Source organism: Ceratotherium simum, chromosome 18, assembly GCF_057802395.1.
Source record: "Ceratotherium simum simum isolate JZ-2026a chromosome 18, ASM5780239v1, whole genome shotgun sequence".
Taxonomy (NCBI): domain Eukaryota; kingdom Metazoa; phylum Chordata; class Mammalia; order Perissodactyla; family Rhinocerotidae; genus Ceratotherium; species Ceratotherium simum.
Genome location: NC_141917.1, coordinates 20,347,265 through 20,635,622, shown reverse-complemented (window position 1 = coordinate 20,635,622; position 288,358 = coordinate 20,347,265). Strand labels below are relative to the sequence as shown.

General features: G+C 35.0%; 1 protein-coding gene across 2 annotated transcripts; it reads left to right on the top strand.

The window, feature by feature from the left end:
• Positions 1–67,960: 67,960 nt before the first annotated feature.
• CDH10 (cadherin 10) lies at positions 67,961–245,546 on the top strand. Of its 2 annotated transcripts, XM_014781554.2 has the most exons (12): positions 67,961–68,438; positions 128,485–128,839; positions 194,855–195,149; positions 196,708–196,827; positions 197,254–197,421; positions 221,767–221,954; positions 223,517–223,770; positions 226,856–226,992; positions 231,875–231,996; positions 237,213–237,321; positions 241,358–241,609; positions 244,564–245,546. In XM_014781554.2, the coding sequence occupies exons 2-12, from the start codon at positions 128,609–128,611 to the stop codon at positions 245,052–245,054; spliced, it is 2,367 nt and encodes a 788-aa protein (XP_014637040.1). In that variant the 5' UTR covers positions 67,961–68,438; positions 128,485–128,608; the 3' UTR covers positions 245,055–245,546. The 2 variants fall into 2 exon arrangements, with proteins under 2 accessions (XP_014637040.1, XP_087299288.1); XM_087443162.1 differs by lacking the exons at positions 67,961–68,438; positions 128,485–128,839 and having other exon boundaries at positions 195,090–195,149; positions 196,682–196,827.
• Positions 245,547–288,358: the final 42,812 nt, after the last annotated feature.

Genomic DNA, 288,358 nt, shown 5'->3' with positions numbered 1-288,358 from the left:
AGGTAAAGAGTTCTTATCTTATTTGTCATACATTTTCCCATAGGCTTCGTATATTATCAAGTCAGAGTCATGAAATGTACAGATGTGTCTGCTTCAAGCTCTCTACTGGAAAGTGGGATTGTCCAATCATAAAACAGTCTTGACCCAAAGAATTGGTCTTGCCTACTTGAAAAAGGAGAGAAGAAAACAAAGAAATTTTCTTCATAGGCTACAGTGGATTTTGGAAGGGCATATTATGAAACTTACTTCCAAGCAAGGCCTTCAGAATGCAAGTTGGGGCAGGGAGGGTTGTTCTGATACCTTTTCTACTTTCCTTCAAGGTTAGTTTATGGTAACACTCTATCTCAATTCTCTCACACATAAAGGGCACAAAAGGGTGGTTTCTTTTTATTCTTTTACGGAAATATGAAAAAATAGACCAGTAACATAAAGAAGGATTACAAAAGGAGATTTGCAGGCATTGCATAGTCTCACTTTCATTACAGAACACAGGCTTATATTTTGCTAAGAGCCCAGAGACATTTTGTATCCTGCTTAAGACAAATAGACACTGATTTAATCTGTTTTTTCTATTCTGCTTTCTGTGAGAAGAGGAAAAAATGATTTTTTAGTGATGTCAAGGAATCTTAGATTTAGTTTGGCATTTTTTTCTTGAGGATCTCTATTGACTATAAGGGATCACACAAGGTGAAAGAATAGCTGATGAAAATGGAATATTATAAAGAAAAGACAGTGAAGAGTGAAGTCTGTTAACCACTAAAGACTTTTTGAACAGGGTTATTGAGGTACCATCTACATACCATAAAAATCCATTTAATTTTATAATTCAATAATTTAAGTAAATTTACAGAGTTGTGCAACCATCACCACAGTCTAGCTTTAGAAAACTCCATCACTCTAAATGTGCCTGTTTGTAGTCATTCCCTACAAACCTAGGCAACCACTAATTTATTCTCTTATTCTATAGGTTTGATTTTTCTGGAAAAAAATCTATTCCAAAAGTGAATACAGTTATGTTTTAATAAATTTTAGACAAGTGTCAACTGAACCTCATATCCCTGACTCTGTTGTCCAGAATTCCAAATATCTGCACCTTCATGAGAAACAGCCCTGCCTATGTTTCCAGAAAATAAAAACATTTACAAACATGCTTACTGTTGCAAAAGCCATTTGTTGTTGCTTAGAATAGTCTTCTCTCGACACTATGTTACAAAGAGTTGAAATCTTTATTTCTCCAATGCTCCTTTCCTGCTTATCAGACATGATTCCAGTGCCACACCTCTTTTTCCTGTAACTGACTATACACTCAACTCTAGTTGTGCTTTGTTCTTATTCATTAATTCTGAGCTTCCCCATAATTCCAAGGCTTACTACGTGAGAAATTCTAAGTGTAATCAGCGTAAAGGACTAGGTCTCTGTTTCATATGGATACATCTCCTAAATGTCAAATGCTCACCTTTATAAATGGACAGCCATTATTGCCCAGGGTAGTAAATGCATGCTGGTTGTAATTCTGACACCTCATTGTAGCCACGCTGGTACCAGGCATTGTAGTGAATTATTTTTGAGAAATCTTCATCCCCTCCATAATATCTTACCTGGTCAGCATCTACATTTGCATTCATTCCTTCAGAAATTGCTGGAATTACCAGGTAGCTCTCAGGCCAGGTTCCAGGTTTGCCTCCTGACCTGTGATCCCTTGTTGACATAAAGTCAAATTTGTGTGTTTTACCTTTCATCCAAGATGTGCCAAGAAAGTTTATTTACACTTTTTTTAAATGAGGACAGACAAATATTCTGTATCCTAGCTTAAACAGACCCCTCTAATATTCAATTTCAATAAATAGGTTGGTAAAGGAGAAATTGGAGTGATTCAAAAGCCACCTGCAGGAAACCTGACGAGTCAAACAAGAAATAATGACATTTTGCACAGATGAGAAAGAGTACCCTAAAAAAAAAAGTCAATATCTTTCTGTTTTGTCAGAAGGCAGAGAAATATACAAGATGTTATGTGAAAAAACTCAGCGTTACCTGGGAGTGCAGTGACAGAATGACAAGGTTATGAACGGAGCTATGTATACTGTTCTATCTCTCTTTTTATAGTTAAGCCTCAAGTCATCAGATCCTGAACTCTCACAAAAGAAAATACCAACTGGTAAATCAAAATTGCTGTTGAGAATATCTGGTACTGGCATGACAAGTTTTTTTGAGGCCATTAAGAGTTCAAATGAATTAAAATTTGAAATATGTTTCTCCTCCATTCTAGATTTTTAAAAGAAATTTTAGGTTAAAAGTGATTGATAATAGTTGAATTTTTTCCTATTCATGCTTTTTAATATACTTTAACTGCTGTAACATGTAATTCTTCCTTAAGAGAAAAATCACAGCAGGGGAGAGACAATATGATCTAAGAAAAAACTGTGGGCTTTAGAATCAGACATAGATTTGATTTCCAGCTCTGTGCTCACTATGCATTTGAACTTTTATGTAAAAAACAGATGAAAACTTAATGGTTGTTACCTAAATATTTATTTTTTGCCACGACTAGCTTATTCATTGGTCTTAATCGCTAAAACAATTTTATAGTGTAGGTGGTCCAGCCTCATTTCTCCACCTGAAATCTGAAAGCAACATAAGTAAAACTAGTGATCCATTTGGACCTAAATCTGTATGACTCCAAAATACATTTTACTTTCATTTCAGCATTTTTTTGATTAACTGAAATTCTGGTGTAGATTTACATAACAAAGTTCACAAAGCATAAATGTACAGTTCAGTGAATTTTTACAAACTGATCACATTTGTGTACCTGAAGCTCAATCCAGAAACAGATAATTACCGGCCCCCCAAAAGCTTTCCTTCTAGTCACTCTCTCCCAAAGTAATCACTATGCTAACTTCAAAATCACAAACGAAATTTATATAAATAGAATTATATGGCATAAAATTGTTTGTGTGTGCCTTCTTTAGTGCAACATTATGCTTGTGAGATCTCTCTCTTTTACTGCATGTAATTTAAGTTTGTTCATTCGCATGACTGCATATTATTCCATTGTATGAACTACCCAATTTTACACATATATATTTTACATATACATATATATGTGTAAACATGTATACATATATGTGTAAAATATACACATATATATGTTTAAAATGTGTGTGTGTATATATATATCTTGCAGCTATGTTCAGTTTCAGATATTACAAGTAAGGCTAATGACATTTTGTGCACGAATTTTGGTGAATATTTCTACATATTTCTATTGAATATACACCTGGGAATAAAATCGTAGATCAAAGAGTATGTAGATGTTCAACTTTAATAGATAATGGAGAAAATATAATTTTTGTGTGTGTGTACATTTTAGTTTTTCATGCTACCATGTCCTGGAATCCCAAATTCCTCCTCTGCCAAGATATTTAACCCATCTAAATATCTCAAGTTGCACATCTGAAAAAAAAGAATAAGCTTTCAAGCGTGATAGTCAAATACTGTGGCATATTAAGAGATATCCATATTTGGCCCATTGGAAATATTTTACCTATATTAGTAGTTTACCCATTTGTATTTTCTCCTTTGTTTTCCATACAACATCATCAATTATTTTAATAATTACATCTGTGGCTATTAATTCTAATGCCTCAAAAACTCATATGCTTAATATGTCCAGAGAGTATTTGCATTCTAAGAAAAATTTTATATGTAAAATATGTATGGGAAATATCTTAGATTTGTCATATTATGAAGATGTGAACATGAAGTTAAAATAGTAAACACACCATTTAAGATCTAGGTAGCCAATTTCAAATAGCATTATACCATAGATACCAACTCAGAGTGGTAAATAAATACAGTCCTTGCTTTCACTAAGCTTAGAGTCTGTCTTCATATAATAGGTTCATCCATAATTACGAAGTCAGATCTTTCTTCCCTTTTAATTTGCTGCAGAATAATGCTCAGTGATAGAACTATCACTAAGCTAATTGAAAGTGGTGTATGCCACTGACTTAAAATGAAGAGGCATGTTTGGGGATAGTGAATAGAGATGATAAGCACAATAAGTTTAGGAACTCAAGAACTCTATTTAATTCAATAAGTACTTATTAAGCAACTAATTCAGAACTCTGTTTGACTATACAAAAATGTTAAAACATGATCACTCCCATCGAGAAATTCACAAATTATCCCAGAATTAAAGAGCTTCACTGTGAGTGTAAGTATAATTCATATTCATGTGCAATCGAAGTTTTTATTTGGTTTTGGGTTTTTCTTATGATGGACAGCCTGATGTTTCTACATTTGAATGACAAAGATACTGGCCTAATGATTTAATGGTATGGTATTTTAAAGCTACTAAAACAATAAAACAAATCATAAATTTTTCAAAGTTTTCAGAAGGCACATCTTAATTTTAAATACACAAGACAATATTGCTTGGTTTTTTTCTATACACAAAAAATGGTTATAGATAGAAAAGCTTTTAAATTCTTTTAGTCAATCTCAAATAAAAGGATTTAAAAAATAAAACATGAACTAAAAAGAGTTTTACCAGAATATTGAGCTCTCCTTGATATTCACAGAAATCAACACAATGTCCATTAGTGCAGAATAAAAGACATAAAACAATTCAGTGTAAAAAAACACCTGCATTAATGGAACATTAAAGTTATGATTTAAACCCACAAAATTCAGGAAATTCAGAATTAGAACTCCCAAGGTAACCTTAACTGTGACCTCTTGTGCATGTACAGTGTTTAGAAAATTGAGATTTTTGCCTTCCTGATCGCATATCACTGTGAGGAACGATTTTGAAGGGGAAAAAAAGGTACTACATTTCCTTAGAACCACTGTATATGTTTAAAGTTTTATATCCACTTAGAAAATCAAACCATCAATCTTATGCTACCATGCAAGCTAATTATGGAATAAGGAGGAATTTTAAAAATATACTATTGAAAGCTGTAGAATCTACAATGTAATGCACATACATTTGAAACATGTAAATTTGGGCATTCTTTTAAATATAGCTATAAGTGCTTACCATATAAAAAACATACTTATATTGCAGAATGACAGTGGGGGAAATTATTAAAATCAAGTAGCATGTAAGGAAGAAAGATCAGAGAAATAATTGAGCTGAGAGTCAAAAGTATCATGCTTCATATTTCTAAATCTACATTTTCCTGGGAAGACATTTTATCTCTACAACTATGGCTTCTCTCTTTGAAAAATGAGAGGATTGAGCTAAGTGAGATTATAGTTTCTTCTAACTTCAAAAATATATGAATCTGGGGGACTTGCCCCATACCATAGTGGTTAAGTTTGGCACACTCCACTTTGGCAGCCCGGGTGCACAGGTTAGGATCCCAGGCACAGACCTACACCACTCATCAGCCATGCTGTGGCAGCGACTCACATACAAATCAGAGGAATATTGGCATAGATGTTAGCTCAGGGCTAATCTTCCTCAGCAAAAAAAAAACAAAAACAAAAAAATATGATTCTGGGACTTCATATAAATTTATATTCTAGAGGAATCATAAACTTGAGATTGTATTAATCTGATGCTCTTGCATCAGAGCTTAGTGAGATATATCACAAAACAAGTGACGTTGATAAACTGCTGGGCTTCCCTCAGATATGACCAGACTGTCTCATGGATACTGCTCTTTCTTTTGCATCTTTTAGTCAAAAAAATGTTAAATCATCTATCCATCCAAACATTAGTTCAGTCTTTGTGACTGAGGTTAGGGTAAATGTCTTTTAATAAATTGAAAAACATTCATCAGGCCTCCTGAGATGTATTTCTCCATATCACGGATGTGAGATCAAGGACTGTGGAGGAAGGTAGTAGTGTAGGAAGCCGTATCAGTGTCACTGCAGTATACAGCTCTTCCAACTAAAGTCACCAAGGACCATTTCTTGAAATAAGGATATATATTTATTGAAAAGACAACTGAAAAAACTTATATACTTACAGACGTATACATATATATATATATGTAGAGAGAGAAAGAGAGAGAGAGAGAGAGAGAGAGAGAGGCATAGCAGACACTATCACAGCTCCACCCGTATGCCCTCAAATCCATTACTATTTTCACACGCTTGCTATGATGTGTTTGCTCTCCCAGCAGCCAGCACTTGCGTCTCTTTGTCAGAGGTCTCCCTCCAGGCTGCTAAAACCTGCCATGCCTACATGCACAGACAGCATGTAGTATCTTGGAAGTATCTAGAAGTATCTTGGAATTTACAACCGCTTGTAAATTTACAGTGGCTGTTAACCAATGACTGGTGCATGGGTATCAATACTAGTGGTCCCTTATTCCCTGTGTTGTGACTTCCACTGTCTTCATAGAGTTTCCCTGCAAGGCAGAGGCAGAGTTATCTACCCTTCAAAGGCGTTTTGCTTGATATCAAATCTAGTCCTACTATGAATGGCGTCCTGCTGGCCCTGTTCTACCCCAAGTCCTGTAGTCCCCTGAACCTGCTGGCCATCGATTCTACCTTCTCCCTGGGCCAGCCTGAAGGCACTTTACACCTGATGCTGATCCACATTCACCTCCAGGAGTTCACCCAGGACATGAGTTTCATGTTCCTCTCTCAATTCTCTTTACTATATGAGTTAGCCTGATGCCCAATCAAAGGCTCGTTAACTAAACAATAAGTTTCTAAAAGTAAGCAATGACGACAACAAAAAGAATTCATGACTTTTAGTTTTATTTAGATCAAAGGAAGCAATTGTGCTTTGTTTTTAATTGCATGTGTTTGAATCCTTTGTTGGGGTGAAGATACAATTAGTTTCAAATAATATGGAATAACACAGAGCAACATAAGGATTCTGTCTCAGGGCAACTCAAGTCTAATAACCATCTGTGAAGTTGCAACTTTGTGCCCAACAATTGTTTCACCCAAGAGCAGAATGCAGTCTTCAGGAAACCCAAAATGTCTTTGGATTTTCTGTGGTAGATAAAGAATTGCTGAGATCACTTGTGGAATCCTGGAGAGAGAGGTTTGTATGGCCTATTTACATGAAGAGAAATGTTACTCATTGATGAATGTACTATAAGGAAAGTAATATTACATTGTTACCTTAAAATCGTTTACAAAAAGCCAAGAAATCTCTATATTACAGTTGTTGCAGACTTAATTGCTGACAATTTTTTACTAACTTTATTATATGCAGTTGGATAAATTGGAAGAAGAGCAACAACAGATCCTATGACATATCCTCTGTTTATTGAAAAACAAAGTGAATTCTGAAGAAAACAAAATATCCTATAGATCAAAAACATATATTGGCTATTTTCATGTTCTCATATTATCTTCCAAATATTGTCAATAGGGATATGCATATTTTAAGGTTGAAATAGTAATGACCAAATCATTCTATAGTCTGCTTTTTAATGGAATTTCGTATCATGTTTATGTGTCATATCATGCATATACGAAAATTTTTCATGATGATTTTAAAGACAGAATAATATGCTACCAAGTTAATGCAGTATAATTTACTTAATTTCTTTATTGTAACACACTTTAGCTATTAGAGAATACACCTCAGGGAATAACTATGTGCATGTTGCTTTTTTTCTCTTCTTGACAAATTTCCAACATAAATATTTATGACAATACACAAAGTGACATTGTAACTAGTTGAAGGTGAGGAAAAGAGTGTTTAAAACTTTGACTGCAGTCTTAAAGGAAGTGACTGTCAATGATAAATTGTCTACTGAGGTATCGCAACAGAAAACTTGTCTCCTAATGGTATGTAGACGTATAAAGTAAGCCCCCTTCGATGAGCATTATCTGTCCAGCAACCAAAACTAGTTGTTGCTGAAAGAGTAATAGAGATGTTTTAGATTTAAACATCCATTCAGAGTCACAAAATACTTTTAAGTACCTATCAAACCATTTTTATCACCTTAACCTTCAGATTAGAATATTAAGGAACAAACACTGGTACACTCACACTGAAATAAAAAAATATGGATGCTACACATTTTAGCAGGGCAAGCATTAATATTTTTAGAGTGAACATTCTACTTTGTATAGGTAATAGAATTGGGGGGATATTGTTTCATTATGCAAAACAAGTGTGCTTACTCTGAAATATCACTGCAATTGAGGCTAATACCACTTTAACAAATAGCCTTCCACTAGCCTGAATGCCTTGTGGTTCTTTCCTTCTCTTTCCTAACATAGGTACATTTCTCTACGGAGGAGCCAAACCCTTTATTAATTTTTTTCCTCGCAATCACTCCTCAGCCTTTGTGGTCTGGTTGTTAGCCCTACCAATTGACTAAAACCTCTCTGACAATAGGCAGCAATAACTGTGTGTGATGAAATCTAATGAAACACTTTCTAGTCAGTATTTTACTTGAACTCTCTGCCACATCTGATATTTTTTATCACTTCCTCTAGGAAATTTTATTTTCCCCTGGCTTCCATGTTAAAAGTCTCTTGTCATTGTCCTATAATTTTCTTATTTTAGCTATTTGTGGTTTTTTTGCAATCCTTTTAGATCGAGGCTCCTCAAAGTAATGTCCTACCCTATTCTTTTCTCCTTTTATACTTTTGCCTGCTGAAAGCTTATTAATTTTTATTACTTAAAAATTACCTCCTATACACTGATTCTGTAATTTAGATTTCCTGTCCAAACTTATGTAGAGAGTCATAGATATATTGTAAAGCCAATAGCTTATACGAATAGCTTAAGCCTGTTTAAAACTAGACCTGTTGCCTCGTCTCAAGACTGGCTGTTCTTATTTCAACATTTGTTCTGATGAAAGACACCATCATCTACTTAGTTAATCAGCTAGAATCATGTCATCCTCATCACCACCACCACCACCACCCTTCTCTCATCCTGTATATCCAATTAGTTATTGTATGCCATTCCAATATCTCTGTAATCTCTTTCTTTCACTGCATGCTCTCTGCTATTCCTCCCCAGTGTCCTGTTTCCTAAACTATTAAACTATCTTCTTAATTCATATCCTGATAGTTGTTCTATTTCCAAGATAATCTTATCTCTTTCCAAGTTTCCTCCCTGGGCTCACCAAAGAACATTTTCTAAAACACACTTTGGGGCCGGCTCCGTGGCTTGGCGGTTAAGTGCGCGCGCTCTGATGCTGGCGGCCCGGGTTCGGATCCTGGGCGCGCCCCGAGGCACCGCTTCTCCGTCCAATGCGAGGCCGAGTCCCACATACAGCAGCTAGAAGGATGTGAACCTATGGCATGCAACTATCTACTGGGGCTTTGGGGGGAAAAAAATGAATAAATAAAATCTTTAAAACACACTTTGGATTGAGTCACTGCCCTGTTTGATCCACCGAACTTTAATCACCTGCAAAGTCCATACTCCCATAGTATTGATTCATATTTCCCCTTAGCCACCATCCATTCACTCATCCACTCATTCTGCTGAATCCCAGCAGTAAAGAGAATGTGGAGCTATATCAAAGATGGAAGACTTAAGTTTTGCTATCAATGACATGTGGAAGGAATGTGTCTCATAAAAATGGAAGCAAAGTTCCTATGGAGGCCCATAAACAGAGGACCTAACAATGCTTCAGAGTCAGCCAAAGGCTTTGTGATCAACGGTAACTTGAATGTTGCATATGAATTTCCCAGTTGAACGTGAGGAGAATGGAGGCAGTATGTCGTGGAGAATGTTGGGTGAAATGATTGTCCCAAATAAAGAGAACAGCTTTATGCAGACTCTGAGGCAAAAGAGAACATGTAGCTTTGGAAGAATCTGTTTGGGGGGGAGGGTGGCTGGAGCACAAGGATTTCACCTTCATTGAAAAGGAATGAGAGAATAGGTACAGATGGAATTTAAGAGGATTACTGGGATAAGAACTTGGTGGATCCTACTCTCACACTCTAGAGGTGACATGATCACATTTGAATTTTCAGAGAAATAAGCAACCAACCAATCAACCAACAAAACATAAACTTTCTGGTTACAGAGTATAAATGCAAGGATCTTCATGACCAAGCTCCTGCCTACAGTCCCTGCATCATCTCTTTTCATTAATCCCCAGCAACTCCACTCCTCCAACTCCAAAGGTCCCCCACTAAAGCTAACATGGCCTTTTCCTAGTGTCTACTCTTTTGTGCCTCCACATCGATGCAAATGCTTTTCCTAGTTCCTAAAATTTGCTTCCCCTTTTCTCAAACCATCAAAATCCTCCCCATCCTATAGAGCCAGCTCTAGCATTTTCTCCTCTGTGAAGCCTTCCTTGACTGTGCTTTCACACACCATATACACAAGTCTATTTGAAGATGTGTGTATCCACTTTTTAATTTCCTGTCCCTACTCTAGAATTATAGTACATAAAATCACTGAATATATTTTTGACTCTTTATCTACTGCACACAGTACAGTGCCTGGCACTTGATGACAAGAAGAAAAGTAGGGATGGAGGGAGGGGATGGGGGGGAGAGAGAGAGAAGTTATTTGATTAATGTGTGATATTTTCTTACTATTTCCATTACAAGGGTAAAATGCTGGAGTGGCAAAAAGGCTTCCCACAAAAATAACTAATCTACTCTACAGAATCCTTGACAGATGGTCATACAGACTTTGCTAGAACATTCAGTGACTTGTGGTTCTTTCTTTCTACACCAAACCATTGTTTAAAATGTTGCATTTTTAGAGCAGACGTTTGCCTTATAACTTCTATCCATCATAACTAGCTCTTTTCTCTGAGGATATGTGAAATAAGTGAAAGAAAGTGTCTGTAGGTACTTCACTTTATTGATAATGCCCAGCGTAAAATATAGCATTGATTAAACATAATATGAAAGCCATATTTGAAGCTAATACTATCACATTATTCTATTCACTACCTGATCTTGTTGGAGTCATCTACGTTTGCCCTTATTTCTTGAAGATTTTGGCCCTTAGTTTACTGACATTCTTTCCAATATTTCTTCTGTCCTGAACTGTGATGATTATAATATTCCCATAGATGATATTTCTGATATCCTGGATTTAATATTCTCCACTCCAGTGAATTAGCACATAAGCTTCTCTGCCGTCCACACTATGCATGGTCATACCTGAGACCTTGTTCTTACCAAAAACTGATAATCCTCCACAACCTCAAATTCAAGAATTCCATTCCATCCTACCTGCTCCTCTTATATCTCTAGGACCCGTCACCAGAAATTTTTTGACCACAAATGGACTAGCAACACACTGATTGTTAGTGCCCTTATAAGAAGAGATACCAAAGAGCTTGTTTCCTACCTTCCTTCCGCCATGCGAGCACATAGTAAATGTTACCATCTGCAAGCCCAGGCGAGAGATCTCACCAGAACCTGACCGTGCTCACACCTTGATCTTGGACTTCTAGCCTTCAGAACTGTGACGAAATAAATTTCCATTGTTTAAACCACCCAGTCCATGATATTTTGTTATGGCAGCCTGAGCTGACTAGGACAGTACTTTTCTTCACAGAGTACGAAGAGAGGATGAAAAAAATTTCTTATGTTGTATAATAATGCATATTTTTTCTCTTTTTTCATTATGCCCCTATTTTATTTTTATCAAACTTCTTAAAAGCTTGCTTTCATATCCTCGTACTTCTTTCTTTATTTCATTCTTTCTGTTCTGGTCTGCTTCCTTAAAGATTTTCTCCATTTTATCTGGAAACTCTACTTCCTTTCTCAAAAACCAGAGCATATGGTTGTTTATTTTAAGAACTTACTATTTCTTATCTATCCGTGTGATCATTCTGCCTTTATTGCTCACAACATTTTTGACAATATCAGACCGGAAAACAAAGATAGTGTTGATTGAAGGTCACTTTATTGCTTTCATCGGAATCTATACTTCCTGGATCTCAAATTGAACAATATTTTCTGGGTCCCTTCTGAAAACAGTACTTGTAAATTGCCGCTCCAAATTATCTGTGTTTCATGTCCATTCGTCAAGAATTTCATTTTGGAGAAGAATTCTTTTAAGTACATTTATGTGCTGGATTATTATCTGATTCATTCAACAAAAATCATACTTACAGTTATCTATATCTAAGTAACTGAAATTTTATCGTTATTATTTTCTCTAATGAAAATGTGGTGTTTATCTATAAGGAAGGATCAGTAATTCACCAATCTTTCTTCTAGTTCTGTATAATTAAGCAGCAATATTCCTGGATTCTCTGCTTGTTTTGTCTTCATGCTTTCTATAGCTAAAAAGGAAAATTCACTCAGAAATATAAGATATTTCACTATGGAAGAAGACATTTATTTCTTTCAATGCAATTCTTCAGAATGTTAACATTAGTTTTATTTTTAATTGTTTTATTAAACTATTTCATTCAGTGCTTAAAGGTTAAGGACTTCCTGTTCTATCACTTATATTTTTAAAGGTGTTTGTTCACTCTTTGTTAATGATTTGAAAAATGTAAATATTTTAAAACATGCACCTTTTTTTCACTCCATTTACCTTCTGAATGAATTCAACAAGACGTAAATAACATTATTTGAGATTCAATAGATTTTATTCATTGATCAAAATGTATTGACTAATTAACCTTACCAACTATTGTTCTATTCTTGTCCTCAACAGGTTAGAATACAGTGAGTGAAGAAATGTGAGTAAACATGCATATAAAGCAGTAAAATATTGTTAAGTTAAAGTAATACAGGATACATAACAGTTTAATATGGAAGAATGGAACTTTAAGGAGCAGTCAATTATTCTATTATGCCTATTCCATGGTATCTGGGTGGATAGGGAGTAGAGGAGTGATGAGAGATGAAGTTGGAGATATTTAAAAAAGAGAGAAACAAAGAGACATTATTCCATAATTGTTTCTAATGCTATTCTAGACCTTAGAATGTTATCTTAGAAACAGTAGATATTTATTGAATGTTTTCTAATGGGGAAGTGACATAATTATATCATGTTATAAGGACTCACTACATCTATAACGTGAAGAATACATTATACACAGACTAGCCTGAATGAAATATCAACTGCAGTGAAAATAAAAGTGCAATCAAGAAAAAGTCATACTTGAAGGCGATGTGAAGTATGGTGCTGTTAGTGCAGATGGAGAGAAGTAGATGGATATAAGGAATATTAAGATGCATTAAGGAATTTAACAATATGTTTAAGTAATTTCTACTCTGTAGACTATGACATATCTACTATATTTATACTTTAAATTAGGAGAAATCTAGCAATAAAACAAAGTGCCAGGAAATGTCTTTGGATATCTCATACCATGGCCAGATATAAAGTGTGAAAATTAAAAATAAAAAACACTTAATCTGAAGGATCAGGTACAATCATGATTATAGCTTCCTTTATTAGAATGACATCAAATGTTCAAACTTTGATATTAACCAAATTATCTAATGAAAACTCAAATTCCACTTCCAGCAGTGATAGAGTAACTGGTCCAGCCTTGCTCAAAATAAGTGAGGAAAGTGTTTTCAGATATTGGACAAGGGGAGTGTGATCCTTGAGAGAAGAGAAATATTCAACTTGAAGTCTGTGTGTCCTCCGTATTTCTACTTGGGAGCACTCCCCCGAATAGGGCACAGGGAAGAAGAGGCAAAGCAGAGCATGGTGTTCTTGCTGGCATGAAGAGGCAGTGGTTGAAATGGTAGAAATATTGAGGGCAGAACACTGAAGAGGAAAGAGAGGAGGAAGAGACACAGAGGTGAAGTCTATATGGAGATTTCTATGAGTCTTTGCCTAAGGCTGATCTGTGGTTCTATGTGGTGAAACCTTATGAGGCTAGCAGAGAGGGACTGCTACTGGGGCTGCAAGCTGAATAAAGATGCCAAAGGTCATATAGTGCTGGGAGAATTTGGAATCCTGGCCAATGATAAATCAATTTGCACCATAGTCATCTATACCATAGAAATAAAGACTCTGTGGTGCAAAGGCCAGACCCTAAGAATAAAATCAAAACAGATGGAGTATTTTCAAACAAATAATAAAATCAATACTGGCAGAATAAAATAAGTTACTGGTTATTTAACTCTTGCCAGAACAAAACTTAACACTCTTTAAAGAGATACCACATGATCCAGATACTCTCCAATATGTCATCAAAAATGTCTGGCATAAAATTGAAAAAATAATTTTTCATATGAAGAAGCAGAAAAAGATGATCAATTAAAAAAATAGACTATATGATGCTGGAATTAACCGTCAAGGACTTCAAAAAGCTAATGTGAATATGTTCAATTATATGAACAAAATGATGGACATAATAATTGAAGAGAAGGGCAGTCTCGGCAGAATAATGGAATCAATATGAATGAACCAACTAAAAATTTCACAATTGAAGATTACAATGTAGAAGATGAAAAATTTACTAGATGAGTATAATAGAAAATTAGAGACTGCAGAAGAAAAGATATGTAAGCTTAGACAGATTAATAGAAATCATCAAATCTGAAGCATAAGCAGAAAAATAAAATGTTTGAAATCAATGAACAATGTCTCATTTTGTTCACTATCAAGCATTATAATATAAGTGTAATGGGAATCCCAGAAATAAAACTGTGCAGAAAAATATTTGAAAAAATATTGCCTGAAAAATTAACAGATTTTTTTGAAAAAACATAAACCTACATATCCAAATTTCAACTAATGTTAATGATAAATGCAAAAAGAAAAAAAAATGAAGCCAAGGTATGTAATAGTTAACTTGTTAGAAGCAACTTAAAAAACAAAAAAAAAGAAAAGGCAACCAATGAATAAGGCACATTAAATATAATGAAACAACCATTTTAATGATAGCTTCATTTTCATCAGAAACAGGTCAGAAGACAATGAGATAATGTCTTTAAAGTGGTCAAAAGGGAAAAAACTTCCATCTAGAATTCTGTATCACACAAACTTTAACTTTAAAATTGATTATATTTCAGTTAAATGAAAGCTCAGAAAATTTTTTGCATACTGACATACACAAGAAGAAATGCAAAATAATAAATCAAATTAAACTCAAATAATTAGGAGAAAGGAAGTAATAAAGATAGGAGGGAAAAATGAAACAGGAAACAATAAAGAAAATCAATGAAATAGTAAGCTTATGTTTTGATAATTATTAATAAAATTAATAAATCTGTTGATACATTGATCAAGGGAAAAAAGAGAAAAACACATATTAGAAATACCAGGGAGTGAAAGAGGAGACTTCTTCACAAATCCTAGCAATATAAAAAGATAACATGGAATATTATGAAAATATTAATGCCAATAACTAGAAATTTAGAAGAAATTGTTGCATTCCTTGACTACACAAATTAACAAAATCGACTCCAGAAGAAAGAGTAAATCTGAATAGTCCTGTATTTACTAAAAAATTAAATTCCTAAAAAACAGTTTCCTACTACAGGAAAACAATAGTTTTCTACAGATGGTTTTGCTGGTGAATTCTTTCAGATACTTAGAGAAGGAATTATACAAGTCCTATGCAAGTATTTTGAGAAAATGGTAGAGGAAAGAATACTTCCAAGCTAATTTTAGGAGGACATTATTCTGATGTCAAAAGCAAATGAAGAACATTAAAGGGGAAAAAATTCATATAAATATTTGGAAAACATACATTGTGTAGACAAATGTGGGTAGCTATGACAGGAAAAGCATTGAATTGGAAAGATGGAATAATATAAATGAAACAATTACATCCAAGTTAAGAGTGACCCAGGTTTTGAGGATAGTGTTCTCTGGGAGGGAAAATGCGTAACTCCGATTGGAAATCCAAACAGGTTTAGAAAAATGGTAAAATTGAAGATGTTGCTGACACAAGTTTGGAAGTCGGGGGGAAAAGAAGAGAAATCTGGGCAGCAAACATCCTCATCCCATACAGTCTAAAGTCAAGAGAAGCTATCTTGATATGACAAAATACAGAAATGGAATCTTATATTCTGAGGAGAAGAACTGGAAATAATATTCTGTTTAATCAGATATTGCATTAAAACAGTATCATATAGCAAATAATATCTAAAATTAAGCGTTCAAGAGTGATCGAAATAACATCTATAGGAATTCATAAACTGTTGATTATGTTTGCCTCTGGGAAGAGCTGTGTGTTTGAAAAGAAAGAATTTTGAAACTATTTTTAAGCCATTCTAGGATAGTTGCCTTTTTTTGAAAAAGAGTGGCTATATTATTTTAAAATTAAAGAAAACCATGAAACAGGATTCCAGTAAAACTGAAAAAAATGCTAGATGATACTAGAACTAGGCAAGATGCCAATCAGCCAATCAATCAATCGTCAAAGGAACAGCTGTCCTTTATTTTTAAGGGTCCGTGTTAAAAGGAAAAGAACATACAAAAATTATGTGTTAAATTATTTATTGAAGAATCTTTCAACCTAATCTAGCAGGACACGTGTGCACACATACAAACACACAAATGCATATCCTCACAAACCACATACAAGTTGAATCCATCTGCCGGCCTCTAAGGGTATGGGAATGGGATGTGCTACTACTGCTTATGACTATGATCTTCTCAAGGCAGGAAAGAGGACCTCAAAGCTTTCTGTGGAACAGCTGTGTGTTTTAAAATTATACATCCCAATATTAATTTACATTTAAAATATTATATAAACATTTAAATTACTACTCTGATAATTTCTAAATTACCTGTAAATATTAGCTTTTCATTTTCACAAATCCTCAATTAAAATGCATTTTGATTATACCCCTCTTCCTAGCCAACTGTGCTAAAAAGTGTGTTGAATAAAAGAGCTGCTTTTCTATTGTGACAGGAATTTTTGTGCATTTGGATCAGACCAGTGTTCTCATGGTTTATTTTATTTTTTAAGGAAATTTCAGCTAAGACATCAGCAGATGCCCTGCCAGTCTCAGGAAACCTCCCACACCCACGGACTGCTTTCAAAAGAGATTCTTATGAAAGTGAAAAAGCAACTACACCTTAAACAAAGGCTAACATGTTTTACACCAGCCATGATATGAATCAAGTACAAAAATATATGAGAGCATTTCCCTTTATTCCAAAAAAATTAGTGGCTCCATTATAGCTATTAGATTTTTAGCAAGTGCAATTCTTATTGCTATTGTTTTGGATTAATTGGAAAACATTTCACGAAAATAAAAATTTTATATCGTTCGTGCCTGTTTATCACATAACTGTCAGATCACTCCTGTCTGTAGAGCCTCCTATAGCGATTTTTCAGATCAGTTCACATCATGAATCCGTTTCCATTCAGCACCTCCTTGTTGTGTTCAAGTTCCTACTTTTAACATGGCTCCGCGTACTTCGTGATGTCTTACCTGCTTTTCATTCTCTTTCTTGGTTCTAGCCTTTCACATACGCTCTTTCTTTTGACTCAGAGTATCTCTGACTCCTTCCCACACCTAAACCTGATAACTCTCTAGCTCCTCATATGAGCTGAATGAAACCCTAAAATCTGGTCTGGATTGGAGATTGACATGAATTCTGGCTCAGGTTCAGCAAAATTATTTTCTGTGTGTTTTAGCAATAACTAACCAACTAGATGATCAAATGATGAAGGAAATAAGGATACAAAGGAGGAGAATGGCACTCTATGGTCTCTCTTACTGAGCAAAGACCTTCAGACATCTGTTGGTTATGCCAATTCAGGTAAACAGGAGAATAGGTTTTTGTGAAAAGCCCAGATGACTTTTATATGATCCGTTAAAACAAATCATTTATTTATTTCCACAGAGAGAACTTCACTGAATCCATAAATAATTCCAATTCAGTATTCCTGATTATAACTAAATGTGTAACTGCCCACTTTCATTATCATACTCTAAACTTAACCAGTAGGGGTAAAGATGCCTATTTTTTTAATCTAGTAGAGTAGCCAGCATCAGCAGGCATGCAACAAATATGTGTTCATATATCCCGAATATTTCTCATGAGCCCACTATGTATCAAGTTGTTATTGGGAAATGAACAGAGAGTAAGAGAATCAATAACTTGGTAAAACCCTATCTTCCATGAATTTTTTAAAAAATGAACAGTCTCCCAGGCAATAACAACTGATTACAAATGAGCAAGAATTAAAAAAAAAAAATGGACTTCTCATCAGCGATAATAGAAGGTGGAAGACAGAGAAACAATATCTATAGACTATTGAGAAGTTCAGACTGTGATCCAACTATCACGTCCCAACCAAAGTACCAAATGTGTCAGGCAGAAGTAAGGCATTTTTGAACAACAACAAAAATTAAAATGATGCATTTTTAGGTTTTTATCTGAGGAAAATCCTCAAAGAAATACTCAATGAAAATATATTTGAATTAAGAACATGGATTTCAACAGGGAAGATAAAAAGAGAGGAGAAGTACTGGTGGGGACCAAGGAGTCTTGAAATGCATTTAGTTAAGTGTAAATGGATAAATGTGAAATATCAGTGGAAGGCAGGATCCTTGTGATGGAAAAAAAAAAAAAAAACATACAGCAAAGAAAAACTAGTAAATAACTTGGAACAAAAATAAAAAACTATCTCAGCACAAAATAAGACATTGGAGGAAGAGCTCTAGGAAGTGGATGAGGTTGTGAAAGCTAAATTTCTCTAAAGGCATTATGTTATTCCATAGCATTACCCCCAATAACTTTTGCTCCTCGTTAATCATGCATGTTCTTCATTGCTTAGTATGTGAGCAGAGTATTCTTGACAGAGACAATAAAACCAAATAGTAGGCACAACTTCTGCTGCTGAAACATTGTCAGATGATGGTGAGAAAAACACATTTTTAAATAGAGAATAGAAAAATGCTCAGGAAGCTGTGAACTTTAGAAGTGACTTTATGCAAGCAAAACGGAGACCAGGAAGACAGATGTTTTCTGGAAAGGGATCGGTATAAAGGGAGGAGGGGCAGTAATTTGTTAATAGGATTGAGTTTATTGTTTTAGGTTAAGTCTTAGCTCTCTGCTGTTTCCTGGAAGCATGGCCATCAGAGAAGCACTACCAGCTGCCACTGCAGACTCCTGAAGCAACTGTGGAATAGCAAATAGCTAGACTGTCCCTGAAAAAGTGCCAGTTTGCTTCTCTCTCTCCAACCTCCCCTACACACACACACACACACACACACACACACACAGAGCAGATTTACTGATTTTTTTTTAATTGGAAGTATGTAAATGTGTCTTTTTCTTACTATATCAAAGTCTAATATGTATCTACGTGAGAAAAAAATAATCCTCTCTTTCGACAGATAAACTGAACCCATCTCTGCATCAGAGAAGGGATTTAGATCTCAGTGCCCTGCTGCAAACACAGTCATTAGAATACAAGGATAATTAAGTAGTTTCAAATCCAATGGCAAAGAGTGGGATCAAATGTACCCCCAGCTGGCATGGGGAACTGGGAACTAGTATCTGTGGCTTATAATTACAACCCTTATGCTGTAAGGGAGAATGCTTATATTCGATGAGGGTCTATTTTCAATTGATCATTGTCTCTTTTCAGTTGTTTCATTTAGAAGCCTTGTAATTAACCTTTTCCTAGAGGTTTCATTTGTAGAAATGGTTGGCACATTTTTGGCTGTGTTGTTTGAGGAGTAGAATGAGATCAATATAATCAATAAGATTAAAATAGAATGTATTCAAATTATTGAATGCAATTGGACACATCTGACATATCTTAGCACATTAAAGATGAGATTGAGGAAATAAGTTAATTTCAATTTATAATAATAATGAAAGAGCAAACTAAATGAGAAACAAGCTACCCAAGGGAAAAAAGTCTTGTAGAGCTTTCTTTTGCATCACTAAATTGAGGTGACAACTGTGCTGAGATTTCTGGTCCACTTGTTATCACTATCACTGGGTCACCTTGTCATATATCACATTAGTTACACACATTTCTGTAGAAATTGCAATAATCAGTATACATCCAGACAGGTTTCACTGTCATTTTTCCAAAATGTTTATTGACAAAATGGAAGCCATTCACTGTATTAGCTAAGATTAGAACTTCCAGAGTTCAATTAGTAGCATAAAAAAAAAGACGTACATGATGCTTCTAAACAACTTTAGACTTAAGAAATAGCAATAAAAGTGACTAATAATGACTAATATAATGCAGCTAATAAACATAACCACATTTTCTGTGCAATTTGTCTTCATAGGTAATTGAGGTGAAGTTGGAAGAGGCAGGTCAATTATTTCACCTGTGAACCAAAAAAGAAACCTACTGAATATTTACATCTTGGGACATTTCCTACTTTGGACACGTATTGGTAAGGTCAAATTCACTCATCTACTGCTCTTGTTTTCTCCTTTCTCTATCACTTTGGGAAAAGGCAGAGTCAGAAGCAACGAATCAATCAACAAATAAATTTCATGAACCAATGTTAGCCCATTTATGAATTTTGCAAAATATTCTCTCATTTGTCATTTGTATAGTAGCATCAGACATGATGCAATGGAGAGAGAAAGAGGAGGTAATATAAATGTGAAAAAAGCAATGTAAAATAAAATAGTTCTGGATATAATTTGAAAAGAATCAGCTTCAAATGAAGGAGAAATTTCCGTACAAATTACCATATGTCTTCAAAAAAAATATCATTTCTCCTCATTTATAAAAAATTGCTACAGATGCAAATTAGCACAAAATAAAAGAAAAGAAAGAATAAAACCTGGAATTTGTTCATATTTTTCCTGCTATTAGAATGAACTGGTTTTGTGTTATTAATAGATCCAAACAGCTTTTACTAGTATCACTCCCATGTCACAATGTGTTGACACATTATGTATTTTCTAACACATTTGAGATGCTAGGTTTCCCTAGTGAATCTCAGTATCTCAGAGGATGAAAACAAAATCTGAACACTGTCAGAAACATCCAGATCTGCTCTAATTTAGAGACTCAATGGACTGCCCAATTGCCTTGAGATATTCGTTATATGAGAAGAAATAACCTTTTTTTTTTGTAGTTTTTATGTATTTAATTATTTAACTTTCATTTTTGGCGTACTGATACTATGTTTGCCATTCCTCTTATTTTCTAGGTCACATAACTAAAATAAAGAACAAAAAACAGGAAAATTTTAAAAAAAGAAATTACAAAGAGAAATTAAATTATGTTATAAAATATTATATTAATCACCGCTAAGAGTTTTTGTGAACTTCCCTCCATGTTTGTCTCTCTACGTATACATATTGAGAAAAATGAATACATATATGTGTCATTAAATATTCTTGGAACACCTGAGTTTCAATAGCTGCTTTCTGGTCAGTATTTGGATTTAATAATTCTCTATAGTTGCATATATGAATTGCTTCTCTCTTTTTGCAATCATTGTTGCCAAGTATGTTCGTAAATATAAAATACTATCTCCATTTCTTATTATTTCTTTAGTAGAGGTTCCTACAAATGAAATAACATGATCTAAATTATTGATTTTTTACAGTTATGTATACTCTCTAATTTTGCTTTAGAGAAAGATTGAAAGACAATATGCCAGAGTGGAAAGGGCATAAAACTGCAAGAGTTTGGGATTTAATACTCAGTTACATCGTTTAGCAGCTCTGTCAACTTTGGAAACTTATTTCAACTATTTGAGCTTCAGTTTCTTCATCGAGTCCAAGAAAAACATAAACTCTTTAGAGATTACTTGACATGCTGTGCATAAGTGATTACCGTAATGTATGACAAAATACAGTGTTCATAACTGGTAAGTATTATTATTGAAACTTACAAACACTGCATTATTGAGAACTTGTCCTCTAGAGCCAGACAGCTTGAAAATTAATACTGGCTCTTCCACTCCCCTGATTATGAAAACTTCTACAAGTTTTAAACCTCTCTGTGCCTCTGTGCCATGATAATAATAGTGCCTACTTGATAAGGGTGTTGTGAGGATTAATTGGTAATACAGTATCACTGAAGTCCTAGAAAAATATCTTGCACATAATGTATGCTCAATAAATATGGGCTCTACATTATTTTTAATACTACCATGTTCACCTTTCACCCGCTTAAGGCTATATCTTATTTTTAAAATATAAAATAAATTATTTGCAAATGCCCTATTTAGGAAAAGAGTGGTTTCTTTTTATTTGTCTTACTTTGGTTACTGTTGAGTTGAATACTTTTATTTCTTATTCTTGGAATTGACTGTCTACATTTTTCTCTAGGTGATGGTAATTAAAAATGTTCATATGCTATGAATTTTAACCCTTTGCCTTTCATATTTCCTTGCAAATTTTTTCCTAGTGTCATATGCTAACTTTGTTTATTTTTTTGTATTGTTGTATTTCCTTTATAGATTGTCAAATCCAACAATTATCCCTTGAGTTTGTTTTTCTTTTTTTCAGACTAGTGGGAGTTTGTTGATGTTCTGTTTAGAAAGAGTTTACTTATTTTTAATAGAGGTCACAACGTGATCTTTTATAATTGCATTAACTAAATTTAATTCTTTAAACTAGTGTTCATTTATGCATTTTATTGATTGATTGATTTGATGCAAGGTGCTTTGGGCTGAATGTTTGTGTCTCTTCAAAATTCATTTGTTGAATCCCTAATCCCCATTGGAAATAGGGTCTTTGGGAAGTAATTTATTCATGAGCGTGGAGCCCACATGATGGGATCAATATTCTTATAAGGAAAGACAGGAGAAAAATTCTCTCTCTCCCCATTATGTGAGGATATAGCAAGAAGATGTCCATCTTCAAACTAGGAGGAGGGCTCTCACTAAAAACCAAATTGGCTGACACCTTGATCTTGGACTTCCCAGACTCCATGTGAGAAATTAATGTTGTCTTTTTAAGTGACCCAGTCTAGGGTAGTTGTTATAGCAACCTGAGCTGACTAAAACACTGGGAAGTCTTAATATAAAATTTATATTACAAAGAGTCAATTTAACAAGAGCCACTTTTAAATAGTTATCTTTCCCTCATTTGTTTATGATGATTCTTAAATTATATTAGCCTATCTATTCCATTCCACTGATTTCTCATAACTATTTTTAACAGTGCCACACTATTTTGATTCTGTGGCTTCTGTGTTTTTGTATTAAGAAGACAATTTTCACAATTTGTTCTTCTATTCTGAAACATTTTAGCTCATTTTTTCATAAGAATTTAAAAATACATATGTATGAAACATAGTAACTGTTGTAATTCAATGTCAATATCTATCTTTTGTCTTTTGATATAATGATATTTGTATTAATTTTAGTGATTTTAGAGAAGAGGACATTTAAACTTTTTTATTGGTAAAGTTGAAATATTTATTAAATTTCTACAAGTCTTTGAAAAAATATACTCTACGGCTAAAATTACTGGATTACTGGTTAGCTGATTATTGTATAACTCTCAATTTGAAGAATATATTTATAACTCATTATATAAATTGACACTCAGAGAACAAAGCAGAGTAATTTGTAGCTTTCAAGCAGTGTTGTGAAGACCGTTGGATTATATTTGTGCTACACAAGTGATAAAGGCCAACGTACCTTCTATCCAACTAGGAAGATTAGTAACTCATTTAATTAGCCTTAGCGGAGGGATAAAAGCAGGAAGAAAAGTTCAAATTTAGTTAATCTTGAAAAAGAGGAGTGCACAAGTTTTGGCAAAAAAATATTTTATCTGAGCTCTCCTGATATCATCTCAAAATCTCTAAATAATTATACTTATCCACTTTACCTAGGAATAAACATATATGAGAGCACTACATCAGATATAAATGATTTTAAGGTTATTCTTGGATCATCTTCTCTACAATGTTTTAAAAAACATAATCAGTAGACAAGACTTTTGCTTCAATTAGTGCTAATTTCTCGCTGAGAAAATATATAAAACAATTATCTGCATAATGTCACTAGTTTAATATATGATAATATTTAATGATAAGAGTGTGTTCACTCAACACTCGTGAAACACCAATATTCTTTTAATATTAACGAATGCATCTTCAAATACACTAACTTAGTAGTGGAAGTATTCAACTTCCTTATTTATGTTATTTCAAAATACGTATACTGTATACATCCAGTACTAACTTAATTAAAAACAACGTTCATGCCATTATCTATAAATGAAATAGGTTAAACTAGAGGTGATGGAAGTTTCCTTCCAGAAATAAAATATATATATTGTTCCATTTGCAAAATGAAAATTTTAAATTTTAATTTCATCTTTTTTGGGTTAAAAAACTTAAGCCTAGGTGCTGGCCCAGTGGCGTAGTGGTTAAGTGCGCGCGCTCCGCTCTGGCAGCCCAGGATTTACAGGTTCGGATCCTGGGCGTGCACAAATGCACCACTTGTCAAGCCATGCTGTGGTGGCATCCCATATAAAATAGAGGAAGATAGGCACGGATGTTAGCCCAGGGACAATCTTCCTCAGCAAAAAGAGTAGGATTGGCATTGGATGTTAGCTCAGGGCTAATCATCCTCACACACACACACACACACAAAAACTTAAGCCTATTTAACCCTGTACACAAAAATTTCTTCCAGCAAATCAATGGTCACTCAGCTGGAAAAATTAAATATGTACGGGTGAACATACTTGAATATACTCCAGAGCTTCCTTACCATTTTTATTTTCTTGTCTGGATTATGAATCTGATTTTTTAGATACAATGTTTAATTCTGTGTGTAACAATGTGCTAAACAAAATAATCATTTCTCTGTGAGTCTTAATATTAGAGAACTTTACAACAATAGCAAAATTTCTGGGATTATGGTTTTTAGAGTCAGTCTATAAGTAATGTTACTGCATTGCCCAAAATAAGTTTAACAGAGGAAAACATACAGTCTTCTATAAAAATACCACAGTATACAATGTTCTTAGATATGAAGTTTAGTTCTCATTGATTTCAAAAGTAGCTTTATTTGCACATACAGTGGCATAATTTGAATATATATGATAAATTTCATTGAATAATGGCAATATACATAACTTTCAATCAAGATTATGCTCTAAGACCACATATTGAAGATATAACCAAACACACGTACACACACACACACAGACACCCACATCATGATAGTTTCAATTAAAAATCCAAGATTTAGAAAATAATTGATGAGTTCAACTATAACATAACCATTTCCATAATCCGTAATTAGAATTTAAACATAAATCAGACCATGGGGCTGAAGTTTCAAGCCTTCTGACCCTCAGCAGGCAGACAACAGAGAAAGGAAGAAAGATTCCCTCTGTAATAAAAGTAAAGACTTCCATTTAAAGCACAGTAGCAAAACCAAGCCTCCCTACTCTAAAACAGGCACCGGGGATGAGAACCACTTGCTGAGAAGTGAATGGAAAAAGCTAACTGCTTATCACTCCCTGAGGCTATGAACTTTCTGGGGGTCCTGGGAGAGGTCAGGATTGAGACAAACCACGTGATTGCTTGGTGATAGACTCTACAATATCCACTATCACCCAGTGACGGGACCCCCAAGCTGCTTTTGCGTTGGTGGAATTGGAGTTAGTTGAAGTCATTGCCAAAACTTCTAGGCAGAGAAAGTAAAACACAAAGAAATAGAGATGCAAAATGGAAAATTAACTCACATCTAGAATGAGTCACAACCACAAAAACATAAACAAATACGTCATGAAAGAAAACCTAGTTGACACAATTTACTCCAAATTAAATTAAGTAATGACATAAAATTTGATTTTATTAAAGTATAATTTTAGTCTTCAAAAGGAAATAGACGGATAATGTCAAGAAAACATACTATCAACAAAAATTATATTATAAAACACAAACAGGAAGAAATTAAAGATATTTGTATATAATGTATATATGTATATAAAATGAACAAAGAAGTCATGAGGTGTTATTGTGTGTGTGTGTATGTTTAAAAGAAAATTGAGGGCTCTAAGACAAATGTAACAAAAATTTAAAAGACTGAACGGGGGTGTAGCAATATTTTAGCAGAAATAACTACAAAATTTTAGAATTAAGTAAATATATGAGTCCTCAAATTGAAGGAACACTCTAACTCACTCTAATATACTCATATTCTATGAGTCCTAGACTGATTTAATGGGAAAACTTGAAAATTATTATTCAGAAATATCAAAATAATGAGACCCAGACAAGTGTCCCAAGCTTCAAATTCTTTTCTGTAGTATAGAAGTAGATCAGATATGATAAAATATTTTAAAAATCACAATCAGTATTCTGCTGTCAGCTTAAAGCAGGAGATTCCATCTTCCCACATTCAGAACAAAGAGGTTCTGAATACATGAAACATTAGAATTCAATTTGTCAAAGACCATTGCATCTGAATATAGTTATCATCAGATAGTGAAAGTGAGACTATTAGTGGCCCTGCCGGTTGAAATTTATCCTGTTCAAAGAAGAGGAAAATGTAGTTGGGAAAAAAAAAATGTTCCATCTGAAAGAAAAGAAATGCTCATGGTAATTTGTCAGGCCACATACTTCATGTATCTAAATTACTCTTTTTTATACCTTACCACTTTAGGCATATTTTAAGACTTCAACCACTATTTAGGCCCTCTGGAGAGATATTCAGAAAGAGAGCAGTAACAAACTCAAGAGTAAATAATGTCCATGTGGCCTGAAGGAGTTCATATCACTTCCAAAGGAAATTAACTTCCCAGAAGACAGTACTTAAGGCTTTAAGAGCTTCTGACTTTCCTTTCTATCCTGATGATGGCCCCAAAAACACCATGAATGTTACCATTTACTTCATATTACAGCTAGTTCAGATTATTTTGTTTTGGGCAAGGGAAGAAATAAGCAGAAAACACAACAAAGAAATTATGACTGTCTTCAAGCAATTTGTCTCAAATATTTAATGTGCCTCTTAGCTCTCCTTCTTTGCATGAATCTATTTTCTTTGAAGATATATGTTTTGGATACTGAAATTAAATTGAAGAAAAATTTTAAAGTATAAAAAACTGTAAGATTATACATTAGATTTGTAATAAACTATATTTAAGCATGGGATGGTTAACTGGATGGGAATAGAAAAGAGAATTTTTGAGAAATCCACAGTTATGTTCTTTCTGATACTTAAACTGCTGACAAGGCCAAAATATACCTGGGAACATCTCTTCGTACAGCTGGCAAAAGTCAAGGGAACAGATATTTAAGTGGTAAACAGTAGAAGGTCACACGCTAGTGATGATTACACACACATATGCTGGAAACCAGCAGGGTGTCAAGGGAAAATACAAAGTTCAGTTGTGCTGATACAAGAATCTATATACAAGCATATCATTTAGCTTAGATTATCAACACAAAATATTTACTGACCCCTGTCTTTAATTGATCTGTCCTCATAAGTAATGAGATAGAATGTAAAAATGTGGCATTTCCCTTGATATGATATTATTTGCAGTACAAAAGGGTCACCGTGTACTTAAGCCCTACACTTTTAGCTTATTCTCTGTCACAGAGGGATATTTTTATATATGTATTTACATGATAATTGTGCTGTTTTAAATCCATAAGCTTTCAGCCTTTTTAGGTAATCTGTGGAGGACAGATTCTATGTTCTTCCCTGTAAAATGATCAAATCCACAAATGAAATGAGACAGAGAATAAGGAGCAGAAGCAGATAGAGGGCTGAGAAAACAGAGTAAAAAGGTTACTGTGGTGAATCCTGGTGTGGGAGGGGATAGAGTATGAATTCTGAAGAAACGGCGCTCAACAATCAATGTTGTGCCAGCAAGTGGTGTTTTTTGTTTGTTTGTTTGTTTTTGGTTTTGTTTTGTTTTATTGAGGTCATAATTTATAACATTGTGAAATTTTAGTTGTACAAAATTATTTGTCAGTTGCCAGATATATGTGTCCCTTTACCCCTTATGCCCACCGTCCGTCCCCTTCCCCCCGGTAACCATTAATCTGTTCTTTTTGTCCGTGTGTTTCTTTATCTTTCACATATGAGTGAAATCATCTGGTGTTTGTCTTTCTCTGTCTGGCTTATTTCGCTTAACATAATACCCTCAAGGCCACCCACCAACCCCTTCCCCTCTGGTAACCATTAATCTGTTCTCTTTGTCCGTGTGTTTGTTTATCGTCCACATATGAGTGAAATCATCTGGTGTTTGTCTTTCTCTGTCTGGCTTATTTCACTTAACATAATACCCTCAAGGTCCATCCATGTTGTTGCAAATGGGATGATTTTGTCTCTTTTTATGGTTGAGTATTATTCCATTGTGTGTGTGTGTGTGTGTGTATATATACATATATATACCACATCTTCTTTATCCATTCATCAGTTGATGGGCACTTAGGTTGCTTCCACAACTTGGGTATTGTGAATAATGCTGCAATGAACATAAGGGTACATAAGTCTCTTTGAATTGTTGATTTCAAGTTCTTTGGATAAATATCCAGTAGTGGCACAGCTGGGTCGTATGATATTTCTATTTTTAATTTTTTGAGAAATCTCCATACTGTTTTCCATAGTGGATGCACCAGCTGGGCAAGTGGTGTTTGATAGACATGTCAAGAGCGTGAGTTACTTGTTCTTTGCATAAATAATCTCATATACCCAAATCTCATTTTATATTTTATATATAATATTCAGAATCTGCTGAGTATATTATCTATACTGCTTTGCAAAAGTCAAGCAACAAAATAGAATTATTTTAAACTAGTGGGCATGAATGACCTTCTTATTCTGAAGCAGGACCATTATCATCTCCTGGGATCTATACTCTACATTTGTACTCCATCACTAAGCAAAACCTTACTCCAGCTCATGTGAAGTGAATGGAAAGATCATTAAACAATTGTCAGTAGCTCCTGATGGATGCCTGGCCCCCTCTGAGTGTGACACACAGGCCTCCATGACTGAACTGACTCGCCCAGTCAATCCATTCCTCCAGGATATGGTGCTGCTGTGGATCATTTACTGGATTAGAAGAGGAAGATCTAGCACAAGTCTCTACTCAGACTGTTGATATTGTCACTTCTCTACATGGAAACAAATGAGTGCCAGCGGCAATCTAGGAATATCCCTCAGTGTGCTTTATTTTGGGGCTAAATGCATTATGAACTTTAGCACTTTTGAATATCAGTTAAGTGACAAATGATTAGTGAACCCATTTCCATTTGAGCTCCTTAAGTTCAGGCTTAAGCTTCTTGCTGAACCTTTTATGTTTTCTTACACTTCTTGAATTTGGATTATGTTTACTCATTTTTGTTGTAATTGTTCTATGCCCTTCCATATTTTCCTGCCCAAACTTCCCTTATTTTAAGCTAGCAATGAGCTTTAACAATAAGTGAATCTGTGGTGATGTGTCAGGGACCATTGATGTCTTAGTGGAAAACACGGGTCTTTGTTTCTCTCCTTTCCTACAGATAATAGATGTGCGTTTTAAGGGGGACCTTATAAGGCCTCCACCTTTGCTGTTTAGCATACGGATATCATTTTAATGGCAGAGATACTGCTTTAAGTATTTGCAGTGGGAAGTGTTTCTGGAAGTAAGTTCTTGTAATACTTCCATCCTTCCATCCCAGGCCAGATCATGCTATATTACAGAAGCATATTCTACTCCCACAAAAGATTATTGGTTTGAATTATCTGCCAACTAAAATGTTGCAATTATGTATAAAATGTGTCTAGCACAAAGGCTCCAGATATCTAGTTGGTTCCTTGTTTGTTCTTTCAAATTTGATTCAGTTGGTAGTCGTGTTCATTCATTCATTCATTTAATTCAAAAAATGCATTTATTACTTACAGGGTGTTAAGTGTGGTTCTAAACACCAGGTCTCATCTGGGAACAATCCTAGTCTCTTCTTCTAGGGGCTTATAATCTATTGGTGGTGGTTGTGGAGGTAGAGAAAAAAGGCAGGGTCAAAAAAATCAAAAGGAAATTTTGATAGTGTGGCAATTTGTGTTCCTAATTCAATTTATATTTCATAATCCATATTCCTCCTAGTTCAACATTTCCTTTTGCTGTGAGCACACACAGAAATTCTACTTTGACAACTACCCTGTTAAATGGGCCAGAAAGCTTTGAATGACCTTTCCTCACTTGCTTCCCACATAGGATCAAATCACAAACTATAGTCAAGTCAGACGTCTAACTAGCCCTTTAATCTAGTTATCTTTTTCTCCAGAACCTTCACAGTAGTTCAACTGCCCTGAATCAGGGCACTAGTGCACTAGCAGGGACTGTGCCTCCACATTCGCCTCTAACTCTCCCCTACAAACAATTCTACCAGTGAGGAAAGAAGTGACACCAACCATCCACTCCTGCGTCATCCAGCCCGGGCAGGGATCGTTCCTGAGGAAGGAGGTCACTAACGGTACATTGACTACTGGCTCCTCTAGAACCACTGATTCAGCCATACAAGTCCCCATTTATTTTTTGTCCAAAGAGAATCAGAGCAATTCATTTAGGTCTTGCAATATTACATAAATTGTAGGAGCTCAAATTTGTGAAAGTCAGAGCGGAACAAACACCTCAAGGCTTATGTCCTGAAAAGCTGGTTATATCAGAAGTCAGAGCCCACGTGTATTGGCTCCTTTCCTTCTAAGTCCCAATCACAGAAACTGGAATTGAATTATGTTGGTGAAGATAGTAAATCATCATGTTTTTCTGTTTCATATATGCAGAACCATACTGTGTTGTTCCTGATTTATTTTTCATTTTAAATTAAAGTATTCTCAATAATTAAATTCACTAAAACAAGGGCTCTGTGCGAGCAGGGGATTTTTTTTTTAATTTCTTTACTTTTATATCCTTAGCACCTAGAAAAATGTCAGGCACATAATAGGTGCCTAATAAATATATGTAGAGTGAACAAATACATCAAAGTATTTTTTTTCTCCTTCTCCTTCCATGAGAGACAAACAACAGCATTCTGAAGAAAATTCTTTTGCACAGATTTCCACTTTCTTTCATTTCTCCCCATTTGCCTCAAAATGAGAAAATTAAGAAGAACACTTTAGGAATCATGGGGTAAAATTACCACCACTATGGGTTTATAAAATCCAGATTGCTTAAGGACTCTTTCAGCTGTGAGTAACAAAAATCCAACTCAAAAGATTTAATAAGCAACTAAATTATTGTTTCACAAAGCTGACAAAGACCCAATGATATATTCTTCAGACATGGCTGAATAGATGCTCCTATTATGTCCTCTGGGATCTGACTCATTTTTTTTCTCTCTCAGTAATGTTTTTCTTTTCACTGACTTTATTCTCAGGCAGACTTCTGCATATGAATTTAAGATGCCAGTGGCATCTCCAGACTTACATGACATTGTAACTTGAGTTTCCAGAGAAAGAGAAAGTATGTTTCCTGATATATCACTTTGATAAATGTCCAAGGAGAAATAAGATGGTCTCAACATAGTTTGTGTGTACATCCCTGAACCAACCCCTGGACTGCTAAGCTGGGGTCTCCTGCTGATCTCTGGGCTAAGGGCAGAAAGTTCAGGTAAGATTAGCTTAGGTAAACAAAAAAATATTGTCAGCCACTCATAGCCCACAAGACACTGCAAAATCTTATTCCTGCTTTCTTCGCTGGTCCCATCTCACCTCCCTCTCTTTCTAGTTCCTTATTCTCTATGTTCCAAATTTGTTTAGTGCTATTGAGTCGATTCTGACTCTTAGCGACCCTGTGTAGTGGATTTTTGCATCATCCTCTCACATTCCCATGCTATATCAGACAATATCCTGCTGCTAGTCATAGGGTTTTCCTGGCCAGTTTTTTTGGAAGTGTGTGGCCAGGTCCTTCTTCATCGTCTTAGTTTGGAAGCTCCACTGAAAACTGTTCACCATGGGACACCCTGCTGGTAATTGAAATACCAGTGGCATAGCTTTCAGCATCATAGCAAAACGCAGCCACCACAGTATGACAACTGACAGATGGGTAGTGTGGTTCCCTGACCCGGAAGAAACCCCAGGCCTCAGTGGTGAGAGTGCCAAATCTTAACCACTAGACCAGGGCTGACTATGTTCCAAATAGATTGACACATTTTTTTTTTTTTTTTTTGGTGAGGAAGATCAGCCCTGAGCTAACATCCATGCCAATCCTCCTCTTTCTGCTGAGGAAGACTGGCCCTGAGCTAACATCTGTGCTTATCTTCCTCCACTTTATGTGGGACACCGCCACAGCATGGCCTGACAAGTGGTGTGTCAGTGCGCGCCCCAGATCCGAACCCGGGCCACCAGCAGCGGAGCACGAGCACTTAACTGCTACGCCACAGGGCTGGCCCCTAGATTGACTTTATTTATTTCCTAAATACCTCAACTTGCATTCAGTCCTGAAAGCTTTTACACATGCTACTCTGTCTATCTGGAATATTCTTCCTTCTTCCATCCTTTTCATCCTGACTAGCTCATATTTATCTGGCAGCCCTCAATTTAGTGATTACTTTCTCATGGAAGCCATCAATGGTTTTCTAGTTTAGGCAAAATCCCTTGACCCACGCTCCCTGTTAGAAAATGTATATGCTTCTTTTCAGAACTTGTCAGTATTATAATTACTTTCTAAATCTTTGTTGACTTTTGATCCCTTTACTTGCAGGAGGACAATGTTTTAGACTGTCGTCTCCCTCAGTGTTGTTCCAGCATGTAACACACTGGCTCAGGGTAGGCACTAAATATATTTATTAACGAGTCGAAGAAATGATTGGATTAATTAAATGTTGAGTAACTGGCTAGTCCAGTGGGAGAACAATTTTTTCAGTAAAGGGCTAGATAGTAAATATTTTAGGCTTTGCAGCCAAATACAGTTTCTGTCGCATATTCTTCTTTAGGTTTTGTTTGCTTGTTTATTTCTCTCTCTGTTTGCTGTTTTTACAATCATTTAAAAATGTAAAAAGCATTCCTATCTCATAAGCCATTCCAAACAGGTCACCGGTCAGATTTGGCCTATGGGTCATCGTTTGCCAATCTCTGCATTAGTATACCAGCAGTTATAATTCCTTCTGTAATCGCATAATTACAATGAGATTCCTAACTGCAACTCTTTTATCTTTTGCTTTGCTTTTGTTTCTGAGATGTGCACTTAACTTTCTGCCCTACATAAATACTACTTCTGTTCTCAGCACCCAATGCGGATCATATTGTTGAGCTCTCTTTCCAAACCTATTTGTTACCAACTTTTTCTCCCTATAAAATTTCTGTGCATTTCTTCTAATCTCCTGCTGTCTGTGCCACACTGTGCCTTCTCCATTCTTTAGCCAAGTGCACCTGCTGCCCTGGCTTCTTATTGCTGTTTCAAATTTTTATGCTGCATCATCATCCCTTCTGCTTTCTGCAGTATATAGTGTAATATTTCAGGAGATGGAGAAATGTTTATTTAAAATAAACTAAGTAAAACAGACATTCTTAGATTTTGACACCAGGGAAATAGCATGCCATCTGCCCTCCATAAGGAGCTCTTTGCCTGAGGGACATAACCGTATCACCCAGGTAAGCTCTTACTAATGTATAAATTGTACTGCAACCTACAAATCATGGTCGTCATTCTAGACCTTCTGTCCTTTTGCTACTCTCGGTTCTATAGTACATTTTTAATCCTTTTTTTTTTCCTATTGTATATACTTTTCCTGAAAAACAACAACCACTAGTCTTATGAATGGAAAACTTATAACACCCATTATTTTCTTGGGTGTGAATTTCTCAGTTTCTCAAGGTGAACTGCAAAAATATTTTTTTATCTTTAGGAAAAAAATGGCACATCTCAAATACTGCTGTTACACAATTAGAGGGTATAAGGCAAAACCCAAAACATATATAAAATCATATTTTAAATGCTGTTCCTTGTGAATGCATGATTTATAAATATAAGTAAGCATGCTATGTCTTGTAAGCTTCAAAAAAGGAATCTGTCATCAACTTATAAAAGAATCAAATAAACTGTGGCAAAAATAAATTGTTTCCCAATATTTACCGTAGATATCTATAAACAACACAGAGTTTAACAGCTCTTCATACAATATGGCAAATGTTACATCAAGATCAATTTTATATACAATAAACTGCAGAGAACTTAATTTGATGAATTTCTGTAAATGCAGACACCCATGTAAGGACCATCACAGTTAAGATAAAACGTGTTTCCATCTCTCCAGAAAGTTCCTTTATGCCCACTGCCAACTAATCCCCATCCACTCATAAGTAAACCCCATTCTTATTTCTATCTCCACAGAATTAGTTTTGCTTCTTCCTGAAATTCATATGAATTAAATCATAGAGTATGTATTATTTTGTTTCTGACTTTTTTTCACCACAATGTTTTGAGATTCATCCACGTTTTGTGTGTTGCAAAGCTCTGTTCCTTTCACTGCAGAGTATTATTCCATTGCAGAAGTAAAGGGTCATGAATACACCCCAATTTGTACCTCCATTATCTTGTTGAAGTAATTTTGAGCTGTCAGTTTTTGTCTGTTATTAATAGATCTGCTATGAACACTCATGAACAAGTCTTTTTGGTGGACCCTGATGTTCATTTCACGTGGTTAAATACCTAGAAGTGTGTTTGCTGCATTATAGGGTGGGCGTACCTATAACTCTATAAAATATTGCCACTTTTCCAAAGTTGTTGCACCATTTTCTATTCCCATCAGCAATGTTGGTGAGATGCAGTTACTCCAGTCCTTGTAATAAGTTGATGCATACAACATTTTTAATTTTACCATTTCTATTAGGTGTGAGATAGTCATCATTTCTCTGGTGACTAATGATGTTGAGTACTCATTCAGTTGCTTATCAGCCTTTCATATAATTTCCTTTATTTTTTTGAACAACTTTATTGTTTATTATTATTATTATTATTAGTTTATAGAAAGTCTTTATATATCCTGAATATAAATATCTGACATGCATATTTTGGATTGATTATTCATTTACTTAATAGAGTTTTGAAAAACAGTGAAAATTTTTCTCACTAAGCTTTTTATTTTAGAACAATTTTAGATATATGTAAAAATTTCCAAGATAGTACAAGAATTCCCGTACACTCCACATCCATTTTCCAAAATTAATAGCGCCTTATATTAGTATAGTACATTTGTTATAATTAATGAAGTAATATCAATGCACTATTATTAACTAAAGTCCATACTTTTTCAGATTTCCTTAGTTTTTGTCCTAATATCTTTTTTTCTGTTCCAGGATACCATATTACATGTAGTAGCTATGTCTCCTTAGGCTCTCTTAGTTGTGACAGTTTCTTAAGCGTTTTTTATGGCCATGATTGTTTTGGGAAGTACTGGTCAAGGATTTTTGTAGAAAGTGTCTCAAGGGGAATTTGTCTAATATTTTTCTCATGATTAGAGTAGAGTTATGTATATATGAGAGGAAGACTACGAAGATAAAGTACCATTTTTGTCACATTGTAAGATACATATTATTAACCTGTTGATGTGGACCACGCTGACCTGGATGAGGCAATATTTATCATGTTTCTTCACTGTAAAGTTACTCATACCTCTTCCCCCAACTCATTCCTCACTGTATTTTTAGAAGAGACTCACTATACACAGCCCGAACTTAAGAAATGAGAAGTTATGCACCACCCTGAGGGCAGAATGTCTACATAAATTATTTGGAATTCTTTGGCACTAGAGATTTATATCTTCTCCCCCATCATTTATCGATTCAATAATTTATTTTTATCAGTATAGACTCATGGACATATATTTAATACATTGGGTTATAATACAATACTTCATGTGTTTTGTTGCTCAAAATTTTCTAGCTGTTGCTATTGGGAACCTTTCCAGTTGGCCTCTTTGTCCTTTTGACATACTCCCTCATTTGTTTGTTTGTATATATGTGCGTTTATGGTTTATTTATTTATTTATTTAAAATTAATAAAGTTTATTTTTAGAACAGTTTGAGGGTTATGGAAAAATTGAGCAGAGAGTATAGAGAATTCTTATATTTCTTCTTCCCTTCTTTCCCCAATCTCCTCTATTATTAGCATTTTGCATTAGTGAGGTATATTGTTATAACTGATGAGCCAATGTTGATAGGTTATTAACTAAAGCCCATAGTTTACAATAGAGTTCACTTTTTGTGTTGCATATTCTATGGGCTTTGACAAATGCATAATGTCATGTATCCACCATTATAATTTCATGCAGAATAGTTTTACCGCCCTAAGTATCTCCCATACTCCAAGTATTTATCCCTCCTACTATCTGCCCTGAACCCCTGGCAGATTATTCTCCTCTCTCTACAGTTTTTCCTTTTCTAGAATGTCATATAGTTGGAATCATACAGTGTGTAGCTTTTTAAGACTCTCTTCTTTCAGTTAGCAACATGCATTTAAGATTCCTCCATGTCTTTTGTGACTTGATAGCTCATTTCTTTTTATGACCGAACATTCCGTTGTATGGGTATACCACGGTTTGTTTATCTGTTCACTTATTGAAGAATATCTTGGCTGCTTCTAATTTTTAGCAATTATAAATAAATCTGTTATAAGTTATTTTAAGCATGTTTTTGTGTGGACATACAGTTTCAACTCATTTGGGTAAATACCTAGAAGAATGCTTCCTGTATCATATATTAAGCCTATATTTAGCTTTGTAAGGAACTGCAAACTCCTTCTACAGTGGCTGTAACATTTTGCATTCTGACCAGCAATGAATGGGTATTCCTGTTGCTCCATATCCTTGCCAGCATTTAGTGTTATAAGTGTTTTGGATTTTAGTTATTCTAATAGTTGGGTAGTGGTACTTCATTGTTGCTTTAATTTGCAACTGCTAAATGACATGTGATGCTGATCACATTTTTATACACATATATATTTTTTTGATCGTCTCTTTACTTTTTGGCATTACAGGATGTTTCAGGCTTATCTTACATATTTCCTGCCTCAGTCCTAGAATCAACCATTTCTCCAGGGAACCCTGGTTCTTTTTCACGGAGAATGTATTAGAAACCAAGATCTGGGTTAGACATGCTTGTCACTACTGGGGTTTCATTGCTTCTAAGCCACCTCAGCTGACAGAACAAGGGCATTTATATGTGTATAGTAACCCATGGAGATACACATATCTATATTTATTGCTATATGCAAACGTCTGTATCTATACTAAGCTAAACATGAGTTCATACTGATGTCTCCGACTCTAATACATCACCACATGGATCATTCTATTCTCTTACACTTGTTTAACTCTAACTTCCCACTTCATCAGAGGAAACCTGGCTCCCATAATCTGTCAACAACGTACTTATTTGTTCAATTACAGTATACTGTAGAGGGGCATCAGAATTGCTTCCCATTATCCCCATGTGAAACAACTTTATCAGCCAGAGTACAATGCGTACGTACTGTTGTTTTTGCTGTTAGTCTTACAAAATCCACCCATTTCCAAAATTACTTAAGTCAGTACTTTTTTTCCTGACTCCCTTCAGTGAGGTTGTTTCATACATCTGTAGTGCAACTAGATTGGTAAATTCCAGGTTTCATTCTCAGATGCCCAAATTTGCAAGCATAAAGGTTACTCTTTGTGCCGTAAAGTTCTCTAGGTTTTGACAAATGCATTGTGTCGTGTATCCACCGCTACAGTATCATACAGACTAGTTTCATTACTCTAAAAAATTCCCTGTGCTTCACTTGTTCAACCCCAGTTCCACTCCAAATTCTTACAAACCACTGTTCCTTTTACTATCTCTATAACGATGCCTTTTTCAGAATGTCGTATAATCGGAATCATACAGGCTACAATGACTTCTTTGAGTTATCATCAGGCATTCAAGTCTTTTTGTGGCTTGATAGCTCATTTTTTATTGGAAATAACAGTCCATTGTAGGAATGCACTACTGTTTGTTAGAAGAATATGTATTTTGCTGCAGTTGGATGGAATATTTTATAAATGTCAATTAAATCTAGTTGACTGATGGTGCTGTTTAGTCAACCATATTTTTATTGATGTTCTGTCTACGTTATTTATCAATGACTGACAGAAGGCTGTTGAAATCTGATTATAATAGTAATTTTTTTTTATTTCTCCCTCAGTTCTATCACTTTGGGCTTCATGTATTTTGATGCTCTATTGTTAGTTGCATAGATGTTTAGGATTGTTATGCCATCTTGGAGAATGGCTCCTTTATAATTACATAATGTCTTGGAGATTAAGCCCTTATCAGATGTATGGTTTGTAAATATCTTCTCCCAATTGTTAGGTTGTCTTTTCATTTTGTTCATGGTTTCCTTTGCTGTACAGAAGCTTTTTAGTTTGATGTAGTCCCATTTGTTTATTTTTTCTATTGTTTCTCTTGCCTGGTTGTTGGGTATTTATCCAAAGAACTTGAAAACACCAATTTGTAAAGGTACATGCACCCCTGTGTTCATTGCAACGTTATTCACAATAGCCAAGACTTGGAAGCAACCTAAGTGCCCATCAAGGGACGAATGGATAAAGAAAATGTGGTATATATACACAATGGAATACTACTCAACCATAAGAAACGATGAAATCCAGGCATTTGTGACAACATGGATGGACATTGAGGATATAATGCAAAGTGAAATAAGTCAGAGGGAGAAGGTCAAATACCGTATAATTTCCTTCATTAATTAGTAGATAATAACAACAATAAACAAACACATAGAGACAGAGATTGGATTGGTGGTTACCAGAGGGGAAGGGAGGAGGGAGGAGGGTGGAAGGGATAATTCGGCACTTGTGTGTGGTGATGGGTTGTAATTAGTATTTGGGTGGTGAACATGATGTAATCTATGCAGAAATAGAAGTATAATGATGTACACCTGAAATTTATACAATGTCATAAACCAATGTTACTGCAATAAACAAAAAATTAAAATAAATGAATAAATAAATATAATTACATAATGTCTTGTGTTTTTCTTGATAATTTCTTCCGAAGTCTGCTTTGTTTGAAATTAATACAGCTACTTCAGCTTTTTTTTCATTTGAGTTAACATAGTATATCTGTCTCTATCCTATTACTTTAACTTGTCTGTCTTTATATTTAAAATGAGTTACACACAGACAACAGATGGTTGGTTCTTATTATTTTTTGTGTACTTTGGCAATTTGTCTTTTAATTGGTGTATTTAGATAATTCACGTTTAAAATAATTATTGATATAATTGGGCTAATATCTACCATGTTGTAACTGTTTCCTACTCATTAGTTTTGTTCTTTGTTTTTTCCTTCATCTTCTGCCTTCTCTGATTTTCATAGAGCCTTTTATATTGCCCCATTTATCTCTTCTCTTTGCATTACACTTATATTTCTTTAAAAAATAATTTAGTAGTTGCTCTAAAGTTTCCAATATACATTTTTAACTAATCTAAGTCTACCTTCAACTAGCACTATTCCACTTCATATATAGTACACATGACTTATAACAGAGTATTCTTAAATCCTTCCTCCAATTCCTTATGACATTACTGCCTTTCACTTCACTTATATATATGCTGTGATCAACCAATACTTTGTTACTGTTATTCCTTTAAACAAATATTTATCTTTTAGATAAATTGAGAATGAGAAAAATAAAATATTTAATTTTATCTTCCTTTATCCCTTCCCTGACATTCTTTCTTTCTTTATGAAAATTTGAGTTTCTGACTTAACATTCTTTTGCTTTCCCCCGAAGAACTACTTTTAACATTTCTTGCATGACTGTTGTTCTCTCCATGAATTGTCTTAGTTTTTGTTTATCTGAGAAAGTTTATTTCTCCTTTATTTTTGAAGGGAAATTTTTCTTGATATAGAATTCTAGGTTGGCTTTTTTTGTCCTTTTTTTTGTTTTTCCAACAGTTCAAACATACTAATCCAATCTATTCTTGCTTGCCTAGTTGCGTAGTTTCTGATGAGAAGTCAATTGTAATTCTTACCCTTGTTCCTCTTTGGTAAGCTTTGTTTTTCTCTGGCTTTCAAGATTTTCTCTTTGTCATTGGTTTTCTTCAGTTTGAATATAACAGACAGGTGTATTTTTCGTTTTGTAGTTTATTTTGCTTGATGTTCTTTGAGCCTCGTAAATCTATACTTTGGTGTCTGTCTTAATTTTAGAGTTCTTGGCCATCATTATTTCAAATATTTCTTCTGCTCCACTCTCTTTTTTCTCGTTTTTAGTATTACAATTACACATATGTTACACCTTTTAAAATTGTCCCACGTATTTTGGATGTTCTCTTCTGTTCTTCTTCTTCTTTATTTTATTTTTCATTTTTTATTCTTCATTTCAGTTTGGGAAGTTTCTATTGACCTATCTTCAAACTCACTGATTCTTTGTTTGCATATGTCTGGTCTACCGATGAGTCCATCCCAAGCATTCTTCAATCTGTTACAGTGTTTGTAATGTCTAGAATATCTTTCTGATTATTTCTTAATTTACATATTTCTGCTTATATTATCCAACTATTGCATGTTTTATATTATTTCCATTAGAACCTTAACATATTAGTCACAGTTACTTTAAATTCCAACATTTGTGTCATATCCAAGTCTGGCTCTGATGCTTGTTCTGTGTCTTCAGATTTTATTTTTTCTTGCCTTTTGTCATGCTTTCTAATATTTGTTGAAAGCCAGACATGTTTAATAGGTTCTAGAAATTGAGATAAATAGACTTTTAGAATGAGGGTTTGTGGTATTATAGCTAGGTGTTAGACTATATTCAATGTTTGCTATAGCAGTATGTGCCAGAAGCTTCAAATCCCTCTAGTGTTCCTTTTTGTTGTTGTTGACATCTTAACGTTGGGCTTCCCTCAGTCCCTCTCCTTCAGAGAGAGCCTGCTTCTTGCCCCTCTTTCAGCTGCAATGCACTGTGATTATGCTGGAGCCTTGTTGGTATAGTGGTCAGATGTCGGGGAACGGAAACATTCTAAAATCTTATGACTAAATTTCAGTCTTTTAGTGAACACAACCCTCTGTCTCTGGGTTGTGACTTCCACAAGTGTTCTTCAGGTGGTGTAACTTTTCCCCCCTTATCTGAGACAGTAAGTCTATGGGAGATAGAATTGGAGGAAAGCTCTTCTCTCACGGGGATAAGACTCCTGCAAAATATTTTTACTCTGGAGAGTAGGCCTTTGTAATGGAGAAAGCTCTCAGCATATTTCAGAATGATTAATCTTTTCCCACTGCCAGATCTATGAGGGGAGCTTTGAAAGGTTGGAGAGCTTTCTGAAGCACAGAAACTTGTGGAGTTTCTCCAAGACCATAGCTCCAAGAGTTTCTCACTCCAGCTAATCTATATTCAAACTCCAAAAATTCATCAAAATTACATTTAATATCCTTCAAGTTTATGGCTCCAGTGACTGTACTACAGGCAAGCAGATCTCAGCTCTGAATTTCTGGATTTGCCTGTTGTATCAGATTTCAAAGTGTATGGTTTGCTTTGCAGCCTCAGTTCTCTGATGGGTCCACGGAAAGTCATTATTTTTAGTTTGTTAATTTATTTCTTAATCTAAATACAGATATGATAACTTCCAAGCTCTTTACATATTGGGGCTGAAACTCAAAGTCTGAATGTTTTATTCTGATACAATGAAATTTATAATTTTTTTCTGCATGTTTTACTTTTTTCTAAGAAATCTTTATCTACTCCAAGGTCATGAAGATTCTTTCCTACCTTTTCTTTCAGAAGTTTTATAGTTTTAAAATTTACATTTAGGTTTCCCATCGATGTCAAATTAATTATTGTCTGTGGAATTAGGCAAAGATTTAGGATTATCTTTTTCAACAATTATTTAGTTCATGCAGCACCATTTGTTGAAAAGACTTTCTTTCATCCTGAACTTCTTGCACTTTTGTCAAAAATCAATTGTCTATATAAATTTGGGCTATTTCTAGTCTCAGTCTTCTGCCTCGTAGATCAAGTTTACAAACCTTAAGTCAATACTACAGTGTCTTATTACTGAATCTTTAAAATGTTTTATTTGCATTAAACATTTATTTTTGAAAGTAATTTAAAAGAAGCAAGGACTGCCTTTTATATTTCCCCATATATTTACTTTTTTGGGTGTTCTTCATTTCATCTTATAGATCCCAGTTTCTATCTTATGCAATTTCCCCTTTATTCTGAAGAATATTTTTTAGCATTGTTTGTACTGCAGGAAGTCCCTCAACCTTTGCTTTTTCTAAATTGTCGTTATTTTATGTTCATTTTTGAAGAATGTCTTCATTGGATATTGAATTCCAGGATGACAGTTACTTTTTTGTTTTGTTCTATTGTATACTGTTTTATTTCTTTTGTTTTGTTTTCTTTTTTTTTTTGGGAGGAAGATCAGCCCTGAGCTAACATCTTTTGCCAATCCTCCTCCTTTTTTTTTTTCCCTTTTTCTCCCCAAAGCCCCAGTAGATAGTTGTATGTCGTAGTGGCACGTCCTTCTAGTTGCTGTATGTGGGACGCCACCTCGGCATGGTGGGACAGGCAGTGTGTCAGTGCATGCCCGGGATCCGAACCCCGGCCGCCAGTAGCAGAGCACGTGCACTTAATTGCTAAGCCACGGGGCCTGCTCCTGGTTTATTTCTGATAAAAAAATCTACTGTCTTTCCTGTCATTGTTTCCTGTATATAAAGTGCATTTTTTTAAAGGTAATTTCAAGAATTTTCCTAGCTTTGGTTTTCAGTAGTTTGCTCATATGGGCCTTTCTTCATCCTATATGAGTCCTGCTGCACTTCTTAGATTTCTAATATAATGTCTTCACCAAATTTGTAAGACTTTCATTATTTATTTTTTCAAATAAGTTTTTTGTTTCCCATTCTTTTTCTCTACTCATTCTGTTCCTCCAATTAGATATATGTTAATCCAGTTGATAGTTCTTACAACTTATTGAGGTTCTGTTCCCTTTTATTTTTGGTTTGATTTTTCTCTTTTTATTTCATATCTGATCTTCATTCAAGTCCATATTCCTTACTTTTACCATCTCCAATATGCTGTTGAGTCCATGCATTTTTTTTAAATTTCAGATATTATAGTTTTCATTTCTAGAATTTTCATTTTATTTTTTGGTATAGTTTCTACTTCTTTTCTGATGTGGTCTGTTAGTTTATTATGACTATATTTTCATTTAAGTCCATGGACCTAAGAATTTATAATACCTGCTTTTTGTTACTTTTTCTATTGCTCCATAGCAAATTATCACAAACTTAGCTACTTAAAATAATATCCATTCATTATCTCCCAGTTTTGTAGGTCATCAATCTGGCTGCACTGTATTCATTTCTACTAGATTCATAGGGTTTCACAAGACTGAAATCAAGTTGTCAGCTGGGCTGGGCTCTTATCCAGTGGCTCTAGGAAAGAATCCACTTCGAAGTTCATTCTTGGTTTTGGTAGAATAAATTTACTTGTGGTTGTAGGACTGAGGTACCCATTGTCTTTCTAGCTTCTGGCCTAGTGCTACTTTCAGCTTTTAAAAACTCTTCTGATATCCAAGAAGCCACTCCAGTTCTTGCGTGTGACCCCTCGATCTTAAAAGCCAGCACTGATGTGTCAAATCCTTCTTGTACTCCAAATCAGGCAGATAGAAGACTATCTGCTTTTAAAGGGTTAATTTGCTTAGAATAGGTCTATGCAATAGGATATACATTATATATATATATATACACATGCACACACACACACACACACACACACACACACACATGAAGAAATTTATCATAAGGAATTGGCTCACACAATTATGGAGGCTAGGAAATCCAGTTCTGCAGTGTGGGCTGGCAGTAGAGCTGATGATGCTGTTTGAGGCTGAAGGCCAGCAGCCTGGGGACCCAGGAGAGCCAATGGTACAGATGAAGTCTGAAGGCAGTTTGCTGGGAAATTCTTCCTTGCTCTGGAGGCTTGTCCTTTCACTCTATTCAGGCCTTCAACTGATTGGATGAGATCCACCTACATTAAGGAGAGCAATCTGCTTTACTCAAAGTTCACTGATTTAAATGTTAATCTCATCCAAACACACCCTCTAAGTTGACAGGTAAAATTAATCAGCACAAGTAGTAATCTTAGTTTTATCTGCTTAATCTCTTTTGCCTTGTTACATGATACAATCGTTCTTGTAATATCTCATCTTATTACAGTTCTGGGAATTAGGACAGAAAACCTTGGTGGGCTGTTTTAGGATTCTGTCTACCAATTGTTTTAAAGTTTTTGTCTGTTCATTTAAACAGCCATGTTATCTCAATTTCTATTTATATTGACTGCTTTTTCTCTTGATCTTTGATCACATTTCCCGTTATTTCATGGCTAGTTACTTTTCACTATAGTAAGGATAGTGTGTATGATGGTGGGTGGAGACTCTGAATTCTGTTATCTTCTTTGAAAATATGTTTATTTTTTGTTCTAGTATGAAATTAAATTACTGGCTGTCAACTTGAATTTATGGAAGTTTGGTGTCATGTTTTTTTTTGTTAGGGCAACTCCTTTATTCCTGCAATATAGTCTTAATTTTAAGGTGTGGCAATTCTAAGTATTAAATGATAAATCTAAAATGTTTACCATGTCCCTTCTAATGTTTTGGGGCTCACACTCCATACTTTGTCTTTCTTACAGCTTAGCAATTTTAGCCCTCCAGTTTAAGTAAAATGGCTTTTACATGTGCAGGTCAGGGTCCATTCAAGGATTTAAAGGGACTCATATGCAAATTGTGGAAGTGCCCCTTTTGGGTGGCTTCCTTCTTTACCGGATTTCTTTCCTCAATTTCCAGGCAATTTATCAGCCCAGAACTTTATCTTTTAACACCCTAAATTAATAAGACTTCATCTTTCTGCTTGAGATATAGTCAACTTATGCCCCAGGGACTGAGGATTTCACTCAGATTAAAGCATTATAAGAATTTCACCTAGTGTGCTTCCCTTTTTTTCAAAAGGTTGCATTTCCTCAAATTTTTATCTGATTTTCTTTTCCTTCTAGTGCTTCTCTTTTATTGATTTTCTATTTCCTTCCCTCAAATAGTTAAATTTTATTTCTTTATTCATTACTTAATTTTATATTTTGTCCACATGTTATAATTTCCCTCTGTGAAAGGATTTGTCTGATACCAGCTGATACTGAGCTGTGTTGCTACTACTGAACTAGAACTTCCTATTGACGTTTTATTTAAAAAGCTAACAAATATTTAGATGATGATGATGATAGTAATAATAACTCCTTAACTGTGGTTTCTCTTTAAATTTGGAAATGCATTTTAAATTTATTTAATTTTGTATGCAAACTATACACACACATAAACTTGCATATATATTGATATATACATACACATATATAAACATACACATCTTTAGTAGAAATGGAATTTCATACAACTGCACTTGGAGGAAGTATTGAAACCATTATATGCCATTTAATTTGCACTATTCAAAATAAGTACAGCTGGTCTTTGCCGAATCATGAATTCTAAACTATTCAGTTTGTTTATTCCTTCAAGATCCAATTCAATTTCTATCTGCCAAGTAAAGAATTCTTCAAACACTGTTAACACTCACTGATATTTAAAACATGATTTAGCACTATTTTTCATACTGACGTGGCTTTCTCACTCATTGAGTCATATACATTACTCATGCCCCTCAAGTTGACAGCAAATTTCTTCAAGCTAAGTACAAAGTTAAAGACTACTTTTAAAATGGTTCATGGTGAAATTGAAAGAGCTTAAGATCTATACTCAAACAGATGTAAGTTAGAGTTCTGATCTAATGCTTAGTTGAGTGAATTTGACACATTTGCTAAATTTTCTGGCGTCAGTTTCCCCCTCTGAAAAATGTACTTGAGAGTGTTCTGTAGACTGTTAAGCTGGTCTGTGTTATTTTTCTAGGATCATACGTTAATGTTGCAAAGATACTTTGTTTTCAATAATCTTTGCTGATTGAGTGATTATTCTATTCTCTTATTTTTCCAAGTGTGCTGTGAGTACCGAAAACTAACTAGATCTGTGTGCTTCTGTCTATCGCAACATTTTCAACAACCAAAATTTGACACTTTTTGAACACTATTACTAAATGATATATCCCCGATATCAACAATAAAGATTGCATAGCTATTTTAAGAAATACACAGGATACCAAATTGGATACACCACCATGGGTGAAAAATTTCAATGTGAAATGAGTAGGATGGTGAGAAACAGAATTCCTAAAACTTTAAATTTGATTTGAGATGATACCAGGCTTTATCAGTTTTGTACTTTCCTCAACTATCTGGGTGAAATGCCTGTCTTTTGGTACACAGATTTAGCATTGGAAAATTGAGATATTTTCCCTTGGTTAGAGGAAAGAAAACCAGGCATCTTTTTTCTTTCCAAAAAATAATTACTTATTATGCAAAACTTTTAAATTGTGAAATTTATAATTATAATAATTAGATTAAAATCAGAGAAAAATGAGATGGTGCTTTAGTTAGTTTAGCATAATAAATAAGATCGTATACAATATACTTTATCCTTAGATGCTGTCTTCCCAGCATCTGAAATGTGTGAAGTGATTTGCACAAACAGCATATTACATTTAGCCTACGATTTAGATGAGAAGTTTAAAACATGCAATTGATTTAGTTATGTTTTCGTAATATCCTCCTATATTTTTACCATAGCTCTGTGTTCACTGCAGCCATCTTATTGATCTTTTTTAGGTGAAAACAAATCTGGAAAAATCTGTTGGCCAGATCTTTCCAATTATGGAAAGATAAAGCAGATTTTTCATAGTCACGTTTGTGCTTACTGTAATGGGATAATGAAATTATATTTTTTGGATTAGTGCATTTTTAATTCTCTGAAATTCTAATCAAACACAGAGATTTGCAAGGATTTGGGATGTAACTAAGTGAAAACTTCAGAGAGATATACTAGGTTTTGATCGATGCATTTTTAATGATTGAAAAACATGTAGGGGATAATTGGCAGAGATAGAACAAGTTTTAATTTGAAGTTGTTAAATATAGAAACTTTTTCTTTATTTTCTTTTTAAAGGAAAAACATATATCTTGTTACTGAATATGAAAAATTGACTGGATATTTTTCTTGTCTCTTTACTTTTTGTTCCCATTTTTTCTTCCCTCTAAGCTCAGAAACAGCTTAGTGGATTTTTCTAAAATTGATGATGATAAGCATGATTTTTATCAGTTAATTTATCTGTAGAGTGCTACATTATACTATGGTATAGGTGGGGAGCTTAACGTAAATAAAGGGCCATTTTCCCAGTTGCTATTGTTCTATGGGCAATAAATTACTAAAGTTACATTTGCAAAGGAAGGAAAATAAAAAACATTGATGATATTAATAATGGAAGAAAACAAGAAATGTTATAATTGTTTAAATTTAATCACATATATGCTGACTTTTAATCTTTGGTTCTGTAATACAGATAATTTTCACATTTTGGGTATGGTAAAAATGGATTTACATACTTCCTTTTAGTTTTCATTAATTACCTTTTTCTGGGTATAAATTAACTCTTATAATTCTCAAAACCAAGCTGTGAAGTAGGGACTATTATGTTCCCCCATTGTACAGATGAGGAAAATGAGTGGCAGAAAGGATAAGTGACTGTCCTAGCGTCTCACAACTAGTTGATGGCCAAGCTAATATTTGCATTCTGGAATTTGGGCTGCAGGATCCATGTTATTAACCACTTCACTATGCTTCCTAACAGTTACTGGGCCTTTCATAGAAAGAGCTCCAAAACCTGCAGGTTGCTAAGCATGGATGGACAGGGAGCTGAACGCTGAAAGGGCCACGATGTGTGGTTTTGAAGAACATTTTGTTTTATTCTGTTAGTCTCTGAGAGACTTCTAAGCTGCTAAAGCAATCAAAGGAAAACAAAGACTGTTATTTGATTCTTCCTGTGGGAATGTGTGTAACTGAAACGGCTAACCACTAGGGTAGATAGACATATGGGTAATTTTTTTTTAACCTGGAATAGCCCTGGTTAAGATGGGAAGGTGTATACAGTTTACATGATGAAGAAGGAAAAAGAAAGAGAAAATCCATTAGTAATACACTCAGGTAAAGGGTAAAAAAGATATTTTTGGGTTGAGGTGGATTGAGAGGGTAATGAAGGCATATAAGGGTAGCTGCAGAATATGAGGGCAGTTCACGGAAGAGAGAGAAAAAAAGTAATTTAAGAAATATTTTTGTGGACTATGGGTTTAATTTAGTTTTGATACATACCTGTAAAAGAATAGGGTTGTTGATAAATTATTTTGGATCTTATAGGTGCACTCTGATTTTGAATAGCATGAGGAACAACACATACACAGACACTGAGAGCCAGACACCGCTATCCTCCTTGCTTGAAAAATCTCTGTTTCTGCTTTAAGCCAACACTGGAGCATATATGTTAGCATTTTCCTAAATGAAATGCATTCCACATGGCGTTGCTGAAAAATGTTGATTTGAGTGACTGTGTTGTTGGGTATACTGGAAATGGAGTTCTCTTACTACACAGGAGAGCATTTCCCATCTAAAATCCTATTAGACATCTACTTCATTCCAGGTCTGTCTAGGGAGCATTGCCCCAAAGAGATTTAAATGGGAGTCCTTGCCTACATTTTTTTTTCCATGCAGAGCAAGTTAGCTCATGTTCAACTTCCTCAGTCCTAGGCCCCAGTTGAACCACTAGATTGGAAGACTCTCTGAACTAGTTTACAATGATAATCATCCAACAAAATTAGCTCCCTCTCTGGAAAGAAGTGCATTACTAACTATTAAAAAAATATTACATTTGGCCATGTGGATATGTAAACATTAATTGAATATATGAGTAAATATATATAAATTACTTTCAAGGAAATATATACGTATATAGTATTTTTTAATCTAAATAATTTAATTATAAATATTTAAGGGTTTTTCCCCTGAGAACTCTAAGAAACAAAGTTTTATGGTTATGGTCAGATATCCTTTAATTAAATCTTTGATTTTATTTAAATGAAATACTTAATTATTTCACATAGCTCTACATATCCTTAACAAAATGAAGCAAATCTATAATCCTTTTTAAATACTAATAACTCATTTTCAGTGATTAAAGCTGTTTGATTTTCTGATAATTAATATTCATATAGTCATTTTTAAACCAAAAATAGAAATATATGTGTATGTGTTTTCAACTACAATAATATACTCGCTTTTCTTTTCAAGGCTTTTTGAAATGAACATGAAAGTAAAGTAAGCCATAGTATTAGAAAGATTTTACTATATTCCATGGAAGCAATTGATTTTCAGCAAGACTGGACTAGATTAGCAAGGACATTATGGAAGCAACACTGTTTTGCATTAATAAGGAAGATTACCTAGGTCATTCTCATGAAACTTAATAATTATTTTAAATATATTTTCAGATCGTTGTAACTTTTTAAGTTGTATTTTATTGTGGTATGAACACTTAACGTGAGATTTACCCTCTTAACAGATTTTTGTGTATAATACATTATTGTTGACTATAGGTACAACACACCTCCAGAAGTTATTCATCTTGAGTAACTGAAACTTGACGCCTGTTAATTAGAAAGTCCCCTTTGCCCCCTCCCCTAGCCTCTGGTAACCACCATTCCACATGTGATTCTATAAATCTGACTACTGTAGGTCCTCACGTGAGTATTTGTCTTTCTGTGACTGGCTTATTTCACTTAGCATCATGTCCTTCAGATTCATCTATGTCGTCACATATTGCAGAATTTCCTTCTTTTTTAAGGCAGAATAGTATTTCATTGTCAACAGACAGGACATTCTTTTTTTATCCATTCAGCTGTTGATGGACATTTAGGTTGTTTCCACATCTTGGCTACTGTGAATTGTGCTGCAATGAGTAAGTGAATGCTGTTATCTCTTCAGTATCCTGATTTCAATTCTTTTGGACATAGTCCCTGAAGTGGAGTTGTTGGATCATATGGTAGTTCTACTTTTAATTTTTTGAGGAACCTCCATTCTCTTTTCCATAGCGGCTGTTGTATTTTTAAAGTATCAACAATCTGAAAGTGATCGAGAAAGAGATGGGAGGATTTTTTTCCCTCCATTTTACAGATGAGGAAATGGAATTTGTCACTTGCACAATGTCAAACAGCCAATGAGTGACAGAGCCATAATGCTAAGACAAGAACTACTCTGTACACATTCTCTAATATAAAGTAATACGATGAAATAGTTCACCTGTTTTCACATCAACTAGATGAATTCTAATCAGCACCATTATATCACCATCACTGACCCCAGGAGGAGAGAAAAAAAAAGAAACATGAAAAAATAACAGATAGGGCTCTGCATTACAGACTTAGCTCTACAAATATACTGAGTTTGATATCTTACCTCCCAAATAAATATATCTCAGTTTACACATCATCAATTAAGCACCAAAGACACATAGCAATGCTTCATTTAGAATAGACCTTTCTGAATGAAACCAGGCCTATTCCTCTGGACAGACGCAGTCAGTGTCTACATCAAATCAAAATTTGCCTAACTCAGGACTAAAAATCAGTGGAGTTTTCCCAAAAGCTGTCAAAAAATATTATTTAACATTTTGGAAACAAATTGACTGCATTTATTAAAAGATCAAGTAACTGTTGTATTCTTTTGTTGGTACAGCCACGAGTATAAAAGCTGGTATATTTTAAAGCAGCAAAACATAGCTTTATATTGCATAACATTTTATACTTACTACGTTATTTCATATATTTTCTTCAGTCCCTAAAAGTGTCATTGAGTGAGGGAGTGATCGTTTGGCAGTTTTACATTTATAATTGACCATCAATGAAAATGTAAATGAGAGAAAAAATATAAGATGTTGTCAGATGGTGATCAATTTATAGTAGAATTTTTCCATGTAATGTTCTATAATTGAAACGATATTTGGAAGGAATTATCTTAGAAGAAATTTTTCCCGAAGGCATGCATATGGAGCATTTTCTAAATTGCCTTTGTTAAAATTTTAGTGAAAACAAATTATTTAAAAATTTTATTAATATTAACCCTTCAGAACAATGAATAGTAAGTACTTTTATGATGATCATATTGAGTACACAAGCATCTAGAAATAACGTTATGCTTGAATATGGTTCTGCTATAAGAGTATGGTACTGAATAATAGTTTCATGTAAGTCTCTTTAATTCTTAACTCTGTGTGGATTTTAAAAACTGAAACATAGGCAAAACAAACAAACAAACAAACAAAAACAAACGTCCCCAAACCTCTAAAGCTTGAGCTAATAACCGTCCCACAGGTCTTCATTACAGCTCCTAACCTCGCTCCGTCCCACACATTAGAAACTTTCAGAACCTAGATTTGGATGAGGTTTCTTAGGGAAGCCGTAAAAGTAAAGGAAATGGAATCAACAATCCTTGGCTGCTTTCCAGTTTATACATGAAATCAAAGACCACTGTCCTCTTAAACTCTTTCCATTTGCTTTTGTGCTGATTGTTTGTGTGTTTGCTTTTTGTAAAACAAAATATATACGTTACCGTAAGCTAAAACTCTATATTATTTTTGTTTCTTTTTGGACTTATTATTCTGTGCTCTACTGTACTTTTTGTAGATAATGAGATAAAAATTTCTTTGGGGAATTGAAACATACCCTCGACCAAAATAATAATATTTCAAAACTCTATTTTACGGGAAAATTATCATGATGAAACCTTCTTTCTAGTCTGCATTGACCCATGTGCCGTAACCTTTGTCAAATAAGTTACAGCCTACAGAGCTGCAATAATTCTGCATGGTACATAAAACCTGGTTTTTCAATTGGTGAGGTCACAGTAAATCAAAACAAAACAGCTGAGGTCATTGGTTTGTTTTCACTGTCCCGTTAATTCATCCATCAGCCACAGGTTGGTACCCTAACCTTGGAGAGTGATCTGGAAGATGTGAATATTTATTTTCTTGAGTCTGGGGAATAGGGTAAGACAGTGTAAATGGAACTATGCAAATACATCACCAATCTTTCATTTAAAAAAAAAAAGGGAGGCCGGCCCAGTGGCATAGTGGTTAAGTCCGAGCACTCTGCTTCAGCCAGCAGGGGTGCGTGGGTTCGGATCCCGCGTGTGGACCTACACACTGCTTATCAAGCCATGCTGTGGTAGGCATCCTATGTATAAAATAAAGGAAGATGGGCCTGGATGTTAGCTTAGGGCCAATCTTTCTTAGTAAAAAGAGGAGGATTGGCAGCAGATGTTAGCTCAGGGCTAATCTTCCTCACAAAAAAAAAAAAAGAAAAAGATGAAATTACAAAGGTGGTTGATGAAGAGTATCACTCAAAGAACTCTATATAAATGTACATTCTTTTCATACACAGGTGTTCTTGAAGATTTAATCCTCTACTTCACACATGCAACTCCAAGTTAGCAAGTGCCTTGGACCCCAAACGACATGTGATTCAGTGTGCTCAATTCTGTGACAGCATGCACAAGAATAAATAAATGCTTAAGTATCTAGATATTTGATAGGTCCCAATTTTGCTAAAATTCAGATTTTTAATATCGAGCAAGGATTAATATTTTTCTGACTGAAGTTATTCAACTCTTAAGCAATCATTTTGGAGAGACTTGCTCCCAAAGTTCCAACCAGACCTAAGATTTTATGATTCAGTGAGTTAGTCAAGAATCATCATGTTACAAAGGAGGTCATATAATGTAGTCACAGACTAAAAGAAGAAAAGTTAATCATGCAGGCATCGGAGAACACTGTTAAATATCACAATTAGTCCTTTCTTAAATGTTTGCTATAGGACATCAGAAAAATTTGTTGAATTAAAGTGACAGACAAATACTAAGATATAAAAATTGGTGACTTAAACTATAACTAAAATGCCTTGTAACAAATGTATGGAATGAATTAAAATCAGTAACTCCGTGATTTAATTTGGTGAGAAAAAATAAGACCTATACAGAACAATCATTAATTAAATATTTGGAAAGCAAAACTGAACATTTTTATTTTGACATCACTAAATTCTACATGCATGAATAGAAAAATTGCTGTTGATTAATAATGATCTTAACGTGGAAAAAATCATGGTCTCCCTTGCATGGCTATTAATCACATCCCACACTAATTTTTGAAAACAATGAGGTGAACAGAAGCTATCTGACTCGGTAAATTTTTAGATGAATTTAATAAATTAGCAAAATAGTAATTTAATACTATTATTTTCAAAATTCTGAATTTTGTAGAACGTCCATGTTTTATGATGAAACAGAATGAGGTATTATTTTTGGCATCAATGCCATTTTTATATTTAGACATAAATTAGTGTACATATTGTATTATTATATTATTAATTCAGTAAGTCATGGCTCAGCTGGTACTAATATTTACTATAAACTATTTACAATGTATTAGAACATTTTTTTTCTATCTCTGTGGTACTCTTCACACTACGTACTTTAAGAATTCGCCCAGATGTGTATGCCTACACGACAACGAATCTTGTAGAAACACAGATTAGCCTGCGTAAAGTTTACATGCCAGGCAGGAAAGAATATTATTTTTTTTCTTTAAGAATTTATAAACTCAGGCCGGCCCCGTGGCTTAGCGGTTAAGTGCGCACGCTCTGCTACTGGCAGCCCGGGTTGGGATCCTGGGTGCGCACCGACGCACAGCTTCTCCAGCCATGCTGGGGCTGCGTCCCACATACAGCAACTAGAAGGATGTGCAGCTATGACATACAACTATCCACTGGGGCTTTGGGGGAAAAATAAATAAGCAAAATTATAGAAAAAATAAAGAATTTATAAACTCTTGGTAATACTTCAGATACTTGATGATAATCCACAAAATATATGATGAAAATAATCGCCATTAAAATTATTTTCTCAATAGATGATTTAATGGTGATTTATGGTGATCAGTAAATGTTTAAAAATACTATTTTGTTGTAATATAGTAAGAGACAGCCACATTTAAGTCATGTTCAACTAAATATTATTTTATGTACAATTTTTAAATTTATATCTATGTATTTAGAGACTGCACATGGGTTTGGAGAGAGTTTATTATCGAGATCTACTTTTCAACAAGATGACAATTATTGTGAATGTTTTAACTAAAATGAAATTAAGTTTGACTTTATTCTGATTAATTCACTTTTTAATTTAATATTAAGTGTATAACCCTTGGCCTCCTCATTGCTAGTACAAGGTTCTTCTAATAAATAATGCTGACATTTCTGAATTAATGAAAATGATAGTAGTTATTTTCAATATTTGAAACCTATCACCTAACAGACCCACATGTGCTCATTCCCACATAACATCACCTGGGAATCAATTCCCACTGCTAAGAAAATCAAAGAGTCGGACTTTGTAACACTGAAATCTCATCGCAGTGAATTTGCATAGACCTTCAAAACATCATTCTTCTTTAGATTTTCAAATTAGGTTTTATCTAAAAAAGCATTGACTAGAAACTACTCAAGTGAAAAACGTGTAGTTTGAAGGGTGGTTAGGAAGATAAGTAAGCAGAAAACGCTGACTGCGAACTCAGGAGTGAGCAGCACAAAAGCTGTGCATTGAGCCTGGAAATACCGATGTTCTCTTCTCAAATATTATCCTGAAATTTTTAAATTAATGGAAACAACAATAGTTATGTGTGATATTGCAGGTAGGATCAAAGGCAGATAAATTCAACATATGTGAGGTGTGGAAAAGTAAGAAATGTTAAAAAACCACAAAACAGGCAAATATTTTGGTTGGCCCCAGATCTATTTTTTCCTCAGTTCTCCTCTCTGTATGGCAACTCCATTTTGTAGTTGGAGTCATCCCCCTTTTTCCTAACACTAATATCTAATCCATCAGCAAATCCTGTTATATTTATTTTCAAAATATATCCAAAATATAACTGTTTCTCCCCAACTCCTCCATGATGTCATCATCTTCTATTGGAACAAGTCTCTCTGTTGGTCTTCCAGCTAAACCACTCCTTCCCTTACCCTTCCCACAGTCTGTTCTCCAGCAGCTGATCAAAATGACCCATTTGAAATCTAAATCTAAATCTAAACCTCTGCCCCAAACCTGCAAAAGCTCCCTATCGCAGTCAGGATAAAATGCCATGATGTAAGCTGCCCTAGCACCTCTGGCTCCTTGATGCCAGCACTCACCTCATTACTGAATCCTTTGTCCTTGATTTACTGCTTTTTGGCCCTGAAGATCTCCTTGCTATTCCTCAAACAACTGAGCATGTTTCTGCCTCAGGGCATTTGCGCTTGCTGTTGCCTCTGTCTAGAGAGTTCTTCCCACATGTATGCAGAAGCCTGGCTTTGTCACTTCATTCAACTCTGCTCAAGCATTGGGTCATCAAAGTCTCCTTCTCTAACAGTGTTATGCAAAAAGACACATACTTAACAGGTCTCTCTTGATCTCCTGTGTTAGTTTTCTATCGCTGCTGTAACAAATTACCTCAAATTTGATGGCTTAAACAACACAAATTTATTATCTTACAGTTCCGTAGGTCAGCATTTCAACAAGGGTCTCACGGGACTAAAAGCAAGGTGTCAGTAGGGGGCCAACCCGGTGGCGCAAGTGGTTAAGTGTGCTCGCTCCGCTGCTGCAGCCCGGGGTTCGCCAGTTCGGGTCCCGGGCGCGCACCGACGCACCACTTGGCAAGCCATGCTGTGGCGGCATCCCATATAAAATGGAGGAAGATCGGCATGGATGTTAGCCCAGGGCCAGTCTTCCTCAGCAAAAAAAGAGGAGGATTGGCAGATGTTAGCACAGGGCTGATCTTCCTCACAAAAAAAATAAAATAAAATCAAGGTGTCAGCAAGGGCTGTGTTCCTTTCTCTTTAGGGAGAATCTGTTCCCTGGTGTTTTCTATCTTTTAGACCTTGATCACATCCCTTAGCTCATCCATCTTCAAAATCAGTAACAGCAGGTTGGGTCCTTCTCATGCTGCCATCTCACTGGTTCTCTTCTTCTGTTTTCACATTTCTTTCTGAGCTGACAAATGTTCTCTGCTTTTAAAGACTCATGTGATTATACCGAGTCTGCCGAATCGTGCAGGATAAACTCTTCTTCATCTCAAGACTCTTAACTTAATCACATCCGCAAAGTCCCTTTTGCTATGTAAGGTAATATATTCACAAGTTTCAAGGACTGGGGTGTGGACATCTTTGGATGTCATTCTCCTGCCAACCTGCTTACCCTTCTGCCATTCTTCCTTACCCTGCTCCATTGCCACCTATAGCACTTGTCACCATCTGTGGTCTTAGATGTTTATTTATTTGTTCACTATCTTTCTCCGCTTATTTGATTGCAAGTTTCTCGAGCACAAAGATTTTTCTGCTGTATGCCCAAGGCCTAGAATAGAACCTGGGATCCAGAAAGTATTAAAGAAATATTTATTTAATGAATAAATACGTCAGGTGTATTTAATAACTACAACAGATATTTATGACCAGGAATAGTAGATTCAATGTTGAAACTAAGAAATGTTACTGAAGAAATTTGTGATTTTGTTTGAATATAAGAATAGAATTTGCAGGTGTAGTGAAATAATATGTCATATGTTTTCATTAGTAATTTGTCTGCAAACCACCACATCTCCCATGTCCATCCAAGGAATGGTGTGTTAAGTAAAGAAAAATGAACAAATCTTGTATTGAAAGTTTGTAACCTGATGACATTTTCACTCTTTAGGAAAAACAATACACACAATAGCGTGTTAGCTTTTAAGATATATCACCCCCTAAAGATTCCTAAGTGTATTTGGGTGAAGGGTGGGGGTCACTGGTGAAAAGAAATAAAGTCCAAACATTTCATACTAAGAGTTTTTGCACACCAATGTCTTCTAATTGAAAAATGTTAATACTCATTAAAATAATTATCATCTGAATTTGTTCCCTAGGTAATAAATCTATCCTGATTGTTATCATTTAACTTTTGATTTTTTTGAGTGATTGCATATAAACATTATATTTTTGAGGGATTGCACATAAACAAAAATCTACGTATTTATTTCTATTGGCTTCGAAAATGGGCACATGCAATCTTGTCTGCACTATAGACTGGAAGCCAACAAGGAGAACACAAAGGATAAAAGATAATAATATCACGACAAAGATTTTCAAAGCTGTAATAATTAATATCTGCAGTGTACTTCCCTTTATGATATCACATAACCATTTATGTGTGACTGTATATTGTGCTAAATTTAAATACATCCACATATTACACAGTTCACATAGCTGTGTCAATACTGCTAATACAACAAAGATTTAAATTTTCCAATCTGTACGTGGTCATCAACTTCATAAATTTTTCAATGGCTTCTTTTCATGTATAATTTTCTTCTTTAAGAAAAAAATATAAAAATTAAATGTGAGATTTTACTGATCAGAGAGACAAGGACAGAGACACTGAGGAATGTATGCAGAACTTTAATAGTGAATAGGATAGTGAATCATAAACTCATATTTTAGCGTAGTTCACTTTATCCTCCATCCTGGTTTTATGGAGGGTGTCGACTGAAATAAAGAGTCTAGGTAAAGGTTAAATGAAGGAGTTTATTCAGATAATCTGAGGAACTCGAGTCCCAGGAAACAGTACAACAGAGTATTCTGAGGAACTGCTCCAAGGTCCACAGATCTGAGTGTAATTTTTTAACAATGTTGCGTACGTGCAGGAAAGGGCTTACACGTCTAATAGCCATCTACTCTAAAGATAACATGAACAAGAGCTTTTTGATCATACATCAAGCAAGGCTTGGAGTGTTGGTGTTATTTATGAGTGGAGGGAGGCAAGGACCAGGGTCATTACTTTTTCCCTCAATCTTTAAGAAATGCAGCTTGAAAATATGAGAGGAAGGTATCCTTTATTTTTTCCTGTTGTGGATCTGTTCAGCTGGTGTCTTTAGTCATGAAATGTGCGGTTGCAAGGTCATTCTAACACAGGCTTAGGATGGCCTGCGTGGCTGCTTCACAGTACAGCATGGGTTTCTGTACTGACTTTAAGCTTACGTAGCTTATTTGCTAGATTTGCCTGTTAGACTAGGAGAGGGGTCCCAGTTTTGTTCACAAGGAGAAATAGCCCACTATTGTGGTTAGAACCACCTGTACCAAGTCAGGACCAGAAGCCTCAAGTGATGAGACCAAGAGTGGAGGCCTCCCTATCCTGGGGCTTTGATTCAAACTCAGTTCTTTCCCACTTCTTCTGGCCACCGCATATCCTCCTCAATTCAGACCTTCCCTCCATGCTACCGTCCTTTCCCAACCCCAGTTCAATGCATAAGGAGCTGAAAACATCTAGATTGATTAATAACGGAGTGAGCATGAACTTACCCCAAAATTGTCAAATAGGTCTGGAAGACTTAGAAAGGGAGATGTGAGAGAGAGAGGAAGGCAGCTCAGGATTAAGATAGAGAAGGGGATTCACTTGATTAAAAAAGTAATAACAACAAAATTTAAACGTACTTTGATGATTACAATATTCTGAATATCATGTCTATACACACACATTAAAAAGTTTTAGAGTTACTACAATGTTATTTGATATGAGTTAACATTGAAAGTCACTGATACCTTTCCCACTGAAATCTTTCCCACTGTTTGGAATTCTATGTTTAGCACTACTTATTTTGTTAAATGACGTTGTTTTCATGTTTTTCTTAAATTTGATGATTTTATTTTCACTTTGGAGAAAGACCACTTTACTATACTAGAATGATGACAAATAACAAAAATAAACTTAATAAAGAACACACTTAAAAAATTTCCACTCCTGGAGCAGTATTTACAGAAACCAACTCAGAAATTTCACAAATGATCCTTCTTATGCTTTGATTTATTTTGTTTCTTAAATTTAAATTTAATATTTTAAACTAGGCAGTAATTGAACTGCTAATAATTTTAACAAATCACCTAAAATTTGCTTTTGATTGTGTATTGTTTGCAAAAACTTTTAATCCATTTGCATTAATTGAATTAGGATAAGAAATGCAAAATATTAAGCAAGTATACTTAGCTTGACATCTTGTATCTAGTTGAACAGTTATGGTATCAATTAAATGATGAAATTTATTAAATACAAATCTTCAGCTAAAAATAAAACTCTTCTAATCAAGTGCATTTACTTTGGCTCTTGGTTTAACTATGGGCTGAATCACATTATGTTTAAAAAATTTGAAATACTTGATAAATCTTGGAGGCTTTTCAGGCAAAAAGTATTTTGATGCAGGGACCGTAGTATAAAAACAAAATCTTTACATAAAAATTAAACACTGGCATAGTTCACTATATAAATGAATAGTTCCAACAGGATTTTTCCCCATGATTCTCCTAAAATATGGTTTGATACCAAAGAATTAAAAAATGGTTCAATATTTGTCGTTGTTTTGTTTTTGTTCTGTTTTGCTAGTGATGAAAAGTGGCTGAAAAGCTGGCAAAGATTATATACTTCCACAGAGCTAGATGGATGTAACCTTTAGCACATTGTAACTGTTGAAGTATGTTTTGCTCTAGTCCAATGACCTATAGCATAAGCAAGGTGTTCTTCAAGCAACAAAAGGGATACATATATGCGTAGTATGTCTGATAAATTAGGAATCCATTGTAGTGGTGGTTACAGATATTGGCAGTAACGGAACTGCTTGGCCAATTAGGTGCTAGGAGGGCATGATTTAGATATTACCAGGCAACACAAAATGATTTCTTCTAAAAGTCACTAGAGCAAAGGGCATTCCATCATGTTTCTAATTTCACCTCAAGCCTCACCTCATCTAGGAAATTTTTCTGATCCCCTTCCCAGCCCCTCTGTCTGCTTGCCCCTCAGCTGGGTCGAGACCCTTGTAAGCTGCAATAGAATCAAGTGCCTTCTTTCAGAGCACTTATCACAGTAAATAATAGTATAATCATTTCTGAGATTAAATAATTATTCTTTTCTCCTACTAGAGAGAGAGCTCTGTGTGGATGACAATGGATTGAGCTATTGGTTACCATCACAACCCCAGTGCTAAGAAAAATGTATGGCATATTGTAGCAGCTCAATAAGTAGCTGGAGAATGAATAACTGAATACATGAATGAATGAAATTTTACCTACTGATTTCATTGAGGCATTTTGCCAGTATCCTGACACTAGAGATCAAATGTTACAGAGTCAAGCCCAGCTTAATATGTCTCAAGTACACTTTATTGTCCCTGTTTACTAATGACAAACAGATTTATCAATGTGTTTGTCTGTCAATGTCAGCACTGATTACTGTTCAAACACTCACCTATGACGGGACCTTTTTAATCCATGGGTGATACCATACTGCATCAGCATTATCAGAGTTTACTAAACAGATCAGCGACAAAATCATGTGCCCCAACACAAAATGAAAATGTGGAGGCCCTTGTTCAAAAATTATTAACAAATTCAAGAATGCACCGGCAGTGCATTAAACCAAGAGTGGACCCCTTTTAAGTATGGGGCCCTGTGTGACTACACAGGGTGCATACTCATAAAGCCAGCCCTGTCAATCAGGAAGCAGACATTTTTGGTTTTCTTAGGTTGGGAATCTGATTTTATGAAATTTCTCCTGCTCCTGTTTCCTGTCATTGTTTCATTCCCTCTTCCTCATTCTCTTCCTAACATCACATGAAGGATTACACAGGGGTGAGTGTAATCACAGATGGACTTGGGTAAGGACAGACATTTGCATACAAAGTAAGCTACCACCGTCAATAGAGATTATAAGAAAAGAGTTCAGAACGCCTCCTCCTTCTGGTCTATCCTCTTTGCAACTCTGGCGGGACTTTGTTTAACCAACATGCTGCAAGGATGGAGCATGATGGCCAGGCATTTTCACTGCCATCTCCGCCTAGCATGTTGACTGCCGAAAGGAAAACCAAAGCTGACTTTCATCAGCATTGCAATACTCTATTTTGAAAACTTCAGAGTAACTACTTCTACATTCATCACACACTTGGCAAAATTTCCTTCTTTCTTCCCATTCATTTACTTTTGTGTAGCACTTGCCTTCGCTTCTGTGTCTCTCATGAGATGGTTAAATCCTTATTTAGCCAGGATCATGGTTGTAGCTCTCTCCCACAATCTCATAAATAGCATAATGTTTTGCAGTGATTCTGTATATAATATATATGCGCTAAAAATAATAAGTGATTGCATAAACAAATCTCTCATTTGTAAACCATGAATTTTAAGTCAGGGTCTCTTTCTTTTCTAGATTGTTTTAAAGCAACCGTGGGCTAGTGATTCTCAAATTTTAGCTCTCAGAATTACCTTAAGACATTCGAAAACACAGAATGCTGAGCACTCCCGTAGTTACTGATTCAGTAGTCTGAGATGGGACCTGAGATTCTGCATTTATAACAAGTTCCCAGGTAATGCTAATGTTGTTGGCCCATAGACCGCATTTTGAGAACCATTGTTCCAGACATTAAAGAAGAAATTTTCAATGACACTTGCTAAAGCACGGTAAGGAAGACTTATTCAAGGAGGCCATTGAGATGGGCATAGCGGACCACTGCAGTGGGGTCTTGCAGTGGACAAGAGAGATTGGGCTGAACTCTGAATACAGCATGGGCAAGTGGGTATTTACAGCCAAGGAACACAGTAGGGGTCAGTGGCTGGAAAATTACTAAGAGGAAACAACAGGGGTAAGTGGGGATTCTGGCTAAACTGACCTGACAGATTCTTGCTGAAGGCGGAACAGGGTGATCAGACATCATCTGGGGGATGATGGAGCATGAGGGACCTAACTAAAATCAAGAGTGATCATATATTGAGGGTGGGCATTCTTCTTAAACTGACTTAGCAGGATTCTTGCTAAAATTGGACAATGCAGAGATGAACACGGAAGTCCAAAAGTCAGGTTTAGTTGAAGAAGAGTTCAGGTGAGGCTGAGTAACATTTCATCAATGAGAGAGTCTTTGTCGCAGGCCATATAATTTGTCCTATAGGTAGAATACCAAGTCATCTGCAGAATTCTCCCTGAGGATTAGGAGAACCATGTGCTGGGTATAGGTGAGTTTCTCAGTTGACATTTCTCATAGGATCAATAAATAATAATCTTGTGAGACAATTTTCCATATGTCTCTCACATTTCTGCACTAAGCTCCCTTTTCTTTGAACTATCTTTTTAAGTTCATTTGTATACGAACAGCCTTGGATGATGAGTTATTGTCCCCACCAGAATTGAGGGATTTGCATATTGTACAATAAAATAATGATAATGTCTCCCTTTGGAGTAAAGTTCAGGCAGTTTTGCTCATAGTCTGTTATATAAAAAGCAGGGATCCCTTAGCTTGATGTCCTTCAGCTATGCTGCACACCCACTGCATGTGCAACATCCACCTGAGCACAGCTCTGGCATTGCCCAAATGAGATGTGGGGGACAGAGAAGATTGACACAAATATGATAGCCAAGCTGCTTCCCATGCCTTTTGTCTCTGACCTGGGAGTCTCATGTCTTCTGCCAGCATCCAAGAAACTAGCACACTAATTTGGTAGCCTAATAAGTCAGGTAAAATACCACAAAATTACCAGTCATTAACAAATAATGAGAGGAAAGGAGGAGGAGGAATGAAATGATATTTTAGGAGATAATAAATAAAATAATAGTTGTGATTTGTCTAGTCTTTTAGTGTTGTTATTAGTGCCATTGAGTGGATTCAGACTCCTAGCGACCCTGTGTCCAGCAGAGTGGAACCCTGCCTGGTCTTTTTGCGCCATCCTCTCACTTTCCCAAACCATATCAGCCAATGCTCCACTGCTATTCATAGGGTTTTCATGGCCAGTTTTTCAGAAGTGGGTGGCCAGATCCTTCTTCCTAGTCTGTTTTAGTCTGGAAGCTCCACTGAAACCTGTCCACCGTGGGTGACCCTGCTGGTATTTGAAATACCTGTGGCATAGCTTTCAGCATCACAGCAACATGCAGCCACCACAGTATGACAACCGACAGACAAGTGGTGTGGTTCCCTGTCCTGGAAACGAACCCAGACTGCAGAGATGAGAGCACCAAATCTTAACCACTAGACCACCAGGGCTGGCTAGTCTTTTATAATAGATATTTAATTTATTTTAAAATATTGCCTTTTCTTAAAAAGATTCTAGTAATTCTTAGAATGGCTTTTCAGAGTGATGATATTAATTAAAATGCTGCTTTTACCACTCAGATCTAGTCTCCTCATTAACGCAACTTAAAATATAAAAATAAAAGGTTACATTTTTGTTCATTAAATGCAATTACAAACACATTAGGTTTATGATATATTGTTTTCCACTATTTTTTTTTGAAAGATTTTTCTTTCATTCACTTTCTCAGGCATAAAATTAAATCACAACCAGACAATGGAAAATTCATTCTTGATTACTTTCACTTCACCAATGTTTCAACATTTAAAATAGGCCACTAACCTTATCCGGGTATGGATGGAAGCAGTCAGATTGAGTAAGAATTTACTTTTCAATCAACATGAGAATTATTCCATCTATTTTTTTCTATGTTGCTAAGAAGATAGGATTCAATTTACTTGTAAATCTTTTCATATGTAACCAAAATTTTTTACATTAAAAACAGTAGGTAAAAAGGTCAAGCAGTGTGATTCAGGTTTGGTCTAAGAAAATTGAGAAAACCAGCCCTGATCTTTATACTTAAAGTGCACAGAATACAGGCTTATAAAGAGAGGGGGTAGAAGTGTCAAAATAAATTTAAGATCCCATATTCTTTTATTAACTCTTGATTGTCTTTCAAAATAATTACATTTTTAGAAACATAACTGGCTATTTGATACTTTAATTTTTCCCTGGCTTTATCTTCCCTCTTCTCACTTCCATGTTACATGATCTAAGAAATGTTGAGATATGGTTAAACAGTAATAGTAACAGAGGTTACTGTTACAAATAGAGGTTTCAGTAACCATTCAGTTGCAAGTAACAGAAACTACTCTAGCTACTTTAGGCAATAATAATAATAATTACTATTATTATTTCATTTTGAGTAGTAGACGGTGGTTCACAACATGAATAGAAAGAGAAGGACTAGGTGAATATAGGAACACTTCCAACTGCCAGAATCACACATCCATTGCTGTGGTCCAAACAGCCGCCACCACTGCCTCAGGTAAGGGTGGTGGCAAAACCATGCTTTGGCAGCTCTTGTCCATGGTGGCCAAATCAATGCCTCCACTTTGCCTTTCTCCTGATTTAACTCAATTTCTAATTCAAGGATGATGAAGACATCCAAAAAACAGAATATGAATCCCCCTCACCCCCACAGGCACCCCGAACACTCGCTGCCAGGGGAATATAATTTTTAATTTTCCAACCTCTATAGTCCAGTAAGACAGACTGGAAGGATATTAGAAAAAATGTTGTGTCAAACAAACTATGCCAAATTATTTTTCTGCAGTTGTATTTGTGGAGAGTGAAGCAGTGCAGACATTCTTTATGCTTCTCCCAAAGCGATAGAGAAAGAACTAGGTTTGACTAACTTCCTGTTATAGTGGAAATTGATATTATCTCTAATACCATTCAACGGAACCCAGGAAAGGGGGCTGAGAAGCTATTGTTTTAAAACAAGTATGTAGCTGTTTCGCAAGTGACATCTTAAGGACTGATGCTTATTGTTTAGCGACAGCATGACAACTTTTTTGTTTTTTAAACAGTTTTTATTTATTTATTTTGTGAGGAAGAGCAGCCCTGAGCTAACATCCATGCTAATCCTCCTCTTTTTGCTGAGGAAGACTGGCTCTGAGCTAACATCTATTGCCAATCCTCCTCCTTTTTTCCCCAAAGCCCCAGTAGATAGTTGTATGTCATAGTTGCACATCCTTCCAGTTGCTGCATGTGGCACGCGGCCTCAGCATGGCCAGAGAAGCGGTGCGTCAGTGTGCACCCGGGATCCGAACCCAGGCTGCCAGTAGTAGAGTGCTCACACTTAACCGCTAAGCCACGGGGCTGGCCCAGCATGACAACTTTTAGGCGTGTAATTCCACATGGAATGGAAGATGGTTTTGTTTAATTGATTTTAACCAAATTTGGTCTTTGACATTTGCAATGAAGAGAGTCAGACTTCAGAGGGTCCTGTTATTATAATGATAGAATGCTTTTCAATTTCTTGAGTGTTTTATGATTATAGCAAGGTATTTTCTATGAAATTCCACATTTAGTTTTAAAAGTATAGAAATACACTTTTTAAAGTTTTCATGAGCTTTTATTTGCTTATAATGGACATGTGGCCTCTCCTCACATTGAGGGACACTTTCATAAGGCAATGACCCAGTCATCCCATTCATACAGAGCTTACTGTCCATTTTTCTGACTTTTCACGGGCTGCCGTTTCCTAACATTGGTGACTATAGGGAAGTTTTATCTAAGTAACAGAACTAGTTTACACAAGATTTCCGAAGAAAACTTAAAAGAAATAGAAAAATTTGCAGAATCCCAAGTTAACCCAGTTATTGAGTGAAACAAAGAATTGAAAAATGACATTATTTAGTCAAACAAAACTCATTATCAGTGGTTTTAATATTTAGCAGTCTGTTTCATACTTCAAGTTTTAAAAATATTATTAAAATTGGGGCCAGCCTGGTGGTGTAGTGGTTAAGTTTGTGCCCTCTGCTTAGGCAGTCCAGAGTTTGAGGGTTCGGATCCCGGGCATGGACCTATGCACCACTTATCAAGCAATGCTGTGGCAAGTGTCCCACATACAAAGTAGAGGAAGATGGGCACAGATGTTAGCCCAGGGCCAATCTTTCTCAGCAAAAAGAGGAGGATTGGCAACGGATGTTAGCTCAGGGCTGATCTTCCTCACCAAAAGAAAATATATATATTATTAAAATTATTTTGCATGCATATCATTCTCTAACATCATGACAAAATTTAAATTTTAGACAAGAACAGAATTTTGTTATTTCTCTACAAAGCCATAAAATATACTACTACATGATGCATAGATATGATGGCTCTGCTGCTATTTATATCCAATTCTATTGTTTCCTTCTCTAATAGTATCAATAACTTTAGCTGGGAAAATAGCTTTCCAGAGTAAATACTACATTTCCAAGCCTCCCTTGCAACAATTCACAGCCAAGTGTCTCATTTCCAGCCAATAAAATCGTAGAAGGTTCCCATGGAAGACTGCATCATTTCCTTTTTCATTTTACTGCTGTTTCTAGAAAGCAAATGTGAGGGTGATCTCTCTTGAATCCTCTATGGGAGTTCAATTCCTTAAAAATGGTTGAGACTCAGGACAGAAGGAACCTGAATTTCTGATGACTGTGCAGAATAAGGCAATCACACAAACTCAGAAATTTATGTAAGAGAAAAATAAATTTCTATCTCATTAAATAACTATTATTTGGGGAATACATCATTGTAACATGTATTTTCATTGATAAAATAGCATTTCACATCTGATCTCAGCTTTTGGTTATTTTCTCAACTGGACCCGTGTAAACATAATCCAAACCACTCCTCACATTATGCAGCCATTTACTCTGAAATTAACAACAAACAAACACAAAAATAGTTAATCTAATAAAAGGCTATCATATGTGTGTGCACCTGACCTGCTGCACTTAATTAAATACTCTGTAATCTACATACAGAGTATAAGATTCTATAATTTTTGACAATCAACTTTAATACTTCAATGTATATAGAACACATATGTACATCATATTAACACAAATACATCACATAAAAAAATGGAATACTTATTTTTACCTGACTCTAAAGTTAAGGCACTCTGTTGAAAAAAACTATGGGTAAGCAATGCAGAGATAAGCATAAGAATTCTAGCTCTGGTATCACACAACTCTAGCAAGCTAATTACAATTTTCCAGATCTTAATGCCCTCGTCTGTAAAATTAAGAGTTTCAAAAGTCCCTTTCTGCTCTCAGTATCATCTTGTTGAATGGAAATATTTAGTATTTTAAAATATAAAACCAGTTGGCAACATTAGTCATATAATAACTTTATAGTATACTGAAACTTTCCTGAAATCTAACCTAGAATCTCCCTTCCCCTCTCTTTTCCCCCAGATTGAGTTTCTTTCCTTTCTCCTTATGCTGACTGTATAAGGGTCCTACTGATGCAGGGATAATCAAATATGTACCCAAGAGGTAGGATATCTCAGAAACAGTACTGAACTAGAATTACAAATATATATAACTATATTTATATATAAATAAAATTTATTAATTTAAACTATATTAAAATTATATAAATATAAAATATAAACTGTCATTATAGTTTTAACTCTGTCACTAGTTAGCTCTGTGACCTTAAGCAAATCATTTAACATTTCTGAACAGTATTATCTATTAACAGAAAAAGTCACAGCTGGACAAGATTATCTTCATAATTCGTCCTCCAACTTTAAAATTATTTCTATAGTGTATTCTTTTATAGTATATTATTTTATAGTATGTCTAAATTAATTTACTTTAAAAAGAAATCTACATGTAGCCAGAAAAATATAGAGATGTTCATTATTTTGTGTAGCTATACTGACATCCTTTGGTAAGGTTTTGGTCAATTCCAACTTACTGTAGAGATAGATAAATAGGGAGATGGGCAGTTAGAAGGTTGATAAAAAAATAGAACCACCCAGATGTATTTACATCTGCTCACACACACTTTTGGGCATGAAACTCAAATTTCTGAGGAAAAAAGTTAAAAAAAAAAAAAAGAAGAAGGAGATTGTGTCAAGCCCAAAGTCTAAATATTTTAATAGCATTAATTGCATATTTAAATTATGAATAAAATATTTTTATCTATAAAATATAAAAATGCAAAGCAGATAACACTAAGCAGACGAGACTGGCTCACGAACGTTTCAAAACGATGGGCAAGGTGTGCTCTCGTACGACAATAAGCAACAAAAATGAGGTATTTGGAGAGGCAAGAAAAGAAAGTTCACTGAAAGCAAAAATAAATAAAAATTTTAAACCACCAACAAAAATCACTCTAGCAACGTATCAGATCTGGTTGCAATTTGACTTGGCACTCCGGTGATACTTGTATTTCGGTAGCCTAGCGTGAGGATGGTGCAGGAATATACATGTCAGAGGAAGAAGAAGTATCTATTAAAAGAGAATTGCAGAAGCGGTCCTGTTTCTGAGATTGTGTTACGGACACAGCCGGATTAGATTGGGCTGATTACCTTAGCCTTGAAACAGAGAGTCTTTCTGCCCTGCGGGGGAGGGGACGCCTTTCATCCACAGCCCTCCTCTCGGATGCGCCCTCCCCTCGCATTCACTTGCAAATCGCTGTGTGTTAGCAAAAGCCAGCACTTCCCCAGTCTCTAACCTTCCCATGGCGAGTGCTGCAGCTCCATCAGCAGAACCTTTCTCTCCGTGTGAGGAAGGGCTTTTTTCCCTCCTCCTTTCCGTTTTTTTTTTTTTTTTGCCTGCCCTTAATCAGAAGCACTGAATGAAAGCCAATCAGAGAGAGCTCGCCCTCCGTTTTCTTTGGTTCCCTGCCGTCCAGAGTTAAAAGTGATGCTGAGAGAAAGCTTGAGTTAGATTGAAGTAGAATCAGTGATAGAAAATAACAGCCGAAAACAAACAAAAAAGGGGACATAGTGACAGTTTCTCCGGGTTGTTTTGGCTGGAACCAACTTCCGTTATCCAGAAGCTGATAAAAAGGTAGGAAGACTTCGTCTCTCTCTCCTCTTCTTCTTTTTTTCTTTTTAAACTGCCCTAAGGTCTTTTATTTTCTTTCCCTGGGGGGAAAATATTTGTTTTTAAGTTGTGTTTAGCAATTATTTCCAAATAATTCTTTAATATATACATAAATTAATAAGCACATAACTGTTATTGGATTCTAGAAACAACTGCTTTGAATACTTATAGAGTTAATGTAAAACTGGATAAATTATATATTATGCTCAACAGTGGGTCATGATATTAGAGTTGTGAGTTTATTCACACTGAAAAAATGCTAAAAATATATTATGGAGTGTAATTTGTTATGCTCATACTTGTTCATCTTTATTTTAAAAATCAATTGAAGAGAGAACATTGTTGCTGTGAACTCGAGCATCATCTAACATTACTTTGCATTCCATATGAATGGATTCACTCTGCACTTATTCATAGTCATAGTTCATTGTACCTTCAATATAAAGAGAAATGACAGGCAGAAGGCAGATTCCTTGAAACTGTCAATGGTCACTAAGCATCTACATAAATAAAATAGATTGCCATTCATCAGAAATACAATAGGCACAATTCCTATATCCACATTTCATATCCGAGTCAGAAGTATGAGGGGGGAAAGAGGAAGAGGGGAGATCAAATGTGTGTAGTCAGCAGTTGCAGCATTTATTGTCTCTGCTGCAATAAAATCCATATTTTATGTGGTGTTAAATTAATGCAGCACATTGCAAGTCTAAATGCATGTCCCCAACAAGTAACTACTGATAGCACTGTAAGTATGGGCAAAAACAGTAGTCTGAAAGTGTTTTTATGCCACTACAATAAAAACCTACCAAGTCCTTATCATTAAAAAGGGGGGGTTGGGGGGTCTACCGGTGCAATCAAAACAAACATCATTTAGAAACTGACCTATCATCTTTTGCTTCCGAAAAACAGATCTATTTCCTATAATTGTGGTTCTTCATTCCAGTAAAAGCTTCTGTTATCCAAAACTGCACATCCATCACTCTCAGCTGTTTGGAGATGCGTTATTTTTTCTTCTATTTTTTATTATTGAAGGATCTATATTAAAAATAATCTGTCCCTTTGATACTGACAACTGTTATACTTCAATGCATATGTTAGTAGACTTTCTCCCTCCACACCATCCCCCTCTCTATCCTTCTTTAAAACGTAGCTACAAGAGCTTCTCTGTGGTGAATAACACTTGGCAAGAGTGTGCTCATTTTTTAGGTCTGGTATGGTGAGGATTTTTAATTAGTAGAACTTTCATGAAAACATTATGTCATTGGCAAGATCTCTAGGTTCATTTTTAGTTAAACTGATGAAGAAAAAAGAAAGAGGTTGTGTCCTAGAGAAACAGGTAAATGATAGTTGCATAGATAATCTGCCTTGTGCCCCTTCCCCGCAGGGTATTAAATGTGGCACATATGTATTCCATGTGTAATGCATAAGCAAATAGTGGTTTATTGGGGGTAGAGGGGGCACAGTGAGGGGATTAGATAGTGTACAGATATAAGCAGTGTGTCTGTGGCTTAGGGACACATCAAATACAAATCCTTTCTGATGATAAAAACATAAAGAAATGCTTCCTGCATTCGCGTTCACCTGTTTTTTTTTTTTTTTTTTTGGCTGTGTTTTTAAAGTATGAGTCAATGACTGCTTTCATTAAATCAGGTACTTCTTTGGTTTCAAATACTTGCTGCTAACAAATTGACTTCCCTGGTGAATGCATATGCCTTCCCTGACTCCAGTCAAAGAACAGAATTCCATACACTTAGATGTCTGGAAAAGAAAAAAAAGGGGGGGAAATAGGAAAGGAGCATGCAATCTGTATGACATCCACATACACAGGCATTTGGGTGAGGTCAGTGGTTAAACTGCCTGGTACCTGATCGGTGCTTCAGGTGATATTCCTACATGTTTATAAAAACTAGCTGTTTACTGATAAGAACACTACTACACAGGTATTCAATTTAATATTACCCTGTTAGATTTTTTCCTACACTGAGATTTTCTTTAAAAAAAAAAAAATTGAAAAAAGTGATGGGAAATTGATTATCTACCTAAAGAGATATACATTTCTGGCACACTAGTAAGAAAGTTAGTGTAATCTGAAAGAGGTATGATTTTCTTTCTTTTTGAAAATGAAAAGGTTAATTCCAAAATATGTGAACCCTGTTCAGACTCTCGGATGCATTTCTTGTTCTTCATTTAATTTCCCATATAAACAAATAAGTGAGGCAGAGTATATATTACCTGGGAGATTTCTGGACATAGGACTTATTTCCTGTTTCTTAACCTACTTTGCAGCAAGTGATAACACCGTGTCCTCCTGGAATATGTCATTTTTATACCAAATCATTCCGCTAGGCTGCAGCACAGGAACAGCATTCACTCCGATGGTGCTGATTCAGCAGTAAAGTCAACCATATTTTTGTGAAGTGTTATTATCAGCAACAGTGTTGCATAGTAAGCAATTAATACAAATCAGAAATAGAACCCCAACTACCTCTAGCCCTTGGGTTTCAAAAGCATTAGCCATAATATATTCTTAATTCTACTATGCAAATTGCATTCTAATACTGTTGCCACATTAGAAGTGCTTGTGAAATACTGAAACAAAGTGACAATATTAAGTAGAGAAATATAAAAATTATTTATGCCAATCCTAAGTAATTTTATGCAGACATTTGATCTCCAAATTTCAAGTCTATGTTTGAAAACTTCTACTTTTGATTAACCTAAAATATTTTCTGGCTAGGGTTTCAGAAAAGTCACTGTACTAATCATATTATATTTAATAGTCATGTCTGAAATAGGCTGAAGTTATAAACCAAGTAGCAAGAAAGGTGCCCTCATTCTTGCTAGACTTACACTGAGCGATGGTGACATTGATGAAGCATTGTACTAAGCATTGTACCATATATATATATATATATATATATATATATGGTCCCTATTATGAAGATTTAAAAAAAAAATCAGGGTCCAAGGAATAGCATTATGAATACATATTTGAGAAATGAAAATTAACATAGGAAAATCTGTTTTCCTTTTCTTGACACTTTATTCAGACCAGTGAGTTCATCAACAAAATTTCATTTTGTCAGAATTAGAATAACCTGAAATATGCAAATAGAAAAAAATGTCCTGTATTTAAACATTTTTCCATCGGCCTTCTCTTTTTTTCTAGTTGAAGCATTTGGATTATGTTCACAGAGTACTAATGTAACATTCCCTGCTTTTACCCCCAATAAGTTCAACACTCAAAATTACAGATTTTTTTTCATGCATAAGAAGGAGAAAATTTCACAAGGAGTGCCTGTTTTCTCAGATAACAATATCAGCTCAGGGTCACCTCTGCCCTCTTCTTTCTTTCATGCCCTGTAGCAGCCTCACCTCACTTGACATTTGGAGACCTTGAGCTCTTTTAAAATCCAGTTGTGTTGTCTCTTGTAAGGGTATCTAAAGCATATGAGCTCATTTTTGCTTTTGCCATACCTTGTTTGTCACTGCTCAATCCAACTAACTCAAGAGGCAAATATCTTAAGAAAATCACATCTATCACATTAAAGTTGTAGATTTCTGGGAATGCATTATCCTTAATGTAATGTTAACATTGATCATTTAAATTAATCTGACAGTTTTTAAAAAAATTGTTTAAATATAACTTTTGCTTAACTCTTTATTATCAATGCAACTTCTCACAAAAAAGTAACTTGATTTTTTAAGGAATAAAGGTGCTTTGTTTTCACCAATGTCTTTATGTTTTTATCCTATTTCTTGCAGTGCATGTGATGTTCTGTCCTGTGTATTATTAAGAGGTATTTGTTAAATATTACTGGTAGTATTAGTGGTGGATTTAAAGAAAGGGAAAGCTGAAAATTGAGTAAGAATTTCCTTTTATTTATTTATTTATTTATTTATTTATTTATTTATTTTCTTTTAGGAAATAAATTGTAGCCTCCCTCGAAAACAATGACTACCTGTGGAGGTTGAAATGCCTTCATATAACAATCCCTTGCAGTAGACAGATGCACATCCCTAGAGAGTTTGTCAGTAACATTATAATAAAGCACTTTACCAAACCATGTGATCTCAATGTTCAATTGCCCCCCTTTTATAGAAAGCAGCCTTGATTCTACATACTCAATATGATGCAGAAATATAAATTAAAGTTAAATAAGATTGTGGGCTTTGGGACAGGATTAAGAATAAGCTATAAGGTATAATGCAACATCATTTCACAACTGGAAATTCAGCATTAAATGACATGTCCAAACACTTCAGAGCCCTACTGATGTGCAGAAATTTAGCAGTGCTCTCTCTCTCTCTCCTTCTCTTCCTTTCTCTCTCTGCCTCCCTTTCTTCCTTCCTCCTTCCCTCTTCCCTCTCCCTCCTTCCCTTCTCCCCATGCCATTTATGACAATTACAAAAGTCCTTGAACAAATTTCCCATGTGCTTTTTTATATTACCCTATATGAAATAATATTTCTGTAAATCTTGTGATTTTTATGGCCAGTATTCTATCATCTGCCACATTATACATTGGATTTATTACATTATCCTTTGCATTATAGCATAAAGTATATGACAGTGCAGTTAACTAGAGCGTGTCTTTTAAAATGAAAGTGATTCTTATAGATATGATAACACCTAGGCTTTTAAGGAATTGAAATTGGCACCAGTGTAGTTTACTGCACTAGCAAGCAAAGTACGGGAAATTCAGCATTTATTAATGAAATGACTTCTCCAAAGTATCAGAATGTAGAATGCATAGACATGAGTTATTATAGTCACTACATCAGTTATTGATTGGGAATCTTTGTTGATTTACTGTAACAGAGGATACTGAAACAGTTTGACAGAGTCCTGATTTTAAAAATAAATTAAATGTAAATTGTGTGTTTCCAGAAAGCACACTTTCATTAGACATGTTGATTCTTCTTTGTTGTAAGATACAGGTATTACCAGTGTGTGATCTAAAAATGTAAACTGATATATAGTGAGCAAATGTCTATTCTAGACATTGTAGAGTCAAGAACTACCGTTGCTCCTTCTTGTTTCCAGCTGAAAGTGTGGGAAGCATGTATTGTAACAGTAATCAAGTTAAGCAGAATGTGTGGGAAATTAAAACAATCAATAAACTGAAGAAAGTAAATGTTTTAACTTGGGTTATTCTGGTAATTCTCTGCAATGTTCACATAGTATTTATAAATACAAGAATTTAAGTTGAAATTTGGCATAGTTATATGAATAGATCAAAAGCAATCAATGTATTTGCCTCAGTTATTAAGTACATTTTTTGCATAATCCTACTAATATCATAAGTTTTTAAAATGTGACCGATTCCCCTTTTTCATGTAACTCTACTCCCCATAAAATCAAGTTAAATTAAGTCCATTTAAAAACCATGGCAACTTCTGGGATTTTGAAAAGTAATGAATGTTTCCATAAATTTTTAATCAGACTTCAAATTTAAATGAAGTACCATCATATTTCTGGATAATTTGACTTCTAAGCATCAGCTTTAAATTAATAACCTCATTTTTAGATAGATTTGAAACTATGTGGACTATTTGAGGGACTTGAACGGTTTTGTATTTACCATGGAAATCTTCTACATGTTAAATATATTCATTAATTATTTTATTTAAAATATTTGCTTTAAATAAACTAAGAAATTAAAATTTTGCAACCTCTAACTCATTGGTTTAAATCTATTGCTAATAAAGTAAAGAATATGAATTACATATACTTTTAATACCAACAGTGTGGTATTTATTTGCTTGAGCAATGACGTAAGGAAAAAAAAATCATGGACTAAAATAAATTCTATATCACCTTATTTAATCAAATAAACAGAAATTGAGTATATGATGATTAATCATTAGCCTAGTGAGGTATAAAATTTTCTTTTTTTTTTTTTTTTTTGACTTCTTCCTAAAGCATGATAACTTGGGGGTTATTCCTGCTCTATAGTCTTGAACCATATTGTGTCACCAGAGTGACTTCTCAATATGTCATCTCTGGAGAGTGAAAGCACCAACATGCACATTTATTCTGTCTGCATCTAGCTTCCTAAATTTGAATAAAAGCCTTTCCCCATGAATAAGAACCATGGAAAGTCTTTATTTCTTTATGCTCTCCCTTCACCAAGGTTTCAGTTGTTCTTTTGGAGATTTGCTCAAAATTGAATACTAAATACAATCATGTACTTAGAGGTACTCTTCCCTCTTTCCGCCTTTATTTTTCTTCGCTTATATTTCTTTGCCTGTTGGAAAGAGGAGTGGAGATTTTCTATAGAATTTCTACACTAAATAAATAATTTTTTCCTACTGACATAAAGCTTTTCAGAAGGTTGTAATAAAAAAGAGAAGTCTATATTTTTCTAAGAGTATCTTCTGTTCTAGCTACTATGTCTTTGAAAATATATGCCCTGATTTTTCGACATTTAATAACTAAATAGTTCTACGTATTCTTTTTTTTTTTTATTAATTTGTAAAACTTCACTATCTTGGGAATAGACACAAGTTTTTATTTTCAATATTAAAATAAAAAAGAATACTGGGGAAATGAAATATCCCTAAACACTGAGTTAAAAGAAATAAGTTCTTTACTAAACTTTTTTTCTTGGAATTGGATTATCCTCCATCATAGAGTATGACATCTGAACAAAGTGAGGGGATAATATGTTTTCTTTTTTAGGAGAAAGCCACCTCAGTGCTAAGTGTATAACCTCGACTGGGCATCCAGACCAGTAGAGACGTGAAGTTAGAGAAATGACGACCGTAATCTTGACTTCAGAGCAAAGACATTAATTCTCTTCACTTTATAGGTAGGGGCTGGATTAACCCATTTCTGGGAAGGTCCAAGATGAAAAAAGTGTGGATGAGAAGAGCTTTGTTCTTTCTAGAAGCAAACTAAGACATTGCATATAAACCACTGTTCCCAAAAAAATCCCTATGGAAATTTGCAATTTTTAATAGTGCTAACAGGCTAAGGGCTATGATAATGCAAAATTCACCATCATTAATTAACTGTCTTTTGATTTTAGGCTATCATATATAGCTATTTATTCTTTTGCGTGTGTTATATTTTCTTTTGCATTTTCCTTTATAATTTTAAATGATCTCCTGGTATCTAAACAATAACTTTCTCAGTTGTCCTCAGCTTCTAATTAACTTCATTTATTTGGGGGAAGTTACTAAGAGCCATTTCCTTAGTGCCATACCCAGAGATATAAGGATGAATCCAAAACGAATTTTGTTCTTGAGGAGAAGTGGTTCTAATGTGAGATATTACAATTAAATATCACGTGATTTATAATGATTATAATGATTTATAGAAATATTAGCAGATATGTTCTAAATGTTTCAATTTTCATGGAATACTAGTAAATTAGATAGCAGGATATCACTGGGCAGTCACCTATTCCTCTGGCTAACATGGGGTCTTCAGTTTTGATTTTCTAGTATATAAACTACGGAGGAAACATCTCAACATCTTGTTTCATTAATTAATTCATTCATTCATTCCTCCATTCACCAAGTACTCGTAGTGCCTACCATAAGCCAGACACAGTGCAAACAGCCAAAGATATAATCGTGAAGAGCGAAAAACAAAACAAAACCTCTGTTATAGTGAGGGATTAAGTGAATAATCACAGGACTTGTTATTATATTCCAGTTTTGATAACCATAAGACGATGAGTAGTAGGTACTTTTAAAATGAAGAATATAGGGCTCTAATTTTACTTATTTTTTAAAAAGCTGCATTACTGTATTCAAAGCCACATGACGTCTTTCAAGAAAATATCAGAATGAGCTAGCAGGTTAGTTCAAGGTAGCTTTTTGTGTAGTCTCAGATTCCTTCAGTGGAGTCTGAGAGTGCATTCTCAATGAGCGCTTCAGTTCGGAGCAGCCATCTCGGTTGGTGATCTAAGTTTGCATCCCATATTTGCAGTAGCCAATCATCATCTTGCAGCAAGGACTCAAATTTGAGACTAATATTCTGATTCCAGACAAGAAGCCTCAACAAAAAGTAGATAGCTGAAGACCAAATGGACCCCAAAATTGTATTGCTAAAAATTCTATGAACATAAGCTTCCACACCCCCACAAATAATTAAAATATTTACTCCATAGAAGCCACTGATTTTCAGACTCAGTTACTCTGTGCAAAAGCTTCTCCTATATAATATTCTATTTTCCTAAGGACACCTGATGAAGGTCATGTTTAATAGGAAGACAAGACAGGGATAAGGCTGTGTGCCAGCAGCAATGAGATTGCTTTCTTGGAATATGTAATGACTCTAACATGAGTACTCTCACTAGGACCTTTGATGCATAAAAGCATGTACTGTGGCACCAAGCTGTCTGGGTTCAAATCCCGTATCACATATATTGAATATTTAATATTCCTGGTAGTTTTTCCATCTGTAAAGTGGGGTTAATAGTGTGCTTACATAATAGTGCAATTGTTATGATTAAAAGAAACAATAACAGTAGAGTATTAACAATACCTGACACACAATGGGTGTTCTAGTGTTACCCGTTATTGTTATTGTTACTTATTATTATTATATGTAAATTCTTGTGACTTATTATTGAGTGTGTTTTGTTTTAATCACAGCATGTGATCTGACTTGGGCTACCATTTAAAAATTTTTGAATATTTTAATTTGTATCATGTAATAATAATTTTGTACTTGAGGTGAAAACTACTCAGTGTTTTAATTCTGATTTCGTCACTAATTCTGACAACAGCGTAAATTCTTCATTCCACATTTATTTTTGTTTGTGAAAATGGTAGTTTGAACCATGTGATTTCCAAAGACACAGTTTATTTATTGTTATAATTGGAAAAGGCTAATACAATCTATTATTGTGATTGGAAATGGCTCAATATATAACTGTTATAAACATGTTCATTCTCTGAGTGTGAAATGGCAGTCACGTAAAGATAGAATGTAACCTGAAAACGTAAATTACATTCTCGGAATCACATATAGTAATCGCATGAACTAGGGAATTAATAGATATGTCTTTTGACAATGATATGAAGGACCCAAAAAGAGGACAAAAGAGGGAAAAAGCATTAGAAAGAAAGAGGCTAACTGTCATGAGTTCCATAAGCCACATAAACTCACTCAGGTGAAACCTGAACCATTTCTGAACATACTGCAGTAATGGCTCCTTTTACAGATTCTCCTTCTGGAGGTCAGGGTAATGAGAATTAGAACAAGAATGATGAAGAGAGGCAGTGCATTACAGAAATAATCCCATTAAAGTTTTGATACCTATAAATCTCAAGAATAATTCTGCAGTCTCTATTACAAGCTAAAAGGTCAGTGGGCTACCGATTTCTTAGACTAGGTCCCAGAAACCGTCTGATAAAGACAGAATCTGAGCAAAATGTGAAATTTTAACAGATTTTATTTAGATATTTTACTCTTTTCATTCTTCACATTCAAGGTGGTACGAAGATCAATTTAAAATCACTGTTTCCGTTTTTTTCTTGGTTTTTGTGGCTCTATTTATACGGTAATTAAAAAATCTTCTGGAATGAATTCTATGGATTACATAAACAAACCAAACGTTAAGGTCATAAAATACATTCCTATGAGTCTATAAATACCTTTCTTTTTAAAACTTCATTTTAAAAATCCAGAATTATATCATAGTTTTTATTTTTCAGTTGTATTTATAATTCAGGTCTAATTGATATATTTATTTTAGAAATTCACATATTTAAAGAATATACTTAGCACTTTATCTTATCCACCCACATGTAAAGGTGAGGTGAGTCATAACAGAGCCTGCTAAACCTAACCAACTGATGTAATTTTGTGAACATCGCAAAAGATAATTTTCATTTTTCGTCATAGCTATATATTTACATTTATTATCTATTTATTATTATTTACTTATTTATTTACTTCTTCTTATTATTATTTACTTATTTATTGAAAGTCACAGTCTTCTTCATATCATCTTTATTAAATGATTACAGCATTTAATTTTTTTTTCATGGCTTCACAATATTTGGCTAAATGATTTAACTTTATGGCTGATTGATTAGTATAGCTAATTTAAAATATTCTATTAATATTATATACTTTAGGTTACTTGATTTTCTAAAAGTATGTACTTTTAGAATTTGTCCTTCTGAGGGTTAAAAATTAGACATACTTTCTCTTTACTTTTAAAATTCTTTAATTATACTAAAGAAAAAGTTCATTAACTGATTATATTTTCCTATTCTTTAGTTGGAAATCAAAGGAGAATAAAATTGTGCAAAACTAGAGGAGAAATTAATTTTAAAAACCTAAAACAAGAAATGTTGAATAATTAATTATGTAGACTAAGTAATCATTTCCTATCAAAATCCTTCAAATTCAAGGTTTTCAACCATTTGATGTGTTGTTTTGAATGTCTGCATTTTAAAATAATATAAATTATACTTCAAAACTTAATCAAAAGGTTGAAATGCGTTGATGTTTCTGAAGTATTGACCCATTTATAGGGTAAATTGCTGGTAATATTTCTGGTAAACTTCCATTGATTTGTCAAGAGGTAAAATAACATACTTGGGCGTTTGGAGCCACCGTGTGGCCATATAATAGTATACTAGGCAATGCTCCCAGGTTTCGGATTCTTTTCCAACTGAACATTGCCCTTGCAGCATTGAAACCAATATGAACTTACATTAAGGACTGTAACGTGGTATTAAAAATGGCTCATGTTTAGATTAATGCAGTTTAATTTTTGCGTGTCAATATTAATGACAAAAATACTGTTTTGCAAAAATCTAAACAAAATATTTTAAACAATGCTTTTGGGGCAAGGTATAACTTTTAAACTAAAATGTATTTTTACTGTGCAGCTGTAAGTAAACTCTAATGCCTCCTTATACGTTTAACTTTCTCAGGGCAAAATTCCTTCCAGCATCCTTTGGTGGGCAGCACAAAAAAACCAGGCACTGCATTGTTGTCATTTTTGCGTTTTGTAAAACTTTAATGTAAATATGTAGCTTGCATGAAAAGCAAAGAATTGATGCCAGCAGCCCCTGGGCATTGAATATGTTTTTCAGTGGGCTCACTGGAAGTTCAGAGAGACAAATTTGTTTGCTTTTATTTTTTCATAAATACTAGATAATTTATAAGTTGTGTAGTGTAATGTACATATTCACCAAATTTCAAGCCTCTTTTACTAGGTTTTTTGTAACCTAATAACATACTCGCATGAGAGCAGGATCCATGGTTACTGCTTCTTTTGTAATTTTACAAGGAAGTAACTGCACTTAAAAACAAAAAATACAATCATTTCCTAGAAGCTGGAAATAAGCACTTCTAGATTTTTAAGTCTGGAACATTCATTGATTGCTTATATGATCTTACTCCTCATTATTTACTTTATTATCTGAAGGTAAGAATAAAGAAATTTGGTCAAAATGAATTTTCTTTGTACATTGCACATAGCAATAGATGAGCCAAAAAAAGTCCTCTAATTTATTTCTATATCTACACCCATATCTATAGCTATGTCTGTCTCTCTGTCTATCTCTCCATCTATCTCTCTATCTAGCATCTATCTATCATCCATCTATCAATCTATCTATCTATCATCTATCTTCTATCTATCTCTTTACCTGTCTGGAGACATTTATGTTACCATCCTAAAGTATTACTGTTCATCATCATCATCATCGTTATAACCCAAGTAAGACTTCCGTTCCAAGATGGACATGGGATCGCTTTTTACATTTACAGCTGCAATGTGAACAGCTCCTGAATTGTCTCTCTCTGGGGATCTGGGATGAATAACTTTAAAAGAATAGGGTGCAGTGAGAACTGAAGACAAATTTATAAAATAAAAAATCTAATGAAGATTATCTTTGTGCTATGTGTTAAAGCCATGAAGTGTCCATCTTCATAAAGCAAATCATTTTCTCTCTGTTCTGAACATGCCAGGCTGCCTCTTAATGTAAAGCAAGTGGTCAGAGCATGTCATTTCTCATGCACAGCCCAACAGTCTGACTGAAAACAAAGATTGCTTTGCTTCCCATTAAGCCATGTTCCCTCTGTCAACAAAAGTGCTTCTATTCTAAGAGATATTACTATTGATTTGCTTTTATTCTCAAAAGACTGCTAGGGTTTTTTCTATGCAGTGCTGCACACTATGTATTATTTCAAATAAATACGTAAAGTATTTATTTCAACTTTAAAAGGGAGATAGAAATTGAAGTGATATATTTAAGAGTTTAGAAATGTTTAAAATTTAGATGAAACTTTTTGATGACGTCATGTTCACATTTAGCTCTATTGCTTAAAGCAAAGTTTTTGCAGAATGACTAGTAAATGGGTAATCATAAATATAGAAAGAAACATATGGAAACACCTCCCCTGGTGAGTAAAAACCAAGAAACAACCCAAGACACTTTTAGCTAGAAATTTCTAGTTCCTTCTCAATTTTAGTCTAAAACAAAGCATACCTATTTACCCAAGATAATTTAGCCTCAAATGACAAGGGAGATTGCCATCATTAACCATCATCCTGAGACCATTTTTAATCTTCTTACCATTTTATCGTCATCCTAGGGCTAAAAATGTGTTGTCTATAAATCTTAAATCTTTTTTTCCCTCAAATATACTTATTTGACAAATCCTTTTCATTCTGACTATATAAACACTATAAAACTGGTCCTTTCCTTGATTCCAACTCAATATTACAGAAGAGGATCAAATTATATCTTTCTTTTACAATTCATCCATATTTTAGAGTTTTTTAATATATATTATAGAGTTTGCTAAGAACTTGGGAAACAGTTATAGATAATATGATCCCTTCCTCAATGAGATGAAAATATGGTAGGAAAGAGCAACATTTATAGGTAAGTACATTGTAAATTATTTAGTGTTTTGCTTGTAGGATGAATGAAGTTTTAGGGGAATGTAGATTGAGGAATGTGGCAATGTAATTACTGGGGACATGAAGAGGGACATGAAAGGTAAGTATTTTTTCATGTTATTAAAAGGTGAAACTAATGAAAAAAGAGGCATGGTTCTCTGCAAATCCAAAGAACTCCTAAATTTATCTTCTTTCTTCCCCCTTTCTAACTCTCCCTAAAATGTATTTTTCTTAATTCATGTTTTCATACAATTACTCATTCAATAGTATTTACTGATTTTCTGTTATGGAACAAGGAATATGTTAGGCATCAGGATGTGATAAAAAAAAATAAGTCATATTCAGGGGCTGGCCCCGTGGCCTAGCGGTTAAGTCCGACGTGCTCCACTTCAGCGGCCCGTGTCTGTGGGTTCCGATCCTGGGCACGGCCCTACACCACTCGTCAGCCATGCTGTTGCAGCGACCCACATACAAAATAGAGGAAGATTGGCAACAGATGTTAACTCAGGGCTAATCCTCCTCAGCAAAAAAAAAAAAAAAAAAAAAAAGTCATATTCAAACTTCCTAATCTCGAATGACTTCTGGTGTTTTCCAGGAGACCATCAAAACAGAAATTACAATATAGTCTGATAATGGCAAGGAACAGTATAATCACAGGGTACTGTGAGGTTAAAGCTGAGGGCATATGCCAATGTTAGCATACAAGAAAGGTTTCCTTCAGGGATGAGATTAAAGTTAAACCCTTAAAGCTGTGACACTTTGTGTCACTCACTAGCTCAAAAATGTTCCTGCACAACTCCATTGCGAGAGTTACTACTACACAGTAGTAAATGTTCTCGCTCCAGAGTTGGGCAGATCTACATAGAGTTTTACCTCTGCCACCAAGGAGCTTGGGAGTCTTGGCCAAGGTATTTAATCTGGCTAAGCCTCAGTTTCCTTGTCTGGAAGATGGGATAATAACATGGCTGCTTCTTAAAGGTGCTGAAAGGATTAAATGAAACTATACTTGTAAACTACTTAGCAGAGGTCTTTGTTTGTTTTGCAATTAATAAATCCCTGATAAATATTACCAGCATTATTACTGCTTACTGGGTAAAATCCAAATTCTTTAACCTAATTTGATCTAATTCTTCTTTTTTCTTTTAAATCATTCTGGTGCCTCTGCCCAAATTTGCCTCATACTATAGACAAATTGACGAGCTCTCAATTTAGGAGAATTCTGCTTATTTTATGTATTATTATTATTTTTAATCTCTCTGACTTTGTTTATATTGGTCACTTTGCCCCAGGCTCTGCCTGGTAAAACTCATACCATTCAGGTAGGTTTCAGATGTGACTTTTTCCTTAAGATATTTTTCGGATTCTCCCTCCAGAAGGGCTCTCTAGCTTTGGAAAACTCTTAACTCTTGATTACACCTCTCTTTTACCATGGGTCATCACCTGCCTTGAGTTAGTTTTTTTATAAGCCTTATTTATTTTTTCATATAATTGCTTTCTTAAAACCAGGATCATTTTGATTTTTATCTACAACCCCAACACTTAACTCAGTGTCTCCCACATAGTGGCAACTGTGTGGTAAGGATATTATGCATCAGATAAGTAGAACATATATTATGGTTTACATTTTACAGATAAATATACTACTATAGAATAATTGGAAGAGTAAGTATTCATTAAAGACACAAAAGGTGTTTTCCTTTCTACTGTTTTCCTGTCCTTGCTACTTTTTCCTTCCTTTCCTTTCTAATATTCTCTATCTCTTCTTTAACTTAGAGCAAGTTTCTTTGTCTAGAAAGTTTTCTAGAAGTACAAATTCTAAAGCAGGTTTTTTCTCAACTTGATTATTTATTTACTTACATTTATTATCTTTTTCATTTAATATGCATAACTGGCCCCTCACTAGATCAAGACTTACTGCATCAGAATTTTTGGAGTTATGGTATGGCCATATAGATTTTAAAATTCTTGTTGGGTTATTTGAATGTGTACACCAGATTAATAATTGTAACTGGAAAATACTGTGATGTTGTTATGTCTGAGCCCATAAACTGATTCTAAAATCAGTTTTAAAAGGTGAAGTTTCATAAATGCATTGAAAATAACAAATATTTATTCTTGAAAGTGGGAACATTACTCATTTTGAAATTTACAAATTCTTATTTGATTCTTTTTTAATTGACTCTTGCTTTATAGCCATTTATTGTTTTAAGCACATATTATGGACAGAGCTTTGATTATACACTAAGATGGATATAATAGAAAAAGTAAGAGACAGATTATGTTACTGAGATACAAAGTAGCACAGGTGGTACTCTGGTGGTATATAATTAAGCACTAAAATAACTCTAAACCAGTAAATACTAGGAATCATCAGTATAAATCAGAAAGCGGAAGTAATGAGGGAGATGAGATTGTTACTTGACTTTGCTTCGATGATGTATAGAACGTATGGAAGGGGCAGGTATTCCAAAATTTGTAATACTAGGAGCAACGACAGGAATGCACATGGGGTTTGGTTGGCCACCAAGGAATCAAGCTGGGTTTATGCTGAGAAAACTGTATTAATGAAGAAATTTGAATACTAAGTTAAAGGATTCAGACATGATTAGAAAGTTCATAAAAGAGATAATATTTTAAAAGTTCATAAGAAAAGATATTATTTTACCCTGAACTCATTGGGATGAATAAGTTTAGAAAAAACAATCAACCACTATTCTTAGCATTTTAGATGCATCAAATGTGGTGTTAATATAAACCTAAATGCTTCAAAATCAACCAAAAACTATTGGTTCTCCAGCGTAAGTAGCCAAGAATAGCCAGCCTGGGAGTGCCAATGGAATTATGCTAATAAATAATGTGTGTATGATTCTGCCCATTCTTCATCCCTAGAAATTTTCTCGTATGTGCTCTCAAGCATATATATGCTCTCAGTTACCATTTGGTGTCTGTGATTTCCTCCACTCCATATAGAGTTCCTCATGGTTTGATTGTTGTCTAGCACTTTCTCCCACTGGTGGAAGTACAATTTTCTCTAGTCTATGTTTGCTGATGGGATCTGGTATTCCAGAGCTATTAAAACTACTGATGGTCACACTAATGAATTCGCATCCTTGATGCATCAGCTGGTGTTGTTTAAATTCCACTTCAGTTTAGGCTCATTTATGTGACCGGGGGGGGGGGGGTTATTTATTTCAAACTCTCTTTTGTTTTGTTTTTTTCCTGAGAAAATAACTTGTTCTCAATCTCATGGCTCATTGTTGGCAAAATACGAAGTAGAACCTATGTCTTAAAGCTCCCATCCTTGCATTATTACTACCATACTATGAGTAGTCAAAGTTTTCCTCACTATAGAATGAAAACTCAGGCAATATCAACTTCATGAGTTTACTTATTTTTTTATAATTAACTGAAATTATACATATAATATACTAGTGTTGTGTAGTGTACAGTGCATACTCTTAATATAATAATTAAACCTATCATTGTCCTTTCACTAATACTGATTATTTGTAGAAGATATTAGTTCTGTTATTAAAAAGTTTTAAAGCAAATGATTAAATATTTATAATACCCATAATAGTGGTAACTTTCATTTATTGAGAACTTTCTAAGTGCTAGACACTGTACAGAGTGATTTATATCTAGTATTTCTTTTAATCATCAAGTTAAAGGAGACGATATTATTGTCTCCATTTTACAGATGAGAGAACTGAGGCACAGAGATGTTAGATAACTTTTGTAAATCACAGAGCTAGTAAATGAGAGAGCCAGAATGCAAACTCTGATAACATGGTCCTTGCCCCTCTCTTCTTAACCTCTACCCCGTATTTATATAAGTCATGTATGTATTCCTGAGAGGGGAAAATGTGTGATCTATTTTTGTCTACTCCTATTTTCTTTTTTATAAAATTTTTATTTATTAGTGACGTGTTTATTGTTTCCTTTTTAATGACAGAAAATTGGCCTAAAAATAAGTAGATTTTAGCATTTAAAAGTGTACCAAATGTGCCATATTTTAAGTACTATTTTATTTTATTAATACGTACAACTGAGTTGTCAAAATTTATGAATGATGAAGAGAAGTCTTGCATTGTAGGAAAGAAAAAGTTTCACTAAAACAACTAACTTCAAAAGTAGCCATAAATTACTCAGTGGACTTCATGTCATTCTCTTAGCATTATATACTAGTTTATTTTTTTTAATGCTTTCGTGAGGAAATAAGTCATATCATGATATTTTTGGATGTACATAGAATACTTTTTAAGTATGAATAGGAAAATAGCCATAATGGGTGCCTCTGGGTATGAGGGTAAGAGATTCATGTGTCTATAGTATATACATAATTTTGTTAGAAAGTGTTATCATGAATATGGATTGATTTTTCAAAAAAACTATTTAATTAAAAAAATCTTGTCACTCATCATGAAGCATACTGAGCATATGAAAAATGAAAGATTCCAAACTATTAAACTCATCTTTATAACATAAGTTGACTTACTCATTATCTCTATATAAAGCAAAAAAAAAAAAAAAAAAAAGCTAATAAGTACCTGTACACATGTACACACAAACACACTGCTCACTGAGTTTTAGTAAACTGAATAGTTATTATCAGGAAAACATTCAGTAATATTTCTTCCCCATGTGGCTCTAACCATAGGAGGGATTTTATATTTCTATAAAAATTCATGAATAGAAAACCATGTTGAGGTTGTTACATAAACCAGTGTTTCTCAAACCTGATTCAGGTTATATGAATTTTGAAAACTATGAGTTTTCACATGATAATATGAATATATTTTAATATAATCATTTATTTAAGGTGAATAACTATCTTATAACAAATTACTCTCATGTTATTTCAGGACCCACTTTTCCATTGTGATCATTGTCACTTTCATGCTTCCTTTAGGTTTCTGAAAAAAGAAAAGAGGTGGAAATATTACATATCTTATGGTTTCTGCCTTGTGAGCTTCAAATGATGTTACGAAGAATTACTATATGGATTGTTTGAAAGTTTTGCCATATAGAGAAAAGTGAACCTAGAATTGACTTTGCTCTATAGCATTTCTGTTTTAATTCTCAGTGCCATATTCACACTCATAAACCACTTACTTTTTGTGAACCAAAAGAATCTGTTGCGTAAAATTAATATTAATTTGAATGCTATTAGTTTTGTGATTTTTCCTTGCAGTTATTACTTTTTGTGTTATATTATAAGCGCAAATGTTTACCATTTTACAAAAAAATGTATAAAAGCTCTTATGCTTAGATTATACATGTTCCTCTAACGTTATTCTACAAGTCATTCATATCAATGTAGCAGCAAGTATCAATTCAACATAAAAGCTCACAATGAATCTAAAATGATCTCTTTCAATATTTAGCAAAAATGTTGCAAATCATAATTACTGTGTGAGAGTAATGTGTAATGATGGTAGTTTATTCTGCAGCTAAGGTTAACATTTTAAAATGTGATGGACCTCATGCGATGAAAGGAGTTTATAGATCCCTAACACCAAGAGACTAAGATGCTTTGAAATAAAGCTTTCCTTGTACCAAAATCTAGAGTGCATATTTAATAGAGAAATAATATTTGGTACATTTTCATATTTATGGATTTGTGAATATATATATTCACAAGACCTTGTAGCTAAACGTAGAGATTTAATCCAAACACTTGAAGACAATGCACCCTCAGAGAGAGTTCAATATATATATCTAGTCACATTTTCATAATGGTCACTTGGAAATTTTACCTTGGCTACAGGAAATCAATTCATTCAACAGTTAGTTACAGAGTACATATTGTGAGCAGAGTACTGCCCCACATTAACTCTTACTATTTAACCCATGTTACTGAGACACCTGGTTCTTTCATTTCAGTGTGAAAATGTTTAAGTTTGATCACTTCAAATATAACTAAAGAGCGAGGAGAGCCCTGTACTTTGACAAAGATAAAAGCAGTATTAATGGTATATTGGGCCACTTCTCTTTAATACTCTAGAATTGATTTACTGTATGTTTTTTTATCTAAACCTTTTATGAACCTAGTATATTTTCAGCCTGTGTTACTTCCATGAGCACTCTACCTAATAAATAAAGTAGTATGGCACTTCCCACTATTTGTCCTAAATTTATCTCTTTTAAACTTCAAAGGGTGCCCTTAGACCTTGTATAATGAAAGTTTGTGGAGAGCTTGGCTTTTGCACTATCCACCTTCTTCATGATGTAATAGATGTTAGTTTCCAGATCGAAGATTATAATCTTTAAGGTCTTCCTGTACAGAGCTGCTCCATTTCTTTAATGATAGTTTAGCTGTCTTTCTGTGAACATTTTTAGCTTCATTATATTTCTTTGAGATAATGCAGTCAGCGTTGTGTGAGAACATTCAGGCACGTGAGTCATAGAAGTTCATAACTGAAGAGTGAGCGCTTCAGAATATGGGTTCCAGTCCTGCCCTTTTCACCAATTAAGGGCTCTTTAACACATAATTTAATACCTCTTGAGTTTATTTTGATTTCATCAAAAATTGGGCATTCAGAAGAGTTCACTTCTAAGCTCCTTTCTGAATCTGGAATCTCAAAAATGAAATTGCACAATTAATATTTTTAAAAAAGAGAACAAGGTATTTTTCAATATGGTTAATGACACGAGGAATAAAATGAAATAACTTAAATTTCACCTTTGTATGGTGATTGATATGGAAATAGCGACACCATTTCATATACTGACATAGAAACCTTCTCATACCTCCTTGTCCACTATACCCGGTCTTGTGTCACCTCGTTATAGCTTTCTTTGAATGTCTCAGAGAGAACTGTTTTCCTCACTCTTTTTTTTTTTGTGAGGAGGATTGGCCCTGAGCTAACATCTGCCAATTCTCCTCTTTTTGCTGAGGAAAACTGGCCCTGAGCTAACATCCATGCCCATCTTCCTCTACTTTATATGGGACGCCATGACAGCATGGCTTGACAAGCAGTGCGTCCGTGCACACCCGGGATCGGAACCGGAGAACCCCTGGCCATGCAGCAGAGCACGCACACTTAAATGCTTGCGCCACCAGGCCGGCCCCTGTTTCCTCACTCTTTGTGTTCTTTATTCACAATTGGACTAAACAATTTTAAACAATATTTGGTAATTTTTAATTGATTCATTTAAATATTGATTGAGGCAGCAGAAAAACAATCCATATGTAAAATAGACTAAAATCTATGACCTCATGGAGTTTACATTCTAGAGTGGGGATCACACAATAAAAATCTAAATAACAAAAATATTTAATATGGCTGATGAAAATAAGTGCTATGGAGGAAACAATGCAGAGAAGGAGGTGTTATTGGTCTAAAAGTGGTTCCTTCCTCACAACAGGATGCTGCTTCTCAATGGCCGGGTTTTTGTCCCCTTCTATTCCTTGGAGCACCTAGTTAGTTCTCAAAAAAATGGTTGCTGTGTGGATATCTGGCTATGTCCTGTTTTTTCCTTCAACCTGCCGTTATACTTTGATAGTGAAGAAATGTTACAGAAATGTATTTCTCAGGGAAAAAAACGAGAGAGAGTTTTCATTTCTCACTAGATAAGGTACATTTCAGAAAACGCAAAAAATAATTTTGAGTGATACATTTTTCATTCTCATCACTGATACAGTTGACAGTTATGTGAAAAAAAAAAAAGACACATACCGTGAGACAAGATCCCTAAAAACACGTATGCGGTTATTTAAAAGTACAGCTCGCCCTGCCTTGCATTTGGAATTCACCATTGTCTTCTGCTTCCTTTGTTTCCGATAGCTTTCCTTTTCTGCAAGGTAAGAGATACTCAGACCAGAGGGTTGTTTTATTTCATAAGTATTTTGGTTCACATGATGCTTAAACGCTATTGAAAAACTCCTTGCAGACCTGCAAATCTCTCTGTTTGGGGTTTTCTTATGCTCTGTTGCTAACTTTACATGATTTTCCACTCACGTAGCTTTGAGGTGATTGAAAAGAGAGAATTTCTCTGATTGTTTAAATTTTTTCTGAGTTGAAAGAAATACTCGACTATAAGAATGCACATTACAATGACGTTTCTCTTTTAAAATTTGTTGTGCAATTTACACCTTTTGGACTGTCACTGCACGTTTGTTCCGTTGTATGTTTTTATTACCTTTTTCCTCATCGCGTGTCATATTTTATATGCAATCATCAGACACTTTCATGCTCAAGTGGTCGTTAGCTGTGTGCTCTCCAGCTGTTCAAGACTGTTAAATAAAACTAGTACCCCCATCGGGAGCGTGCCTGACTGGCTTCCCTGCATCCTCAGGAATTGCTGGTTTGGATTAGTGGCCAATGAACACTGTGAGGCTGCCCTGAACCAGCAGCTCTATTTCCCAGTCTTATATTTTCTTCCTGTGTGACACAAAGGAAAGGTGAAATAATACTCATTTCTGGCAGAGGCATACCATTTTTTTTTCTTCTTTTCCATACACTTGGCATTATAAGCACGGCACTCTTTGAAGTTTTCTCACATTTTTACATGTCCTAGAAAGTGCCAGACCTAAGGTCAAATATGCAAGTCATATAACTTTATTTGGTCTCAGAATCCTCTTTTTGAAATGAAAGAATTGAACTGGCTGATTTCTATTATTTTTTCCTGAGTTTACAATGTGGACTGATTCTAAGTAAGGATTTTATTTAAGATATATGTGGGTAAAAATATAAATCTGACATTAGAGAGTTTTTTCCCTAACTACTTGTATTTTTATTTCTTTGTAATTAAAATACATGAAACCATGTTGGTGTCTCATAAATATTGAAAGCTGCCATACTGCTACCATCAATAAATGCCTCTTCTGTCTTAGAATTGTCAAGTGCTAGGACATGAAGAGGAGTAAGACATGTTCAATATCCATAAGTTTATATTAGCAGATTTAAAGTGCATCATGAGTATCCCTTTCAGAACTGACAGGGCTTTAGAATGGTGATCCATTCTCTAATCAGAAGGAAGAGTGATTTCGCTAAAGCACATATCTGATCCTGAACATTCTCATCCATCCTAATGCATTCTGAATTCTGCAGCTTACTAGAACAAATCCTTCAGTATCCGTGAGCTAATGAATCTCATATGGCTAGCTTGGAGAATGTCCCTTCTTCCCTCATGCTCTTATCTCCTCCCTCCATGCAAATTCTCATGGCCCACTTATGATTAATATATTCTTGATCTGCCATGTGTACTCCTGCCCACAACGTTTAGAAGCTGAAAACATTTGGTCAACAATTGTTCACCATATCAAATAAATATGTTTAGTCAAAGGTCAGCTGCAACTTGTGAGTTTGAGTTTGTGCTGACATTTTCTGGAGTCTTCACCCTGACTGAATTGAGTAGCCTTCAAATGGGTCTCCTTGTTTCTGTGCTTGCCCTATCTCAACCGGTTCTCAAGTAAGTGAGATTATGTCACTCCTCTGTGCAAAATTGTCACTTGGTGTAAAAGCCAAAGACTTTGCAAGATCTGGCAAGACCCCTCTGTAATGTGGTCCCCATTCCCTCTCCAACCTCATCTCCTTCTGCTCTCCCAGGGCTGACACCTCTTCTGCCATATTGGTCTCTAGCTGGTCATATGACATTCTATCATGCCCCTGTTTTGGGTAAGCCCTTTGCATTTTGATATCCCTTCTGCACAGAAATATTTTCCTATATATACATATGTAAGTATATATAACATCTATCTATCTATCTGCCTATCTATCTGCCTATCTATCTATCTATCTATCTAATTTATATCTGCCAGGCTCACCCTCCTTTCCTTCTGGTCTTCACTCAAACATGACCCCTCCAGGAAGGCTTTCCCTGACATCCCTTTTGAAACTAGAAATCCTTCAACACTCCCAATGCCATTTTCCAGTTTTGGTGTTTCCTAAACACTTCTGACACACAAGATGCTATATATTTTACTAATTCCATTGGTTTGGTTTTTTTTTTTTGTGAGGAAAATTAGCTCTGAGCTAACATCTGATGCCAATCCTCCTCTCTTTTCTGAGGAAGATTGGCCCTGGGTTAACATCCGTGCCCATCTTCCTCTACTTTATATGGGATGCTGCCACAGCATGGCTTGACAAGTGGTGCGTCGGTCTGCGCCAGGGGTTCTGAACCTGCAAACCCCGGGCCGCCACAGTGGAGCACGTGCCCTTAACCGCTATGCCACCGGGCCGTCCCGACTAGTTCCATTTGTTTATTGTTAGTATCCTCCCAGTGAAATCAAGCTTCTTGATGACAGTGAGTTTGCTTGTTTTGTATTTGCTATGTTATTTATCTATTGTGTTTATTGTTTAAATCCTTCCCATGAAATGTAAGCTCAGTGCTGGCCAAGAACACTGTTTGATTTGTTGAGCTTGCTGTCCTCTCAGTTCATATGCGTTGGTTGAATGCTTAAATAAATGAATGGATGTGGGGATTCTGTTGGGTTTCTAGACGGCGACCCATCCTGGAGATTTCAAGGAGACTAGATCACTTCTTTGGTTTTCTTTCTCCCCACTGCTGCTCTGACACCCTTCAGTGTCGTGGGTGAGGGGTGAGAGGCAAGGGCGCTTATAGACACTCTGAGGAGTGGCTCCCCTGAATTGGCGGTTCTGACTGTCCTTGAGTACAGCTGATGAAGGAGGCTCCTTCCTGAGTTAAACTGCATCAGAGCTACCAATATTTGCTGCATTCTGGCAGATATATCCCAGTTTCGACCTCAAAAAATTAAGGCAAATGCTGATAGGGCCAAATGTCTTATATATTATGCTGGCAGCTAGACCTTGACGTTAAGATGAAACTAAACAGAGTTTTCCATAAACCTTCAAAAGTTGAAACAAACTGTCCAGAGCTAGTCAGTCAGCTAAATTGATTGCTGCTTTAGAGGATTTGGATATTTTGTCTGTGCCTCTTCTGTCAACATTCTTTATGTCTAATATGAATACTGACTGGTACAGGCGCCACTTGCAAAATTGTGGCAATGAGAGGAGAAAAAAACCTGCTTTACCCTATAACTGTGGTGATATATAACTGGCATATTCAGAGTTGATTGCCTAGAGTAATTCTAAACAATATATCAAGGTCAGAAAATTACAACTTTGGCAAGTATACATCCTGTCCTCACCACCTGCCTAGAAAAATATTTGGGTTTATATGATTTTAAATCAAATGCAGTGTTAAAGTGCTTCTTCATTTTTAGAGACCTTTCTTTATTCAAAGACCATATTTTGAGGAGAAAAAGCACGTGACCACATTTTATCTGTGTTATGCACGGTTTTTTCTTATCTTAACTGATTCATAATTAAGTCTTATTTATTTTAGACAAAATGAAGAACTTTGCTTTTTAATACTAGCCTTTCTCAGTGTATTTGGAGGCCTGGTTGTTGAGGAAGATTATTTACATCTTAAAACAATATGGAGTCTTTATACTGTGTGTAATTTTGTCAGAATGTAATAAGTGTAAATAATTAAGTACTGTATTTTGAGCTGTCTGACAAAAGGACGACAGGGAAAAATCAAAGTTCAGGAATATTAGGAGAACTATTGTTATGTCTACTGTGAAAAAAATTGAATATATTAACATCTGTGAGAGATAGGAGCTTTATGTCTGAAGTCAGTAAGGTAGGATTGTAAAGGAAAGAACTTATAGTTTTTTTTGAGAAGTGTCTATGCTGATATATGTAAGTATACCTCATTCATTTTGCTGCTAAAAGTATTTTTTAATGAACAAATCTCAATTGCAATGAAGATTAAAAAAATATAAGATCAGCCCAGTGTGGTACCACTTAAGTAGAGACAATACAAAATAAAATTATACGTTGTTTTTGGATACATAAATTTTGGCAAAAATAGAAAAATATATGCATAAAAACACACACACCAATTTTATAACAGTGTTATATTTGTAAAAGGAGAAGAAAAAGAAGACTTGGAATGACATATTTTGATTTTTTAAAAAGAAATATCTGAAGCAAAGATGCTTATTGGCACATCTAAATCTGATTTTTGGTTATTGGAATTTCTGTTGCAGTATTTGCTATATTTTAAAATATAGGCATTAACATAAACGTATTTAAATGCATGGACAAATAATATCAAATTGCATTTGTAGAACCTATTCAAAAATTTTGAAGTGATTTAAAGCATTCTAGCTTGTATTTAACTTTCTCTCCATGCATACTATTGAGAAGAAATAAAATGCTGGCTTCACCTTTTCACAAAGTACTTATGATGACATATACAAGTATATTGTAAAATTTTATTTCAACATGAAACATAACAATTTTATTTCTATATACCAATGCACACCCCATATTTTACTATACCATATTACTAATATATAACCTCTGTATTCTGATCTATTTTAGAAGATTAACATATTTTTTTCTTTTTAAAGACATAGAGAAATATTTCTAATTTTCAAAATTATGGAAAAATTTTGTTTAGAAAGAATTCCTGATGCTTAAAAATATCAACCTTTTTAGTGAATGCTTTGGGGGATTAAGAGTTAAAGTCATTGATAATGAAAGATTATACCCTTTGTAGTTAGCGAAATTTATTTGAATTTAACATGCTCAGTCTTATTCTCTTTGGATGTAGCAAGAAGAAAAAATATCAAAGTTGTTGTGAATATGTGTGAAAACTCTCCTGAGATGCTGTATGCTTCACTCTTTTTTTGTTTTTGTTTTTGTTTTCTTTTTTTAAGGAGGTATTTTCTAATATTCAGTGAGTGGATTCAATTAATTCATAATCATTTATTGAACATACTTTCTGTCTTAGATGTGGGGGGGATGTGGAGGTGGAGAGAAAGGTAAATAAAAAATTATAATGAATTTTTAATCTAGATAGGAATTTTAAAAAGCATATGAATATGAAATTATCTATGAAGGTTTATATAATTAAATACCAAGTGTATGACTCAGACCACAGATGGATTTAGGACTTTTTGAGAAGATTCATTAAGGCATTACATTATTTCATCATCATCAATGTACCTATAAACCCAATTAGTCATCTTGTAAAGAGTTCTTGGTCACAGAACCATACAATTTTAGAACTATAAGGGATCTGCTATAGACTGAATGTTTGTATCCCCCCAGATTTCATGTTGAAACCCTTATTTCCAATGTGAGGGTATTTGCAGTCGGGGCCTTTGGGAGGTGATTAGATCATGATAGCAGAACCCTCATGAATGGGATTTGTGCCTTTATAAGAGAGATTCCAGAGAATTCCGTAGCCCCTTCCTTCGTGAGAGGACACAGCGAGAAAATGGCCATCTATGAACCAGGAAATGGGCTCTTACCAGACAACAAATCTCCTGGTGCTTTGATCTTGCATTTCCCAGCATTCAGAACTGTGAGAAATAAATGTTTGTTGTTTAAGCCATGCAGTCTGTGGTATTTTTGTTATAGCGGCTCAAACAGGCTAAGCCGGGATCTTAGCCATCATTCTGGCTCCACTCCCCGTTTTATATACTGTTGTCAAAAATGTCCTGTAATTTTACCTATATCTCTTACAACTGCTAATAGGGTAGATTACACCCCCCAATTCATCAGTGTCCAATTTCAATGTTTGGTACAAGTTTGTCTTTTCTCCCACATTATAGATCGATCATGAGATGATTAATCATTCATTCATTCAAAAGCCCATCTCAGAAAAAAGAACTATTGCTATAAGCATAATATTGGATAATATTGGGTTAAAATAATTTAACATGGACATGATGGCAAAAATTTGGGGTCTCTGGAAACTGCACCCTTAGGAATGTTAATAAAGGCTGATTAGTTTTGAAGTAAAAGTTCAAACCAGTTGAGGTTGAACATTCAAACTTTGTAAAGCTGGTTCCTGAGTACTTCATTACCATTTTTTTAATCATTTCAATTAACATGATATTTACTTAATTTAAATATCACTATTAAAGCTCATATGACTATAATACTTTTATGCACAAATATTAAGTGGACAAGCATGAAACCTTTTTATTTTGTGAACTATATATTTTCATTAAAGTTCTAAATTTGTGTTAACTGTATCTTTTAAACTCTGGCCTCAATTTTATTCTGACATAGTGATTTCAAGAAAGTACTGTTTCCATCTAACTGATTAAATAAGTGGTCCATTAACTAGTGATGGCCACTTTATAAAATCATAGAGGAGAAAAAAAGTTAAGTTGTGTAATTATCTAAGTAATGCTTGAGCATTACAATAGTTTAATCAAATGTTTGTTCATAATCATAAACCTCAATATCTACAGGAACATTTCCTTTCCTTTAATTGGACTTCTCTTTCCTTTGTAGAGGTTATTTTATACTGAAATTAAATGACATATTAAGAAATATCAAGAAGCATTGCATAGTGTCAATGATAAATTTCCTGTCTTCTTAATCATCCTCAATGTGTATTTGAAAAAGCAATTACTTGATTATTTAATTTTGAATTATTTGGAAATTTCAAAGGGCTCTGTCCAAATTTTGATTTTTATAATTGTTATTCTTGATTGTGTTACTGTGTTCTATAGGATTGTTCAGTAATATACTAAAACAGTCAAACTGAAAAAGAACTCAAAATATGAGTTGAGTTTTGAATTGATACAATTATGTACAATAGTGATGTGAATTTCCTAATCCTTAAATATTTATACAAGTGATAACTTGTGTCTTTAAACTGAAAGGATAACACAGAAAGGATGACTCTAAGCACTGTTTTACACATTTTAGCAAGATGTGAATTAGACCATCTTCTACAAAATTGAATATAAATTATGTGTGAGCATCTTAATTTTAGGAAGAAAATGTAAGCGTACATCATGTAACTTAAAATCCTTGGCATTGTATATTAGAAATATGAATTATATTAATGAAATTGTAGGATTTAAACAATTCACTGGATAAAATTTGTGGGTTTAGACTTAAGATTCACATATTCAAAGGTTCAAGTCCTTATTTATGCTTTTTTTAAAAACTATTTTTAAAATCCTCAAATAACAGGTAAAAATTATGACACAATATCACTAAGTCCATTGATAAATTTAAAAATCCTCACAAAATATACTGGGAATAAATCTTAATACTATTGGTTCTAATGAGCAAGGTATTACCTGTTATCAAAATACACCTTTAGGGATTCAAACGGCAGATCTTAGAAAGTATTAATCCCACTGAAGTGACTATTAAATGTCTTCATAGCTGAAAATGTATTTAGAAAGATCTCACATTTGCCAAGTTAGTAATGGTATCAAGATGTTTTTTCACGCTTAACATATTTGTTAAGATGACCAATATCCTTCTTGTTTAATGAAAAAATTCTTTCTCATCAACGAAAAAATTAAACACCTGTGCTAGGAAAAAATTTCATGAATAAAATAAGACATTATCTTATATATAGAGCTAAACCCAAAAATACTATTTTACTTCCAGTTATACATCCATAGCTTGTCACAGGATGTTAGGATGATTTTGTTTGCAAATTTTAGTGAACCTCCAGTTAGTGAATCTAGTTAGATCTTTAAGAAAAACTATTGGTCCAGTTAGGTAGGAGGCCAGAGATGAATCAACCTTACAGTTGCCTGATATAGCGATTCTGTGCTATTCAATGACCCTGGTTCCTTCTGGGTCTCTTCTCTTCCATTCCCAGTTTTGAATTCATCCAGTGATAAAGTCCCTCATGATTGTAAAAAGTAGCCAGTAGTAATCTGTTACATGCTTCCTTGTTTATGACTAGCAAGTGGGAGAGAGAAAGAGAGAGACAGAGAGAGAGACAGAGATATCACTGAGAAGAACTGAAGAGATCCTTTCAGAATTCTGTCCTTGAATCAGTCAGGAACAAGGGGCATGGGATTACTGGGAATTGAAAATTTCAATGTGGTTAAGTCCTTCCTTGAGGCACATGAGCTGAGAAGGTGGGAGTGGAATATAAAAATCTAAATATGAGATTAAGAAAGAGGAGAAAGCAACAAATGCTGGCTATCTTGGGGATTTTCTTCCAGTTTCAGAGCATGTTTATTCCAATAAGATGCCTAGAAACTGCATACATTGCTACTGGATAGATACAAGGCCTCACTGAGCTGATCATGAGGTGAAATTAGATCAAAAGTCTATTTTAACACTCATCTGTCCCCATTCTGGCCAGTGGATCCGAAAATCTTTTGGATCTATAGGAATTAGCTTGAAACTTTTATCAATGTTCTCAAAATGTCTGGCTATTTCTCTCCCCCTAGTTCACAGTTAGGCCAGAAGATATCCCCAGTCTCATTTGGGAAATCCGGGGAAAAGATATTTGTTCTGTTATCATGGTTATCACTCAGATGTACTAAAATAATCATTCACTGGGCTCTGAGTCTTTGAAGTGACTCAGGTCTAGAATTTGGCTGAAGAGCCATGTATCTCTGTTGTAGTTGGAGCATCATTTTTCTGCCTAAGCAACCAAAAGCTTTTTCAGTTATATAATTCATGTAGACCTCTAGAGTGTTGTACATCTATTTCAGTCCTAGAGGCTATGATCAATTAGCCACTGAAAAATGCTCTCTTCAAGCGTCAATATTAATTACAGAAATTACATCTTGTAATTGATATTATTTGGTCTCAACATCCAAGGATCCCATCATGCACAGGGAAATAAGGGAGCCCATATACTGCAAAATCTCTTAGCAGCATTCCTAGCTAACAGAACAACCTCTACAATACTTTTTAAAGATGCTGATGTACCATCATCCATGTATTTCTCAATACTCACTTGGAAAGCATTTTTCATCCTCTCTTAAGAGATGTAAGGAGTAGGTTGAGTGAATCACATGTGATAAAACCACTCTACCATTGTCATTTCCTTCATTAAATGAATCACTTTATACACAAAATACTAAAGAGTTTTGGGCATTTCAAGGTCTTCATTAAGTCCATATTTTAATTAGCTAACCAAGCAACAAAGCAAACCCCATTATCGTGAGCTGAGGTTAGCACAATAATTCTAAACTTTATGGGAAGGGCAACCATATTAATAAATGTGGCATTATAAAATTAGGTCCTGCAATCCTTGGTTTAGCACTTTTAAAATTTATTTCTATACGTATTTTCTAGATTTTTGCTGATACAAATCTAAAAATTCTTGCAATATTTTCATGCTTAATCACCTCTTCTAGAATTTGAGCTTGTAATTGTCTCCCGAGGGCATGTTGGGTTCTGATTCTAATTTAGATCAGGAGATAATTAGAAGTGGTGGAGAATGAGCATAATAAGAATAGTTTTCCCTTGTAAGATAACTCTCTCAGACGAGGTTGTTATTGGATTTTAAGCAAAGGTACAAAGGGCCTTCTTATACTTGGAAGTGCTGCTTCTGCTAACAATAAAGACACAGAGATGTTTGGCAAAACATAGCCATCTGGATCCTACCACATTTCCCTGGTCCAAGATTCAGAATCTTACTTGTTCTCAATCAGTTCACTAGCTTTGATACTGCAGTAGTGATAAGACTATGTATGCAACCTAATTTTAAATTTTATAATTGGCATGATCAAATTTTTCAGTTTAGTGCTCTGCCTTAATTCTATGGTTGTGGATGATACAAGATTACTTCATCAGTCATAAAATTCCCATGGTTTCTCTCTGTGCCTTGAACCAAGATTTAGGGCTTTGAGCTTGTTATTTATTTCCTTCAAGCTGTCAGTAGAGTTTGAAACAACCAACGCACCTTCACAGTTCACACCTTCCTCATGTTCTTTATATTGTTCTTTCGAAACAGCCATCTGATTCCTCAAAGCCTTATGCTCAGTGGGCATTTTATGCCAGGTTACTATAAGCCATAATTTAGTTAGGTATGTTGCTACCGCAAACCATAGGATGATAAAATTGCATTTTTAATTTTAGCTAGGTTTTTTTTTTTTTTTTGGAGCCATCGGCTATAGCAGGCCTGATAATAAAGTCAACATTTCTTGTATTGTCCTAAGGTTCTGTTGCCTGCAACTACTTCTCCTATTTATGTATCTTTTTGAATTTTAATGTATCCAGTTTGTGTAGCCAAATTCACATGTGGGTTTCCCAACTTCAAAGGAGGCTAAGAAATCTATTCTTTGGAATTCTTCCTTGGTATTCAGGAGTTATAAGGCAGGGCATTCAATCCACAGTGGACGGATGTTTGAAATAGACTTATCAGCAAAAATAACAATAAATGTACAATACAGTGATTCTTATCTTTCCTTTGGGCATTGCCTATTTACTTATTTTTTTCATTGTGGTTATCAGTTTTTTAATTAATTTATCAAAATTCTTTGTCCCTTAGAGGAATTAAATCCTTTATCATATGTGTTGAATGTATTTTTTCCAAATATGCACATTGTCCTCAAAATGTGTAAGTTTGTTGTTATTATTACAGCTTTTACATTTATTATCTCCTTAGTGTATTAAATTTTTCTTTAAAGACTTTAAAAATGTCGTACTAGAATTATGGCGTGATATTTTTATAACTACCGTTTGATTCATTTTGATTTAGATTTCGTTAGAATCCTAAGTTGTTGTTGTGTGTGTGTGTGCTTTTCCCCAAATGTCTCTCTAAAAGTACCAAAATCAACTTTTTCCTACTGATATGAAATTTATGTATATTTGGAAATATAGTCAAAGCTTATATTTGTCAGCTTTTTCTTTGATGTTGTTATGTAAACAAAACAAAACAAAACAAAATCTTAGTAGCTCTCTTGCTCCTAGGCCTGCCAGTTAGCTGGCCTAAACAAGTTACATGGCCAAGATGAAAGTCAATAGAGTGGGAACGTGGGTTTTATTAACTCAACAAGGAGGCTCTTCTCTTCGGAGACACATGACAAAGAGTATAGATATGTAATCCTAACAGAAGGAGCAAATGAAGTCTTACAAATGGTTGCTTAATTATTCCTTTGTAACCTTCCATTAATTTATGGTCAGATATTTCTCTATTCTTTTGTTCAGTTTTCATTCTAATATCTGAAAAATGTTAAACAATAATTTTACTTTTATATTTACTCTTTAAGTCATTTGGAATTTATGTTGACATCCCTATGCTATGAGGATCCAATTTTATTTCAAATAATAAACTTATTTTGTCAGCAAATTTGGCTGAATATATGTATTTTTCTATGTTTTAAATTAGTGCCACTGTTTCTTTTGTAATTTGGGCAAGTATTGTGAGTATTGACAAATATCAAATAAGCTGAGATCACTAAGTTGTCAAAAAGATCACAAATGATATTTTATTGTCCTTATTGCCTCCAAACCAAAAATGAAGACATTCTTTCCAAAAAGTATGTTGGGTTAATGCATTCCAATGAAAACCACAGTGGAAATAAAGATAGATAATTAGACAAACTCTTAGGATAAAAACTCTAACAAATATATGCTATATACTGTTGCTTAAGGAAAGTGACTTTTTGAGCTCTTCTGAAACTAAGCATTCTTGCCTCTGACATCTCCTACACCTCAAGTGCCAATTTTTCCAGCTAGTCTCTCTGCAGTTATTATAGAATAGAACTTACTAAGCCATATCAATCACACACTTTAGTATAAAGGAGCTTTTCAATATTTTCCTGAGTTTCTGTTCAGTGTGTTGCAGAAGAGAGCCTAGGTGTATGCTTGAGAATATACAGAATGTTGTAGAGAGTATATGGAATGTTTTAGGGAATTTGGTGTGAGATTGGACTCTGGGGTTTGGGGTTATAGGATCGGCCACGCTGGTATGATCCCTTGGGGAAATAATTTACCCCTATGATTACTCATTTTTTGCATTTATGTAGTTACTGATTTGGATTAGATTAACTTGGAGGTCATTTTGAACTTTAAGCTTTTATGAAAGTAGCTTAGAAATGAGAAAACAGAACAAATCCTGTAAAAAACTTGGCTTACATTCTGAGTTTGCACACGAATCAATTAGCAAACATATGCTTAATACCTACTTCTTTTCAAGACTTTAGCCAGGTCCTAATTTCAGTGTTCCCTTTCTTTTAAAACTTACACATTTTGTTTAGGGTTTGCTTTCAGTGCTTAATTAAGTTATTCATCTAAATATAAATATTCTATGTGATGTTACAATTTTGTGGCTCTTAATTGGGGGCCATTATGCTCCTCCTCTGCCAGGGAGGATTTGGCAATATCTGGAGACATTTTTGTCCCTTATAACTGAGCAGGAGGCATTGCTACTGGCATTGGGAGGATAGAGGCCAGAGATGCTGCTAAACATCCTACCTTGCACAGGATGCCCCCCCCCACAACAAAGAATTATCCAGTCTAAAATATCAACAGTGCTTCCATTGAAAAACTCTGCTATAAATGCACTATGAATACAACTTGATGCATTTGCAAAGAGCTGGATTTGCCATTTCTTTTCAGTAATAACCATGCAAAGATTTTTGACTAAAGGGATATGTGTTTTAAAAGGATAAGATATTAAATTCAATGGAATCATAATAATGAGAGATTTGTGTTTTTCTAAAATCACTATCTTGCTTCGATTTCTTGAAAAAAAATAAGATGTTCCTAAGATAACTGCTAGAGGATAAGTGGCGCATGCACTCTGAGGACCAGTATAATCTATGGTCATGCCACAGACTGAACTTAGCTGATATACAAATTGATAAACACAAGACTTTGGCCTTAGTCCAGTCATCTAATAGATAAATGAATTTGATACTCCTGTTTATCTGGAATCAGTGAAAGCATCTGAATGCCTACCAACACATTCTGGAGAATAAATTTTATTTTGTTCCACATCTAAGTTCTCACAGAACAGGAACAATTGATTGTGCAATACTTTATTTCTAATATGGAAAGTTTCAGTTATGTCCGGATTTTCCAACATAATTTCCGTCTAGTAATGGCATCTACTTTGTACTGACTTCATTCACATTTATCATTCCTACGATTTGCTTTTATATCTATTTATTTTATATTTTCTTCTTCTATTTTTTTTGTCTTTCAGCTTTAAGAAATCCCCAAATGTAGAACTCATATTCAGTGTTCTTCTCTAAAAATGCAAGGAATCTTGAAAACCATAATCCAAACTTATTGGTCAAAAAACAAATTCTTGATTCTCTTTAGCCTTGCAAAACAAACAAACAAAAAGATAATTCTTCTTTTAATGACTGACAGTGAGCATTTAAATATTACTTGGTCTTTACAGCAGAAAAATTAGATAACTGAAGTCTACCTGTTTTTTTTTTTTTTTTGCTGAAGAAGATTAGCCCTGAGCTAACATCTCTGCCAATCTGCCTCTATTTATATGTGGGTTGCCGCTGCAGCATGGCCGCTGTAGTGGTGTAGATCTGCACCTGGCAACTGAACACAGGCCGCCAATGCAGAGCACACCAAAGTTAACCACTAGGCTATGGGACTGGCCCTAAAGTCTACTTTTTTACTAAACCTGGATACCTATTAAAAATTACTATACATAGACCCTCCTCTTCTTTTTAACTTGCTGAAAAGAACTAAATCCATGCAATGTAGTGGAAAATATACTTTCTTTTTGGAAACAGCATAACAGATAAAATAATTATAGGTAACATTGTATAAAAAAGTATGGTTCTCGTTGATATACTATGGAGTAATTAAAACAGAAGGCATACTAGTACCTTGGCAATGTGAAAGGATAAATGAAAAATGCTATAGTCAAAATCATAACTTCTAATTGCCAAGAGATTTCGGTAGTAGACATCTGCTATGGCTGGCTGATCACAGTAGGAACCACTTCATGCTTCAAGACATAATTTCCAAAAGATATGACATGCTCAGCCTTGATCACTTTGTTGAATTACAGATATGAATTAATTTATGACATCATCAGTATAAAGAGGGTCAATCTAATGTGTAGGCTTGAAAGTGAGCATCCAAACTGTACCTGGAAATCAAGTGAAAGTTAGAGACATCTGTTTATGTTATTTGCAGCATTATATTCACCAGAAGAAGCACCATCCATGATGGAAATAGAAGGTTGTAGGGGAGCTCCCCAGTCTTAGAAAGGACTTAAGTTATTTGCTCATTCTTTGTTTCATTCGATTTATTCTACCATGTGCTAAGCACTGCTCTGTGATTGTGGTTGCAACAAAGAACAATAAATACTAGTTTCCTATAATCAGAATGTATTTTATGGATAGATGACAAATAGTTAAATAGATAAAAATAATAATTTCACTGTGTGATAAAATTTATGAAAGAAATGAATGAGGTGAAGTGGATGAGAATGCTTTGAGGGCTAGTTTTAAGTAGGAGAGTCAGAAATTACTGAGGAGGTGATATTTGAGTTGAGACTTGAGAAATGTGAAATGTGAGCAAAGAGCCTTCCAGGCAGGAGGAACAGCAAGTCTGAAGATCCTGATGCAGAAATGGGCTTGATGTATTGGTGGAAATGAATGAAGGCCTGTGTACCAGAAGAAAATTAATCAAGAGAAATAGATGAGGTTAGAAAAATAGCTAAGGACAGTATTATAATGCATTGTGAGTAACTTGGGCAACTTGGGAAGATGAAGGAGGGGGAAATGGGAACTTGTTGTTCAATGGGTATGAAGTTACAGTTATACAAGATGAACAAGTTCTAAAGATTTGCTGTACTACATAGAGCCTATAGTTAAAGATACCGTGTTGTGCATTTAAAAACTTAAGAGGGTGGATCTCATGCTTAGTTTTCTTACCACACTTCCCCCTACACACACACAACAGCAAGGAGATGCAAGAAATCTTTTCGAGGTGATGACTATGTTTATTACTTTGTTTGTGGTGATGATATCATGGGTGTATGCGTATGTCCAAACTCATCAAAATGTATACATTAAACGTGCAATTTTTGTATATGACGAATACAACCTCAGGTAATTTATTAACCTCAATAGAGTTAATAAAAAAAGAAAGAAAGGATAGTTATGTGTGTATGTCAATGGGTTGGGGAGGTGGCCACACTCACTGGTGACATCACAACATGTGAATGCCGCCAGGTGCTTGACTCCTGTGGTTGAAAGATGGCATGATGGCTGAAGCCAAAGCCTACACATCTTCATCAGCTACTGTTCTAGGCAATAGGAAAGCAGGGGGGAACTACATAAAAAACGAGCCCTATTCTCTTAGATTTTTCTCAGAACAAGCAGGTGGCAAAATGAATAATGAAAGCCAAGGTAAACATGGGTCGTGTGCTGTGCCCCAGTTTAAACAGGTGCCCTGGATTCATCCTCAAATATCACATTTTACTCTAGTTGGCAAAGAGAATTATTGCAGACACATCTAGTCTAAGAGTTGTGCCTGGTTCTCTGTTCACCTTGTCTGCAAAACAACTAAATTATAGCTTCGTCAGATGGTGGCCCCAACAATGAAAAGGCTGTGAGAGGCAATGACAGAGAAAACATGGTGGGAATTGATCTCTGACCCATTTCACTGGCTTCTGCAATGTCATACTAGTTGCTTTGCCAAATACTTAATTTGTCAACCCTCTATTATTTAGAATTTAAAACTTTGATTCGTACATCCTCAACTACAGTGAGATCAGCAAGATCAACAATAGTTTCATGATTCTTACTTTTTCTGTTCAAAATTAATATTGTCCAAATTCTATAACATATGATCAGGAGGAAGTGTGGCTACCATTGAAAGGGTATGAGCTCTAGAATTAATTTCATGACAATAAGAGATATTTTTCTATTTCTCCGTGGTTTTAGAATGGGAATATGTTGCACGTTGTGTTATGCCAGGTCCCATTATTCAGGCTTGCCTTTCATCTATACTTGTTTGCGTTTCCCTGCTTCGTAAATCTTCATTGCAATGATATGATTTACACTTAGATTTCACAGAGTTTGTCCTAGTAATTATTTTTTTAACACTTTTGAATCCACCATGTTTGTATTATAGGTATATGGTAGCACTGTCCATACAATAGATCTTATCAAAATTGTTGTAAGACTTATGTTCCTTAGCTGTCTGATATGACTTTACTCACACTCTTCTAGAACGCATATTTTTACTAGCAAAACAATCTGTTAGTTTTGGTGTTTAGGTGTCCCTCCAAATAGATAATTCCTCAGATTCAAAGTTGCATTTGTCATTTTGCTATTCTCAAACAAATGCTCCATTCAACAAACATATATTTTTTGAATAATTAAGTCAAGGTGTTTTCAGTGGAGGTAGGACAGCAATAGAAACCCAGTTCAAAAAGGCCTTTCTGCTAGAATTATTTCTATTCAAAAAATAGTGAAAATATTTCATCTGTACCATGTATTGAATCTTCATAAGAGACTGCTTCCTTAATGACCAATAATTATGTCCCCTCAAATTAGTTTAATTAAAGCTTGAGACAATCTCCAGGATGTCCTATGTGGCAACACTGTCCCAGTTCCTACTTACTGAGAATGTGTTCACCAGCTACCCCAAATACTTCCAAGAACATTCTTTCATTTTTATGGCAAATGAAAGCTGTCATTTCCTTTTTTTCAGTGAAGATGATGATTGCAAGCAAAACAATAGAGTGAAGAATGCAATGAAAACAATAAACAAAATTTTGAAAACTACTATATGGGAAAAAGAGAGAACACATAGAAAATAAAGATGATTTAATCTCTCTTTTTGCTAGAAAGGCTATAAAAGTGAATCATACTGCTGTGAAAATGAGTCTTATCTAACCACCCAGTTATTTATCCTTGCTCATAGATATATTAACAGCAGAGAGTACAAATGCATTATTTTTCCTGAAAATTTTTTTAAGGTACTTTTGCTAACTACAGTTATAGCCAAACAAAACATGAAATACTAACAGTTTAATGCTGATAGCTAAGCCACTCTCCACACGTTCTCTACTGCTGATTTGCACTTCAATTACCCATTTTCATTTTTAAGAAACAGGTGCCTCCAATAAGGGTAGAAGGAAAATTATGACATTGTACTCTTTAACATTTTTTTCTGTGTGGAGGTGCTCTAGGATTATCCTATATGATAACAATCCAGTTATTTGCAATTTGTCTCCAAAACGGTAGGTGTGAGTTATATCTTTCAGTGGGGTGTGTCCCCATGCTTTTCAAATAGGGTGCACACAATCCTGATAAAGAAATCCCATCGTGCTTTAAAAAGACCCCAAAATGTAATAGGAATATTCCATCAGAGGCTGTCATGACCATGTACAATTTTTGATGAATTAAAAATCATCCTACAATCCCAAAGTTTAATTTGTGTCATATCAATTTTACTGTATTGATTAAATGGGACCACACCAATAAATTTGAACAATTGAAAAAAATAACTTTTAAAACCACTATAAGAAATATGTGTACAAGTTTGAGGGCTATATATTTTTCTAATTGACTTCTGAATTTCTAAGGACCATTGTGGTCATAAACCTTGTTTTATATTCCAATATTACAGAACAAAAAAGAATATTAAAAATTTATACCATTAACACATTTATAAATTATTGTGGTTCACCAGTTGATGAGCACTGTTATTTTGCATCAAAAAGAGAATAAACTTCTTTTAATTTAACTATGTCATCAGTTGAAAGATGTTTTCTACATTGAAGGATGGTAAAATTGTGAAAAAAAAATGCATCTTTAAATGATGAGATAAGATCATAAGAAATAAGGTTTCCGCCAAAAATTTTTTTTAAAGCTTTCAAAAAATTTCATTTTTGAAATACTTGATTGCAATTGGAACCATACTAATTTGGGCATTTATTGTTGTTTAAGAAACTATTCTTACTTCCAGTGGGCCACTAGAACACTTTGTCCCTTTCCTGCATGTATTTGTATAATCATAAGCAACTGATACTTTTTTCTAGCATATATCATACTTTTAAAAAATGAATTTGTTTGAATATTATTGTATTAGTTATATATTAATGTGTAAGAATTATCACAAAATTTAGGTGCTTTAAAACTACATATATTTATTATCTTATAGCGGCTGTGGGTCATGAAGCCAAGCATGACTTAACTCGGTTCATTGCTTTAGGATCTTTCACAGATTGCGATCAAGGTGTCATGAGAGAGGCTGAACAGATAGTTGTTGGGAGGATTCTGTTCCTTACTGGTTGTTGGACTGAGGGCCTCAGTTGCCTGATGGCTGTTGGCCGTAGGCCAGGGTCAGTTCCTTGCCACATGATCCTCTCCAACATGGTAGCTTGTTTATGCCACCATGCGAGCAGAGAGTCTACTAGTAAGATGTAAGTCGCCATCTTTGAAATTAATATCCCTTCACCTTTCCTGTATTCTGTTGGTTAGAAGCAAGTCACTAGGCCTGCTCGTGTTCAAGAGGAAGATATCACACATGAGTGTGAACACCAGGAGGAAGGAACATTGGGAACCTTTGAGATGTATACCTACCACAGTTATTAATACAAATTTACTCTGACAAATAGGAGACAGGAATTTTTAAACAACTTTTCTAATGATCCTGTTTTATTCCCTCCCTTATAAGTATGTTTTTGCTATTTAACTAGCTATGAACAGTCTATTGTTAGAAGATAATATAATAAAGAGGAAAGAGAGAGAAAGACTGTTTTAAAATCCGAGTTTAGCCACTCACTAGCTGTATTGCATTAGACGTTACTCAATTCCTCAGCATTGTATGATTTATCAATTAAATGAGATTAATACTTAATATGATCTAGCTGCAGGTATCCTGGGAGGGAAAAATAATATATTACTTTCCAAGAATTTATTGAGTGACTATATGTGCAAGGATCCCTGCTAGATCCTAGGGATAAAAAACTAAATAATACATGGTCCTTTCCAAGAACAGTAAGTAATCTAAGAAGAGAAACAATATTTAAGCTCTATAGAAATATGTCTGGCCTATAATAGTCACTCAGCCAATGTTGGCCCTGCAGAGGCCTTTTGTTCTTTTTCTATTTTCTTTTACTAAATATTGATTGTTGATTCTTCAGTGACAGCAAAGGAGCTATTGTTATACTCAGGAGATCAATTAAAGGAGCAACATCTTCTTTCTCCATTCCCCTCATCTGTTAGTTTACATTTCTTCACCTATTTACCATTTCCCATCTTTCTTCCCTACCCTCTAAATGCACATAAGTACAAGGCACTTAAAATCTTCTTGGAGATTTGGACTGAGGAAAATAAAATACTGAGGATAAGAATATTGCCAGGAAGTATTTATTGATGTTGGTATGAAGATTTCCCCAGAAATAAATTAAATCAATATACAATCTCTGTATTCAGGGATCATAATTCCTTTTGGTAGAGCTATTTAACATGGCCATTCAGAGGAAACGAAATGTTTTATTCATAAGTGTTTTTTGTAATAGAGGCCAAACATTCATATTTATAATACGAAAAAAACACATTAATATTTAAATATCTATCTCTAAATTTAATCAAATACAATTAGCATAATGGAAGTAAAAATACAGATGACCCTAGTCAATACAATTTTTAAATGGACTATAAAACTGCTGTTTATTGAAATTAAGCCTAAGGAATTGAATTTATATTTAAGAAGCTCTTTAATATGTTGTTATTTTCTATAGCCCAACACATGCATCTTAAGGATTCTTTGCCTTATTTTCCCCACTTATATCTTTGGAAACCTAATTCATAGTATTTTAAGAATTAACTTAGCGTTTGTGAAACTACCTTGCTCAGTGGTTGGCATATAATAATTGGTCATATATAAAAGTTGATTTTCCAGAACTGTCTCAAGATAAAATTAGGCCTTAGAAAGAAGGATCAACTAACTAAAAATATCCAGTATATGTGTATTAATATGGAATATTTCTGGATCCAGGACTCCCTTAAAATATGCTGATAATTTGTACTGGATTCCCCTCCATGCTCCTCTGCCTTGCACCCTGTCTAGCAGTATAATGGTTACCAGAAGTTATTGCCTGAATTCTGGGACTGGTAGGGGAAGAGATGAATAGACATCTCACAGGCAGCAAGCAGCATGATCAGTAATTCTGATGGGCCCCTGACCCTGGATGCAAAGCCATCTGACCAGCGAATTGGGAGACAGTCAGCAGTGGTGAGAATGACTCAATGTGTGTGCAGAGAACAGAAACCAAAACATTGCAGAGAAGCTCACATGGCCCCTGGTGGTGGTATGTGATCTCTTGGATTCCTATTGGTCTCTGTTGCAAAGTAGCTAGTCCCTAAAAACCTAGACCATAATCATTTGAGGGTGATCATTTTGGTAAACACCCCCAGAGTTGTGCTGGCCTCTGATGTAGTGTAACTGGTTTACACTACATCTACCAGTGTCCTGCTGCCAAAGTCTGTGGCCCCCCTTTCTTGTCTTCCTCCTTCCCTTCTAATGTTTGTTCTGGTTCACAAGCTGCTTCCTCAGAACATGCTGGATTGTATGGGGCTATGTGAGGCATCCTCCAACTCACCCACCTAGACCCATTCATCAGCCATTTCTATCTACCACCTGGTCTGTGCTTCTAACTTTCCCTCCCCACTCCTCAGCCAAGCCTCAAAGAAGTGACTAGAGGCTTAGAAGAGGAAGAAAGTGCCAGGAGCTAGGAGACTGACCCTCTGACCACTTGCCAGTCTCTTTCTTTTCCTCGGAGCCCTTCTTCAGAGCTCATAGTGGTTACCCCATTTCCAGAGGAAATTCTACGTTTCATCCTTAGTTCTCTCCATACTGAGATTCTTAGTAAAGCTTTACAAATTCAACAATTACTGACTTTCAAGGCATTTATTCTACAAATAATACTGAAGAAAATACAATTTGAAATTCAGTGCTAAATAATCACAACTTTATTCTGTCCATTCCCTTGGAGCCTAACACCCAAAGCCTCCCGCCCAAAAAACAGTGCTAAATCCGTTGAGGTATAGCAAGGAGCAACATGTGTCGTGGGAAATTTTTTAAATGAAGAAATTTTAATAACTTTAAAATGCTGCTTATTCAGTTTATATTGTTAATATGTCTATTTCTCCCGGTTTAATTTTAAGCGTGTTTAAAGAAGCGTTGTTATACCTTTAAATTCTGATTATGTATCACAGTATCTGGCTTATACTCAATATTAAATAGTTGTTCATTGAATGGACTAATTAAGTGATGGGATGATACAAATTTTAGTGGTTTCTTTTCACTGAAATATTGTGACAATGCAATTTGTACTATTATGTTATATTTTGAAATCTTTTGCTAAAATATTCAGAACATAATAAATCAAGCCATTAAAGAGCAACACATATTGTGTTGACAGAGTAAGAAAAGTCAAGAGAGATGGCTCTGTCTGCTAACAGAGTCCGTTACTGGTCCATATCTTTTTTCATTACTACTGGTTTAAAATGAGATAATTCTGTACGCAATCTGTTTTATTTTTTAAGACTGTGTCTATGTTATTAAAAAATACAAAATATTGTCTCACGTACATTGTTTAGTGTCTTTTCTCCTAATACTAACATCTCTTGTCAAGGATATTTCAATAGCAAACTGAGGATTCAAAATATTGTAAGGCAGCTAAAATGTCTAGGTTGATGTTATCAAAAAAAAAAAAATAGAGGACTTGCTTTAAAATATAAAATTACCTTTACAACAGTACTGAGTTAATAATTTTTTATCACCAGATAATCTTTAATATTTAGGTCAGGCTAAGAGATAAAATATTTAAAGTATTAAAAAAAACACTTTAATGAAAATCATCAGAGAATATTTGCTTTTGCTTCAATATGAACAAAACTTTCATTTGTGTGATCTCAGATGAAAAATCCTTCCTGGCTCTGTGAATGATACATAATTCAACTTCTTTTGAGAAATCATTAATTTTACTTTTTCAGATATAATTTTAAAAGGTCTGAGTAATGGACATCCCTAGACAATGAAGTGTAAAATACAATATGAATTCTAACTCACTTCTTGAATTTCTCTGGGATTTACAGAGGATTGTTAGAAAGCTTAGCATGTAAGTCATAAAAATATTATTCCTTATTTATAATTTATGTTAGAAATTTGTGTGTGAATAAAGTGGGCACAATAGAAGCCTGTTGGTGTTTTTCATAACGTTCGTTCTTATAAATAATGCAGCTCTGTTGAGTTTGTTTCCTTAGTTGGCTGGCCTTAAAGTCTGCTCTGCCCTATTTTTGTTCTCTTCCATCAGATACTTGTAAATCTCAACCCCTTTGAGAATAATTCTCCCACCTTTGTGTCTGTCTCCAAGGGAAAATGTAATCTTACTTGAGTCATCTCATTAGCAGTAGGAGTTTCTGTGCTGCAGGCTTCGACATCAACACGAGTGTGATGAGCCAGTGTGCTGACATCAATGAACACTTTATTAAATTACACACTCCCCTAAGCAGGCACAGGCTTTCAGAGCCCTAATATTTTATGCACTATTGCACTGACTCCCCATTTTCTGAAACTGTGAGTGTCCAGGCCAAGCTGAGGATATAAAGTCTTGATGAGATTATGGAGATTTTTTTTTAAAAGATTTGGCACACTCTTAGGTGTTAGGTTTAGTCTGTTGTTTTGACAACTGATAACTAGAGTGAAAGAATAACAGGAAACAAGACGGGGCATACAATCTAGGGCATCATTTTCTTTGGACCACTGGTGGCTCAGAGTAGAATAAAGGATCCATTGATCTGAATAAAATTTCAAAATGATAAATTTTTTCTCAATACTGCATATTTACATATTTAATCAGTAATAGTAGGCTTTGTTTCCTGGATAATATATAAAATTGTGTGTTCTTAAGTGATTTTAATTATTAAAATGTTTAACATTCGATAAAAGGAAAGTGCAATCAAGGTAAATATTGTTTTTTAAAAATAACATTTGTGCTTTTATAGGATAGCTATACTAACAGGTGTGAGGTGAGATCTTATTGTTACGATTTGCATTTCCCTGATGATTAGTGAGGTTGAGCGTCTTTTCATGTACCTGTTGGCCATTTGTATGAAGGTGTAATTTAGATAAAGTAAAATTCATCATTTCTAGTGTAAAATTCTATGAATTTTGACGAGTATATACAGTCTTGTAACCACCATCACAGACAAGATAGCATTTCCAGCTCCCAGAAAAATTTCCTTATATCACTTTGTGATGATTTGGCCCTGGCAACCACTAATCTGTTGTGGTTTGTATCTATATACTTTCAATTTTTCAAGAATCTCATGGATGGAATAAATGGAATCACATGCTGTATATGAGTTTTGATTCTGGTTTCTTCTGCTTATGTAATGCATTTGAGATTCATCTATGTTGTTGCATGTATCAATAGTTTATATGTTTTTATTGATAAGGAGCATGCCATTGTATGGATGCACCAAAGCTGGTTTGTTCATTCACCCTTTTAAGGCTATTTGGGTTGTTTTCAGTTTTTGACAATAATGAATAAAGCAGGTATAACCACTTACATACAGTTTTATGTAAACAAATGCTTTTATTTCTCTTGGACAAATACCTAGGATGGGAATCCTATAGCAAATACTAAGGTCATGTGTAACATTTTAAGAAACTGCAATTTTTATATATAATTTATTTTTATATTGTTTATATTAATTATATGTATATAATTTTATATAATATATACTATATTTATATAATTGTTATATATTTGCCTTTCATCTCCTTGATTTGGGATTAGTTTTTTCTTCTTTTAACAGTCTATTAAAAGAAAAGCTTAGATAATTGATTTGACATTTTTCTTTACTGAAATTGGTATTTAATATTAGAAATTTCCCTCTAAGCACTACTTTAGCTACATCACACAAATTTTGAAATGTATTGGGTTTTTCCATTTTTATTCAATTCAAAACATATTCTAGTGTCTTTTGTGATTTCTTTTTTAATACATGGGCTACTAAATTTGGTGTTCAATTTTCAAATATTTATGGATTTTCAGATTTGTCTCTCTGTTAGTTACTAATTTAATCTGTCATAGTCAGAGAAATGTTGTATGACTTCAGTCTTCTTAAATATACTATGACTTGTTTTATAGCCTAGAATATGTTCTGCTTACTGAATTATATAAGCATACTTGAAAAGAATGCATGTTCTGATATTGTTGGGAAGAATGTTGAAGGGTTCCTATGGTCATTGTATACTGTTTGATTTTTTATTTCTTCTTTCAGTTCTATCAATTTTTGCTTAATGTATTTTTGAAGCTGTGTGTACACATTTATGATTGTTTGCATTTTCTATGTGAATTGGCCCTTTTTCATTATATAACATCTTTATCTCTGGTAGTATTTCTTGTTCTGAAGTCTACTTTATCTGGCCTTAATTTAGCCAGTCCAGATATTTTATAAATTAATGTTTGCATGGTAAATATTTTCTATTCTTTTACTTTCAACCTATCTCTTTATACTCAAAATGGATTTTTTATATAGCACATAGTCAGGAAGTACTTTGTTACCCGTTCTGGTAGCCTGAAAGCCAGGATACTAGGCTTCCTAGTATTTGGAATAACTTCTCTTATCCTGGTAATTAATTCTAAAAATATAATGCAATTTATTGTAAGCTTATTACAGTTTATCACATTTTTATTATCCATTTTTTCCCTGGTGATAAATCCACCTAATCAAACTAAAAATCAAAATTAAAGTCTTGCTCTTAATATTCATAGACCTTATTTGCACCGACTTTGGCAAGTGTTAATAGCATGAAAAATGTAGTAAAACTATTTTTGTCCACAAAGTTAGCTAAGTTAATTTCTTTCAATTGCACAATTTCTTTTCAATTGTGACTTTGTAATCATGCTTTACAATTGCAGACTTAGAATGCATATTTGCGCTGCACACCAGACATATGATATCTGGAGAGAAAAAAACTAGAAAGGACCACTACAAGCTTTATGATCTTAAATTATATTTTGTGTTTTGTTTCTTCTAATATAGTTTTATCATCCTTTTCCCACTGCCATGTATTCTTATTCTTCAGAGCCTTAAGGTAGATTCAGTATTAGAGGTACGAGCCCACTGTCCAGTATATCTATATAGCCTGCTTGGTATGTATTAGAATCCAAAGACAAAAAGTACAGGTTGAATTGGATGGTTTTTACAAATAAAGCTGAGGAGAGCAGAAACTGATACCTCTAGCTATGCAAAACCCTGTACTTCCTGTTCTCACTGTGTTCTCTGTTCCTCTGGATCTTTTATTTCTTCCTTGGTTGTTGTCCTACTCTTATTTAAAGAATTAAAATCAGCTGAGTTTTAGAGTTTCATTATCAGATGAAACTACTATAGTTGAAGATAAGTTGTGGAAGTGATCTATGGGTTATGTTTAAGTGGGTGAATATACGTGTTTACAAAAGAAATCGGGAGAAATCTTGAATGAATACAGGAGGCTTCCACTGTAGAAAATTAGGACTTGAGACATATCCCTTCTTTGTGTCTCCTTATTCTCATTCCATAACCAAGAGAAAGGAAGTGAGAAAACTCAATCTAAATAAACTCTTAACTTCTTTTCTATATCCCCCTCCCAACTCCTGGCCCCCAGGTATCTAGAATTTCATCTTCCTAGGTAGGAGGCAGGAAAATAAGGTAAAATGCCCTCAAATGTAAGTGCACACTATATAATACTTCCTTTGATTGACTCAGTCCATTAAAGACCATTGAGAGCACACACGTACACACACACACACACACACACACACGCATACACACAAAACAATAAATAGAAGGATGCTTTTCCTTAAGATGCAGAATGCCTATTTGCAAGAATAGTTAAAAGTCAGGTAACACCATGTAATAAGTAGTCTCAGGCAGAAATTCAGAAGGTATGATGTACATGTGGAAGGGGAGTATACACAGAAGAGATACCGGCTCTCCAAGGAGCTAGCACTCTGCTTAAAACTGTAATTTGCAATTAACTGAGTGAATGGCATTTTATAGATTGTGTCTTATTGGTCCAGAATTTAGATGTCTTGCTTTGTTTCTGGCACTAATCTTAACCCACTAAATTCTTACTGAAATAATGAATCTTTCTGGTTTCCACAGCGATTGTGACTAAATATGGGTCAAGTATATAATTGTTTCAGGGGCCAATGCATAATCTCTTTTAATGTCTAAAGGCTTACAAATTTCACTGCCTTCAACAAGTGTAGATTTTTGTTGTAGTGATTGTTTTTGGTACTATACTGGATTTTGGCACCAAATGATTCAGTGAAGCAGACTTGTAAACTCTAATTCTTTTTAATGGTTAAAAATAATTACAGACTATGATTTCCCCATTGCTGTTTGCACTACAAGAAGAAAAGGCAGATACACATACATGAAAATCAAAATTTCTTAAAGTGAGTGGCCATAAAACTTATCACGTAAAAGATTGCAAGCTGAAGATTGCAAGATTTCATTTGAAATTCCAAGAGGCATAGCTGGGGATTGATTGTAGTAGGACCAGGATTGGGGTATGAAGTTAGTGAGGGTAGGGGGCAGAAACCACTAAATGTAGCAATACATGTTAAGGAAATTTTTTAAATCGTTTTTTTTTGGGGGGAGGGGGTGGTGGTGAGAGGATTGGCCCTGAGCCAACATTTGTTGCCAATCTTCCTCTATTTTCTATGTGGGATGCCACCACAGCATGGCTCGATGAGCGGTGTGTATGTCTGCACCAGGGATCCAAACCTGGGAACCCCAGGCTGCCAAAGTGAAGGGCATGAACCTAACCACTACACCACCAGGCTAGCCCCCAAATCCATTTTTTATTAAATAATTTACAACTTTAACCAATTCCAGCTTTCCTTCCAAAGACACAATTCCTAAAAAAGAAAAATTAGCTGCTGAATCTTTGTTCTCAAGGCGACTTGAATAGCAAGTTTATACTTAAAATTCAACATGTCAATGATATGTTTCAAGTCAAAAGCAATCTATGGAATTACATGTCCAAACACATTTTCATGAATGATTTTAATGAATATTCTTTGCCCAGAACCTTACTATATGTGTCCAAATACTTACATGGTCTGTAGTTCCTAACTTCCCAGTGTCAGAAATCTCCCTCATTCAGTGGGTTCATCTTATTATGCTCAGCACACTGGGAGCTAGTCAGGATATCTTCTAGAGAAGAGCATTAAGATGTAAGTTTTAATCATAATAACATCTACTCATTATTAAATTATGCAGGAGGTTTCAAAACAGTGCAGGGGGAGTCTGGTGACCTGAGTTATATTTCTGGTTATGACACTAACTGTTTGAGACTGAGCACATATCTGTTTCCATATCTGTCAGACTAAGTTATAGGAGAAAAAATGTATTTCTGAAGCTCAGTTTAAAAGTGCTTGATCATATGTTGCTGCTCAAGTCAGGGCTGATTTCTCCATTAGGCAGAGTAGGCACAGAGTCTACGGCCCTCAGTACTTTGAGGGAGGGGCCCATGAAAATGTTTTAATTTCTTTTAAAATTAGAGGAAAAATTGTACTTTTAGGTCAAAGACAATGCTTTACTATATAATATTAATATATGTATCTTTATATGAATGCAGTTGTAAAATATATTTTCTATTATTATTTTATCGAGGAAAAAGCCCATGAAGGCAAACTGCCCAGGGCCCATGCAAGTTATAACACAGCCCTGGCTAGGGTAGAGGAAATTGCGGCTGAAGGATTAGATGATTTGGACTCCATGTTGTAACAGGCTGGGACCTAAATTTAGGTTTGAGCTTAGTCATCTTAGAATTGTGTCATACAATCAAAGTGAAATTATTTCATTTCATCAATGCATATGCTCCTTTTTCCCCCTGAGCTTTGCACATTCTTTTTCCTATTTATGACCCATTACATATTCGTGACCCATTATTCCAATTAATGGAACACAATTCCATCCTATTTTGTTGCCAGAACTTAGTTTAACTCCTGCACTTATTTGCATACAACATGCACACAAATACACACAATGATACTCTGTCTCCTCTTCCCTGTGTGTCATCTAGGACATGACTTCCTCCAAAAAGATTTCTCAGACCACCCATGTTTGGATTAGGTGCTCTTTTCACCCATTCACACTGTTCATTCTTAGATGGTGAGAATCATTTCAGTTTTGTTCACATTTACCAGCTTCCATATAGCAAAATGTGTGGCACAGAGACAGTGCTCCATGAATATGGCTGAGAGCCTCAATGACTCCATTTATAGAATGAAAATTCTAAACACACTCCATTGAGATATGTAAAAAAAGAATACACACAAACGATTTGTACAACTAGTTCATTGGGGTGCTCATTATAACATAGGTTGATACTCCAAGTATTTACAAAACTAATAGTATGTTTTAAAGTCTAGAATCTATACTTAGGCACTGATACTTTTAAGAATTAAAAAATAAATATTAGGAAATAAAGAAACCTTGTATTGTCTTTTTAGTTCAGTTGAAAACTCTGATAAAAGTACCATTTGGCATCGAGCCAAGCATTATGAACAACAGAAAATAAGTTACAGTCTAGTGCCTTTCTGCCCTCAAGAAGATAAAATTTAACCCATGCAATGCTATTCCAATTTTATATTTCAGGTACAGATATATAAGTTAGGAGTTAATCTTTTTTTATGTAATGGGCCTCCACATAGAGATAAGATAGGCTATCTACAAATGTGCTTCTTAGTATTGTGCAAATATTGAAGCATAATTAGAGTTAAAAATTAGTGCTGATAAAATTTTCTGCTTCTTTTATTTAAGCCTGACCATCTCATAAATGCATGGCACAAAGATCTGTCTTATGATTACAGTGCTTATCCTCATGTAATAACTATAATTATACTTTTAACTTAAGTGGATTTTTAGTGGCAAATGATATATCTCCCTATGTTTGTACCTTTGTCTAGTTTTCACAAATGAGTGTCACATATATTTTTGTATTTTCAGGTATAACAGCAAGAACACATTTTGCAATACAGCTAATCCCAATTTAGTGCTTATTCTATGCATTCATATAGTAGGAGATGCTCAATGTGTAGTAATTGTTTACTCGCTATTTATGGGTACATGCACAGAGGGTCTTCGTAGAAGTAACTTTGAATGGAATTGATCTTTAACAGGCTCTTGCTTCCAGCTATGGATATTTTTGCTTGATGTTCTACTAATAATGCATTAAATGAGAATGACACCCCATCTTGGATAGAAATTCCTAATAAAACTCCCAAGCTCTCTCTCCCCATCTCTTCAGTCATTACTTTTCAGAAGCAGTCCAAGTCCTGGATCAAAGAAAATTGGGTACCAGATGGCTTTCATCCCAACATCATCAAGTTACCTGGAGAGCGTTCTTGCTACCAATTTCTGCATAATGAAATAAATCCTCGCTGCAGTAGAATGCGACTTCCAGGAGCAGCAGGTGTCATGCCACAGCTGTATTAGCACTGTTAACTTGTACATCTGTGACTGTCACACTCGCTGCTGACGTTAAAAAGGCTGCTGAAAGAGGAACAAGAACTCTTGGGTGCTGTTCGTTAGCCTGTTAGCGGGAATCTTAGAGAAAATGGCCACACAAAGTTGTGTGTGTCTCACTCGCCAATGCTTCTCTTTACCCCTGTTATATGCTCTATCCAATGACCGCCCAAAATTGATATGGGTTATAGCTGGTTTTGCAAATCATCAGGTTAAGATGTTAGCAGGTAGTGTAGCTAGAGAAATGTATTATTGGTTTGTGTGCAGGTCACACTCCTGGAGAAGAAAATTAATTTCAAATGGTTTTGCTTGAAGAGGAATTTTAATCTGAGAAGAATAGCAAGGATCAGAGCTTCTTGGAATTCTGTCTGCATTGGTAACAGTCCTAGCAATGTTTGATAACTTATCTGAGACTAGCAAGCCTTTGTGTTGCATATTCCATTCAACAATCTTGTATCGATTGCCTATTTGACTAATATCTTGTGTGAGTTTCGTGATGTATATAAATAGGATATAAGCATAAAATGGTATAAATTATCTTTGACTTGTGCTTTTTTAGAGAAAGAAACCAAGTTTCCTCTCATTGAAATATTTTAGAAAGGATAATAATATTCGAACCAATTCAAAAAAATATTTATTGAACAGTTTGTGAAATCCACATATTAGTAACTTTAGATGGAAGACATATGACCCTGCTTTAAACTTACAGTCTAAGCAGAGATACACATGCAAATAAATACTTAAAATAGAATGATAAATATTCAGTGTAGAATTATATATTTTCTGTGACATTAGAGCACAGTAGGTAATGTGTAATGAACTCCTGGAAAATATGATTAAACATATGGACTCTTAGTATTTAAGTCCTTAGCATAATGCTTTGATTCAATTATCTCACATAGTGTTTTATACCAAATGCATAAAATTGTATCCGCTGCATAAAAAGGAAGTATTTAGTATGCACTGGCTCATTTTAATTGTATAAACACACCTGAAAAATGTTCCTTGATTTCTCAATGTTGAAATTTCATTAGGCTGTATTGGCACTATGAAACTCTAAAAGGATTAAAATTGTTCATCCATAGAGGCTTGGGTTTGGTCTCAATAATCTTTAGCCTTTTCAGTTACAATTATAATGGTAAAATTAGAGAAAAAAAGCTGGTACATTAAGATATTAATCAACATAATCAACTGACTGAAGAACGACTATTCCTTTTATTAGCCAAGGATGGATTGCAGCCTAATTGATCACCTGTGATATATGGAGACTTAATTAATAATTGAGATATGTCAAAATGCCTATTATATTATATTCTGTGATCTGCTGTTCTTGGCTTCCTGTATGATAAAATTAACAGATAATAGAGGAAATAATGGTGGTGATAAGTATTTCAGAAGAATAATGAAAACTCTGTAATTGTAGAAATGGAATGAGGTTCAGTGAGACAAACGCTTTAAAATGTATCTATAAAAGAAAACATAGTTTGTAGTATGATCAGGAGAATAACTGCTGTAGTGTGTGCTGACTTGAATCAGACAGATTCTTCTAGTTAACAAAGTTCCAGGAAAAGACAGATTATTTAGCAATAATGTTCTAATCTTCCCACAGTAGTCACCTTATATTTTATTTTCCCATCAGTGTAATAGGCTGTGTACCAGGGTTGTGAGACACCAAACGAGAAAAACTTAGAAACGCATTCTGAAATGATTTTATATTTGGAAAGGTCTCCAGCTTTGCTATTCAAAACATGTGGTCCAACTGCATTGGCGTTACAGGGGAGCTTGTTGGAAATGCAGAATCTTGTGCCCCACCTCAGACATGCTGAATGAGAACACAGATATTTAACAAGAGCCCCAGGAGCTGTGACTATACATTAAAGTTTGAGAAGCACTGGTCTAAAGGAATTATGGGAATGCAGAATGTGAAGGGATGGTTTAATAACTTCATCTGATATTCATATTAAATTATTTTTGAGATTAAAATAAGGAAATGTGGTTTTGCAAGAATTTCTTGAAAATGAAATTTATTAACTGGAAATAACATTATAGAATTTCATGAAATTTTAGCATTTTCATTCCAGGAGATAGCTGTGGTCTCTTATAACTGTTTATAATTTCAAACAAGTACAACTCCTTTACATAATATTTTCACATTCTAAAATTTAGCTTTTATTTTTCATCATAAATAGTCCAATATATTCAGAAAGGCTCTTTTATAAACATATTAGTTACTTAATTCAAGAAATGTTCACTGATACACCTACATATATATATATGTATAACAATGTACTATTCAGCAGTGAGGGAAATTCAATCAAGTATGAATACCTAGACATGATTCAGAATTATATACTAGTGGGGGAATAGTTTATTCATGTAAGAAGTTACATGTGGGGCTCGAAATTCAATAAACAATTGGAAATAATGGGAATTTTTTTTTTTTTTTGTAGGACATTTGCCCTAATCTAACATCTGTGCCAATCTTGCTCCTTTCTTCTTCCTCTTTTCCCCCACAAAGCCCCAGTACATAGTTGTGTATAGTAGTAAGTTCTTCTGTGTGAGCTGCCAGCACAGCATGGCTATTGACAGACAAGTGAGTGGTGTGGTTCCGTGTCCGAGAACCGAACCTGGGCTGCCAAAGTGGAGTGCGCTGACCTTTAACTGCTAGGCCATCAGGGCTGGCTCTGAAATAATTTTTTAAAAAAATCATCTAGTTCCAGATATTACAATGAACTATAAAGTTCAGATATTATCTTCCCAGTCATAGACACACTTAAAATTTTTAATTGATTTGGGTCTTGGTGGAAAATTAATTTAGTGAACACCCTGTAGGATATATTTTAAATAAGACAGATTAAGGTTAAGAAAACCTATGAGTAGATATCATACACTCTTTTGCATGAAATGATGATGATTTCAAATAGTGTAGTGGCACATAGAATAGGAGGAAAAAAAAGAGTTGAGAGCCATGAAGAAAGAAACAAAAGCAAAGGAATATATTGACTGACCGTGTAAGTGGTGTACTTGGTTAAGTCGAAGTATCAAAGATGTTCTGGAGCTGGCCCAGTGGCGCAAGCAGTTAAGTGTGTGCACTCCGCTGCGGCGGCCCGGGGTTCGCCGGTTCGGATCCTGGGCACGCACTGATGCACCACTTGTCAAGCCATGCTGTGGCGGCGTCCCATATAAAGTGGAGGAAGATGCACACAGATGTTAGCCCAGAGCCAGTCTTCCTCAGCAAAAAAAGAGGATTGGCAGATGTTAGCACAGGGCTGATCTCCTCACACACACACAAAAAAGATGTTCTGTATTTTGAGTCAGGTTAGTGGAAGAATAATTATTTGCGGTATTTATAAGGAAGGAGCAATGTTTTGAAAAGGCTAATAAATAGGCTTCTAGCTACATGGAACATACCTAGGAAGAATTAACATTGGGCAAATTAACCGTTGGTTTGTTTCACATAATTTCCTGTTTTTATTTTTACTTCATTTTGTTTGTGCATTTATCAATTGTTCATTTTTTTAGAGCAGTTTTAGAGTTCCAAGAAAATTGGAAGAATGTACAGAGATTTCCCATATACCCACTGCCCCCACACATCCATAATCTCTCCCATTATCAACATCACTCACCAGAGTGGTACATTTTTTACCAAGGATGAACCTACAATGACACATCATAATCACCCCAAGTCCAAAGTTTACCTTAGTGTTCACTCTTGGTGTTGTACAATCTATGGGTTTGGACAAATGTGTAAGAATGAATGTATAAGGTTTTTGAGGATTCTATTGATATATCCTCACTCAGAGATTCTTTCCTCAGCTGTGTGCAGTCTACTAATGAGCCTATCAAAGGCATTCTTCATTTCTGTTACAGTGTTTTTGATCTCTTGCATTTCTTTTTAGTTCTTTTGTTGAATTTCCATCTCTCTGCTTAAATTGCCCATCTGTTCTTGCATGCTGTCTACTTTATCCATTAGAACTCTTAGCATATTAATCACAGTTGCTTTAAATTCTCCATCTGATAATTCCAATATCCCTGCCATATCTGGTTCTGATGTTTGCTCTGTCTCTTCAATTTGTGCTTTTTGCCTCTTGGTATGCCTTGTAATTTTTTTCTTGATAACCAAACATGATGTACTGGGAAATGGAACTGTTGTAAATAGTCCTTTAGTAATGTGATGGTTAGGTGTGGGGGCAGGGGAAGCATATAGCCTATGGTTTGTACTATCTGTTAGTGAGCCTACGCCACTGGACTATGAACTTCACAAGAGTTTCTCAGTTTGTTCTCCCTCCTTAGGTTGAATACAATGGCTAGAGAAGGCTGGATTGGGTATTTATCTTCCCCCAGGTCAATTATAATCAGGGTCTGATAATACTCCAGCAGATTAGGCTCTGGTTAACTAGTTTCCCCTGAGGGCAGACCTTGTCAAGAACAGAGTGATCTGAGGTATTTTGAAATGTTTCCTTTTCCCCTCCCTCTGTTGGAAGCACAATGGGATTTTTGTCACATATTTGTTGTGGGAACCTGATCAAGCTCCTGCTGGTAAATCTCACATATTGAGGGGGCCCCCCTGTGGATTTTTTTAATTTTCAGAGGTGTGCGCACTAAGTCTCCAGCAATTTGTCAATTACAGTTCAGGTTTCCTACCCCATTACTGGTTTCAGGGTGGTTTCTGCTGATGCCTCTCTGCTGGTAAGCTGTGCTTCCCTCTGTTTGCCTGTCTCTCCAATCTTGGGAGCAGTAGTTTGCCCCGAGTCCTCCCATCTTTTATGGATCCAAGAAGAGTCATTGGTTTTTCAGTCTGTTCAGGTTTTTGTTGTTTTTAGGATGGAGTGGTAACTTCCAAGCTCCTTACCTATGGAACTGAAAAAGTCATTCTTTCTTTATTGCTTAGTAGCATCCCATTGTATGGATATACCATGATTTGTTTATCCATTCACCTGTGACATTTAACTTGGTTCCAAGTTTTCACTGTTATCCATAAACTGCTATAAACATTCATGTACAAGTTTTTAGATGAGCATGTGATATCATTCCTCTTGTATAAATATCTAGGAGCAGAAGACTGTGTTACAATGTAGATGTATTTTTAACATTTTAAGAGTCTACCAGTCCTGTGGTTGCTGTAATAACTTACCACAAATGAATGGCTTAAAATAACACAGATTTATCAATTATGTATCTAGGGGTCAAAAGTCTAAAATCAAGTTGTCCTCGCAACTGTATTCCTTCTGGAGGCTCCAGGGGACAACCTGTTGCTTTCCTTTCTCAGCTTCGAGGCTTCCTGCATTCCTTGGCTACTGCCCTCTTCCTCAGGACACCCTAACCTCCTGCTTCTGTGACCATCTGTCTTATGACTGACTCTGATCCTCATGCCTCTCTCTTATTAGGATCCTTGTGATTACATTGGTCCCACCTGCCTAATCCAGGATACTCCCCTTAATCTCCACGATCTTTCAGTTAATCACATCTGCAAAGTCCCTGTTACCATATAAGATAACATATTCAGGGGTTCCAGGGATTAGGATGAGAGCATCTTTGAGGGGCCATTATTCAACCTACCACACTGTCTTCCAAAGCGGTTATATCATTTTACATTCCCAACAACAATATAAAAGAGTTCTAGTTCCTCCACATCCTCACCTACACTTGTTAATGGCTAGTCGTTTTAATTGGCGTTTCTCAAATAATGAATGATGTTGAATATCTTTTCATGTATTGTTTGGCCCTCTGTCCTCTTAGGTGAAGCATCAGTTCAAAGCTTTTCACTGCTTTTTTATTGGCTTTTGTGTTTTTTGATTGTTGGATTTTGAAAGTTCTTTATATATTCTGGATACAAGTTTATGATCAGATATGATTTGCAATCTGTCATCATATATTTTTGCCAGGCTATGGCTTGTCTATTTTTTTCTCTCAACAGTGTCCAAACTCATCAATTTGTATACATTAAATATGTACAGCTTTTTGTATCTCAATCATACCTCAACAAAGTGGTTTAAAAATAAAAATAAAATAGAATCAAAATATGAAAATATTAGGGTTATACTTGACAAACAGTGAGCAAGACCTGTGTACTGAAATCTACAAAACATTACTGAGAAGAACCCAAGAGAGATATATAGTGTTCAGAGGTCAGAAGGGTCAATGTTGCTATGATGTCCATTTTCCCAAATTCTTCTAAAGATTCAATGCAATCCCAATCAAAATCCCTACTGACTTTTATATATAAATTGCAAGGTAATTATAAAATTTAAATGAAAAATGTAGAAGACCAACAATAACCAAAAACATTTAAAATAAGACCAATGTTGGAAGACTAGCATTAACTGATTTCAAGACTTAAAAATTACAATAATCGAGACTGTATGCTGTTGGTATAAAGATGGACAAATAGATGAATGTAATAGATTAGAAAGTCCAAAAATAGACCCACACATATATAGACAACTAGTTTTTAACAAAGGCACAAAGGCAACTCAGTGGAGAAAGGATGGGCTTTTCAACAAATGGTGCTGAACAATTGGATATTCATAAACAAAACAAAGAACTTCAGTTCACATCTTGCACTATATACAAAGCTTGATTCAAATTGGATCGTAGACCTAAACGTAAGAACTAAGAATATAAAACTTCTAAAAAAAAAATGAGAAAATCTTTTTTGACCTCAAGTTAGGCAAAGACTTTTAGATATGAAACCAAAAGGCCAATCTATTAAATAAAAAAATTCAAAAATCAAATTAATCAAAATTTAAAACTTTTGCTTTTCTTATTTTTATTTAATCTTGTCATTGTTTGCAATGGTTTTGTCAAATATTAATGTAAAATATATTTTAAACATTTTACTTAACTTAAATCAGTATTAAATAGTGCATTTTACTATAGACTCTCTAGGAAATTTATCATTAAATAATAGAACCTAGAACAATAGTGGAAAAAATGATCCCACGTATATGTGGAGTCCAATTATTTACTAACAACTTTTACAGATACAATCTCCACCTACTCCTTCCCCAAAATATTTTGTGCTTACACTTCTAAAATTATAGGTAATGTTATAATTGTATTGAAAAGATGATCAAAAGGTGATGGTGATTTTATTGATCACCAATAAAACATATAGTTGCTGGCAAATAATTTTAAGATAAAAAAAAGAAATGAGAAAGACTGTTGCTTCAATAAGTTTTAAAGCTTTTATAGAAGAAAAAATATACCCTGAATTATGCAAACTCTCCCCTAACTCTTAGGAACAGTGTAAGTTTCTGTAGAATACCATCTAGCATGTCCTGATACATAAAAAGACAAACATCATTTTGGTAAATGTTCTATTACTTAGAATCCAATCAACTTGAGTCTCTGTAAAGTCAGTGCTTTGTGATGTAAAACGACTTTGTGCATCAGACAATTTCTATAAGTGTAGCATTACATGACGTATTTTAATACAGTTTACATCTGTCACGTTGAATGCTTCCCACACTGTGGAGAGCTCCACAGTCGTTTAATACACTCAAGGGAAATACTGCTTCACCATTAATCTTATTTCTAAAGCATGTTTGCGTTGGACCTTTAAATCTTAATAATAAAACAAAGAAAAGTAAACAGATTGCTTACAAATCATTGTGGATGGAAGCACAGATATCAATGCTGGAGTACTTAGAATGCATTGCCATTTTAGAGAAGTGGAACTCAATCCTTTTAGCCCCCAAACCACTTTTTATATCAAATATTTTATCCTATCCTGAAATAAAATTCATACCTAACAGGAAACAAACAAAACAATCTACAGAGAAAATTTTAAAATAAAAATAATATCCTAACAATACAAAGAATAAAATAAAGTAATTTTGATTTTAAAATATATATATTCATACATGAATGTTGGGGCATAACTACATAGAGAAGGTAATGGTACTCAGATGTTTGAATCAACTTATTCATTCATTCATTCATTCAAATCAAAGTGTTTATTGAGTATCTACTATGTGCAAGATTCTATTCTAGAGAAGTGAAAACAGTAACAAAGAAAAGAGCAAAATTCCCTTCCTTCATGGGATTATAGCAGGGAGACAGAATATATACACAATAAATAAATAAAGCACATGTAGTATATTGGTATATATGAAATGTTAGGAAAAGTTTCAAGAAAGACCTAAAGGAAGCAGAGGTCTACCTCTGTGATCTCTATGGGGAAAAGCATTCCAGGCAGAGGGCACAAGTGGAAAGGTCCTGGCTGAGGAGAGAAGCATAGGAAGTGTTTTGCAAGGTGAAGTAAGAAGGACACTTTGGCTGGAAAGGAGTCAATTTTGGGGAGTGGCATGGGGGATTGAAGTAAAACATGAGGTCAGAGAAGTGATCAACACTCACAACACCAAGTACAGAACTGTAGGTCCTTGCCAGACATTGAGTTTTAATCTAAGTGAGATGAGAAGTCATTGGAAGTTTTGTGCAGAGAAGTGACATGATCTGACTTACGTTTTTTTTTCGTTTTTTTGTTTTTTTTGTGTGAGGAAAATCAGCCCTGTGCTAACATCCATGCTAATCCTCCTCTTTTTGCTGAGGAAGACCGGCACTGAGCTAACATCTATTGCCAATCCTCCTCCTTTTTTTCCCCAAAGCCCCGGTAGATAGTTGTATGTCATAGTTGCACATCCTTCTAGTTGCTGTATGTGGGACGCGGCCTCAGCATAGCCAGAGAAGCAGTGCGTCGGTGCACGCCCGGGATCTGAACCCGGGCCGCCAGTAGCGGAGCACGCGCACCCAACCACTAAGCCGCAGGGCTGGCCCTGACTTACGTTTTAATGGGATTACCTGGGATATTTTGTTGAGAAAGTTGCGCAGAGAGCAGTCAGGAGCTTATTGCCCTAGTCAGGCTAGGCAGCGTGGGGTTCTAGAATGGCGTGGCAGTGGGGGTGGTTAGAAGTGGACAAATTGCCCAAACGTATCAAAAGTATAGCTGACCACATGATTAAATCCTTCTACAAAACAGTATTAATTGTATTACAAATTGATTTACTATAGTAGAGATTTTTTTCTACTCCAGGAAACTCTAGGTGTTCCACAGACCAATCCAATAGAGAAGAGAGGAGCGGTCTTCCACCAAAGGCACTCCTACTTTTGGTTTTGTTTTTGGCTTTACTTCTACCTTGGAGCAGGATTAAATCTGAAGAAATTGTGCCACTCTTTAAAAAACATTTAAATATCATTGCATTGCACAGCAAATGCATGTTTTCTTTTTTTGTGTGTGAGGAATATCAGCCCTGTGCTAACATCTGCCAATCCTCCTCTTTTTTTGCTGAGCAAGACTGGCCCTGGGCTAACATCCATGCCCATCTTCCTCCACTTTATATGGGTCATCGCCACAGCATGGCTTGCCTAGCAGATCGTGGGTGCATGCCGGGGATCCGAACTGGAGAACCCTGGGCTGCCGCAGCAGAGCCACACGCTTAACCGCTTGCGCCACCGGGCCAGCCCCCAAAATGCATGTTTTCTATAGTTTATTTAAATCACTATTTTGTTTTCAATGTTTTAATTTATGTTAAATTACTCTGGAAAAATTGACATGCAAAATTAACTACATTCCACTCTATATAGGAATTATAATTTCTGAAAACAAAGTGCCGAAAGGAAAAATAAAAGCTTAATGTATCCCTTTAGAATTTGTTTGAAAGAAATTATTTACCATTATCTTTTCTTCAATTGTAGACATGTTACTAGACAAGTAATGTTTCCCAAAACTAATCATTATTTTATGTAAAAGAAGGAAAGTAAATATTTTCGTTGCTCTTATTAATTAATCTTTGTCACTTGAAGTTTAAAGTGACAGGTAACATTCATAATGTTGTCAACTGACTTTTTTTATTTGTTTGTTTGTTTGTTTGAAGCTTTTGGAAACATGTCCAAAACATTGATGAAATGTTGGAAACTAGTTGAAACACAATAAAATTCAACCCAATACAATAGACGGCTTTCTCTTCATCCACATCGGGAATTTTCAAGAAGTGAACTATGACAATATATCAATTTTTGCTACTGTTTCTACTCTGGGTATGCCTGCCACATTTCTGTTCTCCAGAGATAATGTTCAGAAGGACTCCTGTGCCCCAGCAAAGAATTTTAGGTGCACGTGTACCTAGAAGTGATGGCAAAATTCTGCATCGTCAAAAACGTGGTTGGATGTGGAATCAGTTTTTCTTACTGGAAGAATATACAGGATCCGACTATCAATACGTGGGCAAGGTAAGTCTGTATTGAAATGGCAAATATTTGCATTCTTTCTTTATATGTCTTAGTAAGGAAAATTTGAAGATTATCAAGACCATCATTCCTATAAATTTGATTCTCTAAGTATCCCTAGAGCAATTTTTATTTATGCAATACAAACTATAATTTGAAAAACTATGGAATGAATGGAGGTAACATGATAAAGGTAGGAATTAATTTACTAGAATTATTTCTGCCCAATACCTCATGGATTAAAGAGGTACTGAAAATTGTAATTTTAGAATTTGTAGACAGAAATAAATAGTAGTGAGAAAACTATATGTCAATATAGTTATTTTAAATTGACAGTGCATCTATGTAATATATGTATTATATATATAGCACATATCGCTGTTGACTTCAGTGAGGAAGAAAAGACATATTTAAAAGTTGTTTAATATTCTACAGAATGAGAAAGCAAATGTCATTAAAAATATAACCTAGGGCCAAAAAAATTGCTTTTTTATAAGAAAACTTATTCCAGATATGAGTGTTATTTATTTTTCTTAAGTCCCACTGTGGGTACATTTATATGAAGGAAAAATAAATAGGAACACAAGCAGGTAAAAGTAGTTTACTTACTGCGATATGATGTGGACAGAGACGAGTTTTCATTCTATCCAATTATACAAGTTAGTGAGGAAAACAAGTTATGGTTGGGAATGGAATGAAAAGTCTGACATACAAGCAACAATGAATGCTTTTATGCACTAGATTGTACTCATTTCCAATTTTCTTTCTTGGCACCATCTGAATCTAATCGAAGTCACATAATGTCTTAAGAAAGAATTCGTTTTAGTTGTCCAGGTTATTATTTTTATGGACAGTCTATCAAAATATGTCAAAGAAAAGAGAAGTTAAGTATACTAACAAAAGGAAAACAGATATAATCACGTTAATACATCACATGTTAACACTGTAAAATTATGATAGATGCATTACTATGTTGGCGACTTTTGCATTAATCTAAAATTTAATGGCTTCCGTCAAATAATTAAGACTGAGCCAAAATTTTTTTCTTCTAAGAAAAACTATTTGTGAGAGAATACATTTTCATTGATTTTGAAACACTGTGGTATGTTTTTTCATGTTCCAATTATTTCAGTCCTTTTTAAATTTTTACATGTCTGGCAATATGGGAAAGATGACATTAAAGGTTAAAAGTCATATTGACTAGAAGGAGAAAGAAAAGAATCAGCAACCTTAGCAATATTATCAGAAAGCACTTAGTAGTTCACTTGCCACAGTTTCATCTGATTGGAGGCCTAAGATTGGAGAGTTACAGTAAATTTCGTGGTTGCTGCAGTGGGCAACTTTTAGTTATGAAACCAACCCCAGGAAAATGTAATAATAGAAATCTGGACCATAGAAACTGTAAAGTAAACAGTTTCCTTTGGTTCTTCCTGGACATAGAACTTATTTGGTCTATTTGCATCTGTTTTCTTTCATCTAGTCCTTAATGAGGATCTTAAATGTTGGTAAATTAAATTATCATTACATTATATACTCTCTTGTGATAGTCAAGTTACTGCTTATGTATTTTCATTTGTTCTCTCCCAAAAGAATATCAGCACCCTGAAATCAAGAACTTTACTTCATATCTCACTTGGTCTTGAGCTCTTAGAGCTTAATATTTAGTTGATTGAATTCACCTGAGTTGTATTGAATTGAATTCCCAGAATCATCTGATATGACTTGGATCTTTGGTAGAAAACTAGTCTAGAAAATTACATCACTATTGGCAATTAAAGCTGGTAAATACTTAAGATATATGCATCTTGATATACAGCTGAAATTTTATTCTTCCTTACTTTGCTCTATAAAAGCAAATCAGAAAACGCTTTAATGAGTACATCAGGAATTTATGGGATGTGCTCACCAGTTCCTTTTTATACAATATATGCTGAACTACTACTAGATCAACAGAAATTGATTAGATTCTGTAGCTATGAGTTTACTTCTAATGTCCAGAGTGGATTTTTTTAGCTTGTATTTCAGGTCTACTGTATTTGTATTAATTACTTACTAATTATTTATATTACATTAATTACTTATATAATTAAAAACCTTATTTAGATATAAACATTTGGATTTGTAGATGCCAAAAAGGCAATGTGCAATATAGAATATTTTAATAAACATACATTATAATGTATATAAGTTGAGGCTAAGATATACGTTCTTCATGAAGTATAAAAAATTTAAAATCCTCTAGATATTCTTTCCAACATTATTTCTAATGAATTTATTACATATTCATCCTTTCTGTCAGAAATTTCCCTTCCAGTTTTTACTACCTTTAAAGTAGGATTGTGATATTGATGCTAAAGTGATTCAATATCTCTAGGTTAGTTTAGATGTAGTAATACATGTCCTAATTACTCAACATGTGGGAAGATAGTGATAGACTCCTCATTATAGTGGGAAATATTTGGGGAGCTCAGAATAGGAACAATGGAAAGAATTATACTGGTGGAAATTCTCACTGGTAGAAAGTGTGGAAAGCACGTGTGTGACAAGGGAGAAAAATTTACAAACACCAAACAATTAGCCAAGCAAATCCTATAAAGAATGGGTGACATTTAATTTTTCAGATAAAAATCTGTTACTGCTTAAAGGGTTAATGCAGAGGGAAAAATCCACCACTTCTCATTGGGTTAAGGAAGGAAGCTTGGGAAAAGCATATAACTATCAATCAGAAGACCTAGGATGTAGCCTTGTTTCTGCTACTATTTTTTTTTCAGTGGTTAAATCAGCTAACTTCTCTTGGCCTTCATTTTCGCATCTATGAAATTAAACTGTATTATTATATTAGTGGTTTAATATATATATTCATTTTTTATATATTTATGTTACATGTTTTATATACATTCATTTTTAATATAAGCATTTTAATATATATTCATTTTTAATTTAATAACATTTTACATTATAATTATAAAATATGTGAATATTTTAAAATACCCATTTAGAAAAAAAGAAGAAATAAAGAGAGACAGAGAAAAAGAGAAAGCAAGCCCAATAGCTAAATTGTCAGTGCCACAATTGTTATTAAGAAACCAAGCCAACCAATAATGAACTCAAAACATTTCTTGGTTCAGCTCTCAATGACAAAAAAGCATTTTCCTTTAAATCATTCAATCAAATACATCCTAAACCAAAATATATTCGGTGCAAGTTCTTTTTTTCTTTTCAGCAAGTTAATCACAAAATGGACCTTTAAGAAATTTCCTACATGGGATAACAGCTTCTCCCCTTTCTTCACCTTCCGTAGCAAGGGGTTTTAAACTTGAACTTTGAGTAATCTACTTTTGAGCTGTTTCTTTCATATTGCAACCTTCTATAAACATATTAAAATTCCTAATTTAAGATTTGAAAAATATTGTGATTATAAACTTTTTATTAGTTTAATGTCTTCTGTGTGGCTTTTAATCACAGTTTCTCATTGCCTGATATAGTTGCCTTGGACAGATAATTTCAAATTTCTAGGCTTCCAAATATTCAAATAAAATAAATAATGACATTAATCTACATATTCTTGAATTTACTTTTAGCTGTAACAAATATATAGTTCTAAGAGAATTACTAATTTTATTTACTGTACAAACTTTGTCTGCAATTTATATAATGATTATTCTCAAGTGGAGAAAAGCATGTTAAAAATAAATTTTCAATCAAAACCAGAGATAGAAAAATCCCAAAACATTAAAAAAATTAATAACATAATTGGGTAACAATAATCCTGATTGTGAGTTAGCATAGTAAGATAATTCACTCTGGGAAGTAAAAACATAATTTAAAAAAAATACGTAGGACAACTGTCTATATCTTCTTGATATAACAAAAACAACTAGGTAGAGGAAGGAGTGCTACTGGCGTCTAGTTGGCAGAGGCCAGGGATGCTGCTAAAAATCCTACAATGCACAGGACAGACACCCATAGAATTTTCCAGTCCTAAATGTCAATAGTGCTGAGACTGAGAAACCCTGTCCTAGACCTCCTTAGTTTGCTAGAGTCCTTTACATGTTCCTAAACGGCTCAATCTTTATTTTACTTCTTTCTGGGTTCTTGCTTCTGAATCTGATCTCTATTATAATCATATTTCTTTCCTTCAATGTTTCCATTAGTATTTGCTTTCTAAAGTTGGATTTCTCTCAAGGTCTCCTTTCCTTCATATCCTGTCTAATCCTTAAGGGAATTGGGCTTCAGCCTCTTGATCATCCTTCTCTGTAGACTTGTGGGCTCCACAAACCCACTATGAACAAAGTATTTATTCGTTCTTTCAATAAATATCTAGAAGACCTTCTACTACTCAGGTACTATTTTGGTATTAAATATACGGTGGTGAAAATACAATTTCTCTGCTCACAAAGTATCTGCCTTTAAGAGAAGGAGAAAATAGTAAATAAGAGTAACAGGAAGTTATGGGGCTCTTTTTATCTCGGATACAGCACAGGTCTCAAAAGCCAAAAACAAAACAATAAATGCCAAATATCTCCACACGTTCTATCTCTGCAGTACTTGCAAATAGAGTGGAAATAAAAGAGTTTTGGGATTTGCATTACATGAATTAATGTCATTGATTATTGAAATTGGAGAGTCAAGGTATATGCTTTTCTTATTTATCTGTTTATTTCTTTGGAAGAGTCTTTTGATGTACAGTGCCTCATAAAAAAGTGATCATTGGAAATTTCTAGAAAAGAGATCTCCCAGAAACTGGAAAAACATGAGCCATGAAAGAATAACCCAACTTGAAACATTTACAAAGCCTGGAAATACCAACTGTGCCGACCATATTAGATCGTGTCCCTTTTGCTTTTAAAAATATGGGCACAATCAAGTCAGTCCTGGCTACAGCAGGAGAAGAAGTGGTTAGAACTAGGATAGAGAGAAGAAGCTGAGCTGGCCTCCCTGCGGCAGTCTTCCTAGGTGAGCTAGATCTAAATTGAGCACATAGAGAAACCTTGCATTATATGAGTTCAGAGAGTTGGAAACACTCTGTTGGACATTTTAATAACTGTAATGATACTGTTCGTGAGACTAAAAATTCCCAGGTGACTATTTTTTTAATTCAAACGTGACAAAAAAGACCTACATAAAAAACCGTTTAGTGGCTCAATATGTGTAGACCTGATTTTAGTGGTGGGACGGGGGCAGGAGGGGTGTTTGTTGATATACAATTATTTTCTGTTTGAATCCTATTCATTGCAGCCATAAAAAGGATGGAGTATGAAAGAAATATAGTAGGTAATGTTAGGTAGAAAAAGTCCTGGCAGAAAACAAATCAGGATGACATGATACACATTGACAGAGACTACTTTAGATTAAATGGTTATAGACCTTCCTGACGAGGTGACTTTTGGAATTTTGGATGAATAGAGACATTATTTCCCTGATATATAAAGACCACAGAATAAGGTGACTCTGCATTAGAGTTTGTAAGAACTTTTTATACTAATCCTCAAGCAAGAGATAATAAAAACATTTTTTTAATTGATGTTTTAATAGTTTTTAACATTGTGAAATTTTGGGTTGTACATTTTTGTTTGTCCATCACCATATATATGTCTCCCTTCACCCCTTGTGCCCACCCCCCACCCCCATTGCCCCTGGTAACCACAATACAGTTTTCTCTGTCAATGTGTTGGTTTATATTCCGCATATGAGTGAGAGCATCCAGTGTTTATCTTTCTCTTTCTGGCTTACTTCACTTAACATAATACCCTCCAGGCCCATCCATGTTGTTGCAAATGGGACGATTTTGCAGCCTCTATGGAAAATGGTATGGAGATTCCTCAAAGAATTAAAAATAGAGATGCCCTATGATCCAGCCATCCCACTACTGGGAATCTATCCAACAAACCTGAAATCAACAATCCAAAGAGGCTTATGCACCCCTATGTTCATTGCAGCCTATTCACTATAGCCAAGAAGTGGAAGCAACCTAAGTGTCCCTCAACTGACGATTGGATCAAGAAAATGTGGTATATATATACAATGGAATACTACTCAGGAATAAAAATATTTTTAAATAGAGGCATGCACTGCAGAACCCTGATAATGTTTCCCAGGTAGAACACCTCTTGGTTTTTAATTCTCAAAATGCATACAATGTTTGTATCTTTTAATACAATGATATTTTAGCCAGTAATTATATAGGGAAACGATGCTTACATCCTCAAAGCTCACTATAATATTGTAAAAAAGCAATATCTAGGAAGATTTTGAGTTACATTCCAGATATACTTGGTAGAACTTCAAAACCACCTATAGGTGGTTTGAAGATAACAAAGGCTGTCAAAAAGACTGTGCATCTAATATTTTATAATCACTTAGAGAAGCCATGATAATTCCTATTAAACTTTAAGTGATTAAGTAACACTGGTTTAAGCATTTTACATATTAACATTACAGCATGTTATTCGTATATACAGATTTTACTCTGTTTTAGTTACATTTTAGGAAATTGGTTTTGAGTTTGGGTTTAATGTGTAAGCATTATATGTTTTCCCATTTATAGAAATAGGAAATAGGCTCTCTGTTAGCATTTTCAAGCAAAATGTCAGATGTCAAATGTCGAATGTAACAAAAGCCAAGATAAATGAAATGAGGTGTGGAATGCTCATATATAAATAACCACCATCGTCCTTTTATTCTAAGTTCTTACTGGTAATAGTGATAATATATGTGTACTAAACTCTTCCATGAAGTTATTTACATAACATGTAATCAAATATGAAGATTATTCATGTATATATGAGTTCATTTTACAGCCTTCATGAAACAACAAGAACACACCTACACCATTAAACACATTGACCGTGCTGCACTGCCCATACCATACTCTAGGGATTTGTGGGAAGTCCACCCTCTTACTCTCATTTTTTTCCTGTTGACTTACTAAACCAGAGATGCTGTGAGTGTTGTCATCTTTTCTTTCCCACTATAGCCTTATTTTTATATATTTCTCTCTCATATTCACCATTTCATTAACCTCTTCTCTCAGAAGTTTCTTCATTTCTTTTTCCTGTTTCGTCAGGTGCTCACACAGCATCTTTTACAATCCACCTCTCTATGTTATGTCCCTTGAATTTATTTTTATTGGAATATGTTTTAGAGCAGAGATAATTATGGATTTATTTTCTAAAAAATATTAATCGTGTCGTTTTAGGCCAATGAATTGACAGACTAGTAATAGTTGGAAGTAGATAGAAGGACTTTGATAATAATAATAGAGTGATAATAATAAAAAATGACTCAAAGAAATTTTTCTGTGCCAAATAAAGTTTGAAAAACTTTACCTATTATTTTAAAATATTCAAATTCAAATAAAAAATTTAAATCTACAATTTAGCCCATCATATTTCAAATATAGAAATTTTAAGAAATATAATCATCTTGGAATGAAGATTATATGAAAATTGAGTTGATGACTTTCAGCAAAAACTCGAGAGAAATCTCTGTAGGTGAAAAAATATATTAAATCTCACATAAATTTGCTCTGCAGAAAGTATCTCAGTGTAATTTATCAGTAACGAGTGCATGTGTAATGGCCATGAAGCATGGAAATTATTATTATGGTATTATGAATTTCTACCACAGCCCTCTCATTTTCTTTCTTGGAGACAATATGTAATTATATATTCCATTAAACTTTGTCCCCATTGTACTGAAAAATAGTGTTCTTTTCAGTAAAGATAATGAAAAAGCGGGATGAATATTATTGTGTTTGCTCACCAATGTCTCATACTTGGTATATGTTCATATATTCAGATTCTCAGTTGCTTCTTATGAAAGCATGAATAGAGAATGAGGAGACACTTTAATAAACTTTTTGAAGTTAATTCTCAAATAGTCACATAATATAGTTAAATTTTTACATTCATTTTATTAAAAGACATTATTTAACCTAAATATTTTGTTTTCTTATTATCATTATTATTACTCTTGTTATTATTATTGTATTGCTAATTAGGTAACGGCATTCCACGGCTCCTGCTAATTGTAACTAAAAGTTTAAGAAAAGCATGTAAGTTTCCAGGGAAACGGACTAAATTTAGAAAAGGGAGCAGTAATTTTGTTGGGAGATAATATACAAACCTTTGGTTCTCTCCTTAGAACTCTCATCTACGATAGGCAAAGGGCACTTTGCCTATTTAAGATTTTCTTTTTAGTAAAATTCTTTCACTAACTTCGCATTTAAAACTATACTTTATGCATTTATAGATTACATAAACTATAAAATTTAGATTTTTAAATTAAGACATTAAATCTGAGCCCCAGACTAAAATTATTTTGCCAAGTAGGAAATTTTTCTAAGTAAGACTGTGAACTATTACAGACATTTTTCTAAAAGAATATTTCCTATTTTGGCTGCTGTTTAGCTTAAATTCCATCAGTGAACTTTTCAGTTCAGTGTTGTGTGTTCCAAATAAATAACCCCCAAAAGCTCCAAGATCACTGGGTTTTTCAGTTTTTCTTGATACTAATTCTGTCATTATTTGCAAACCAGCATCAAAATATAACACTAAGTCTAATTTGTGTATCTTTGATTAACCTGAGTCCAGCAGAGCAAAGGGATAGAGCTGTGAATCATGAACGGACCAAGCTTCCGCATCCATGATAGTTGAGCTTCTGCAGGGAGACAATAAGGAGATAAAGCAAAGATCAAGAAAATGACCTTTGATTATAAATCAAATAACATAGAGGTAGAGGTAGAGAACATCCAAGAGAAGAGGGAGGTGATGAGAAGGGCCAGACCAGGACAATTATAGAGGCCAGAGGAGGAAAAACTCCAAAGAATAGGTAACTACTCTTGTTGAATGATGCAAACTCATAAAGGAGACAGCTGTAGCAATTTAGAAATCAGTGTGGACCAAGGACAGAATTATTCCAATAATCTGAGGCAAATGGAAGTCAGATGGCTTTGGTTTAGCCCAGAAGAAAGCAATACACCAGTTTCTTATAGGCATATTATCAATAAGATAAAATATGTGAACAGTGAGATATTTTGAAATGAAGAAGAGCTAGAGATATTATGATATAGACAGAAAGAGAGGATGTGAATGGGCTCAACAGGTGAGCTCACTCTCCTTATTAAAAATTAGAATTAAAAATATCTCTATTAAACTGACAGCCAGCATCATACATAATTGCTAAACAAAAAAACTATTCTCATTTAGAACACCAATAGGAGTAAAACCCCATGTTTCTCATCGCTAATATTTAATACACTTCTGGAAGCAAAATAACCATGTAAATAATATCACATATAGTTTTATGAGAGAATTAAATGATGTAGTATAAAATATTCTGAGACATCCTAATATATCCTGATAATGATACTTCTAAACCTCTAAAATTTATGTTACTTATTGCTCAATATTCCAACAACCTCATAAGTTAGTTTTTATTATTATCTCTCACTTATAAGTCAGGAAAGTATGTGCTTATTTTCTAAATAAGTTGTCTAAAGCACCAATTGAGTAACTTGTAGAGATGGACTTCTAACCCAGAAAGTATGACTCCAGAGTATATACTAACCAACATTATACCTCACTGCACCATTACTATTAATAATATTGTTATTAATATTACATGTGTAATTTAGAAACTATAATTCACATGTGGAATAGTTAATGTATGTACCTTATATAAAATTTAAAAGGCAAAATAGGGTATACAGTTAAAACTAAGTCTCCCACCGTGATCCTCAGGCATCCATAGTTCTCTTCCTAAGAAACAACCACATTTACCAGTTTTGGGGGTGGTTTGGTATATATTCCAAGATACGTTATAGAACTACATAAACATGTATGTATGATCATTTTTTACATAAAAGATGGTGTATTTTATTCAATGTTATATATGGTGGGGTTTTTGTTTTTACTTAAAAATGTAATATGATGGCCTGCCCCAGTGGTCTAGTGGTTAAGTTTGGCACACTCCGCTTCGGCAACCTAAGTTCAGTTCCAGGGTGCAGACCTACACCACTTGTCTGTCAGTGGCCATGCTGTGGCGGCGGCTAACATGGAAAAAAAGAAAGACTGGAAGTGGATGTTAGCTCAGGGTGAATCTTCCTCAGCAAAAAACAAAACAAAACAAAAAGTAACTTGAGGACTCATTCCATTTTGGTAAATAAAGATATGCTTCATTTTTTAAATTTTAGTAACTGCATAGTATTCATTCCGGTGGATGTGTCATAATTGGTTTTACCATTTTCCTTTTGAAGGGTATTAGTTATTTTTAAAAATCATTTAGTAATATAATAATATGACGTGTTATTTCACACAGTGCTGGTATATCTTTAGGAATATAACTAAAAGTGGAAATGCTGAAGCAAAGTCTTGAGAAGTTTTAAATTTTCATCAGTATTGGTAAATTGCTCTCCTTTAATATTGTTTCAATCTATCATACCAGCCACAATGTATGAAAGTAACTATTTCTCCACAATTGTATCAAATCTCTGTATTATCATTACATCAAAAATTTTCCAATCTTATAAATGAAAACATATTTATCTTATTTTAAGCAAGGATGAGCATTTCTCTATGTGTTTAAAGCATTTTCCATTTCTTTAAATAAGTGTTTATATCCTTTACCAATTTTTCTGTTGACAAGATAGTCTTTTTTTTCTTTTGATCTATAAGTTCTCCTTATTAATTGCCATTTGATTCTTTTTTAATTTTCAAATATAATACGTACTAAAAGTTGTATAAAACACATATATACACTTTAATGAATAAATATAAATCAAGCGGCTTGACCATAACCTGGGTCAGGACCACAACACCTAAGAAACCCTCTCTAGGGGTCTATTAATAACACACCATTTCTTCTTTCTAGAGGTGACAAAAAGCTTCATTTTGTGTTAATAATGTCTTGCTTTTCTTTATAGTTTGAGCCTTTGTGTAGCCGTTCCTAAACAAATACTAGAGTTTTTAATGTTTCTGAAATTGAATGTAATCATAGCTCATATATTTTCTTGTATCTTTCTTCTTTTGCTCAGATAGGTTTATGAAATTAAACCATATTGTTTGCAGAGGATCTCTTTATATGAATATGTTTGGGTTTATTTATACGCTATCAACAATGTATATACGGTGTTGCCCCTTTTGCTAGCTTTGGCTGTCACTAACAATGCTTCTATGAACATTTCTGTACATGCATCCTGATACTTATGTACGTTGAATAACTTTAGAGTGTATATAATTAGGAGTAAAATTGTTGATCTATAGTGTGTGCCCAGATTCAGTTTTTGCAGATATTGACATATTATTTTCCTAAGTTTTAACCAGTACATACTCCCACTGGCGGTATGTGAGAGTTCCTGTTATTCTGTGTCGACACTCAAGCTTATTATTTTTAGAATTTTTTTTTTTTTTGAATCTGGTGGTTTAATTTGCATTTCCCTAAATAACAATGAGCTTTCATTTTTGTGAAGAAATTTTTCAAATGTTATACCAATTGTTTTTCTTCAGGTCATTTATTCTTTTCTTATTGATTGCTTCATTTCCAAATCCATCATAGATGTGGAGCACCTGTATTTTCCAAACACTCTCAAGGTCACTATGTCACATCGCTAAATAAAAGACAACACATCCTGGGTCATGAAGCTCATATTTTTAGTGGGATATGCAAGAAATGCAAAATAAACATAATAAATATATTACTCTTATGATATGTTAGAAGATGAAGAGTGCTATCAGAAATGAAGAGATCAAGCAAGTTGAGGAATATAGCGGGGTGGGACAGAGCAGGTGGTGGTGGTCAACACTTCCTCACTGAGAGGGTGATATTTGAGCAAAGGATTTGAAGGAAGTTAAAGAGGTAACTAAGCAGCTATCAATGGAATATTTTTTGCATGAAGAAGTTACCACAAACACTCTAAATCAGGAGGTTCCTTGAGAATATTCAATGAAAGGCAAGGAGGTGAGTGTGGCTGGAGCAAAGGAAACCAGAAGCAGTGGTACAAGGGGAGGTCAGAGAGATAATGGGATGTCCAGATCCTACAGAGAATGGTAGGTAGAATAGTGGTCGCCAAAGATGTCCAAGTCCTAATTCTCAGAATTTGTGAACATGTTATTGTAAATAGCAAAAGAAGGCTATATAGCTGTAATCAAATAAAAGATCTTGAGATGGGGAGAGTATCCTTGATTATCCAGGTGATCTCAGTGTAATCACATGGTCCCTATAGGAGGGAGGCAAGAGGGTCAAAGTCAGAAAAAAGACATGTGAGAACAGAACCAGAGGTTAGAGTAATGAGCTTTGAAACTGGAGGAAGGGGCCACAAGCCAAGGACTGCAGACAGCCTCCGGAAGCTGAAAACTGCAAGGAAACGGTCTCCCCTGAAGCCTCCAGAAGGAATGGAGGCCTGCTAACACCTTGGTTTTAGACTTCTGACCTCCAGAACTGTAGGAGAATAAATATATGTTGTTTTAAGCAACACATATTGTTTGTGGTCATTTGTTGTAGCAGCAACAGGGAATGAATACATAGGACTTTGTAAGTGTTCTGATTTTTACTCTGAGTGAAAAGGGAAGATATTGTAGAATTGGGGGCAGAACACTGACATTATATGAATTGTGTTTTAACATATCCTTCTGGCCTTAAAGTTGATAAGTAGAAATTTCTGTAGTATTATACCTGGAGTGTTAGGGAGTGCTGTTACAGATGACTCAAAAAAATTTGGGCTGAGCAACTGGAAAGATGGATTTGCTTTTCTTTGGAGTGCTAGAGCATTAGGAGTAAGAAGGAGAGTTCATCTTTGGATGTATTAAGATAATGGAGTTTAGAGATTATACAGGTTCAGGAAGAGTTCTCAGCTGGGACCTCTTAGGAGTCATCAGCATGTAGAAGGTATTTAAAGTCATGGCACTGTATGATATCAAGAAAGTGAGTGTAGTGAGAGAAGAGGAAATAGGGCTGTTTTCAGGGGCAAACCACGTTAAGACATGTGTGTGAGGTGGGAGAGGATGTGGAGAGAAAGAAAAACCGACAAATGCAACTGAAAATAAATATTCCTTGAGCTGCAAGGAACACTAAGCCTTGGGTGATTCAGAAGTCAGGTAAGAAGGTGTTTGGAGAAGTGTGTTAACTATCTCAAAAGCTGCTGCTAAGTCAAGTCCATTGAGAGTTTGAATTGACTATTGACTTTAGTTTCATGCAAATTGTAGGTAAGCTTGATGTTTACAGTTTCAGTGCCATTGTGGGTCCAGAATTCTTATTGCAGTGGATTTAAAAGAGAATGGAGAGAGAAAAAATGGAGAATGTACAAGCCGACAACTTTTGAGAGTCTTGTTGCAGAGAGGAGAAATGTATGCAGCAGTATCTAGCAGGAGAGAGTGTTAGTGGGATCAAGGAAAAAAAAATCATTTTCTTTTACTTGCCTTTCTGCATTGATAAAAACTCCAATACAATATTGAATAGATGATTTGAGAGGGAGCATCTTTATTTTGTTCTTGATTTGTAAAAAAAGTTCAATTTTTTACTGTTAATTGTGAAGTTTCTTAACATTGTTTTTAAAGATATTTTGATCATACTAAAGAATTGCCTTTTAATCCTAGTGTGCTATGTTTTTAAATCATAAATGAGTATGAAATGTTATCAAGTATATTTATGCATCTATTGAACTGTTTGTTTTTCCATTAATATGTTAATCTGAGGGATTAACTTAAATGATTTTTCTTATTTGAACTAAACTTGCAGATTTGGAAAAAGTCCACATTGGTAATGATATAATAACCTTATATTGTTGTATTCCACTTACTCCTATCTTGTTTAAAATTCAACTTTTATAAAATCATTGATTTTTATCCAAGATATTAACCTGTAAATTTTCTTTTAAGATTGTTCCTCTGGTATTTAGATATCAAAGTTATCAAAGCCACATAAAATAGGAAATATTACCATTGTTTCCATTAAGTTAAATAATTTATGTTTGCTTTCATGAATGTTGGCTAGAATTCACTAAAATACCCTTTGGTCTAATAGTTTTATTATAGGGAAATCTGGGCTATTGACTTATTTTCTTTAATGGTCCTGGGGCTACTCAGGTTCTCTTTCCTTCTTGACTTAGTTTTTATAAATTGCATTTTTGGTATGTGTTAAATATTTTTTGAAAGAAACAAAACAATAATGCAGAAAAAAATCCGAAAGAGACTTTTTAAAAATAAACTATTTTATTTTAGAATCATTTTAGTTTTACAGAAGAATTGCAAAAGTACAGAGTTCTTGTTCGCCCTACACCTGGTTTCCCTTAACATTTTAAATTACTATAGTGCATTTGTCACAAGTAATGGATAATATGTACAGATTATTTTTTAGCTAAACTCCATACTTTATTAGGATTTCATTATATTTTCCTTAACGGCATTTTTCTGTTCCAAGATCCCACAGGAGACCACATTGCATTTGACAGTGATGTATTTTTAGGTTTCTCTGGGCTTGGAAGTTTCTCAGATTTCCTTTATTTTGATGACTTTGACTTTTTTTGTGTGTGTGTGAGGAAGATCGGCCCTGAGCTAACATCTGCCAATCCTCCTCTTTTTGCTGAGGAAGACTGGCCCTGAGCTAACATCTGTGCCCACCTTCCTCCACTTTATATGGGGCGCCACCACAACATGGCTTGACAAGCAGTGTGTCGGTGTGTGCCCAGCATCCCAACCTGTGAACCCCAGGCCGCCGCAGTGGAGCGCGTGCACTTAACCTCTTGCACCACCAAGCCGGCCCCCGACTTTGACGTTTTTGATGTGTACTGATCAGGTACTTTTTAGAATGTCTCTTAATTTGGGTTTTCCTGATACTTTTCTCATGGATAGACTGTAGCTGTGGGCTTTGGGGAGGAAGAGCACAGAGGTGAAGTGCTGTTGTCAACCTCATGCCATGGCATGGACACATGCTTTAAATATCACTGACTACGGGTGACGTTAACATTGATTTGCTACCTGACTAAGGTCTCCACTGTAACATCCCTTTCCATATTGTCCTCTTTGGAAACTAGTCACTAAAGCATAGCCCACACTAAAGGGACAGGCTCCAACTCCTTGAGGGGTAGAATCTACAAAATTGAAGTTCTTTTGTGTGGGAGATTTGTCTCTTCTCTCCTACTTATTTATTTAATCATTTATTTATATTCATATAGACATGTGGGTATTTATTTTTTTATGTTGGGTTTCAATCTATTACTTGATTTAATTTGTTGCCCAAATTCATCCAGCTTTGGCCATTGGGAGGTCTTTCAGATTGGCTCCTGTGTTCCTTTGACACACCCCATCATTTTGTTTTGTGAGCACTTTCTTATTTTCTAGAACTGTAAGATGTCCCAGGTTCATCTTGTATATTTTCTACCCCTGTCTTACAAACAAGATATTGTTCAGAGGACATTTTTTAAAATAGAAAGGCAATGAGGAGATTTTATCTTCCAGAGTTTACATCAAATTATGTCATAATCCTGAAAAGCACATGGCTCTGACAACAAAAAGAAAAAAAAATCCAATGTAATACAAGAAATTCTGAAATATGATATAAATTGTTATGAAAATTAAGTGTAATACACATCAGGAGCAACTCAGTAACAGCAAAGTCATCCTCACTTTAATTGCTCTTGGAGCTACTGGCTAAAAGCATAGGGAATTTAAATTCAAATTATAGCTGATATAACTGAAGAAATGCAGATGACAGGTCATCACAAAGAAAAGTGCAAATTGTCATTAGAAATGACAAATAAATATCTTAAAAATAAAGTTGCAAAAATAAGTAAAAATGTCATTGACAGATTAGTAAGAAACAGATACACATGAATGGTAGCTCTATAATTTGATTCAAATTATCGGGAGTCAATATTTCAGACAATATGTAACAAACTATACATTTTTATATCATTGATCTGGTAATTCCACTTTGCACAGTTTGGAAATTATCAATCACAGGGGCCAGCCCCGTGGCTTAGCGGTTAAGTGCACACCCTCTGCTACTGGCGGCCTGGGTTCGGGTCCCGGGCACGCACCGACGCACCACTTCTCTGGCCATGCTGAGGCCGTGTCCCACATACAGCAACTAGCAGGGTGTGCAACTACGACATACAACTATCTACTGGGGCTTTGGGGAGAAAAAGGGGAAAAAAAAAAAAAGAGGAGGATTGGCAATAGATGTTAGCTCAGGATAAGTCTCCCTCAGCAAAAAGAGGAGGATTGGCATGGATGTTAGCTCACGCCAACATGAGTTGTTAGTTTCTGATCTTCCTCACAAAAAAAAAAAAAGCATCAATCACAAAAAGACAAAAATGTTTACAGAAATACTACTTATAAAACAACAAATGGAAACCTATCCAAACTCCCAACAACAGGATAATGGCTAAGCAATTAAAATAACACAATGTAAAACTTGCACAGGTCTTAAAATAACAAACATACAGACTATATTGGAAATGTGACTGGGAAAGAATATTTTTGTTACTGGAAAAAAATATTACAAAATAGAAAGCATGCACTATTTATAATTAAGTGAATATATACGTCTACTCATTCACAATCATTTATTCAGTCCTTTAATAGATGTTTATCTCTTTGAGCACCTACAATGTGTGAGATCTGAGAATACAGTGTGACAAGTCAGATGTAGTTCTGATCTTCATAAAACTTATATTTTGGTAAAAGCTCAAAACATTTTAAAGCAATATAAATAGAGTCAAATGTTCATTAAGTTAAATTTTAGGCAAAATATCTTAAGTTAATTCATAGATGGAAGCAATAGAGTAGTCTAAAATTTCAGACTGAGGATGCAGGATATACTGAAGGTGAAGTTAACTTTCTTGTCTCAGATCAGTTTGAATGACTATAAAAAATTTACCTGAAAATAATATATTTTTTTACAATTACTCTTCATTCTGGTGGAGAGAGAGACATTCCTGGTAAAACTTCAACATGATTAACTTCATTTCTAAATAAAATTTTGGGATATTTAGATTATTTACACTTAATATGGTTATTGATGTGTTTAGGTTTGAATCTATCAACTTGTTATTTGTTTTCTGTTTGTACCATCTGGTTGTGTTGCCTTCTTTCTTGTTTTCTACCTTCTTTTGAAATACTTCAATTTTTTAATAATCTCATATTATTACTTTTTGTTTCAGCTTGTTTGTAACTCTTCATTTTGGTATCTTAGTGCAGGAGTTGGTAAGCTGTGGCTAGTGGACTAAATCCAGATGGCAACCTCTTAGTTCATGATCTAAAAATAATTTGTGCATGTTTTTAAGGTTGGGTTTAAAAAAAAAGGAAAAAGAAGAAAACTACAGTGTAAAGGCTGTATGTGTCCCGCAAAATCTAAATAATTTACTATCTGCCTCTTTACACACACACAAAAGTTTACCGACCCTGTCTTAGTGGTTTCTTTAGGAATAGTAGCCCACCTAGTCCTCTTTTTGCATGCTAATATGGTACCATAAAAATGTCTGTGCATGCTGAAACCTTGCAACATGATCTTAATAATTATTGGGGAAAATTACAACTGCTCTATTACTTTAAAATTTCTTTTTTGTCAAAACTTCAAAACCCTTCTAGTATTTGCTATAAATGTATAGGAAATAGCGGCTGGCCCCATGGCTTAGTGGTTAAGAGCACGCGCTCCGCTACTGGCGGCCTGGGTTCAGATGCCGGGTGCGCACCGACGCACCGCTTCTCCAGCCATGCTGTGGCAGTGTCCCACATACAGCAACTAGAAGGATGTGCAACTATGACATACAACTATCTACTGGGGCTTTGGGGAAAAAAATAAAAAGGAAGAGGATTGGCAATAGATGTTAGCTCAGAGCCGGTCTTCCTCAGCAAAAAAGAGGAGGATTAGCATGGATGTTAGCTCAGGGCTGATCTTCTTCTTCTTCAAAAAAAATATATATAGGAAATGAAAAAAATAGAAAACTAATATCATGGAGTGGGCTGTAATTTAAAAGAAACATTGAGAATTAGTTTGTTTTTTCTTTATTAAAAAAGGTTAGAGTAGTTTAAATAGTGCTTGCCTTCTTCTCATCATATACATGATACAGAGTGATCATCTTTTTTATGTCTTGGCAAATTCTCACACTCCTTTCTAAATTTGTTGTTGTGAAATATTTTTAAGAGTTCCATTTATCTATAATGTTACCCGGATGCTGGATTGTAAAAGTACCACAGAATATATTAGCATTATTCATCTCCAACGTGAATTATACTGTCATTCATTGTCTTTTATGTTCCTTCTTTGTTTAGATTTACTCACATATTTTGCATTCTCCTAACTATTTCTTTTCACTTCTCAGACATTCAATTAGGGATCACTAGCTTTTTTACAAAATAGGTATATTTATTTGTATATATGCTGACAAGGATATCTTCAGCTTTGCTTATCTAAAGGTATTTTTGGTCTTGTGTTAAAAAGCTAATTTTTGTGGGTATAGAATTTAAGAATGATAGACACATCAGGTAACATTTGTCTGTCTCCTAGATTATTAATGGATTGTTGCTATTGAGAAATCAGCTGACAATCTGCCTCAATCTGCCTCTCTTTTCACGATAATTAGCCTGTTTTTGTCTGACTGCTTTCAAGATTTTATCTTAGAGTGCTCTGGTTTGCTTACACGTTTTTAATCTGGCTCAAAATATTGGTGAGGGCCAGCCCGTGGTCAGAGCTTCTCATGGTCGGTTGTTTTTTGTTTACCTTTAGTAAAGTATGCATTTTCTTTCCTTTATTCCTCTAGCTTTGCTTATGGTAAGGTAATTTTCTCTCCAGTTGCACAGCATGAGCATCTGGTCTTAAGTGTTAAATCTTTGCATGTTGAGTCCACATCTTTGGCCTTAAATCATGTACCTGTTATCCAAGGAGGACAACAAAGCTAGAAAGCAAGTTTTCCCTTATAAACATATTCTCACAGAAAAAGCAGCTTTGTGCTCTGTTGTACAAGTTTTTACTTTCCATTAGACTTTGTTCCAGTATCTTGTCTTGTCTTTATTATTTTTATGGAACTGTTGTTTATATTCTTTCCAGCATTTTAAATTGTTTCCAATGTAAGTTTTTCCAAACAACTTCTCTGCTGTACCTGAGGATGAAACTCTCAGAGAGTTTTATTATGAGTTGCAGATATATTTTCACCAGTATATATTGTATTTAACCATTTGAGTATGTACTCCTAGACAGATTCTTTGATTACTTTTATGAAATTAAATAATTTATTTTTTTTTATCTTCTAAGTTTTTCCCCCTGATTCTATTCTTGGAAACAACTTCTTTCATCCCTTTTTTTTTCTCTCAAAATCTTTTATTCCACACACAAATAATTTAGTGTTTATTTCTTTTAAACAAAGGCATTCTCTTACATGATCATAATAGGACAGTCAGAATCAGGAAATTAACATTGGTACATTACAAACATCTACCTCAAGCCCCATTCAAATTTTGCCATTTGTCCCGATGACGTCTTTTATAGCAAAATGGTGCAGCTCTCAGTCATCATCACGTTGAGTTGCCGTGCCTTGTCCTTCTGTCTTCTGATGTAGTTCTCAGCCTTAAAAGTAAAAGTAAAGTAAAAGACTTCGTGACCTTGACATTTTTGATGATTACAGGCCAGTTATTTTGTAGAATGTCCTTCAATTTGGGTTTGTCTGACATTTTCTCATGATTAGATTTAGGTTATGCATCTTTGGCAGGAAATCACAGAAGTGATGCATTTTTCTCATTGTGTTTTATCGGGTGGTGCAAGATTTCAATTTGTCCCATTACTGGTGATAACTATGAGGATTGGATTAAAATGGCGTCTCCGCTGTAAAGTTACTCTTGTTACTTATTCCTTTTTCTATATATTATTTTAATTTATTTTTAAGACTATTTTTAAGAGCAATTTTAGATTCACAGCACAATTGAAAAGAGGGACAGATATTTCTCATACACTCCTACCTCCACACATGCATAGCCTCCCCATTATCAACTACAGTGGTACATTTGTTACAATTGATGAACCTATATTGACACATCATAATCACCCAAAGTCCATATTTTACCTTACAGTTCACTCTTGATATTGTACATTCTCTGGGTTTGGACAACACAAAATGACATGTATCCATCATTATGGAATTATAGGGACTATTTCACGTCCCTAAAAATCCTCTGTGTTCCACCTATTCATTCCTCCCCATCCCCTAACCCTGGCAACCAATCATCTTTTTAGTGTCTCCATCGTTTTGTCTTTTCCAGAATGTCATATAGTTGAAATAATATAATATGTAGTCTTTTCAGATTGGCTTCTTTCATTTAATGCATTTAAGGTTTCTTCATGACTTTCCATAGCTTCATAACTCATTTTTTTTTAGTGCTGAATAATATTCCATCATCTGGATGTACCACAATTTATTTATCCATTCACCTGTGGAAGGACATCTAGGTTGTTTCCAAGTTTTGACAATTATAAATAAAGCTGCTATAAACATTTGTGTGTAGGTTTTTGTGTGGATATAAGTTTTCCACTCCTTTGGGCAAATACCAAGGAAGACAATTGCTGGATTATCACAAAAATAGTCTAAGTCTTGAAGTTGATTAATGTCAGCCCTCCAACTTCATTCTTTTCCTTTAATATTATATCGGCTATTCTAGGTCTTTTGCCCTTCCATGTAAACATTAGAATCATATAAACGTTAGAATCAGTTTGTCAATATCCACAAAAATGATGAAATTTTGGTTAAGATTGTATTGAATCTATAGATCAAGTCGAGAATACTGACATATTGAAAATATTGAGTCTTCCTATCCATGAACATGGAATTTCTCTCCATTTATTTAGTTCTTTGATTTCTTTCTTCAGGGTTTTGTAGTTTTCCTCATATAGATCTTGTACATATTGTGCTAGATTTATACCTAAGTATTTCATTTTGGGGGGTCCTAATGTAATGGTATTCTGTTTTGAATTTCAGGTTCCTCTTGCTCATTGCTGGTATACAGGAAAGCGATTGACTTTTGTATATTAATCTTATATCCTGCAACCTTGCTATAATGACTTATTTGTTCCAAGAGTTTTTTGGTTGATTCTTTTGGAGTTTCTACATAGACAATCATATCATCTGTGAAAAAAGGTTATTTTATTTCTTTATTCCAAATCTGTATACCTTTTATGTCTTTTTCTTTTCTAATTGCATTAGCTAGAACGTCCAGTTTGATGTTCAAATGTAGTGGTGCAAAGGGTCATTCTTCCATTATACCTGATCTTGACAGGAAAGCTTTGAGTTTCTCATCGTTAAGTATGGTGTTACTTGTGGGTTTTTTGTAGATATTATCAAGTTAATAAAATTTTTCCTTTTTTTGTATAATTAGAGTTTTTTAACATGAATAGGTATTGGATTTTGTCAAATGTTTTTCTGTATCCATTGATATGATCATGTGACTTTTCTCTTTTAGCCTATTTCTAAATCTTTTTGACTCTACTTTCTTATTCATTTTGCTTGCCTTTCTCGATCTAGTCTTCTCTTTTATTTACTATGTTTATAGCAAATTCTACTCTTGTTGTTTCCAATGTTACCATCCTTTTTGTTTCATTTCACTGTTCTCATTTTCTCCTGAATTCTGTCTGTTTATATGTTAACCCCCTTCTGTATTATTGGAGTATCTTCTATCAGCTCTTGTGTCAATGTTTGGGCTCTTGTGTAGAAACACATTTTCTTGTTACATTTCTTTTAAACAATTCATGCCTGTGATCCTAAATGTTTTGCTTATTATTTCTGTTTTTTCTTAATTTACTACATAAATCAGAACCTGCATAGAATTTTGAAATTCCATGTAAATTGTATTATACTGTAAAAAAATACAAAACAAACAATTAATGCCTGATTCATCATAATTTTCTGATGACCTTTTTTTCTTTTTTCTTTTCTTTTTTTTTTTTGGCATATATCCTTTCGTCCTGTCCTTTTGTTCCTTTTTTTTCTTATTCTAGTATAATTAGACAGATTCTGAGCTGGTTCCTTTTTATTCATCATTGCATGCAATGTTTATCCTGGTCCAGTTATTTGTAGGCAATATGTGAAGCAGAGGCAAGAGTGAAGGACAGGAATTCTCTGTATATGTGAATAGGATGTGAGCTGTATAAGAATGCGGTGTGAATAAGAGGCAAGATTTTTATTTGTTTGATTTTACTTCTTTGCAGCCAACTCAAATTGATGGCTCTAGAACTGTTCCAAATGTAGATATCTCTCATCTTTCAGTCTCATGCTAATGTAGCTTCCTGCAAATATGACTCTTCCACTCTTCATTGTACCCCGCCATATGTGCATCAAGACTGATCCTCTTTACTCCTGCCATCGACCCACATAACCCTTCCTTTTTTTCTAAATAAGAGGATGTAGTTTTTTTTTTTTTTTGCTGTGTAATATCAAATATTTTGTCAAATTGAACTCTACCAGCATTTTCTTAGATCTTCAGCTTCAGGTATCATCTCTAAGTGTCTTTTCCTCCTGCCATTTTAAAATTCACTGATCATGGGTAGCCATAGGGTATCAATTTGCTTTCTTCAAAGATGGGGCTGATGTTATTCCTTCTGGATCTCCTAAATTCCTTTAAGTGTTTTAAAAAAGAGAAAGAGGCAAACCTTCTCTATAGAGCATTCTTCTGTAGCTGGAAGTTGTAAGGCAAGTTTCAAGAACTCTATTCTGGATATGCAGAGGAGGGTTGACTATTCCTCCAGCTCTGCCGCTTGGGTTTCTCAGGTCCTGTTAAGCTCCAAATTACTTTTGATTTCTGGCCCAGCCAGAAGTCTGGGGTAATATTGACTTCTTCATAGCCATCCAGACAACAAGTTATTTTGTTTTGTTTGCTTTTCCTGAAGACTGGTTTAGTAAAACTATCAAGGACTTTTGAACCGGAAAAGTTTGCATAAATCTGAATCCACTCTTGCCTGGATTTATGATTTGTATTAGTGTCTTCGTTTTTAAACTAGACATAGCAGCACTGCTGTGCTGGAGCCAGCTCGTGCCTGCTTGCAAGGGCCCATTGTTAATTTTTCAGGATGTTTGCATACCAGTTGATGCCATGATGGTAGTTTGAAATTAAGCACGGTGTGGTATTTACATCACAGAAATTGGCAGATGTTACAAATCAGGCCTCCTTCCCTTAGAAAGCTAGTTGTTAAAGATTTGCCAGTTCACTACTGTAGAACAGCATTTTTTTTTCCACAAGACATTGCTAGAATTGAATATAATAATTTATGGAATACATTAAGTATGTTTTCTGGCATATTGTAAATACTCAGTAAATGTTAGTGATCGCTTCCCTTTCTTGCATTCCTGCTATGCTACTCTAACCAGTGTCCTAACTTCAGTTCTCATGGAATTTCTTCTTAGTTGTTTCACTGTTCTTACACTGACCTTGACTCAATACTGAATAATAATGCTTTCTTGGCCTTTGACTTAAATTAATTTGTTTTCCTATCACATAATTCCTTACTTATTCCTTTCTCTGAGACATTTTCTTCCTGCTGACCCCTGTGGCTTCTAGCATTAATCAATCTCTTCTTAGTTTAATTGAAGCTGTTCCTATCATTTGTGACATCCTGTTTTTTTCTTTTTTCCAATTTCTTAAAGTCTTTCCCTTTGCCTCTACAGTCGCCATGGTTCATCATGAATATCGCTATTAAAATGCACTGAAGCATACAAATTATTAATATATTTACCATATATATACAATCCCCAACTGACTACTGAGATGCTGATTATAATAAATGTTACAATAAAGTGAGAAAGGATTGGTTCTCCCTAAAAACTCTTAAATTCAATCTTTACTGATGCAAAATTCCATTTTGAGTAAGATGCAACTTCTAAAAGAAGGAATGAGTTAAGGAACACTCATTTTCTTTCTTCAGATCAAATTTTGAAACAGGCTATCAGGAACAAATCTTTATTAAAATAGGTAATAAGCCAGCAGGACTTCAAAATCAGCAGCTACTAATACATTTATCACCTCACACTACAATGAGTCTACCCAGGTTATAACTTCCTTTGGAAAAACCAAAATGATTTCAAAGCATTCACAAAAGTAGCTTGTTCCTAACTGGTAAAATTTAAATGATGCCAAAGCAAATTAGATTGAAAATATGAAGCACAAAAGTATCAAAAGCAGACAATTTCTAGATATTCTGTGGAGACAGTTTTTAAATCTTGAGATCTGATTAGATAGAAGTGCAGAGAGCATTTTGCTAGTATAAATTTCTTTGCAGTACTTAGATAGAAAGCAGATAGTGTGTATTTTGTGTTTTGCATGATGCAGCCTTTATCAGGATATATATTAGGGAGTTCTTTGGCATAAACACCTGTGGAAGGGAGATGTAAGAATCAGGATTGGACAAAGAAGGAATTGATCAGTGATGCAGGGCCTACAGTCTCAGCCCACATCCTGGGGTCTCTGGAGCTTAAATATCCCATCAGAATCTTCTTTTATTGAATTGAAATGGCCGGGTTCTTATACCTCTACCTCCATCAGATTCCGGATGTGGCTTTCCCTCGGAAATGGTGACCTGAAGTGAGGCAGCTCTCTGAAGTTGAGGCAATCCGTGAAGGGGATTTCACATATCTAGAACAACATTCTTTCCTTCAAGGCAGAACTGGGGCTGGCAACTCAATGCACAAACCACAGATAAATATGTTAGCCTTATTGTTTTTAGTTAAAACAAAATCGAATACAAATATTTTATCACTGCTAAAATCATATGCAAAGTTTTCTACAAATTAGTATCTCTAAAAAAATAATGAATTCACAATGCGATAGAAAATTGAAACATTTTTGGACAAAAATAAATCTCAAGGAAAGCACACAAGCATATACACAGATGACAGTATCTCCCCAAGAAAGAAGAAAATTTTTTAAAAAATACATATTTATTTGAAATAAATTTACTGTCTACTAAAATTTTGTAAAAAAAAAAATAATTTAAATTAAGAAAAAGTATAGTGTCATTTTAAATAACATAAATTTACATGAATTCTTTTAGAAATTACAAAACATGTTTTTGACAGTAGAAATTATTTTCAAAACATCTCAATGAATCTTTAGAGGCATACATTTATTTTATTTCTTTTAACATATGTATAAAAGGCATTACACATCATCTATTTTAAAATTAAGTATGCTGATAAGGTTCTTAAAATTGCTTATTTTACTGATGTGGTAAAATATACATATAAAATTTACCATTCTAACCATTTTTACATGTACAATTCAATGGCATTGAGCACATTCACATTATTGTGCAACAATCACGACTATCCATCTCCGGAGAAATTTTATCATTTCAAACTGAAACTCTGACAATTAAACAATAACTTCCCTTTACCCTCTCTCCTGAGCTCCTAGTAACCGCTATTCTATTTTCTGCTTCTGTGAATTTGCCTGTTCTGGGTACTTCATGTAAGTGGAGTCACACAATATCGGTCCTTTTCCGTCTGGTTTATTTTACTTAGCATAATGTTTGTATGGTTCATCCATGTTGTAGTATGTATCAGGAATCCATTCCTTTTTACGGCTGAATAATATTCTATTTTATGTATACACCATATTTTGTTTATCCATTCACTCATCGGTGGACATTTGGGTTGTTACCACACGTGAATAATGCTGCTATGAACATTGTTGTGCAAGTATATGTTTGAGTCCCTGCTTTCAATTCTTTTGTATATGTAACCAGATGTGGAATTTCTGGATCATATGAGAATTCTATATTTAATTTTTTTAGGGACCACCATTCTATTTTCCACAGCAGCTGCACCATTTTACATTCCCACCAGCAATGCAAAAGGGTTCCAATTTCTCCACATTCTTGCCAGTATTTGTTTTTTCTGTTTTGCTGATAATAGGCATCCTAATGGGATCTCATTATGGTTTTGATTTGCATTCCTCCAAGGACTAGTGATATTGAGCATCTTTTCATGGGCTTATTGGCTATTTGTATATCTTCTTTGGAGAAATGTCTAATCAAGTCCTTTGCCCATTTTTTTAATTGGGATGTTTGTTTAAAATTCTTTCATTTGAATGATTTTTTAAATGAGAATTAAGAATACATTCTCTATGCCCAATATTCCTTTATACAGGTGATACATTCAATACATTAATGTTTTTCTTTCTGATTCATATTCTATATTTTTTATTTACTTTTATAACAAGCCTACTTTTTAATAAGTTTTTTGAAGTTTCTTATACTAAACACTAAAACCAAAAGGACACAGTTAAGGCAAAGAAGTCTTGTAGATATTTTTCTGGAGAGTAAATCACGATACTGGTGTTGAATTCCATGTGCTGCAGCCAACTCTCTGTATGAATACGGGAAAATCATTTAATGCGTTCAGTTTCTGGTTTGATTATCAGTAAAAAATGGAGTAGGGTGAGACCAAATTTGAGACACCACTATATTCTGTAATTCTATATTAACACAACTGATAAAATAATAAAAACGAAGAAAGGTAGAAATACACACATAGTTACACCGTTATAAGAAGGGGAGATAATATTTGTTGGCATATTTAAACTTTCTCAATAACTCTCTTCAAAAAAAGCATTTTTAGGGGCTGGCCCCATGGCATAGTGGTTAAGTTTGCGTGCTTCACTTCAGTGGCCAGAGGTTCGCAGGTTCACGGGTTCAGATCCTGGGTGCAGATCTACACATTGCTCATCAAGCCATTCTGTGGCAGTGTCCCACATACTAAAATAGAGGAGGATTGGCATGGATGTTAGCTCAGGGACAATCTTCCTCAAGCAAAAAGAGGAGGATTGGTGACATATGTTAGTTTAGGACCAATCCTCCTCACCAAAAAAAAAAAAAAGCATTTTTAAATTTTGAAACATTATTTACCTATAGCAAAACACACTGATCTTGAGCGTGATCTGATGAGTTTTGACAAAGACGTATACCTCTGCAATCACATGAAGATATAAAACATTTCCGTCACCCTGGAAAGTTCCCTGTGTTCCTTCCCAGTCAATCCTCTACTGCCTACAGGCACCCACTGTTCTGACTTCTTTCAACAGAGATTATTATTTCCTCATTTACAATTTCATGTAAATGAATTTACAGAGCAGGTAGTCTTTTGTTGTGGTTTATTTTTCTCAGCATAATATTTTTTGAGGTTTTCCACATGCTATTGCATTTATGGGTGGCTTATTTCTCATTATTGCTGAGCAGTGTTCCTATATTGCATATAGGAACATATATATATATGTTATGTATATATATATACATATATGAATATATAATATATATATAATATATAATATATATTCCTATATATTGCGTTACTATACCACAACTTGTTTATCCAATCTCCTGTTGATAGGCATTTGGGTCCTTTTGTGTACACATTTTTCATTTTTTTTTTTTTTTTTGGCAAATGCATAGAAGTGAAATTTCTTGGTTGTGGGCTAGGTACACGGTTAACTGAATGAGAAAAATTCCAGTTTTGTGAAGTGGTTGTAGCTACCATTTTAAAGTCTTGCCACTAATGTATGAGAGCTCCTGTTGCTAACATTGGTGTTGATAATATCTTTAAATTGAGCCATTCTTTAGAGTGTACAATGGTATCACAATGTGGTCTTGGGCCGGCCCCGTGGCTTAGCGGTTAAGTGCGCGTGCTCCGCTGCTGGCAGCCCGGGTTCGGATCCCAGGGGCGCACCGACACACCACTTCTCCGGCCACGCTGAGGCCGTGTCCCACATACAGCAACTAGAAGGATGTGCAACTATGACATACAACTATCTACTGGGGCTTTGGGGGAAAAAATAAATAAATAAAATCTTTAAAAAGCAAAACAAAACAATGTGATCTTTATTTCTGTTTCCCCAATGACTGGGGATGTTCAGCATGTTTAATATGGCTTAATAAAATGGCTAGTGGCCATTGGTATATATGTATCCCTTTATGCAATTTCTTTTTGAGTTTTGCCCAAAGTTTTATTGGGTTGTTAGGCTTTTATAATTGAGTCATAGAAGTTGTTTATATATTTTGAATGTAAATTCTTTGTCAGATATGTAGTTATTGCAAATGATTTTTCCCCCAGTCTGTGGCCGGCTCGTTCATTTTCTGATAAGAACAGAGAATACATTTGATTTTAGCCAAAAGGCCTGGAAGTAATTCATTCATTTTCTTTATGTTGAGGAGAAGGTTTTAATTTTGAAGGAGTCCATTTTATCTTTTTATTTTTTTCCTTTTATGAGGAAAAGGAGTCTTAGCTAAAAATGTTTCATTACCTTAAGGTCATGAGGTTATTCTTCTCCTATATTTGCTTCTGGAAAATTTATAGTTTTATATTTTCCTTTTAGATCTTACATATTTTTGAGTATAGTGTAAAATATAAAAAGAGAGTTTTGCTGTTGTTATTGTATTTTCTATATAGAGAACCATTTGTTCTAGCATAATTTGTGAAAATACTTTCCTGTTTGCAATGCCATCATGGCTTAGTCAAAAATAACTTGACCATATATATTGTAATCTAATTACGAATGATCAATTCTGTTCCATTAATCTATTTTTATATTGTTATGCCATTATGATGTTGTCTTGCTTACTGTAGCTTTAAAATAAGTTTTGAAATCAAGTAAGTGCACCAACTTTGATTTTTTTCTAAGTATTTTTGATAATTCTTATTTGCATTTTCATATAAATTTTAGCTTCATCAAAAATATATTTAAAATATACTGGGTTGTTATTTGGATTTTATTGGATCTATAAATTAACTTGGAGAGAATTGACATCTTATGTTAATCTGCTTGGGCTGCCATAACAAAATACCATATACTGATGGCTTAGACAACAGCAATTTATTTCCTCACACTTCTGGACGCTAAAGGTCCCAAGTCAAGGTCCAGCAGATTCCGTTTCTGTTGAGAGCTCTCTTTCTAGCTTGCAGACAGTCGCCTTCCCACTGTGTCCTCTCTTAGCCTTTCCTCCATGCATGTGCCCATGGAGGCAGGAAAGAGAGAGTGAGGTCTCTAGTGTCTCTTCTTATTAAGACACAATTCCTGTAGGGTCAGAGCCCCACCCTTATGACTTCATTTAACCTTAATTACTTCTTTAGAGGCCCCATTGCCAAATATAGCCAAACTAGGGGCTTAGGGCTTTAACATATGAATTTGAAGGGGACACAAAAATTCAGTCCATAACACATCTAAACACTGAGTCTTCCAATCTATGAACATGTGATCTTTCCATCTATTTAGGACTTTAATTCTTTCAACAGTGTTTTGCAGATTTATGTGTAGGGATCTTATATACATTATGTTATGATTTTCTCTGAGTGTTTTATGTTCTTTAATGGTTTTGTAAGTGGTGTGATATTTTAGAGTCCATTTGCCAAATGTGTTTTGCTAGTATGTAGAAATACAAATTATAACATATTTTGACCTTGTATATTGTGGCCTTAATTAATTTATTTAGCAAATCTAGCATTTTTTAAAATAGATTGCTTAGGATTTTCTACACAATCAGATGGCCTAAATAAAGATAATTTTACATCCCTTCTTTCCTCTTCTCTTTTCCTTCTATTTCATTCCCTTACTGGACAATTCAGTTAAATCTATTTGGGATAGAGCAAACTAGACATCCACTTTCAGGACTGAAAAAGGCTCCGTTGCACAGAATGAGATTTCAGAACAAAATCAGGGTAAGTAAGCATCCTTAGAAATGGCAGCCTGAGGTGGAGTGTCAGAGACAGCATGGTAAGGAAGATTATGTAGGGATTTGTGCTTGTGGGAGCCGACAGAGTCAGAAAAGGATGAGGAGGGCATATACACAGTGGAGTGGCCCAGTGTAAGATTCAGAGTGTGAGCAGAGGAAGGCACATCCATGCACAGGATGAACCAATATGACATATCAGAGCCTGGGCAGGTAGCTGAAGTCTCCTGAGAGAGAGGTGATGGTGGCAGTTATGGGAGATTTGTTATATACAGGAGGAGTGATATGTTGATATATTAAGGACTGTCATAGCAAATATTCTTTCTGTAATAAAAGGGAGTTACAAATAAGGAAAGGAAGAAAACTAGAATCACTTCAGTGCTATTGGATTGCAATTAGAGATATTGGTGTGAAATCTTGGTTTTCAATATATTTATATACATGTATTGATACGGAAATATATCTATGTATAGTATGTGAGTATACAAATATTCCTTAGTTGTGTCCAATGACAGAGCCTGGGGAAAGCAATATCCCAGTAACGATGAGTGTACCAAATACCCCAGATCTTTGCTTCTAAGTACCATTTTTGACTAAAAGGAGCCAGAGATCTTTTGAGAGATGGATGATTCCACAGCTGGTGCAGGGTGTGTACAAGACAAACTTGATCCATCTTGTGCCAGAAAGCAAGTGCTCAAAGAATGAAGGGATCTTGTGTAAAAGACACGGAAGCAACTTGGATAGGTTCCCACTGAATGTTCAAATTGGGGGCTATTTGAACATCAAAATAAAAAATGTTAATAAAGCATTATGACCCATTGGAGAAGATAGGAAAGCATTAGTCCTTGAAGATATAATTGATTGATTGATTAGAAAATTTTATGAAGAATGGGATATTTACATAGTTTTTAAAAGGTCCCCATAAAACATATATTAATTACAAAGGGAAAATTTATAACTTTCCAGTTGAGAAGACTAAATCAGTTGATCAAAGTGAATACCATCAATAAAGAGATAAATTGAAACTTGTGCTTGTTGACAAGATGCACTAAAGACATAACACCACTTCTGTGAAAATCTTACCAAAAATGCCTAACCTAAATTACAACATAAGGAAACATCATACATACCTAAATTGAGGAAGATACTACAAAATAACTCATCTGTGATTATTATAATTGTTCAAATCATGGAGTTGAGGATGAACTAACCATCCCAGCCTCAAAATACTAAAAAGACATAACACCTAAATGCAGCACATGATTTGAGGTGAATACATTTACTACAAAAGATGTTATTGGAAAAATTGGTGGAATTTAAATGGATCCTGAGAATTACATTGTAATATATCAATGTTACATTAGTAATTTTGATAGATGATTTAAGATGTGCAAGAGAATTCGCTCACTGGTGAGGAATGCCAACTAAAAAAGTCAGGAATGATGGTACGTCAAGTTGACAACCTACTCTCAAATGGTTAAGAGAAAAAGAAATTCTATATACTGTAGTTCCAACTTTTAATAAGTTTGTGAATGTTTCAAATTTCTTTTAAAAGAGCTTATTTCTCCCTTTGCAATTAGTACACCTGTGATTATATTTTATTTACAAATTGCAATGGTTAGGATCTTCAGTATTATGTTAAATGGAAATGATGAGAATGAAAAATCTTGTCCTGTTTTGACCTTACAGGAAAATCATTCTGCCTTTCCACATCATATGTGATATTAGCTGCAAGAATTTTGTAGAATAAATAGAAAATAAGGTTTTGATGTTGCTTATAATAAAAAAATAAATAAAAAGACAGTTGAGGCTAAGAGTCTTGTAGATATTTTTCTAGAGAGTACATTATGAGACATGTTGAATCCCATGCTCTACCATAATTATCAATATGATTATGGACAAGTCATTTAATCCCCTGGGTTTCTGGTTTCATCATGACTAAAAGCAGAGTAGTTGGTAAGATTAAATTTGAGACACCATTACATTCTGTAATTCTATGTTATCATGGCTTATGAAATAAAAGGAAGAGAAAAAAATACACTCATAGGTATAGGGAGGGGAGAAAATAAAATAAAATAAACTCTTGACTTATTTAACCTTTCTATAAATTTCTCCAATAATCTCTTCAAGAAAAGTATTTTAAACTATTGAGGTATAATTTACATATGTTTATGTTTCCTTATGAAACTTATGAACGTAGTATGTTTAAAAATATAATATTAATTGTGTATTTTTTAATTTGCATGAATCCTATTTCATTAATAGTAATTTCATTTTTATTTTTATTTTTTCCTTATTAACACTACATGTAGTTTAAAGATTTATAACATTATTTCTACATCTGTAGTGTCAAATTTAACTGTCGCACAGTATTTTATTATAGGCATTTACCAAATTAAAAACAAAACGACAAACAAACCAACAAACCATTCATCAGCCCTACCCAGAAAGTTTCCAATTCAATTGGTCAACAATAAGAGCTAGATGTGTTTTTTGTTTGTTTGTTTTTATTTTTTTTAATTCCTGTGGATGGTCAACAGTGGGACTAGAAACATGAGCTTGGCCTCCTCTAGAGTTCTGAATCCCTGTTTTTAATGAATTACTATGGTCATTGTCCCATGACTTCTTTGTAATATTATGATTTGTTACTCCAAGCTTAAGCTTCTTCAGGATGTATTAGGGAAGAACTGATCTTATTATCAGTTGTTTTACGCTGTGGTTTTAATTTGCTTTAATTTTCCATCATTCCAAATAATCTGCACTCTAGGAACTTTCCAGAACCTTTATACTTTCTGTTCTAATACAACACGGTGGCTTTATTCTTTAAAAACATAAGTATACTTTTTCATTTTCATTTAATTGTTGGAGAAAGAGGGTGAATAAAAGTTGGGATAAGCCTAATAAATTATACAAGAAGAGATAAGGGACAAGGATAATGCAATAAGGTCACTAATGATGGCTTGTTTCCAGCTGATCACTAAATTACCCTTAAATTAATGTCAGAGTAAATTTACTGTAACACTGCTATAATTGTACATATAGTATCGTTCTTTTTCTTCTTTCTGTTGAAGCTTATCCTCATAATTTCCTCACAGAATTATTTACTTTTTATTTATTTATTTAAATTAAGACTTTATTTGTTTACAGCAGTTTCAGACTCACAGTAAAATTGAGGGAAAAGTACAGTGATTTCCCACATAGCCCCTTACCCTGACATAGATAGCCTCCTCATTATCAACATCACTCAACAAAGTGGTATAGCTGTTACAATTGGCAAACCTACATTGACACATCATAATCACCCAGAGTTCAAGGTTACATTATGGTTACCCTTGGTGTTGTACATTCTGTGGGTTTGGACAAAGACAAAATGACATCTGTCCATCATTATGTTACCATACAGAGTATTTTCACTGCCCTAAAATCCTCTGTGCTCTACCTATTCATCTCTTCCGCACCTCCAACCCCTGGGAACCATGATCTTTTTACTGTCTCCATAGTTTTGCCTTTTCCAGAAGGTCATATAGTTGGAATCTAACATTACGTAGCCTGTACAGGTTGGCTTCTTTTATTGAGTAATATGCATTTAAGGTTACTCCATATCTATCTTTTCATGACTGTTCATCTCTTTTTAGTGCTAAATAATATCCCATTGTCTGGATGTACCACAGTTTATTTATCCATTCCCCTACAGAAGAACATCTCGGTTGCTTCCAAGTATGGCAATTACAAATAAAGTTGCTATAGATATCAATGTGCAGATTATTGTGTAGACATAAGTTTTCCACTCCGTTGGGTAAATACCAAGGAGCACTATTGCTGGATCATATGGTAAAAGTATGCTTAGTTTAGTGAGAAACTCCAAAGTGTCTTCCAAGTGGCTGTACCATTTTACATTCTCACCAGCAACAAATGAGATTTCTTATTGCTCCACATCCTTGCTCAGTAGAGAGTTGTCAGTGTTCCAGATTTCAGGCATTCTAATAGGTGTGTTGTGATATCTCAGTGCTATTTTAATTTGCCTTTCCCCAATGACATATGATGTGAAGCATCTTTTCCTGTCCTTATCTGCCATCTTTATATCTTCTTTTGTGAGCTGTCTCTTAAGGTCTTTAGCCTACTTTTTAATCGGGTTGTTTGTTTTCTTATTGTTGATTTTAAGAGTTATTTGTATATTTTGGATAACAATCCTTTATTAAATGTGTCTTTTGCAAATATTTTCTTCGAGTCTGTGGCCTGTCTTCTCATTCTCTTCACATTGTCTTTTGTAGAGCAGAAATTTTTGATTTTAATGAAGTCCAGCTTATTAATTCTTTCTTTCATGAATCATACCTTTGATGTATCTAAAGTCATCAGCATATTTAATTTCTCTAGATTTTCTCCTATGCTCTTTTCCAGAGTTTTTATAGTTTTGTGTTTTACATTTAGGTCTGTGATCCATTTTGATCAAATGCAAATTTATTCCAAACACATATCTCTGAAGTGACTAATATATAGTATGAAATTTATGTTAATCTCCTTGAGATTTCTACTTTCAAATTTCATAAATATTCAGTTCTATTCAAATTTTTACTATATGTATGACATAATATAAGCACTTATTTACAAAAATGAAATATATGTAAAACTTTCAAGCATTAAATAATAAAAGTAATACTGGTTACCATTTATTGAGGTCATAGTGTATGCTAATTATTGCTAGGCACTTTAGATGCCATAATCTGTACAATCACACGTTGCAACATACGGATTGCTATACCTACTTTACCAAGAGGAAACTGAAGCTTAGAGAAGCTAGCTGTTATATCTAGTTATTTAGCTAATAAATTATACAACTAGGATTCAAATCTCATACTATCTTATCAAGAAACTTGGATTATTTCAGTATAGTGTACTAGCATATTAGTAAATAGATGTAAGACATCACAGAGAAAACACAACTTTATTTTATTTCATTTTTGTGGGTAAGGTTCTTATTGAATACATAAATCTATCAGCAATAAATTTCAACCTGAAATTACTTACTCTTAAATACTGACAACCATTTGTAGAGGAAAGAACCCTGGAGTTTCAACTTCCACACACATTAGCAGCCAAGATTTCTTGAAAACAAGACCTAATCTCCCAGACTCTCAGTTTCCATATTTTTAGAGGAAATAATAACATCTATTCATGCAAACTGTAATTTCTGAAATCAAAATTAGATGATGAATATGCAAACTCTTTAAAATCTATCAAGCCCCATCCAAATGCATAGCTTTATTACAATTTAGAACACAAGTCAATGAAAAAACACAATAGCTTCTAACAAAAAGCATATTTAATTCAATGCAGTTTTAATTATATAAATGAAAAGAGGAAGCTAAAGGAAATGCTCAGAAATGGAAGCAAGAGCATAAGTAACAATTACATGTTGGCCATGTGCTATGTTTATGGTTGGGCTTCTTTCCCAACATACTTTCCTACTGCCCTGTTTAATATGCCAGACACATGCAAGCCAAAGAAACTGTGTAGAATACTGAAAAATACACACATGTATAGAATTGGAAGATTTTTCCATGAAATATCATTATCTTAATTTTAATTTAATCAACAGAAAGTAAAGAAAATCTTGCTTTTGGTTGAGCAGCTGGGATCATGGATTACTAAAGTAAAATCATCCAAAAATGTTAAGGTAAAGGCAAGACACAAATAGCCAGATGTTCACAAATTTGGACATAAAATAATGAAAATTAGTAAGTCATTTAAGAGCAATGATGTGAAAGTAGCAAAATATTAAAAATTTACACATTAAAACAGGGAAAATATGACCATATATTTAATTTGTTCTCTGACCAAATGCAATATAGCAACTGAAATCTGGCCCGTAAAATAAAGAAATTGATTTTTTCCCCCATACTAACCAGTTAAACAGTTCCAAACGGAAATTTTCATTCTCCATTTTTTGCATAGTAATTTTAAACTGGATTATAATGAAATTTGGACTTTGTTCTCAAAGCATCATTTTGCAACCTGTTTTCTTTTTTTTTAACCTATCAATTACTCTTGTAACCTGTTTCGTTGTCAGAAGTCTGCATTTTTGGTAATATTTTAACCACAAATTTTCTTGTGTTAGAGCAGAGTGTTTTTCTCTTTCCTGCCCATGACTTTCAGCTGAGCAGAAACCTTTTGAGTTTTCTCTTCCAATAAATACATTTTTCAAGACAGATAGAGTCCTGCAGTGTGAATCAGTCCAACAGTGAAATGTCTGAAGGAAGCATTGTTGATTGGATATTGATCTGGGGTCAATTTATGCATATTGTAGCAGTGGGCTAAAAAAAAAAAAGGTAATTCATTAAGAATGTTTCTTTTATGTGCCCAGATAGGCTATTGATTATGCAAATTAATAGCTAAAAATGTCACAACCAAATAATAAATTTCAACAGATGTCTATTCACTACTAAAATTGGCTGTGATATACAGCTTGGCTAAAGCAGGTGTGTAGGATGGTTTGCCTGAAAAGTAAAATGACTACAGCCTATTTTCTTTACCTGTTTATTTCTACTAAACACTGGGAAAAATAATTCCTTTGATACCCATTTACTAACAGCATGTTTATTTGTGTGTACTAATAAAACAAAATAGGGAATTAAATGTATGTTTTTTGAAAAGAATTGTTCTACTAAAGAGACCAGTTAAGACAAATAATTCATATTAGGCAGAACCCTAAGCAAAATATTTGCTTTTAAAGGATAGGATAAAAAAATTCCCTAAAAATAAAAATAAAAGTGGGATGCTAAAAGAGATAGGACTAGGCTCATGAGAAAAATATACTGGATCTTAAAACACATAGATGTAAAATATTTCAATAACTGATATGATATGTTAAATTTTGTAATGGCAGGTCACAGCAGAGTGAAAACAAAGACTTCCCCGTCATTGAACACCCTGATTCTAACATAGAGTACAAGCTTTGTGTTTGTGGAACCAAATTGATATAAATTGTAATAATCTGTATATCTTTTCTTACAATATTTCTTTGATTTTTCTCTTCTCTGTTCCTTTTTCTCTTTCAGGTTTTATGCCTCATTTCCATTGCTTGACTCAAACTTTTTCTTTGTTCAGTCTCAAAAGCATACCCTGAGAAGGGTCATGAATTTTAATATCTCTCAAAAATATATACCTACTCCCTTTAGAGATTGACTGGAGTTTTGCATATAAAGTATGATCATCTAAAATAAAAATATTTTTTATTAGACCTCCAGACTAATTATGATTTTTTAAATTTCCATCCCAATAGATTTTGTTACTTTACTTAATATCTTGTAATTATTTTTTCATAGTGTCTTTGCTTGCTAAACATAAACAATAGTTTGGAAGAATATTTGAAATTGTGAAGTTGCAGAAAATTCAGAATCCCGATCAGAGCTTATAATAATAAACTACTAAACAAATTTAATTATGTAAATTATGTGTGTAATTTTTGTATAAATATTCTGAAATGATAAAATATACTAGCATTATATTAAACAGCTTCAGTTACAGAAAGTTTGCCCAAAGTTTGCCTTAAGTAATTCTCCACATGACTTACTGAAAGTCTTACAGATTTTCAACACTTAAATGATCTCTGGTTTACACTGTACTTATTTTTACTCGCGGTTTAAAAAATATAATTTGTCTTTTTTTCCTTTTTCCTATGCTTATTTTGCTTAATATCACATAAAATTATATTAGGCACAAAAGTATTTTATTTTTATACTTTGCCTCCTGTTTCAAAAAACTTTAATTCTAGGGGTGGTTAAAAGTTTTAAGCAAAATATAAAATTTCTTTAATGATTTCTCAAAGGAGTTGAAAACAATTAAATTCAGTTCTTCCTTGAGAAAATTGATATGCATCATTAGTTGCATCTTCAATCCATTCTACTCATCTTATTTTGTTTAGTGACTATTCCAATTTTTAAGTAATTATTAAATTCAGGAGGGAAGGTTGGTTGGGACATCATCAGTTGCTGCAGAAGCTGAAGTAGTTGTTTGTTCTCATAGACAGAGATACTTCTTGGCAGCCTCAAGTCTTGTTTTTTTAACTGATGGGAATTAAACTCTGTGAATTCATCTCATTTTCTTTTCCCTTGACTAATGACTAAAGGATGCAAGCAAATAACTTGGCTGAAAAATGATATTAAGCTATGGAATTTGAGTGGTGTATTATCTTTATTTTTGTGTGAAGAGGATCACAAATGAAATTAAGCATAAAATTATATGGAAATATATTGAATCCCTTTTTCAACCAGCAATCAGTTCTATTTTACTAAAAACAGAATGGATATAAATTGAAAATGACACGATGGGAAATAAGAATGATTATTTAAGGTTATGAAACCAGGAGAAAAAAATCAAGCCTTCATAGTTGGCAATAAAATCAAATTACAAGTAATGTGAAAAAAGCAGAAAATTTCAACTTAAAAAATTGTCAAGACGATATCAAAGGTAAATAGAAAGCATCTAAATTGAAGTGCAGAAAGTAAATACAAAATAAATAAAGGAATGCATTTTTATAACCACATTTTTATCTTTGGTCAAAGTTGTAAAATATAATGCTAACAACAGAAAGCCATCTACTGCCTCACCAAATCCCCACCCCATATACACGTTAACATTTTGCACAGAATTTAGGCAAAGGAAGTGAGACGGTTTAGGCAAACTCGAAAAGAGGAATATCTTCAAATTTAGTTCGTAGTTATGATTTTTAATAAAAAAATTCTTGAGATTAAAATTTATCAACTTGGTTTTTAAATCATTTCAAATATGTGAGTGTATATATAAAAATATTTTTTGTGAACAACTCTAGAAAACAAGTGAATGTATAATAATAAGAAGAATAAATTATGCTCAATTTCCTCTATTACAGGTTGTCATACATGCTGTCTGTCATACACTAGTCTCTATTATAGACCAATGGGCTGCTTTTTAATAAAGATGTATTAAATATTTTATTAAATTTTATTAATATTTTAAATCTATTCCTTATAATTTTCTGGTCATTAAATTTAAAAATCATCCAAGCAATTACTATTTAATGGTTAGTTCAATCAAAAATTTTGTTTAATCGTTAGTAGTAGAAGGGCCTTCAAGAGATTTCTCAGTAAGGATGGAGCTTAGACTTAGCGATTTTAATTAAACCTTATAAAGAAGGCCTGATGAGTTAATCATACAAAATAACTACATTTTATAGATTTTAAATGTCCTTCAAGTTTGGAGATTCTACAGCAAAAATAAAAATTAACACAGCCTTTACAGTTTTATTTTATTTAATAACATAAATTAAACCAAAATTATCAGTAGAGCAATTAAAGCCTACAATTTCAACTTGACTCTGTACAATTGCACTATGCTGGCGCAGTGGCATGGTGGTTAAGTTCGCTTGCTCTACTTCGGCAGCCAGAGGTTCTCACGTTTAGATCCCGGGTGCGGACCTACACACCACTCATGCTGTGGTGGTGTTCCACGTACAAAATAGAGGGAGATTGGCAACGGATGTTAGCTCAGTGCCAATCCTCCTCACAAAGAAAAAAGGTACATTTCCTTCAACACGGTAGCCTAATTACTCTTGGTTATTTCCTTTTCTTTCTATAAAAGAAGAAAATGAAATGATATGTATAGATTAGAGGCACAGGGAACAAACTGATGAGCCTTCAGATGAACAAAAATTATGAAGACTTTATGGGCAACTGAAAGTGGGGTGGGTCTCGGTGATAGCTACACCAGTCGCCAAAACAGAAGTAGACATTAATGAGAGTAGTGCAGAAGGAAGCTGAGATGGAAGTGAGTATTATTTTCAACTTTAGTTTGGACCCATTGGTTTTTTAGTTTACTTCCTCCTCAACAATCAGCTGTATTGATTGGCTTCTCCTTCCCACCTCCCCACCTCCCACCTCCACTAACAGCATAAGCAAACATTCAATCACATATCTTCCTGGAAGTGATTATGGCTCTCACGTTGGGAATTACTAATTCCCAATATTTGTGGATGGTGGTGGAGATGGGAGCCCATCTCCTTCACGTTTCCCATTTGTATAGTTTATTTTGAAGTTCTAAATCCTGATAGACATGTTCTATCCTTGTTGGAAGACAATTTTTCATATTTCTCTCACATTTCTTCACTTCTCGGTATTAACAGCCCTTTTGCTTAGATTGACTTATATTGCAGAATAGGGCAAATAGAAAATAGCTCACTCCCCAGTGATATTTCAGGATAGTAGATAAAAACCTCTCCTTCCCATCCCCGTGAAGATTTACTTACATTCCAAGGAAATAAAGATAATGCTAGAAATGCCCTTGGGGATTTCCTGGGCTCGGTGTCTCTCAGCTGTGACACAGACCCACTATATGCATCACCCCCTTGGGACTTAGGGAGCAAGGGGAATTGATACAAACATGAAGCTTAGGCTGTCTGCTCTGCTTAGAATAAGAAATTGTCTGAATCTATTTGGCCTCATTGTGTGTTTTGTGTCCAAATCTATGGAAGTGTGGCAAGCCAACCAAGCAGCTTCCGCCATGCACTGCTTGGGAACTGCTGGGCTGCTTGACAATCTCATTTGGACAGCGTGTGGTCCTCATGCTCATTTAATGGTCAGGCTTGTAAGGAAGGAGATAAGTCATTTAAGCCTCTAATGAACCCTTTACACAAATGTAAAAGAATAACAAAACGTCACTAACACTTTAGGAAATCCCCCAGCACAAAAAAAGAACCTCATTTAAGAAATAGAGCGTCACTCTCTGGGGAACAAGAAATGAGTCAGAGAAGAGTAAGGAACTTTAGAATAATGAAATTGTATCTTCTAAGAGAATGGAGAAAATGTAGAACATTTTTATAAGAGGAGTCATTTGAAACAAGCAAAAATTAGATTTCAAAGGATAAATAATTAAAGCAAATTTTAAAAGGGGTGATATGGATAAAACAGTCAAGGATAAATCCAGAAGATCTAATAACCTTCTAATAGAAAACCTAGAAAAAGAGACAAAGGGAGAGGAAGAGGGAGGGAGAGAGACTGGTGGTGGTGGGAGGGTGCAAGGAAAGGAGAGAATAAAGATTAGAAAATGCAGAGATAATCAAATATTAAACATCAATATTTTTTTCTAAAGCTGAGGAAAGACATCAATGATCAAACTGAAAGGACTCTATAAAACATCAAAATGAGGAGCTTAATTTCTAGAATTATTATCATGAGATTTTAAAACCACAAAGATAAAATCTTCAATCTAAATATACCCAGAATATCTTTTGTTTTACTATAATCAAATGAAAATCAAATTCTGACTAGAGTTTTCAACAGCAAAATTGTGTATTAGAAGAAAATGGCACAATTTTTTAATTTTTCTGAGGAAAAAAATTTGGAACATAACATTATATATATAGCTAAATTATAAATTAAGACATTTGAAGAAAGCTATTATAAATCAGAGAAAAAGCAAGTTGAAAGAATTATAGAATATATAGAGAAAAAACATAAAAAACACTAACTTCTACAGATATATAAGATTAATATATATTAATATATAATGCAATATTAATTCATATATGTTACACTCAAAAAATGAAATGGATTACTCTTCTGGTTAGCCATTGCTGCCTAATGTCACAAAATTTAATGACTTTCCACAATAATAATTTTATTATTTGCCATGGTTTCTCTCTTTCTCTCTCTCTCTCCGTCTTTCTCTCTCTCTCTGTTGATCTCTATGCTTCTCCATGTGGTCTCTCCATGCCTATTTTGGGATTCCTCAGAGCCTGGTAGCTTCAGAGCAGCTGGACTGATTACCAGTGGCTCAGACCTGTAGTCCTAGTGTTACAGCTCACAAGGCAGAAGTCTCTTGACTTTTTCTGACCCAGCCTCGAAAATCATGCAGCATCACCTTAGCTACATTCTGTCCATTATAAGAGATTCAAGGGAAAGGAGCTAGACTCCACCTCAAGAGTATTGAGCTCTTCCTCTCGATTAGAGAGTGGCAAGTTATCAGAAGAGAATATAGGGTGAAAATATTGTCACAGCCACTTGTGGAAAATACTATCTGCTACATAAATATAATTTTAAAAAATGAATTCATATATGAAAAATTGCCTTTGGAATTTAAAGATATGATACTATATATAAGAATCTCAATAGATGGCATGGAAAATAACATTAGGAACATAACCTAGAAAGTAAGTAGACAAAGAGATGGCAACTCGGAGCTAAGGGATAATGAAATTAAAGGGAGACACAATGAGGTCTGATATTTGAATAATAGGATTTCTAGAACAAGAAAAATGGAAGAGAGGGGATATCAATGAAAAATTCATTAGAATGTCCCAGAACAGAACGGCATGAGATTACAGAATGAAAGGGCCTAGTGAGTATCCTGCAATTTTGATAGGAATATACAAACACCAAGGAACAATAACATAAATTTTCAGAAATCTGGGCAGAAGATTCTATAAGCTTCCAGAGAAAATAAATCCATGGATCTTACACAAAGATCAGACATCAGAAAGACTACAGATTTCTTAACAGCAATACTAATATGAAGAAGATGAGTAGTGTAGAAAAATAATATCCAGCCTTGACTTCTCTGCCCAACAAGAGAATACATGTACATCTAGCATTTGGATGTCACATCAGAATCCAAGAGTAACGAAAAAACAAAAAAAAAGAGGAAATTTTGCTGGAGATAGGAACGGCAAAGGATTCTGGTGAAGAAAGATAGAGACTACCTGCTGTAAACAAAGTCTGAATCTCAAACAGCCCCTTTTGGAACATGTCAGAAGGCTGTGGGAGACTGTTCAGAAAGATGAAACCCATTCATCCTCAGCAGGTTGAGAGGAAATTTAGGCAGTTGTGTGAGAGTTTGTGGTTGAATTAAAGAAAAAAAGGGCATAGAAAACTAAGACTTGGGCCGGCCCTGTGGCTTGGTGGTTAAGTGTGCGCGCTGCGATGCTGGTGGCCCGGGTTCGGATCCCGGGTGCGCATCGAGGCACCACTTCTCCGTTCATCCTGAGGCCGAGTCCCGCATACAGCAACTAGAAGGATGTGCAGCTACGACATACAACTATCCACTGGGGCTTTGGGGGGAAAAATAAAATAAATAAAATCTTTAAAAAAAAAAAAAAAAAAAAAGAAAACTAAGACTTTATACCATTAGTATTTGTGAGGAAAGGAGAAAGTTAAGAGTAGTGACAAAGATATTGTATTGGAAAGGAAAATTAATCATTATGGAACTGGAGGAATAGAACCAAAATCAACTCTATGTTTTTAAGAGTTGACTTTAATTATATTAACAAAGAAAAATTGAAACTAATGCATGGAAAATTACTAGCAAAAATAAAGACTGATTAGTAATATGATAATAGACAAAAGAATTGCTAAAGTTATTGTGAGGTATTTCTATAAGATTATAGGAAAAGCTCACAAAAAAATTATGAAATAGTATTTAGTGGAAAACATTTATTATACTGATTGTATAACTGTATTGATGTTGATCTGCATATATAATGAATTTTCTTCAAATTACAATAATTAATAACAGTTTTGCATGCTAGAAGCAAAGATATAATTTAAGAAGTATACAAAAATGATCCTACTAAACAGGACAAAGTCTCTAGAGACCTAACAAGGAGTCTCACAAATTCAGATGGTAAAAGCAAGCTATCAAAACAAAATGTAAAATTATACTGAGGAGCATCCATATAAATGGAGATATGCACAATATTTGAGAATATGAAGTGTCCATATGTTTAAGATGCTACTCTCTCCAATCTGTAAATTCATTGCAATCCCGATCAAATATTTAGCCAAGTTTTTTGTTCTTCATTATTTTGGGTTTTTTTAAAAAGAAAGTATAATGCTGATGTAAAAATACATGTGGTAAAGACCAAGAACCCCAAGACAATTTTTTTAAAAATGGATAAGGAAGGGTACTTCCTTATGCTTCCGTTATGCTATAATGGTGCCAATAGACAAATGAAACAAAATAGAAGGCTCTAAAACATGTCTGTGGTTAAACAGGAAAAACAAATGTTTTGAAGGAGCATCAGCTTTATTGGTCATTCATGCTCAGAAAAGTGAGGGCTTGGACCCCTGAGGAGGAGACTGGGGCCCTGCCTGGTCGTGCTGGTGGAGGACAGTACGCAGGGGTCAAGATGAGGCTGGCTCCCTCAGGATGGCCCTCAAGCCCAGGCGTGAGTCCCCAACCAGCGGCCATGCGGGGGCCAAGGGAGGCACTGGGGGTCCAGTATCCTGGGTCAGGAGGTGACGGAGGACGAGGGTCACCCAGGGTGGGCTGCAGGAGAGACCAGTATCCTGGCTGCAGTGGCAGAGGGAGGGGTGTCTCCTCGTCCCTGGGAATGTCCTGAGACTGAGGGCCGCGCTGGCCCCTCGACAGCCCCTCCTCAGGCCTGCCGTGTGTCCGTGGGCGGCCACGACCCCTCTCGGGGGTTCTCACTTCTGCCTTCCGCGCCGCCCCACGCTCCAGGAGGAGGAGCCGCCAAGGACAGGAGCAGGCCCCGCGCTGGCCAGCGTGGCCCGACCGCGGGCGGCTCATCCCCGGACACAGTCCAAGGGGGCCGGCCTGGGCCCTGGCGGTGTCGGGGAGCACCGCACAGGGAGGGGGCCCAAGGGCCAGGCGGCTTTCTTCTGGGGTCCGGATGGCTGTGACCAGGCGCGATCCGGGGGCGTCTGAGACCCTACTGCCAGGGTGCCATGTCCATCATGGGCTTCTGGACGCCAAAGGCGGCAATGAAGATGTTGCCCACGATGATGAGGACCAGGCCAGTGGCCAGGTTGTTGAGGAAACCCAGCTCGCTGCCCGTGGTGAGGTTGTTGAATTGCACTTGACAAGGAAGGTGACAGCACGCCCACGCAGATCTGCAGCACGGGGGAGTTGGAGGTTAGGACCACAGGGGGATGGAGGCGATGAGGCTGGGGCCCTACTGGATGGGGGCCCTCGGCTGGGAGGCGTTCACCATCAGCAGCGTGATATCCAGCAGGCCCTGGACCACACTCTTCTTGTTGGTGTAATGCTCAAAAAAATTAAGTAAGTAAAAAAGAAAACATACCTGTGATTATATAGAAAATTTTTAGGTGATGGCTGTAATTAAAATCAATGGTTTAATGAATATCTATTATAAATAGATCTAAAAACCCTATACATACACGTGCACACACACATGTACACACACATGCACACACACACAACATTCCAATGGTAAAAGTAAGGTAAAAATCAAAAGAAAAGCTTTAAAAATATTAAAAGTGAAGAGACTAAATGAGACCATATGTATGCCTTTGGGTGAGGAAAATTGAATGAGATTCAAAAAGAAATAACCATAGAAGGAATAATTGATAAATTTGACTACATTAAAATTAAACATTCTCTAGGGCAAAAGAAACTATTAGCAATGTTAAAAAGAAATATTCCAGACTAGAAGAAGACATTTGTAACAACAAATTATTGATATTCAGATATATAAAGATTTTCTTACAAATGGAGAAGAATATGAAAAACAGAACAAGAGAAACAGAGAGAAAAAAGATGTGAATGCACAGAAGAGAGCAACTGAATAGCCGGTGAAAAATTAAGTGAAGTGTGTCTTATTCAAAGGAACAGCAAGTGCAAAAGTCTGAGGTAGAAATAAATTGAGCATGTTCAAGAAACAGGATGGTCAATGTGAGTTCAAGTGATTAAAGAGAGAATGGAAAGAGATGAAGCCAATCTGACAGGCAAGGGCTACATCATTACGAATGTTGTAAATCAGGGGAAGGTGTTTCGATAGTGTTCTAAATGCAATGGGAAGCCACTGGTGGATTTTGAACAGAGCTGTGGCATGCTCCAATTTGCATTTTTAATCACTCTGGCTAGTGAGTGGAGAGTAACCATAGAAAGATGGAAATACAAGTGGGGAAACTAAATGGAAGCTTTGGTGAGAGATTGTAGTGACCTGTATTGGAATGGCAGCAATGGAGGCTGTGAGAAGCAATTAGAGATATATTTTGAACTCAGAGGGGCTTTGCTTATAGAATAAATGGGTAGAGTTGGGGGAAAATCAACGACTTCTAGGTTTTTAGTTCAAACAATTGGCTTGATAATCATACAGTTTACTGAAATGAGAAGAGTTGATTTGTGGGGAGAGTGGAGATGAAACATTCTGTTTAGGACAAGTACTATTACTCAAATTGTAAAAATATAAGATATGGAAGAAAAAGATGTGTGCCACCTTCAGGATGGTGGCATGTGTAAGGATGAAAGGAAAGGAATAAAAGGACAGAAAAGGCTTCAACTGTATGAATTACAGTTTCTTTTAATTTGATTTTATTTCTTAAAACAAAAAGGATCTGACATAAACTTGGCAAAATATTGACATTTATGCAATCCTGGCACTCGTTCGTTTTATTGTTCTCCATGTTTTTGTTATATTCCATTACGATGGCATCCATTTTCTTTGGGAATGATAGCTAGATTTATAAGCCTGGAGTTGATGGTGGGTGAAGGTGGTGGGGTCGGATGGAAAGTAAGAAGACATCAAAGATAAATTATGCTCATTTTTTATTGAAGAATAACAATCATGCAGAAACGTGCATATCAAAACTGCACAATTCAATGTATTTTCACAAACCAGTTTAAATTAAGAATACTTTTAAACTTTATCCCCTCTTTATTTCTATTATGTTATTGTCATATGCTTTATTTCTAAATCCAAAGATATTGCTATTGTTTTATATATTCAGTAATCATTTATATTTACCACATAATTACAGTTCTAGTGTTTTCATGTCCTTCGGAAATTTTATGTGGGATCATTTTCTTCCACCTGAAAATTTCATTTAATACTTCTTTTGTGGACTGGCTATTGAGGTAATATCCGTGGATTTTGTCCAAGAATATACTTATTTCACCTTCCCTTGTGAAGCTTATTTTTGCACAGTGTAGAATTTTAGGTTGCTAGTTATTTTCTATCACAGCTTTAAGATGTCATTCCATTGTGTTTTGGCTTCCATCATTTCTGTTGAGAAACAAGCAATCAGGCTTATACTTGCTGCTTTGAAGTTAATGCATCTTTTTTTCCTGAACACTTTTACAGTTTTCTCTATGCTTTCGAATTTCAAAAATATGACTATAATGGGATTAGCTGTGGTTTTACTTTTATTTATCCTTTTGGAGTTTCTCAGATCTTATTGAATGTGTTAGGTGATATCTTTCACCAATTTAAAAAAATTCTTACCCATATTCCCTTCAAATATAATTTTGTGCTCCATTCTCTCTTTTCCCTCTTTCTGGGAATTCAATTTCATGTTGTTGCAGCTTTTGATTCTGTTTCACAAGCATTCAATGATCTTATCTATGGGTTTTTTTTTGTATTTTTTCTCTCTGAGTTTCAGTCTGTGTGTTTTCTATATACCTAACTCCATGTTGGCCATCTCTTTTTACCTTCCAAAAGACTAATCTTGTGTTTTACTATATCCAATCTGCCGTAAACACTCTCTATTGATTTGTGAATATCAGACATTGTAGTTTTGGTTTTAGAATGCTCTTCTGATTCTTTTTTCATATTCATTTTTCATTTTTTCTTTCCATCTTTTCCTTACATTTTCAAATATATTATACATAGTTATCTTGCAATTTTGTCTCCTAAATGTGATATATTAATCATCTATAGTCTCTTTTTAGTCTGTTTTTACTCTTGCATAGGTCATATGATCTTGCCTTTTTGCATGTATAGTAACTTTTTATTCTTTCCACACGCTATATATAAAGGACTTAAAGACTCCAGAATGGGTTATTTTTCAATTGAAAGTCGTCTTCTTTTTGTTTATTAGATTATTTGTCTAATATATGTGATCATTAACTTTATGTGTCAACTTGGCTAGAACATGGTGCCCACTTGTTAGTCTAGATGTTGCTATGAAGGTATTTTTTAGATTTCATTAACCTTTATAACAGTAGACTATAATCAAAGTAGATTACCCTCCATAATGTGGGTGGGCCTCATCCAATCAGCTAAAGGCCTTAAAAGCAAAAATTGAAGTTTCCTAAAGAAAAATGACTTTTGCATCAAAGCTGTAACATAGAAACCCTGCCCGAGTCTCTAGCCTGCTGGCCTGCCCAGTAGATTTGACTCAAGATTATACCATCAACACTTACCTGAATTTTGCTGTCCTTCCCTATGGATTTTGGATTTTCCAGCCTCCACAATCCCATGAGCCAATTCCTTAAAATTCTTTTTCTCTCTCTCTCTCTAGACAGATAGATAGAAAGATACATCATAGATATAGATAGATCGCCTATTGGTTCTGTTTTTTTAGAGAACCCTAACTAATACATCACCACATTTCAATCAGGGATTGAGGAAGATCAGGCTAAGTTGCCATTTGGTAAAACTACGTCTACCAGGGTCCAACCCGGTGACGTAGTGGTGAAGTTCGTGCACTCTGCTTTGGCGGCCAGGGGTTCACGAGTTCAGATCCCGAGCGTGGACCTACATACCGCTCATGGAGCCATGCTGTGGCGGCCTCCCGTATGCAAAATAGGGGAAGACTGGCACAGATGTTAGCTGAGGGACAATCTTCCTCAAGTAAAAAAGAAGAAGATTGGCAACAGATATTAGCTCAGGGTCAATCTTCCTCACACACATAAAAGTATATCTGCCATTGTTTATCCCTTTTCCCAGAGCCTGAACCCTTCAAATGAGAGTGGTTCCTGCTCCTCTGTCCCCAAATTCCTCAGGATGTTCAGTTCCACCCTTTAAAAGTTCTCAGCTTAGATCTTTAATCACCTACTTGATGCTGCTTCAACAATTGACAGAAGTGTCCAGGAGAGAATCAGCTGTGTGTTTTGCCACTTCGGCTTTGCACGCAGAACACTGCATCTCCTGCTTTCTTTCTCCCCAGCGGTGGCCATCTGTCAAAGGACCAAGCCTGTATTTTTAGCCTCTGGAGGTACTGAGAATTGTTGAATGCCCCTAGGTGAAAAGTCCCTGTAGATCCTCAGATTAAATTCAACATTCCCTGGAGGGCTTTCAAATTTCACCTATTTACTATTGTTTTTTATTTTGAACCTGAGAACCACAATTCTCTGGGAATGTGGACAGTTATATTATGGCTTTCAGAAGTTTTCAGCCTGGCTCTTTAACCATCTACAGACTCAATTCACCAAATGTTTTACGGGAAGACTGGCAATGCATTTGAGGACCTCACTTCTCCAATGTTTTCACTCCAGTACCGCATGAACTCTAAAATCTTTTCTGGTTTCTTTTTATCCCAGAAGTACCCTCTTATTGGGACAATCACATATTCTTACCTCCAAACCCAGGCCCAGACTGGCAAATTCCCCTGGGGAAAAAGCAGCTGCCAGTCCCCGGTTTGTTACCAAACCAAAGTGAATTCACTTCTTGGTGAGTTGAAATCAAAGCCTTCACCAGAAGTAGTTGTCACACGAAGTAAAATTTATTGGCAGCAAACAAAGAGACCATGGGGAATTGCTTCCAAAGCTTGGCTCCTGAGCAAGGGAAAACAGATAACCTTTTATTTCGGATGGGGAATGAATATTCAAAAGGGGGTTTTCATCATCACGTAGAGGTGGCTATTCGCTTTGCAGGAGCAGTTTGAGAACATACTTCCACATACATTGCATGTCATGGTAATAAGGCCTCAGCTCGTCCAGGGGCAGAGACCTTAACATTAAAATGAAGCACAGGTGACTCTCGGACACTTCTCAGCCCATCTGCACAGCCATTACTCTTGTGGTGGGGTATGGACTGGTTCACGGCTGTCGGTGATTGCATCTCTTAACATAAATTAAAAACACCTTTGAAAAACAATTAAGTGCTTCTGAAACCTCCTTTGAGTTATTCAGGCAGTTAGTTGGTGACAAAATCCCTCCTCTAGTTTTATCATGCTCCTCATTCTTGAGAGGCACAGGGCAAAGGTCCTTCTGTAACTGCTGCCTGCTGATGATGGGCATTGTCATAGGGACCAGCAGAGGAGCAGAATTTTTCCCCGGTTAACTTCAGATAGGTTTGTTGGTCACCAGTTATTGCCCCAAGTTGCTCATATCCTTGCGTCACAACCATCTGTAACTTTATGGCTTCAATGTGTTTAGTCACAAACTGTACCAGACAATTAAATTTGCAGGGTCCAAGGAACATGAGAAAGATAGCCGTTAAGAGCCCCCAAAGTGGGAGGAACCAAGTTAAGCTGGGAAGAGCTTGTTTGACTCTATTCCAAATTTGTTCTGTGAGGTCTAGCTGGCTTTTTTCTGTTAGCTAAGTGGCCTTTTCCAGTAACCTGGTTACCCTTTTTTCTATAGTGTCACTAGTGTTGACAAAGAAACAGCAAGTTTCTTTGGCACAGACTCCTCCTTGTTCTGCCATAATACGACAGAAGAAAGCACCAATGACTATATAACTATCTATAACATTCCACAGTAATACAGCCATTCTAACTTTTAATGTTCCTACTGGGAGTAGGAGTGAGTCATATTAGAAGAGCCAAAGCGCTCTGTTATGGGTATCCCAGGTGGGGCGCAGGTAAGTGTAAGTGTTAAAGCCATGAACAAGGCTATAATGAATGTAATCCCCAGTATTTCTACAGGAGTAGATTGACAGGTCACAGGGACTTAATTATCTTTATGGTGTCACTGAAACAACAGTTTCAAATCAGAGAGTGGTTCTCAGGAAAACTTGGCATCATCAATGGTCTGCGACGATCTCCCTTGATGTTCAGGCATGTGTGTCTTTTTTACCCATGTGTGGTGGATCCAAGGGTTGACTCCTAATTTTAGGGAAGAGTGAATGGTTAGTAACACCAAGCAAGGCCCTACCCAAATAAGATTTAGCCAATCTTGGGACAAACCACTTTTCCAAGTTTTAAGATAGACCCAATCTCCAGGTTCATATGTTTGGAGCTTGACCTCTGTAGGCATGGGAAAACAAAAGTTTCCATATATATTGAGTGCCTCTACCACTTGTTTTAGATTGATTATGTGTTTGATTGCCATGAAGACCTCTGGGTCCAGGTTTGTGAGTGAATCTGAATCTTAGAGAATGGCCTCCCACAGGTCATTTCAAAGGGGTAAGCTTCAGTTTGCCTTTTGGAGCTGCCCTTATCAGAGTGAGGGCTATTGGCAGTAATGTTAGCTAATTTTCCTGCATCTCTTGGCACAGCTTAGACAAGATTTTCTTTAAAGTTTGATTGGCCCACTCAGTTTTTCCAGATGATTGTAGTTTCCATGGAGCATGTAGCCTCCATTTAATTTGTAGAACCCTGGCTACTTCAGAGGTTATCTTTGATATAAAGTCTGCCACATTGTTACTTTGAATTGATGTAGGCAACCCAAAATGGGGAATTATCTCTTTTAACAATAGCTTTGTTACCTCATTCGCCCTTTCCGACCTACAAGGAAAGGCTTCAATCAATCCAGTAAATGTATCCATAAACACCAAGAGGTATTTGTATCCCTCCAGGGGCTGTAGGCATAACAGTAAAATCAACTTGCCAGTCTTCCCCTGGCAAAGTTCCCTGAATTTGAGTTGCTTTGGCCAGGGGAGGTACAGGAGGTCTGGTTTGTACATTGTTCCTCTGGTAATAAACACATCGTTCAGTTATTTTTTCAATAATTTCTTTTATACCTGGGGTGCTTATGACCTTCGTCAGCCGTAGATTTAAGATAGATCTTTTCCATAATGGTTAGAATCGTGAGCACTCTTAAGGAGGCCCTAAGCTGTTTGTTTGGGGACCCAAATCTTCCGTCGTTGGTTTATCATCTGGCCCTTAACTATTGGAGACAACTGGTAACACTTTGTAGTGGCTTCCTTTACTTCATGAGGGGAATACACTAGTGTAAATTCATAGAAGGGTAAAGTGGGAATTAATGGTAATCGGAGAAGATCTCCTGATATAGCAGCCCTTTTTGCAGCTGCCACTGCCAAGTTATTTCCTTTTATGGCCTCTCATTCTCCCCCGTGGTGGCCTTTACAATGGACTACACCTACTTCATTGGGGTCCTGTACCACTTCTAACAGTTTAAGAATCTCTGGCCTATGTTTAATTTCTTTACTGCTAATGTTAAGATGTACTTTTTCTTTCCAAATGGCTCCATAAGCGTGAATTACAGAGAAAGCATACTTAGAGTCTGTGTATATTGTTATTATTTTTTCCTTTCCCAATTCCAAAGCTCTAGTTAATGAAATTATTTCTGCTTTTTGAGCCAAGGTGCCTGGTGTCAGCCCCTTGGCTTCTGCAGTTGCATGCAGGGACACTGCTGCATAATCTGCTCTTCTTTGTCCGTTATTCATGAAGCTACTCCCATCTACAAACCATACTTCCTCTACATTATGTAATAGTTCGCTCCAGAGATTTCTGTGGCTAGAGGAAACCTGATCAATCACTTCTGGGTAGGCAAGCGTACTAGGCCCACTGGAATCAAGGAGTGGGGTAGCTGGGTTTAGAGTATGACAGGGTTTTAAAGAAACATGAGGGGAATCTAGCAGCATAGCTTGATATTGTAGTATTCTATTCTGGGATAGCCATGGATGTCCTTTGGTCTCTAGCAGGCTAGAGATTTAATGGGGAGTCCACCCCATCATGGATGGGCCCATAGTCAGTTTTTCTGCTTCCTTGATTAAGAGGCAGGTGGCAGTTATAGCTCTTAAGCATGGGGGCCATCCTTTCACCACGGTCTCTAGCTTCTTTGAGAAATAGACTACCGCTCTTTTTAAGGGTCTCAACATTTGTGTTACCCCTCCTGTAGCTATTCCCTGGCTTTCATGAACACATAGGTCAAACATTTTGCTCAGGTCTGGTAAGGCCAGTGCAGGTGCTTCCATTAGCAAATTTTTAATCTTATTTAAAGCTTGGTCACATAGCTTATCCCATTCAAAGGGGTCCATTTCTGGCCCTTGTAGTTTATCATAAAGAGGCTTGACAGTTAACCCAAAGTTAGGGATCCAAATGTGGCAAAAGCCAGCCATCCCCAACAATCCTTACAGCTACCTGAGTTTTTGGTGGAGCAAGTTGACATATTATCATTTTTCTCTCTTGAGAATGGCTGCATTGCCCTTTTGAAATGACAAACCCCAAATACTTTACAGTCTCTTTAGATATTTGTGACTTCTCCTTAGACACTTTATATCCCTTACTGGCTAAGAAGTTCAACATAATTACAGTGTTTTTATCAGATATTCCCTTAGTAGGGCAGGCTATTAGGATTCTATCCACAAACTATAACACAGTACTCTGTTCAAATTTTAATTCCCTTAATCTTGGCCCAGGATTTCCCTGAAGATAGTAGGGGAGTTTTTGAACCCTTGGGATAGGACGGTCCAACAGTACCATTGCTTCTGGTGGGAGTCTGGATCCTCCCATTCAAAGGCAAATATCTCCTGGGACTCGGGATCCAATGGGATGCAGAACAAAGCATCTTTTAATTCCAGCACTGTATAGAACCTACTGTCCCCAGGGAGGATAACTAGCAGAGTGTATGGATTAGGCACTACAGGATGTATGTCTTGGACAGCCTTGTTGACAAATCTACATTCCCCTATTCCTGGCTTTTTAATGGGTAAAATGGGAGTATTCCATGGGGATCTACATGGCCTGATCAATATGTTATAAAAGCCTATTGATTACAGGAAGGATTCTTCCTATAACTTCTGGCTTCAAGGAGTATTGTTTTACCTGGGGCCAGTGATCTATCTGCTTCAATTTTACCTTTACTGGTATGGCACTGGCTGCTCACCTAGCCTGTCCTTGTGCCCATACTTTTGAGTAAACTCAACTTAAAACATTTGGGGGAATCTCTTCCTTCTAAAATGCTGGTGTATCTTGCAATAGGGCCATGAGCTCAACTCCCCAACTTTTAGGGACTTTGATCTCTACTTTATCTTGTTCCCAGTCTCCTGAGGCCCCTAACTTAGTATATCCCTCCCTAGAAGGGGAACAGAGCATTCTGGTACATACAGAAAAGAATGCTTCAGCATTTTTTACCCTATTTCACAGGTCAAGGGCTCCAGAAACCTTTTGGTGTTTCCTTTTCCTGATACTCCTTTTATGTCACACTTTCTTTTTGAAAGGTTTCCCTTTTGGGTATTCAGCACTGAGAATGTAGCTCTAGTATTGAGCAAGAATTCAACATGCTCTCCTCCCACTGTTAATGTCACCTGGGGCTCCTCAGGGGAGATGAGGATTTGGTTGCCCAGAGCCAACTGAGGAGCCCCACAGCCCCATCACATCTCATGTATAGTCTAGGGAAGTTGCCACGGCTCGGTCTTGTTCAATCCCCTGCCTCTATGGGGATGGTTTGGACAATCCCACTGCCAATGTCCTTCCTGTTTGCAGTACATGCACTGGTTAGCCCCCAACTTTGTTAGTGGCCTTCTGGTCCCTTGGTGGGGGCCAGGAATACTCACCCATGGTGTCTTCCTCCTTTCCCTCAGGTTACCTTGAGTAGAGTGGAGAGCTACAGCTAGCAGGGCAGGTTGGCTTTTCATCTTTTTATCTTCTTTTTCATCCTCAGTTACATGCCAGTTGTTGAACACTCTAAATGAAGCCTCTACTAGCTATGCAAAATTAGTATCAGGACCTATAGCCAACTTCTGGAGTTTCCTACAGATATCTGGATCACTTTGAGATATGAAATAGGTATTAAGAACCAATGTATTGCCCTGGGCTTCAGGGATCCAATTTTTATATTGTTCGAAGCAGTCCTGAAGCCTCTGTAAAAAGGCAGAGGTGCTTTCCTCAGGGCCTTGTTGGATCTCTCTTAATTTAGACTGGTTAATGGGTGGCTAGCTTACCATTTACGTGGCTCTCAAGAGCAGACCCCAAAAATGTCCTAACTTTTCTTGATCATCAGGGTCATTAGGATGCCATCCAGGGTCAGTCCCTGGCACAGCCTGTTCACTAGACCTGTGAATGTCTCATCCTCAGTCACGTTCTTTATCTGCTTGTTCCCCAGTTTTTAACAGAACAGCTAACTTTTCCTTGGCTGTGAGGAGGGTAGTTAACAGGCTTTGAATATCTTCTCAGGTTGGATTATGTGTGGAGAAGATTCCCTTTGTCAGGTTTATGAATTGCTCTGGGTCAGCCCTCAATCATTTAGTGTGTACTTTCCAAATGTACAAATCAGAGGTGGAAAGGGGGACGTGAACATTAATAAGTATCACCTCGGCATCAGGCAGCTGTCTCAGGGGATATATCCCAGTTTTGTAACTGGTTCCTAATCTAGTTGTACTACCTGGAAGAGGAGAGTAAAGTGTCTTTGGTTGTTGGAGAGTCAAATTCCATGTAGGGGGATTGCTTGGTGGGGATAGTAAAGGGTTTGGCCTTGAATCCACTGAGGTTAGGGACGTTGGGGTTACAGCCTCCAGCTTGAGTGGGGATGCAGTCTGAATAGATTTCTCGGGGGTCACCAGTTGGCCTGATGGTGGCACCAAAGCTGGAGTGTGTGAGTAGGGTGGACTCTGGGGTGGCTTTCCTTAGCCCCATCTTTCCTGACTTGGAGGATCATGTCCTCCTCATCAGAAAGATCTTGTTATAAGGGAAGTATTTTCAAAGTCTTAGGTCCAATCTTTAATTTTCAAATTTTACATTTTCTTTGTAACTCTTAATTTTGATATAGTGCCATGCAGCACTGAACATAGGGGATTTCTTCTCATTTCTTGGTTCTTTTGCAAAATAGATCCAATTGTAGTATGGTGTTAAAATTTAGGGTCCCATATTTGGCCCATTTTTCCCCATCCTCCATTGAATATTGCAGCCAGACTGTGTTACATAAAAGGATCAACTGCTTTTGGATCAATGGGGAATACCTGAAGGCCTTCCAGTTCTGTAATATGCAGCCCAATGGGCTCTTCTCTGGGATGGAGCTTGCCCCATCCCCATATTCTAGAATCTTTTCTTATGGTCTGTTTCCAGCCTCCCAGAGGCAACATATAATGGTTAGTGGTGATACAGATGCCACAAGATTTTGCCCAGAGATTTAGCACTCTAGTAGCCTGAAACCAGACCCAAGCCAAGTAAGAGCTGATGTTTGGATGTCCAAGAGGATGTTAGAAGGTCAAGTACCAGGGCTTGAGAGCTGTCTATAAGGGACACCTCTAGAATTCCTGCTCCCCCCAGACAGTGACAAAGAAGTGGACTGGGCAGAGGGTCTGGAGAGGCCTGACTAAGGTATAAGATTTCAGACTGAATTTCTCGCTTTAAGAAAAAAACGAGCTAAGTTGCAAGATCTTCTGTTGACTGGGAAAAAGGCCCAGGAAGAGGTCCTCCCTTTTGTTGGCCAAATCCCATAAGTAGATGACTAAAGAGACAAAAGTAGCTCACTGAGACCTGAGGAGGTGTTGTGGGAGGGAAAGGAGACCAGTGGAAGTCCTTTAGCAGAGAATGAAAGGGAAAATAAAACTGGTGGAAGCTGGGTTTCACCCAGGGACTGCCAGTAAAGAAGGCAAGGAAAAGCGGGGGACCTAGGAGTCCAAAAAGCCAGACTATAGAGAAACAAGGTCAATGTCAAGCATCCCCAACCAAAAAGATAGACTCATTGACTCCAGAGGGGCTTCACACCCACAAACAACTGACTCAGTGACTCCAGAGGGGCCTCAAATGCATACCTTGTCACTCCAGGACTTGAACGTTCAGGAAAGACAAGTCAAGGGTTGAATTGCTCCCATTATGCCAGACCCAAAGCTTTTAGACCTCCCAATGGCCAGGTCATGCAATCCCTCAATTCTATAAGCCAGGCTTAAACAGACTTTGTGAGAACAACTTAACTCTTATAGCTGTGTCTTGGGGTCAGCACCACTTGTGTCCGTCAAGAGATCCTTGAGCAAAGCACTCAGTGCAGCTGCTGGGTCTCCCCATGGGGCAGTGACATCATGCCAGCAGCACAAGCACCAAGAAGGGAGTCCTCCTTTTGAGATCCACCCCTCAACCTCCAGTAGAGTGAATGGGTTAGCCTAAGCGTGCTGATGCAGCCCGCTGCTCTGTCCATTGACCAGGTGACCAGAGGACTGGAACCTCAGAGGGACAGAAGTCCCTTCATGGTCACGAAATTTTGTTACTGAACCAAAGTCGGTTCACTTCTTGCTGCGTTGAAATCAAAGCCTTCACCAGAAGTAGTTGTCACACAAAGTAAAATTTATTTGCAGCAAATAAAGAACCCACAGGGAATCGCTTTGAAATCTGTGGCTCCTAAACAAGGGAGAAACAGGAACCTTTTATTTCAGATGGAGAATGAATATTCAAAAGAGAGGTTTCATTATCACACATAGAGGTGGGTATTCGCTCACACAGGCACAGGTTGAAAACATGCTTCCACATATGTCGCATGTTATGGTAATAAGGCCTAGGATCCTCCTGGGGTGGAGATCTTAACATTAAAATGAAAAAAGGTGACTCTTGGACACTTCTCAGGCCATCTGCACAGGCGTCACTCTTGTGGTGGGGTTTGGACTGGCTCAGGGTGGTTGGTGATTGCATCTCTTAACATAACTAAAAAACACCTTTGAGAAAGAATTAAGTGCTTCCAAAACCTTCTTTGAGTTTTTCAGGCAGGTACTCAGTGACAAGTTCACCTTTGAACAATCCCCCCCCCCCCCAGATTTTAGTTCATTCAGTTCCTGTTGTTTACAGAGCAACTTGGCCTTGGCAATATGAATGTTTTTGTAATCTGTCTGGCTGTTCTTTATGTTGTCAGTGGGAATGTTGTCCTATTATTATTACTGAACTACCTTATCCTACTCTTAAGGTAAATTGCAGATGTCTATGATGACTTATCATACGATTTCAGAGACAAATTTGGATTTGCATTTCTATCCCTGGTTCTTGATTGAAAAATTTAGATTTGTCCCCTGGCGATCTATGTATATATCATATTCCACTGATCCAATCCTATGGTTAACTGGAATTTCTATATAACTTACAGCCCCAATCTTTTTCAATATGAAGAATAAGATTTTCTTTACATACATTTATACTTATAACGTAATTGCAGATTCCCACTTTTCATTATGGACTTCTAATTCCATTTCCCTCCATTCAGAATATTCAGCCTTTCCAAAGAAACAACACAAAATGAGCTCTTTATTCCTCAGGTCTGTGACATTTGACTCTGATATCCATTTCCTTCTACAGATAAATAATTCTGTATTATGTACCGTGAAATGTTAGGAGTCCAAAAGAATAGAAAACTTGGTTCTTTCTTTCTTTTTTTTTTTTTTTGTGAGGAAGATTGGCCCTGAGCTAACATCTGCCAATCCTCCTCTTTTTTTGCTGAGAAGACTGGCCCTGGGCTAACATCCATGCCCATCTTCCTCCACTTTATATGGGATGCCGCCACAGTATGGCCTGACAAGTGGTATGATGGTGCACTCCCAGGATCCGAACCGGCGAACCCTGCCACAGTGGAGCACGTGCACTTAACTGCTTGCGCCACCGGGCCGGCCCTGAAAACTTGGTTCTTATCCTCAAAATAAATATGTTTGTAGTTCCATAAGACATATAAAAATAATAGTTCAAAATTTGTACAGGTGTTATAAAATTTTATATATATACACATATATGTAATTTTATATTATATATATTTTATGTGTGTATATACACATATAATTTTATATTTTATATATATACATTCATACAGACACACACAAATTATAACTGGGGCACAAAAGAAAGAGAGGTTAATTCACCCTTACATGAGTTTGAAAAAGTGCTTCATATAGGAGATAAGGCATAAAAATAGGATCTTTCAAGATGAGTAAGAATTTGCAGGGTAGATAATCAAGGTAGTGAGGAAAGAGACAAGTTATAGAGGCATGGTATTGTCTGATAAATTTGGGGACTAATTTTCTTCATTTGATGAAGATATGAATGTCTCTCAGCCAAATGAGCAATCCCCTTTCCTGAGGAGAACATCTACTTTGATTTCTCAATTCCCTTCTTTGTGGAAAAACATAGAAAGTCAACCTATAATAGGAATTTTTTATTTAGTGCTCTTTGGTGTCAGGGGATATTTGTACTCCCTGGTACTGCATGTAGCATAGTTTTTGTATTTTGTACACACACATGCACATATACGTATAGGTAATGTTTTTCCTAGGATGGCATCCATAGCACTTCTTTAGATTCTCATTTCAGTCGGTGCCTCAAAACATCCAATAAATGTAGAGATCCCAACCTCTTTTCGTTTTTCCCCTCTTTGACCATAGACCCTAGAGGCAGCAAGCAGCTGCCTGGTCCCTCTCCTTTGGGCATCCAATCATATACTTGTCACTCTATAGCTTTAAAGATAAAAGCATCTTTACAAGCCTTAGAAACCCAACAGCTTCAAATACTGCCTCTGTGGCAAAATCTCCAGAACTCCAGAATCTCCAAACCTAAAATACCACACCTGGAATTCTCATCACACTCTTCAATTTAGTTTAGTTCAATCCAATTCAAGAAATACTTATTTAAATAACCTCCTTCCGTGAATACCTATCCCCAGCCCTCTCCTTCCTTTCACACCTCCTATCATCACAGCTTTCTTGGTGAAAAGGAAGGAGGAGAGATTCTCAGCTCCCTGTGTAGTCCATTGAAAAGAAGTGATAGGCCTTTATTAACTCTTCTCTAATTTCTTTTCACCTTATTAATCAAAGATGAATCTCTTGGTTTTAAATATTTTACTTTTACTTAAAAACTTTTTGGGCATATATTTACATATATTTCTATATTATAAATCCAAGATGCTTAAGAAGACTTCTTCAAGTTGTGGGGAAAAATACGGGGTAAAATGTGCAATGTCATTTTCACACCACAAGGGGATACTTTGCATAATTTAGTGAATTTCAAAACTATAAGAAGGAAGATGCCAGGCTTCTAAAAGACTATGAACCTTGTCTACAACATTTCCCAATAACTTTCTTTAGAAAGGATAAACTAATACATTAGAAAGAATGTGTCTACTGTATGTCATACACACCATTTAAGGTCTTGAAGCAGGGAATGCCCTGTAAAAGTATGTCTATGAAAAACTTAAATAAATGCCTTCAATGTGATCTGGGTCTCGTTACAGTACTGGCAAAGAAATGTACCCTAGTTGAGACACTTCAAGACATGAGTTAGCAGCAATTCTAGCAGGAGATGTTTTCTTGAATTTTATAGCACTCTTTACAAAGAAATCTGTCTTGAGTAATTCCTAATGGCTTCAAAAAGAGGCTTCAAAACTCCAGAATGATCTTAGGTTAGATTTACCAGTCGGGGCGGCCCATACTCACAAGGCCAAGTTTCAACAAGCTGCACTCTTGGAAGACCAAATGGGAAAAGGAATCCCTAGTTATTGAAGCCAGACCCCACTGGGATTTTTCCTCCTGGAGGAGATCTCTAGAGAACCCTCTCAAATGTGGAAAATAAATCACTTAATTTTTTTCCCAGAACCTAAGCTATGTAGACATCATTGTCCATCCATCATTTAATCCTCTATGGTTGCCTCTGGTCCCAGAAATTGTTCAGAAAAGTATTCATTGATCCAAATCATATATATGGAGTATTTTTAAGTTATTATAATTGTTTTTACAATCCATTCCATTTATTTCTCCTCCCCATTTCCATTCTTGATGGAAAAATTGTTTCATTGGGATTCTTAGAAATTGGTCAATATTTTCGTATATCACTAATATTAAAATAATGCCCAGTCTTCCTCTGTAAGGTTTACCTACTTCAATTCAAATTTTACCACCCCCTCCCCTTTTTCCCCCAGTCTCAACAAAATGAGTAACTACTTATTTATTTCTGACCAGATTGTGTTTACTTGCTTTAGCCTGCTGTCATCTGCTTTCTGATGTTGCGCCATCTTCACTAGTATTTTTTCATTGGATGCAAATTTAAAGTTATTTGATTCAGTGCCTCATTTTCCATTTGATATTATGTTACTCACTAGAGCAATTAGAGCAAAATGCTAATGATGATGCTACCAGAATAGCATAGTGTATTTGCCATATTCTGGATTTTTTAAAACAAATATAGCATACATTGGCTGTTTGAAAGAAGAGCAGGCATAAAATTATCACTGTACATTAGAAAATCTATTCAAAAATATCTCAAATTTAAAAGTTAATGAGTACACACACACAAAAATGAGAAGTTGTCAAACTCAGACAGTAAATGTTATAGTCCCTGTGATTCATTCATCAAAATTTATCCTTTAAAGAACTAGTCTAACCATTATAAAAAAATTCTAATATAAATCTACAGATATAATTCTCATTTTCTCTATTGTCTTTTCCCAATTTTTGCAATGGAATCAAATACCAACAATTACCAATATGCGTAAAGGTATCAATATTCTGAATGAAAAAGAAGCCGACACAACAATATAAATTCCTCTGAACTAGTAATCAGACTTGTACTGGCAGTATTGACAAATATGGTTCTTCACTTTTTAAAACATGCTCTTTATTTTTCTTCCAGCCAAGGGTGAAAATATAAGGTAAAATCTTTTATCAGTTATCCTTCTGGTAACAAATTACTTAAATTTCCTGTACTTTGTAAATAAATACTTTGATTGCTTTTTATGGTATTTCCTCATTTAATATGAGGAACTGAAAAATAAAAATGAATTGATATTAAGAGGTAAATGTTCCACCAACATAGCACCTATCCTGAAGTGTTATCTTAATTTAACATCTGTATGATAAAAAATTGATTGGATTTCAGTTTCTTCCTCAAAAAAAAAAGATGGCCTTAAACTAGATAAGCCACAAGACCCCTTTTAGCTTACAAACTTTGTTTTACACAAATATCTTAAGATGATGCTTTACATGAAATGTTACAAAATCATCAGAAACCTGCCACATTTAAAATTACCAGGCCTTCATTAAATAATTTTTCATTAAAATATTTCTTTAAATTTAATGAATTGTTTAGTTTTAATTATTAATCTACTCAATATGAGAAAATGAGTTATAATTAAGCACATCTAAATAAAAAAGTTAAATAATAGGAAAATGACTTTTAATATGCAGCACAGTCTCAGTTGTTCTATTTTTCTTAATTGTCATGCGTCTTGCCATGTCCTTTATCTGCTTGTGAATTTACAAGGAACACAGCAGGTTCTGAATTTTTAATAGGCTTTCCTCAAGGAAAGAAAAGGTCAGTATTAACATAAAATTCTTCTCAAAGATTTGTGGCACAAATGTTTCACACCGGAGAACAGGTGTTACTGAGGAACTAAAGCCACAATACTCTGACATTTTTTCTATGTTTAAAGAAAACTTAATGTCTCACATAATAAAATAGCACAAGGTCAAATCAATAGAAAAGTTATTTCAAAGTAGATGCTATAAGTTATTCGGCACACGATCCATAATCCCACTTCTCAGTAACATAAACAATTAATTTTGTTCAATTAAATTTTTAATAAATCCGAGTATTGATATCTAAGATCCAAGTAAAAAAAGGAAAAGTAATGAGAAAGCTACAGTTTTAAGAACTAACCCTTGCCTGATCATTACTTTGTAAATGAGGTGGAATGTGAAATAAAATTCTATCATACACACAAGGAATGAGAGAGAAATACAATGCCAGGGTAAGTAAGGGTGGAAAAAGTATGAAAAGGAAGAGATAATTAACATAATACAGAGAACTTTAAGAAGGAAGAGGGGGAGCTTAGGCGGGAAACTATAATTAAAGAACTTCATCCATTGGTCTCTTTCTGTAACTGTTAGGAAATCATCATCATCAATGTACCTGTTATTAATTATCTCTTGTTTCCCATCAGTTTCCTCTGGGGGAGGAAGCAACTCCCCAAGTCTCAGGAGCTCTAGAAATGCATCGATATAGTAAATATCTGTTATAGTTTCTTTACTTGTCTAGTTCTTAAATATGTTTATTTAAATAATATTTCCATAAACATAAGCTAAAGTCAAGCCCTCAGATACGGTCATTTTGGTCATTTATTCTAGTATTAGTGTTCAGTTGTTTCCCTTTGTAAGAAAAGAAGGTACTTTTTTTCTTTTATGCAAGCTCTAATGATTCAAGAAAGATTTCTTATAAGTCTGGCTTCTCAAGACCAACACTTACAAATTTGTAGGCCTAATTTGTTTCTCTTAATTATATTCCCATTGGAGAAGGTAGAAATCTCTTCATTTCTGATTCTCACAACCACAGTCTGACTTCCAACCCTCATCTCTTTGATTCCCTGCTACCATGTTCAATTTTCTAATCCAATAGAAACTCCCACAGTATGTGGTCCAATTACAAGATTTAATTTTCACTCTCTGTAGTATAAGTGAAGGTAAGAATGCTGCTGTGATTCATATTCCAGAACTGAGCTTTATAAAAATTAAAATCTCAACATACTAGCAAGTTTTCTACATGTCCAACTGATTAGAATAACAGAACGTTCTTAATGATTCCCAGCTTGCCTTATATCCTTCTTCACCTTGAATCTGTGTTCTATATTCATCCAGCATTCTTTATGAGATGCAAAATTTGTAAAATGCAAAAAATTTCCCAGATTTAAACTTCTACTCATTCTTTATCAGTAGTTTAGGTGTTATATGCTTAGGGAAATCCTCACTCATTCCTGTGGGCTAGTTTAGGGGCTGTCCTGTGAATTTTCATTACACACAATGTTCGAATCTTCTATAGAACTAGAATGGAATTGTTGATTTACTTTTAGAAGTACCTGATTCTTATGAGAGTAAAGAAATATTTCTTTTTTTTTTTGTGAGGAGATCAGCCCTGTGCTAACATCCGCCAATCCTCCTCTTTTTTTGCCGAGGAAGACGGCCCTGGGCTAACATCCGTGCCCATCCTCCTCCACTTTATATGGGACGCCGCCACAGCATGGCTTGCCAAAGCAGTGCGTCGGTGCGCGCCCGGGATCCGAACCAGCGAACCCCGGGCCGCCGCAGCGGAGCGCGCGCACCCAACCGCTTGCGCCACCGGGCCGGCCCCAAGAAATATTTCTCAATTAAAATTGTTGAATGAATAGACAATAAATGTCATAACTGCCTATTGCAATCCACAGTTATCTGATCAAATGATTGATAATATCAATAATCTTTTCTTGAATTATTTTGATTCCCAGACAGAACAAGAAATATGTAACGCTTATATCTGCCATTTGGAAAATTGCCACTGTGTTGCACATTAATATAATTGGAAAGTTTCCCGGCAACTATGTGCATTTTCAATTACTAAAAAGCATCAATCTTGTGACTTTTTGAGAGAGGTTCCCTGGACAACACAGTCTTATGTTACTTCTGAGAGCTTTTTAGTTAAAAGCAGATATTTCTTGAGTTTTTCAACCTTACTTTGTTGTTTATGAATAGCTAAAAATGTAGTGAAAAACTATTTGTTACCTGACTTCTTTATCTTTTTCTCCAAAGTACATATCCGTTTGGGGTTTTCTTTATCCATTATATCTATAATAATGAGTTATTTGTCCAGAAATCAGAAAAATGGAGTTTGATCTAAATTTGATGGCTAAATGCTAATTACTACAAACAGTTAACCAAAAAATAGACTGCTTTTGAAGACCCAACAATAACCAGTGATACAATATATTAGGCATATGTGTGTGTGTTTAAATATTTATTTAATTTAAACAGTTTTGATGTCCATATAAAAATGTTTCACAGTCAAGTTCATTGACATAAGCTCCCATAAAGAAAAAGAAACAAAATTTTCTTTAAATAGAAAATCATCAATTTAATATTTCTAGACATAATTAGATGAAAATGTTTGTAGGTGCAAGTAGTCTAAAGAGCAAAAATAAAACCTACTTAGATAAATATAGAACTCTCTACAATTTTTTGCATAATTGAACGCTATTGTCTCCAATTTTTAATTCTCTAGGCTACAGGTTGGTGTGCCTGTTCTGGTTTATGAATACCTTTTATATGAACATTAAAAAGAAAACATGTTGGTAATGATATCTAAGTTATAATAAATGCTTTGTAGAAATTTAGAAAATCTACGCATTGTTTTTGTATTTCTTATCTAATTAAAAACAAAATAAAAATTTTAAAAGCATAATATCTTATTGCAAATAATAAAACTGTGATCATAACATAGAAAATGTTTATTGGTTGGGTGGTATAATTAAATAAAAACTTACAATCCTTGTGTTTTACAAAGCCACGCTCTGTTCCTCCAATGGCTAAGCTCCTCCCTTCAGGGTAAGAATTCCATGGGAGGCAGGGGATATTCACATCTGGAACCCACACATCCATTTCCAGACCATAGTGAAGCTACTTGGGACCCATTATTCCTTGCCAAAAAATTCCTGAGCTTGCTTCTAGGTCCAAGGAGGGTCTCTTCTCCAGGTCAATCACCCAAAAGCCAGACTCACCCACTGTTACACGCACCCTTAACCCTGAGGGCTGGCCCAATAGGCCTCTATTAAAAGACAACATAAATGGAATTTTACCATGACACATGGGCTCCTGGGCTAGCATTTGCACTGGGTTGGGGTGTGCACTGGGCTGAGATGTCCACATGAATGTATGCTCTTTGATGTGATGACTTGGATTCTGGAAGATTAGAGTTGTGGGCATAGGCAAGGGGGCAAGAAACAGACTTGCCCTACATTGCCTTGTTCCTTCACAGAACTTGTTGTTTGAGGTTGTTAAGAAGACAGACTTGACAAGGTAGGAGGCTAGATAGAACGTATTTTATTTTATAGTTTATTAACTTGATTTATAACTTTAAAATATATAGTCAAGTGTTATATAGACATCTATTTGTACTCTTACTCTGAGCCCCACAAATACTTGTGGGGCAGGCACTGTCTTTTGTATAAGCCAAAAAGTGATGCATAGTGTTTCTCATATAGGAGCTGTGTCTCATATAACTTTGCCTGTCTCACGGTTCTTAAGATATCATTAATACCCCAATGGAAATGCAATAACAAATCATAAGTTTATAGGAGATGAATTTCCTGCATAATACGAAAGTAAAAGAGTTTTCCACTCACAGAAATAGATGAGAGAAGCAATGTTTACACCAGCATGTCAAGACTGATGACTTATGTCTTTGTCAGGAATTATTTGCCTATGAAAATGGTTATTTACCAAGCAAAGCAAAGACGGGAGCTGTGTTTGGTTTTTTTTGTTACTTTTTTCCATTTGGACAAAAAAAATCACACTGATGTGTGAAAGGCTAGTCCTATTGTTTAAAGTATATAGAAGAGTGCAATCATACTTATTCAACTCTCATTTCAAGAACTAAGATAAGTGACCCCATTATTGAGTGATGGGACATGAGAGACCTTCTTTGAATTCTTCCAGCATTATGTACTTTTAGACATTATCATGGATATGCTCTTTTTTATTTCCCCTAGCTTCATTCAGACCAAGATAAAGGAGATGGATCACTCAAATATATTTTATCTGGAGACGGAGCTGGTACTCTTTTCATTATTGATGAAAAAACAGGTGACATTCATGCCACAAGAAGAATTGATAGGGAAGAAAAGGCCTTTTATACTCTACGTGCACAAGCTATTAACAGAAGAACTTTGAGACCAGTAGAACCAGAGTCTGAGTTTGTGATCAAAATCCATGATATCAATGACAACGAGCCAACGTTCCCAGAGGAAATTTATACAGCTAGTGTGCCTGAAATGTCCGTTGTAGGTAAGTTTGTGTACAACATTCATGATGGTAATCAAAAAGTATGAAAAATAATTATCAAGAAATTCATAAAATTTTGTGATCAGTTAATTGAAATCATCTTTGATTCCCTACTAAGAGTATATATGTTAATTACCTCATTTAGGAAATGAATCAGGAACAAAAAGGATGAATGCATTTTTCACTTCCGATGGATTTGTAAATCTTTACAATACAAATAAGTAGACACTTTCCTCAAAAATCCAAGAAGATACTATTGAACATAGTAGAAAACTATGAAAATATAATTCTTCATCACATGGATTTAGATGACAGCTGTGTAAAATTTTGACCCCAAATATAAGTACATTTGGAACACCATAGACATAATATGGAATCTTTGCATATATTCTCTAGTCATAATTTGCCTAAAGAGTTTGTCTGAATTATCTAGATAATAAGAATGATGAAATTGATTAGATTATCTGCTTCTCTCATATTAAATATTTAAAAACATTCTTTCATTATAACATCATTTAAAAACATCCTTTCATTATATATAAAACTCTGCCAGTATAAATCTCTTATTCATATAAACCAGTTTAAAATCTACAGCTAATCACATATAGATACAGAATTAAAAACTTAAATTGTGTAACTTTCTGTAAGACATAAAGCATTAAAAAACTAGAAGTATAACATTCAAGAAAATGGAATTTCCCTTTGCAGAGTAAATAAATAGACGTATTTGTAAGCAAAGAAAGTTAAGACTGCTTTAATTTTTTTATTAAATGGAGAATGACAGAAAATTAAACATCAGGAAACAGGGATAACATTTTTAGAAATATGTATTTAGATTTAGTAGAATAGATGCATTTCTCAAATGTGGGAGTAGTTATATAGACCGATGAAACAATTCTGATACTTTTTTTTCTTGTAACAGTTATAATAGCAAATTTTCAACTCTGCATTTCTCAAAAGCATTGTTCTAGGATTATTATTTAATATTTACTTCACTAAATCCCAAAGACTTTTGGCAATCACCTTATTATAAAGCCCTTCTAAATATCTTGAACTTTATTAAATAGCTTTTAATAGTTCATGCAACTTGGGATCATCCTGGATTGTTTCTAAATTTAGAATTTAATCTATTCATAAAATTGTATTCTAGAGCAGATGTTAATTATTTTTATAGTTAATTAGTGGAGAGGGGGAAAGAAGAGCATACTTACTCCTTTGTGATTAGATATGCCCTTTACACAAAACAAATCTATTATGTGAAAATGAATTTAAGTATCAAACCTGAGCATTTGTAAAGTGACCGCGTTTATTATAACCTGATACACTGTAGCATTATCTATTGTGTGCATAGACTACATCTGTTGGCTATGTATATATGTAGTGGAAATCAGAGTTTACCTATAATAACAGTATGTATGTGATTTTCATCTAAATTATATGTAAATGTTTCTTTAAGAGGTCATTATTAAAGCCAAAAATCATTCACGTCTTCCATGAAAACCAGTGCTTTTGCTCCTCCTTCTGGTACTGTGCAGAACTAAGCTGAATTTGGATACTTCAGGTACCTCTGTGGTGCAAGTCACCGCTACAGATGCCGATGACCCTTCCTATGGGAACAGCGCCCGAGTCATTTACAGCATACTTCAAGGGCAGCCGTATTTCTCTGTGGAGCCTGAAACAGGTCAGGAATCATGAATTGGTGTTTGTTAATTTAAAAGTCTTTATGATCTTTTTAAGTAGAAAAAAGGCAGGAAATAAGAACAAAACCTTAACATTAATACTCACAGAAGAGTGATGATGCCACACTTAAAGATTTAAGAACTCATAGATGAATGACTGAATCAGCTTATGGAAGTCTACCTGTTCTATGTTTTGACATATGGGTTTAAGTCACTGTAGAGCACATATGGTGTTCTTTAGGAAATAGAAAAACAACACAAATAGTGAAATATTTACATCGAATCACTTTTACAATTTCTAGACAATAAAGATTAATAGCAAACATATTTTGTCTTTCAAAAATCACTACTTTAGATATACAATTTATGGGTTTAATCAACTGATAATTGAGATTTTAATGATAACAAAATTTTTATATTTTCTCAAGGTATCATCAGGACGGCTTTACCAAACATGAACAGAGAAAACAGGGAGCAATACCAAGTGGTAATCCAGGCTAAAGACATGGGCGGCCAGATGGGAGGCTTATCAGGGACCACCACGGTGAACATCACGCTGACAGACGTCAATGACAACCCGCCACGCTTCCCCCAGAGTAAGCTGCATTTCCTGGTCTTTCTATAGGGCAAAAGCTTTAGAGTAACAAAAGAAAAAAGCAAATGATCATTTAACTTAAAACATGTTGAAAATGTGCTACCAAAATGAAAAAGAAAGGTATATGTGGATGAATTCACTGTTATTAAAAGATAAAAATTAAATATTTCAGTCATATTTCATTGGGAGACGGGGGATCTGTGAACAAAAAACTTCTCTGTATATATATATGCTCTACATTTATGATTGTAATCTAAGAGCTATTTCTTTCAGTTAGCAAAAGGAAATAATGTTTTACTGGAAAACAAACTAACTCATACATCTACAATGAGTATGTTTATTTCCACTTAGAATTTAATAGAGAAGATCCTAATTTGAGGGTAAAATTGTTCAATAAAAAAATCTGATTTGTCATATTATAAGGAATTAGCCAAGCAGAGCTACATAGGGAGAATCTTACAAACTAATCAGATTTGGCACTTAATATCACCATGTCAAGTTGGCATTTAATAACTCTGTGTTTGGAATGGCCATCATACTAAAACATTTTGTATTCCTGGTCTATTTATAGATGTATTTTGTTCTATGAAATTAACCCTTCAGATTTTCAAAATAGGTTAAGAACTGTTAGCTTCTGACTATATAATACATGTATGTATTCTCCTTTCTTACACAGATTGGTAGACATGCAGCTAGAGACGATGATATTAGGTCTTAATGGACACTCTCAAGACTCAGCCAATTTCCTGCTAATCTTAAAGATCCTATGCTTCAAGATAAAATTTCATGTTGCTAGGAATGTGACATAAAATGCAAGCTTGAGTATGATCTATGTCCTTAATTTTTAGCATTTGCTATATATTAACTTCTAAAGTGATCTCCCAATTTTAGTTAGTTTTTGGCTTAAATACCTTTGTGATAAAGTACTAAAATATAGCTTTCTATGTTATTTATATCTTTACATTAAAGACTATTATGCAGAAGAAATTATGGTCTAAGAATTGAATATTATTTTGACTGTTTAAAAGCATTTTACCTCTTTTCTATGCTATTTTTATCTAACTTTGATTATTAATAGTGCATGATTTGAATTGACTTGTTTAAAATCATGTGTGTGGAAAGACGATACAATTCAGATAGAATTTTCTTGAGCAGGCTAATCACGTGCTGATGTATTTGTGATGATTCTTTTGTTAGATATTTACGGTACATGCCCCTCAGGTCTGCTATTGTGGTGTTTGGCCCAAAACACAAAGAGAAGAGTGTTCATTTATGCTCTTTTCAAATAATCAGGTTTCAGCTCCAGGTTACCTTTAAGCATTGGCGGGGAAAAGAAAACCAATAATAGTCCTTTATAGTTCTTTTAGAACAGGCCTAAAGACATACCTAGTTACATTAAAATTTAAATTTCACATTTTATATGTATTTCTGACCACCTCTTAGTGTGAGCTTGTTACCAGGAGAATAAAGATGCAAATCCGGGGGAATAAATGATTAATCGCAAAATCCACAATGAGCAAAAATATTCCTGAAAAAAATATCTTATCAATAGTAAATGTCCATTAAGAGGAGTATTATATTTTAAATGCTCAAGTACATATATACACGTGTCTAAAATGCAGTCCATTTAAAAATGATGCCTTCAATAAGAAAATTAATACGTTCTAATTAAGTGGAAAAATTAGACATTCAAAAGACAATAATGTCCAATGAAAATTCAGTTTATTATTTTTTCATCTAACACCTTTATTAATTCATTCAATAATTATTTCCTTTCCTTTTGTTAACTCAGAATTTGTGATTGGAATCTGGTAGGAATATTACACAAGCCTAGACTTAATAATGATAGTAATAATAATAATAATGATGTAATGATAATAACAAAAAGAAGCAGCACTGAAACTTATATTTTCTGAATGGCAGTTTTGTTGGACACTGTACCAAGTTATTTATTGCCCTACTTTATTTAAATCATAACAATCATTCAGATCAGTATTATGATCTCCATTCTACAAACGAGAAAACAAAGGTTACGGGCGTTAAGGCTAAACTGTAAGTAGTGGCAGAGGTGGGTGGAAATCCATATCCAAGTCCAGATGTCCAACACAATACATTTAGAGGAAGTTTAGAGCATCCTGTATCTTGTCTCATTATTTTTTAATTATAGATGGAAACATAATTTACGGATTTTTATTTTCTCAATTATCTTTTCTGCTATGACTATTTGCAACCATATCTTACTATTGGGAACACTCAGTCACGGCAATTAGAAAGTTGCTTGATAGTCTAAGTCATCTAACATCCAGAAAACTAGTTTTTAATTTCTAATATCATTTCATTGAATAGCCAAAGTTTGGAGAGAGTTCCACAGGTTGTGAAGACTTTCAGATGTAGCACACCACTGAAAACTCACAACTAACCTGCAAAGACCAATTGTTATTATTATTATACCCAATGTACAGAAAAAGTAAAGGAGGTTCAGAGTGGAATTGATAAAGAGAACAAACCAATGCTGCCTAATAGAAATATAATCCAAACCAAAAATGTGTGCCATGTATTTAAGTTTAAATTTTCTATCAGCCATATTAAAAAAGTTAAAAGAAGCAGGAAACATTTATTTTAATCCTATACGTTCTTTAACCCAATACTATCCTTTATACATATCATCAATATATCAATATAAAGCTTATTCAGATATTTTATATTCTTTTTTTCCCATAATTCTTTGAAATACCCACTTACATCAAGTATTTTCCAGTTCCATCAAGTCTCAGTTCAGACTAACCACATTTCCAGTCAATCGCTGCCTGAGGGTTAGTGGCTTGGCTAGTGGCTGCCATGGAACAGCTGGAGGTATTTTACATGAGTCCCAATGCTCTTCTTCATTTGGTAGCTTTTTCACCTTGATCAATTAAACTGACCTCTCTATTTTTCCATGCCTTTCAGTAAAACAGGATAGCAGTGCATAACCCATGGAGTGGTATAAGACTGGATAATTTAATATCTCTGAAACACTTGACTCACTGGCTGGCACTGGTGTATCTATGTGTTCAATAATGTTGATTTGTTCAAATACTGCTCTATTGTTACTATTAGTCAATATTGTAAAAGTAGGACCAGAACTTAAACTTCTAGGCAGATTGCCTGATCTAAATGCAACATTTCCCCATATGCTGCATCTGTGGAAGATAAAAATATCAGTCATTTGAAGAAGACAGGGAGGGATGAAAACTCAGATGCCCCGCTTCATTGTTTAGCTTCTTTCATTGTATGGATCTATAACAATGGTTCTCAGTCAGGGACAGTTTTTCCCCCTAGAGGACATTTGGCAACATCTTGAGATATTTTTGGCTTATCTCCACTGGTGGGTGCTACTGGCATCTAGTGGGCCTAAGCTAGGAATGCCGCTAAACCTCCTTAAAATTCACATGGTGAAGAATTACCTGGCTCAAAATGTCAACAGTGCTGAGGTTGAGAAATTGATATGTTATATGAGGATCTGTTCAAGTGAAATCATAAATTCATTTAACTAAAATTATTTATTGAGAATACTATTTTAGAAATGAGATAAATGAACTTTGCAAAAAAAAAAAAAATGGCCCTGCTTTTTGTCCCTATGACCTTTCATTAAAACAGGCGAGGCAGATCATACATAAGTAAAAACACTGTATACATACAAAGTATCGGTTCAGTCCTGAATAAAAAGAGGAATATTTATGTGATGGGGGGACGGGGGGGAGACGGGAAGGTCTCATTCAAGAGGTGATATTTCACTGGAACACTTTTAAACAGAGTAGACCCACCCATACTAAGAGATGGGAAAATCCTCCAAGCAGAGAGAAAAGCATGTGAGAAAGCCTGAGGTTGGAAATTGAATGGTATTATGTCAAGAACTGAAGACCAGTGTGGCTGGATCATACCAAACAAGAAGGAGGTTGGTGGGAGATTAGATGAGAGAGTTCTGCACTCACAGGAACATTGGCAATAGTAAATTATTCTTGCAATTAACAAACACATAACTGTGTGCCTGGCCTAAGTTATCATTATGGTCTTCTGGTTTTAGAGGTATATAAATGTGTGAACATTAGTATAACATGTGCACCTTAGTATGATTCTAAAAGAGAAGCAATGGATTAGAGGCTGAGGTACACCAGAAAACTGAGTTCTAAAGTATTTTCTGCTCTTTTGCTATAGATATTAAATTGTATTTTTTACTCTAAAAAGATGTCTCTGTTGAAATTATTTCAGAATCTTGGGTCGTTTCAAGTGATTTAATTTTAAAAACAATGAGTGAAGAAAAAAATCTATTGCTTACCTTCCAGTGACAAGCACTGTGTTTGCAATTAAGCACATGAAGATTAATAAGTCTTGATTCCTAGTTATGAGTGGCTTATTGTCTAGCAGGGGAGAGAATGTTTCAATATGAGATGATAAGTGTGGTAAAGGAACTATGCACAGAATGCGGTGGGCGTACAGAGGAACAGCACTTATCCAAATATGGGGGTTAGTGGATGAGTGCATCCTCTACAGTAGAAGCTTTTTTCAGAGACCTTATCTTTCGATTAACTCCTTTCTTAAAACTACTATAAGACATAAGGATAGGAAAAGAAAGTGAGTTCATGAAGTTGGAAATTAGCAAAGTTACAATTTATGAAAGAGCATATTCTGCGCAGGAAAAAAAGAAAATGGTAAAGGACGTGCTTCAAAGCAATGAGAGCAGAACGCTCTCTTTAGTGATGAAATAATAGATGCTTTTAATGTTTGCTTTTCTATATTTTCTATTTTTTATATATTTGTATAACTTTATAATTCTAAAAAGAAACAGAATAATAAAGGATGGAAAGAACAAAAATGAAAATTGCTTTGAAGAAGTCCAATAAAACCAGCACTGGATGGCAGCTACTAGAATTGACATAATGGGGGTAATTGTGGATAATCTTTCCCAATTGGTTTTAGTAGAAATCATTTGGAAGAAGCTGAAAGATAATAAGTTGAGCAATAAAAGAAAGACAGAAGAGGATCAAAATAATGCTTGCACTTTAAGAAGCTGAGATAAACAAGAAAATACAATAGAAAAGGAATATACTGTAGTAGTTAAAAAGAAATCCTGGATTAAGAATGGATCAGTAGACAATTTTCGAGAGCCTTCTATATCCCAGGCTCTAAGCAGGAGTTAGGCTACAGTAGCCAATAAGGGACCTGAGCTTCTGGTTGAAGGTGTAGACAGTAAAGTGATAACCACGTGAGTATATAATAAGACATCTAGTCGTGCGCTAAGTGCGAAGAACATAAACCAGTTAAAGGACTAGAGGATGACAGGGGTGCCCATTTAGGAAGGATGAATAGGGGAGGCTTCTCTGAGGAGGCCTGAATAATTTCAAAACCTGAAAATGCATAAAATTAGGCAATTTGGCTTCTATAGAGCTCAGTTCCTACATACGCAATACTTATAGTGTTACAATTAAGAAATAAGGTCACATAGATAAAATATCTTCAGTAGTAACTGTAACATAAACTAGGTTCTCAATACATATGGATTTCCTCTCCTTCTCTTTTCCTTCTCAAGGAGAGTATCTATTGTTTCTGATCTTATTGTTTTCCTTGCTCTGATGCTGTGCAGCTGTTCTTTTATGGCCAACCAAAGATTAAATAAAAGTACCTTAAGCCTGGAGAGACCTATAAGCTTGATGACCAAAACAAAATGATGCACTTACCTCATATGAACAAATGAACACTTCCATGAATGAAGACTCCAGAGCAAATTTTCCTGCTCTCCAGCCAGTCATTCCATGGTCCTTGAATTTTGCTAACAGAGAAAAACGTCACACTTCCTCACCTTAAATGAAACTACTTCGTATTGCCACTTGAATGTTTTAGTCTCCTTCACCACATTTCCTTCCTTCTTTCCCTAAAATTAGAAAAACAAGATGTGCTCCGTGGCAAAGGTCTATGAAAAGATTAATTACTGGAACCTGATCATTGTAGGGCTTGGTAAAAATCATCCGGCACAATAGGATTTGTGCCCAAATGGCCTTTTTTTAAACCACTCTGGGAAAATGTCAGAATACTGATTTTCATCCAGACCAGAGTCGGTGATTAAGAGATATCTGATCTGCAGAGGCCAGGCTAGTCCTGGTATCTTTGCCTTATTACAGCAGAGAATGCTATATGATAAGACTCTCAAATCCATTCCAAAAAAGAAAAAAGAAAAAAATAGACATCAGGAAGGAAGGTCCAGGCCTGGAGAAAAAGTTTACAAAAGCACTTATGCAGATGGCCAGGGTCCCAGCTAACCAGCTGGTGCCTGGGACTTGGCTCTAGTTCTTGGATGGGACAGTATGTCTCTAGGACTCAAGAAGAAGGAAGGAAACTAAGCATCTGAGATCAGGCAAAATGTTCCAACCCACAAATGATCCAACTCTAGAACACAGTTCAAGATCACAGCTCTTTATTCACATTTAAGTACTTTCTCACACATTCTATCACAGAGACAAAAGACAGAGAGTAGACTATTTTCACATTCTGCTTGACAGTGGATATGGGTTCCTGAGAAACCCAGCTCTCAGAACCATGCCTCTGGTCTACTTGGCATTGAGTCACAGACACGTTTGCCCAGCTTAGGTGGACAAGTGGAAGTCAGGGACCAGTAACAAGTATATTTACATAATGTCAGCTGAGCTGAGACTTTATGAGGGGCAAAAAATTTATAAACTGCAAACAAAATATCGTACGATTGAGTGATGGTCGTATTTGTATTTATTTATCTTTGACCCTCTTAAGATGAGTTTCAGCATAGTATGTATGTAGGTAATCAATATCAAATTTATGAGAATTTGATATAATATTTTTATGTAAGCTTCCAGATCTATCTCAAGTGAACTCAAAAGAGTAAATTTATTGTTGTCTACTGTATTTTTTGCCATGAGTTATTGAGAATAGTAACAAAAATCAATTCTTCACCATTTGGTTATAAGTTCTGAAAATTAACAAAGAATTTCTCACTTATAGGAAAGATTTTATTAAGATAAATTATAGGTGATGGCACATTTTTGGTGTGCAAATAAACTTAATGAGACTCTAATTTCCTGAATATTTTGATACCATCTCTTTATATTTCCCATCAAATTATATCTAAAGATTTTATACAACTACAGCCAATTCAGAAGCAAGAGTAAGCAATTCTAGAATTCAGAGCCTAAAAGAGATTTCATGTCTATGTTTGTTTGTTTTCCCTGAATGATCTTGATTGGCTACTGACTTTATTTAGCCCATTCAATTACATAAATATGGATTATCTGGTTTGCCTCAATTTAAATAAAATAAAACATCAGTATAAAAATAATAGTAATAGGCACAGTATGAAAGCTTGTACTAAACACTATAAAATATAAATAACTCGTTTAATTTTCACCTTGCATAATATAATTGTTTATTCCTTTTTGTTAGTTAAAAAAAATAACTGAAACATAAATTTAAGTCACTTGTCCATGGTTCTACAGCCAGAAAATAAATAAAAGCCAAGTTGGGGACCCAGATTCATTGATTCAAAAATGCATGCTTCTAACCACTACACCAAGAAAGAAATTGGTACATCAAAGACTCTCTTTGTCTTCCCTGGTGCATCCTGCCTTTAGTTAATGCCGTGATTCACTACTTGTATATAGAATATAGGGACAACTTCAGGTAGGTCACACTGAATTCTTAAAATGTCTGTACACTTTGATACATACACAGGAAAATCAAACCTTTATTGGTTAGTGCTTTTGCAATACCTAAGAACCAAAGACAACTGATTCCTTTGCTGGGATCCTCATACTGCTTGGTCAGATAAGTAAACAAGTTTGCATGCGACAAGGTCTTTCAAGGAAATGTCTATATGATATACACAGGGATTTAAGACACGTACATTCAGTGAGCTGTGAGACTTCCATAATCCCTGCCTGGTACAGAAGAGGTTTGATTTAATAAGTGCTGATTTTCACTTTGTAAATAGAGTCAACCTCTCCTCTACTGGGGATTCTAAGGTAATGTAGGCCCTAGGCTGATCTGCATATTTTAAACTTATCAGGCACATTTCAACTAGAGCAGCAGTCAGGTATGTCCCAAGGAAGATACCTTAGCATGAGAAAGAAAGGAATGAAATTAAAAATGTCTCTTTTTCCCTTTTTTATTATCTAGAAAAAAATTGAATATTCTTATATTCAAAAGCACTGTTCTACAATTTATGTTGGTTAGACATAGCTGTGATTTTTACTGTGACCAGGAAAATACCCTCAAATATTTGTAGGATTCTCCCCCATCTTCCCAATATTTATAATTTGTAAAAATTACAAAGAAATAATGTTATTAAAGTATTCCTTAATTTATTAAACACTAACTGAAGCCCTATATGTGGTAGGAAATATGCTAGGAAATAACAATAAACTAATAGTCTTACGGTGAGAAATAAAATACAGGATACATCCATAAGTGGTTTGCATTTTGAAAGGTCATATAGACACAAACTCTCTCTTTCTCACAAACACACATACATACACCTTTATTTTATTGCATTGGGGTTTCTCTCATACACATTGTGTCTCTCACTCTTTTTCTTGTTTGCTTTTGTATGTAGATATAGGTTAAATATATATATGCAGAAATATAAGTATATATACACATATATGTACATATATACATATATATACATATGTATATAAACTTTTGTATGCACATACAATTGGAGAATGATGCAATAACATTCATGCTATAATTGTTAATTAAAGCCCAAATCATAAAATGATAAACTCTTCAGATGTAAGGGCATCAGGAAACAGAAAATTATCTAAGAGTTTTCCAGGCAGGAAAACAAGGGGCATTGAGAGGGAGAACATTTTTGTTAGGGGGGACAGGATGAACAAAGGTGGCATTCAGAGAAATGGGTGTGATTTGACATGACTGGATCCTAGGGTTGGAGCGAGATGAGAATGGAAATATAGGCAGTGTTAGCATCATAAAAAGAGTTGCATACAAAAATAAAATGCCACATCTGTTATCTAAGGGAGCATATTTTAGGAGAGCACCAGGCACAGTTCTTCATTTTGACTAATTATTCTGGCAGCAATGAAGCACACTGCTTGGATTGGAAGAACAACAGTTGATAAGAGTCTGAACTAATGCTGAGGAGAGGAGGGTTTTCAGATATACTTACTCGGGTGAGCCATAGAATTTAGTAGTTAAGTTGATAAAAGTTTTGAGGGAGAGAGGAAAGCAAAATATATTTTCTAGCTTTCTACCAGAAGTGCTTGTTTGAAGGAAAACAGTGATTTCAATTTGATTTGAACATTTTGAATTGAGATGTCTGCAGAAAGATACTGGGTTTTAATTATCTAGTAGATAGTAAAATATATTGATCTGAGATACACACGTGACATGTAAGTGAAAACAGACACGTGTGATCTCAGCCAAGCTAAATGTTTAGAGTGACGTAACTGGGGAAATATACAATGTTCCAAGTGTGATGCAATATATAATTCTCTAAGAAAAATAGCGTGCATGGAAATTATACAAAAATCCACTTGGAACTCTTCAGATATTCCAGTGGAAAGTTGCCTTAGACTAAACTACTTGGCATTTTGCATAATGAGATTCAAAGTCCATCTGTATTATGGTATCCTCTAGAACAAACTTGGAAAATACCCCCGGGTAGGTATAGACATAGATATATAGATACAAAACTAGCTGTGCAAATGTGTTTAGACTCAATTAGTCTGCTGTTACAGAGTTTTTAGTGTGCCTACAATTTCAGGTGAGACACATTGCAAAAAGACTGAGCACCTAAAACAATGTAATATGTTTATGAATGACTAAATGAAGGTTATCTTAACCTCCCCCAATCCTATATAATTTTTATGTTTCTAGACATTGCAATTGTGTGTATCTATTGATGCCAATTAACTTGGAGATAATTTCAAAGAAATATATCAAGATGTATTCCCTGGGGCCAGCCCCGTGGCTTAGCGGTTAAGTGCGTGCGCTCCACTACTGGCGGCCTGGGTTCGGATTCCAGGTGCTCACTGACGCACCGCTTGTCCCGCCATACTGAGGCAGCATCCCACATACAGCAACTAGAAGGATGTGCAACTATGACATACAACTATCTACTGGGGCTTTGGGGAGAAAAAGGGAAAAAAAGGAGGAGGATTGGCAATAGATGTTAGCTCAGGGCCGGTCTTCCTCAGCAAAAAAGAGGAGGATTGGCATGGATGTTAGCTCAGGGCTGATCTTCCTCACCAAAAAAAAAAAAAAAGATGGCCTCCTTAGTCTCTGGAGATTAATGGCAGCTTCTGGGAAAGCTTTGTCCTGTTGCTTTCCTCAATGGCGTGAACAGGAAACTGACATCTTGCAGCATCTCATTGTGCTCTAATTTAACTTAAATGCCCAAAGCTAAGTTGGTGATCCTGTCTCCAGTGCTCACGAATTTAGGTTTCTGTCTTTCCTCTGGTGAGAGTCTTCAATTCCAGAGCCGCAATCCTTTGTCAGTCTCTAGTGTGACTTTCAGTTCTCCTCTTCTCCTAAACGCCCATTTAGCATAGCATAATTTCCTTAACTACTCTGCAGTTTCCTCCAAGGAGCTTTATCTTGTTTTTAATTTCTTCCTGTTAAGCTCATTAAAAAACATCTTTTAAACATTATACAATGGAATGGTTTATAAACGTGCGTAATTGTGTCATTTTTCTTAAAGCAAGTATTGTTGGAGATTATTATGCAGCATAGAGATGTTACAATAAGATTACACACAAAGCAAATAAAAAAATTAAACTAATGTTAAATTATTTTGTTGATTCGTATATGTGGTGCTTTTTTAATCTCAACTCTAGAAAAGTAGAGAGTTCTTATGTAAAAGTGAATAGAAACAGAGCAGGGAACAAAGGAAAAGACAAATTATATCTCTTTGAACGTCATTTTCTTAAGCAACAAATAAAACAGCAGCTATTTGTTGCCAAAATCAAAACCTGAGTTTGCCCTTACTGTCCTCTCAGCTGTGTCCTGGCGTCTCTTTTGTTTCTGAGGAAGTCATTCTGTCACATCTCTTACTTTGTCTCACTTACATTTTTCCTCCAAAGTCTCTTATATTGAGCTGTCAATTATTTCTAATTCTAGTACACAAATCTGCAGTATTTTTAATATTCAAGTGCAAAGGTCCTATTGATCAAGTTTTTGGTAGAACAAATGACCTGGAATATTTGGTCTTGAATCCTAAAAAGCCAGAACATCAAAATTGTTTGAAATCTTTAATAATGAATATTCAGGTGTTGTGTGAGGTTAATAACAGTCTCCAAGTGCACTTATTTAAGGAGCCATACATTTTGCTCAGACCTTAGGAAGCCTTCTTTGCAATATTGCCTTTTAGATTTTTACTTCTAACTACAACTTTCTGTGTGTGATACAGAAATGGCAATTATCTCTCTCCTCCTCATTCATGCCTTTGTTCTTAAGTCGATAATCAAACTAGGAACGTACTCACCAGGAAGAAATATTTATCTGCCCTAAACATTAAAAGAGAAGCAAATGATTCAGTCTGACACTTGGGAATGAATTTAAAACAACTATAAATTGGAATTGATAGGAAAGCCTACCACATAATTAAAAGTTCCATCAACTGTAAGATAAAAAATAAGGAGCATGCAAATAGATGTCTTTAAGGAAAAATGAAATTTACGATGGGTGACAGGTGCTCCTATGCCTGTGTCAGTGTATGCATAACAAACCATGTCTCCTTCCTGGTTCCCCTCCTGCTGCGCGCCCTGTGTGGTAAACACTCTTGCAGGCTCTTAATTAAAGTAATTTCAGTTTACTTGAAAAACTCTGATTCTAGTGTTCAATAGACAAGTCTTGGAAATAAATAAAACGTATGAATGAATAGCTCTTTCATATGTTTAAAGTATGTAAATGTACTTTTTAACTTTGAAATAGACCCAATAAATCCTGTTCCCAGGTTCATTTCTGAGCATAAACATAATTCCAGAGAAAGCGTTATTAAATTATACATGTTGGGCACTGAATACATACTTGTTGAATTAATTAATTAGTAAAGTCACCATATAATCAAAACAATCATGAATATGTGCATTGTATCAGTGTAACAACATATGTATCTTTATAATATAGCCATTTAAATTATTTAACAGAAGAACTAAATCTAGACTATTTTGATGAATGGGCTCAATCTTAATCATAGCTTTTCTGGAAAGTATAGAATACCTTGAAAACACTTTTATTAATGTTTCAGGGAAAAATAAATATATATATATGTGTGCATGTATGCACATACACACTTGCAATTCATCTACTCACCCACTCACCGACGTGTGTGTGTGTGTGTGTGTATCACTTCCAACAAAATACTGTGGAAGACACCTGCTATATATATGTAATAATTTAGGCTCATTATAATATGAACCAATGGAGCATGATCACTTTCCTATTTAAGTCTCAGAAGGTGCTGAAAATTAACATGGATAATGCTGACTCTAATCAAAATAAAATACACTTTGTAATGGAGATAGTCTCTGCATCAACCGAGAAACAAATAATTTTGGATCCTTGACCAGAACCATAATGACAAGTTCAAAGCAGATAGATTTTCAGAGTCTAAGCATGTGCCTAAAAATACAAACAATCTCAAAGAAATCCAAGCTAAAAATAAAAAGTGGGAGAACAAATTCCCAGAGATAATGCTCACAGTGAAATCTATGTGACAGTAAAATTCATGAAACAAAAAAATGTTTTCTTCTTTTGTTCTCTCTCTGTCTGTTAAAACAAGATCCATGATATGGAAACTTTTCACCATAACCTGATAATCTCTAATATCATCAGGAAATTTTTCTATTAAATTTTTTTGAAAATAATTTTCAATGAAGTAATATATTCACAGATAATTTTTTTAAAAAGGAAAATAAGCCACCCTTTCCATTCTTCCTCACCCACAGCTCTAATTCTCACAGAAAACAACTTTAAACTCTTCTTCTTTTTAGTTCATCTAGGTTAAACCACAATTCTCTAAGTAATATCTTCTTCTTGTTATTTGTTGAAATATTTTTGTATATTACCTCTTGACTTCCTTTCATGATTGATGAAAATGGAGCTCAGTAACATCTCAATCTATTCTCCCTCAAACATAACTATATCCGTTTTTTTTCAGTTTCTCTATTGCTTATCTTAGCAAATTTAAATAGTTTGTTATTGTAGAGGAGGAAAAACTATGCCTCTACCCTCTAGGTTCTTCTGGCTGGTCTAAGAATTAAATTGACAGGAGAGAGACTAACAGGAGAAGATCAAACAAAGTTTAATAACATGTATACATGGAAGGAACCCAGGAAAACTGAGTAGCTTGCCAAATAGCCAAAGCCACCACCTTAAATACCATCTTCAGCTAAAGACAAAGGAGGATGTTGGGGGTGGTTGTTTGGGATTTCAAAGGGGAGGAAGGCAATTCACATGGAGATAAAAAGCAAATGTTTGATAAACAATATTGATCATGCCTTGCAAAGACAATGAGACATGGGGAGGCCTTTGATTAAAAAGCCCTTGCTAGGTTCCTCCCTGTCTACCACACCTAGTTCTTATTATACTGTAGTTATCTATGGTGATAGCTCCTTCCTGGAACAGACCTTCTCTCTTAAATTCTTTTAGCCAGTTAGGGGGAAGGTCAAAGTTTCTTTCAGATTCTTTTGTCCTTAAAAATAATCAAGCCAAAGAGAAATATTTTGGGGTGGCCAATTCTGATCCCCCACATTATAAAGAGTCTTTTGTATCCACCCTTGTCAACTTCCCTCTCTTTTTGTCCCAAGCGCATTGTTACTGAAGATATATATTTTTATTGTCTAAAAAAACCCTATAATTTTCAAAATGCACTTATCGAAATACTATACTATTAACTCTGTAAAATTATAGTCTTTTATGCCAGCTATAAAGCATACTCTCCACGATCTAAGAGAAAAAGGCAGACATTTTATTTCCCAGGTAATAATTTCAACATTGAATATCAGAAATCCTCTTTAGCAAAACTGTATTTTCCAAGATACAGGTTTATGCTTTTGATGTGCTGTGTGTACAGCTGCTCAGAATTTATTGGTCAACAGCCCTATAGCATTTAGCTTCATTTTGGCAGCATCCAGAGTTGCAAACCTGGAGCCCTCAGTATGCATGTTCTAACATGGGCTGGCTAATCTCGGTAGCTGAGGAAAACCTGCCATCCCAGATATTTCTTTTTTACTTTTATAGTTTGGATACATAGCTCATTGGATCTCATGTAGTCCTATGTCCTGACTTAGCCTGTTATTTTCCTGGAATAAATTCTTCATTAGGTTCTTTAAAAAGGCCCAAGAGAGAGTGGGGCAAGCCTGGTGGTGTAGTGGTTAAGTTCATGTGCTCCGCTTCGGCAGCCCAGGGTTGTCGAGTTCGGATCCTGGGCGCAGACATACGCACTGCTCATCAAGCCATGCTCTGGTGGTGTCCCATATATAAAATGGAGGGAGATGGGCACAGATCTTAGCTCAGAGCTAATCTTAGCAAAAAAAGGGGGATTGGCAAAGGATGTTAGCTCAGAGCCAGTCTTCCTCACAAAAAAAAAAAAAAAGGACCCAAGGGAGATAAATTTGCTGAGTCTAAAACTATCTTATTGGATTATCACACTTGATTAATGGCTAGAGTGAGTGTTCAAGATCCAAAGTAACTTTATCATCAAATTTTGATGACATTCCTCAATACATTTTTTTGGGATCAGATGTTGCCTTGAAAGGTCCAATGATCTTTTTACCCACGTATTTTTTTTTCAACCTCACAATTATGTGTATATTAGTCTTTAATTGTGTACTTCCTTCCGTTTATCCTCCAGCTCACTCATTCTCTCCTTGGATGATTTTAATCTTCTGCTTAACCCATCCATTATTTTTTAACTTCAACTATTATATTGTTAATAACTGTTTATTGTATTTGGCTCCATATCAACTATGTCCAGCTGCTTTTCATAGTTATTCTCTGGTGAGATTTTTATGACCATTTTTACTTCTTAAAGCATATTAAGTATATTTTTTTATATTCTGCATGTGATAACTCCATCTTAGTTGTTTTATTGATCTGATTAAGCTAGAGGGTTTTATTTTTTGCTTTTGGATTTTTTCTGTTGTAGTTGCTTTTTATTGTTTTGTTTTTGCTTTCTTGATAACACTCACTCTTGTTTCCTTTTGTTGTTATATATATATATATTTTTTTGAAATTTATAATCATTGAAATTTGTGAGGCCTGATGTTGAATCCTAAATAAAAGATGTTTGCCTCTGTCAAGTGTCAGGAACACTACCAGAACTTTTAAGTGATGCTTGACTTGACAATTATTTGTGGTATGTATAGGTTTGCTTGTTTGTTTTAAGTTTTCCTATAGTATATAATAACTACAGGAGACTATATGTAGAACCACTTTAAAGCATTACAAGGACTTTAAAAGTAGTTTACATTCACATGTATGGTCCTTGAATTTTGTGCTATTTGAGATATATATACAGAGGGAGAGAAAGAAAGATTATTTATGTATATGTATTTAAACATATATATATATATTATTTATGTATCCCTAAACAAAATATTGAATTCTTCTTTTCTTCTTGTTGATGGTTTATAAAAATAGGCTTGCACTATATATAATTTTCTGAAACTTGCCTTTTTCCACTTAATATTATGCATCTAAGACTCATCCATATTTTTCTCATGTAACTGTAGCTCACAGTTTTCACTTTGTATTATGTTGGGATGTGTGATTGTATAACAGTTTATTTACCCATTCTCATGCAGTTTGACATTTGGGTTCTCTTTTTTTTTTTTTAATTATACAAACAATAATTCTGTATGACATTTCTGCAACTGTTCTCCTCATACACATTGCTGGATTTTATTTATGCTAATATTTAATTTCATATCATATCATATAATCTCATTTTGTTTCCTGTTATGGATTGAATTGTGTCCCCTGAAAAATTTATTTTGAAGTCCTAACCCTCAGTACCAAAGAATGTGACCTTATTTGGAAATAAGGTCTTTGCAGAGGTGATCAAGTTGAAAGGAAGTCCTTAGGGTTAGGGCCCTAATTCAATATAACTGGTGTCCTATATAAAAAGGGGCAATTTGGACACAGAGAGAGACATGCACAGAGGGAAGCTGGTGTGAACATACAGGGATGATAGCCATGTAACTGCAATAATGCATCTATAAGCCAAGGAATGTCAAGGATTGTTGGCAAACACCAGAAGCTAGAAGAGAGAGGCAAGGGAAGATTCTCCCCTAGAGCCGTGAAGGGGGCATGGCCCTGCCAGATACCTAGATTTCAGACTTCCAGCCTCCAGAGCTGTAAGACAATAAATTTCTCTTGTTTTAAGCCACCTAGTTTTTGGTACTCTGTTATAGCAGCCCTAGGAATCTAATACATTTCCCAGTCATTGTGCCAAATTTAACACCCATCAGCTCTGTGTAATAGTTCCTATTTTACCACATACTTTTAACACTTGGTTTGGTGAGACTTAATTTTTGTTAATTTAGTAAGTGTAAAATGGTATCACATCATGGCCTTAATTTTCATTTGCTTGATTAAGATCCAGTCTGTTTCTCTCTGTTTATTTTTCTTTCTTGTTTCCCTTACGGTAATATGTTTTCCATTCACATCTTCGACTAATTTTTTTACTAATTTATCTATCTTTTCTTATGGATCTATATTTGTCCATATGTGTGCTGAAATTATCCTCCTCTCTTTATTTGTAATATGTTTCACTTTCTCTATATTGTCTTTTATTTATAGAAGTTGTTAATTTGAGTATCGATTGATTTATCAGCCTGTGTCATATGCTTTCTTAGTTGTTTGTTTTGATTTAGAAATGCTTTCCTTACTAAAGATCATTAAAATATTGGCCTATATTTACTTGTAAATTAATTTAAAGTTTTAGAAACATGTTTTTGTGAGTTTAGGATTTTTGTGGATAACTGAAAAGACACTGGCTCAGAATTTATAACTAAAATTTTGCACGTGTGAAGGAAATAAAAAGGGGCCCTTAAAGGATAAAGTTGGAAATTACCACATCTCATTGTAATCCCTCTCCCAGGTAGGTTAAAGCTGTCTTTGGTGGTAAAATAACTTGATTAATATATAGATATTACTTAGTAATTGCAACTCAAGAATTATTTTGAAACATGCAGGAAAAAGAGAGGAAACTTATGATGTTCATTGGAGGGGGAGATCTTGTGATAATCAAGGCAGAGAAACCTGCAACACTCTGGCAGGGCTGAATTTATCATTGCTGGGAAATTTAAAAACTTATTTGTAAAGATTGCTGATAAAATATTCCATTAAAATATTAAAGATCTGTTAGTTTGTTAAGATGATTTATATATGTGCGTGTGTGTGTGTGAGTCCCCCACAGACATTTGACATGTTGTTCTATATCTTACGGCACCTGACTCCATCATTCTCCTTCCTTTGTGGCTTTATGAGCCAAGTAGTTACAACTATATTTTCATTGAGCTATAATACATCTTTCTTGGGCTGTTAATGTCTCTCACTTTTCTAAAAGGCACTTGAGGAAGGAAGAAATGAGGGGAGGCAGTCCAGAAAGGTCCTCCCAGGTGGCATAATCTCAGTAGTTTTCTTGTCCATGCACAGATTCTCCCTGAAGTAACTGTAGACCGTCCTATGATCCTTCACCCCTTGTGTTGTGGATGCCCTAGCACCATCTTTCTCCCTAGCGGTTAAAGCTGCCTGAGTCTCTAAATACATAGCTCTCCAGGGTCATCTGAACTCATATTATGAATGTAAAATGTTGTTAGAGGTGGCTTGTGTCTAGAACCCCTCCACTGAATGCAAAACGCTAGTCCTAGTTCATTGTGGAGACTTTGCTGTTGTTAACCACCCTATGGATTACCTGAAGTTTAATATAAGTCCTCCTTGCTTCAAGAGGCCATGAAAATAAAGATCAATTTTGTGAAAATGGCAAATATCCTGAGGCTAAAAGGAAGCTTCAATTTTCCACTTACTTCTCTAGGTTCTCATTTCCCTTCAATTTGGGGCTTGTAATTTTTAAATACCTTTACGTGTGCATCTCTGTCTCTATCTATAATCCACAAATGTTGATTGTTTTTCAGCTGCAAAATTGTACTGGATTATCTAGCTTGTATTGCCAGCAACCAAATCTGATTTAATGTGTTTTAATCAACTAAATGATTATCTTATCGACAATCAAATTTTCAAAATGCTGGCCAATAGAACCAAGTTGATTAGTTTCTTTGTACTTTTAAATGATCCCATTAATCTTGGATATCTCACTTAATTTCTGCCTCAAGAAATCTTAATCTCACTTTCCTTTCCCTTCCTCAGATTTAGAAATCTCCAAGAAGACTTAGTTTATATTATGGAAAAACACTTGTATTAGTAACCTGTGTTTGGGCATTAGAGTTGTGTTTCAAGCTAGTGGCCTTTTTCAGTGACAAGGATTAAAACAAAAATGCCCTACTTTACAAGTATGAATTTATAAATAAAGATTTGTGTAGTCAGTTCCAATATTATATTGTTTCTATTCAAATACTTTTATTTCATTATAGTACAGGATTTTTCTCTTATGCTGAAAAGTCTTAAATCCTAATAGTATAAAGTACAGCACTCTAAATTCCTTTTGAAAGATACAGATATTTTATTTCTAAAGCAAAGGTCAAGTAACATGTTAAAAGACAATAATTTACTGTTATTTAAATTTTTATATCAAGGACATAATTAGATTTCTTATTTCAAATACAAATAGTTATCTTCCTTTTGGCTTTTTGAACATATTTGAACATTATGAAGCACAAGTTACTCCATTTATTAAAATTTTTGAATTCTGACTATATTAAAAAATTATGTAAAAAGAAACCAGGACTAGCTTAGAGACATGGTTCATTTCAGGTCTTGGGCAGGGAAAATATAAGATGAACCCGTAACATTTTGTGATGCCAGGAATTAAGGAAAAATGTGCACAAAACAATAAATAGCCATATTATTGTATTATGACATGTAGAATAAATGTCCTTGAGTCTATACTGATATAATAAATTAATTAATTAAAAATAAATAAATAAATAGATAAATAGAGGAGAAGTGTCAGCTTTTCCTTACAGAAGAATTCCAAATAATAAATGTGGAAAAAATGAAGAAAATAGAAAATCACCATTAGAAAACCGTAGTATTAATTATTGAAGGCAAGACGACTGATTGATGCTAAAATTAATGGGCAGATTTTTGAGAGACCCACAGGATAGTTGCATAATCTTAAAGTATATCTTCCAAGATATATATTGATTATAAAGAAAAATATTTACTTAACAAAGGAGAAAACTGGCAGAAACACTTTCTTAACCAAGTGATCAAGGTTTAACATCAGTCATAAGACATATTGACATCACATGCTCCCTGATGTGTGATACACTGAGAACACATCACTTCTGTGATAGAGCTGACAAAAATGCATAACCTCAACCTAATCATGAGGAAATATGAGACAAACTCAAATTGAAAGACATTTTACAAACTGATCAGTATTCTTTAAAAGTGTCAAGGTCATAGAAGACAAGGAAAGACTGAAGAACTCACAGATTGAGGGAGAGTAAGGAGACAGGACAACCAAATGCAAAGTAGGATCTCTGGAAAGACTTTAATGGAAAAGGTGATGAAATTCAAACAAAGGCTGGAATTTAGTTAATAGTACAGTGATTACAGTAGTGTTTCTCATAAACTAAACATATAAGTGATTGAGAATTAAAAATTAAAAATGAACTTGCTGAATGTTATACAATGAGATGTGATGGATCTTGAATTTTAACCCATATTGTATAACTATTTGACCCTTCTCATCTGGTTTTGGTGTCAGGGTTACACTGTTCTCATCTAGTGAGTTGGGAAACAATCCTCATTTTTTCTCACATTCTTTCTCCAGGAAGATGAGAAATTTTCTATATCATGAATGTTCTTTGAAAATATTTAAGCTGTTTGTATTTGGGAGAGTAGATCATTTTAAATCATACTTTATTTCCTCTTTAGTAGGGTTTTGTATATTTTTAATTATTTTTAGGAATTTACCACTGTAGCTAAATATTCAATTTTATTGACATATAGGTGTTCATAATAATCTCTAATCTTCTAAATCACTACATTATCTGCCATTGCATTTCTTTTTAAAAATTCTTAATAATACTTTTTGCCTTCCTCTCCTTTCAATAAGCAGTTTTGCCAGATATGTATTTATTTTGTGAGCCCTTTCAAAAACCCAAATTTTGGCATTTTTATTCTCTTTTTTGTATATTTGTTTTCAACTTCATTATGTTTTTATCTTAATTATGTCCTATTTCTTTGGCAATTATTATGTATTTCTTTTTTAGTTTCTTAGGTTTAATGCTTCGCTCATTAATTTCAGCTTATCTTTCTCTGTATGTCAACACATAAAGTTATAAATTACCTTTTCTAAGTGGAATAATTTTATCCACACCACATGTTTGTTTTTGTTTTTGTTTTTTGTGAGGAAGATCAGCTCTGAGCTAATAGCCAATGCCAATGCTCCTCTTTTTGTGCTGAAGAAGATTGGCCCTGAGCTAATATCCATGCTTGTCCTCCTCTACTTTATATGGGACCCTGCCACAGTATGGCTTAACAAGCAGTGCATCGGTGCGTGCCTGGGATCCGAACCTGTGAACCCTGGGCCACTGAAGCGGAGCTCACACATTTAAACTCTGTGCCACTGGGCCGGCCCCTGCACCACATGTTTTAATTTCTTTTGATTGCTTTTTCAATTTTTTTAAGTATCCAAATTTTTATCTTATTTGAACCATCAGTTACATAGAAGTTATTTAAAATTTTCTTATTTTAAAAATTTCAAGACAATGAGTATTTTGGGGTTGTCTTTTTTGTGTTAACCTCTACTTTAATTGTATCATGGTCAGAGAATTAAGTGGATACTGATTTATTAAAATTTATTCAAACTTGTCTAATAACTTAGTACTTATGAAATTGGGTTCAATTCATACTTGCTTGAAAAGAATCTGTATTCGCTAGATGGTTCATGCGGGTTTTGTATACACATCAATCAAATCATCCATATTATTTGTATTTATTTTGTTAAATATTCCATGTATTTGTAATATTTTCAATCTGGTTGACTGAGCATTAACTGCAAAAACATTAATGTGGCTGTATTTCAAATATACTCTAGATTTGAGAATAGATAATTATGACACTGAAGATTTTAACAGAAACCAGATTTTACAAGACATTGTAAACCAAATAAAGAAATAATTTATCCTGTCAGGGAGGGAAAAATTTCCCCTTACCCCTCTTGGATCTTTTGGCTGGTATAATAATTAAGTTCACACAAGATATATTAACAGGAGAAAAAAAAAAAAACAAATTTAATTTTGTACGTACGGAGGTCTCATAGATACAGGACCCAAGTAGTGACCAAAGCAGGCTGTTTATGTACCTTTTAGACAAAGAAACAATGAATTTGTGAAGAACTGACAAGACAAAGAAACTTAGGCTTGGGTACTAGTTAGTGAAGAAACTAAGCAGAGTTTGTTTACACAGTCTTTTCAGCCCTGATTTCCCTATCTCTGGTGATAAGGATGTCTCTACCGCCTGGTAGAAGGAGGGTACCTTTTTGTATGTGAGATTTATTTTCTGCTTTCCAGGGGACAGACTGGAGGATCAGAGTTTCCTTCTTGCAGCAGCTGTTTCTCAAGTAACGTTAATTCAAAATAATCAATGTGCCAAAGTGGCATATTTGGAAACAGACTACCCTAAATCCCATCAATATTAACATCAATAATAAGTGCTTACAGTAGAGCAATGATAACATTTTTATATTTTAGAAAGGTTACTTCTGCTACAGGTAATAAATCAATCTATTGAGGTGCTGCTTCTATAAGATTTAATTTTTTAAAGAAAGTCCTTGCAGTAGGTAGGCTAGAGTTAATGATGTTCTGTGATAGAAGCAAAGCTAGTGAAATAGATATATATCAAAAGGAAGAGTCAGAGCTTGCCAGGCAAAGAGTCATGTGGAAAATCTATCATAAGGAGGAAAAGTGTATAAAATTGAAATAAGAAAGGCATATTCAAAAAATCTAAAGGAGACCAGTGTTATGGAGAGTATTAATTAAGAGAAGAGTATGACAGGAAAGAGGAACTGATTTATGGAGGTCCAGCCTCTGTGTGTTTTATTTTAAGTACAAAGGGAGCAATCAAAGAGTTTTGAAGCTCTGAGTAATTATTGATACAATTATTGTTTTCAAAAGGATAATATGGCTGCAGTGTGTACTGAGAGAATCTGAGATTTGATTGGATTTGGTCAAGTAAAGGAGCTGGTAGACTAGTTAGGAAGTTTCTCATTTATCCAATACACAAATAAATAGATAGTGCCTACTACACTCAAAGAAATACAATGGGAAAATAATGGTGAAAAAATACAAAGTCCTTGTTTTGTATTACATCCCCATGGTACATACAAATAAATAAGTAAATAATATAATGCCTTGCAATGGGAAGTGATAAGAAGAGTGATTAATAGTGATATTTTCAATAAGATTGTTTTCAGTAAGGTTATTGGTGAAAGCTTCTGAGGAGATCACAGTTGAAAAGTCCCCTGAGGAGATCACAGTTGAAAAATCCCCTGAAGAATGTAAGCGAGACAGCCATCTGAATATCCAGGGACAAGTGTTTCTAGGAAAAGAAATAGCAAAGTCAAAGAGAGCCAATGAGACAGTAGCCAAGGAATGAGTGGAGTTTTTTTCAATAGGGTGTTACCAAAGAAAGAGAGAGAGAAAATGTAGAAAAGAGAATCAAAAATACAGGCTAAGAGAATTACTGGAGTGTGATGGAAACTGTCTTAATGATGTCTCCTAGGAAATGACTTACTAAACTGAGCAGATATAAGTTCCTGTATTAGTTTGTTAGGGGTGTCATCAGAAGGTACCTCAGACTGGGTGGCTTAAACAGCAGAAATTTATTTTCTCACAGTTCTGGAAGCTAGAAGTCCAAGATCAAGGTGGTTTCTTCTGAGGTCTCTCCTTGACTTGTAGATGGCCATCTTCTCTCTGTGTCTTCACATAGCCTTCTCTCTGTGCCTGTCTGTGTCCAAATCTCCTCTTCTTATAAGGACACTGGTCATACTAGATTAGAGCTCATCCTAATGTTCTCATTTAACCTTAATTACATCTTTCAATTACTGGATGGGGGTTAGGGGTTCAACATGTGAATTAGGGGTGGAAGGCACAGCCTTCCAAACACTTAATCCATATCAGTGCCATTTTCTTAGATTTGGTCAATTGTATTATGATTATATGAAGGTAATGGGGTAAGAGAGAGATATAGGAAATTAAGTTTTGACAAGAAAACTTTGAAAAGTCCAATTTGGTGCAAATGTTTCATGTACGTAACTAAAGGAAAAACACATTAGGAAAGATATACTCAGGCAAGAGCATGGCTGGCTAAGAGATCTGGACTTTATTATGTATATTAAGGAGAATTACTTAAGGTTTATGAGCAAGAAGGTGCTATAATCAGAAGTGTGCTTCAGGTCGATTAAGCTGTCAGTAAAATGTAGTTTATGATCAGGTGCTAAAACATAAATCTCATTAGCAGTAGAGGTTGTTCATGCACATCGTGGTGAACCCGGGACTTAGATAAATTCTTGTTTTGCTCTGGAATGGAGGAGAGTTCGTCAGAATTGAGCATTTTTACACTGACACTGTGAAAGACGTCTTTGTATTTCTCCCACAGACTATCCATTGTTTTTCCTGTCACAAGCAGAAATAGGATTCCTCCCCATTATGGCTGATTTCATGGAATTTTGTAATATTCTGCCCTGCATCTGAAATAAACTGAGTAGTAATAACTAAATATAAAAAAAGAAAAACGATTAAATATAAATATTCACTGCATATTCTGTGATTTGTTGTGATTGTATAAACATACATGGGTACATATCTGCACTCGAAGCAGATCTCTAGTTATTTGTGCAAAAGCAAAAAAAGACAACACGCTCATTTTTAAAACCAGAATTCCTAACATAATTAGAAGTTGGTACTCCCGTTTCATAATATGCACAGACCAAATCCCCAAAAGTTCCACTTTTCTGTTCCTAGACTTGAATATTATTCATATTATGTGTATTCACCTCATTAATTAGTCAACATCTAATGTAGAGTTTAAGATTTATTATGTTCTCGGATGCACATTTTACCTTTGAATATTCTATTGAGAAATCTCTCTCTCTCTTGTTCTCTCTTCTTTTCTTTATTCTTTGCAGACACCATCCATCTTCGAGTTCTTGAATCATCCCCAGTTGGCACAGCCATTGGAAGTGTAAAAGCAACTGATGCCGACACTGGGAAAAATGCTGAAGTAGAGTACCGAATTATTGATGGCGACGGGACTGATATGTTTGACATCATAACTGAGAAGGACACACAGGAAGGCATCATAACTGTGAAAAAGGTGCACAGCATCAGTATGAAAAAGAATCTGCCTGTTTAGAAAGTAGAGATTTCATTACGTACTATCCACTCATGCATTATCCGTTAAGAACTATCACTATCATGTTCAAATATAATTTTCATATATTTCAAATGAATATCATGTTCAAATAAAAATTTACATTGTGCATAAGTACGAGGGCCATAAAGCCAAAGATCTCCTTGGACATTTTGACAAAATATGTTTGTTAATTTAAATATGAAACCTGAGATTTTACAAAATAGAAAAGGCAAGTTAATATATGTGTGATTATATTTCTGAGCCACATTAATAAAAGCCCCCCACAGTAACACTGTTTTTTTAAAAAAAGTTAATAGCTAATAATGGCAATATATCACCACCGTTGGAGGCATAAAAAGTAGCATGCCATCTATCCAGATGTATGAAGCAATAATTAGAGTTGCTACTAAAAAGAGACAGCATGGATTGGAAGATAATTTAATTGTTCACATTTTCCCTTCTGCTACATAAATTAAACTTTTCTGCTAACATATGCTCAGTGATACAGTTTAGAGGTAACTAGTTTTTTATTGTAGAGTGAGTACCATCATTATAAGAAAATAGTAAGGCACAATCAAGTTTAGATCCTAATGAAACATCCTGAACACTCTATATGCATAAAATAACCACTTAAGCACTGGTTCATCATGAAACTTTCCCGAGATTCTATTGCAAAGCCAAGGTACACAACCAACTGTTTTTAAATGAACAGTTACCAGCAGAGGGGAAAAAGCAGCTTTCTTGCTGTTTTTTCATGGCTGGGAAGTAATAGTAATACAAATGGAATCTGCTGCTTCTCAGATTAAAAAAAGAAGATTGAGGGACTCTGAATCAATAATGCCTTTTTTCTAATACAACATACTTTTGAGAATAGGTGAGAGGCGGGGGCTTAATTTTATACTTGTGACAGTTAAACTATATCAATATCTAAGTTCCTTCTTGTTTCATATTGTAACCTAATTACTAATTTGTTATCAAAATTTTTCTCTTTCGTCTTTACCCAAGGTTTTCCTTATCTTCAATGTTTCATACAATTGTTGAAAGTTTTATTAGTCTTCAAAATTTCATCAAGTTTAGGTAGTACCACGAGCCCGTTAACTGAACGGAAGTATCACAACATAAATTTAAAATGATAACTGAATTTTTTGCTTAGAAAAATTTAGCAGTAGACAATACCTCAGCACACACACATGCACATACAAACACACACACACAACCCACCAGCCCATTTTTTGTAATGAGTCACCACCTTATGAGATAAGTTTTAATATCCTTTCCAGTTTTTCCAAGATTTAAAATCTCATTTTCCTGTTATGAAGTATTACATATTGAATACATAAAAAGTAAAAATTGAATCTTATCTGATATGTAAAGATTATATTTTTTTAATTACTTTTAATTGTTTATGGTTAATGAAAAACTTGACAGACCTCAACTGGGCTTTAAAAATCACACTGTAATTTGGAAGGAACATATAATCCATTTTTCCTCACTCTAATTTGATGATTTATTCTTTTATACAGCCACTTGACTATGAGAGCCGAAGACTTTACACTCTGAAGGTTGAAGCAGAAAATACCCATGTGGATCCACGTTTTTATTACCTAGGACCATTTAAAGACACAACAATTGTGAAAATCTCTATAGAAGATGTGGATGAACCTCCTGTTTTTAGCAGATCCTCCTATCTGTTTGAGGTTCATGAAGATATTGAAGTGGGCACAATCATTGGTACTGTAATGGCCAGGGACCCAGATTCTACTTCTAGCCCCATTAGGTAATTATGCCTGTGTTTAAGATGAAAAGAAAGGGAATTGAAGTAGATATAGAGATCATGAAATCTATTTAAAGCATTTAATGCATTGAAAGATAAGAAAATCTCTCCATAAATTGTACACAAATTTGGTGAGCACAAGTGTTTAAAGTAAATTGTCTCTTTTGGGGGGGGCAGGGCATGCACAAGTTTCATAGTTTACTTCAGTTTTAATCATGCCCTTTAGCTGGAAACTTGGCTTGTATTATCTATCTGTCTATGTAAAGTATTTGATGTTCTGACCCCTGGTACAGATAAAGGCAACTATTTAGGCTGTGCATTTACGATGTAACCAAATCACTTTATTTGTGCTTTCAGGTTCTTAAATAATATATGAGGTCGAGAAGAGTTTTAACAGCTAAAAAGAATATAACAATGTTATAATGCAGTTATATTGTGATTTTAGAAACTCCCCTATACTCCTGCCATCAAAGAGGGAAGTTTTTGTTGCTGTTGTTATTTTGGCTGCCTCAAAAATATTAGAACATTCCAGAAAGAACAGAGTAATTTCAATTTTTTTTCCTTTGCTTTCTTATGGCAGCCTAAAAACATGAGATGTGATAGACACATACGAATGAGAAAGACTCAAAGTTATCACTGACATTTGTTCAATCATTTTAAAGAAATATAAATATCTATACACAATATTCAATTCAACATCAAAATGACTGCTCACTTTAAACTGTTAGTCCATTGTGTGTTTTGAATTTCATTTGTTTCTCTAATTCTCAGCAAGCTGATTTCGCTTGCCCCTTGTTCCACGTGGACCAGTCAAGTAGGAGTTCTAACAGTTATGCAATTTCCAATTTCACTCATCTCTGACTCTTAAGTATGCAGCAGTGGAATGTAGGGAATATCTAATTTTATGTGCCATGTGACTCTAGCTTGATTTAATGTTAAAAATTCTGTAGGTTCTCTTCAAGTGAAGTAATATTTTAAATAAAAATTTTACCTAATTTGGTTTATATAATTTTACCTAAATATTTTCTTATATTCACACAGCATCACAGGTTACATATTGGCAGCAGAAACCTGTACATGGCAATCACCACGTACAGCTCCCATCTGCCAGCGTGACTTCCTCATAAATGCCTCTTCCTCAATCCATTTATCTTCATTGAAATTGCTGCATTCCTTGGATTTTTTTTCCTTTGAAGCTTTTAAATAACCAAAATAGACATTTAATTTTCCCCATTAAGTACTTACCAAGTATTTCCTTGGCATAGCTCCTAACTGACTTTAACAGGCTGTGTTCTGTGTTCCTGATTTTTAAATGGCCTTTTTAAAATGAAATATAATATTTTAAAAAGAGTTCAGTTTAAATCTAGTGGCATTATTAAGTGGCAACATAAAGATATTTATCCACATAATGAAATAGATTTAGCATCCTTTGTAGAATAAGGGTTATTATATATCAAAATATGTCTGTGGATTTTTGAACCAAAAAATAAAATATTTAATCAGGATGCAAGTCTAAAGACCAGGAGGAAAGAATACATTTACGTATACTGTATGCAACAGAATTAATGACTTCATTGCTTATTAATGACGTAGTTTAAACCGTGAAGGTTGATGTATACTTGAATTTATGCTAACTTGATTTAGAAAATGCAAATGAATATTCTTGAATGTTAATCTTGATAGACTACGCAAGTTAAATACATATATATATGGATATATGTGCAATACAAAACTGGATTTATGTTGTGTTAATAGAGAGGACTAGAGTTTATTAAGGAGATTTATAAATTACTAGTCTATTCTATTTAGAACTAATTTAAAATAAAAATCTAAAATAAGCAGTCCTCCAAAGTAAAACTACGTTAGCTGTATTGACATGTTAAATTGTTTTTCTAATGCAATTTATTCAAAACCATGCATAAAGATTGTAAATTTCAATTGACTTTTGTAAATATTATACAAGTTTAGATCACTAAAAGAAAAAAGAGTTTTATGGCATCTTTTTAATTATTTTGTATTATTATAAAACACAATTTAAAAATAATATTTCGTTTATTTTTCCTTAAAATAAATGACAGTTGTGGCGTAGGAAAACACATGCTATAACTGAACATTACTCCTATTCTTGTCATCTTTGTTTTCTTTATTTTTTAATATGGAGCATTAAATATAACTTAGGGATTATTCTTGCTAGCTCAAGAACTATAAAACATTTGTAAGGCACTGGGATTGTGGAGTGACAGGAACTGATAAAGGGTATAGCTATTTTAAACCTCAGCTGACGGTCCCAAAAGTAATGGGATTTATCCGAACTCCATCAACCTGATTGATAAACCTGGTGTTAGGCTTTAGAATGACACCCAACACAATACCTTTGATCAATTTGCAGCATAGTTGTTTTTTTATACATATACTAAGACTTTGTTTGAAACAAATGTATGAAAACTCCTATCCCAAACTTTTCTATTTTTAAAACATCTCTAATTAAAATGTATACATTTTATAATGATACATGTGGTTAAGAAACTGAAGGCACATATGTATTATACCATGAAGCTACTAAACACCATGATAAATTGATGACCTACTACTCTGAGGAAACTAAGGTTGTCTCCAGTTTTCTCAGTAAGGAAAAGACTTTGCTTCTCGGAATGATCTCTTGCATTGGATCCTTGTAATAATTCCTCAGCAGAATTCTCACTCACTAGGTCAAGTCAGCTGGTAATGTAACCACCTGTCATGCCAACTATTTTGTGGAAAAAATACATCAAGGTCAGTTGAATATGGCAATAGATAATGATTTAATAATACAAACGTTCAGAAGACCAACATTTGAATGCAGAACAAAGTGCCAACTCACGTCTTGGGAAGAAGTGAGGGAGGGGAGTTTATGTGTGTGTATGCGTGTGTGTGTGTCTGTGGGTGTGTCTATGATAAATTGGTGAAACAAGTCTGCATTATAGATCAGTAGTATGTACTTTCCTGAAATTATTATGTATTAATATATGTGTGTCTTTGCATTTCATCATTTTCTCCTGAAAACCATCAATAATACTGCCATGTATTTTTCTTTGCCCTCTATGTTCAGATTTTCCTTGGATCGCCATACTGACCTTGACAGGATCTTTAACATACATTCTGGAAACGGATCCCTTTATACATCAAAGCCACTTGACCGTGAACTAGCTCAATGGCATAATCTTTCTGTTATAGCTGCTGAAATCAGTAAGATGAATTTTATGTATATAATATTTAACATATATTCTTAGGTATAATTTTATATTACAGACAATTCCTTTTTAATTGCACACATGAATTGTAATTTTAATCCAAGTTTTTAAAAGGCTTCTCAACACCATAATGTTTTTCAATAGTTCTATATATACTGAGGGTGAGCTACAGGTATTCATAAATCTACGTTTAATATTAACTAATAAAAATGATCTAGAACTGGGAACTAAAGATATTCTCTTTTGGGGAAAAAGAAATTATTAAATTGGTTGCATGGACACTGAATTAAAATCTATGCTAAGTGCTGAATGTATATCATTTAACAAAAACAATTAGGTAGATATTATTACTTCCTTTTACAGAAGAAGAAGCCAAAGTATTGGTAATAATAGCTAACATTAAGCACTCTGTGCCAGGCATTATTATAAGAATTTTAAATTAATTCTCTCCTACTAATATTTTTATTGACCTTATTTAACCGAGACAGCAGTGAGACTCCAGAGGCTTGAGCAACTTGCCCAAGGTCACAATGCCACATGTAGTTAAAACTGGGATTTGAAACAAGCCGTTCTGTTTCTAGATCCAGCGCTTAGTTCTATACCTAATTTACAAAATTTCATCCAACTAGTAACAGGCAGAGCCAGGATTCAAAACCATATCTCTCTCTAATTATAAAAGTTCTTGCCCATACACAGGACTGACTACATAATTTGTGGAAGCCATTATAAAATGAAGATATCAAGCCTCTTGGTAAAAAAAGATTAAGAAATTTACCACAGCAACAGCAGAGCATTAAAACAAGCATGGCGCCCTTCTAAGTGTGAGGCCCTGTACAATTGCGCGTGCCCATGAAGCCAGCCCTGTCCACACGTGCAAACCTGTTCATGGTTTCTGATACCTGTCCTATGATGTACAAGGAGTAGAGCAACCCTTTAACTGTTTTAAAAAGAAACATTAATTAGGGAATGAATCATGGTGAAAAACTAAGCCTATAAATTCCAGATCTGAAATACTAAGCTGAATCCACAAACACATGTCAAGGTCAAGTTATTTGAAGTAACTGTTCCAGGATTTGGAAGGCAGAGCATTGGGGCTGAATCATCAAGAGTCTCAGAAGGCTGGAACTGGGTTAGACAGAACATTAGGAATGAATTCAAAGCTTCAAGATAAAATAGTCGATTTAGCTTTCTCTTTAAATCTGGCTCTGAAATACAGATTAACACCGCCATCTAAATGATCCTTTTTTTTTTTTTTTTTTGCAGTGAGATATAAATGACTGTGCCTTTTAAGGCTGACTGAAGATTTTTTGAGATTTTCTTTCAAGGGAAGTTTTTATTTCTATGTCGGTCTCCATATCACCATAGTTAGATGTGTCTGACAGGATCCAATCTGGTCATTCCAGAATCACACTAGTTTGTGCTCTCTGCTAGATTCAAGATCCTTATTCAAGCCTAATGAGCTAGAAATGGCATTTTCCATTTCAGATACTTCGAGAAAGTTAACTTCTAAAGCTAGTTGAAGTAATTACGATTCTGTAAAAAGCTAAGCCAATTAAGTTCTTCTTTTTAAGAACTAAACCTATTTTTTGCCCTTAAATAAAATCAGTCTATAGAGTAACTGCTGGAAATGCCTACCTGCCAAACCACAAATAGTCAGGGGCCCATTATGCTGTTCTGAGTATTAAATGGAAAGAGATGGAGAGGGAAACAGCATATAGGGAATTGTTTTGACTAGACTTTAGACACTGGGTTCATGGTAAGTGTGTCATACACCAAGCCCTGTGCAGGGCAGAATGATGTATGAATGTACTTCTTACCAATGTGTTTCCAGGCCCTGCCTTGAACAGTTTAATTCTACATTTCATGGCAGTATATCGCATCATATGGCAAATACTACTCCAGGTAATTATTCAGTGCATTATACTGTGGAATAACTTCTCTTTTATTCTTTGAAAAATATTTTTAAACGCCATATGGAGAATAAAAAATCTAAAATTAAAGTCACAATCAGGGATTGTAGAAAATATTGTAGTAAAAACCAGTGAATTCCTATAACCGCATCTGAAAATTGAATTATAATCATTGCAATACATTCTGAGGACTGTAAAGCAAAGTTTATGACTGAAGGACTCCATTATCTATACCTAGTTCCGTATTAGTGGAATTTCTTGTGCTAAGCAGGTAGAAAAGGTACACCTTTGTAAAGCCTGAGATTTCTAGATAATGATTTAAGCTTTCCTCTTCTTGGAGGTATAGAAAAGCCTGTGAATACATAGGAATGGTTTCACCTTGGGACATACACTTTAAGCTCCTTTATTGCTGATACATTCTTGCTACAGTAGAGTTTGCCTGGATGACTTTGAAAGAGACTCAGGTGGTAAATATATGCCAGCTACTATTCGGTATGATGCTTCCTTGGAATGCTTTATATTTTTATTTATACATAAGCTGCAGGATCTGCCAGTAAAAAGATTAATATAAGCACTATTTTTTGAATAAGTGACTCCAGGCCTGATGCTTTACAAAGCACATTTATCCCTGTGGATTTAGCTTTTGATTTGAAGAGCCCTGAGTTATTCATAGAGAGGCTGGAGAATCTCCATATTGTGTTAGGGGTGGGACTGGTGGTGCAAGTTTTTAGATATAAAACCTTTCTGTCTCTCAGCTTCTGTGGTATAGTTAGAAAGCAAATTGCTACCAACAAAAGAGTTATGTTTATGTCAAGACTTTATATTGAAAGAAAATATTTTACGTCCACTAACTATACAAGTACGTTAAAGAGCACATTCCAGAAAATATGGAAGAATCATAGCTTCCCACTCTTCTCCATAGCAACAAGTTACTTTAGGTAGTTGAGGGTTCATTTATAGGTGAACACCTCTGGGTATTAGCAAATGGTCTAGAATTAGAGGAGGTAGGAAAATAGTGAAATAGCATTTTTCTCCTCTCTCCACTTCTCCCCAAAGGTACTCCTTTTCAGACCCACATGAATTGTAGGAAAACTAGTTAACATATTTTTATTGTGTGGATGCTTTTTGTGGAGAAAGATAGCATAAGCTCTTAAGTAATGTAAGGAAATGAAGAAGATGTGACAGTGATAATAAAGATGAACTTAATAATAGCAGTCAACACTGATTGAGTGTTTACCAACAAATGGATGCTTTGATAAGAACTTTTCATGCATTAACTCTCCTAATTCTTCAAATAACTCTTTAAGGTTGGAAGTTCTATTTTGATTCATATGGAGTAAACTGAGGCATTAGAGAGGTGGAATAAATTGGCCGAAGTCTCACGATGAATGCGTGGTGGACCTGGGAATCAAAGCAGCTCTGTTTGACTCCAGGGTCTAAACTCTTAACCACTGACACACTAAGAAATGAACAATATGCAACAATACATTAGCAAATATGAAATCAGAATCTGAGAACTGAATACACATAGGTTAAGAAGACTGAAGTAAGACTGAAGAGGGGATGTGTTTTAAATTTTCCCTTGAAAAGAGGAAGGAAAGGTAAATACACTTCAAATGAGTTTAGAATTCTGTCTGCCTTCCTTCATACTATGTCAGCCTTGCTAATGTCCCTGCTGAGTAATCAGTTCTTACACATTATTTTTAAAAAGTGCTGATTTCATTATTTTAGTAACATTATAATTACATGGAGAGAAAGGAGGAGAAATAAATTCTTTTGAGTAGTGATACTCTCCCTATTTGTACGTATCTGAAAATGATTTAGATAAAATTAGAAAGTCAGATAAATTTTACAAGGGTAAATGATATTACTCATCACTCATGTTGGTAGAGGCCATTTAACAAGATTGCTGCTCTCCCTCAGCTCATCTGCTATTTTTCTGTTCTGCTTTGTTTTTAGATAATTATCTCCTTTCTCCTTTATATTCAGCTTGACTTTGTCAAAGTTCACACAGAAGTTGAACTATATACAAAGAGTGAGGTTTTGATATCATGAAGGCTGATGAATATAACCTGAATTTAAGATGTCACAACACTCTCAGATATCAGCACAAGTGCCTTAGAGAAAGCCATAGTAGAAATAATGCAATTATGACTAATATGAAGTTGTTACCCAAGGCTAAGCTAAATAGACATTTACATTTTTAAATTCCATTTATAAATCAAAACAATTTTTAAATGCATATTTTATGTGAAAACTTTGATGCTCTTGATTTTAGCATTTGTAGTAAAATAATCATGATTAATATATTATTTGTTACTATTGCACTAATTTTTTTATGCAAAATGGGACTGGATTGTTGAAATGGTAGCAATAACAGTTACTTTAATGAAATATTTGAACTCATATTTCATTGTGAGTTTCCATCCAATTTGTAAATTTGGTAGCCATATATTAAAATTCCAAAAGGAGAGTTGAGAGTAGCTGTTGGAATATATTTTAATGATAAAAATAGTCAGAGGAGTTGGTTGTAATATAACAACTACCACTCAGGAGTTAATGACCTTGGGCAAGTTACTAATTTGTTTAAGACTATTTCTTCATCCAAAAAATTGGTAAAGATTAAGTAATAAATAATGTATAACAAGAGTTTAATAAATATTGGTTGTCATTTTTTATACTTGGACAGTAAGGACACAAATATAATATGAACTCAATTACACTGGGTTGTGCTTTTAAAAAGATTCTCCAAAATAATAGTAGTGCTCATGAGCCCAATAACTGAATTCATGACTACTTAATTAGGCACTGTAGTAATTCTCTTTATTGCATTTGCTCATTATGTTTGTAGAATGAATGCAGTGCTTGTTTGTATGTTAGCACTTAATATCCACAAGATACTTATATAAATTAAATCTGGTGTACAAATGTGTCTTTCTCAACAAAGTTTTCCTTTCCCCGTTCTAGACAATCCCAAAGAGATGACTCGTGTGGCTGTTTTTGTGAGAATTTTGGATGTTAATGACAATGCCCCACAATTTGCTGTGTTCTATGACACTTTTGTATGTGAAAATGCCAGACCAGGACAGGTGAGCACCGGTAGGATTTAAAATCGTAGGAAGACTTTAATGGCATGTTAAATATTTTATTTTCACAATCTTGAGAGGAATGAAGAAACAGAGATAAAAACACTCATATATAGTCCCAATAATATAATTTAAAAAAAAAGAGGCTAATGTTTTTTAGGGTTGAAGATGTTTTAAATAACGGTATAACAGCTCTCATATTTCCTTTGTAAAGTTCTAATATAAAGATAAGATTTCATTGTTGCCACAAAAGTCCAGGTGTAAGAAGAAATTAACTTTTCAAACTTTCAAAAACAAAAGCAAATAAACAAAGAAACAAAGGAAAAAACCTGCTGCTGTGCCGTTAGATAGATATTGATAACTGCTAGAGAGATAGGAAATGAAGTTGGGAAAAAGAGACAAATATATGGGATCAGTGAAAATTCCATCAATATTCCAACGTATGCAAATACCATTCTGAAGCAAGGCTGCAGAATTTGCTCCGTGGATTACACATTGCATTTCATCATTATAGAAACACATAAAGTGCTTAATGACTTAGTTTTCATCCTTTAAAACATTCTTTCTGCATCAGCTTTGTTTATAACTCTTTAAGTCTTTTCCTCAGTGGACTCATTTTGTTGTTTGAAAAGCTCTAGCGTATATAGCTGAAAGAAATGCTCTTAATTGGTTTGAGTGCTATCTTCACAGAAGGAAGCTGCATGTTATAAATAATAATTGGGAATCAAATGTGTTTTATTAAAGAAAGAGGAGCCATCGTGAAACTGTATTCTGTTTTGACATCATTTGATGCTCTTTATAAACATCAATGTCATTGTTACATTTTTATGCAAATTGCATTGTGGAATAACTCAAAATCTTCCTTCTGAAGATTCTAACAGGAATTCAATAGTCTCTCTATTGTTTGAAATGGTAAAATTGCTGCAATTGGATTCATTTTTTTTATTTGAATATGTTATGGAAATGTTTAATTTGGAATATTTAAATGACTTAGCTACTTCCGACCTACTTCTTAATGAAACAGTGTGTGCCCTAAAAATACAGTTCCAAATAGTCCTCTGCGTGGCAGGCTCAGCATGATTTAAGTCAAAGCCTTTTCTCTAAGAGATAAATTACCCACTTTGCAACTGCCGCATACATTGCTCCTTCTATGGTTATTCTATTTGATTTTCAGGAGATATTTTTTCAGAGCATTTGAGTCATTATAAATACTGATTTCCAAATGTATGCAAAATATACAAAGTACGGGATTGTGTTTATTTTCCTTATGCCTTTTTTCTTTTTTTAACTATATCTGGCTCAGTAACTATATTTTTTGGATTTTTAAAACCAGTTGGCATATTAAAGGAAAATAATCAAATGAAAGATTATTTTAATAAGAAAGTTGTTAGCTTACTTTGACAAACTTGATACGAAGAGCATGTTTAGTAATTTTTGTCTAATTGTAGCCTACATGTGCAACAGTCTCCCATAGCAGTTAATTTTAGTAAGACCATTTAGATGTTGTTATGGTCTCATGGGCTGAAAAATGGTTGCTTAAACCAAACTGTTATATACTTGATGGAATTCTAGGTTATGACATCCTAGCAGGCAAAACCAAAGTGGTTATCTGGTCAAGTCCTTCTTTATTGAGGCTTCCTTGAAATTCACTTGTTAACTCTGTCTCCCTTCCTCCCAGGGAAGTAGGAGCTTGTTAGGACTTCCGAGTGTGATTTAATTATTTATAGAGTATTTCAGTCCACCCAGTACTCCTTTGAATTAAGTGCTTTTTAAGAGTAGCACTTAGAACAACAACATGGAAAATAATTCCACTCATTTGGTGTGGTGACAAAATAAGGAGACAGAAATAAAGCTAATTGCCACCGCCTTCTCCTTTCTTGCCTATTCCTTGGTCTAAGGGTAGAAGACTTTCTCCCTTGGAAAGGATGCAATTTACAACTGATAGAGGATTAATAGTCCCCTCTTGTGCCTGAACTTGACTACTTGACTTCCCATCTTTTTCAGTCGGGGGACCTGGGGAAAGGGGAGGAGAGGGGACTGGCTGTTTCTCTGTTCTTCCATTTTTCCTCATACATACCTCACTCCTTCAGTCAATAAAATATATTTCAATAATTTTTAATCTCTTTGGCACGGAAATATCATTTCAACCTCACAAGAGATTTCTCAGGGAATCTCCCCAGGGAGGAGTGTATCTAAGCTCCAGGCCCTTATCAAACCCAAAATATCTCATTACGTATTTTCCATAACAGTGTTTAGTTACTTCCCCAACAACTGAAAAGGGTGCTTTTTACCAGAACAAAGGGAATTTTTTCCTCAATGGAAACTACTGGTCTTTCCTCTGAAAAAGCTACATTAAAACTTAGTGACCAATTCTCTAACTTTAAATATCTTAACATCTATTCATCATTCCACACTCCATTATAATATGATCACTGAGACACTCCTTTAGTTGATTGAAGATCATTTTCGACAGGCCAGTGAAAATACAAACCAATTATGTAACTGCTAAGGAGGTAAAATATAAATGACTTGATCTGTGTCTATTCTTCTTATACTCACAATGAATACGGACATTGCCAGTATTTTTTTTTCCTCATTGTGGCAACCTCTTTTATTGGAAATGGGTCAAAATGAATTTGTCTCCAGCAGAAATAAAACAGTGAGTGCTTATAGATAAAGACAGGGGAAACAGTTTTAACTTCTTGTTGCCAACTTCTGATTTCTATTGCAACTCTTTATGGTACATATACCAAAACAAAATACCGTGATTTTTGAATGTATGACTGGAAATGGAAAGGAGGACTAGATTGAAAAGTACATGCTGGACATGAAGAAGTTGGACACCAGAAGCCAAGTTGTGTCTCAAAGGAAAAAAATGTATCTTGTAAAGGAAGTAAGTGCCTCCATCTGCAATAGAGAAGAAGTCTTCAGGTCATAAAAATGTGCTTTAGTGTGATATGGATTTGCAACATGTAATTCTATTTTGTTTGTATTTTTAATATGAGTTTGACTTATTCCTTTTATAATATTTAGTGAAAATACATCAATGAACCACTGATTTTGAAATCAACAATGCTGTCATCTTTTATTGAAATAATGCATTTTGAGAATTTTTATGTAAATCTTTATAATTTCTTATAGATCTACGTAAAGATGTGGCCATTTTGTCCTCTGAAATGTATTATTTTGATCCATAAAAATGAACTGGAATTGTAATTTGTAATCACAGTTGCAAATATATATTTATTTTGAGACATTGTTATTTTTATTTTAAAAGACCCTTATCTCTAATTTACTTTTTATCATTTTATGTGTCTATATGTGAGTGTTAAAATATTACTCTTAATGATATATCTAAACATAAGAATTTCCATTAGTCTACTATCTTTTTTTTTTTTTTTTTTTTTGTGAGGAGATCAGCCCTGTGCTAACATCTGCCAATCCTCCTCTGTTTTTGCTGAGGAAGACTGGCCCTGGGCTAACATCCGTGCCCATCTTCCTCCACTTTATATGGGACACTGCCACAGCATGGCGGTGCATTGGTGCGCGCCTGGGATCCGAACCAGAGAATTGCGGGCCGCCACAGCAGAGCACGTGCATTTAACCGCTTGCGCCACAGGGCCGGCCCCATCTACTATCTTTCTTGATATGTTATTTCATTTATGCCATTTTTTCCTCTTCAACTTATTAATCACTGTTTAAACATAAAATCCTTTACACTGCTTGACAAGAGTCAGTCAAGAAATGTTTTTGTAACTGAATTGATACCTCTTAAAGTGTATTAGCTAACATTATTTTAACATTTTTCTCTTTATATCCTTCATACATGTACCATCTCTTGGTTTTTTTATTGAATGAATAAGCCATTAGCCATATATTCTTGCTTCTATTTAATCTTAAATTACCACTAAAATTTTATAAAGTAGTTATGTTATATTCTAAAATATATTTTTTAAATTATTCCAAGTTTTAAATAATTTTTTGCTGCTTATTTCTAGACAATAAGCATTTATCTTTCTTTGGTCCCATTATATTTCTTGTATCATTTTGAAATAAATGGTTAGGGTTTTAATTCAATAAGGAGTACCTCAAATTTACCACATTTTTATTTTTAGAAGACACATTAAAAGAAAAATAATTTAATAAAGAATAGTTAAAATAATTTCTTAATTTTTTCTAATTAATTTACTTAATGTCCTAAACTTGAAACCATTTTTAAATCAACAAACATCAGTAACTTATTTACATCAAATATCCATACAATGTTTAATTGGGTTAATGAAGTAAAAGTATATTCCTTTTAGTTAAGCATAAATTTGACCATTTATATAGGCATCAATACAAATATTTAACAACTTCTGAGGTCTTCTTACAAAATTAAATGCAAAAAATATATATAAATTGTTATTATACATATAAGTTAAGGACAAGATGGATATATACAGGAAAAAGTACATAGCTGTCTGTGACACATGTATATGTATAATATTAATCAATCATATAATATATTCAAAGCAGTGATCTGACTAGAGTATATGGTGTTAAGTTTCCTACTTCGTTACCAGATAGCTCTTCTTATATTATCTCCTACCCTAAAATTAAAGAGTAGACCTGTATAAAATAACCATTCCCTGTAGTATGCATATGTTGAATTTAAAAATATATAATTTTATTGACAGTGCAAGTAAAGTGAACTGTTACTGTTAAAGTAGACAATCATGTTTAAGATTTTCCTTTAAAAATTATGTATAATATTGTCTATAAAATCTCTACATTCTTTGAACAGTTTTCACTTTACTTTTGATGAGGAGGAAGGCCATCACAGTAATTTTCTAAATTTTTCCTGCATCAGATCAATGTTTAAATATGTATGAAATAACCTACTCACTTCAAATGCTATATCTAAATTAATAAAACTGCAAAGAATATAACATTACTATTTCCTATTTTGAAGGAATGGATACTATCTAGGAGAAAGTAAGACAGAGACAGAGACAGAAATAGAGAGGGAGAAAGGGAGAGAGAGAGAGAGAGAGAGACACTGTTAAAATCAAAGGAATAATAGGAAAGATGGAATAACTCAAAGATACATGCACAAGGAAGAAAATGGATTGCCTTTAAAAAATTTTAGACAAAATTGGATGTTAATAAATTACATATTATAAAGCAGATTATACCCTTGAAAGTTTGATAAATATATATTTTTCTCTTTTCTGCAGCTAATACAGACTATAAGTGCAGTAGACAAAGATGACCCTTTAGGTGGACAGAAATTTTTCTTCAGTTTGGCTGCTGTCAATCCAAACTTCACAGTACAGGATAATGAAGGTAAATTTTAGACAGTGTTCATTATGATTTAAGGTGACATTAACAAGAAATTTCCTCCAAAGTAACAATTATCATATAAATTATGTATTGATTTATTGATCTGTGTTACAAAATTTTGTTTTCATCAGATATTTAATAAGATATTGATTGACAGTGTTTACTCTCTTGAATTTTAAAATAATAAAATATATGAAAGAAGTCTCTGTATGGGTACTAATGAAAAGACTGAATCTTGAAAACACGAAAAGGCTGGAAAGAATCAGTTCCTGTAACAAAAAGGGTGAGACACATGGGGTAGAGAAATGAATGACTTGACTCTTGTGCAAACTTCAATGAGATTTAGCAGCAGCAGATTCACCAAAGCCGAAAAGGCATAGAAGATGGGTGAGAAGTATGTAGCCATATTAGCCTGTGAGGGGGTTAAGTGCAAAAGCATAATTGCAAGGGCAAGACATACTATTGTTCTGTGTACTATATGAATTTTATAATCTCACTGTGATAAAAAATGCTGAAATTATATTTCTTGCATTCTCAAAAAAGGCAGAAACATATTTTAGAGGAAAATGAAATGAAAATGGTTACTATTTTTAAAAAATTGAACAGCTTTAGTCTTTGGAAAATACGTATGGTAATTATTCTAGTCGAAACAAAAGTATGTAATTAGAGTATTTCTCTCGTTAGTACATTTATGTTAAACTAATTATATCAGCTAGGTTTTGTTAAAAAATCATACTTGTTGGGGCCGGCCCGGTGGCGCAAGCGGTTAAGTGCGCGCGCTCCGCTGCGGCGGCCCGGGGTTCGCTGGTTCGGATCCCGGGCGCGCACCGATGCACTGCTTGGCAAGCCATGCTGTGGCGGCGTCCCATATAAAGTGGAGGAAGATGGGCACAGATGTTAGCCCAGGGCCGTCTTCCTCAGCAAAAAAAGAGGAGGATTGGCGGATGTTAGCACAGGGCTGATCTCCTCACAAAAAAAAAAAAAAAAAAAAAAATCATACTTGTTTTAGAGCAACTGAAGATATAGGTATTCTTAAAATAAATCTAATAACTAGATTGGCATATTTACATTAACTTCATAACAGTGCATGTATGCCGGCAGAGCCAGGCTGCCATATCACCTCTAAGTGGCTTGCAGAATATCAGAAAGTGGTTTAAGATAATAGACAGTTTTACAGTGAGCCAACTATTATTTGAGATATTTGATGTAGTAGAAACTTTGCACAAATCAGTGGAAGAGAGGGCATCTGTTGGTAACATCAGTTTCCTAAATCTGTGTTTCTGAAATGTCTATGTTTTCTATCCCTCTGGACGCTTAAAATAACTGTGACTGGGAAATTAACATAGAGTTGGCAAATACAATACAAAATTCCCAGCTAAATCTGAATTTCAGATAAACAACACCCATTGTTTTAATTTGCTGAATCTGGCAACCTAAACATATAGACTGGACATCAGTCTATATGTTGTACAATTCAGTACTAACTGAATTGACAATATTATACTTCTTTCTAGTTGTCTTTTTCATTTGTTTTATATTCCTTTTAAGCTGAGCCCTGGATCTCAACAAGCTATCTCTCAATTTTAAAAAGTAATAGACACTTGAAATAGCGTGGTCTTATCACAGCATTTCAGGTCCTGGAGAAAAAACTCAAGGCTAATCTTAATTAATTCTTTTTTTTTTACATACAGACACTTTATTTTTTATTTTTATTTTGAGGAAGATTGGCCCTGAGCTAATATCTGTTGCCAATCTTCCTCCTTTTTTCCTTTTTTCCCCTCAAAGCCCCAGCAGATAGTTGTATGTCATGGTTGTACAGCCTTCTAGTTGCTGTATGTGGGATGCCCCTCAGCATGGCTTGATGAGCAGTGCATAGGTCCGTGCCCAGGATCCAAACCAGCGAACCCTGGGCCTGCACAGCAGAGTGTGCACGCTTAACTGCTATGCCACCGGGCGGGTCCCTAATTTTAATTAATTTGTGACAAGTAGTGCCATTTTCCTATGTTAGGAAGAGTTCCTGGTTTTATATAAGTTACTCAAAGCAAGGGTTCAAGCCGTATGAATATGAACCTGAACATGTTACTAACTAGAATACCACTAAAGTCTGATGGAGTATTTGATCTAATCCTGCATAAATTCACTATTTTCTGTTATTGGGAGGATTTTGAAAGGAATTCCCATGACATAGACATCACCTTAATGTTGCTCTTCTTGAGAAAATACCCGTGCGTTTATTTACCTGTTCATCTTGAAAATCTTTAATTCTATGGCATCATTTTTTAAAAGATTAATTTCTGGCTTCTGTGTTACCACACTTGGAACTTTTTAAGATTCCCTCACTTTTCACTAACTTGTAGGTCAAAAGCATTATTGTGTGATGACTTTCTGAATGTTTAATAAAATAACTTGAATAGAATGGTTAGTTTAGGGTGAAACTTCATTTGTTTCTTCAATATATCAAAGCTAGGCAACATTAAGATTTAGAAACTTTTGAGAAGTCAGAAAACAGTAAGGCAAGAAAATTCAAAAACTACCCACATGCATATAAATGTTTATCTCAGTGTAGGTTTGAGAATGGAAGAATTGTGTCATAATACTTCTTGGAACATAGGTCAAAATTGCAAAATTATCAGGACTACATTTTATTTTTAAAATTTGCTCATGTGCATCTATTTTGCTAATCTACTTTCCTAGTTTATGTAGTTAACTGATATAGTAGAATTTAACTTCTCACGAATAATTTAGTAAATTATTGTTTTATGTTCAACAACTATACCTGTAAGAAACTGTCACTTCTTTTTCCTATTCTTTTTTGTGTGTGTGTGCTATCCTGTTTGTTTGATTTAGCACTTGGTTAACTCGCTCCCTTCCCTACAGTGGCTTTTTATCATTTGTTTGGCTGGAGAAGATTCACCCTGAGCTAACATCTGTTGCCAATCTTCCTCCTTTTTTTTTTCATTTTTATGTGAGCCGCCAGGACAGCATGACCACTGACAGACAAGTGGTGTGGTTCCAAGCCCGGGAACTGAACCCAGGCCGCTGAAGCAGAGCACACTGAACTAGAACCACTAGGCCATCAGGGCTGGCTCTATAGTGACATTTTAAACAGCCCTATAGGACTCGCTAAACCAGACTAAGTGCGTTGGACAAAACCAGACTAAGTGCGTTGGACAAACATAGGAAATTATCATCCAAGTATATATTGATTTTATTTTTTAATATTGGTTATACAGGGCTGAGAGAAATCTTTTTTATTAACCCTACAACCCTCATTTAAGGATACTGGGTGAGTTATTAGATAAAGGAATTATCAGTAGCACGTGGTAGGATACTAGCCTTTATTAATCCCTACTACTTTCCATGGGTCTATCAGGCACTCCACATTGTCATCCACCAGTACTTAGAGTTATACAAATGAGTTCCATTATATTCAATGTTATAAATGAGTTACATTGTATTCATTTTAATGGGTGGAAATCAAAGTTCAGAAATATTAAGTAACTTGCTCACTGCTGTTCATATATTGGGACTCTTGAAGGTTTTTGACTGCAATATTGATATAGAGAGTGCAACTACTCTTAAAATTTACCCAATCATATTTTTCTACATGAATATTGGATTAATGTGGGTGTTTCATGTGTGCACGTAAATTTACAAATTTGTAAATAAGAAAAACATTTGCTATGATTTTTTTCCTGGTATGCAAAATATTTATGTTTTCTGAAAACTCTGAAAAACAATATACTATCAGCTATGTAGTCTTGATAAAAAATTCACTTACGAAAATTAACCACTTTGAAAACGTTATCTAAGAATTAGTTAAAAATCTAATAAATAAGCAATTTGAGTATTAGATTCCTCAAACTAATTTATCTTATCTATATTTTAGCTGCATTGTATACATTTTATAGGAAAATTGATATCAATTTTATATTTTACATAAACATCTTTTTATTTATATATATATCAAACCATGGTGATCAGGATGAGACAAATTTACTGTTTCAAGCCATTTATGATATTTTAAATTTTGTTTTAGATAATACAGCCAGAATTTTAACCAGAAAAAATGGATTCAGTAGACATGAAATCAGTACCTATCTCTTGCCTGTGGTGATATCAGACAACGATTACCCCATTCAGAGCAGCACAGGGACCCTGACCATCCGAGTGTGCGCTTGCGACGGCCAAGGCAACATGCAGTCCTGCAGCGCTGAGGCCCTGCTCCTCCCGGCTGGCCTCAGCACAGGGGCCTTGATCGCCATTCTCCTCTGCATCATTATTCTGCTGGGTGAGAAAATTTAAAGGAAATGTGACTAGTTCCTAGGTTGCTTACTTTCGTGTGTTTCCTAATAAGAAATTTTGCTATTAAAATACCTCCCCCCAAACTAACCCCAATGTTTAACATAGACATAAATTAACTATGGAATGTTGTTTATATTAAAAATATTTTATCTGATCAGATAGAGACCTTCCTTTTTTTTTCTTTCTTTTTTTTTGGTGAGGAAGATTGGCCCTGAGCTATTATCTGTTGCAAATCTTTCTCTTTTTGCTTGAGGAAGATTGTCCCTGAGGTAACATCTGTGCCAATCCTCCTCTATTTTTTGTATGTGGGACACCACCACAGCATGGCTTGATGAGTGGTGTGTAGGTCCATGCCTGGGATCCGAACGTGCAAACCCCGGGCCATCAAAGTGGAGCACATAAACTTAACCACTATGTCACCAGACCAGTTTAAGACCTTCCTTTTTTAAATAATGAAACTGAAAGTTAGAAATATTCAAAATATTTTCCAAGGTCACACAATTTCTGAGTGGCTGAGCCAAGGCATGGCACCTTACTGTTAGTCACTTTATATATAGTTTTTCAGTAAACCTAAAGTTTATTTCACTTTTTTTCTCAGTATGGCTGAGTGGAGGCCACACTGTCTTACCTTTTCACTGAAATAATGTTAAAATAGCCATTTACCTCATTCTCTTGTCTTCAAAACAATGATTTTACTTGATTTTATAACCTAGAGCAAATCTCTTTTTAACTGCTTTTGAATTAAGACTCAGATTAAATTTACTTTCTAGTTGTGGGAATAAAACTATTGTAAATATTCCCATGACCCTAATAAAAAAACATTGTATCTGACATTTCAAGAAGCAGCGAAATGAACTTGGACTTTGGAGCCAATCTTAGTAAGTTTCATTATCCTCATTATTAGAACCTTTTTTACTGGGTAGGATCCCTTGGTTGATAATAAACCATCTGAGGTTTAAAATTTTTACATCACAAATTCTTGTGTGTGCCTGAATACATGAATTCAGGAAAAATAAAATGTCATCTCTTCTAAAAAACTTGAAGAATAAATGTTTTTTCTCTCGGCGGTGGCCTATTTATATTTTAATCACCTTGAAGGTCAAGAATATTTATCAATGGATTTAAACATTCTTTTTTGTAGCATTAGAAAAGTCCCTTATTTGCCCTCTCACACGAGCTTGAAAGCAAGTAGTCTTACTGTTCTATGTTAATGAAAAAGAAAACATAATTTAACACTCGTTCACATAATAATATAATTGTCCTGGTCAGTTTGGGCTGCTCTAATAGAATACCATAAACTGGTAGCTTACCACAGAAATTTATTTCTCACAGTTCTGGAGGCTGAGAAGCTCAAGATCAAAGTGCTGGCAGATCCTGTGTTTGCTGAGGGCACACGTCCTAGTTTGCAGATGGCTGTCCTCTGTTGTATCCTCACATGGTGCAGACCAGAGAGAGCAATCATCTCTCTTGTGTCTCTTTTTATAATCCCATTCATGCCGGCCCCACCTTGACGACCTAATTACCTGCCAAAGACCCCACTCCAAATACCATCGCATTGAGGATTTAGGTTTCAACATATGAATTTTGAGGGGACACATGCAGCCCATAGCAATAACAAATCCCATATCCTTTAAATGTTTGTTCTAAAGAGGGTAAATAAATACAGATATTTCTTCATGTATATACCTACTAAGATATTTTCCCTCCTTTTTCCCATCTAATTGAATTCATATCTGTTTCTCCGAATCATCATTTTAAAGGGTTAGGACCAAAATGTTTGGGGATAGTGAATGAGGGTGCGAAACTAATGCAACCAGAGGGAATTTGATATTAACTTTCTCCTATCTTTTATGCCATTACCATTATTATGATTATTAAAATTATTATTGATACTTTCTCATGGAAATAAGGAAATGTCCTTTCTGAGTGAAATACATTTCCACTTATGGATCTACATTTGTTTAAGATGCATCTAGCTGGGGGCCGGCCTGGTGGTGCAGTGGTTAAGTTTGCACGCAGCGGTTAAGTTTGCATGCTCCACTTTGGCAGCCTGGGGGTCACCGGTTCAGATCCCAGATGCGACCTACATACCACTCATCAGCCATGCTGTGGTGGCATCCCACATACAAAATAGAGGAAGATTGGCACAGATGTTAGCTCAAGGCCAATCTTCCTCACCAAAAAAAGAGATGCATCCAGTCAAAGTTCTTGTATGGTTTTTGTAGTTAATTCAGTGTAGTTGTGAATTCACTCTTTGCCATCGTGTGATCCAACAATGCTTTTTGGGTCTTATGCATGGTATGTATTTCCATGTAAAATCTCATAAATTTCTAAACCAATCTAATGTCTAAATAATGTAGTCTTTTTTCCCAGTAATTATGGTCTTCTTTTAACAATGTAAGAAAACAAATCTATGTAAATCCATCAGCAAAGCTATTTAACAGAAACCAATACTTCATATCTTGTGAAGAATGCTGCCTTTTTAATATAAGGAAGTGAAAAATATGAGCATATTTTTGCTCTTCTTAATAGTTTGAAGCTGAATTCAATTTGTGTCTATTTCTTTTATATAACATCTTATGTCACTGTTTAATTCAAAGTACAAATAATATCTGTACCATCAGGAAGTATCTTGAAACAGTTCTTAGAAAAAAAAAAATAAGTCACTGTATTTGTGAAATATCACACATTGCTTTAAAAATAAATTACAAACACTGCTCTTAAACACTACCCACTCTGGCTAAATCCTTCAAAACCCCGGCTAAATCCTTCAAAACCCCCTTTCCCACTCCAAATAAATTGTTGGAAGTACAAAATTAATCTTAAATTCTAACCTACCAGGGAAAACCTAATAACTTAAATTCCTTTGTACTACTTCCACTGGTTATTTATACAGTGTTTTTGATGGACCTCTAATGTATCTTCTTTTCTTTTTTCAAGTTATAGTAGTACTGTTTGCAGCTCTGAAAAGACAGCGGAAAAAAGAGCCTCTGATCTTGTCTAAAGAGGATATCAGAGACAACATTGTGAGCTATAACGATGAAGGCGGCGGCGAGGAGGACACCCAGGCCTTTGATATCGGCACCCTGCGGAATCCTGCAGCTATCGAGGAAAAAAAGCTCCGGCGAGATATTATTCCAGAAACTTTATTTATACCACGGAGGACTCCCACAGCGCCGGATAACACGGATGTCCGGGATTTCATTAACGAAAGGCTAAAAGAGCATGATCTGGATCCCACCGCACCTCCCTACGACTCACTTGCAACCTATGCCTACGAAGGAAATGATTCCATCGCGGAATCTCTGAGTTCTTTAGAATCAGGTACGACTGATGGAGACCAAAACTACGATTACCTCCGAGAATGGGGCCCTCGGTTTAATAAGCTGGCCGAAATGTATGGTGGCGGGGAAAGTGACAAAGACTCTTAACCTAGGATATATGTTCTGTTCAAACAAGAGGAAGTAACTTTACCCACACCATCTCCACTTCACCCTATTTGATATTCAGGAGAGTTTTCCTGCCACTCAGCACAATTTTTTTCCCATTTACTTTTTAATTTGTTCATTAATTACATTAATTCTTTCCTGTAGGATGTCTCATGGAATATATACGACATTTTATTTAATCACTTCCAAGAGCCAAAGCTATGGAAATTCAGTGTTGTCCATCTTAGGAAATAAAAGATAATTTCAGAAACATGAACAGGATAGTTCTCCCTTAGCAACCTCACAAACAAGCCGCTTCTGTTAGATACACGTCCTGCCCGTGCAAATGAAGCTTTTAAAAAGGTGAAGAAAAATTTAAGATATATCCTGTTCTGTACATTAAATTAAAGAAAAAAATGTACCTGTGGTGTTAGTAGGTGTGATATGCAACCTGGTATAAAAACGTTTGTGCAATTTCATTTCATCAAATTCTATCTGCTAATGTTTTATATTTATATTTTTGTATTTATTTTTAAAAAATAAACCAGTTTTTACAACTACCTTGTCTCCAGCCTCTTTTTTCCCTAGGAATAAAAAGTTTCTCTATGGACTAAATTTTGTGGTACAAAATTACACTGAAAGCAGGTAAGAACACAAAATCATTATAATTACTATTGAGAGCGCTAACCAAATTAATATGATTTAGGTAAGAATTATTTTTCCAAGGAGTCTTGTTATGCTGTGATTTCTGAAAAATTCTTCACATTAAAAGTAATAGTCATTTATAGATCACTTAAAAATTTACCATTTAAACAAATTTAAAACATAGCCATCCTTATGCTAAATATCCCAAAACACCAGCAATATAGTAATTTCATTTTGTTCATATTCACTAAAATAATATCTGAAAGAATAAAACATTTTCTTATTTTTGTATACATTTGTGCTATTGAGGTTTATAGGCAATAATAATTCAGACAGATTTCAGACTGAAATAATTCTTTAATGGAAAATATGCTTACCTCCCATGGTGACTTTGAAAATGCCTAGTAATGACAGTAATAATGCTGAATATTCCATTCAGATACAACATTGTAATTATGTCGTTTTAGAAAGTGCATTATATACTATTTGTAACAAAGTCTGTTTTTCTGTCAATGAATGATTCAATAGAAAGCAAAAAAAAAAAAAAAATACTGGCAGTTTATTATCTGGAGATCCTGAGATTCATGGAGGCTAACTACCACTAACCCATCCCTCATTGCTCAAGATCCAAACATGATTTATTTATAAATAGAACACTTTGTTGGGCCTACACTAGGAAGTCACATTCCCCGCTGAGTATATCGTGAACAATACAAAGATTTGTGTGCTTTCCAATTAGTGAAAATGCTATGCTTTTGGAGTGAATCAGATTGCAATATTGACATATCCTTAATGCAGAATTAATTATTTTAATCTTCTTGAATGATATTTTTTCCCCAACTTCTAGGCTGAAAAGTCACTCACTCCTCTGACTGCAAGCATTTTGGTTTGCCTGGTAATTTATGAAAGAAAAACAACCCATGTGGTCTAGTTAAAATTACAATCACATTACAAGGCTAAGAGACACATCAACCATAGTAAAACATAACTTGGTTGACTTCCTATATTCAAAAACCCATTAATGTACCCAGAAGACTGACTGTCAAAAGGACAAAGTTTAAGAAAAAAAAAAATTGATCATGTATGCTGCACTGAAGGAAAAGAAAACCTTCAATGTCATAGAAAGATTATTCAAATAAAATCAGCAAACATGGAAATGATATAAGAAGGTATATCTTATGAGCATTTCACATTAGTTATGATTAAAAATATAATATTCATTTTATTGAAAATTAGTTTTAAAATATCTAGCACTGGCTATTTTTATTAATATTAGATGTCAGTAATTAGAATTCTTATTTGAAGATTTTTAATTATCCTCATTCAGATAATTTCAAACTGACATTAACTTGCTCTTTCGTTTATTTGTCATCCAACTTTTATAAATTTAAAGAATTATAGCAGTGATCTCTAGCATCACCCAAACGAATCTCCCAAGAATTCTCTTGAAAGAGATTGATTAGCAGGCTTCTTTGGAGATATAAGAACTATATTGTACAAAAATCATTTTTCAGAGTACTGACATGGTCCTCAGTAACAGGTATCCTAATTTTTTTAATAATAAAGGTAATATGTTGATTAATTAATTTCTTGGAAACCCTGAAATTAAAAAGTATGCCTATAAAGACCTGCTCAGACTCTCTCAGTACTCTCCCTTGCATGATGTTCTTCTAAAGGAATGCCCAATATGCAGATTATTTTTTGTCCAAAATTTATTTTATATGGGGAGTGGGGAAAATGTCTCGGTGTCATTGATTTCACCAGAAAACTGTGGACCTTTCATTTATTTATCCATTTATTTCTTCGTTCATCAAACATTTTGAGTATCTATTATAAAAATCAAAGGGTGCTCTAAACCCTAGAGATGTAATAATGAATCGTATATAATTTTTACATATGTGCATAATTACTCTATTCATGAAAATGAAAAAAATGGCAAAATAGTTATCAAACCACTTAGAATTTATAACAAAATACCTAATTTTCACTATTATTAATTTTTGTAAACAAAGAAAAGAAAGTATTTTGTCATGCTTTTTCATGTTTTAAATATTCAGATAAATGAAATAAAATGATCTATAAACCTTTGGTAATTAGAAATGATGAGCACGTTAATCAGTTTTCATCAGTTCTATTTTCAACAAAATATCAAAGAAAGTTTATGCAATGATAAATTCCTGCTCTTAGGCTGAGGTTTCTCTCTATATGTCAAGTAGATACTGTCACACAACTGCAAGAGTTCCAGACAAGTTTTGGTAGACTTAAACACATAAGTTATGAAGAATTAGTGTCTAGGATATTCAAAAAGAAGGAAACCTAAGATTTAGGATTGAGAATTAAGGATATCTAGGTATCTGGGCTCATTTATCAATACATCTACATAAGTATCTATATACAATGCCTTCAATATGCCTTCACCAGCTATAGCCCAACCCTGCGGGCCATCTGTTGCCTGGCGCTGGGACCGTGTGCTGCAGCTCCCTGGCCCCGCGGACTTGCGCCTGGGCAGGCACCCTGAGGCAACGCAGCAGGAGTGCTGGGCAAGCTGCAGCTGCTTGTGGCCATAAACAGAACTTCCCTGACTCACATGCTGCCCTTCCAGATCTGCTGGAAGTGCAGCCTGTCTTCAACCTTGAAATAATAGTAAACCCCTGGTCTCCTTTTATCCCCTGGCCCACCTGCTGGACCTCGCCCATTGCTTTGAAAGAGTACAGTATTGGCCCACAAAGAAGAGTTCAGGGCCCCTGCTTGGTCATCAGGTCATTCTGCAGGTTGTAAATAGTGTGCAATAGTAGCCTCTAGTCAAGTCATTTATTTATTTTGCTGAGAGCACATGAGAGATCCAAGTCAGTTCCCTTTTCCTCCAATGTTATGCTCAAGCCCTAGACTTTGTAGTCATTCTGGATCCTACTTTTCCTTGCAAATCCCACATCCAAGAAATTGGATTTGTTTTATTTTTAAAACATACACAGAATCCCACCACTTTTCACCATTTCCATTCCCTGGCCCAAGTCACCAACACCTCTTCCGTTATTAGGAGCAATTAACATCCTAACTGGTCTCTCTCTTACCACCTTGCTCCACTGACGCTACTATCAGCGTGGAGGTCAAAGAAATATTTTCACAATGCGTTTCCCATTTGGTTGTTTCTCTGGTTCTAAACTCTACTCCTTCCTCATTTTGCTCAGAGTAGAAGAAAAATCCTACAACGTCCTAAAAGCCTCTCATACTCCTTTGACCTCTTCTGCCATATATTTCCTCTGCTCCAGGCTCTCACTCCCTGCTGTTCTTTCCTGTCTCCACGTGTTCACACTGACCATTCCCTCTTCCTCCAGCTCATGTTCTTACCTCCTTCAAGTTCTTTATCAAATGCTGTTTTTTATTTGAGGTCTACCCTGTCCACCTACTCAGAGTTATAACGTTTCCATAGGCACTGCCTTTGCTCTTACACTGTTTATTTTCTCCCAGACACCACCACCTTTTTAATTTTAAAGTTATGTGACTTACTTGTTTACTATGATTATTTTCTGTCTCCCTTAAATAGAATATAAAATTCATGAGAGCATGGATTTTGTCAGTTTTGTTCATTGTGATGCCCAATAAACAGAATTATGTCTATCTGTTTAGGTGCTCAATAGACATTTTTGGAAGAATTAATAAATATTATACTATTGAGCTTATCACATATTATACTTTATTTAAAATATATATGTATGCAAATACATATTATATACATATGATATTTCTGCCTCCTCCTTTAGATGGTGAACTATTTAAAGTTATAGGAGAGGTCTTAGTGACTATGCTGATTTTCTGGGAACCCTTTTTCTTCCAGACTGGTACACCACTGGGCCATCATTTTAAGGATAAATGATAATTAGCTAATAATTATTTTGGCTAATTGCTTTAGGAAATTAAAAATAAATCTTAAAAGATACAAAAATCTGAGATAGTCAAAACGTTGTTTTAAATGACCTTATATTGCAAATGTGTTTGGAATACTTGTGAAGTGCCTAAGAATAAGATAGTAGGAATTGACGTAAAATAAATGCTAGAGGCAGAGAATGACTATCTTTTCGGGTTCCCTTCTGGTGTGGTTGGGGTCTAGGTCATGATTTTGGGGACCTTGATAGTGCTGTGAAAAGGCCCAGTAACGGGACTGTTGATGAGGGAAGGTTTTGAGAAAGATAATGATGAAGGGGAATGTTGAAGTGGAAAAGAAGACCAGAGCCCCAGGGACAGCTCTCCTACCTCCTTGCCAAAAGGCACTGGGGTTTAATTTTGTAATTTATTTGTTTCTTGTATTCTTTGTTTATTTCTTACAGGCCGTAATTACTGGGTATAAACAGTTAGATTAGTATTTTCTTGATTACTTTTAACAAGTCTCACTTGTTGAAATTGCCAAAACATACCACATTATTGCTATGGAAAGAGAACATCCTTCAATTTTACCTAGGCATGGACTCTAGAGACAGCCTTGATCAATCAACAACTCGCAACAAAACCAAGGAAATGAGCTGAGACAATTGATGTGAATGAGCAAAGATGCTTGGAGTCAAAGGTACATTGATGGTTAAAAATTAAAAAAAATATATATATATATACACATATATAAATATACAAATAAATAAATATATAAAGTCTCAGCCTCCCCAAAAAAGCTAGCAAAACAGTATGTATACAAAATTTATATATATGGTATAGATTATATATATATATTTATTTTAGTCTACCCAGACGTTTATCATACATATTACAATTTGCATCGAATTCTCATGATAACCTCAGGATTTGTTTAAGGCTACAAATACAGTAGTAACCTCCCTGCTGAACTAGCTATTTCATTTCACATTTGGAAACCAACTAAGCAAAAGAAGAGACAGAAAGGTACTTTTCACAATTCTAATTCGTATGTGTAAAAACAAAAAAAAGGCAAATAAAGATACTTTACTTAACCTTATTTTCCACTACTGTTATAAATGGGATTATTTTAGAATATGCATAAAGTTGCACAATGGACACTCTTCACTAAATTAAAGGATTTATATAGGAAAGAATTAATGATCAATAACAGCATAATAGAAAACTGGTAGACAGTTTGTGAAAACTCCTTTCCAGCTGTGGAATTATCCTGAATTTGGAACATGACATTTACAACTCCACAGGAAGGAGAGCACAGCAACTTGATTCCCAAATTTATCTGAACAAACCTCCTACATAATGTGAAATATTTAGAAACATTCCTAAGACTCTTACCATGATCTTTGTCTCTCTCCTTTTACAGTCAAGAGGATTTTAAATGAGTTTTTTTTGTTATCAACATGTAAAATCTAGGCCATTGTGATACAGTTTACATTTATTTCCATTATCCTCACTACTAATGTATCTTAAAATAAATCTCTACTAAGTGATTTTGTTAATGTCAATGCATCTTGGTTAAAAACAGCCCAAGCTTAGTGAGTGATTCTACTTCCAGCATATTCTGCTTTTCTTTGAGACGAGCAGGACTTTAGCATTACAAAGTTATTTGTTTGAAATTATTATTTATCTTTTCCCAGCTTTATGGACATATTATTGACATATAACATTGTATAAGTTTAAGGTGTACAACAAAATGATTTGCTATATGTACACATCTTAACTACATAAATTTCATATTTCTGTTTCCTCAAAGAGTTATATTTTATTATAGGCAGAATTTGATTCTGCATTTGTAATAACGCTGAGCATAGAAAATGTTCATTCAAAAGAGTGTAGGTACTTTAGCAGTTCCAACATATGGAACATTCTCTTGGCAGATCTATGTAATTCAGATTAAAGCAACTCCTTGATTTTTAGGTTACATTTAGTTAAACACAAACCTGATAAAATGCTCCTTCTAAGTGCTGGACATCTAAGTAGGTATTAGATAAATACCTGTTGAGTGATTGATTAATTTTGGCATTCTAATACTTTGTTTTCTAATTTTGGCACTGTGGAAAATGTCAGGTTCCATGCGTTCCCTACCCTCAACCAAAAAGGCAACATGTTTCATTCATATTTGAAAAAGCATATTCTAGAAATGTCACAGTAACCTTTTAAGATGACAGTCTCTGCCTAGGAATTCTTGACAGCAGCTATGCACAATTATGCCAGCTATATATTGAAACCTTCTTACATCATCTTCCCAAAAGTGATAGCCTGGGCAGACAGCATTCAGATAGATGGAAGAAAACTCAAACTCGATGCACTCTTTTATAAACTTTATTTTTGACACAGGAATAGAAAAAGTGAAATCCAATTTCCGGTGTATTTATTGGCAAAGTGAATAATTTATTTAAAGATACCCATAGTATATCTCGTTTTCCCTATCTGTGAAGCTAAAATCTCAGTGCTTTACTAATATAGAATTTTGAACTCAATTAATTTTGTACCTTGATACATTCATTAGTATAAGTTTTTCAATTTTGTTGAAAAGTAGGAAAAATAAAGACAAACACAAAGCTTATTCTCCATATCACTTAAAATATAATGACGCACCTTTTAAGTGGTAAACTTAAGTACATAAAATGTCAATGATTAACAATACCTTTAATATGTGTGATTGAAAAACTTAAACATAGGATTGTAAGGCTGTGCATAATTTACGATAATAGTAATGATTAAGAGGATAAAGATGATGATGACGATGATAGTAACTAACATTTACATGTCTGTTATATGCCAGGCATTGTTCAAAATGTCTTATATATACTAACACATTTAATTGTCACAGTGACTCTGTGAGGTAAGTACTATTAATATCTCCATTTTACATATGAAAACAGTACAAGTGAGGATTAAATAAAATTGCCCAAGTTTCTACTCTTTTTACACAACGAATCTGGGAAACACAAGTGACTCAACTCTAAGGTTAGTGTTCTTAAACCCAAGCTTACTATTGGTGAGGATAAAATAATAAATCTTGATGTCTCAGGGCAGTGAGGATAGTGAGAAGATTTCTATCATCAGTGTTGTTATGGAGAATGAAGTTTTTAATTAAAAAAATATAGTAATATTTGAACCACACATATTTGGCTTTAGGTTCACAGCTCGTACTGGGCCGTCATCTGGGCCAATAAAATCTGTATAATCATGATCTCTCAGCAATTTGGTAGGAGTTTGTCCCCCAGGATAAGAGGGTCATAGGGCACAATAATGCCTCTGTCTCTAAAAGGGCCTAGTAGGCTGCCAAAATTTGGTGATCAAGTAGCATGTACCCAGATGCTGTCTGGGGTGGGCATTTGGTCCAGAACCCCATGGAAAGCCAGGTAGAGCTGTGCTTAATCTAGAGATTCCACAAGGCATTGCCAGTGACTCAACTCAGAAGTATGAGGCTGGAGGGACTTAAGACAGGACTTGCTGTATGGCTTGTTGGGCCAGCCACAAGGTAGTTTGTTGGGGTTCTCTCCAATGGAAATAAGCCGATTTGCATGTAACATCATAAATAGACTTAAGTAGAATGGGTAAGTGTGGAATGCATTGCCTCCAAAAGGTGAAGAGACCTGATATGTGCTGGGCCTGCTGTAATGGAATGGAAGGCTTGGTTGTGAATTGACGTTTAACAGTGTGAGGGGTTTTGAGGCCCTCTGCTGACACCTCAGCGGCTGGTTCTTTGATCTTATGCTGTAAATATTGTGTTACTAGGTGTAGGTTTTCCCAGATGGCATCCTCAGAGAACCCTCATAGTAGAATGTCATTTTATATAAGGCCAAAGGCAGCAATGGGTTAGTTTGAATGAATTTAGATCTTGTCTGCATAGCTTATATGTGATGGTGTGCTATTTAGATAACCGTGGACAGCCTGGTAAAGGTATACTGGCTGCCCTTGGAACCCAAAGCAAATTGAGATTGTGAGTCTTCACTTACCCGGACCAAGTAAAACGTGTTGGCTAGATCTAGAACAGCAAAACAAGGGCCCTGAGCTTTTTGGATGTCATCTATCATCTCTATAATATTGGAAATGGGAGCCTTAATGGCAGGAACCTATGGATTTAAGTTTTGATAGATAGTTGTTAACCTCCATTCACTGGTGGCTAGCTTTAACACTGGGCAGATAGGGCTATTAAAGCTGAGATGGTAGGCCTAATGAGCCTGGTGTCAAGCATATCTCTAACGATGGGCTGAAGGCCCTTTCTATCTTGTTTCAGGTGATACTGTGGTGTGTTTACTTTTTTCACTGGAGAAAGCAGCTGGGCAGGTTCCCATTTGTTAGCTCCCATGAAAAAGGCCTGGAATTTGGGTTTATTCTACCAGGCATGTAGCTGGACAAGGGCATCCATATCCATAATAGAAAAAGAGAACTGGGGGGCTACCACCACTGGCAACTGCTTTAGAAATATGGTGCCAATAGACACAGCCAGCTTAATTTGTAGTCTCTTTACAGTTTTACCTGCTATGCCTTGTAGGCTGTAGGAGGTTCCCTTGGAGAATTTAGAAGGGTTACCTGGAATTACTATGGAATGACTTGGGGTCCCATGTCTAATAGAGACAAGAATGTCTGATTATTGCCTTTGTCCCAGTGGGCCACCAGAGTAGTAAATGAATGACCGTCTCAAGAAGTGGCACCAGCTCCAATCTCCATGGTAATGCTCTGGGAAGCTGCCAAACCCACAGGTTGGGGAACTTATTTAGGGCAGAGGGAGTCTCAGGACCCTCTGAGGGCCTCTTGGCCATTGAGACTGGATTCTGTAATGAAGTGACCAATTGTTTTAAAAGGAGGAGTTTGCATCAGGGCAGCCCGGACACAAGCTCACTGGGGACCCCGATTGGTGGAGCTGTTGATATAAGGCACTCTGCTGTTTAGAATCATCCTTGGTGGATATTGCTTCCCAAAACGGTTGGCATGGGGACTCCAGGACCAGAAGCTGGGAAGAGTGTTCTGTGAGGTGCAATGCAGAGCCTGGCACTCAAGAGCTCTTCTTGAGGTTGTGGGCTGTCTTGGTACTATAAAATCTGGGAATCTGGGTGAGCATCTCCCTTATGGCGGGCTACTGTGTCAGAAGCTCCCCTCCATGGTCTTCTGAATACCATGAGAAGTCCCCAGGTAGTGGAGGAGTGTAAGCCCTGTAATTTGAGAGGGCGAGGGGTTCTGTGTAAGAAGAATTCTCTGGAGTCAGCATCAATTGGGGCCTCCTCAGCATTGGAGATAAAATTTGGGTCATCTGGGTTGCTATCTTCGAAGAATTGACAGATCCATTAGAACGTACTAACCTTACAGAGAGCCAGGCTCCATCTAGTGCCTTCCATTGGCTTTGAGCCTTTGAGATAATAACCTTGGTGGAAGGGTGAGCTCAGCACCAAGCCATAAAAATCCAAGTAAGCAGAGGAAGGATTCTCCCTGTATCTCTTTAGGGCTTATGTCTTTGTGTTTGGGCTCTCTCTCATCATTAGAAGCCTGGATTGTGGCCTTGGGACTGTCCGAGGCGGCAGCCTTTGCCTTAAGTCTGGTTGACTTAGTCCTGGGGCCGTCCCATGCAGGTGGGGGATCGGAGTCACCAGTGTCTCTCAAGAATTTGGCCCTCAAGCTCTGGGGGGCTTTTAAAAGGTTATGCATTTTGTAATTCTTGGACATACCAGCTAGTTGCCTTATTTATGTGGCAGTGAGTTATAGCTCAGAGCCAGTGTTAAACACTCTCAACAGCCAGTCAGCCCCCTTTTTTTCCCTCCTGCTATACCATGTCTTTTAAAATATTTTGAATCTCCAGATTGGTAAAGTTTTGAGTTTCAGTTTTTAAGTCTCTATTATCCCCCACTGATTTGACCTTACAGATTGTCACAGGAAAGATCTGCAGTGGATGTCCCCAGGGGCCAGAGTTGTCGACAGCTGCTTCCTCTGGGGTGTCCCAATCTACCTCCCTGGAATTGGGGTCAGCCTCCACTAGCGCAATGGCAGCAGGATCCTTAAGACTGGGCCCTGGATTTTGAAAGTGTAGAACAAGCATTTTGGCATGTTGGTTTGCCGTGGTGCTGAGCGGTGCCCAGTCTGCCTCTACAGGCATTTTAAGTTTAGCGAGGTGCTTATTAACCTCTTTGGGCATTTTAAGGCAGGTTGGTGCTAGGTGTTCCTGCCATTTGTATTGGGCCATTAGATCTTGTGCTGCCACGTGCCAGGGTTGGGACCCATGGTATCGCATAGAGTCAGGGGAGGAGTTGTGACAGCAGCAAGGTATGTAGTGACAGAGGGATCTCGGGCCCCAGCTGCACTTGCCTCACCAGGGACCATGACTTCCTGAGTAAGGGTGCCCCAATCGTCCTGGTGCTGCCCACAGACACAGCAGTCAGGGAGGGGGAGTCTCCCTCTCCTCATTCTAAGGGTGAGGCCTGGCACCTTTATAAAGTAGGCCATGCTTGGACAGGGGTTGCCACTCTCATGTCCAGGCCATTAACTAATGCAATGGGACTCTGCAAAAGTCTTAGCCAATTCTCCTAACAGTTGGCAGCTGGGTGAGTTCTTAGAGTCAGGAAACATACCCAAAGCTTAATAACTGCGGGGGGAATTTAGCCCCTCCCCGTGGGATATTAATAGGCAGAAAACACGTCCATAGCCCTTCAAACCACCTCCAATGAGCAATGCTCTGAGGTTCAGGAGGACTCTGGTTGCTTTTTTCGGAGCTTGTACTCTGGGAAGCGAAGGTAAAACCTGGCACAGCCAGTACAATTCAGTGAAAAATAGTGCAACTGCAGCCAGTAAACAGTGGACCCCTCCCAGAAATAATTATTCACCTGGGAAAGGCAGTTTGTAAACCATTTGCAGGTAAAAGGCATTCCCTGTGGTCCGCTACATGCTTGACTCAATCCATCCTGTTCCTGAAGCCAATTGTGACTTAGTTAAATTAATATTTGTTAAGTAAAGCCCTGGGGTGTCAGATGGTGAACCCTGGTTCAACAAGGGAAAGTGAAATAGAGAAGTTTATTACTCACAGGTTCTGGAGCAGGTACACAGCACTCCTGGAGGGGACACAAGAGGTCAAGATAGGGCACAGACAGAAAGAGTGGGGCAGGACCTGGGGCACACACCTTTATCAGGGTCTGCAGGTGGAGTGCTTTGGGGTTCCTGGGCTAAGACCAGACTGGGCAATTGAAAACAAAAGGAGCCAGGTTTTGGTAAGCTTCAAGGGGGTCCTATTTAAGGCGCACAGAAGGGCTAGGCCCTGGGACAAGGAGAACATGCTGATCACAAGGGCAGCTGGGGGAGTCACATCAGGAACCTACATTGACTTGTGACTCGGGGGGTATTATGTGGGCATGCACTTGAGGGAGGAGCTAGTGTCAGTTCATGGACCCTGCAGGTCCTTAGGCCATGCAAAATGGATGCGGAGGCAACAATACTGTGGAGTAGTTTACCTAAACCCTCAACAATGGGCGTTCCTTGAGTTTTTGTCCTTTCAAAATGTTTTTTTGAGTCCTTTGTATTTGAAGGACGATATGGATGAATATAAAATCCTTGGCATGCACTTTGTTTCCTGAGTTTCATGTTTACCACCCCATTGCCCAGTTTTGTATGTAGCATTTGGGAAATCTAATTCCAACCTAGTTTTCAATGATTTCTAAGTAGTTTGATATTTTTGCTTAGCATTTCCAAGAATTTTTTTTCCTTGTCTTAAAGTCTAAAACTTTTACTGAGATATATCTCAGGATTGATTTTTTTGCAGCCTAATTTTTCCAAAGTATATCCTGGCCAATTTCAATAGGTTTATTTAAGATTTTAAAAATCATTTCTGAAAGATTTCTTGCATTATAGCTTGATATAGTCATTCTGTTTGTTTTGTTATCTTCTTCAAACACTCCAACTCTATGGATATTGGACCTTCTTTGCCTGTCCTTCATTTCAACCAATTTTACTTCAGACTCTTTCAATTTCTTTATTTTGTTTTCATTTCTCCCTGTTGTTTTATTTTCTTTCATAAATTTGCTTTCTTAAATTTCATTCTAGTCTATTTTCACTTGACAACTTTGTAGTTTTTTTTATTTCTGCCATTTTCTTTTCTTTTTCTTTACTTTCCTGAGTCCAATTAAATCTGTTTGCACTTATTCCTCTTTTTCTCTATTATTCTTAAATTTGGATCTGATTATAGGGGATTTTTTGTTACTTTTTAAACAATTCATGGGCCAGCCCAGTGGTGTAGTGGTTAAGTTTGCGTACTCTGCTTTGGCAGCCCAGGGTTTGCAGGTTCAGATCCTCGACATGGACCCACACACCGCTCATCAAGCCATACTGTGGTAGCATCCCATATACAAACTAGAAGAAGATGGGCACAGATGTTAGCTCAGGGCTAATCTTCCTCAGCAAAAAGAGGAAGGTTGGCAATGGATGTTAGCTCAGGGCCAATCTTCCTCACCAAATAAATAAATTAATTAATTAATTAAAATTTCAGAATGCTTATTTTGGATATTTACTTCAATTAGCAGTAATAAAATTTACTTCCGCTCTGTGTGTGTATGTCTTGGGCATATGATAAGCATTGGCTGAAATATTTTGATTCATATTTTCTCTTTTTACCATAGCTTGAAATGGAGTTTGTTTGATTTATATTCTTAAATATTTCGAGGAAAGAGTTTGTATTAGTTTCCTATTGTTGCTTTTACAAATTAGCACAAATTTAGTGGATTAAAAATGGCAAAAGTTTATTATCTTGCTGTTTGGTAGTTCAGAAGTCTGACACAGGTCTGACTGGGCTAAAACCAAGATGTCCACCAGGTTGGGTTCCTTTCTGGAAGCTCTAGGAGTGAATCCATTTTCTTGCCTTTTTCAACTTCTAGAGGTCAATTGCATTCCTTAGTCAGCGTCCATTTTCTGTGTCTTAAAATTCCAGTGGTGGGTTGAGTCTTCACATCACAGCGCTTTGACTTTCTCTTCTACTTTTTTCTTCCATTGTTAAGGAGTTTTATGATTACACTGGGCCCAACTACAAAATCCAGAATAACCTCTCTTTTAAGGTGAGCTGATTTGCAACCTCAATTTCATCTATGTCCTTAATTCCCTTTCGTTGTGTAAGGAAATATATGCACAGTTTTCAAGGATTAGGATGTTTATGCCTTTAGGGGCCATTATTCTGCCTACACAGTTTCCTAGTTCAAAAGCATCCACCTCTGTCAGTTTATATTGTTTAAGTAATGACCTTGTGGAAGTTGGATGTAGTGGGTGAAGGTCAGGGGTTAGTGAGTCTTGTTTCCGCTTGATTTCTGTAGAATGTTTAATTCTTCACCTCTCCCACTCTTTTTTCTCCTTCTTGATTTATTGTCCTCTCCTCCAGAGAAATGTTTCTGCCTGTCTCTCACTTCATGTCCTTCTCTCTTTTAACCTACCTTCCTGTAGTTGGTATGGTGAGCTACCAAATCCCAGATGGATCTAGTATTTTGGCATTTAGTGTTGAAATTTCTCTAACTGAAGGTCATGAGGGTAATTTAGTGTATGATTTGTTGAAGTTCTCCTCTTTCCCCTCTGCTTTTCCAAGAAATCTCTTAAGTCTCCTCTCCCCACATTTGCTCTCTGTACCAAGAAGCTTGCAGCAGTGTGGGAGTACTATAAAAAGTTGGTGTTTATGTGTCTACTTAAAGGTAATACAATTTTTGTGATGTTATCTGTTTCTTAGTAATGCTGAAGGTATGGAATGTGGGTGTGAGTGTGCGTTTCACTATGGTCTTATGCTTTTTTGGAGGGAGAATAGGAGGAAAGAATCAGATTCAATCAAACACTATTTTCCTTCAGAGCCAAAGTTCTCTTGTGTATTACTCTTTACAACTAAAGAGCTAACACTCTTTCCGAAGAAGTATATATGCCACGGATCTCTTTAATCGGTACTAAAATATACTAGTAAAGATGGATTTTAACAGACTTTTTAATGTTTTTTAAGTGACAAAGCTTACTATACAGTTACCTTTTATTTCTTTAACGTTCAAGTACTTGTGAAGATATGACTGGCTAAAAGAAAACTAAAATCAAATTATTTAGGAAAGCAAAAATATGTTTCTTTAGAACTAAATAAAATAACTATCATTGTAATTTCTCAGAAATAGCAAAAAGGCAAAGCAAAATATGTCATATGCAAATTTACATTTTCATGTATTAATTCAAAGATCATGCAGAGACATGAAACAATTATTTCCTTTCTCAGTTTCCAGTCTCAATTTCCTCTTTGAATAAGAGAGCTTTGAACTAGATGATCTCTATTTCAACACTGTAGTTTTATACCTAATATCTTCAATTGCTTTTTATTTCCCAAATTGCTTTTTATTCCTGCTTAAATTTTCTAATATCCTTTTTTTTCTTTTCAATGTTATACACACGCACACACACACACTAGTTTTGATTCTCTTTTGTTTGTGGTTTACATACCTCATGGTCTTTCATTGTGACTGTCTTCTTCATATGCCATGTGCTCATTTTTAATGCTCAAGGATGTTTGTTTTACTCCAGCTAATAATATCTATCTGGGGCTGGAGAAGGGGTGAAAATCTTGTCCCTATCTTGTGCTCTTTTAGTTAAAATTACAGCACTGTTTTCAAACTTTTATTTTATTGCAACCTACCATGGAAAATATATTTTTCATAATATATTTTAATAAAGTATCACATACTTGTATTTATTAAAAGATGTTTATTGAGTGCCTATAAAATACCAGGTACTGGTGCAATCTGACTCCCTGGGTAACAGGATTGAGAAAACAGGCCAAAATTGATGTCCTTATGAGGTTAGTATTTTACACACATATATACATATATATACACACACGTTCAAAAAGTTTAACTTAAAAATATTTTATGAAACAACACCGCTACTCGTGATACACCTTGATGTTTCAATTCACTTTCTTTTCAAGTAAACACACTCAGTGTGACCCACTAAAACGGTTTGTGACCTACAAGTAAATTATGTTTAACAGTCTGAAAAACACCCTCTTGGTGATGGAGAAAGGGCTTGATCGCTCCCATTTTTTCCTCCACAGGTTTTCCTATAACCCCAAATAATTTTTCCTCACCTCTGTTCCAGGCACTACACAACCCTTAGTCTGCAATTGTGTGTTGTGATTGACAAGCACCCGTATATGGTGCATTCTGGGAAGTAGATCAGGAGAAACACGAGGAAACACACCAACGTGCCTTACTTTACACACTGTTAGTACCTAGTTATCCATATGAGCTCCAGAGCTCTCCTATTCTTACTTTATAATATGGCATCGGCTGTGCTTTGTAGTCCTCAATGAGCCAGTACATAAGCTAAGATCCCTCTTGGTCGATTTGCAAAGGAACAAAGGCACAAATATAATAATTTCCCAGCCTGTTCTCTGTCATCAGTCTGTGGCCTCTTGTCCTCTCCCACTCCTGGGCGGTGATTTCTTCTCCAACAGTGTTGAAGTCCATTTCTCCCATTCCTCCCACGTGGGCTTCCCACATATTCCCACGAAGTTGTCAGAATTCAGTGGCAGTTGCTAACTCCGGTTCTCTCAATCCTCTTTCTTGCCTATTCAGGTTGGAGTCTGGGAGCTGATGCATATTTCTCATTTGGTCAAAAGCTTGGATGTCAGCTCAAGTCTTTCTTAACTTTTACTATCTATCATCTTATATCTTGGCTCATAACTTCTCCTTTATTTGAGAAAAATGGATTTGAAATCATAGGAAAATAATAAGATTAAAGGAAATATTAGTTAATACTTGCATTTTTTTGGAAATGAAGAAAATGAGAAACAAAGATTATATTTACCTACCAAGTATGTTTATGATTAAAACTATAATTATTAAGAATATTTTAGGATTGTCTCACAAGGAGGGAAAAAACCACATTATTCTGTTATTATAATGAGCAAAAAAGGGAACTGGTTTTAAAAAACAATATTACTTTAAGAATAATAAGCCAAATCTATCTCCTTAAAATGATCTGCATAAACAAAATCACTAACACATTAAAAATATGCTTTAAATTATGTAATTAGATCGGGCTGACCTAGGTGTGGAGAAATAATGACTATAATACTTAAATATGTAAACATGCCTTTTAAGATGTGGTTGAATATATTGATATTCAAATGAACTTTTCAACACGTGGTTGAATAACTGGAGAACATCAAGGCTTTAAAATGTACTTAAATTTGTATTGAATTTTCTTGTTTATTCTTTTTGTGTGTGTGTGTGAGGAAGATTAGCCCTGAGCTAACATCTGTTGCCAATACTCTCTTTGCTAAGGAAGATTGGCCCCTAATGTCTGTGCCTATCTCCCTCTACTTTATACGTGGGATGCTTGCCACATCATGGCTTGATAAGCAGTGCGTAGGTCTGAGCCCAGGATGGGATCTGCGCCCAGCCTGCAAATCCAGGCTGCAGAAGTGGAGCGCGCAAACTCAACCACTCCACCACCAGGCTGGCCCCACTTGTCTATTCTTAACAATCTTTTTAACATTTGTTGGTGTACGCTAAGAGACATATACATATGTTAAATACACACCCACCTGTACGTATGTATACATATTCACACAAATCCCCTTGTCATATATACATATAAAACTGTTATATGCATACGTGTAATTACACATCTATATAGTTATATAGATATTATGTACATGATTTCTACATATAGTACTTCTTTGTAGCAGCTTTTAGTTATAGATCACTAGTCGTAGATTAAAGTCATATTTTGCTTTGAGGTAGACTATTTTTTTAATAAGGTATAATTTAAGTATAGAATTTTGGGGGTTTTGCCAAATAGGTGCAATGTATAATCCCTACCCTAATTAATCTATAGAAGATTTTTGTCATTGCTATATGTTTCTCAGGTCCTGTTTCAGTAAATCCACACTCCCAAGTCCCCCAGTGCAAAACAAATTTCTGATTTCTATCACTATCAATTAGTTCTGCCTTTCTAGAACTTAATATAAATGGAATCATGCTTATGTACTATGTTGTAACTGGCTTCTTTCACTTACCACAAAGTTTTGAAATTCCTCCATGTCATTGCATGCATCAATTCTTTGTCTCTTTTACTGCTTGATATGAATTGTATGAAAGCCACAATTTCTTCATCTGTTAATGGATATTAATAGATATTAGTGTCATTTTTCCCTTTTAATTACTGTGAAAGAAGCTTTTGTGAATATTCTCTTGAGAGTAATTGCTGGGTCCTATGTTGAGTGGATTGGAATTGATGGGTGATAGCGTAAGTCTTGTTTGATTTTATAAGAAACTGCCAAACTATGTTCTGAAGCGATTGTAACATCTTAACACTCCCAGAAGGAAAGTGTGTGAGATCCAACTGCTCCACATACTAGCTAACACTTGATACTGTCAGACTCTAATTTTAGTCCTTAAAGTGACTATGAAGTAATTTTTCTTGGTGGTTTTAATTTGCTTTTCCCTGAAGACTACCATTTTGAGCATAATTTCATGTAATGCAGAAGTCTTTTGCACATTTTATAAACTGCTATTCCTATTATTGAATTATAAGATACACCACCCCCACATACACACACACAGACATGCGGATATGCTGAATACAAGTCTTTTGATAGCTTTACATCTAGTAAGTGTTTTCTGCCAATTTGTGACTTGCTCTTTCATTTTCTCAGTATATATTTTGAGGAGTGGAAATGTATAATTTTAATAAAGTCTAAATTATCAAATTTTCTTCTATATTTAATGATTTTAGCATCTTTTATAAGATATCTTTACCTACTTAGGGGTCACAAAGATATAATCCTACGTTTTCTTCTAAAACTTTTTGTTTTGAACAATTATGTTCCGTTCAATCCATTTCAATTTAATTTTAATGAATCATTTGTGGTAGGAGTATCGATTAATTTTCCCTCAAACAGATATCTAGTCGTTTTTGAACATTTCTTGAAAAGATAAGCGTTTCCCGAGTTAATTACCTTAGTACTTGTTTCAAGATTTAATTGGTCATATATGTTTATGTCTACCCTGGACTCTCTATTCTGTCCCATTGATCTATTTGTCTATGCCTGTAGTCCCCTAATTACCAGAGATTTATAGTAACTATGGTATTAAAATCAAGTAGTTATAAGTCTTCTATCATGGTCCTTTGAGTTTACATGTCCATTTTAGAATCAACTTGTCAATTTCTACAAGAAAGTCCATTGTATTATTAACAGGAGTGATCTTGAACTTGTATATTGTTTTTGGGAGATTTACGTATTAACAACGTTTAAATTTTTAAAATTTTTGACGTAATCTGTGTTTCCATTTATTAAGATCTTCTTTAATTTCTCTCTGCTCTATTTTACACTTTTCATTGTAGTGTTCTCACCATATTTATTCCAAATATTTTTTTAATTTAAAGTTGCTGTGAATGGTATTGTTTTTAAAATGGTAATTTTCAATAGTTTGTTACTAGTATATGAAAATATAATTAATTTTTTCATATTGATTTGAGTCCTATAATCTTGCTAAACTAATTTATTAATAATCTTAGGGATGTCTTTCCTAATCAACTAGTATTTTATATAAAAGCAATCATGTTTTCTTCCAAAAGGATAGTTTTATTCTTCCATTCTTAACTGAACGATTTTTTCTTTTTTTCTTTCCCTAGGAACTCCAACACAATGTTGAATAGAAGTAGCGACAGCAGACATCCTTGCCTTGTTCCCATCTTAGGGAATTTGTGTTCTATCCATTTAGTATTATGATGGCTCTAGGTTTCTCATGGATATCTTTTACCATATTAAAGATGATCCCATCTATATCTAGGTCACTGAAGGTGTTTGTTTATCATGACTGGGTTTTGAATTTTGTCAAAAGCTTTTTCCATCTATTGAGATGACTATATCAATTTTATTCTTCATTCTGCTAACGTAGTAAATTACACTGATTGATTTTGAATGTTGAACACATCATTTACAGATGTCAACTCATTTAATCCCCATAACATCTCAGTGAGAGAGGTACTATTAATTTACCCTCATCACTCAGATGATACTGTCAAAATAAGATTTGACACTGTAAGTTTAACACCTAAATCTATGCTCTTAACCACTACTATGTTTAACAATAATCATTTCTAATCAGTCACACACATACAATCATTATTACTCTTATAGAAAGTATATACAGTACAAATCTACATCACAACTAAAGTTATATAAGCATTTTGAAACTTTCAGATGATACAACAATATACTAAAGGTGAAACTCTTCCGAAAATCGTATCTAAGTTTGAGTATTTGAAGAATTAAGGTGGCTAATCTCCATTACCTTCGTAAGCCAGAAATAACAAATGTCTCTTCTTGGCACAGATCCTTGTTCCTGTCAATTTCACTTGGTTTAATAATGAGGAAAACAATAATATATAAAGCCTCACTGTCAGTTTGGCAAGCTTTTAAACATGTGAATTCATTATTAAAAGCTAATGATGATCATTTTTTTCAACGTGGAAAATTGAAAATTGTAACAGGTCAGCCCTCTTCAGGACTTTCATTGAATTCCTTAGTTCCTCAGGCCAGTTACCTGTAGGGCAGTATGTGAACACATTTTTGTTCTCTGATAATAGTAATGTCAAAATACCAGAAGAAGGGCTGGCCCAGTGGCATAGTGGTTAATTTCGCGCGCTCCACTTCGCAGACTTGGGGTTTGCAGGTTTGGATCCTGGGCGCAGACATATGCACCACTCACCAAGCCATGCTGTGGTGGCATCCCATATACAAAATAGAGGAAGACTGGCACAGATGTTAGCTCAGGGCTAATCTTCCTCAGCAAAAAGAGAGAGAATGGCAATGAATGTTAGCTCAGGGCAGATCTTCCACACCAAAAAACAAAAAAAAAAAAAAAAAGAAAAAAATACCAGAAGTTTACAGAAAGTATAAAATTAAAATGAACAACTACATTTGTATTTTCAACTAAGTGAAATCATTTTTTGGGCTTTTTTCCTATATCAATCTCCCCAATAAGGAATATTAACTAATTAAAATGCCATTATTTAAATTATTTTCAAAGTAGAATTAGAAGATACTTATTTCTATGGTAATACTTTACCTTTTTATAGCATATTATTTCGAAGTACAACAATATGCACTATTTCATTTGATCTCTAATTATTCCATAACTAGTAGATCCTGTTTCATACTTATGTTATTAGCCATATTTCAAAGGTACCTGCCTTCTGCTGATTTTGAGGTGTTTATTCCTCTACTGATTCCCTTTCCTGAGTAATTTTTGTCAATCCTCAACCCTTAAGGATGATTTACAAATCAACTGATTTCTGGGCATCATTAATTGCTGGTCTCAATTTCTTTAAGAATTTTGTTCAAAGGTCATAGATTCAAAGACAGGATAAAACTGAAACCAGGCAGTCCCTTCCTCCAGTCAAAATCCTGACCCTTGCTGATTTCTGCTGTCTCTGCATCCTGTCTCCAACAGGAAGCACCATGTTAGGGCACTCTGCTGATCCCAATCCGTCAAATGCTGCTTCGGTGTTGAGGGGAAGAAGTCTATCTTCCCAGTGTAATGCTCAGACAGAGCTTCATGCCAAAGCAGATCAGGGCTTCCACAATGAAAGCTCTAAGAAACTTGTAGTTTAATTCAGTTGTTTGCAGCCATAGACAAATGTGACAGAGTCCAGGATGATACCAGAAACACCCACATTTTTTGACCTAAAATATGTCTTCCTCAATTCCTCAGCTCTAGTATTTGACACAAATCACCATTCCACACCATAATCTTTTCTATGAGTTGATCCTTGGAAGGACACTTGTCCTCCTTTCCTAGATTTGGCCTCATTTGGGGGTCTACTTAATGTATGCTTAAAAATAAATTAAGACGTATGGTAGAATGGAGAACAAAATGCCTAGTTTTACCTGGAGATGGTGAGGGTTTCATAAAGAAAATCAGAACAGAACTCCATCTGAATAGTGTACAAGAGTCCTCCCAGCAATGAGAAGTGATAAAGCTTGGTGGGAATGCAAAATAGCACCACCACTTTGTTAGAAATTTTGGCATTTTCTTACAAAACTAATATACTCTTATCATATGACCCTGCAATCCTGCCCTAGGTATTTATCCAAGTGAATTGAAAACATATCCACACAGAAACCTGCACGTGGATGTTGATAGCAGCTTAATTCGTTATTGTTAAAACTTGGAAGCAACCAAGATGTCTTTTAGTAGGTGAATGGATAAATAAACGGGGGTACATCCAGGCAATGGAATATTATTCAGCACTAAAAAGAAATGAGCTATCAAGTCATGAAAAGACATGGAGGAACCTTAAATGAATACTATTAAGTGAAAAAAGCCAATCTGGAAAGGCTGTATGTTGTATGGTTCCAACTATATGACATTCTAGAAAAGGCAAAACCATAGAGACAATAAAAAGATCTATAGTTGCCAGGGATTGGGAAGAGGGAGAGATGGATGAAAAGGTAGAGCACAGAGGATTTTTAGGGCAGTGAAAATATTCTGTATGATACTATAATGGTGGATACATGTCATTAAACACAGAACGTACAACACCAAGAGTGAACTCTAATGTAAATTATGGACTTTGGGTGATTATGATGTGTCAGTGAAGCGTGATTCATTGTAACAAATGTCATTCTCTGGCCAGGGGATGCTGACAGTGGGGGAGGCTGCCCTGTGTGGGACAAAGGGGGATATGGGAACTCTGTACTTTCCACTCAGTTTTTCTGGGAATTTAAAACTATTCTTAAAAGTAAAACCTATTTTTTTTAGAAAGTGGTAAAGCCATCTTAGCCAGAGAAAATATCTTATCTGAATCAAATACACATTCAAGGGTGAATCAACATGTGAAGTGTCCGATAGACCAAACTCTGACCAGTACCATATTGTCACTGGAAGTGTAACAAGGTAGATAAAATTATTTTTGTTAGTATTTTGTAGAATGTAATCTTGTACATATTAGATTAAATCACAAAAAAATTGTCAAAATCAGACGCTTTGACCAAGAAAAAATGTTAATTTTATATGGTTCAATCTAATATTGGAAAGTTAATGTTGATTTGTGGTTTCTATAGGAGGGGAAGGCACCAGTGCAATTTCTCTAGGTTGGTGATCAATAAAATGGCTCAAAGGAGGGTGAGTCCAGTGGACTATTTGTGCTTTGCTGAAAGAGTTTGTTTTTTGGTTACTGAGAAATGTATGGAAGACTGGGGCTAGAGGTCAAATGCTTGGAAAACAAAAAAGAGGGGGAGAGTTTAGATAAGGGCACCAAGAGTCCACCTGTCCAACATTTGGTTTCTGTAATCAATATGTATTCAAGAAATATTTAGAGACTATTTTTCTGAAAAGGCATCCATTTGTACACTAGGATGACTAGATGTTTCAATTGAAACCTATGGACAGTCAAGGATACTAGAAAAAGCTTGGGGAACCAGAGAAAAGGAGAGCTCCAAATTTAATGGATTCTAGGAATCAGTCAGAGAGATAGGAGCTGAAAATCATGAAGGATTGTGGGGTCTATCTAGGATTATAGGTCATTCTCTAGAGGCATTGGAGATTTGTGGAAAAATGAGATGCTGATTTACACTTTAGAAGTAATTTTATCTGCTGTGAAATAAACCGATTATTTGGGCATGTTAAAGAAGGCAATGGCCACTGAGGTGTGTTCACCTCAAACAAATAGACAACCAGTTATTTCTCCAGCAAAAACTGGTTTATTTGAGATCAGCTAAGAATTGCAATTTGAGGTCTACAACCATGGCGAGCCACATGCAAATTCCCCAGCAACAAGGAGAGGAGTAACTCTTTTATAGAGGGGAAGAGGAAGTTGGGAGGGCTATTATAGACAAAGAGTTTGAGGGATAGTGGCTTTTCAGTGGCTGAGTTGTGACCATCTAATTGGCTGAGCTTCTTGCTGTTAAGAAGAGGAAGTCTTTCTTCTTCCTGTTGGCCTCTGCTATTGATTTAGGGCATGAGAGCTTCCCCCTTGGCCTCCAGACTCCATTTTAATGAGGTTTCTGTTTATTAATTTCCACGGATGAATGCAATAGGCCAGTCAAGAAATGATGGGTGTGGAACCAAACAACAGTGGTAGTGGAAATGGAGAGTGAGGAAAATTTTGAAAATATTTAATATAAAGTATTGGAAAAGAAACAGTTAAAACCAACAGATTAATAAAATCTCAGGGAATAGTTTAAAAGGAGGGATTAAAAGAGGGAACAAAGAAGACTTTGAAATTTTGTGTAGGGATATTGGGGGAATGTTGTTGCCATTCCCCGAGGAAAAGAAACAAAGTATCAAGGAAAGAAGCACATTTTCACATAAAAATCTTATTAAAGCAACAAATTGTGTAAAAATGAGTACAACATTCAAGATACTGAAAGAGAAATATCAGCTTACAACAGGGAAAATAGAATGGTGGAGATTGTTAAAAAATCGAAACAAAATGATAAAGTGAGGAATATATACATTCTACCTCTCACCTAACATTCCTTGAAAGGAATAAAAAATATTTCACGAATAAGAATAAATCTATAGATATCTAACAAAACAACAAAATGTAATGTCGCTTGACAGAAATATTGAGAGGAACCCTAAAATTTAGAAAGGAGACATGCTCAGATCTCAAACCTGAAGAAACCATTTCCCAGAATATGTACAGCAGATAATTGCTGCAAAAGTAGCAGCAGCATCAGAGAGTTCCAAGCTGAGTCAACGGAAGCAAGATGCCGCAATGAACTTGGAAACATTTGTTGTCAAGGTGACTAACAGGAGAAATAGATTTGGAACAGCTACGCCATTTGAGTTTCTCCCATTTCTGCTCAGAACTAGCAGTAGCGGCGCTTGATCTTGAGCTGGAGCAGTGAGCGTCAGCCCCGAGAATGAAGAGACAGAGAAATGTTGTTGGGAGCTACTTATACCCAGGAGGGAGGCAACAGCTCGTATCCAAAAGAAATGACCCTGGCACATAGCTCTCAGTAGTAGCAGTACATTCTGTCCGTTTTATACAACGACTGGGAACAGATCACAGCAAATTAGAACTGGAGTAGGATTTCCAAATAATAAAAATAAAAATAAAAATACTAATAATAAGTAAATTAAACAAGAGTCACCAAATATTAGAAAAAACTTTTCCAATGAGACTAAAGCAACAAATTAAACCAATAGAATTAAACAGAATAAAGATAGGAAATAGGAGATTTTAGAATGAATATAATTAAAAAAATTTTCAGAGAGATGCCTTTAGATACTGAATAAATAAAAAATTAACCAATGAACTTGAAAATTAACTTTTTATTTTCAAAATAATGTAAATTTCCATTATATATAGCATATTGTATCAGTTTAAAATAATTGTCTTCTTTTAATGGAGAAAATTTATAAATTCCTATATAAAGTGGTTGCCTTTACCTTATAGTTTCCTGAAACTTCTTAAGCATGTCAGAAGCATGCTTAAGTATTTTCAAAATAATGTTGATTGCATAAGAGAAATAAATAGGCCTTCTTTGCAGTACAATATTAAGACAGTCAACAAAATTTTCTTGAATTTGAACTTTTATTTTGTTTTAAGACTGCATATTCTTAGCTGAAATGAACAAAACCTTGTAGTTCATGCAGTTGATTTTTTATTATATTAAAATTGCCCAAAGGAGTAAGAATAGGATATTAACTTTTATATTGGCACCTAAATTTAGTCTTTGCTAATTGAGTATGTAGAGTTCACATTCCAACTTGCATTTCTGAATATGATTATAATATTAATTTCTCTCTTGCTAAGTGTAAATTCCCTGAAGATAGATGCCATTTTTCATTTGTGTTTTATCCACAAAAATTGTACATGGGACCTACCATATAGTAGATCTTCCAACAATGTTTTATGAATGAATGAAAAAATGATTATTTTCAGGTGTACACAGTTATATTTCTATTTCTGTGTAAACTACATCATGTTCACCACCCAAAGGCTAATTGCTCTCTCTCATCATATACATGCGCCTTTTACCCCTTTTGCCCTCATCCCTCCCCCTTTCCCCTCTGGTAACCACCAATCTAATCTCTGTGTCTATGTATTTGCTTGATGCTGTTGTTGTTTTTATTTTCTACTTATGAGTAAAATCATATGTCAGACTTTCTTCGGCTGATTTATTTCACTTAGCATAAGAGCTTATCAAGGTATTAAGTAATTATAAATAATACCATAGTAAGTAACACCTTACTAAGGTATTTAAGACCGAGGAGAGTAATTACCTTACTATGCTAATTTGTTACTCAAAACCATTTTTTAAAGAAATAGTATTATAATCAAATCAATTGTAAAATCAGTTCCAGTTGGAAAGTGTTCAGGAAGTAGGCTACTTCAACATTTTTAAAGAGAAAATAGAAAATTACCTCTTTCTTACACTGTGCTCTTTCTTGTCCCTTTCCTTTCACATATGTGAAGATAGGGAACATTGTTCTTCTGAAATTATTAGGAGATTGTCTGACACCTAGTGGGCACTCACTAAATACTTATTGAGTTATGTTATGAAAGTATAAGAGAGAAAGAAATGAGGGAAATGTAAGCAAAGTATATAAAGCATCTTAAAATACCTAAAACTATAGCCAAGATAGGGAGAAGGGCTGACAACATAGAAGCTTCCTGGGGGCATACTTTGAGAACATTCTTCTAGAGACTAATGTGAATCTCCCAAATTTTTAAAACTAAGATGAGATTCAGAATTAGACATACTAGTCTAAATACGAACATATGTCTTAAGAGTAGGATAAATTCATAAAAGTTACATATAGTTAGGATTAAGTGAGCAAAATAACCTAATTGTAATTTGTAATTTATCCACATCATTAAATGGTTTAACATAATGGAGAAAATGTGAGGCTCTGATCTGAATAGAATATATTTTTTGTTTCACAGACTGTCATTGAGTTAGCAGTTCTATGTTTATTTAGAGGCTTAAAATCGAGAATACTCATGCCACACATGGAATCAGTAAAAAAATTGAAGAATAAAGAAATAAACATTTCACTCAGAACAGACTAGGTGAAGTGTAACTAGGACAATAAAAGTTTTAACATTAGAATACGCTGCATACTGTTTTAAATAAAAACACTCTTTTATCTAAAATAGTATTTTTTTCTACGCTTCTTTAAAGTTGATAATTATAAATGAACATATCTGTGCATTTTTACTTACACTGGAATGATGTTTTTGTGTAAGTTAGTGAGCATTCTATTTCTCATTCTTGGATTTTATATGCTAACATTATTCAAATTTAAGGCCTTTATAAATGATAATCTGATGCATATGCCCAATGTGTCTTCATTACTCAAAGTCACTGGTTATTCATTCATTTTGGCCTAAAACCATATACGGATGCAAACACGAATAAGAAGGTGGTTCTCACTGAGAGGAGAGACCTTGTGTCCAGTCATTGATGTGTGTACCGGGTATGCAGGCTGCCAAACACACTTTTACTGGACACTTATGTGCCCTTGAAAGAATCTGATGTGGCCCAATGCCACAAAGGCGGATGGAGTTTCAGGGCTTCCGAAGTGAATATATAAATCAGCTCTCACGTGGACACGCTCTTCCTTTGAAATTAATTCATGTACATTACAGTTTGAGCAGAGTATGCACTTCTGAACTTGCCATCATTAGTTAAATTTTAGTTATTTTAGTTATTAGAATTGGTACCAATTATTTGATTATCAAATTTTAAGTTGGAGCACAATGTTATATAACTATATCAAAATATTAGAGTCACTTGATTTTCCTGAATAAAAGAAATAGAATTAAGAAACACACGGGTTAGATGCCAAAAAAGGAAAATACAAAAGATTAATTTGTTTGCCTATTTGAATATGAGAGAAAATAAAGTCTTTCTTTAAGCTAAATTTATTCGATAATGTAATATATACTGATTATTTTTCCCTCTTTAATTGTTTATTTTTATACTTACTTCAAGTTACACCATAATCAGCATTGCATATATCAATAGTATTTTTTCTAGCACATCTAATCACATGAATACATAGGCATAAGAAGGGTATATAATTTGGAGTCAACATTGAGACAAACCAAACAGAAAAGGCAATGAATGAGTCCAGGCACAACATTTTACAAAGTCAATTGTACTTTATGGTACAGTCCACCTATTATTTTATACTTAAGCCGAATATTTAAAAGGATCCATAAATCTGTCATAATATTTTATACTTCTGACCAACCATATGCATATTTATATTAATAAAATGAGGAGACTAATCTTTATTCATTCAGCAATAATTTATTGCTCAGGGCTGGCCACCAGGCACTTTGTTAGCTGCTGCATATGCAAGGCTGGATCAGAAATGGGTCCTCACCTGGAGGAGGTCGTTGTGGAGTGTAGACAGCATTAACAGAGCTGTGTCCTGTAGAAGCACAAGGGACAACAACTAAGTGTGCCTGGAACCTCACAGCAGGCCTCACAAGGAAGACACTAGTCCAACTGAAACGTGAAGGAGGAGTTGGGTGTGGTGAGGGGATAAATGTGGAAAGACATTTCACGCAGTAGGGATGACATTTGAAAAGGAAGGAAGCAAGGAACAATGATGATATTTTTTTTTCCATCCAAGATTTTTAATCAGGAAAGTAATATGTTGATCTTTGCTTAATGTCTTGCAGGACTAAAACTTACCTGATTTAAAATAGACCATTTCTTCATCCGCCACAATAGCTTCTTTTCAGAATCTCTCTACCAGCCGTTTAATCATTCAAAGTAAGCTATAGGAAACAATTTTATGCTCCCTCTTCTTTCTCATTTCCCACATCCAGACATGGCTCTCACATGAATCTTCTCTTCTCCACATCTACTTCTATTAGGAGATGGTAGAGCATTTGAGTGACACATTATGAGTATGGAGGCAGATATCCAGATGCTCAAATGCCAGCTCCGTCTTTCACCACCTCTCAGACATTTTACATATTATCAGTCAAGCGTACGAAGTCTTGGTTTCATCAGCCCTATTATGATGGCTAATTTTATGTGTCAACTTGGCTAGGTTATGGTGCCCAGTTGTTTGGTCAAACACGAATCTTGATGTTGCTGTGAAGTTATTTTTTTTAGATATGATTTACATTTACAATCAGTACATTTTGAGGAAAGCAGATTATCCTCCATAATGTGAAGACCAATTACTTAAAGGCCTTAAAAGCAAAAACTGAGGTTTCCTGAAGGAGAAGGAATTCTGCAGGAAGACTGTAACAGAAATTCTGTCTGCGTTTCTAGCCTACCACCTACCCTACAGATGTCAGTCTTTCCAGCCCCCACAGCCACGGGAGCCAGTCCCTTAAAATAAATCTCTCTCTCCCTCCTTCCCTCTCTGTCTCTGTCCTTTGTCTCTTTCTGTCTATCTGTCTGTTTCTCTGTCTCTCTCTTTCTCTCTCCATCTCTCTGTCTCTGTCTCTGTCTCCCTCTCTCTCTACGTATATGTATAGGTATATATATATATATATATATATATATACACACACACATGTATACACATGTATACATATATATTCTATTGAACCAGTTGAATCTATTGGTTCTGTTTCTCTGGTAGGAGGCACTAAATAAATTCAGATAACGTTTTTGTTTTTGTTATCAATATTATTATTCTGCAGCCTTTGTTTTGTAGACTGGATGGTTATAATACTTTGTGAAGAGATTCCCTAGCCTGCATTTTCTTCCTCTCCTAATGAATCCTCTACACAGCTGCTGGAATGATCTTCCTATTGAATAAAGGCATAACAAAAATAATAACAATAAGAAAAACAACAACATTGATTTCTGAAATTTGAGTAGAATTAGGCACCATGTCCATCACATAAATTTTATTATTTTATTTAAATCTGACAAACCCATAAAAGGTATATATATATTTATTTATCTCTACATTTCAAATATGAAAACCAAGCCATATAGCTATCAAGTAATTTGTCCAAGGTGAAACAGTTATTATGAAGTAGGAACAGGATTCGAGCCAAGTTCTGCCTTACTCCAGTGTCCACAATTCAACCATATCTCATACGCTCCTTTCAAATTTCAATTTCAAGAGTTTTTCTCTGGCTCAGCCACCTGACCCATACCCTTCACCTTCCTTTTCCTCAAATAACACTTTGCTCACTCTGCTTAAAATATCCATGAGCTTTAAGTTATATGGTTTTCTGTGCCTTCTCCCTATTTCCTACCTGGTACATCTGCCAAACTGTTTCAAACATTGTAGCATTTTGATGAAAAGCAACCTTCTCTGGGAAAGCTTCCCCAACAACCAATCCACCTAAAGATGGGGTGCGGCCTCCTCCTCCACTGTGTTACCAAAGTAACATGTACACAATTCTATTATAGCATTGAGTATCTTCTACTTTGGCTATTTTTGCCTGCTCCTTTAGAATCTGTAATATATACGTCAAAACAAGGGCATGCCCTGTTTATGTTTCTATTCAATTACCTAGCTGAATATCTGACACATAGTATGAATATTTAATTAATGACTGAGAGAATCAAGTAAGTTTAGGAACAAACAGTGTAAAATTAAAAAAAAAAAAAACTTGCATTTTTAAATGCCAGCAGTGTAGTGATTAAAATAAAAATTTAATTATTATTTCTTTTCTAGTATATAGGCTAAGAATGTTGATGATAAGTACTAGGTTAGACAAAGTGAAAAAAAATACATCTTGGTTGAATTACATCTGAAGGGCTTTATATTTTCTTGAAATTAAAGTTTTTGCAAAAAAGGAGAAAAAACTATTTCATGACTTAAATTGATTGGACATTCTAGAACTTTTGAAATCCATAGGATAATTATACAAATTTCTTCTTAGCTTTATATCTCTGACCCAAGAGTCAAAAGAGAAGGAAAATGAAAATCTCTAACTTCAGGCAAAAATAAGCATTCCACTAATTACTATGAGTCAGTTATATTATATAAGCATGAAATTCTGATACTAATGAGCTACTTTATGTAAGCCTAATTATTCCAAAAAATGGAAATGGATTTGTGCAAATACAAGTATTCCATAGCAGTTATAAAAGAAAGTATGAAATACAGGTTGTTATCAAAGAGAATATCAGCATGTAAAGTCTGACAACTTTGGTTTTTTCTTTATGTGATAAAAATTAAAACCCTCTTACATGTGAAAAAACATAGGAACTTTTTAGTATGAATGTGCACAGCGGTTTGAAATTCTGTAGGCAAATAAACTGCTAATTTCCTTTTAACTCCAATGGATTAGTTGAAATATAAATGCATGGAACAACTAATAATAAAGGAAAGCTCTATGGGGTATTGTCAAGAGTGGGCTTTTTTGTTTGTTTTAGTAAAAAAAATCCCAGGTTCAGTCTCAGACCCTTTCTTTTAGTATTTCTGGGCTTAAGGACACAACTTATGTCCTTAATATACCTCTGCTTTTTAATTTATAATATGAGGATCACAATAATTATTTTCCCATCTCACAGAGCTAACATGAATGTCAATCCCTATGAAAGTGCTTTGAAAATAGTAAAATACTATGTATACATTGCTAATGTAATAATATTGTTATTTCTATGATTTTTGACAAAAATTGGATATTATCCCAGAGAACAAAGTGAAATATAAAGGATGAAAAAAAGAGCATTTCATGAATGTTCTTGGAAAATGTGTTTTTTAACTTGGGTTTATAAGTATATACTATGCTAGATTTTTAGAACGATATTGTGAAAAGCATGCCTGGAGGAAAGATTTATCTTGGAAGGGGAACAAATCGTAAATTCCTCAGATTGGCTAACTTAATCCAAATATCACCAAACGACTCTGCAGAAGTCTGAGGCTGAAGCAGTACGTTTTAAAGGAGTCTTGATAAGGTAACAAGGCTCAGAGGTAGAGCACAAGCCATTTGTGTCGAAGAAAGGCAAGGTCTGAATTTGAGCCTTCTTACTCAGAGACAAGAGACAGGATTGAGTTCGATGTCCCAGATGATTCTTGAATAAGCTGAAGAATGAAGGCACAGAGAAACTTTTCCTGATCTTTTCATTCAGGCTTTTAGAGCAGAGACCTGTTTATTGAAGGTGAAGAAATAAGGAAAGAAGTAGTTCTTTCAAGTAATCTTCTGCCCACTTCCCTGCTTGTTCTTTAGGCAAGTGATCCTTGAAAACAGTCCAAACATCCTTGGGATACATGTGGCTTGTGGTATGTGTTGGCAGTGGCTCCTTCTGTACCATGGTGTGACTGCTATTGTGCCACCTACCACAGGCATCTGGGAGGAGGAAGACTTGGTTTTCAGCTGGATGATCTGAAAAAGTGGGATGCTATGGACTGAATTGTGTTCCCCTCAAATTCTTATGTTGCAGCCCTAACCCCCAGTGTAATGGTATTTGGGGATGGAGACTTTGGGAGGTAATTAGGTTTAGATGAGGTCATAAGCATGGAGTCCTCATGATGGGATTAGTGCCCGTAAAAGAAGAGACCAGAGAGCTTGTTCTCTCAGTCTTTCTCTCTGCTATGTGAGAACACAGCAAGAAGACGGCCATCTGCAAGTCAGGCAGCGGACTCTCACTAGAACCCAACCTTGCTGGTATCCTGATCTTGGACTTCCAGCCTCTAGAACTGTGAGAATAAACGTCTTTTGTTTAAGCCACCCAGTCTATGGTATTTTGTTATAGCAACCCAAGCTGACATCCAGTGAAGTAGTCCTAGATCAATCTAGGATCTAGAACCTTTAGAGCAGTGTTTCTGACCAGAGATCTCAGAATCAGAGATCTTCTCTTCACTGGTCTCTTTTCCTTAAGGTTATTGTAAGTGGCACTGTCACTCTTCCTTGGGTTATTCAACTACAATTCCAACTCACGAAAAACAAGGTTCTTTATATTAGTTTAAATACTTGGCTAAGTTAAGCAAAACTTAGCAAAATGGGAACAATAGTAGAATGTTTAAAATAGGACCTTTGGCTGCATCATAGAGTCTAAGTGTTTTTCTTTATTTCATTTGGCAATTTGAGGGATATATAATAATGAAATGAAGAAAAGATTTATATAAAATATATTCAATGTGGTAATATTTTTAAAGGAAACATTAGAGATGACAATAGTGTTTGGAGAGAACAAAAGTATTTACTAATTTCATAGAAAATTCCTCAAGTGGAATATGGTACAACTATTAAATCATATTATGGGAAAATTGCATGAAAAGGGACACGTAAATTTATACACACACACATATTATAAACTAAGTGCCACTGTAAAATATCAAACTGTTGTCTATAGGTATTTCTGGGAAAGACAATTTTTTGTGATTATTTGTTTTCAAATGCCCTCTAGTTTCAAAATCTTTATAGTAAGCATCTAGTACTTACATAAAAAAAGTTCTTGAAAAATAAAGTTACTTGGAGAGAGGCATTACATGAGTATGACGTATATCAAAAGGAAAGCCAGCTTCACTTGATGTTTATGGCAAATAATTCCTGTAATACATAACAATGAAACACAATACATTGCTTGTATGTAGGCATATCCAATTAGGATACATGTAATTAAATGTTTGCAGTATGCTCCTTAACAAATGCTACTATAGTAAAAACTAGATTTTTTTCTATTACTATTTAAAAACTAATCACAATTTAAGAGTTACAGGAGTTTAGTCTCAGGAGTTTAGTGATTATGAAACATGATATGAATAAATAAAATTAAAAATAATGCCAAGCTCATTGCATTGTAGAGACCCAAACGTATACATTATGTGAACGGTAATGAATATTAAGATAAAAGCGTTACGCGATGATACAGAAGAAAGAGGAGATGAGGGAGAGAGTGAATTCATCAGTCTTCAGGACTCAACATACACCTCCCTTTTTTGAAAACTGGTACATGCTACTGTAGAACCACTAGCACATGTTTCACTGCCTTGAATTTGATTATTTTGTTATTGTCTATTTCTGCACTGTAGCGTGAGCTGGAAGAAAGAAAGGATCTTGTCTATTGCCCATACTGTATGCTCACTATGTAGCACATTGCGTGACACATTGGAAGTAATCAATCAATATTTTTAAATTAATTATTGAAGAAGAATAAGTAGTCAAGCAAAATGGAGTAGAAGGAAGAAGAACAGAAAAAGAAAATATTAATATTGTTAACATTATTTTGTTGACATTATTATAGAATAATTTATTATTCTATTCGTCAGCAATAGAATTACTGACTAATGAGGTGGGCTGTTTTATTTTCCTGTTTTGTCTTTGACTTATTGAAAGCAGTATTTTTGTTCTAGATGTAGATACTTGAGATATCTATAAGAAGATTTCAGGGGTTATTAATAAAGTCTCTCAAAATCAGATTGATAGGAGAAAGTAAAAGAAGATCTAACGTATTGTAAATTCATACCGTGTAGATAATATAATTAGTTATTTAGCAATAGAGAAGTCAACCCACCTAAAATTATATCAATATTTATTTTCAGAAATTGTAACAGAAAATACTTTTGTATTCAACTCTCCTATTGAGAGTCAAGAGAGCAAGGAGCAAGGCAACGTAAGGATCAATTAACTACTAATAGAAAAAAGCTAACAAGCACACTTAGAGTAACAAGGACGGTAAGCAGAATTTATTGAATGTGACAGATGGTTATTTAAGGGCAACAAGTACTTGTGCCAAATGTTAAAATAAATAAAGCACCATAAATTCTCCATCAGAATCTATTAAGAAATACAAAGCAAATATTTTTCTTTTTCTTGTTGTACAGTCAGTTAAAAAAAAAAAAAACGAGTCAAATATTGTTACAAAATGTTGGCCTTAGAGGGGAGAAACACGAAGCCAGAGGAACTTTCAATTAGTCATGAGCTGCCTGAGAGGTCTTGCTTGATTGGGACAATGGATTTGCCTCACTTTAGGTCTGTACTGTTAGGTAATGGGAATTACTGTGAGATATTGTACACTGTGCCAATTCCAATATACCAAGAGCAGAGTGGCTGTAAATTTCAGGAAATCTATTCTGGGGCACCATGGGGAAAAGTTACAATAAGGCTGATGAAGGTTAAATAGACCATATATTTTAGTTGAGGCTGCAAATCTATAGCAAGCTCAAGCCAACAAAAACAGGTAATGTTTCCAATTGAAAAGAAAAATAAAAAGGATTGTTTAGGATTATTGTAGAAGACAAAATCTTTTTAAAAAATGATGAAATCTGTGACTTCATGAGAACTTATTTTCTGTTGCATTTATTGTATTTGAATCCGTTTTATTCTGTGTATATTCTTTATGTTTATCTACCTGTAACTGTGTTTTATTTTTTTAAGGAAAATAAAGGTCCTTTGAAAAACGACTAAGCTTAGTATTTGCTTGGTTTACAACATCTACACCGTTAGCTTGCATGTAGCAGTCACGAAATATTTCAATGGTGATAAATGGTGTCTGTGGAAAACATACGATTAATGAATTAAATCAAAGGTAAACATTGCAGAAGAAACCTTGCTCAGATATTCTGGCAATGGAGAAGCAGTGAGAATGCTTTTAAGAAAAAGGCACATGATAGGAAGAAACCCACTCCACAGATGATATTGATTACCACTGTGTTAATTGGCACATGTAATGCTAAAGAGGGATTAGCTTTCCTATTCTATTTGATTTTATATTTTTATTGAGGATGTCACCCCTACTTCTGATTTCTCTCTCTTAGTTAATTCTCAAATATTTTGATTTCTGTGTGTTTTTGAAGGCAATTCCCCATGGTATTTTTACATGTCTTATGAGAGTTTTTTTCCCAACTCTATTTTCAAGGATGTTTGTATAGTAAAGAGCCTTGGAAGATAGAAATGGTGCCTCTCTTTGGGGGCAGAGGGCAGATATGTTTTCTGATGAGTCTGATAAAGATAATGTCTCCATCTGGAACAAAGTTTGGGCAGGTTTGCTACTAATCTCCACATAAGATGGGGGTTTTCTTAAGCTTGGAGTTCCTCAACTGTTGCACAAATCCGCTGTATATTCAGTGTACGATTGGGCCTGCTTCCAGAATGCCCCGGTGAGGCTTGACAGGGCAAGTGGAAGCCAATGCAAATATAAAATCATGCTGCCTACTTTTCAGTGAAGAATGAACTCCTTTATTTGTGGCCCAGGAGTCTCACATCCTCTGCCAAGAATCTGTGAAACTGGCAGAATTAACTTCACAATTCTTTACATTTGTAATGGCAAATTCTTTCTTTGATTATTCATTTTGAGGAATAGCAAAAAGAGAAGACATACAGAGTATATTTATGACCTACAAACCCAATGATAAAAAGCGATAGTAATAGCCTTTTGAATGTGACTAGAAGAATAAGTTTATTTTAAATATTTCAAGAATTTCCTCTTTGAGTAAGAAAAGTCTTTGTTCTTAAACAAGTAGTCATTTTGGATAAGCAAGCTAATAAAATGTATCTAATTTTGATGGGACAATGTTTGTTGATGGCTGAAGATGAATGGCCCTCTATTTTTGTAATAAAGTGAAGGGTGTTCTTTACTCCAGGAAACCTAAGCTAAGATTAAATAGTGACCATTTGAAGGGATTGCTTCAGAGCCTGCTGTTTCAGATCACATCTTAAAATCAGAATTTCTCTCTATTCCCCATTTTGAATTAGCAACTGGGGAAGAGTTCCCAATGTTGACCCAAACTACTGTTGACTATTGGTCGTTGCCATCTGCTCTGTCCCAGCCACATTCACCATGAAAGTGAATGTCCAGACACGAAAACCTTCTGCCCTGCAGAAGCTGGTGACCATGTAGTTGGATGTTCCCTCTAATTCCTTCCTTAGGAGCCGCACATAATAAAAAACTCCACTTCCTCTGTTTTTCAAGAACCTGCTATTGAGTGATCATTCCTAATGGCACATTTTTGAGGTTGGGGGAAAAGCCTCCAGATTATTTAATGGCGAACTAAATTATTGCATTAATATTTCTGACTATTTCTGCCTCATTTCTGCTTTTTTCTGATTTACTTATTAAAAGACACTGGGGACATTCTATACTGAAAGGAACACATTTATAATTAAAAAAATATAAATCCTCTTGCAAACTCTGAATTCACAGTGGTTCATGATGAGCAGTAGCTTATGTTTTATTGTATATTATAGTCAATAGGACTGAGAGATTTTTTTATGCATCACAGTGTTTGGCCTCCTCTGTGTGTAGTGTGATTCATATTGAATTGACCTAGAATACTATGTATATTTCTTTATGATCATGGCCCCCCTTCTCGTTGTCTTTCATAATTAAATGATCAAATTGTTGCCCTCTCATTTATCTTCTCACATTAATCTTACTTCAGTCCATAACCAAAGAAGTCTTCCATTTACCTAAATATGAGGTAGTCATCAACACATTTATCTACAGTGAATCTAAGTATGATTCTGTATGAATCTAAAGGATTCTATAACAGAATTTCAAACTCTTTTTAACTCCTTTTCAGTATTTAAATTTATTTCTCAACCTTAAATATATCCCTTTCCTCTCCAACCAAAATGAGGTAAATGTCAGACTTTGGATTTGATTTAAATTTACACCAAGCTCTTTCATCTCAAATGCACGCATCTCATCTGTGACTGCTTATCATTGAGGTGACTGAAAGCAATTGCTTTAAGTGCCTAACTCAATATATCTACATCCCTCTGTAGAACTTCAGTGCCACACTCAAATATATCACCACGCTCCATGCTTCTGTGATTCTCTCTGTGGAGAACATAAGTCTCATAGGACATACACTTGGCATTTGTCTTGAATCACTATATTAACCTGACCCCGCTGCCTTTCTCTCACAAGATTGGATGAAGAAATTATAGTCAAGTGTCAAAAATTGAAGACTTGAGAAAAGAATAATGCAATATTGAGTATTTGCTATAAGAAAGAAAGCTAATATGCACTTCTGAAGAAAAGATAATGTTTGAGCAGAGTTTGTTCCCTTAAGTATTAAACTGTTTTCCCTTGTCCACTAATCACCTGTGCATTCTTCAATCACAGCTGACCCAGTATAATTTATATATTTAATGTTTATCTATGAAAATATGGCAGAAATAATATCCAAAATTATCTTGGAATAACAAATCAATTTCCGTGTGTGAAATGTAAATATGAATGTCAAAAATAGTTTCACTTTAACAATATTATGGATTAATGTTGTCACAGCAATTTGTCTAAGACAACCATCTCAAATTGAAACTTGTCACATTCCTCCCTACACACAGAAATTTCCACCATATAACACTTTCAGTGTTCTGTAAAATAATTATAGATTCTGGTTCAAACTAGAAATAAGCAAAATAGGTTATTTTAAAAAATTGTTTTCCTTCTATAAATTCCAATACTCTGCTCTGAAAAGGTTGCCTAGTAGTCTAAAAACACTATACAAAATATTGTTGTGCTTACAGAATATCATTATCTGTCTTTTTAATAAGAATTAGATTAGCTGTAATATCCATTACAGCAAAGCAAATACTGATTAATTTCAAATTGGAGAGTTCTCTCTTAAGTTTTATCCTTTAAAATTATATTTATATGACTGAATTAGGTGTAAACATTTGTCACCAAATCTTCCTGTAAATCAGTTTCAAGTTAGGAGGCATTTACTGTTATGTACACGTTGAACTATTTCTAAACATGATCTATTACCAAACTATCATTAAGCTGTATCATGGCACTGACGTCTTAGTTAAATATAGCAATATTTCTCACCCTCAAGGTAACGGGACTGGGACACACTGGCGTGGAATGAGGGGAGGCGGGGGATGCAGTGGCTTTGCGCCAGTGCAAGTTTAGGAGCCCTTCTGTCTCGTGCTCTCAGGAAAGGTCAAGAAACTTTCCTCTTGGAGGGAGCATCTCTTGTCTCCAGTCTTGCACCCCACTCCTTTAGCTCAGGAAAGGCCAATATACAAGCCTTTAGTCCCAATTTGGGGGTTAGGGTGGAGCCACAAAGGGCCTCCAGAGTTGGGAGGGGCAGCTTCAATTCATCTGTGGTGAACTCACTTCTCCACTCCTTTCTTCCAGCCATTCAGTGTTTTCACAGGCAAGATGCAGAGGAGTTTTCTCAGGCCACCTGAGACAGTCTTGGTAAGACTCTGCTTTTTAATCTTCAATTGGTGTGCCTGCAACAGCCCTAAAGGAACGGGAGATTCATCTTCTTTGCTACTTTGTAAAGGTTTAGTCCTTTACCAAGTATTTCATTTTTGAGTGCCTTTATGCATGGCATATTCCTGGATGCGATGTTCTAAAATTTAAAAAAATATATATTCACCCTTAAAGAAGAAAAGACTATCAGCAAGAGTGAAAAATGGACACACATAACCATAATACAAGGCAGCGTGCCTCAAAATCACTAGCTATGGAAGGAGATGCAGAAAAAAGTTGGAAGTGTCTCTCAGACATTTGATGGAGGCTAAATTTTGATGAGGGATGGGATTGAGCTAGCATTCTGGGGAAAGGAAACAATAAAAGCACATACTTGGGCGGGAAAATGCTTGGCATATTGTAAGGTGAAATAGCAGTCTGTTGATAATGGAACACAGTTTAAGTTATAATAACTCCGGAAGGTGAGAGCTCTTGAAGGTCCCACGGAGTAATCAAGATATTGTCCTGTGGGCAGGAGGAGAGCCATTGAGGGAGTTTTGAGCAGAATCACAACTTAAGTAGAACTATATCTTATGAAGTAGCATTTGGGATGGACTCAAGGGAATAAGGAAGAGTAGAGGGGTTAAAGAAACCATTACAAGCATCAGGTAAGAAAGGGAGGGTCATCTGAACAGAAAGGTTGATAGAAAATGCAGAGGAAGGGATGATTTGAGAGGGCCTTGACTTCTTTAGGGTTTATTATAAAGTGAAAAAATCCACCAAAAAGATATACTGATTTTATTTTATTTTATTTTTTGCTGAGGAAGATTTGCCCTGAGCTAACATCTGTGCCAATCTTCCTCTATTTTGTATATGGATCACAACCACAGCATGGCCGACGAGTGGTGTAAGTCCATGCCCAGGAACGGAACCCGGGCCACCAAAGGGGAGTGCGCTGAACTTAACCACTAGGCCATGGGGCTGGCCCTGATTTTAAATCTATGTGTATGTAATAACAATACCTCAAAATTTATAAAGTATTAATTGATATAACTAAAAGGAAAATAACCTAATCCATAATAATAGCAGGAGACATTAATTTTTATTAACTTATAGATCTGGCAGACAAAAATAATCAGTAATGATACAGATTTATGCAACACAATGAATAAACTTCAGCTACATTTCAGATATAAAACATTATGCCCAACATTGACAGAATGAAATATTTACCAAAATTGATATGATAGATTATTATTCATTATATTTTGAGATTCAATACGTTTCAAAGATGTAAAATCACTTAGAGGATGTTCTCTAATCACAATGGACTTAGTAATTATTAGATATATTCTGTTTGAAAATGAAATGATACAGTTCTAAATAACTGCTGGATCAAAGAAGAAATCACAAAAGAAACTGAAAATAACTTGATCATAACTTTATGATCATAAAGAAATGACTTGTCAAAACATGGAGATGCAGGTAAAGTAGTGCTTTACCAAAAGTTCATAGCCATAAATACATATATTAAATGAGAAGAAAGACCAAAAATCAGTGATCTAACACTCTTCCTCATAAAAAGTAGAAAAAGAAAAATAAATCTAACTCAAAGTTAGTAAAAAGAAATAATTAAAGATAAAAATATCAGTAAAATAAACAAAAAACAGGTGGTAGAAAAAATCAAATACTTTGAAAAGATCAAAAGAACTTGATAAATCTTATACACTGTTGTAGGCAGTATCTACTGAAGCTGAACCTATCAATTCAGCAATTCTAATTCTAGGCCTATACCCCTCAAATGTAAATACATGTTCACCAAAAGACTCAACCTAAATATTCATAGGAACTTATTCTTAATGGCTCCACACTGGAAATTAACAAATGTCCATCAACTATAGAATAGATAAATAAATTAGTTTTTATAAATAATACTATAATATAGTAATAGAATATAAATAAATATGGTATATATATATTTATATAATTGAATACCTTCCAGAAATGCAAATAAATAACATAAAACTATGCACGACAACTTGGATGAATCTCAAAGATATAATGTTGAGCAGACAACGTAGCACAGAGACATACATTATGCATTATTTCATTTATCTGAAGTTGAAATCTATGCAGAACTAAGCAATATTGTTTAAGGCAGAATAATGGTAAACCTTGTTGGGCTAAGGAGCAACCATGATGAGACAGTAAGAGGGGAGACCCTGAGAGACTAGTAATGTTGTTTTATGTCTAAGTGCTTGTTGCAGTGATAGGTTCCCTTCGTGAAGCCTGGAAAAAGATGATGTGCATTTTTTTGTAGACATTTTATAATTTAATAAGTTTACTAATAAATCAGTTACAATTAGTGTATGTAATTTTTAAAATAACACATTTGTATATGTACTCCACTGTGGATCATATGATAGCATTCATATTCAATAGAAAGCCATAACATTAAATTTTCTAAATATGCTTGCTTTATCTTTTTGAAGTTTGAGATGTTGCCTCTAGAATAAGAGCAAACACAATATTTAAGAGTGCCATAATAAGAAGATCCTTGCATGGTTTCACTTGTAGATCACGGTTCTTTATTAGGTAGGTATTAACAAAGATTCTTTTGTGCAAAAAACCCGAGTGATAGGTAATTTGGTTTAGATAAAATATTGAGCAATAAAGAGAGAAAAGACTAACACTTTAAAAATAGTTTATTTCAAAGAGGGAGCACTTTTATTTTTGGAGTCTTTAACTCAGAGAGCTGATATGGACACATACCCTCAAATAATGATTTACTAAATTATTTTGTTAGCACTGCTAAATTTGACACACCAAAAATTAATTTAGTAAAATAGTTATTTGAGGGTATATGTTCATACAATCACCATAAGATGAATAAAAACTCCAAAAATGAAAACGGTACCTCTTTAAAACAAGAAAGATCAACCAGCCACTTGGTGCCAAGTTGACTACCTTGGGCACCGTCTGACCTGGACAAGCCATAGGTTTGTCCTTACAGGGATAGGTTTTGCATATCCTGCCTGCAGAGCCTGAAATAGTATCACTATCAGGGGGCTTAGGAAATGCCTTATCCATACCCATATAATCCCACACAGCATAGCATCTGATCTGGGGGACCACTTGATAGCAAAGGAGCAATGGAAATTGCCTCCATTAGTCAATATATATACAGAACCGTCCTGAAGAAGCTTGCCTCACAGACCACTAGAACAACCTTTGAAGGACAGAGCTGAAACTCCATACTGTGAAGAGATGTGCTGTCATCCTTTAAGATGTAGTGAATTAATTAAATTAGAGATCTTAATGTGCCACTGAGCTACCAATGGGAAGAATGCATGGGTCCTGGAAACAAAGGGTGGAAACAGGAGTGGTTCTATTTACCATAACTCTAAATGACTTTCTAGGGTATTTTGTGCTTTCTGCCTCTGGAATTGTCTTTTCTACAAGATTGGAGACCCTGATCCCCAAAGAGGGCATAATATTAGCAGAGGACACAGCGAGGGTCCCATTAGACTATAACCAATGGCTGCTGCCAGTGCACTTTGGATTCCTTGTGTCCAGGAACCAGCAGGTGAAAATATGGGTCACTGTCATGGAGAGGTGACTCATCTTGATCAGCAGAGAAGGTGAGGCTACATTTATACAGTGAGGGCATGAAGCAATATGTGCAGAACCCAAATGATCCTCTCGGTGCCTCCTAGTACCTCTTTGCCCTGTTTTAATGATGAATGGGCATGTGCAGCAACTCTGGCCTGAGAAGGGTACAGTTGCTGAGGGTTCAGTCTCCTCAGGAGTGAAATCTTGGATTATACCACCAGGTAAGCCATCAAGACCAGAGGAGGTGATAGCTGCAGATGAGGGGGGATTTGAAAGAATAGTGGAGGAAGGCAAGGATGAGTACCAGTTACAGTCTTGAGGCCAACTGCAGGAAATTCTTCCCACTCTTCTCAATTTCCCCCTCCAGAAGAAAGGCCCACAGGAACCATGAAGGAGCTGCTACCTGAACTTGTATGGACAAGTAAGCAATATGGACAATGGAGGCCATGAAAATGCCCTGCTCAATTCTTGTGCTATGGGATCCTCAATGCCTGCTGATCCTGTTTCCACAATTATATTTGGGCCATGGCCACATTTCCTGTAGACTGTCATGACCTAGGAAGGCAAGGATATTAAGCTCAGCCCATTACAAATAGACGCAGGACACCTCTTAGGAGCAACCTTGGCAGGGGATCATAGACCATCTGTGTTTCCCAATTGACCTTACCCAAAAGGAAGGTAAACTTTCTCCCATCTTCGTGGCAAGAGGGAGTTTTACAGCTTGGGGAAAGTGCCCATGGAAGTTAGACTCCTATCTTCCCTCAGAGATGGAGAGACAGGGGCACCATCTTCTTTCATGATTGTATTTCTAAAGGATGACTCCCAGGTCCTTGAGAAAGATAGTCTTGGCTTGTAAAACTGGCAAGAGACTATTAAAAGATTCACATCTCTAAGGAGCAAAGAAATTACAGTGACATTTTATAAAGTGAATGATCTAAGAAAGGGAGGGGAGGGTCCTCTGTTTAGGTCATTTGGATTCTGTAAGGGCCAGAGTGAAAGGGAGGTTTGGGACCTAGAGGCAAGAAGTAAGCTGTCTAGAGTTTAGTCCAGCTGAGGGGAATGTCAAGGCCATCTT

What these genes read in the sequence shown, in the direction of transcription:
- CDH10 (XM_014781554.2), top strand. Translation starts at nt 128,609, where the DNA reads ATGACAATATATCAATTTTTGCTACTGTTTCTACTCTGGGTATGCCTG. An exon ending in GCCTGAAATGTCCGTTGTAG is followed by an intron (nt 195,150 to 196,707) that starts GTAAGTTTGTGT and finishes TGGATACTTCAG; the next exon opens with GTACCTCTGTGGTGCAAGTC. An exon ending in GCATCATAACTGTGAAAAAG is followed by an intron (nt 221,955 to 223,516) that starts GTGCACAGCATC and finishes TCTTTTATACAG; the next exon opens with CCACTTGACTATGAGAGCCG.